The sequence below is a fragment of the Crassostrea angulata genome, chromosome 5 (assembly GCF_025612915.1).
Source record: "Crassostrea angulata isolate pt1a10 chromosome 5, ASM2561291v2, whole genome shotgun sequence".
Classification (NCBI taxonomy): Eukaryota; Metazoa; Mollusca; class Bivalvia; order Ostreida; family Ostreidae; genus Magallana; species Magallana angulata.
This window is the reverse complement of record NC_069115.1, coordinates 17,715,749-17,936,787: the sequence shown is the minus strand read 5'-3', so window position 1 is coordinate 17,936,787 and position 221,039 is coordinate 17,715,749. Positions and strand designations below refer to the sequence as shown.

Genomic DNA, 221,039 nt, shown 5'->3' with positions numbered 1-221,039 from the left:
ATGCATATATACAATAAAAGGGTAAAAATTTGTTGTTTTTTGTTCATTTCAAGAGTAATTATCATAGCAGATGTTATTTCAAGGTCAAATGTACAGTTACATATCCTACATGTAATGGTAATGGAGTCCATTGGAAAGAGGGGGTGGCTTTTTCAATTCTGTAAATACATCTAAAATACCATTTTTTGATAGGAAGGAGCAAAAACTTGAGTTTTTTGACATATTGTATACTTTGATAACTGCATTTGTCTACATGTAAAGTTCATTTGAAATAAAAATATGCTGTTTTAAAAAAAATTGGGTGATATAAGTCAGGTGGATTAATGTTATTTCATAAAATCAGACAGCAAAATGGCTGCAAATTCATAAATTTAATGATTTAATTGATAAAAACTGTTTTAAAGTATTTATTCTTATCTCAGTAATTAACTTAAGCCTATTAATTGTCATCAGGATAGGAAATGCCTACTCTCTAAGCCAATTTACTCTAGTGGTGGTCATTCTACACATTTAAGAGGGAGTTACTCCCCTTGAATATTTTAGCTAATAAATGATGTCATGACATCTATAGCCAAGAAAATCATCCATTTTCACAAAATGTATTACTAATGGTACAAAATCCACTCAAAATTACACTTAAAGGAGAAATATGAAAATACCATGTAGTCTTTTTCAAGGTGGCAGGGGACAGTTTTTTTGATCCAATTCATTGTAGCCAAGGGATGCATGTCTTCGGAACTCTGTAACTAGAATTTCCTCAGTTCCCATTCAGCACAAATACCTTTAATTCACTCTTTATAAGGCCAATCACCAATTTCTGAAGAAAATTGCTAATCAAAACCTGTAAAATTCTCTACATACTGGTTTTTATGAGATTTTGACCCTTTCATATTTTGCTAATTTTTCATGATTTTTCAGCTTTTTAGACCTCCCCCAGCTAATTCCCTGCAGAGGGTTGACCTTCCGTACCGCGTGCATGCTGCACTATCACATGTCAGAAACTTACCGGTGTATAGTTTACAATGTCCCATCCACCTACTTTTCGTGTTATTTTACCTCCCGTCTGTAACTTGCAATTCACTGTGTAAAGTCAGCACAACAGTCTAAGCCGCAGGTTTCGCATTTTACTTCTGATTCTCATGTACCTAACATAAGGGGCCTACATATTGCATATCAATTTCAACAAAAGACACCCCTCTAACTAATGATAATCATTAAAAATCATTTCATGAATTTTAGCAACACTCATAAGCCTTCAAGTACAGCAACTCTCAATTTTACAAAAATATTGACGGGTACTTTATTCGAAACTGTCCCTTGCTACCTTTAACATACACTCACATTCTCTGAAAAGTCATCTTGTCTTAAAATTACAAAGCTTATGCTATTCTGACAAAAAAGTACACCACATTTTGCCAATTCCATTGAGGTTTAAGAAAAATATGGCCATTTAAGTGAACCCACCATTTCCACTTTCCTCTATTTAACACAGATTCACAGGGCTCTCCATAAATAAAGCATCTTTACCTTATCTTTTGGAGGTCAACTGTTGTTCAACCTCCTTAAATAAGAAACCTTATTGAATACTACATGCATCTGCTTGATATTATCATGATAGAAGCATCACATCACTTAGAAATCCCTTCACATGTATACCCTCCCCCTATCTTTTGATTTTCACAAGAAGCATTAGTTTGAACACTTTAACCTAATATTATGAAACTTGTGGCAGTTTCCTTGAGTCATTTCTTACACATAATTGAAAACAACCATCACTGATATTTAAAATTGATCTTTTTTGGTAAATGGATGATTTGTAGCATTTTTATTCACAAAAAGTCATGTCGCCCTACATGTGATTTCTTGTTTTCATGAAAAACTAAGCCTATAATCATATTTAGTGGATATCTTATATATTCTGGTTTCTAGTCTCCTTCCAACTTTGCTAAATTAGTAAGACCTACAAGTGTGACATGTGCGTTTAATTAAAATGAAATTCAAACACACCCGGATACCTGGGGACGGATGAGAATTCCATGAAAAAGGTTCAAATTTTACATGTTTTTCTACATTTTTGATGCATATATACAATAAAAGGGTAAAAATTTGTTGTTTTTTGTTCATTTCAAGAGTAATTATCATAGCAGATGTTATTTCAAGGTCAAATGTACAGTTACATATCCTACATGTAATGGTAATGGAGTCCATTGGAAAGAGGGGGTGGCTTTTTCAATTCTGTAAATACATCTAAAATACCATTTTTTGATAGGAAGGAGCAAAAACTTGAGTTTTTTGACATATTGTATACTTTGATAACTGCATTTGTCTACATGTAAAGTTCATTTGAAATAAAAATATGCTGTTTTAAAAAAATTGGGTGATATAAGTCAGGTGGATTAATGTTATTTCATAAAATCAGACAGCAAAATGGCTGCAAATTCATAAATTTAATGATTTAATTGATAAAAACTGTTTTAAAGTATTTATTCTTATCTCAGTAATTAACTTAAGCCTATTAATTGTCATCAGGATAGGAAATGCCTACTCTCTAAGCCAATTTACTCTAGTGGTGGTCATTCTACACATTTAAGAGGGAGTTACTCCCCTTGAATATTTTAGCTAATAAATGATGTCATGACATCTATAGCCAAGAAAATCATCCATTTTCACAAAATGTATTACTAATGGTACAAAATCCACTCAAAATTACACTTAAAGGAGAAATATGAAAATACCATGTAGTCTTTTCAAGGTGGCAGGGGACAGTTTTTTTGATCCAATTCATTGTAGCCAAGGGATGCATGTCTTCGGAACTCTGTAACTAGAATTTCCTCAGTTCCCATTCAGCACAAATACCTTTAATTCACTCTTTATAAGGCCAATCACCAATTTCTGAAGAAAATTGCTAATCAAAACCTGTAAAATTCTCTACATACTGGTTTTTATGAGATTTTGACCCTTTCATATTTTGCTAATTTTTCATGATTTTTCAGCTTTTTAGACCTCCCCCAGCTAATTCCCTGCAGAGGGTTGACCTTCCGTACCGCGTGCATGCTGCACTATCACATGTCAGAAACTTACCGGTGTATAGTTTACAATGTCCCATCCACCTACTTTTCGTGTTATTTTACCTCCCGTCTGTAACTTGCAATTTCACTGTGTAAAGTCAGCACAACAGTCTAAGCCGCAGGTTTCGCATTTTACTTCTGATTCTCATGTACCTAACATAAGGGGCCTACATATTGCATATCAATTTCAACAAAAGACACCCCTCTAACTAATGATAATCATTAAAAATCATTTCATGAATTTTAGCAACACTCATAAGCCTTCAAGTACAGCAACTCTCAATTTTACAAAAATATTGACGGGTACTTTATTCGAAACTGTCCCTTGCTACCTTTAACATACACTCACATTCTCTGAAAAGTCATCTTGTCTTAAAATTACAAAGCTTATGCTATTCTGACAAAAAAGTACACCACATTTTGCCAATTCCATTGAGGTTTAAGAAAAATATGGCCATTTAAGTGAACCCACCATTTCCACTTTCCTCTATTTAACACAGATTCACAGGGCTCTCCATAAATAAAGCATCTTTACCTTATCTTTTGGAGGTCAACTGTTGTTCAACCTCCTTAAATAAGAAACCTTATTGAATACTACATGCATCTGCTTGATATTATCATGATAGAAGCATCACATCACTTAGAAATCCCTTCACATGTATACCCTCCCCCTATCTTTTGATTTTCACAAGAAGCATTAGTTTGAACACTTTAACCTAATATTATGAAACTTGTGGCAGTTTCCTTGAGTCATTTCTTACACATAATTGAAAACAACCATCACTGATATTTAAAATTGATCTTTTTTGGTAAATGGATGATTTGTAGCATTTTTATTCACAAAAAGTCATGTCGCCCTACATGTGATTTCTTGTTTTCATGAAAAACTAAGCCTATAATCATATTTAGTGGATATCTTATATATTCTGGTTTCTAGTCTCCTTCCAACTTTGCTAAATTAGTAAGACCTACAAGTGTGACATGTGCGTTTAATTAAAATGAAATTCAAACACACCCGGATACCTGGGGACGGATGAGAATTCCATGAAAAAGGTTCAAATTTTACATGTTTTTCTACATTTTTGATGCATATATACAATAAAAGGGTAAAAATTTGTTGTTTTTTGTTCATTTCAAGAGTAATTATCATAGCAGATGTTATTTCAAGGTCAAATGTACAGTTACATATCCTACATGTAATGGTAATGGAGTCCATTGGAAAGAGGGGGTGGCTTTTTCAATTCTGTAAATACATCTAAAATACCATTTTTTGATAGGAAGGAGCAAAAACTTGAGTTTTTTGACATATTGTATACTTTGATAACTGCATTTGTCTACATGTAAAGTTCATTTGAAATAAAAATATGCTGTTTTAAAAAAATTGGGTGATATAAGTCAGGTGGATTAATGTTATTTCATAAAATCAGACAGCAAAATGGCTGCAAATTCATAAATTTAATGATTTAATTGATAAAAACTGTTTTAAAGTATTTATTCTTATCTCAGTAATTAACTTAAGCCTATTAATTGTCATCAGGATAGGAAATGCCTACTCTCTAAGCCAATTTACTCTAGTGGTGGTCATTCTACACATTTAAGAGGGAGTTACTCCCCTTGAATATTTTAGCTAATAAATGATGTCATGACATCTATAGCCAAGAAAATCATCCATTTTCACAAAATGTATTACTAATGGTACAAAATCCACTCAAAATTACACTTAAAGGAGAAATATGAAAATACCATGTAGTCTTTTCAAGGTGGCAGGGGACAGTTTTTTTGATCCAATTCATTGTAGCCAAGGGATGCATGTCTTCGGAACTCTGTAACTAGAATTTCCTCAGTTCCCATTCAGCACAAATACCTTTAATTCACTCTTTATAAGGCCAATCACCAATTTCTGAAGAAAATTGCTAATCAAAACCTGTAAAATTCTCTACATACTGGTTTTTATGAGATTTTGACCCTTTCATATTTTGCTAATTTTTCATGATTTTTCAGCTTTTTAGACCTCCCCCAGCTAATTCCCTGCAGAGGGTTGACCTTCCGTACCGCGTGCATGCTGCACTATCACATGTCAGAAACTTACCGGTGTATAGTTTACAATGTCCCATCCACCTACTTTTCGTGTTATTTTACCTCCCGTCTGTAACTTGCAATTTCACTGTGTAAAGTCAGCACAACAGTCTAAGCCGCAGGTTTCGCATTTTACTTCTGATTCTCATGTACCTAACATAAGGGGCCTACATATTGCATATCAATTTCAACAAAAGACACCCCTCTAACTAATGATAATCATTAAAAATCATTTCATGAATTTTAGCAACACTCATAAGCCTTCAAGTACAGCAACTCTCAATTTTACAAAAATATTGACGGGTACTTTATTCGAAACTGTCCCTTGCTACCTTTAACATACACTCACATTCTCTGAAAAGTCATCTTGTCTTAAAATTACAAAGCTTATGCTATTCTGACAAAAAAGTACACCACATTTTGCCAATTCCATTGAGGTTTAAGAAAAATATGGCCATTTAAGTGAACCCACCATTTCCACTTTCCTCTATTTAACACAGATTCACAGGGCTCTCCATAAATAAAGCATCTTTACCTTATCTTTTGGAGGTCAACTGTTGTTCAACCTCCTTAAATAAGAAACCTTATTGAATACTACATGCATCTGCTTGATATTATCATGATAGAAGCATCACATCACTTAGAAATCCCTTCACATGTATACCCTCCCCCTATCTTTTGATTTTCACAAGAAGCATTAGTTTGAACACTTTAACCTAATATTATGAAACTTGTGGCAGTTTCCTTGAGTCATTTCTTACACATAATTGAAAACAACCATCACTGATATTTAAAATTGATCTTTTTTGGTAAATGGATGATTTGTAGCATTTTTATTCACAAAAAGTCATGTCGCCCTACATGTGATTTCTTGTTTTCATGAAAAACTAAGCCTATAATCATATTTAGTGGATATCTTATATATTCTGGTTTCTAGTCTCCTTCCAACTTTGCTAAATTAGTAAGACCTACAAGTGTGACATGTGCGTTTAATTAAAATGAAATTCAAACACACCCGGATACCTGGGGACGGATGAGAATTCCATGAAAAAGGTTCAAATTTTACATGTTTTTCTACATTTTTGATGCATATATACAATAAAAGGGTAAAAATTTGTTGTTTTTTGTTCATTTCAAGAGTAATTATCATAGCAGATGTTATTTCAAGGTCAAATGTACAGTTACATATCCTACATGTAATGGTAATGGAGTCCATTGGAAAGAGGGGGTGGCTTTTTCAATTCTGTAAATACATCTAAAATACCATTTTTTGATAGGAAGGAGCAAAAACTTGAGTTTTTTGACATATTGTATACTTTGATAACTGCATTTGTCTACATGTAAAGTTCATTTGAAATAAAAATATGCTGTTTTAAAAAAATTGGGTGATATAAGTCAGGTGGATTAATGTTATTTCATAAAATCAGACAGCAAAATGGCTGCAAATTCATAAATTTAATGATTTAATTGATAAAAACTGTTTTAAAGTATTTATTCTTATCTCAGTAATTAACTTAAGCCTATTAATTGTCATCAGGATAGGAAATGCCTACTCTCTAAGCCAATTTACTCTAGTGGTGGTCATTCTACACATTTAAGAGGGAGTTACTCCCCTTGAATATTTTAGCTAATAAATGATGTCATGACATCTATAGCCAAGAAAATCATCCATTTTCACAAAATGTATTACTAATGGTACAAAATCCACTCAAAATTACACTTAAAGGAGAAATATGAAAATACCATGTAGTCTTTTCAAGGTGGCAGGGGACAGTTTTTTTGATCCAATTCATTGTAGCCAAGGGATGCATGTCTTCGGAACTCTGTAACTAGAATTTCCTCAGTTCCCATTCAGCACAAATACCTTTAATTCACTCTTTATAAGGCCAATCACCAATTTCTGAAGAAAATTGCTAATCAAAACCTGTAAAATTCTCTACATACTGGTTTTTATGAGATTTTGACCCTTTCATATTTTGCTAATTTTTCATGATTTTTCAGCTTTTTAGACCTCCCCCAGCTAATTCCCTGCAGAGGGTTGACCTTCCGTACCGCGTGCATGCTGCACTATCACATGTCAGAAACTTACCGGTGTATAGTTTACAATGTCCCATCCACCTACTTTTCGTGTTATTTTACCTCCCGTCTGTAACTTGCAATTTCACTGTGTAAAGTCAGCACAACAGTCTAAGCCGCAGGTTTCGCATTTTACTTCTGATTCTCATGTACCTAACATAAGGGGCCTACATATTGCATATCAATTTCAACAAAAGACACCCCTCTAACTAATGATAATCATTAAAAATCATTTCATGAATTTTAGCAACACTCATAAGCCTTCAAGTACAGCAACTCTCAATTTTACAAAAATATTGACGGGTACTTTATTCGAAACTGTCCCTTGCTACCTTTAACATACACTCACATTCTCTGAAAAGTCATCTTGTCTTAAAATTACAAAGCTTATGCTATTCTGACAAAAAAGTACACCACATTTTGCCAATTCCATTGAGGTTTAAGAAAAATATGGCCATTTAAGTGAACCCACCATTTCCACTTTCCTCTATTTAACACAGATTCACAGGGCTCTCCATAAATAAAGCATCTTTACCTTATCTTTTGGAGGTCAACTGTTGTTCAACCTCCTTAAATAAGAAACCTTATTGAATACTACATGCATCTGCTTGATATTATCATGATAGAAGCATCACATCACTTAGAAATCCCTTCACATGTATACCCTCCCCCTATCTTTTGATTTTCACAAGAAGCATTAGTTTGAACACTTTAACCTAATATTATGAAACTTGTGGCAGTTTCCTTGAGTCATTTCTTACACATAATTGAAAACAACCATCACTGATATTTAAAATTGATCTTTTTTGGTAAATGGATGATTTGTAGCATTTTTATTCACAAAAAGTCATGTCGCCCTACATGTGATTTCTTGTTTTCATGAAAAACTAAGCCTATAATCATATTTAGTGGATATCTTATATATTCTGGTTTCTAGTCTCCTTCCAACTTTGCTAAATTAGTAAGACCTACAAGTGTGACATGTGCGTTTAATTAAAATGAAATTCAAACACACCCGGATACCTGGGGACGGATGAGAATTCCATGAAAAAGGTTCAAATTTTACATGTTTTTCTACATTTTTGATGCATATATACAATAAAAGGGTAAAAATTTGTTGTTTTTTGTTCATTTCAAGAGTAATTATCATAGCAGATGTTATTTCAAGGTCAAATGTACAGTTACATATCCTACATGTAATGGTAATGGAGTCCATTGGAAAGAGGGGGTGGCTTTTTCAATTCTGTAAATACATCTAAAATACCATTTTTTGATAGGAAGGAGCAAAAACTTGAGTTTTTTGACATATTGTATACTTTGATAACTGCATTTGTCTACATGTAAAGTTCATTTGAAATAAAAATATGCTGTTTTAAAAAAATTGGGTGATATAAGTCAGGTGGATTAATGTTATTTCATAAAATCAGACAGCAAAATGGCTGCAAATTCATAAATTTAATGATTTAATTGATAAAAACTGTTTTAAAGTATTTATTCTTATCTCAGTAATTAACTTAAGCCTATTAATTGTCATCAGGATAGGAAATGCCTACTCTCTAAGCCAATTTACTCTAGTGGTGGTCATTCTACACATTTAAGAGGGAGTTACTCCCCTTGAATATTTTAGCTAATAAATGATGTCATGACATCTATAGCCAAGAAAATCATCCATTTTCACAAAATGTATTACTAATGGTACAAAATCCACTCAAAATTACACTTAAAGGAGAAATATGAAAATACCATGTAGTCTTTTCAAGGTGGCAGGGGACAGTTTTTTTGATCCAATTCATTGTAGCCAAGGGATGCATGTCTTCGGAACTCTGTAACTAGAATTTCCTCAGTTCCCATTCAGCACAAATACCTTTAATTCACTCTTTATAAGGCCAATCACCAATTTCTGAAGAAAATTGCTAATCAAAACCTGTAAAATTCTCTACATACTGGTTTTTATGAGATTTTGACCCTTTCATATTTTGCTAATTTTTCATGATTTTTCAGCTTTTTAGACCTCCCCCAGCTAATTCCCTGCAGAGGGTTGACCTTCCGTACCGCGTGCATGCTGCACTATCACATGTCAGAAACTTACCGGTGTATAGTTTACAATGTCCCATCCACCTACTTTTCGTGTTATTTTACCTCCCGTCTGTAACTTGCAATTTCACTGTGTAAAGTCAGCACAACAGTCTAAGCCGCAGGTTTCGCATTTTACTTCTGATTCTCATGTACCTAACATAAGGGGCCTACATATTGCATATCAATTTCAACAAAAGACACCCCTCTAACTAATGATAATCATTAAAAATCATTTCATGAATTTTAGCAACACTCATAAGCCTTCAAGTACAGCAACTCTCAATTTTACAAAAATATTGACGGGTACTTTATTCGAAACTGTCCCTTGCTACCTTTAACATACACTCACATTCTCTGAAAAGTCATCTTGTCTTAAAATTACAAAGCTTATGCTATTCTGACAAAAAAGTACACCACATTTTGCCAATTCCATTGAGGTTTAAGAAAAATATGGCCATTTAAGTGAACCCACCATTTCCACTTTCCTCTATTTAACACAGATTCACAGGGCTCTCCATAAATAAAGCATCTTTACCTTATCTTTTGGAGGTCAACTGTTGTTCAACCTCCTTAAATAAGAAACCTTATTGAATACTACATGCATCTGCTTGATATTATCATGATAGAAGCATCACATCACTTAGAAATCCCTTCACATGTATACCCTCCCCCTATCTTTTGATTTTCACAAGAAGCATTAGTTTGAACACTTTAACCTAATATTATGAAACTTGTGGCAGTTTCCTTGAGTCATTTCTTACACATAATTGAAAACAACCATCACTGATATTTAAAATTGATCTTTTTTGGTAAATGGATGATTTGTAGCATTTTTATTCACAAAAAGTCATGTCGCCCTACATGTGATTTCTTGTTTTCATGAAAAACTAAGCCTATAATCATATTTAGTGGATATCTTATATATTCTGGTTTCTAGTCTCCTTCCAACTTTGCTAAATTAGTAAGACCTACAAGTGTGACATGTGCGTTTAATTAAAATGAAATTCAAACACACCCGGATACCTGGGGACGGATGAGAATTCCATGAAAAAGGTTCAAATTTTACATGTTTTTCTACATTTTTGATGCATATATACAATAAAAGGGTAAAAATTTGTTGTTTTTTGTTCATTTCAAGAGTAATTATCATAGCAGATGTTATTTCAAGGTCAAATGTACAGTTACATATCCTACATGTAATGGTAATGGAGTCCATTGGAAAGAGGGGGTGGCTTTTTCAATTCTGTAAATACATCTAAAATACCATTTTTTGATAGGAAGGAGCAAAAACTTGAGTTTTTTGACATATTGTATACTTTGATAACTGCATTTGTCTACATGTAAAGTTCATTTGAAATAAAAATATGCTGTTTTAAAAAAATTGGGTGATATAAGTCAGGTGGATTAATGTTATTTCATAAAATCAGACAGCAAAATGGCTGCAAATTCATAAATTTAATGATTTAATTGATAAAAACTGTTTTAAAGTATTTATTCTTATCTCAGTAATTAACTTAAGCCTATTAATTGTCATCAGGATAGGAAATGCCTACTCTCTAAGCCAATTTACTCTAGTGGTGGTCATTCTACACATTTAAGAGGGAGTTACTCCCCTTGAATATTTTAGCTAATAAATGATGTCATGACATCTATAGCCAAGAAAATCATCCATTTTCACAAAATGTATTACTAATGGTACAAAATCCACTCAAAATTACACTTAAAGGAGAAATATGAAAATACCATGTAGTCTTTTCAAGGTGGCAGGGGACAGTTTTTTTGATCCAATTCATTGTAGCCAAGGGATGCATGTCTTCGGAACTCTGTAACTAGAATTTCCTCAGTTCCCATTCAGCACAAATACCTTTAATTCACTCTTTATAAGGCCAATCACCAATTTCTGAAGAAAATTGCTAATCAAAACCTGTAAAATTCTCTACATACTGGTTTTTATGAGATTTTGACCCTTTCATATTTTGCTAATTTTTCATGATTTTTCAGCTTTTTAGACCTCCCCCAGCTAATTCCCTGCAGAGGGTTGACCTTCCGTACCGCGTGCATGCTGCACTATCACATGTCAGAAACTTACCGGTGTATAGTTTACAATGTCCCATCCACCTACTTTTCGTGTTATTTTACCTCCCGTCTGTAACTTGCAATTTCACTGTGTAAAGTCAGCACAACAGTCTAAGCCGCAGGTTTCGCATTTTACTTCTGATTCTCATGTACCTAACATAAGGGGCCTACATATTGCATATCAATTTCAACAAAAGACACCCCTCTAACTAATGATAATCATTAAAAATCATTTCATGAATTTTAGCAACACTCATAAGCCTTCAAGTACAGCAACTCTCAATTTTACAAAAATATTGACGGGTACTTTATTCGAAACTGTCCCTTGCTACCTTTAACATACACTCACATTCTCTGAAAAGTCATCTTGTCTTAAAATTACAAAGCTTATGCTATTCTGACAAAAAAGTACACCACATTTTGCCAATTCCATTGAGGTTTAAGAAAAATATGGCCATTTAAGTGAACCCACCATTTCCACTTTCCTCTATTTAACACAGATTCACAGGGCTCTCCATAAATAAAGCATCTTTACCTTATCTTTTGGAGGTCAACTGTTGTTCAACCTCCTTAAATAAGAAACCTTATTGAATACTACATGCATCTGCTTGATATTATCATGATAGAAGCATCACATCACTTAGAAATCCCTTCACATGTATACCCTCCCCCTATCTTTTGATTTTCACAAGAAGCATTAGTTTGAACACTTTAACCTAATATTATGAAACTTGTGGCAGTTTCCTTGAGTCATTTCTTACACATAATTGAAAACAACCATCACTGATATTTAAAATTGATCTTTTTTGGTAAATGGATGATTTGTAGCATTTTTATTCACAAAAAGTCATGTCGCCCTACATGTGATTTCTTGTTTTCATGAAAAACTAAGCCTATAATCATATTTAGTGGATATCTTATATATTCTGGTTTCTAGTCTCCTTCCAACTTTGCTAAATTAGTAAGACCTACAAGTGTGACATGTGCGTTTAATTAAAATGAAATTCAAACACACCCGGATACCTGGGGACGGATGAGAATTCCATGAAAAAGGTTCAAATTTTACATGTTTTTCTACATTTTTGATGCATATATACAATAAAAGGGTAAAAATTTGTTGTTTTTTGTTCATTTCAAGAGTAATTATCATAGCAGATGTTATTTCAAGGTCAAATGTACAGTTACATATCCTACATGTAATGGTAATGGAGTCCATTGGAAAGAGGGGGTGGCTTTTTCAATTCTGTAAATACATCTAAAATACCATTTTTTGATAGGAAGGAGCAAAAACTTGAGTTTTTTGACATATTGTATACTTTGATAACTGCATTTGTCTACATGTAAAGTTCATTTGAAATAAAAATATGCTGTTTTAAAAAAATTGGGTGATATAAGTCAGGTGGATTAATGTTATTTCATAAAATCAGACAGCAAAATGGCTGCAAATTCATAAATTTAATGATTTAATTGATAAAAACTGTTTTAAAGTATTTATTCTTATCTCAGTAATTAACTTAAGCCTATTAATTGTCATCAGGATAGGAAATGCCTACTCTCTAAGCCAATTTACTCTAGTGGTGGTCATTCTACACATTTAAGAGGGAGTTACTCCCCTTGAATATTTTAGCTAATAAATGATGTCATGACATCTATAGCCAAGAAAATCATCCATTTTCACAAAATGTATTACTAATGGTACAAAATCCACTCAAAATTACACTTAAAGGAGAAATATGAAAATACCATGTAGTCTTTTCAAGGTGGCAGGGGACAGTTTTTTTGATCCAATTCATTGTAGCCAAGGGATGCATGTCTTCGGAACTCTGTAACTAGAATTTCCTCAGTTCCCATTCAGCACAAATACCTTTAATTCACTCTTTATAAGGCCAATCACCAATTTCTGAAGAAAATTGCTAATCAAAACCTGTAAAATTCTCTACATACTGGTTTTTATGAGATTTTGACCCTTTCATATTTTGCTAATTTTTCATGATTTTTCAGCTTTTTAGACCTCCCCCAGCTAATTCCCTGCAGAGGGTTGACCTTCCGTACCGCGTGCATGCTGCACTATCACATGTCAGAAACTTACCGGTGTATAGTTTACAATGTCCCATCCACCTACTTTTCGTGTTATTTTACCTCCCGTCTGTAACTTGCAATTTCACTGTGTAAAGTCAGCACAACAGTCTAAGCCGCAGGTTTCGCATTTTACTTCTGATTCTCATGTACCTAACATAAGGGGCCTACATATTGCATATCAATTTCAACAAAAGACACCCCTCTAACTAATGATAATCATTAAAAATCATTTCATGAATTTTAGCAACACTCATAAGCCTTCAAGTACAGCAACTCTCAATTTTACAAAAATATTGACGGGTACTTTATTCGAAACTGTCCCTTGCTACCTTTAACATACACTCACATTCTCTGAAAAGTCATCTTGTCTTAAAATTACAAAGCTTATGCTATTCTGACAAAAAAGTACACCACATTTTGCCAATTCCATTGAGGTTTAAGAAAAATATGGCCATTTAAGTGAACCCACCATTTCCACTTTCCTCTATTTAACACAGATTCACAGGGCTCTCCATAAATAAAGCATCTTTACCTTATCTTTTGGAGGTCAACTGTTGTTCAACCTCCTTAAATAAGAAACCTTATTGAATACTACATGCATCTGCTTGATATTATCATGATAGAAGCATCACATCACTTAGAAATCCCTTCACATGTATACCCTCCCCCTATCTTTTGATTTTCACAAGAAGCATTAGTTTGAACACTTTAACCTAATATTATGAAACTTGTGGCAGTTTCCTTGAGTCATTTCTTACACATAATTGAAAACAACCATCACTGATATTTAAAATTGATCTTTTTTGGTAAATGGATGATTTGTAGCATTTTTATTCACAAAAAGTCATGTCGCCCTACATGTGATTTCTTGTTTTCATGAAAAACTAAGCCTATAATCATATTTAGTGGATATCTTATATATTCTGGTTTCTAGTCTCCTTCCAACTTTGCTAAATTAGTAAGACCTACAAGTGTGACATGTGCGTTTAATTAAAATGAAATTCAAACACACCCGGATACCTGGGGACGGATGAGAATTCCATGAAAAAGGTTCAAATTTTACATGTTTTTCTACATTTTTGATGCATATATACAATAAAAGGGTAAAAATTTGTTGTTTTTTGTTCATTTCAAGAGTAATTATCATAGCAGATGTTATTTCAAGGTCAAATGTACAGTTACATATCCTACATGTAATGGTAATGGAGTCCATTGGAAAGAGGGGGTGGCTTTTTCAATTCTGTAAATACATCTAAAATACCATTTTTTGATAGGAAGGAGCAAAAACTTGAGTTTTTTGACATATTGTATACTTTGATAACTGCATTTGTCTACATGTAAAGTTCATTTGAAATAAAAATATGCTGTTTTAAAAAAATTGGGTGATATAAGTCAGGTGGATTAATGTTATTTCATAAAATCAGACAGCAAAATGGCTGCAAATTCATAAATTTAATGATTTAATTGATAAAAACTGTTTTAAAGTATTTATTCTTATCTCAGTAATTAACTTAAGCCTATTAATTGTCATCAGGATAGGAAATGCCTACTCTCTAAGCCAATTTACTCTAGTGGTGGTCATTCTACACATTTAAGAGGGAGTTACTCCCCTTGAATATTTTAGCTAATAAATGATGTCATGACATCTATAGCCAAGAAAATCATCCATTTTCACAAAATGTATTACTAATGGTACAAAATCCACTCAAAATTACACTTAAAGGAGAAATATGAAAATACCATGTAGTCTTTTCAAGGTGGCAGGGGACAGTTTTTTTGATCCAATTCATTGTAGCCAAGGGATGCATGTCTTCGGAACTCTGTAACTAGAATTTCCTCAGTTCCCATTCAGCACAAATACCTTTAATTCACTCTTTATAAGGCCAATCACCAATTTCTGAAGAAAATTGCTAATCAAAACCTGTAAAATTCTCTACATACTGGTTTTTATGAGATTTTGACCCTTTCATATTTTGCTAATTTTTCATGATTTTTCAGCTTTTTAGACCTCCCCCAGCTAATTCCCTGCAGAGGGTTGACCTTCCGTACCGCGTGCATGCTGCACTATCACATGTCAGAAACTTACCGGTGTATAGTTTACAATGTCCCATCCACCTACTTTTCGTGTTATTTTACCTCCCGTCTGTAACTTGCAATTTCACTGTGTAAAGTCAGCACAACAGTCTAAGCCGCAGGTTTCGCATTTTACTTCTGATTCTCATGTACCTAACATAAGGGGCCTACATATTGCATATCAATTTCAACAAAAGACACCCCTCTAACTAATGATAATCATTAAAAATCATTTCATGAATTTTAGCAACACTCATAAGCCTTCAAGTACAGCAACTCTCAATTTTACAAAAATATTGACGGGTACTTTATTCGAAACTGTCCCTTGCTACCTTTAACATACACTCACATTCTCTGAAAAGTCATCTTGTCTTAAAATTACAAAGCTTATGCTATTCTGACAAAAAAGTACACCACATTTTGCCAATTCCATTGAGGTTTAAGAAAAATATGGCCATTTAAGTGAACCCACCATTTCCACTTTCCTCTATTTAACACAGATTCACAGGGCTCTCCATAAATAAAGCATCTTTACCTTATCTTTTGGAGGTCAACTGTTGTTCAACCTCCTTAAATAAGAAACCTTATTGAATACTACATGCATCTGCTTGATATTATCATGATAGAAGCATCACATCACTTAGAAATCCCTTCACATGTATACCCTCCCCCTATCTTTTGATTTTCACAAGAAGCATTAGTTTGAACACTTTAACCTAATATTATGAAACTTGTGGCAGTTTCCTTGAGTCATTTCTTACACATAATTGAAAACAACCATCACTGATATTTAAAATTGATCTTTTTTGGTAAATGGATGATTTGTAGCATTTTTATTCACAAAAAGTCATGTCGCCCTACATGTGATTTCTTGTTTTCATGAAAAACTAAGCCTATAATCATATTTAGTGGATATCTTATATATTCTGGTTTCTAGTCTCCTTCCAACTTTGCTAAATTAGTAAGACCTACAAGTGTGACATGTGCGTTTAATTAAAATGAAATTCAAACACACCCGGATACCTGGGGACGGATGAGAATTCCATGAAAAAGGTTCAAATTTTACATGTTTTTCTACATTTTTGATGCATATATACAATAAAAGGGTAAAAATTTGTTGTTTTTTGTTCATTTCAAGAGTAATTATCATAGCAGATGTTATTTCAAGGTCAAATGTACAGTTACATATCCTACATGTAATGGTAATGGAGTCCATTGGAAAGAGGGGGTGGCTTTTTCAATTCTGTAAATACATCTAAAATACCATTTTTTGATAGGAAGGAGCAAAAACTTGAGTTTTTTGACATATTGTATACTTTGATAACTGCATTTGTCTACATGTAAAGTTCATTTGAAATAAAAATATGCTGTTTTAAAAAAATTGGGTGATATAAGTCAGGTGGATTAATGTTATTTCATAAAATCAGACAGCAAAATGGCTGCAAATTCATAAATTTAATGATTTAATTGATAAAAACTGTTTTAAAGTATTTATTCTTATCTCAGTAATTAACTTAAGCCTATTAATTGTCATCAGGATAGGAAATGCCTACTCTCTAAGCCAATTTACTCTAGTGGTGGTCATTCTACACATTTAAGAGGGAGTTACTCCCCTTGAATATTTTAGCTAATAAATGATGTCATGACATCTATAGCCAAGAAAATCATCCATTTTCACAAAATGTATTACTAATGGTACAAAATCCACTCAAAATTACACTTAAAGGAGAAATATGAAAATACCATGTAGTCTTTTCAAGGTGGCAGGGGACAGTTTTTTTGATCCAATTCATTGTAGCCAAGGGATGCATGTCTTCGGAACTCTGTAACTAGAATTTCCTCAGTTCCCATTCAGCACAAATACCTTTAATTCACTCTTTATAAGGCCAATCACCAATTTCTGAAGAAAATTGCTAATCAAAACCTGTAAAATTCTCTACATACTGGTTTTTATGAGATTTTGACCCTTTCATATTTTGCTAATTTTTCATGATTTTTCAGCTTTTTAGACCTCCCCCAGCTAATTCCCTGCAGAGGGTTGACCTTCCGTACCGCGTGCATGCTGCACTATCACATGTCAGAAACTTACCGGTGTATAGTTTACAATGTCCCATCCACCTACTTTTCGTGTTATTTTACCTCCCGTCTGTAACTTGCAATTTCACTGTGTAAAGTCAGCACAACAGTCTAAGCCGCAGGTTTCGCATTTTACTTCTGATTCTCATGTACCTAACATAAGGGGCCTACATATTGCATATCAATTTCAACAAAAGACACCCCTCTAACTAATGATAATCATTAAAAATCATTTCATGAATTTTAGCAACACTCATAAGCCTTCAAGTACAGCAACTCTCAATTTTACAAAAATATTGACGGGTACTTTATTCGAAACTGTCCCTTGCTACCTTTAACATACACTCACATTCTCTGAAAAGTCATCTTGTCTTAAAATTACAAAGCTTATGCTATTCTGACAAAAAAGTACACCACATTTTGCCAATTCCATTGAGGTTTAAGAAAAATATGGCCATTTAAGTGAACCCACCATTTCCACTTTCCTCTATTTAACACAGATTCACAGGGCTCTCCATAAATAAAGCATCTTTACCTTATCTTTTGGAGGTCAACTGTTGTTCAACCTCCTTAAATAAGAAACCTTATTGAATACTACATGCATCTGCTTGATATTATCATGATAGAAGCATCACATCACTTAGAAATCCCTTCACATGTATACCCTCCCCCTATCTTTTGATTTTCACAAGAAGCATTAGTTTGAACACTTTAACCTAATATTATGAAACTTGTGGCAGTTTCCTTGAGTCATTTCTTACACATAATTGAAAACAACCATCACTGATATTTAAAATTGATCTTTTTTGGTAAATGGATGATTTGTAGCATTTTTATTCACAAAAAGTCATGTCGCCCTACATGTGATTTCTTGTTTTCATGAAAAACTAAGCCTATAATCATATTTAGTGGATATCTTATATATTCTGGTTTCTAGTCTCCTTCCAACTTTGCTAAATTAGTAAGACCTACAAGTGTGACATGTGCGTTTAATTAAAATGAAATTCAAACACACCCGGATACCTGGGGACGGATGAGAATTCCATGAAAAAGGTTCAAATTTTACATGTTTTTCTACATTTTTGATGCATATATACAATAAAAGGGTAAAAATTTGTTGTTTTTTGTTCATTTCAAGAGTAATTATCATAGCAGATGTTATTTCAAGGTCAAATGTACAGTTACATATCCTACATGTAATGGTAATGGAGTCCATTGGAAAGAGGGGGTGGCTTTTTCAATTCTGTAAATACATCTAAAATACCATTTTTTGATAGGAAGGAGCAAAAACTTGAGTTTTTTGACATATTGTATACTTTGATAACTGCATTTGTCTACATGTAAAGTTCATTTGAAATAAAAATATGCTGTTTTAAAAAAATTGGGTGATATAAGTCAGGTGGATTAATGTTATTTCATAAAATCAGACAGCAAAATGGCTGCAAATTCATAAATTTAATGATTTAATTGATAAAAACTGTTTTAAAGTATTTATTCTTATCTCAGTAATTAACTTAAGCCTATTAATTGTCATCAGGATAGGAAATGCCTACTCTCTAAGCCAATTTACTCTAGTGGTGGTCATTCTACACATTTAAGAGGGAGTTACTCCCCTTGAATATTTTAGCTAATAAATGATGTCATGACATCTATAGCCAAGAAAATCATCCATTTTCACAAAATGTATTACTAATGGTACAAAATCCACTCAAAATTACACTTAAAGGAGAAATATGAAAATACCATGTAGTCTTTTCAAGGTGGCAGGGGACAGTTTTTTTGATCCAATTCATTGTAGCCAAGGGATGCATGTCTTCGGAACTCTGTAACTAGAATTTCCTCAGTTCCCATTCAGCACAAATACCTTTAATTCACTCTTTATAAGGCCAATCACCAATTTCTGAAGAAAATTGCTAATCAAAACCTGTAAAATTCTCTACATACTGGTTTTTATGAGATTTTGACCCTTTCATATTTTGCTAATTTTTCATGATTTTTCAGCTTTTTAGACCTCCCCCAGCTAATTCCCTGCAGAGGGTTGACCTTCCGTACCGCGTGCATGCTGCACTATCACATGTCAGAAACTTACCGGTGTATAGTTTACAATGTCCCATCCACCTACTTTTCGTGTTATTTTACCTCCCGTCTGTAACTTGCAATTTCACTGTGTAAAGTCAGCACAACAGTCTAAGCCGCAGGTTTCGCATTTTACTTCTGATTCTCATGTACCTAACATAAGGGGCCTACATATTGCATATCAATTTCAACAAAAGACACCCCTCTAACTAATGATAATCATTAAAAATCATTTCATGAATTTTAGCAACACTCATAAGCCTTCAAGTACAGCAACTCTCAATTTTACAAAAATATTGACGGGTACTTTATTCGAAACTGTCCCTTGCTACCTAACCACATTATCATCCAAAGAGGCTACCGTAAGAAATTTGCTGAATAGATTGTGTTTATTACTGGATTTCACTGAAACGCAGCTGTGAATTTGAAAATTTGAAGCATACACATAGTAAGGGGGTCCTTGTTGAAAATAAAATGTAAAATATTCTTGCACTTATTGATCAGTTTAAAGAAAACAAGACATGATTGAAAAAAACAATTCAAAATCCTGCATTTGTGGGAGTTTTTTTATTACTGAAACGGGGGATACATGTAGTTCCCGTTTAGTGTAATCATTCCTCAATAGGGTAACTGTGCCAAACCTGCTAAAGGTTAAACAAATGATTGACATGCTATGTTAAATCATTGGAAAAGTCTACTAATATTCAATTTGACATCATTTACTAGGTCAAGAGCTTGTTTAAGGATGACATTTACTCAGAATGAAAAAAAACCAACTGATGATAATGAAAAACCATCTATTGTATGTTATAGACCTTTGATTGTATTGTTATTTTTCACTTTCAAAAAAGTAGGTCAATGACCTACCTTTTGAGTTAATGGCCATTTAGTATTTTTTGAAAAATCAAGAAAAAAAACCCATAAAAATTTACACTACGATTGAGATTTTCTTAATTGTAATAATATTACTAATAATAAAACACTTTAGAAAATAAAATGCTGTTTATAAATGGTAGTGACACTAAATGGGTACAAACCATTCAGATTTCAGCGACAATTTTCAAAAATATTTCAATCCGAATTTCCTCTATTTGTTTTTAATTTTCTACCCATTTTGATCCAATTTTTAAAAAAAAATTGAATGATGATAATATAAAAACATTTATAGAATTGAACTACTTATATTAACCTTATTCTGTTGGCATAGAATTTATATGAGGTCAATGATCAAAATTTTGAGAATTGGTGTCTTTTATCATTTTTAAGCATTTTTCAATTTGTTTTAGAAAGCGTGTTACCACCATAATTAAATTATTTAAAAATGATTTAATTCTGGTTGTAATGCACTTTCTTATTGGCTAAACAAATATTTTATATCGTATTAAGAATGTTGCCTACGTCATAGTCAGACTAACGTCAAAAACGTATACGCCTGACGTTACGTTTGAATTCTGTACAATTTTAAGTCAGTTGAAGGTCAAATGACCGTTTTAATCTACAATGAAGAGTAAAAAAAATAAATTATAAGCTATGAATTCAATATTTATCAGTTGTATACGATATAAAATGGTTTGAAACAGTTTACGCTTTTTTATAAACCGCTCTGCGGTTTATTAAGCTTAAACTGACCCAAATAAATATTGAATGCATTCCTTAAACAAACAAAAGGCGGGTTTTTTTTAATTTAAGAGTACTGAGAAAAAAAAACTTAAGTAAAAGATTTTAAGAGTTAAGAAAAAATCACTGTAAATAAATGACTGTCCATTGCAAGATGTAGACACCTTCATATATACCTTTGCAGCATTACAACATCAGGAGGTACTGAGGAGGACATAACATCAAGAATCAACAAGGCCCATCATGTGTTTGCCATCGTAAAACAGTTTCGACATTTTCATATATGACCACAAGTACTAAGCTCAGGATGTTCAAAAGTAATGTAATATCAGTAAATAAATGAATAATGGAAGCCCCGGAAATACCTCACAAGGAAACTAATAATGTTCTTAAATCGATGCCTACGGTGCGTATTTAAGATTAGATAGCCAAAAGTTACTGTAGTATCTCACAAACGAACCCAGAGAGATGGCACACTGGAAGACATATCTGAGAAAGTTGAAATAATGGAGATGGATCTGTCATGTGTTTAGAAAAGACAAGCACGACATTACCAGAGAAAGCATCTCCTGGACAACCTATAGCAAAAGAAAAAGGGACATGTCAAAACAACATGGCGAAGAACAGCAGAGAGTGACCTCAAAATTGAAGATAAATGTATCGTGAAAGACAGTGTTTGCAGAAGCTAAAGTTTGGGGTGAATAGTGGGATTGTGTGGCTGCTTTAAGTGCCACCTGGCGTGAAGAGGCATAAGTTAGTAATATTTTTGCTGTCTGACTGGTCTTAGATTATGTGTAAATAAATGATTCATTGCTATTTTTCTTTGCTGTATTATCTTTGACCATGTTAGCAAAACAATAAACTCCTTAAAAACTTCACTTTATTTAGAAATATTCAACTAACCAATTCTTTTGTTTTAACATAGATCGTTCAGTCACTTAAAGACCCTACTAGATGAATAGGTGCATTCTACGTATCTTTTAAAACGTATAACATCGTTTGCACTTTTTCACATAATTTAAATTTTGTAAACATTGTCTGGTGGCTGGAACCTGCCTTACTTAATCACATTATGTCGGATGAATGAATTTTCATACTTTACTGATCATGATCTTCTTGAAAACAAGAAATCTATAAAAAGAAATATGAAATGTTTGAATTTTTAAGCAAGCTTTTTAGGTTTTTTTCTATGCCGAATACGAGGGATGATCCATAAATGGGGTGAACTGATGGAAATACTTAAATTCTATTTACTTTACTTTGGTCAGACAACTGTGATTTGATCATTGATACTTTGTCAAACAGTTGTCTGGCCAAAGTAAAGTGAAAAAAAGAATAAGAAGGTACAGTTTCTTCAATATTTGCCCTAAAATTCGAAAGGTGTATAAATGTCATGAAAATATACATCTTGAACATGGTGTATATAGAGTACCAAATTATACACTTTTATCTTGTTATATTTACACTTTCCAGTGTATTTGCCTGTGATAACACTACGTATCGATGTTGTACTATATAACCCATAATAAAAATGACGTCAAATTGAGGCGCCAGCGGGGTTTGCTTATTTATATTTAAATATTTAATCGTACGATTGCTTAAAATTATATAAATATAAGTAATAATGAATCATTCTTTGAATATTATGAGGTAATAATTTCGGTCGGGGCGTGATCAAATCTATCATAAAGCCCTTCGGGCTCTATTGGATTTGATCACGCCCCGACCAAAATTATCACCTCATAATACTCAAAGAATGACTCCGTATTCCTTACTTAAAAAAAGAATAATGACTCAAACATTTTGTCATATTTCTTCGATGTAGTCAAAAATCATAAAAAATGGCAAATTTTCTCATTGTTTTTTTTTAGGAGGAAAATGTTTCTGCAGCCGTCGACCACACCGATATTAATATATTCTATGTAATATCACAAGTCACACTGTAAATTTAATTTCATCTACTGAAGATTTGGTGTCTTTTCCTCCGTTTTGAGAAAATTACGGGAAAGGGCACTGTTTATGACGTCACAATTACGCTTGTGAAAGTTTAATCAGGTTATTAGTTATAGATTCTTAGATTTTAGGTATTCTTGTGCAAAGAAATGTAACATTTCATTTTCTTGTGAAGATTTTAAAAATCACTCGATAACAGGGCAAAATATGACTGAAAGTGTACCTAATCTCAGCGCGTGTTTAATTTGTTTAATAAAGAGAGAAATGAAGGACATTTGAGATATATTTAAAAACAACGAAATCTACATTAAGTGATTAAAGTGATGGTGAGTGGGGGTTGTAGACAAGGATTCAGATTAAGTGGATCAGACAGAGACACAATGTTTTGGCCAAAATAACTGAGTGATTTCGGACTTCCCTTTGTTTTTTTATCACGACACACAACAGATTTTCTCTGATTATAGCATCCATGGACCATGTAAGTAGCAGTGGAGTATGTGATGGTTTGGTTTGATAAGGTAATACTCATTGATTTGCTAGTGATTTCTGCCTCCTTGTGGCTAGAGAAATGTTACACTTCTTATGTTGTCGATGACATCGTCAGAAATGGATGTCACTTTTTGTGGCAATGGGACATAAGCTTAGAAACCATGCAGACAACGAGTGGTGGATTTCGTTTTCTCAGGCAAAATACATTATTTGAATTAAATACTTGTGCACTCAATGACTTACACGCAATTCGTAGCGTAAGGTTATTGTTATTATGTGTAATAATTAATAAGGGATTGAATAAGGCGTTGGAAGATGAAGATTAATTTCGTTGTTTCTATTACATTAAAACATCCGTTTTTTGGCCGATTCAATGCAGTCAATACCTTACTCCATTGTGTCCTAAAATATCTAGTAGCCGATTTCTGTGTCTACTTTTAACTTCTCTTTGAATGGGTCTGGGAGGGAGTGTGTCAATACTATTTTAGTCCATAGAACAACATGTTTCCTAGCAAAATCTATTGAGAAGTACAAAATACGTTATTCATGCAATTGTACAGACTGTATTAGAATGACATAACATTGCTGCTATATAATCTCTGCATAAGATCGTAAATCATGATTGTGCTATTTAATCTAAGACTCACAATTTATATACCGATGACACAAAATTTGATTCTGTTAAGGAAATACCACACAACCTGAACATTAACACGGGTTTCAACAAATATTTCAAATTGTGATAAAATGTTCAAACAGTTAGCAAAATTAGTAGCCAAATTTGGAAATGTATTCGACAAGTTGTTCACTACAATGCATTACAATGCAGGAAAGTAAAGCTATTAAAGGTAGCGTTGTCAGAGCCATTTATTATACCTCAATAAGATTATTCTATAAAACGCGTCATCTGATTGGTCTAGAGAGTCACGTGACAGGGCGAACAAAACGTGGTGTCTCCCGGGAAATAAATATCGTGTTTCACCTCTTCGGAAATTTCGGGATTTTTCATTCCAAAAGTATGAAAAAGCCAATAAGAGCATACGATGTTGATTAATATGATTTACTATCTAATTATCTAATAATCATTTAAGTTCTCTTTTTGCCACAAAAACCAATTTTACTACATTTTTTACGAAGTTCTTCTCGTAAAGGGGAACTCGCTGTTGTAATTAGCCTTACGCCCGGACGTAAATGGTTAGAAACCTTATTAACCTGAGTAAAGACAAGGTCGAGGATTCAATGTACATATGATGTTTATTCCTCTGTGTCCCAAGCGTAAGTAACACAGTATATAAAAATGAATAATAGTTACAAAATATTGACAATTAAATTTAAATTGAACATTAATAAAGAACATGATTAAAATAAACATTAATATAACATCATCGGTCCGCCATTTAAAGAGTGGCGGCCATATTTAAAATCAACTTCCGGTATCAATTCCCGGCCGTTGATTGACAGTATTATGATTTTAAAGTAAAACTATTGACTAAACAATTTTTCAAATACTGAACCCAATATCCAAATTAGTATTAAATTATCATTAAAGTAAGTGAATATGAATCGGATTTACTGTACAAAATTATGTTTAAAATTATCTTATCACCCAAGCTAAAAATGTTAAGGAACTTTTACTAATTTCTTAATGTTAAATTTAAGCTATCACTTTAACTTAATATTTAACAACTTGATTAATAAAAATACTTATAATTCATATAAAACAAAACTAACTTATAAAACATAACAATACTGACCTGAATAAAGACAAGGTCGAGGATTCAATGTACATATGATGTTTATTCCTCTGTGTCCCAAGCGTAAGTGACGAGAGGGAGACGGGGGAATAAACTTAATCCTCGACCTGTCCTCAGTGAGGTCACTCAAAGGGGGTAATTACAGTGTAATTAACAAATTATTATAATGACTTTATTGAATTTCCTTTGGGGAGCCTCACGAGGTTAGCGTCCCCTTTTACCTAAATTTTTATTCAATTAGCGGAAGAGTTTCTCACTATCCCTGGCATCTATTGTTATGCGTTAATCCTAAAGTGATAGTAAAATTAACTCAAATACCTACGTGCTGACAGATGAATAGATAGACCGAATTTTGTTTGCATTACTTATTAACTTGAACATTTGATAATTGCTGATATGTGAGAATGATTTATTCCTAAAAAAAATTGTTACTAACTTTTTTAGATCCGAACAAAAAGGAAACGTGTAAACGTTAATCCGAACCCATGTACATTATTTATGTAGCGCGACGCTTTCTTCTTAATATTTATTGAGCCCACAAATTCTTAACTTTCATGTAACTTAAATCTTAAATTGTAAAATATAAAATAATTAAAACATTTACGAGATATTATAGACTATAAGTAATTATTACGTAAAATATATAAAAATCAAAATGTGCACCGTCACACTACCCCCTTCTTCGCCTAACTTCAGTCCTCTGAAGTTGAGAGAAAAAGAAAAAAAAATCTATCAAAAACTAAAATAGAAATATACATAAAAATAATAAGAAAAAATTCTAAACCAACACCAAAATCAAAAAAACAATTCTAAATGCTATGTAAGCATAAAAAATACACACACAAAAAAACATTTAAATACACAAATACAGGGGGAAAAAAATAATTAAACGAAATAGGAGAACCTGCAGCAAGACAAGCAACACATGCAAATGAAAACATAATACAAGACAAACATAATAAACATGCAATACACATTGAATACACACAAAATATACCTTTTATCAAAACATAACACTGTCACAACACCACACAGTCACATCTGTAATCCAATTAGTTATGTAAACAGTCCGGCACGACTCAGGTGTGCAGGTGGCGAAATCAATCGAATACACAGTTCAGTTCACTCACAGTTCATCGGGAATAGAAAATCGAACAGTTCAGCGGTAAGTTCACACGCAAAAAGTTTGTTTGGTTGCCATCTGGCATATGGAGTCCATTGGAAAAATCCTTATTGACTCAAAGGAACGAACCATTGCGTGCGCGGATTGTCGCTGGTTAGGTATGTGTGGTATACTTGAATAGGTGTCTTCTGTGTGTTGCTGTCTGCCGTTACAACCAGGTCTCCAACATCAGTCCTTTGCATGCTCGTTGACATGAAAAATAAAAGAAAAACGCACAGAAACGGGGGAAAAAAACCCACCAACATATATACAAGTAAATGTTTTTTGTAAACAGAATTGCAAAGAGCCATGATCAAAATCAAATCAAATGATTTCAGTCTGATAATGCATAGTAATAGTTATCATGGATCAGAATCAGATACGCACAAAATGGTTGATTGAGAATTTTACGGAGTTTGTAGGCTTGCCAGTACGACAAAGAAATAGTAGATTTTACTTCAATTTGTTTTTCTGAAAGTTTGTTTTTAATTGCTAAATTATCCCATTGAAGAGTTAACATTGGCGGAAAATATCCCGAAATTGGAATATTTTCTATATACGAAGGAGGCGTAATCTCCCAATAGGATGGACACAAGGACAAGAATGTAATAGGTACCATAGCGCATAGGGATCCTGTCGTAACTTCAAGAATTATTTTGCAGTTGTGACGATGGTTTCGCATATATTTAATGACCATTATAACAATAAACAGGGTTGAAATGGATACTAAGAGGAAAATGCCATGGTCCCAACTCAAAATATCAGAAATATTTGTTGATGTTGCGTCATCTTGTAGTGTATTGTCTGGTCTTATATATCTAAACACTGGAACCGCAGATGATTTGACCGAGGTTGCTTTGGTTAATAATAATGGTGCTGATAGTGCTCTAAACTTATACACTATATAAACAATACCAACAAAAGAACATATTGATAAACACAGTGAAACTATTGTCAAAATTTTAAAGGTGTCAAAAATTGATGTTGGTACCGTCAGATCTCCATTGGCTAATGGTTCAGCTAATGACTGAAAAATGACAGAATCTTGCTTAACAGCTTTGACCATCTTTTTCAAATTCAAGTGCTCTTTTTGATCTTTAGCAAAAAAGTTTGACATAGAATGATTATAAATTTGAAATGCAGGAATGTCAATTATAACTTCTTCGGGGAACATAGTATAACCTGAGATAGATTTTATAGACGATGCATTGAAGAACTGCTGTAATAATGCTAAATTTACAGGGTGAAAGTAAGTTGGTTTTAGTTTGGGTCTTGAATTGCATGCAGTTAAACGAGCGGGAAAGTAGACATTAGAGTAAGTCAAAGAACAATAACATGGAAGTTTAACTAAACAAAATTTGCAACCTGTAATGTTGGCGACTTTATGCTTACAGTTGTATATAATTTCCGGAACATTGTAAACAATTATTGAAGATGTATCTAATTCGATAAATTTAGGACTTAATCGTTCTTGTACAAATCTGAAATTGCATGTTTTATTAATTGTTTCTATGTTATTGTTTAAAAGCGATATAAGACAAGAGTCGCAGTCAGTGCATTTGTTAGTATACAATGTTTGAGTGTGTCACCTGCACATGTGTCAATCATCGATTTACTGACTTCTGTAAAGTAATCTGCTTTGTTAGAAATGGCAATATAATCAGGCAAATTTAGTAATTCTGTCGCATGGTTAGAAGAGGAGTTAATAGGAACTGGAAGGGAAACAACTTTGTACAGGGTAAATGGTAATCTAAAAGTAGATAACGGTATTTTCAAAGTAATAAACAAAGTTGAACGATGTCGTGCAAAGAAAAATTTAGAGTGCGCATAATGAACTTGAGGATCAGTAGATGAAATATAAGTTCGTCTATAGGTTTTGCTAAGTATTCCCTGAATTTCCCGCAAAGATTTTTGTAAAAGGGCGGGTTTAATAAGTATAGGAGAAAGTTTTCCTTGCACTAAAGTTTCTACACCTAGCTTGAATTGTTCTAACTAAGATTCTAAAGTTTCTGCATCATTAAGTTGGTTAATTAAAAACGTTGATACAGTGTCAATAGCATCATTCAACAACGTAATATCTTTTCGTAATGAATTGCTTAAAGCAATAAGTGCGTCATGATTTTGCTTCACACCTAGAACCATATTATCGAGTCTACGGGTAACCGTTGCCGTAAAAGACGACAAATGTTTTCCGTGTTTAGCTAGCGCTTCGGTAACCTTGTTGACAGTCGATGCGACTCTATCAATATGCTGTGCCAAAACATTAACATCTTCAACTGTTGCTAACCCAAAGACAGATTTATAAATTGTTCCAACAAACCCTAATAATGCTCTCGGCGATTTGCCCGATTTTCGGTCTTGGCGTATTTGAGGAATTAACGTGTACAGTTCTTCAATAGTGGCATTTAGCCTTGCTTGACGTCTAATTTTAATTTGGTTCATGGTTTGAACAACCTTATTAAATTGTGTGCAGTTAAAACATTCATTTGCCGATTCAAGTGCCATACTCTTAGGTATGTCAACCGCAAATGTATGCAGCCACATCTCGTTCGAAAATTGTACCTTGGTCTCTTCCTTGAAGATGACCCCATAGTTCAGCCTAATCTTGTTGGAACTTTCCGCAGGTGAAACCGGAGAAGCCACAAGGATGATGAAGAAAATATACTACCGCATTCTGTACTTTGAGGTCTAAAATTAGATATAAATGAAGGATTCTTAATTGTTTGTTAATTTGTGTGTTGGCCACCACACTTAGCACTAATATACGAGAATAATCCCAAAGTTACAAACAATGAAGGATGCTCATTAATAATAAATCTAAGTAAATTTTGAATAAAATACAGAATGCATCTGGTAGAAGTTTCAACTTACCTATGTATGCTTAATTAAAATAGGTTTTTTTTGCGCTTACGCTTTTTACCTGCCATAGTCCTCGTTGCATGATACTCACGTATGAGTCCTGGGCCAAGGTCTTCTTCCTGTAACCAACTTTTGGCGTATTTACCTTCCCAATCCACTAGGTACTGACGCTTACCTTGTACATATCTAGACTTAACTATCTTTTTGATCGGAAACCAGCCATTACTAGGATTGCTTGGCGCCGCGGTTTGCTGCATGTTTGCATTTTCGGCCGTGTGAGGAAAATCGGTAACAGTGTTATTGGGCGCAAGTGGCTTACCGGTTTGATTTTGCAATTGATTATCTTGTTCGGCAAGCTCATTGTCATTCTTACCTGCATCTAGATTTTGATCCTCAACAGGCTGCAGTCGTCTATCTTGTGGATCGTGGTACGCTTTTAAACGATTTGCATGAATAGATGCTTTTAGAAGTTTGTTGTCTGAACACTTTCGTAAACCGTATGTGTTGTTACCTGTAATTTTCACGATGTAGTTAGGTCCTTCCCATTCTGCATGTAGCTTTTTGGAAAAACCCACCGGCGTCTTTTCAACTTTAACGAGGACTTGTTGGAGCATGCGAAAAGATGGTTCTTTGGATTTTACATTGTTAGTAGCTGTTGTTTGTTCCCGTTTTTGAGAAACGTTTTGTTTTGCTGTGTCCTCAACCATTTTTAACTCATCAAGAAGTGCGTTAAAGTGTTGTTTTGCATCCTTACCCATCGTTTCCTTGGGAATAATTTGTGTGTCGAAGGCCAGATTCATCTCCTTACCAAAAAGCATCTTGTAAGGCGAGTACTGCGTAGACTCGGTGCATGGTGACCTTCTCAGAGACATCAGAACACTTGGTAAAAGTTTGGGCCAGTTGTTTTGTTCTTTATCAATGTAGGCTCTGAGACACTGTGAGATGACTGAGTTATACCTTTCTACTGGAGAGTTGGACTGCGGATGATAGGGACTTGTAGCAATCTTCTTGATCTTGAAAAATTCACACAAAGCACTTACCAATTTAGACATAAAGTTCTTTCCTCTATCTGACACTAAGGTTACTGGTGCTCCGTACCTGGCAAATATTTCTGCATACAAGATCCAGGCTACTTCAGAGGCTTCCTGTGTTTTGGTTGGAAATGCTTCAATCCATTTGGACAGACTGTCGGTAACCACGAGTACATGTTGATATCCCTCAGTTGTTTTGTTGAACGATAGGAAGTCTATGTGCCAAGTCTCTAATGTGTCCGATGTCGGTAGTGGTTGTAGAGGTGCGTTCAGGTGGTTTGTTGGTCGTTTGATTCGTTGGCATACGTCGCAGGATGAGATATAATCATGTACGTCTTGATACATACCGTGCCAGAAGTACTTTTGTTGTAGGGCTCTGTGCGTCCTTGTTATTCCCAAGTGACATCCTCCAGCTAGGTTGTCGTGGTAGGCTTGTAGGGCAGCTGTACGCAAGGTCTCTGGCAGCCATAACTGTTTAATTGATTTGCTAGCATCAGTTTTACCTTTAGTTTTTGGCTCATAAAAGTGGTAGAGAACGTTATTCTCAAGTACAAAGTAGTTCTCCATGTAGAGTATGGTTTTAGCCAACTTCTCATTATCCGGTAATTCCTGCGTTTCCAGGTATTTGATTAGATGTTGCATCTTTGACTCACCAACTCGTTGTAGTTAACCAATCTCACAAAAATCTGGCAAACTTGGTTGTGGTTCTGGATCCACCAGGTGAACAGAGGGGTTCTCCTCGTACGTAAAAACAGTTTGATACGTATCATCAGAAAGTGGCAAACTTTTGTCAACAACGCTTACTTGTACTTCTGGACTGTCATTCTTCGTGTTGTCGTCTGCATTGTGATCACTGGAATATGGTCGTCTGGACATGGCGTCTGCATTTTGATTGGTAACTCCGGGGCGATATACTACCTCAAAATCGTACTCTTGTAATCGTAAAGCCCATCGTCCGAGTCGTCCAGTTAGATCTTTCTGGTTTTGTAGCCATTTCAGAGCTCTGTGATCTGTTATTACCTTGAAATGGTTGTTTGCCAAATAGACACGAAAATGTTTGATACCTTCTATGACAGCTAAGCATTCTCTATCTGTTATCCCCCATTTCCGTTCAGCTTTGTTGAGCATTCGGCACCCGTACGCTACTGGATGTTCCTTACCATTCTGCAGTTGTCCCAATATAAATCCAATAGCCGATGCAGAAGCGTCACACGTCAAGATAAAAGGTTCTGACATGTTTGGATAAGCTAAGACTGGTGCTGAGGAGAGTGAAGCTTTAAGCGTTTCAAAGGATTTCTGGCAGTCTGTTGTCCACTCAAAGGGAATATTTTTCTGAAGAAGCTCGTTTAAAGGAGATGCAATAATAGAATACGAATTGACAAACTTACGATAATAATTGCAGAGTCCCATGAAGCTTCGTATCTCATTCTGGTTCTTAGGAACAGGATAGTCCTGTACCAACGCAATCTTGGATGGATCAACCATAACACCGTTTTTAGAGAACCTGTGCCCAAGATACGATACCTGTTTTACTGCAAACTGGCATTTGGACGGCTTCAGTGTAAGTCCAGCGTCCTGTAGTCTATGAAAAACCTGTTTAAGATGGTGCAAATGAGCCTCAAAGTTCTTACTGTAAATAAGGATGTCATCCACGTAAACTATAGCTTGTTTCCAATGAAGACCACGTAATACTTGGGTCATAAACATTTGAAAAGTAATCGGCGCGTTGCGAAGTCCGAATGGCATTCGTGTCCATTCATAAATTCCCGTGTGCGTGATAAAAGCTGCTTTATGTTTTGTGGACGGATCCATCGGAATCTGCCAAAATCCGCTGGCAAGATCTAATACCGAGAACATTTTAGCATCAGCTTCGCCAATAGCATCGACAACTTCGGAAGCGGAAATGAAGCTGGTCTCGTGACCTTATTTAGTTTCCGATAGTCTATCGCGAAGCGGAACTCACCATTTTTCTTCGGGACTAGTACCACAGGCGAATACCAGTCAGAATTAGAAGGCTCTATGATATTATTTTGCAGCATTTCGTCGACTTGGCGCTCAATTTCCTTTTTCATATTCGGTGACGTTCGGTAGTTCGGTCCGCGAACCGGAAGTGCATTGCCCGTATCAATTTGATGTTGATATGTTTTACTTTGACCTATTTGCGACAAATTAGACGAAAATACGAACCGATTTTGATAGAGAAATTCATTAAGTTGTTCTTTTTGATTAACTGTTAAATCGCATTTTTCTAAATCAAACTCTATAGAATTTTCAGACGAAATATTTGCGACAACCGTCTTTTCCGCGCGTGAATTCGCGTCTATATCAACAATTGATTCTTGATGTACGTTTGAAACCGCAGCAATGACAAGTTGCGATGAAAGAAAACGTGTGTTTTTCGTCGGAGTCATAATTTCCATTACAGCGCAGCCTTTGTGAACTTTAACTAAACAGCGCGCCCCTAGCAATTGACGGTTTGCGAGTGCTGAAGTTGGTTCTAAAAGTACCGAGTTACCTGATACTTGTCTTGATACTGACACATTCAAGCGTACTGAACTGTCTGGTTCAATCACCACAGATTCCAATGGTCTGACTAACCCTAAATTTCTATGTAATGTACATACCAGAGGTTTGTTTCCTGGGATCGTCATGGTCTCTGAGGAAAAATCTATTTCTACCTTATTCTCAACAAGAAAGTCTCTACCAAGGATAAGTGCATGATGCAAATTGTCAAAAATCAGAAAGGTGTTAGTAATTGTTACATCACCAAATGTTAGTGGAAGAGTTATTTCCCCTTTGACATTATGACATTCTCCGCCAACACCTGTAATTTGCATGATATTAGATGACCGTACTTCAACATTTGACATTTCTAATTTTGCAAGCAATTTTGAATGAACGCAACTAACATCAGCACCTGTGTCAACCAAAGCATTAGTTTTAACATTTCCTACATGAACTGTTACTGTACTTTTCTGTAAAGATGTTTTTAGACTGAGCACAGAAGGTTTTGGGGATTTTGTAGATTTAGCACTTTTGTTATTTTTACACTTTTTCTCCGACAATAATGTATTTTGCATCAATAGATGTTGCTTGATTTCAGAAAGTGTTTTATCCCTAGCACTCATAGCAGCTCTAAGTAATTCTTTGTAAGTGTGCCCACCTATAGAATTTCTATAGATAGGCCCGAATCCCTATTTACGAACCCCCGATCTACACATTCTCTGAAAATGATTTGGCTTACCGCACTTTCTACAAGTCTGATTGTGTGCAGGACAGTTCCTCCTACCCCTACAATCCATCCCGCATTTCGTACATTGATACTCAGAGTTGGATTGATGAGGGTAAGAGTATCTACCCAGAATTGGTCTAGAGTGTGATCGATAATTTCTATGATTTTGACCCTGAGTTCTCTGAACACTGTTGACATTTACAGAATTGAGCGTTAATTGTTGTATCTGTTTTGTCATTTCGTCAAATTTAGCATGTAACGATTCAACATGTGCATCTGAAGTGCAATTCTTTTCCGCAAGAACTGCATATCGACGGACTTGTTCTACTGATTGTGGCTCCTTCATATTCACATGTTTGACGTGTTTGTTAAAAAGAATTGAAAGCCCGCTGTCTGTTTTTCCAGTGGCCAATTCATGAATACAGCATACTGGCGATATTTGGCCAGCCATGCTGCGGCGTTCTCATCGTCACCCCCAAACTTCTCCAATTGAATAGAACTCATTACCTCGGCTTCTGAGGTGTCCTCGACTTCTTGGTTGTCCTCGACTTCTAGTTCAAAATCGTCAATGTCCTCGTCCACGTCGTACACTCTACGAAGATAGTAGTTGTGGGGCCTTGGCATCTGATGAAAGAGAGGTCCAAGATCTTTTCCTCCACCACGTTTTACGAAGTTCTTCTCGTAAAGGGGAACTCGCTGTTGTAATTAGCCTTACGCCCGGACGTAAATGGTTAGAAACCTTATTAACCTGAGTAAAGACAAGGTCGAGGATTCAATGTACATATGATGTTTATTCCTCTGTGTCCCAAGCGTAAGTAACACAGTATATAAAAATGAATAATAGTTACAAAATATTGACAATTAAATTTAAATTGAACATTAATAAAGAACATGATTAAAATAAACATTAATATAACATCATCGGTCCGCCATTTAAAGAGTGGCGGCCATATTTAAAATCAACTTCCGGTATCAATTCCCGGCCGTTGATTGACAGTATTATGATTTTAAAGTAAAACTATTGACTAAACAATTTTTCAAATACTGAACCCAATATCCAAATTAGTATTAAATTATCATTAAAGTAAGTGAATATGAATCGGATTTACTGTACAAAATTATGTTTAAAATTATCTTATCACCCAAGCTAAAAATGTTAAGGAACTTTTACTAATTTCTTAATGTTAAATTTAAGCTATCACTTTAACTTAATATTTAACAACTTGATTAATAAAAATACTTATAATTCATATAAAACAAAACTAACTTATAAAACATAACAATACTGACCTGAATAAAGACAAGGTCGAGGATTCAATGTACATATGATGTTTATTCCTCTGTGTCCCAAGCGTAAGTGACGAGAGGGAGACGGGGGAATAAACTTAATCCTCGACCTGTCCTCAGTGAGGTCACTCAAAGGGGGTAATTACAGTGTAATTAACAAATTATTATAATGACTTTATTGAATTTCCTTTGGGGAGCCTCACGAGGTTAGCGTCCCCTTTTACCTAAATTTTTATTCAATTAGCGGAAGAGTTTCTCACTATCCCTGGCATCTATTGTTATGCGTTAATCCTAAAGTGATAGTAAAATTAACTCAAATACCTACGTGCTGACAGATGAATAGATAGACCGAATTTTGTTTGCATTACTTATTAACTTGAACATTTGATAATTGCTGATATGTGAGAATGATTTATTCCTAAAAAAATTGTTACTAACTTTTTTAGATCCGAACAAAAAGGAAACGTGTAAACGTTAATCCGAACCCATGTACATTATTTATGTAGCGCGACGCTTTCTTCTTAATATTTATTGAGCCCACAAATTCTTAACTTTCATGTAACTTAAATCTTAAATTGTAAAATATAAAATAATTAAAACATTTACGAGATATTATAGACTATAAGTAATTATTACGTAAAATATATAAAAATCAAAATGTGCACCGTCACACTTTTGATTCGAATTTATAAAAGAAAAGAGAGACAATAAGGAAAAACCCTAACAATCACGACCTTATTGCTTTCGACAAGTCAACAATTATTAGAATTCGACGTATTTTGTAATATCATAATTATGTTGTTCGGTACAATAAAACTTTTATTGCATGATGGAGAAGGAAATACAAAAATTTATTCCATTAAAAAAATCATATTTTTCTTAAGGAATAAATCTTCATATTTCACTCACCATCATGCAATAAATGTATATTATGTGCATGTATGCTTTATGTAAACAGACAAACTGAGTATACCGAGGTTGTAAAGTGAAGGTCCTCGCCTACAAAAATGAGACATACTGAAGCACAAGATATCAGACTTAATTAACAATGAAACCACTTTCATCAAAACAGTGCTCTTGTAACTAAAACAGACAAACTTTATTGTATATTCCATCCTTATACGTAATATATGTGATAGTTTTTGTGCTCTTAACACATAAACAGAATGAGAGCCAAGACAAACTATATACACTCTACAGGTCCTTTTGTCTTTTCATTATTTAGGAACAAAAAAAAAAGAAATAGCAAAAATACACTATGTTGTCGTCAAATAGTTTAAGGTATCATCATAAATATATCAGCATTAAAATAAATGTTGTGTCATCTACTGAAAGTGTTCCACATACCTGTACCTTGATTTATACCCGTGTTTAATCTCTTTATACGTCACTCGGTATCTAATGGTGAGGATCCACAGGGCGAAAAACCATCTTTAAGCAAGTCCTTAAAGGTGGCTTAAAGGTGACTTAAAGGAGCTTAAAGGCTATACAACCTTTAAGCCGCCTTTAAGTCACCTTTAAGCAAGTGCTTATAGGTCCTTAATGTCCAAACTTCTTTAAGCTACCTTTAAGCCACCTTTAAGCCACCTTTAAGCATCTTTAAGTGGCATTTACGCTCTCTTTACACTGCCTTTACACTGTCTTTAAGTGGCCTTTAAGTCAATATTGATCAAGCTGAACAATAAATACATATATTAAATGCAAAAGCTCTTTTATACGGATGGGAGGGGGTCATCCGAGTGATAATATAATTTCCAAGGAAGGGGGGGGGGGTGTTCCAGGCGGTTTTAATCGTCGCTCCATTAAACACAGATCGCTATCATCAGCACCGCTCCGATTGACACAGATTGCCGTTATAAAATTCTTTATAATTTGTTGGGGGTTTCAAAATCATTGTAGGGATGAGCGCAGTCTCTGTATCTTAATATGTGCATAAAACTAATTAAAGTATGTTTGTTTCCTATTATAAATTAATCGGTGAAAAAAATCTCTCTCTCTCTCTCTCTCTCTCGCTCTCTCTCGCTCTCTCTCTCTCTCTCTCTCTCTCTCTCTCTCTCTTTCTCTCTCTCTCTCAGTTCATCCGGTTATTAAACAAAATAAAGATAATGAACCAAAAATGCATGATTTAATTTGATAATCGGTTTAAGGTTTGTATTTTTTTTTTCAATTTTCATTATTTCTAACTCTAGATCTGCTAGATACATGTTAAAGATGAAAAGACTCTCAACTGCCTTTGTTATATCGGGCAGGATATTACTGCTTTGTTTGTCTAGACATAGTTTTGTTCGTTTGTGTATATCTAATTAGAGTCTATTGTTTGTCCAACTTAAGAAAACCCCTGGAACTAACACAGAATATACAAGATATACACAACAGTTGTGTCGTGTGTCCAGGTGCATGTTTGTGTATATCTAATTAAGGTCTTCCGTTACAACGGAAGACCTTATAGTGATTGTAATGTTTTTTATTATTATTATTATTATTTTTTTCCCCTTTTTTGTCCACAAGATTTCTCAGAGATGGCTGGATGGATTTTCTTGAAATTTTCAGGACTGATAGAAAACGATAATATCTCTAGGCGTTTTTTTCATTTTTTCAAAATTCACTTCCTGTCGTCCGTTTCCTGTCCCGCGACAAAAAGCTATGGACAATGAGATCTCAGAAACGATAATGAGTTGAACCTCCAAACTTTGAGGGATTATAGACCTATAGCTGTAGATGTGTTTAAACTATTTTGTTTTGTTCGTCGTAACTTCCGGTCGTCACCGGAAGCACTTCAAAAATAACTTTTTTCGCATAAAATTCATTTTCGATAAAATAAATATATAAGTATAATTCTATGCATAGGTTATCTATGCGATGTTAACTCAACAAAAAAATTCTACTTCCGGTGAGATATCTCAAATATCTCAGGTAGCTTTTTTGAAACACATTTTGTACAAACGAGATCTCAGAAACTATAAGTGATCAAAGCACAAAACCTTCATGGATTATAGACATTTGATTGAAGATGTGTTTAACCGGTTTCGTTTTGTCTTCCGTCACTTCCGGTCCACACAGGAAGAGTTCAAACAAATCGAGCTGTTTATCAGTTTAACTTATTTCCATTGATATTTGTAGTGTGCTGGATGAGAAATGAAGTACAAAGGCCAAGTTTACAAGATATATTAAATACAATTTAGATTGAGCACTTCCGTTTGTCCGTTTCCTGTCCCGCGTTGGAAAAGCTTGTATCAACGAGATCTCAAAAACGGTAAAGACTTGAACATCCAAACTTTGTGGGATGATAGACCCATAGCTGAAGATGTGTTCACACTATTTTGTTTTGTTCGTCGTAACTTCCGGTCGTCACCGGAAGCACTTCAAAAATAACTACTTTTTCGCATAAAATTCTTTTTCCATAAAATAAATATATAAGTATAAATCTATGCATAGGTTGTCTATGCGATGTTAACTCAACAAAAAAATTCGACTTCCGGTGAGATATCTCAAATATCTCAGGTAGCTTTTTTGAAACACATTTTGTACAAACGAGATCTCAGAAACTATAAGCGATCAAAGCACAAAACTTTCATGGATGATAGACATTTGATTGAAGATGTGTTTAACCGGTTTCGTTTTGTCTTCCGTCACTTCCGGTCCACACAGGAAGAGTTCAAACAAATCGAGCTGTTTATCAGTTTAACTGTTTTCCTTTGATATTTGTAGTGAAGTCGATGAACAATTAAGTAGAAAGGGCAAGTACAAAAAAAATATTAATTACAATTTACATTGAGCACTTCCGTTTGTCCGTTTCCTGTCCCGAGACAAAAACCTTGATTCCTGGAGATCTCAAAAACGGTAACGACTTGAACGATCAAACTTTGTGGGATGATAGACCTATGTATGTACATGTGTTTACACTATTTTGTTTTGTTCGGCGTAGCTTCCGGTCGTCACCGGAAGCACTTCAAAAATTTGTTTTATTCATTTTACATAAAATGAAAATATCAGTATACAATCTTACATATGTCATCTATATAATTTTAAATTGGCAAATAAATTTTACTTCCGGTGAGATATCTCAAATATCTCTATGTAGCTTTTCTTTTTACAAATTTGATGTCCGCAATATTTTCGTCATTGTAAGTGATTGAGACACGAATCTTTCATAGATTGTTTGATAGAATTTTGATTGGGGATGTGTTTAACGGGTTTCATTTTGTCAACTGTCACTTCCGGTTCTTACCGGAAGGGTTCAAACAAATCCTGTTTTTAACAAGTTTAGCTGACTTTTTTGGAATTTCATCTAGCCTGATAAACAGTGATGTACATTAAGCAAATGTACGAGAAATACCAGCTTTTGTTTTTACTAATCACTTTCGTTCGTCCGTTTCGGTCCCGAGACAAAAAATATTGTTTCAAAGAGATCTTAGATTTGGCAGAGTCGTGAACAACCAAACTTTGAGGCAAGATTGACATATGATTGTACAAATGGTTAACAATTTTGTTTAGATCGGCGTTGCTTCTGGTCGTCACAGAAAGTACTTCAAAAATTGATTTCTTTTTCATTCTCGTTGTTTTATATGTAAGTATCGTCTGGATATATCATTCACAATAATTATCATATCCATTTTTTTTTCTATGTGAGAGAAGCAATGTCTTACAGTTAAATTGATACATGTATATCAAAACGGAAGACCTCTTTGTTGCTTTTGCAACAAGTGTCTAGTTAAAGTCTATTGTTTGTCCAACTTAAGAAAACCCCTGGAACTAACACAGAATATACAAGATATACACAACAGGTGTGTCGTGTGCCCATGTGCACGTCAGGGTTTCTAAAGGCGTTGAATCTTAGTATACGATAAGTCTAGTGAATAAAAGTTAATTTACATTTGTAATTCATTTTCAAAGTATTATTTCCTAGCTCTGGGTTTCAAAAATGTTACGTCTACAAATTAACGATACATGTATGTAAGAGTAAAATCTTGAGGCTAATTAATTAATGTACCGGTGATCATAAATAGGGGTTGATTATTTAAATATATGTATAAGGGTAAATATGTCAAATATACCCGGCCTGGCACATCATACAATTGTATGTACAAGTCATTTGCAATTCCCACATGCAGTAAATACGTCACCGGTAATTGGTAATTTTGTTTGTTATAGAATTGATAGTTTAGAAATCATGTACATATAATTACATGTAAATATTTAAACATATTGGAACGGCGCCGCGATCATGAAAACCGGGAAATTGCGGGAAATTGAACAAATACCCTAATAGTATCAATGCATTTAATAAAAGAAATGATTTCATTTTCTTTCTTACATTTTTATAGCTATAAATTAGATGAACGTTTATCTACTCGGTTTAAATTTATTAACTAAGAAAGCCTACTATAGTGAACCTAACGGTTTCCATTTAGGTATAATATATTTTTGTTCACTGAAGACCAAGTTCCGTATTTCATTCTAAATACATGCATGCATGTAATTTATAAATTAGATATAATTGATTGTTACAAACTGAATGGTTTGTCAAAATCTTTTCAAGTAAACACATTCAAAACAGTGATTCAATATCCACTGATATATAGGATATAAAAACACTCATACATATGTAAGTTGCCGTGGCGCAGAGGAAGTGTGGTAATGCTAGTAAACTAACGGTCCCAGGTTCAATTCTCGCCATGGCCGGTTTTTTTTTTTTTCTTGTTTTTTTTCATTTTTCTTTCTAGAACAAAAACCGTTTAAATACCTTTTCTTTCATAAAGTTAATACATTTTGTTGGAAATTAAGCACAATATTGAATTAAAAATTTTTTTAATGGCTTAAAGGTGGCTTAAAGGTAGCTTAAAGGTGGCTTAAAGGTGGCTTACAGAAGTTTGGACATTAAGGACCTATAAGTTGTCCTTAAAGGTGGCTTAAAGGTGGCTTAACTATAGTCTTTAAGCTGCCTTTAAGCCATCTTTACGCTTTCTTTAAGCCACCTTTAAGCAACACATATAGCTTAAAGGTGGCTTAAAGATCGTCTTTAAGCTACCTTTAAACACCTTTAAGCTATCTTTAAGGAGGACTTAAAGATGGTCATTCATCCTGTGGGACTAATCGCCGGAATGGCGACGGAATAGACGTAGTGACATGTATAAAAAGGTCGATAACTTGTGTTAGGTATAAGCTATCACCATTCGGTTTTCAGTTTTTTAATCTGTGGTACATGTTTGATACATAAAACCTTGACTCGACTTCATAAAACATCTAATATCTCAAAAAGTTTTTAATATTTTTTCATTCGGAAACAATTTTTTTAATCACAACGACCAGGCCTATAAAATGTGAAAAAAGTAAATCGATATCTTTAGATTTAGTATGCAAAACCTTGACCGGAATGGAAATTTTTTGTTAAAAAAGAATGCTGTAATCGTGGAGTCATCTCTAAATAATCACCTGTATCATAAAAACCATTGATTATATTTCCATTCGGTTAAGATTTGTTTCATCCTTAGGTATACACCTTTCAGATAATATATAGTTCATATCAAACATAGTTTATATATCAAACTGGATTTAAATGCTCAAAACTTTGACCGGAATGAAAATTTTACCCTCAAAATTTACAAATTTTATTAATGCGCTCAGGTATCGCTCAGGTAAAGAAGCCGCTCAGGTAAAGAAGCCGTACTACAAGTAATAAAAACAAAGAGAGTTTATTAAAACAACAAATTTCAATAGAACAACACAAATTTAATCACGACAATGGTCAATACATAGCCAATCTGTACAATCATTATTTACATCTGCACATTTTGAATGTTTCCAAACATTACAAAGCTTTTTCCCTAATTTAAAATCACAGCCTACCATTTCATCCACCCAATCTGGAAATCCACAAGAACAACAGCAATTCATTGTTAAAATCTTATGGTTTAAAACTGTAATGTCAGGAGTTTGTGATGAATCTCGCGGAAATTGTGTAAATAAACCATTTTCTAAACATTCTACAAGATGGTTTCTCATACTTTCTGATTTAAAAGAGGTTTTAGTTTGAAATGAATTATCGGGATTAAAACAAAATTCTACAAGGGTAGCAATTGCAAATAATCCACAATCATAGCCATTTTTTTGTTGTTGAGAATCTAAACTTTTAATAGGAATAGAAGTCTTATTACTCCCATAAATAAGAGAGAGTTGAATTTCAAGAGATGGAGTGTTTACTGTTTGGTTCTTGCTCTTGCTAAGACTATCTAAAATACAAATTTCGTTATTGTTATTTTGAAAAGATGTTACCCAATGACTTCTATCCGTATGATGTATCTGAACTGAAGGTGGTTGAGTATGTTCAAATTTTTTATCGCATTTCCATGATTTAGTTTGTTCGTCAAATAGTGGTGCAAGATTTGTTAACTGTAACCCATGTATATTTTCAAACTGCTTTTTGATTATATCTAATGAATAATTTACAATATCGGAACACAACCATCCTTGTGCATCTAAAATATTTTTCTTGTGCGAAACTTTAAGCCCAGAAACCCATTTTTCGTCTTGAATAACCTTATCGGAACCCTCTTTACATATCAATTTGATTTTTTTAACGGGAATGTCGTCGCAAACATCCTCTTGTTGTAACGCGGCGGTGGCGGAATCCGGAGCTGGTATAACTTCCTTGTCGCAATCATTGGGTCGCGGTTTTTTCCTACCGGATTTTTTATCGTTACGTTTCAAACTATTCTTAGACAACTGCTTAAGATTAATTGTTTTCTTTGTTTCCGAAATATGGTCCTCCATTGTGATTCGCGCTGCCATAATATGATAACAAGTACCCGTGGCTTGGCATTGACACGGTTCTTTAGGAAATAAATTAAATGTTACTGCGTATTTTTTGTTATTATTACCGTTAACAATGAAAGCCTTCTGATTTTCGACAAAAGTTACACCATTATTCGCGACTGTCAATTTAGCTATACACGTCTGTGATAAATTTGAATTGTCAATACCTTTTAAATTTGTTTCGCTGATTTCGGGAACGGTTTCCGCGGTTATACATTCTGAAACAAAAGGTTCATGTTCATCGGAGCCGGCATCGACATTTTCGTTGGAATTACAAATATTAGAGCTTACATTGACAGTAGTTGTAGAATTATAATCAGATTTTCACAAGTGATTCTAAATTTTCTAAAGTACCACGCACATAATCAATAATCTCTTCAGGCTCTAATAACTTGCTACAATCTCATCCTTTGGTATTTTTAGACAAGAAAACATGTGTAATAATTCATATTGCCCTATACCTGCTAACCCACATTGAATATTGTAAAAATACCTATACTGCAACAATTGTAAACTTAATGTTAAAGCATCTACAGGACGTTCTTTACCGTTAACATGTAATTTCAAAACATTATTGATACTCTCAGAAGCATTGTTTGTAATACCAGAAAAAGGATTTGGTATTTTCTCAATCAAATGATCAAATAAACGTTCGTGACATTTCTGATATTTACGCTCATGGATTAAAAAAGCTAGAGGTATACTTGGTCTGTTCTCAAAAAGAATGTGTCTAAAAATCAATGGAGTTACATAAAAATCACCTAGATTTAATGTTGTGTCATAGCCTAAACAAATTGAAAAAGTTGTATCATCAATATCGAACAACTGAGAAAAACTGTCAAAAATCTCTGGTAAACCTAAAATTGCGACAAGATCGGGAAATACTTTAATTTCGTGAACAAAACCTTCTAAATGATAACCTATTCAAACTAAATTATAAATTTCGTCTTTTGTCAACTGCTTTGCACTTTTAACACTAGTTGAAATGTTTTTCACTTGTTTGACGTTGCGAGCGTTCATCACCCCGATGTATTCACCACTTGGAACTCTTTTAGCGGCATTTTATTTATCGAATATCTGTGATGGCGATATACCGATTTCGGAATCCTTTTTAATTTGTTGAATAACAGACGGACATGTTCTCACGAATTCACTGTCTGTTTTGCTGTTCCCGTGTGCTAGTGGACTGTAGAGAGTTTCATCACCGGCGTAACGCACTAACACTCAGTTACGATTCGACTCCAGAAAATATGCACTGCGCGTAAATTTAGTTGATCCGACGGCTCGTTTTCTTTTTTAATATTTGTCTCCCGTTGTTTTTATCTTGAAGTATTTCCGATGAAGCGTATCACCCTCGACTTGACCACTCGAACTTCCGTTGTTTATCCATTGATACTGGTCACATCTCCAATTGTCGGCGTTTTTGCTGTTGATGACATAAGATTCACCTCCTTTTGGTTTCACGGGCGGAATTTCGGAAACTTTGCTGGGCTCTGGATCCTGAAGTATCTGGACGATCTCTTGCTGTTCCATTACCTCTTCCGTGCCATACAGAAATACACCACCACCACTGAGCACACTTACACGGGACACACTCGTACGCACAGTAGTAGGAGCACTTACACGGGGCACACTTGTACGCACACTGGGAACTGGAGCACTTACACGGGACCCACTTGTAGCGACACTGGGAACGGGAGAACTTACAGGAGACACACTTGTACGCACACTGGGAACGGGAGTACTGCGACGGGACACATTGGGAATAGGAGCATTTACAGGACAAACACTTGTGAATAAAGGCACACGTGTCAGCACATCTTCAACTCTTGATTTACGCAGGCACCTTTTCTTCGTTGAAGCTGTAACTTTGGTCCAAGGATGAACACTTGTACGCACACTAGGAACTGGAGCACTTACACAGGGCACACTTGTACGCACACTGGGAACTGGGGCACTTACACGGGATACCCTGGACACAGGAGCACTTACACGGGACACACTGGGAACGGTAGCACTTACACGGGACACACTGGGAACGGTAGCACTTACAAGGGACACACTGGGCACAGGAACACTTTCACTGGACACATTGGGAACGGGAACACTTACACGGGACACACTTGTAAGGACAACGTTGTTCCTTGCTCCCTCGAAGACGTTATAATCCCTGGGCAAGACGGCCGACGCTATGATCCTCGCTGTTGGGTTTGATGTCCAGATGATCTTCAGAAGTTGCTGGTATCGATGGTTCCTCCCTCGGGACGTTGTTGGTTCCGGCATGAATAACGACGATGTCGTGGTCTTGGACGATTCCGGAGAAGAGGGCCCACATCTGTTGCACGCGAAATCCTGAGGTACAACGGACGGCGGTGTTGTCCTCCAGCTGAACATGGTGAAGATACTTCAGCTGCGAATCTCCCACGAATAAGACAGATATTTTACACACTCACTTGACCACAAACTCACAATTTCACAATGGATCACGCACTTTCTCACTTGAACACAAACTCACAATTTCACAATAGATCAGGCACTTTTGAGAGCACTATTACAACTTGTAAGAGACAGGTTAATATTAGCAAGTGATGAATTTTTCTCGCTAAGGATATTATATAAATAGTGCCTGTTTGGGAGAGTAACAGTTGAAATTGACACCCCGAGAAAACCATTGTCAACCGACGCGAAGCGGAGGTTGACAATTGTTTTCGAGGGGTGTCAATTTCATCTGTTATCCTCTCAAACAGGCACTATTTTTTTTGTTATACTGAATGTCTTAATTTTTAAGAAAATTTTACTGCTTTTATATAGGAATTACGTGAATTTTACACCGAACCGTACGCGCATAATTTTCGCGCATGTAACAATTTTTAATGTTACCCGTTGCTAAATGCGTTGCTAACGCTGAGGGTAATAGAACGGATTATGAACTGCGTCTTAGCCAATCAGATTTCAGTATTTAGCATGAAAGTATAACAAATATATATGCTTCTTAATTTCTTTTTAACCAATGAACATGGAGATTTAATTTCCATCATTAAATGTAGCAATTAATTATCCTTCAATTTTATATATCACAGCTTCCATGGACAAGCTGCTTCTATATATTTAGCTCTTGTACATTCTTACTCACTTTGATGTAAACAATTAAAATCATCATCCGATCCTAATTATCACGGCTTACACGGACAAGCAGTTTTTACATATAATTTTTTTTTTTTTTTTTTTGTGAGTGAATGTTTTATTGGCTCAACAATTATGGTACATATATTTTTAGAACATAATTCAAAACGTTTCACAATAGAATAAATGATAAATAGCATGGAAATACGAGTACTTTGGACATGGAGCTAAAATATTAACATGGATCTAAAATATACATGCATCTTACTTTTTAACATGGTAGAAAGCATTGATCAGCAATCTTCAAACAATCAAGACAATCCATATAATACTGAAAGACTACAGTTTATAAGTTAACTAATATTGGCTGCCATAATTCGTAAAAAATGAGCATTTGATTCTCCGAACAAAGATAATTTTCTTTCGCATGAAGTTTGTTTCTTAGAAAATTTTTAAAAGCAATGAACTCAATTTGTTTGCCAGGAGATTTTGAATGAATTAGATGTATACAGCATTTTCCAAGTAAAATACAATAAATTAGTGGGACATTTTTTACTTTGTAGATACCAAATATGACATCTTGCATTGTTAAGTGATTGACATTTTCTATATGTTGTTGCCACCAATATATTAGATCTTTCCAGAAAATTTGTATGCTTTTACATTGAAAATATCTATGATGTATAGTGTCAATTTCATTACAGTTGTCTGTGTTACAGTTCGGACTTGGAATCAATTTCATATTAAAAAGCGACTTGTTATGTACTGTGATTCTGTGTAATATTTTGAGCTGAAGAGATTGTGCGTTAGTTTGTGTGCAACACTGAAAAGGTAAATTAAATATCTTTTTATAATCAGAGACTGGAATTTCTACTTCAAATATTTCTGACCATTTTTGGATACAGAGAGTAATTTCCTTACAACTGTTAATTAAAATCCAATATGCATCTTTACATTTTAATTCACATAATGGTATAAGTTTTCCTTGAACAGACAAGGAGGGTATTATATTCCCTTCGCTATGGGGAGGATGTGTTTTGTCTTTGACATGTTTTTTCCAGTTATTTGGGATAGAGGAAAGAAGACTGTTGTATTGAAGAAAAGAGGGTTTAAATTTAAATTTTTCGTAAAACTCATCTAAGGTTAAGAAAGAACCATCATTGTTAATAATATCTTTTAAAAACATTATACCATTTTTATACCATTCAGAAAAAAAAGATTGATTTATTGTCGATGCATATAAAATTGTTAAACCACAAGCATTCTGTAAAAATGTGTGGGTTTATGCTGATTTCATTCATACAATTTCTAAATATTTTCCATGAAGTAATTATATTATAATAAAAGGTAGGTAACTTTGCTGGAAAACTTGGCAGGCTACATCTTGTTAAGAGAAGATCAGTAATTTCTATTTTACTAAAAAAAGCATTTATTAATTTTTTCCATTTTGCATCACTCTCACTAAAAAATCTTTTGATCCAATTTATTTGAAGTGATTTAACTTGAATTTCAAAATTTGGAGCTTTTAATCCACCATCAGCTAACTTTTGACAGCTAATAGTATATTTTATTTTAGGGATCTCCGAATTCCATATAAATTTGTTTATTTCTTTTTGTACTACATTAATTATGTTTTCTGGTATTGGAATGACAGAGGCTAGGAATACAAGTTTTGACAACGCTAATGTTTTCACGATTAAAATTTTCCCTAAAAGTGATAGATTACGCATTTTCCAGAGATTAAGGGTTACTTTTAAATCCTCTAATTTGGTTTTTAATTTTTTGTCGACAGCGTTATTTTCATTTTCACTATTGAACCAAACACCTCAGGAGAAAAATTCCCCTCTGGACCATTTTACTGGCAGAGTGCCTGGTTTATAATTTCTTTTTGATCCTATCCAGATTGCTTCTGTTTTATTCAAATTTATTTTTAGTCCAGATAATTTATAAAACCTTTGCATAATGTTGAGAACTTCATAACCTGACTCTTCATCACTAAGAAAACAAGTTGTATCATCAGCAAGTTGACTGATTTTAAATTCATTTTCACCTATTTTGATACCTCTTATGTTTTTATTTTGTCTTATTGCTATTGCTAAAATTTCTACACATAATACGAATAAGTATGGTGATAGAGGGCAGCCTTGTCTTACTCCTCTACTTAAATTGAAAAAATTTGAGGTGTATCCATCATTAATTATACAGCTAGAAATATCAGTATATAAAATTTTGACCCATGACTTAAAACTATTTCCAAACCCAAATATACTAAGAACTTTTTCTAAGTAATACCACTCAACTGTATCAAAAGCTTTTTCAAAGTCTGCTAGTAAAATCAAGCCTGGGATATTTTTCAAATTTGTATATGCAATAAGGTCTGAAATGGTTCTGATATTTTCACCAATAAACCTTTCTTTTATATAACCTGTTTGATCAGGATCAATTAATTTAGGTAAACTGTCAATGATTCTGTTAGCTAACACCTTTGCCACTAATTTATAGTCAAAATTAAGAAGGGATATAGGCCTCCAGTTTTTTAGATTAGTTCTGTCTTTATCCTTTTTGGGTACTAGAGTGATGACACCCTTTCTTTGATCATATGACATACACTTTTTTTTAATGGAGAAATTTATACTTTCAAGAACTAAGTCTTTGATATCACTCCAAAAATATTTATAAAACTCTACCTGAAAGCCATCGGTTCCTGGGGTTTTATTAAGTTTGAAGTCGGATAGAATTTTAAGACATTCTGATTTCTTAATTTCACCTTCACATTTCTTTGTCTCTTGTTCAGATATTCTAGGAATATTTAAATTATTGAAAAAGGTTAATTCATTTTTAGTTACATTTATTTCAGATGATTTATATAAATTCTGATAATAATTTTTTTCTCCTTCTAGTATAACTTTTATATCTGTCAGAATTGTATTGTTAACTACAAGTTTATCTATACGCTTATTTTTATAATTTCTTTTCTCAAGGGATAGAAAATATTTTGTTGATTTTTCTCCTTCTTCGCACCATTTTGCATGAGATCTTAACATGATACCTTTAGTTTTACTGTTATATATCTCTTCTAATTCGTTTTTCCATTCTTGGTACTGATTGAGATTTTTAGGTGAGGGTTGTAAAACAATCAACTGCGTTTGTGATTCAAGTTTTTTATTTAGTTCTTTTTCCCTTTCTCTTTCTTTCCCAGCTTTTATTTTTGAGTATTTAATTATAATTCCTCGGAGTTCACATTTTATAGAATCCCATTTAAGATGTTTATCTTCCATGTCTTTATATTTTTGCTTTAGAGTATTTATATTTTCATGCATGTGATTTACAAAAACATTATCTTCCAGTAAGGAGGCATTAAATTTCCAAAAGCCTGGCCCTCTCTTAGAATTTGAAGCACTATTAATTTGCAATAAGATAAGACTATGATCTGATCTAATTGAGTGTTTAATGTCTGCTTTTATAAAAGGGGATTATCTTCCAGTAAGGAGGCATTAAATTTCCAAAAGCCTGGCCCTCTCTTAGAATTTGAAGCACTATTAATTTGCAATAAGATAAGACTATGATCTGATCTAATTGAGTGTTTAATGTCTGCTTTTATAAAAGGGGATAAGAAAGATGGAACTAGCCAAAAATCTATTCTTGATAAAATAATCGGTTTCTTTTGAAAATACCGTAGGTAAATAACTTAGCATCATGATGCTGGCTTCTCCAGATATCTACTAAATCGTGCGTGTCCATAAAACCTTTTAGATTTTCTCTATAAGTAGAATGTGGTTCACTGGTACCTCCTTTTTTGTCAAATTGTGGGTTTAAAGTGATATTAAAGTCTCCTCCTATTAAAATATTTTCATCACAAATTTCAGACAAATGATTCAACATGAAATCAAGAAACTGATTTTGTTTAGTTTTATGATCTTTAGTTGGTGCATATATATTGATAAAATAAAAGAGGGTCTCATTGATGTTTATAGTTAATTTTAAAAATCGTCCTTCCTCATCAGTGAATGTATCCGTAACTTTAAAATCTAAATTTTGAGGTGTTAAGATTGCTACACCACATTTATTTGATAAACCATGTGAGAAAAATATTCTGGAACCCCACTCTTTTTCCCACGTGGGGACAACACTTGGTGTGGTATGGGTTTCTTGTAAAAAAACAAAATGATTTTTGTAGTTTAACTTTAACCAATTAAAGACACAGTTTCTTTTTAAGGTAGCTCGTAGACCATTGACATTTAAAGAAAGTAGAGAAAAATTAAGATTCTGATTCATAGATATTGTTGTGTGTTTTCTTTACTAAAAAATATTGAATAAATGCATAAATGTTGAGGATAATATGTCTACATACCAGACATTGAACCAATACAAACAATAGGTCAAGGTCGACACCATTATGGTCACTGAAATCTGAGCTCTCTACTTTTTGCGTGTAGTGCATCAAATATCATGAATTGAGTGTTTATAATTGTTCCATGGACTTTTAAGTGTTTTTGGAGTGTTCTTTCGAAAACGTGAGTCAATATTAGCTAGCCTTTCTTGACTTTTTCATTCTGTGAACATTGTATGTCTGTAAAGATTGACATCTACTCACGATCAGTATCAACATGCCAGAACACAAAAACGAAAACAGGTTTAGATTTGTAAGTCCAGCAAACCCAGCTAAAAAATAGAAACCAAATGACTCCTTGGGATCTGTATCTGATGCAGACAGTGACATTTCTGTCCTCAGCAACATATTAGAGAATGCGCCAAGCAGTGAAGAAAGTTTGCGCGGGGTCACCAGTGTTATACTTGGAAATACACTTATCAAAAACGCTCTGGCGATGGAGCTTGTTCCTGAAGTTGACCGAATGAGAGCTGAAATAAAAGACCTGCATCGCCAAATTGACGATCTATCTCAGTATTCCAGAAAAAATTGTCTAAAATTTTCTGGCATTGCAGAAAGCCCACACAACTCAAAAGGAGACCCAGAAAACACAGACCAATTGATCCTCAACCTATGTAATAAAGTAATCCTGAAGTCCACTGGCACCACCCTCAACCCATGGACCATCAGTAACTCACATCGCATTGGGCCAAAGCCACGCTCCCGCAACGACCCACCGAGAGACATCATCGTAAAGTTCGTGCGGTACCGCGACCGTGCCCTCGTGTATGGCAATAAAAAAAATCTCAAGAACTACAACAACAACCCCTCGAGTGGATATAAGGTTTTCGTCAATGAGGCACTGACCAAGACTCGCGCCAAGATGTTCTCGCGACTGCGTAAGTGCAAAAGAGATGGCCTAATTGACTCGTGTTGGACATATGAGGGAAATATCTTCGTCAAAAAAACGCAAGGTGGTCCCAAATCATTGATCCGAAGTGATGATGACGTGCTGTCCATTGAACTTCGTGGTGAACAGCGTACACAGATCCTGGAAACTTCGGAAGTGTAACCACTATTCCTTGTCAGCTGATTATCAGCTGTTTAAATCCTAATGTCAAGGCCATTCTCAAACTCTTTCGTTTCACATTGTATAGGTAAACGATATGATGTCATTTCCATTCCACGCAAACATTCCTACATGCTTCTATCATTGCTATTTTGTCATGTATATATGTTCATTTTTCTTTGTTTAATTTGTTCTCCCAATTTTTCCATTCCGGAATTTGTTGCTCTTTGTTGGTACCGGTTCCTATATTTTCTGTCTTATGTATACATCCGACTACCACTTGTGTCCATGGCCATGCTGAATAATATGTTCATCATTGTTTTTGATACTTTTGATTGAAAAAAACTTAATTTATTCTAGGCCATGGACATTTATTATTACAAGGTATGTTCAGCTTTTCTTGATATGTTCTAAATACGACGCAAGCTACGGCGTTATTGTAGAATTATTATTAATTCTTGGAGGTGTTGAAAAAAACCCTGGGCCTAGCTCAGATTTGCCCAATATTAAACTTAGTTCTATTCGTATTGCACACAACAATGTATGTAGTTTATATCCAAAAGTGGACATTGTTACTGCTGAAATGTCTAATTTTGATGTTATATGTATAAGTGAAACACATCTTGACAACTCTATTTATAGTGACTCAATTGTAATTGATGGTTTTCACCCTCCTCTTAGGAAAGACAGAAATAGACGAGGAGGAGGTGTTGCAATATACATTTCAAGTTATTTATCTTTTATTGAACGAACTGATTTATCAACCCCTGGTTTAGAAATTCTATGGGCTGAAATTAATGTTAATTGTAAAAAAAATTCTTGTTGGTGTTTTGTACCGACCACCAAGTGCTCTGGCAGATTATTGGAACCTTTTTTGTTCAAATCTTGAAAAAGTAGCACAATGTGAATTACCAGTGTTTTTATTAGGAGATTTCAATGTCAATGTCTCGAGTGATCAAGGTACTAATTTTCGACAAATGGTGCAAAGACTTGGTCTTGATAATTTAATTCATGATGTCACAAATTTTACAGTTAGTACTGGTACCTGTATTGACCTTATCCTTACCAACAACTCTAGTCTAGTTATAGATTCATTTATTCTTCCACCATTTTCAGTACTCATTCGACAATAGGCACCGAGATCAAATTTCAATCATTCAAGCAATATGCATACAAGCGCACAGTGAGGGATTATAATAATGCTAATTACAATGCAATTAATGAAGACATTAGACAAGTTAATTGGGAGGAAGATGTCTTCTAAGGGGAAAACATTGATGAAATATACAAATCTTTTTTAGATAAAACCAATGAATGCATTAATAAGCACATACCATCAAAAATTATTACAGTTCGTTCTAGAGATAAAGCATTTATGAATAATACCATTCGCAAATTAATGAGGAAAAGAAATCGTATGCATCACAAAGCTGTTAAAACTCAAAATCCTGTTCACTGGGGAAATTATAGATACCTAAGAAATAGAGTCATAGATGTAATTAGGCGTTCTAGAGATAATTACAATAAAAAACTTACAGCACAGATTGATAAAACAATACCCCCTGGCAAATGGTGGAGGATTATTAAATCTTTGACTAAACTAAATAATAGCCATAAACCACTACCCCCTCTTAAAGCATCTGGTCAAACTCTGTTTCATCCTGTTGACAAAGCTGATGCATTTAACAAGTATTTTGCTGAAATCTCATCCTTGCCTGTAGAGCCTCAGCTCCCAGACCCTCCATTACATGGACCTGGGCCTCCGAACCATATGAACAATCTTATAATCTCTGACCAAGAGGTATTGGATCAAATTCATATTTTAAATGTAAACAAACCCTCAGGTCCAGATGGTATATCACCCCTTATCATAAAAAATATATCTTTATCTATTGTTAAACCCCTTACAAAACTATTTAATCTTTCCCTATGCTTGGGTAAACTCCCTAGCATGTGGAAAATTTCCCATATAACACCGGTATACAAAAATAAGGGTTGTGCGCAAGAAGTTAATAATTACAGACCCATATCTATTACTTCAATACTGTGCAAGATCCTTGAAAAAATTATCTTTAAACATATCCACAACTATCTCTTTGAAAATAAAATTATTTACAAATACCAGTCTGGGTTTCAACCTGGAGATTCTACAACTTACCAATTAGTTGAAATTTATAATACTATCATATCCAGTCTTGATAAAGGTAAAGATGTGAGATTTGTTTTTTGCGATATCAGTAAAGCCTTTGACAGGGTATGGCACAAAGGTGTATTATATAAATTAAAACTATATGGCATTTGCAATCAAATTACTAACTGGGTTGAGAACTATTTAGTAGAAAGGAAGCAAAAAGTCTTTTTGGATGGTTTTTCCTCATCACTCAGACATACTACCTCAGGTGTTCCCCAAGGATCTGTTCTTGGTCCATTTTTATTTTTATTATATATTAATGACATGTCTTATGATATATCAAACAATCTTCGTCTTTTTGCTGATGACACTTCTATATATGTTATTGTTGACAATGACACACAGGCTGTAACAAATTCACTTGTTTCTGATCTTGACAAAATATGTAAATGGTCTGACATATGGGCAGTTGATTTTAATCCCAGTAAAACCAAAAACCTTGATTTCAGTAGAAAAAATATATCTCATCCCCCTGTACAGTTTGGTGTCCATGGCCCATTTATACAAAAAGTTGATAGTCACATCCATCTTGGTGTAAATCTCCAATATGATGGAGGTTGGAAACAACATATTAATTCTATTCATGAAAAAGCTTGTATAAGGTTAAACCTATTGAAACTTGTTAAATATAAGCTATGTAGATGCTCTCTAAAAAATATATATTTTTCATTTATAAGACCAGTTTTAGAATATGCTGATATAGTTTGGGATAATTGTTATGATAGAGAAGTCAAACTTCTAGAAGATATTCAAGTAACTGCTGCAAGGATTATATCAGGTCTTAGAAGTAACTCATCCAGGTCAGCTCTATATGATGAATTGGGTATTGATCTACTATCAGATAGAAGAAAGGTTCATAAACTCACATTATTTTATAAAATGGTCCATGGTCTTGCTCCCAAATATCTACAGGATTTACTTATGCCATGTACACTGCAAAATAATTACTCACTAAGACACCAAGATGATTTTAAATTTGTTATACCCCAGATAAAAACAACTGCCTTTATGAACAGCTTTCTACCTTCATCTATAAAATTATGGAATGAATTACCTCTTCACATTAGAATTTTACCAACTGAGTCTTCATTCAAAACAGCCATAAAAAACATATTCTTTAGAAAGCCAAACAAACTTTATGACTTTGGAAACAGAAAAGCAAATATTATACATTGTCAGATAAGAAATAATGCAAGCAATTTAAATGCTGACCTATTCAATCATTTTTTGTGTGAAAATTCTATATGTGATATGTGTGGTTATGTATCTGAAAATGCTTATCATTATTTCTTTGTCTGTCCACATTATGATGCACAGAGGCAAGTTTTTATACAGTCAATAAGTAATTTACACTTAGATATCCCCATCTCTCTGGACTTATTGTTATATGGGGACAGTAGTTTGCCTTATAACGAAAATGTTGCTATATTTAAGATTGTACATGATTATATATTAGCTACCAAAAGATTTAAGTTTTAATGCATTATTCACAGTGTCACTTAAACAGCTGAACTGCTAGCTTTCTACAACTATTTTTCATTTTGTACATAAATAATACCCGGTACCAAGCATTTTGATTCCACTTATTTTTTTTTTCCTTTATTTTTCTCTACTATATTTTATTGTTACATTGTACCATCAATGTTTGTCAAATTGACTGTTAAAGGAGAGGGCTCAAATAGGCAGATTGCCTGCTGCCCAATCCTATTATGTGATATTTTTTACATAATAAAATATTGTTTAAATAAAAAAATACAAACAAAAACGGAAAGGGGGTGCAAAAATAGATGGAAAGAAAAATTAACAAGAAGAGAATATTTACAACAAAATGTATATGACACATTTTAAATGTAGCTCTGCGACTTACTTGATAATGTCGTGTTGAATATTTATTTGAGCTTTACCAATTCAATATTCCTGATAAATGTGTATGCCGTTACAGAAAACAAAACATGTGTATACTCAATATCGGAAACATCACCATAACTATAAAAAAGAACCCAAAAATAGAGAGGCTCGGATATCTGAAGAGGCAGACCGAGTAGCTATAGATGGGGAACTAAAAAAGTTTTTACATATAATTATATATATAAAGTTTTGATACATTCTAATTCACTTTGATGTAAACAATTAAATCATCATCACGGCTAACATGGACAAGCAGCTTTTAATTCAATTTTAGCTTTGGTACTGTTCTACTTACTGTGATAAAAGCATCGTTGATATTTATTTTTAATAAATAATATTAAAACCTTTTAAATGAAAAAAATAAATAACCAATAACAATTTCCTTATTAATTTCGCGTATATATTGTTTCTTTTTAAAATGATGTTTAAAAAACCAGATGTAAGATTATCTACGTATACGAGTTCATGTAGTACATATATGTTTTTAATACAGGTGTTGTTCACACCTTCCTGTAGTACGGCTTGTTTACCTGAGCGATACCTGAGCGCATTAATAAAATTTGTAAATTTTGAGTGTAAAACTTTCATTCCGGTCAAGGTTTTGAGCATTTAAATCTAGTTAAATATATAAAGCTATATATTATCTGATAGGTGTATACCTAAGGATGAAAACATCTTGACCGAATGGGAATATAATCAATGGTTTTTATGATACAGTTGATTATTTAGAGATGACTGCGCGATTACAGCATTCTTTTTTAACAAAAAATTTCTATTCCGGTCAAGGTTCTGCATACTAAATCTAAAGATATCGATTTATTTTTTTCACATTTTATAGGCCTGGTCGTTGTGATTAAAAAAATCGTTTCCGAATGAAAACATATTTAAAACTTTTTGAGATGTTTTATGAAGTCGACTTTGTCATTCCGGCAGCTGATTTTTGCGACCATAGCTCATTCCGGTCAAGGTTTTATGTACATTGTATCAAACATGTACCTATTAAAACAGTTTTTACATATATCAATAGCCCTCTATCCACAGATTAAAAAACTGAAAACCAAATGGTGATAGCTTATACCTAACACAAGTTATCGACCTTTTTATACATGCCATTACGTATATTACATAGCCATTCCGGCGAATAGACCTGCCCGTATCTAATCGGGTTTTTTCGAATGCTATAAATAGCACAAAAAAATCCCCAGCAATGGACGACTTAAACAGGACAGGACAAATGTAAGTTAAACTTTATTACAGAATACTTATGAGAATTAAAATTATTGTATTTTACTATGATAAGAATGCATGAATATAAAATCGTTAAAAAATACATCTTTCCGGTAGAATGTCTGTTCAGAAAATCTCCGAGTCATTGTATGTGGGATTGTGTCTCAAGATAGGGACCCCACAACAGGTGGCCTCCAGGAGAGATATACAAGACATTGAAGATATGTTAACAAACAACGGAGTTATAAATAAGCAGATGACAACGATGCTGAGTGGGAGTCGTAGAGAAGGGTTCAGACTGAGTGGATCAGACATGGACTTCATGCTTTGGCCAAATAACCACCGAGTGATCTGGGACTTCTCTCAGTGTCAGTTTTACAACACACAAGAACATGCACTGATTCTCTGTGACAGTTCTGAGAGTCCACCAGGATTCACTTTACTATGGTTACCATTAGACAGAACTAGTCATAGAGTGATGTCAGCGTGTGTAAGGATGAATGGAATGCTCTATATATCAAGTTCAAAGTACAGAGAGATAAAGTGTTCTCTAGGTATAGCTGGTTCTACACCACATGGACCGTGTAGCAGTGGAACATTAAATGGTGTACTTGAATACGATCATGCCCATTGCTTTGTGAGTGACTTCTGGCCTCCGTCTGCCTCCCCATGGAAAGACAGATGCCACTCATGGCCACTACCTCATGTTGTCAACGACATCATACGAAATGGATGTCACGTAGTAGCAATAGGACACAAATTAGGAAATCATACAGACAACGAATGGAGAATTTCTTTCTCTCAGGCAGAATACAAACTTGTGTGTTCAATGAATCACACACAATTCCTGACGTATGGATTACTAAAATTGTTCTTAAAGGAAATAATTGATAAGGGATTAAAAAATGAAGAGAAACTACTGTGTTCGTATCATATGAAAACGGCCGTTTTTTGGGCAATTCAGCAAAATACACTTTCTCACTGGTGTCCACAAAATCTTCTGACCGGTTTCTGGGTCTGCTTTAAGCTTCTTCTTAAATGGGTTTACGAGGGAGTGTGTACTAATTTTTTCATTCCAGAAAACAACATGTTTCTCAGCAAAATCTATGGTGAAGCACAAAAAACATTATTTGCGCGAATGTATAGGTTGTATGAGAAGGGCATACCATTGCTGTTACACAGTCCCTCCATCGCGTCTTACATCATTAATGTTCTGTGTAATCCCAGACTCACTATTTGTACCGATGAACACACTCTGATCTCTGAGGTTAAAGTTGATGAAGAAATTTTCAGAGAGATGATTAACAATGATTCAATATGCACATCGAACTTAAATGAATGTGAAAAATATCTACATACGGTAGAACAATTCATAGGTTTACCTCTGACACAGTATCAAGTTGTCGTGTTACAGAAATTTACAGCTAACATCCTTCAGCTTACCGCATTTTTTTTAGACAACATGTACACTAGCGCAGGGTTCAACAAACAGTTGTTTATTACAAACAAAATATCCTGTCACGCGCTGAAATTTGCTGCTAAGTTTGGATTTGTTTCTGACATGTTATACATTGCAATGTATTATAACAAAACATTCCGTTACAGTAAGGCTTTATCTGTTATAGATAAAACAAAGGTCAAGTTTGCACTGCCATGTCTGATGTATGAGAGGCATGTAGACCGAGAGAGGTATAACGAGGCTGTAGGGGAACAGTCCTTGTCTACAAAGATGAGACAGGCTGTATCAATGAATATCAAACTTGACAATGATATCTTTTATATCAATGAATTAATGCCCGAACAACAGTATAGTAAACAAAACATTCAGCCTTTCTTGTGTATCCCACCCCTTGTACTGTTGTATATGCTAGAGTTATTGTGCTCTAGACATGTCGACACACTGAGAGCACAGAGAGCTTTAGATGATCTACAAGTCCTAGTCCACCATGATCAGGGTGAGTTAGTGCCTGTACACCTCAGAGCCATTGTTATTATATACATGTATTCTATTTATTTATTTGATGTGTTTAAGTTGTCTATATAATTATGTGAAATTTTGCAATAATTGTATAATTATATTTTCATGCAGATTATTAAATATTTTATTTTAACACAACACCCTTTTTCTCCTTATTTCTCACATTCATTTTATGAATCTTGTATACATTTGTACACCTTTACTTGATCAATATGTTACACTCGTTTCAAAAATAATTTTTTACATAATGATTGATACTGATAAATTCAATTTTCATTTACGAATATGATATCCACTTAATGTTAGAAAATTATAATTTGGTCCAAATACAGATCCCATAGCTTTATTTTGGCCATTGATAATATGATTTAAAATCTTAAAGCTAGTAGTTGTTGAGTCAATTCAGTATAAAGCTCTGGGAAATAATTTACTTTGTTTTGCCTCGGACTAGAATGTTTCGACGTCATTGGATGAATCGTGTCACGTGATTGCCTTATAAATCTCTTTACACGGCAAGCGTCAAAATTTATACGGCAACATGGCGGACGTAACGTTATTTGAGCTGAATATTTACACAAACGTTCAACCATACCCTGCATTTTTAAGCCCCAAAATATTTCAGAGTGATATCCCTTTGCCCGTGACGTAATAAAACTATTCTATATACAATGACATTCAGCTTTGCTCAGACGACTGACGAGAAAGGTACAGAATTAGAGATTAAGCCTATGAATTTAATTCTTATATATTATCTTTTGTTGTTTACATATCAAACTTTAGGTCCTCGACAAAACAAAACACTTAATAGGTTTGATACTGACTGTTTACAGAAATTTGTGGTGTCGGTAAAGTCCATAGAAGGCTCGGCTCCGCCTCGCCTTCTATGGACTTTACCAACCCCACAAGTTTCTGTAAACAGTCAGTAACAACCCTAATAAGTAATATTGACAATTTATATATCTTTGTTTTCCCTCGGACTGAAATGTCACATTTTCATTGGTTTAAACATAGCACGTGATTGCCTCATATATCTCTATATTTGTTCTTTGAGAAATAATATTAGGCAATATGGCCGTCATTGGTCGACGCTTCGCTTACTCATTTCGAAATTTCATAGTATTTTATACATAAACTGCATGCCGTAAGTTCTTAAAGTATTTGGAGTAGTTGCCCTTTAAAATTCTTTAAAATTAGAGTAGTTGCCCTTAGAATATTGACGTCACATTGTTTTGTCTGGAGCAGAACAAAATGGCAGCGTCAAAATTTGCTCAAATCTCTGCAGAGGAAAGGGAGAAAACATTTAAAATTGAATAGCAACAAAACATTGTAAGTAAACATGGGTGAAGCAAAGATTTTGTAAGAGTATTTGTAAGGTGAGATTGAAAATTTTGAAGAGTTTAAATGAGTTAAATTGGGGGAGATGTAAGGCATCTTGTACATGGCTTTGCGTAGATCATCGCTATTTGTGAATTAATATGTCGCTTGAAGGTCCTCGAGAAAACAAAACACTTATTAGGTTAGTAACTGACTCACTACGGAAATATATTGGGTTGATCAATCTCATAGAAGGCTCGGCTTCGCCTCGCCATCTATGAGATTGATCAACCCAATATATTTCCGTAGTGAGTCAGTAACTAACCTAATAAGTAATAGTATGTGGACCAAATTACTTCTCCCTAACCCAGAAATCTACAACGGGCGTTAGATGATAAGGTGATTGCAGGTCTAACGTGCAGTGTACCCTGCCATGAGTGTTCAGTTTCTTTTCATCCAAACGATCTTTGAACATGATTATTCTTTTCTTTTTACTAGGACAATTACTTACTTGACTTAAGCCTTTCTCACTCCCTTGTGGAGCATAGGCCACAGACAATTCTTCTCCACTTCTCTCTGTCCTTTGCTAGTTGGTGGATGGTGTTCCAGTTGTGTCCTTTCTCGGTCCTTTCTTTTTCAAGGACTCTTCTCCACGTTAGTCTTGGCCTTCCCCTTTTCCTCTTACCTTGTGGTGTCCATTGGAGGGCTTGACAGGTGATATTAGATCTGTTTTTCCTTAGGACAATTACATGTAGATCCAAATAAACTGTACCCTGCATTCACATTGTTACCTCTCTCTCTCGGAGGTTGTGGCGCAATTCAGCTCAGTTAAATTAAAACTTCGATCTTTATAAATATATCCACTTAAATATTTATATAAGTTTCAAATTGTTGCACCTTTACCTCCAAAGATTCCATCCGTACATGTATGTTACTTTCGAAATTAAGACCCCTTCCCTTGTCCAATAGAGGTCCCTCCCTGGCTACCAGGAGTTAATGTAACCACAGCATAATCTAACGCACCGACAGGTTTACGAGATCGATCGTCAGGCCACATATATATTTTCAAGGAAGCTTTTGTACTCGCACAAGGAAACTTATCAAAATATGTTGATGATATAGGGAGTTGTTACTTTAGAAAAGAAAAATTTCAGAACGTGCTGTTTAATTTGACTTTTTCTGATATTACTACCTATTAAAGTGATAAATCCATAGCTTTATACTTGCCAAAAAAAATCTCTATCTGAAAAGACAAGAATAAAGAAGAAACACAGTGCTTAAGAAATACATGTGTTTAAGAACAGGAACGAACCCGCACCCCCACTCCCCCTCCCCCCCCCCCCCCCCACACACACACGCGCGCGCGCGCGCGCGCGGTAAAGACCCCCTGCCAAACTAAAGATAAAGATTGTTTGGAATGCCGAAAAAAGATTTTTGCCAAAAATGAAGAACCTCTTTTATTGATTTTTTTCTTTTCTCTTTTTTTTGCGTCGTACAATGTTTACGTGTATGTTAGTTTGTTCGAATTTTTTTTTTCCAAGAAAGAAAATAAATATTTCCTCTTTTTATTGAGAATTTTTATCAGTAAACTCAGTAATTGATTAAAGAAAGTGGACTTCTAAAAAAAAAAGAATTCCCCTGCCTTCTCTCTTGGGTCTGAAAACCCCAAGGCGCCCATTTCAAGCAAACAATTTTCTTAGGGATTGCCCCAGGTCCTTTTTTTATATATCACCATTTATACCAAAAATTAGAACAAATATCTATATACTACTATATTAAATGATAGACTCGAATTTTTTTAGCTTTGATACCGAGAAATCGGAAGAGTACTGTTTTTTGTTTAATGTATTTTAAACATTATTGGTACTTGAAGATTACTAATTTGTTTTTATTTTTTCTCAATCAAGCTTCGTTAATTAATAATCAACGAAAATTCCTCAAAAAATTCCTGAAATCATATGAATTTTTTGGCTTTTACAATCTTGCGCATGAGCATTAGGTCTCACAACACTATATTTCAAAACATGGCTGAGGCAAAATAATTTTCGAATTCCCCTTCGTTTTTAGGGGTTTTCCGCCAGCGACAGGGGCTGTACTAAATCAACGTGTAAAAAGCCTGATTTTCCCACCTTTGTAAAAATACGAGGTCACTTGAATTGTTTCGGCAGGGGGGTGAAAGGGCTCGGACATGATTTTCAAGCACATGTGTAACTTTGATGTAAACAAACTCTCGTGCCTTTGTGGAGGGCTGTGTGTTTTTTGCAACTAGATTGGTTAGGAACAATTGTTTTACAAGTTGTAAAAAGGGATTTTCCCAGAAGTTTGTTTTAAACTCGCTACCCGTGTCTAAAATTGCGTAATTTTGGTAAGAATATATTGTAAAAAATTAATAGTGGTGTGCAACCTTACATTCGAGTGTGACTAAGATGGGTAGCGAAACCCGGGCCGGGCCGGGCCGGGATTTTCGAAACTGATAACCGGATTTTTGTTGATTTCTTAAAAAATACTCATTTGTTCTGCACGAAATTTGCAGGAATACTTTATTACAACTTGTTTTGTCTTCCCTGAAATTTTTACTGTCACAGAATGAGTTTTTCAATATTTATTACACATTTTCATTTTTCAGGTGACTAAAATGGGTAGCGAGCCCGGGTTACACATTTTGGCGATATTAAGCGAATTACATCGTTGAATTTGGAAACTTTTTATAATTTTATCATTGCTATTTAAGTTTAAATACTTAGATTATTCAACATTTCCGTCAAAAAATGTTATTTAATAAAATTATGGCCAAATATTATAAACCCGGGACGGAACAAAACCGGACACGTTTACCCGGGACAAACCTTTTATTTCCGAAAAAGTGACGATATATGTTATATGATTTCTTCACCCATTGCATGTGTTAACTCTTAGCCGGACAGTGGCGTAGCTGCCGTTAGGCACAGGCACGTGCCTACGCATTATTTCAGCACCAAAAGTAATGTCACATTTTAAAAAAATAAATTTAAAATATGTTTATTGATATTAAATAGCTTTTAGACCAAAACAAATTTAACAGTTCAAAGTTTTCAGACATCCCAAAGAGGCTTAACTAATTGATCCAAAAAATGAAGATGTTGCAAATGAAAAATGAGTTAAATTAGGAAAAGAAAATCTATTCAGAAAATCAACATTTACTGTTCTGCAAATTTAATTAACAGAAATAAAACTTTTAAAATGAATACAAAATAATACACAGTGCTTATAGGTAGTTAGTTTGATTTTCAGTAAAACATGTTAAATCATTAAGAAACACACCAAGTCTGGGCCCTGGTAGGGCGTTGTGTTTTACTAAGGAATGAATTCAATATTTATTTGTTTTATACGATATAAAATGGTTTGGGGCAGTTTACGCTTTATAAACCGCGAAGCGGTTTATAAAAAAGCGTAAACTGTTTCAAACCATTTTATATCGTATAAAACTAATAAATATTGAATTCATTGCTTATAATTTAATTTTTTTACACTTCATTGTAGATAAAAACGATCCTTTAACCTTTAAAATGACGTAATATTGTACAAAATTCAAACGTAACGTCAGGCGTATTGATACGTTTTTGACGTTAGTCTTACTATGACGTAGGCAACATTCTTTATACGATATAAAATAATTTTTTAGCCAATCAGAAAGCGCGTTACAACCAGAATTGAATTATACAATTATAGAACGGTTTTTCATCGTGATTTGCTGTTTATGTGCTTTGTATTTTGTATTTCAATTGGGGAAAGAATATTCAATTAAGGATACCTCCGCGTGGTTTGAGCTGGGTAATATATCACATGAGTGATAGCTAACATCCTCTCGTCGCTTTTTCGGAAATAAAAGGTTCTTCTTCCGGTATAGTTCAGACCACCATCTGGTGTAATTTCACGCTAAATCACGGGAGGCTCTTTATTTTATGTTTCCACAATATCACATTTGCATGGATAAACTTGGAAACGATAAAACAAATGCATGTTAATTTTCATTACAAAAAATTTTGTTCATCCAAGAAAATACGGGAGATAACTCTAACACAGTGCATTTACTATAAAAAAAAATCCCTGAGTTTCGAATGTCAACATAGTGTTTAAAAAAAACGTTGTTGAAATATGTTGAATTCTGCAATTACATAATAAACTTCTCGAAGAAAGGTATTTACAGCTTCAAAATGGTATGTTGTGAACAATTTGACTGTTTTTTCAATGCAACTTTAATAATTTTCTCCAAAATCGTTTTGGAGTGATTCTGCAATTTTCTGCTTCATTGCGGGTATATTGGGGCATTTTAACTGTGGTGAAAGCCTTTCCCGAGACACGGTTAGATTATTCCAACTCAGCAGAGTGTAGTGAAATTAATAGCATTATTGTAGGCTTGAAGTTTGGTTATGCAAATCTCCACAATATAAATACGGTGTTTCGATGTATCTAATTTGTAAATGCCCGATATCATATGCAATGTCAACTCGTGCACGCACGGGTTAAAGTCTAGTTTTATTAAAAATTAAACACTCATATGTTTTATATTTGGGTACATGTATGACTTTTATAAAAAAAAATTGTTTTTGAACAGTAATTTTAATTTTCGGTCCTGACACTGGAGCCTTCGGCTTCGGCAAATTAAAAAAAGTCATACAACATACCATGCATATATAACAATTACTTAACTTTTGTCTAAATAAAAAAGAGATCCGAACATCCCCTTGGCTACTGTGTGTTTCTATTTTTCTTTTTGATAATACCATATTACATACGGTATAGACAGAGACAAAAAATATTATTTATGTCTCTGGTATAGATGAACAATATTTCTCTAGTCTATATTCTTTAAATATGTTAAATTGAATTAATACATGATTTACTCGAATGATTCTCAACGTACTAAAAATATTCATCACCTTGATTCATTCACAAATGTAGGCAGTGGTTGAACCAGGGACGTATTTACTAACGTTAGTATATACATGTACGTCACTGGTTAATGGTTAAACATAAGCATGGATTGATTGTACTACCCGGAATCAAACTCGTGAGACGGGTTTTAAATTTACCCAGCATAAATTGTTTCCTGTTTGATCGAAACCGGTTTTGAAATTTGACCATGTTGTTTTCAAGTTGTGTCTAGGCTTATTGTGATACTTGTGCAGAAAAAATACCTGTAAGTATTCTCATATGTGTATACTTAATAAAACAACGTCTGTTTATTTTCTTGACAGTCGCGATATTGACTTTGAATTGTTAAAGTTGAAGGGTCAAGTTTTGACAAGTTTTCAGTAACTTGATCACAGGTCTGGCATAATTTCTCTCTTGTAACTGCAAGATACTGTAGTTATCAGACTTTGAATTTAACGTAGCGACTTGGATAACACTAGGTGTGTTCTAAGATCAAAGACGAGGTAAATAGAATGCTGCCAGTGAATAAATGTCAATGACTATTCACCATGCATTGGCAAATAGCACATAAACTTTTTTATGGTTGGCTTAAATTTAATTTTAACTTGTTGTTATTCTACTAGAAAAAATATGCAGACTGAAGTAAACACATGATTTTCATATACATAGTATATATGTACATGTACGTACTAAAATGACATACCCCTGGTCATGTTTTTTTTAATACCAATTCTTACATTTTTGAATAAGGGAAGTTTGAATTTTTAAAAAAGATGGGGATGGAAGAGAGAGTTAAATGACATTCAGGGCTCTACATTAACTTTTTTTCCTACTTGTCCATTCGGACAAGTGACCAAGATATTTACTTGTCCCAACTTCAACTTCACTTGTCCAAAAAATTTTCAATATTAAAGATCAAATATTGTCAACTTGAAAACTACAGTTCTGTATTACTAAAATAAAGTCATTTATTGACTATTCTTGCCATAATTAATAACCTGACTTCTTAAATGGAAACTTAAAGTGTCTTTCCTAAATGTATTGGTTTCATATAACATTAAACATGATTTGTCAGCTGTAGCTTTGTCATGGCAAATTACAAGACATTTTAAATTTAGCATCAGGTTTTAAAATACATGTAACTATAATATTGATTTCTCATCTGTTTTTTAAACTAAACATGGAAAGTCATCATAGTCTATCAATGATGAATGAAACCTAATATAAATTACATTTCTTTCCATAATCCTTAAGTTTATCTTTGCTACCTGTTCTTCCTTTCTTTTTGATAACATGTGTGTTTGGTACTGTGTAAGAACTAAGATCCACACCTTTACAGTTCAATATTGAAAGTTGTTTGTAATTAGTGAACTTCAATCCCGATCAAGAGTAACTCAATTGCATTTCAATTTGAAGTCGGGATCGAAATTCAAAATAACTTATCGATAAACTTATAACAGGACTACGGATAAACTTATCCCAAAACTTTCTTAACTTTTTAAAATTGTTGGAGACTTCTTTACATAAAAATGCACTTGTCCAGTCGGACAAGTGGTCAGCAATATTCACTTGTCCGTATATTTTTTTAACTGGTACCGGACAAGCGGACAAGCGTTAATGTCGAGCCCTGACATTGTATATATTCAAAATAAATTCAGTTAATTTTTTTTTAAAAATGTACATTGTTTTCACATTCAATATCTTCATGTTCTTATAATTTTTTTTAAAGTAGATAATTAAAATCCAGTAATGTGATTTAAAAAAAAAAGTCTTGCCTGCATATTTCCCTGGGGAAATTGGAACCACCTGCCTACAACAATGGAGACCCGCTCAATATACTCAGCCATCATTGTGATGACTGTGGCAGTTTGCTATTACAAGGCCCTTGATTGTGGCTTCGTTTTTGACGACATGTCAGCCATTGTCGAAAACAAAGACCTTCGACCCAGGACTCCAGTGGCGAATCTGTTCTGGAACGATTTCTGGGGAACTCCTATGAAAATGGTTTGTTCCAAAGATCTTTTGATTTTTTGTGTTTCATGTTTACATAGAAAGTGATTCTGTATAGTCCAACTCGAGGCTCTTAGGGATACCTTTGGGGAAACTTAATTCAAACTAATATGTAGCTTAATTCTTTAGGAATGCCTATTAACTTAATTTGTTGGATTTTGATCCTTGAGTTTTAAGGATATATACCAGTAATTAAAGTTTACATCTAAGCTAAACCTGTATAGTTTACAAAATATCTTTGTTTACTTTACCCTGTTGTGTCATATTTTTTATGTGTTCTGAGCAGGTCATTACATAGGGGCTCCCTATCTAAGTTAGTACATGTATATAATATAGTTTTGTAAACTTTGCTTGTACAGGAGAAGAGTCACAAGTCATACCGCCCTCTCTGTGTTCTGACGTTCCGCATGAACTACGCAATCAGTGAACTGGAACCGATGTCCTACCATCTGGTGAATGTTGTTCTACATGCCATCGTCTGTCTGTTGTTCATGAAGTAAGTTTTCTTGACAACGATTTCAACGCCAAGTCATATGTTTTGGTAACTTCCTAAATTAAAGCTTGCCTTTATTTATGCATATTCACCCATGTTCATTAATTTTAAAGAAATGAATGCTAACAAGTTCAGACTGTCTATTGAAAGAATTATGTGTACTGTTTTATGCTTACTTTTACTATTTTTCTTTTTTTATTTGCAAAATTAAAATAGTATTATGTTGAGATCTTGAAATTTGAAATGATTTAGATTACATGTATATACATATATACCATGGCAATAGCTACACATGATACAGTCATGTAGTGAAAAATTGTGGTGATTTAAAGTACCATATTGCTTTACCATGTTTACCATGATGGTGTTTTGTCTATTCTCAAATTATAGAAATCAATGATGTAGAAATATCTGATGCCCTGCTGTTTGTTTTACAGAGTATGTAATTTGTTTCTGAAGGAGTTGACCAGTTTTTTAGCAGCATTACTATTTGCCGTCCATCCTATACACACCGAAGCCGTGAGTTTTTATATTTTCAATCGTTTTATTGAATCAGTCTGAAATATTTTTAATTTCTTTGTCAAGTCTTTAGAGAAAAAAAAATGATATTGTAAACTTTTCAAGTATAATGTTCACAGTTGTTAAAATAATATGATTTTTTAAATATTTTAAGTTTCTGCATCAATGTCTATCGCCATGTAATTCCAATGTAAAGAAAACTGTCAAAAAATGTCTTCATACTTCAATAGACATTCAAATTTATCATGTTAATGTATGCACAGTAGATGTATTTGTCAGAATATTTTAAGAAATGACAACAATTACATCTATGAAATCACAATTTGTCACTGAGAACAGGAAAGTCATGAATTGTAATTTTTCGTACTGTATGTCTTAATCGATTGTAATTAAACTTTGTATGCAGGTAACAGGTGTGGTTGGGAGAGCGGAGGCCTTGTCTTCCATTTTCTTTTTGGCAGCACTGATCACTTACTCCAAGTGCACCTCATACCATGGCAAAATCCGTAAGTTAACATGTTTAGTTGCCCAACCAGTCAATAAGATATGATCTATGATTATTCGTGAAGGATAATCATTATCATATTTGTATTAGCATATGCCACATAATTTATAATCAGGTCCTTTAAAAACAAGACTACTGAAAGGGGTATCCTGATATTTTTTTATATCAAGATATACAAGTATCGAAAGGTCGCGTGTCAAATGCATGTAAAGTGTTATGTTTCTTAGGGTCTCACTAGCGAGAATTCAAAGGTGAAGGTGACATTAAGCAAAAAATTCCAACTACTGTACACATTTTTATTTTTCCTGAATTTTGGTGTCCTGCAGTGATTTAATCATGTTAATGAATGGGGTCTGAAATAAATGGTACATGTACATTTTGCACATCACCAGTACATGTCACATGCATGCACCCTTCATATGACTTGAAGGATTTTGGTCTTATGCATTTTTTCTGTCAACATGGTCAATTCAAGCATTATATTTAGTTCTGAATCATATCATGTACAAGTTTAAAGACACTAATCAAATTTTGGTTTATTTTTAGGATAACTTTGAATACTTATTTATTTTGACAGAGTGGCCTTCTTTGATAGGAACTGTTGTTATGGTTACCATAGCAATGTTGTGTAAAGAGCAGGGTATAACAGTGATAGGAGTGTGCTGTGTGTATGAGGTCTTTATTGCTCAAAGGGTGAGTATATAATGACAGTCACTGTGCATTGAACATGTTTTTTCCAAGATAGGGGTCGATGGATACTTTTTGTTGCCAAGGGAGAAGTGGGTTAACTTAAGGCCTATTTTTTGGTTCATTTCTATGTTAATAGTAAACCTGACCTAGCCCCTTCCTCACCATTGTGCATGATCTATAAGATGACTTTATCATGTTGATTATTGTTATGTATTAAACAGTGTCTACAAGTTAGTGCATTTATTAAGTATTTTTCTTGCATATTATCAGGAGATAAAGCATACTATTGTGTGTCATTCTAGGCATCATTCTTAAAAAGATTGCGTACAAGAAAGTGTACCTTGCCATCTGATTGAATAATCCACTTTAGATCTGCACATTTACTATTAATTGGTGACTACAATAGCATTATTAAAGGCCTCTCGTATTAGAGTATATAGTCTCTTTGTCATTTCAGGCATCATTCCAAGAGCTCTTGTCCATCCTGCTGAGTTTTGTAAGAGGGAAGCCACACATACCGCCCTGGTTGAAGAACTCCATTGTACGTGCCATATTTCTAGTGGGAACCACTGTTTTCTTGTTGATGGCCAGAATCAAAGTGATGGGGGCCCAACTTCCTGTGTTCACAAGGTGTGTGGTACAAATAGAACATCAATTACTGTAAACCAATTTTTTTTCTTAATGGCGACCCTAGTTTCCAAATTACCGGTTAATTGTTTGCGTCCAAGATATATCTGGACAATAAAAACCAATTGAAAGACATTTGATGACTGGATTGTGGCAAGAAATATTGATCACGAGGAAGCTCTTGCGAAAAATTTTGCATGCCAATAAAAGTGGGTTTACAGTAAATATATTAATCAAAGTACTGCAAGTACTTGAATTCACTACTCATATTTAAACTGACCATGTTGATTTTTTTTTTTTTAGGAAAAACTTGAACTAGAAGATTTGCAAAAACAAAATACCGTAATGTCGCATGTTTAACACACACTTTTTTTCAGCCAAAATTTGATCAAAAGTGGGGGATGCGTGTTGTACATAGGACAAAAATTGTACCCCATTTTTTCAAGCCGTGATTCTCGATACCACGGGAGTAGTGACTGCCGATATAGCGTGTTATGCAAATTGAATGAGTGTATACTAAATTTACTGCATCAGAAATACCTTATTCTTAGGGGTTTTTTTTCCATGTATTGAAATATTTATCCTCTCTTAACACTATTTCTTGCATCAAACAAGTTTAAATATCGTCAGTGTATTTGCCATTACGTAAGCAGCCACCTGTTGACTCGGCGCGTGGTCAATGTTTGTTTAACAATTTCCGGTGTCAAAAGCATGCACCTATCTCGTGTCGGACTTCACAGGGTGTTTTCAAGTGCATGTAGATAGCAATTATTCTGATTTTATTAAACTTAATTACTTTGTGTCCAGTTATGCAGTTACATGTAAACGTTATTGCTTTACATTGACACTGCTAAAATTACATCGATCATTTGTACAACTTAATAATGACGATATACGACATACATACGTTTCTTCACATTGTTTATTTTTAAATAATTTCTTTTGAAGTTTTTAGCTCACCTGAGCTGAAAGCTCAAGTGAGCTATTCTGATCACATTTTGTCCGTCGTCCGTCCGTCCGTCTGTCTGTCCGTCCGTCTGTAAACTTTTTACATTTTGAACTTCTTCTCTAAAACCGCTTATCCAATTTCAACCAAATTTGGCACAAAGCATCCTTATGGGATGGCGAATATAAATTGCAGAAATAAAAGTCCGATCTGTATTCAAAGCGGAGAAAACCTTGAAACTGTAGAAAAAGGGGGGTGCATTTTTAAAAATCTTCTTCTCAAGAACTACCGAGGCAAATTCAACGTAGTTTAGCATAAATTATCCTTATGGGAAGGAAAATATAAATTGCAAAAATTAAGGTCTAATTCAGTTTCAAATCTGAGTTATTACGAAAATAATGATAAAGGAAAGGCGTGTTTCAGCTTCGGTTCGGTTCGGCATCCGGTAAAATGGGTTGGCAAGACTTGGCCTGGTCAAAACAAAAGATTGGCAGTTATTAATCTGCCAATCTCATTAAAATTTCGGGATATTTGATGGACCAGTTATATTTGTATTCGCTGTAAATATTGCTGCAAAATAATGCGTATTTGGAATTGACGATTGCCGATCTGCCCCGGCTTTTATTTTGCCACGGCCCGGGTTTGCATACCCATTTTACCAAGACTCGTATTCCATACTTTTAAAACGAGGTTCTTTGTTTAAAGCAGCCATGACATTATACGAAAAAGGGTCGATCTGACTATGATGAATTTGCTTGTTATGCAACAGTTCGTGTATGAAGGGAAATTTTTGAAACATGCAAAATATATTGGTGCCGATTTTGTGAAGTAAATTGAGGCTAAATATTTCAATGCGTTGACAGATTTCACACATGACGTTGGTGTTAGCTTGTTCTGATTTTCGTTTCGTTTTCATTATTTATGCTTTGTAATTTAACCTGGGAACTCTTGTATTTCGTGATTTTTACGTATCAATTCAAACAGAGACTTCGGTAAATCAAACAGTTAACTGTTTACCTGCGCAAATTAAGCAAAATCTGATGTATCAAAAAAGTACTGAAATACAATTCATTCTATCGGTAATTCGGCATTATCTTTTGCGTAATGGTAGATTAATGCAATAGGTTTTGTTGAGATCGATGCTCGGCATTTTATCGAGTTTATTCAGTTTGAATAGAGTTTGATATCGCTGAAGGAAATATGTAGGTATATATACATGTATATATATGATTCATTTCGAAAAAATAAATTGTGTTCTTTATTTGTTATAGTGCATGCATGTTTCTTGTGTTTAATTGTTTACAATTTCTATTTACTAACCATATTTGAGTGTTAAGCTTCGAATTATAAGCAAGATACAGAGATTTGCTCACAATTCTATGTTTGTACACAGATCTTAAAAACTAAAGATTAAAAAAGTAAAAAAATGGTTAATATTTATGAAGAAAATTTTCAAAGTATGTTCTTCCAAAAACCAACTTAAACAACTTATTGTATTGTAAACTTAACCTTTTCTCGTCATTTTTACTCCTACTGTACATGTGATCCTGGACTGTGTTTATGTACATTTGTATAAACTGATTTTGAACCTCAAATACCAGTGAAATGGTCTTGAATGAATAAAAGAATTGAAAATCTTAGGCCATTTTTTTTCCATTTTAAATGCTGAATAGGAAATACCAAGTTAAAAATCTTAAGCTGAATGTAATAAACTCATGTGAACAAAATATGACTCAAACCTAGATGAACTGTGAGCTCTGTATCTTGCTTATAATTCTACGATTGACGCTGAAATTTTGGTTGAACATTAGAAATTCTATATGAATTAGAATATGTTAAATACTTGTACAAACAAAATAAAAGAATGATATTCTGTATATACCTACCGGTCTTCTCTGGGGCTCCCTCTTTATACATTAAATAATGTGAAATCTACATCAATTTTGATAGTTTTTCAGACACGAGTAAATAAAAACGACATCTTTAAAACAGTTTCCATAGTTCTGACACATTTCTGTTATGGGGATAAAATAATTATCGCTATTCCTAAGAAAATATCCGACGGAAAATTATCCTGGTTTGTACGCGAGGTAAATAACAGTCATTTAATTATAATGGAGAAGACAAATTAAATTTTTGAATGTTTTAATTTGAGGAATTGAGCACATTGAGGTACAATTTTCTTCTTCACATCTATACATGTAGATTTTTTAAATAAAATACAATAACTATTATATATTTTTTTTAAATACAATAACATGTAAGTAGTTGATGAAACAAATGTACCTATATGCTCTCATATATTTTGATCGCTTTACAAAGTGGGGGGGGGGGGCAGAACGAAAATATAGGGAATTGGAAGTTTTAAACAACTTAACAGTGTACCCATACCAAATGTTTAGTTTTATATCTTGCGTAGGATTTTGTTATTCTGGTAAAAAATAGTATTTCATGAAGGTACAATGTCAAAGATTACGTGTATGCAAAAATAAGTGTAAAATTCGAATACTTGACAATATTTATTTTTTGTTATTCTACCGAGGGACCATATGGCACAATATCTTTTGAACGCCAATTGTTGCTCAGGTGAGCGATGTGGCCCCATGGGCCTCTTGTTTTGGTTTATATCTGCAAACATTATTACTTTTAAGCACTAAGCTCGGTTGCTGTTCTTCTCTACGTATGATGATCCTCTACTTCTCCGATGTTGTATAAGAAACTCTTTACGAAGTGTCAAATGATAATTGATCCCGCCCATGTAAATCATGCCGTTTTTTTAATAAAAATTGTAAGAACTTTACTCTAATATCGCTAAGGCCATGTTCCAATCACGAAATTACACTAATTACGCTTGGGTTATAAAATTATCATTTAACACCAATCATTATTTGGGGAAATGGTGGCCATCGATTTTCATCGTCTGTGCTATGTTCCGTTCACAAAATTAAAGAAATTGCACATGGATTATAAAATTAACATGTAACATCGATAGTTTTGGGGGAAATGGCAGCCATTGATTTCGCCATTTTTTGGGTGCGTGTTATACATAGGACCTGCTGTTTTTTCTCCATTTTTTTGTCAACTTTTGGGGTGCATATTATACACGAGTGCGTATTATACACGAGACATTACTGTATGTATATTAGGTGTTATTTCAAGAAAAAGTAAAATTGCTTTCATTCATTAATTTATTAATGAAATAAATTCTAGATATTAAATACAGATTTCTTGTCATTTCATTGGATGATTTCAATCAAATATTAAAATTATTTTAAAATTATTTTTTAATTTGTTACATGTACTTCCTTTACTCATGTTATATACATGAATGTGAGAGATTTTTTCTTTATATATTAGATATGATAACCCTGCTTCAATGGAAAATGCACCTGCCAGGCAGCTGACCTACAATTATCTGCTGCCAATCAATGCTTGGCTCCTCCTCTTTCCCTCAGGGCTGTGTTGTGATTGGACAATGGGAACAATCCCAGTCATCAGCTCAGTACTGGATCCAAGGAATCTTATTACCGTTGGATTCTATGCCGTGTTAGGAAAATTCATTCATTTCATGCTGCAACAACAAGATAAAAGAAACAGGGTTATAATCATGGTAATTATATGATATTTAATATATTCATTTATTATGTCCTAATGATTTTGTGTGAAATTGATCATGATTTGCTTGATTTTAAGCTCACCTGAGCTGAAAGCTCAAGTGAGCTTTTCTGATCACCTTTTGTCCGTCGTCCATCTGTCCGTCTGACTGTAAACTTTTCACATTTTAAACTTCTTCTAAAAAACCACTTGGCCAATTTCAACCAAATTTGGCACAAAGCATCCCTATAGAAAGGTGATTATAAATTGCAGAAATGAAAGACCGATCTTTTTTTAAAATGTACGGAGAAAACCTCAAAACTGTAGAAAAAGAGGGGTGTATTTTAAAAAATCTTCTCAAGAACTACTGAGTCAAATTCAAAGTAATCTAACATAAATAATCTTTATGGAAAGGAAAATAAAAATTACAATAATTGTTTATTCAGAGCCTTTCTCTGCCTTTTTCAGATCTTTAACTTTCGTTTTCTGTGTGAATTTTCTCCACATGGTATGTTTTTCTATACAGAGCCTGTCTCTGATGATCCTGCCCTTTGTCCCAGCCTCTAACCTGTTCTTCCCCGTCGGGTTTGTGGTGGCTGAGAGGATCCTGTACACCCCTAGCATGGGCTTCTCCATGTTGGTGGCCCTGGGATTCCAGATCTTACTGGACAACAAGCAGTAAGTGTACAGTGCTGAGTGGTATTGTTAGATTACATTAGATTATTAACATATTCAACATTTTTAAGTTAGGTTACTGTGGATTCATTAAAATTCGTTGGGGCCAATTTTTGTGGATTGCTGAAATTTTATAGGTTCGTGGGGATGTAATTTCAGGTATTTTCTTATACCTACAAGAGAAAATATGGCTTTATAACTCTATTTTATTAATTTGTGGAGGATTTTAATTCGTGGTTGAGAGGTACCCACAAATTCCACGAAAATTGAGCCACCACGAAATCTAATGATTCCACAGTATATGCTGAAGAGCTTTGCATGACTATTTTCATTAAAAGAAAGAGGAGGTGGCATATTTTTATGCGACTTTTGATTACCCAATTGCAGTTTACAATAAAAATATGTTGTTTAGTGTTTACTGCATTAGCAACATTCTGTGTAGAATAAAAAAAGTTTAAACATGAAGCAACAGATGATGCATTATAACTCATATGTACAATATTTTATGTGTTCAAGCAGTCAAGGATAGGAGTGAGCTATGCAGACATGGATTGAGACATTTGGTTGCTCAAAACCATGAATGAAATTGACCATGGGTTAGGATCAATGTAATTATCTTTTGGCTCTCTAGCCAATGATTAAAATTATGTAGGAGAGTGTAGGGGGTGAATGTTGAGTACATAAATAAGGCCAAAGTTTAGTACATAAATAAGGCCAAAGTTTAGTACATAAATAAGGCCAAAGTTTAGTACATAAATAAGGCCAATATTTCTGTGTGGATGACAACAAATCATTCTGGCAGATTATTTATTCAATAATTAAATCTGTTGACAGTTACTGGTTCTTTTTTTCTAATATACATATAATTATGTACTTGCTTTTTAGCTTTTATTTGCTATAGTCTGTGCCAGATTACTCTTAGAACTAGGAAATCGATGACTGTTTCCTTGTATTCATTTTACAGTCTGAAGAAAAACACCACACAGTTAAAAAAATTTGGTTTGTGAAACACCTTTGATAATATATGCCTATTTATATAAAGTCTATTTAAAGTCCATGTCTTTCATGACTTTCTGAATTTACTTGAATTTGAAAATGGTCTCTTCTTTTTATATAAACATTATTTTATTATGTAAAAACATATTAGGATTGAGTAACAGGCAATCTGCCTATTCAAGCTCTTTCCCAAGAAGATACAAGATACCATATAACGGAAACATATTAGAACAATTAATTATGAAATACACATAATTTTGAGTACCAATATTAAGGACACAGATTGAGGATTACTTACAATGATAAGAACATACTTAGTCTATACACATACCATGCATAATGGGCTCTTAAATTATGCTTACTTCCTGTTGCTAAGGTTTTCTTTTTTGAGATATGACTTTTTGAAACCCAATGTAGACTTCGCAGAACATTAATGAATTTCATGTTCATAAGGAAAGGAAAAACCAATTGTTCCATTTAGTTTATAATTGTATGGAGCCTTCAATGTTTCCTGTCAAACTCAAAAATAACTGATCAATCATGCTTATCATGATGATATTGTAAACAGGGTTTTTTTTCACCAATGTTATTTTTGCAAACAACTTCCCCCTGTTTTGAATTTGCCCAAAGTTGTGTTTAAGAGAGATTATTTGAGACATTAGAAATTGGCCAGTCTTAATTTCGCCCGCTGACAGTGAGGGCAAAAACGTCGAAAATAAAACGGGGGCAAATAAATATTACCTTATATACAGTAACCACTGGATGAGATACCTCTTCGGACCACGGCTGCAGTTTATAGAAGAATTTACAACAAAGTCATGAATATTTTCAGTCTCATGAAAAATATCTTTTAATTAATGAATAAAATTTAAACAAAACCAGTATTTTCATATTTTGATCTCTATAATAATATTATACTTTTTCAGTCATAGAATTTAAATATTGTCAATGATAAGCACTGTGTGATTTATTAATTTGGTTGTTCACTCACTTACACCTAATCACCATTTATTCTAACTTGTCTTGTTCACAATAAAAATAAAAAAAATTGTATTTGTTCTCGTTGACTCTTTTGTATTGAAGGAATCTCCCCAATCCCATGAACACTCTAGAGAATCTTTACAAAAGTTCTTTTGTAAAAATGCAGCCCTGCTGTATAACTTTGGTCAATAGTTAACCACTGATTAATAGAAAAGTAATTAACTTTTAAGCAATGAAATATAACTTTACAAGTGGTCGTTAAAAGTTAAGGAGTCTGGATGGTCAACAAAACCATAGCCATCAGATCTACTTAAAGCAATATGAGCTGTATTTTTTAGAATTTTATTTTGCTGCAAAAACCTGCTAGTATGATAAGTCTGCATATAACTTAAACTTTTATGATAAATAAGGTTTGAAAAAATCATTAATTTTTGTCAAAGGAAATATTTCTCTTCTAAGGAATATATAGCAAATCAATTTTTGTACAGGACGACAATAATTCAATTTTGCTCCAAATAAGGCTTCTTAACGACCTTTTCCACAAAAATATGGCTAAAAGAAATTTAAAAACCATGATATTTTTGTCATTTTAGTAGAAAAGAACATTTTAGTTAAAAAAAAATTCAACATGAAAAATGCAGCTCATATTGCTTTAATATTTAAAGATATGATTTGTTAGGCTACACGTATAAATCATTATTAAATAAAGAAAAATTCCTTATAATTTGTGTCTTAAATTTTGGTATTTACCCATATTTTCATATAGAGCTCTTCTTCTAAAGGAAACCAATAAAGTTTAAAAATGGCCATGACCTTTGAGCCCTCTTAACAACTGGATAAGGGATTTACTCGTTGGTTAATGGTTGTATGCAGTGTTTTGAGCAACCCAGTTCAGATAAATTAGATTGAGTTTCACAGGAAACAGAAATGAGGAATTTTTTCTTTCATACTGCTACTAAACTGAAAATGAAATGAAATTTTCTTCATTACAGGAACTTGAAGCCATTACTATGGGGCATGCTGAGCCTACTTCTTCTTACTCATAGTGTCAAAACTTTTGTCCGCAATGGCGACTGGTAAGGGTATAAAGCACTTCAAAGTCATTCCAGTGATGAAATATTGTAGAGTTGTTTTTTTTAAAATTTATTTGCTATTATTGATAAAAACAAATATATACATGTAATAACTGTGTTTTAGTATGCATTGCTATGTTTGGTTTTAATTAATATATGGTTTAAATGCTCAAATAATTTAAAAACTGGCGAATTTTTTTATCGTTTTCAAAAACCTTGGTTGTATTTATCATTAAAGGATATGGAAAATTTACATTTTTCAAAAAAAGACACTAGTCTTGTAAATATATTTCACAAATAATGCATGTCTCTCCTGCAGGTCTCTCTGATAGTCTTGTTTTTACATTTTTTGCCGTCTTTTTCAGGGAATCAGAGTACAGCATTTTCAGATCAGCATTAAAAGTTAACACCAAAAACGCCAAACTTTTCAACAACGTCGGCCACGCGCTGGAGAAGTTTGAAAAGTATGCGGATGCCTTGGAATACTTCGAGAAAGCTGTCAGGTTAGTGTACTTCTTTTCACGGGCAAACATTGTTATTAATCAGATCTATCAATACTGACAATCATTGTAAATGTATCAGCATTTTATATAATTCATTTTGTTAAGAAATAAAATTCCATTTACGAACACTCATCAAGAATTTAAAATTTCAATATTATTTCATCCTTTTAAAATGTGTATGATCCCTATAAAGAAAAATATATTGAATGATAAATATTTTCTTCATGAATGACTTTGCAGTGTGCAGCATGATGACATAGGGGCCCACATCAATGTCGGCCGGACATACAACAACCTGAACATGTCAAAAGAGGCGGAGGCAGCCTACAGGAGAGCCCTCAGTTACTTCCCTCAAGTCCAGCCTGGTAATGTGTAGAAAAAAAACCTCTCAGTTACTTTCCTCAATTCCTGCCAGTTAATGTGTGATAGAAAATCCTCAGTTACCTCATTTAGTGTGTTCATAACCCCTTTCCAAATCCTCAGGGATAGAAAACGCACAATTTTATGGATAAATATCATATTAAACATTTCGTTACCATCACAAATATACACACAATCATCCTATATTTATTTCCCAGCCTTCATTTTGAAGATTGTTTGGTTTTCTAAATATTTTGACCTTCATATTGTTTTCAGGTAAGAGCTACCAGGCCCGTATTGCTCCGAATCACCTGAACGTTTACCTGAACCTGGCATCACTGGTCAGCAAGGACCCCAGCCGACTGATGGAGGCAGATAAAGTAGGTCACCACTCTATTGATTAAGAGATAATCCTAGTAATTTACCTACATAGTTATCTAAGGCCTAAAAAAAAATAGGTTTGTTTCCGCTTTCCCGACAGACCCTAACTTAAACCCGCCGACCCAAAATTTTTTTTCGAGTTTTTTCGTAAATTTCCGTTTTTATCCGTTTTTTGTTAAAATTTCGTTTTTATCCGATTTAAAAATTTATTGTGTCCTCCAAATTTAAGTCGTAAAAACGCTTATAGAACTTATTGAGATATCATCAGTGTTGTGTAGATGTTTGTTATTTACAAATGGCAGCACATGTCGTGCCAGTTGAGCTTGAGAAATGTTCCCGCCAGCCGGGGAAAAAGATCATCACATCATTTAAATAATGACAACAAATACTTGTTTTTTTTTTATCTTACCAAGTTTAATAGATAAATGGTTTAATATGCACAATTGAACAGATGGAGAGGGAAAAAAAAAAGATTAAAAAAAAAAAAAAGCCGACCGACCGACCCTAATTTTTTTCAGCCTGAAAGCGGAAACAAACCTATTTTTTTTTTAGGCCTAATGACTAATTCATAATTCTTTTTTTTTCTTCAGGGTTCTTTGTTGTTAAATTTTTTGGTGTCATCTAGTATACAATAATTCAGACAATCATAAAAAAAGTATTTGATATAATTTTCATTGTCGATTCAAAAAATAGCAAAAATCACAAAAATGTACCTATTTTGGATGAAAATGCTAAAATTTGCGGTTGTTAAGAAAAACAAGTTATATGGATGTACCAGTTTATATTAATTTAAAAACAACAACCAAAAACTGGGTTTGTTCTCTTTGTAAAATTAATGTTTTAGAGTTTTACCTTGAAAATGATCCTTTAAATAGGGGACCTATCTTCAATTATTCTCATATAGTGGTGTATACATGGATACTTTTGAACTGTTGGAGATATTAATGTTCCAAAAAAATTTCTTTGCTTCATATTTTTGGATCACTAGTATTTTCTGGTAATTGTAATTGTAAATGTAGTTACTAAGCCCACTGTACACTCAATTGATATATTATTCTGTTTTTAGTACCTAAAGACAGCTGTCAGCATGAGGCCAGACTATGTCCAGGGCTACATCAACAGAGGAGACATACTGGTCAAACAGGGGCAGTAAGTGTCTAATCAAACAGGGGCAGTAAGTGTCTAATCAAACAGGGAAAATAAGTGACTAATCAAACAGGGACAGTAAGTGTCTAATCAAACAGGGACAGTAATTGTCTAATCAAACAGGGGCAGTAAGTGTCTAATCAAACAGGGAAAATAAGTGACTAATCAAACAGGGACAGTAAGTGTCTAATCAAACAGGGGCAGTAAGTGTCTAATCAAACAAGGGCAGGAAGTGTCTAATCAAACAGGGACAGTAAATGTCTAATCAAACAGGGAAAATAAGTGACTAATCAAACAGGGACAGTAAGTGTCTAATCAAACAGGGACAGTAAGTGACTAATCAAACAGGGACAGTAAGTGTCTAATCAAACAGGGACAGTAATCGTCTTATCAAACAGGGACAGTAAGTGTCTAATCAAACAGGGGCAGTAAGTGTCTAATCAAACAGGGACAGTATGTCAACAGTCATACAGAGACATTGAGTGTCTGCATTTAAACAAAGACAGTAAGTGTCTACTTAATTAAACAGGGGCAGTAAGTGTCTAAAGTCAAACAAAAGGACTGTAAGTATTGAATCAAACAGGAACAGTACTGTAGATTCCTAATTAAACATGCCAGGAATTAATATCCATGTAAAATCCCGAGAAGCACCCTTTGTGGATTTGAAAATCTCACTTTATTTTCTGAGAGTTGAGAATCATAAGAAATTAGAATAAAAGTTCCACATTCACAAATTTGATTTCTTTCGTATTGATACAAAACGGCAGGATCGTGGAATTAAATACTCACATAAAATAAGGAATCTACAGTAAGTGTCTAATCAAACAGGAAAGGAAAGTATCAAAAGTCAAACTAGATCATTTTATGTATAAAGTTAAGCAAAGAGAGTACTAAGTGTCTATAGTCAACTCCTCAAAATCAGTGTCTAAAGGAATGATATTAATATAATGATAATAATAAGAGCTTTTAAAGAGAGTGTTTTGATTTTTACAGGAAAGAGGAAGCATTAAAAGTCTATAAGACAGCACTACAGTACGAACCAGATAATGCTGATGTCCTGTACAATGTAAGTAGGATTGAATGAACCAGATTAAACTTACATTGGGGGTAATGTCTATTGAATTTGATTTTTCTCTTTATGGTACATGTAGATGAGAGATCCATGATTTCTAAAGATTGAGATTTATGATTTTTGAAAGATTGAGATTCATGAAAGCAATCTGATAATAAATGATTTAAATCAAACATCAATGATTGCTGGTTTTTCAGTCTGATTTCTTTTATCAGATAGGGGTAGTGTTGTTAGAACTAGGGAGACCGGAAGAGGCCAGGAAAAGCTTTGAAGCAGCTCTAAATAGTGAACCTGACCATTCAGTAAGGCCAACAAAAATTAATCTTTAGTTTCCAGACCAAATAATTTAAATGCAGTGCAAAATATAGATATATTATTTTTGTTTTCTTGGGAAGATTTGCCAAGGGGAATAACCCAATTTTCATATCTGAACTGAAATTTTCAAAAAGTGAACTACATGTATTACTCTTTTTAGTATAGCAATAACATGCATATTCAGGGAGGCAGCATTTGACCTGGTGCTGCAGTGCCTAAGAAAACTATATTTTTTTTTTGGGGGGGGGGGGGGGGAACAAAGCCTTGCTAAAAATTGAATTCAAAAATTTAAGCTTTGCATGTTTAATGAAAAAAATCACATTATTTATAAAAATTTGAAAATTGTAAGATTCAAAGTACAATGTCATTTATTTGAATAATTGAGCTCTGTTTATGATTAAGAGTTGACCATTTTCTTCTTTTTTTTTCTCAGCAATCCCTGTACAATTCAGCCATTATGATTCAAGAGTCAGGGGAACAGAAGATGTGGCCAGAGGGTATAAGGAGGTAAGGGGGATCCCAGAAACAATGAGTCCTCAAACCAGTGTTGGTAACAACAATTATTGAAAATAAATCATTATGTATGATTATAGCTTAGACCAGGTTGATGGACAATGTATACAGAAATTTCATTTGTTAATTCATGTGAAAATGCATCATGGAACTAATGTTTAGAACATGAATTTAACTGCATTTAAATTCCATAACTGAAGAAAATAGTCCCTTTGGAATTTGCATGTTCTCCTTTTAACAGAAAGTGAGAGAAGAGGTTTTGTAAAACTGTTGATATTCGCCAAGTACCGTATATCCAGATTTTTTCACTTGTCAAAACATTTGTGAAAATATTACAGGATATAATTTTTGTGTATTCAATAATTTAGAGATCATGGAAAAAGCGATAGATCATCACAATTTGTACAACACTGAAGGTGAGGCAGATACTTTCAAATGTTATGTTTTTGTTTTCAGACTGAAGAAGCTGATCAAGCGGGAGCCAGAAGATGCCAAGTATTACTTCACCCTGGGGATGTTACATATGGACATGCAGGACTATAAGGAGGCTGAGAAGGACTTCAAAAACTGTATCAAGGTCAGTGACCTCTAAAGTGGGTCAAGTTTAATGACCCCATAACTGGGTCAAATTCATTGCTTATATGAACTTTGTCGTGGTCAGTTTTCACAAAAATTGAATCAAAGTCAAATATTAAAAAAAGTGTTTGATTATGGTCTTTGACCTCAAAATCTGGGTCAAGATCATTGACCTCCAAAATCGTAGGAAGGTTATTAATCTCAATAGCTTATGAAGGTTAATATCTTCGCTAACTAGTATTACATTTTTATGTATATTGATAACCACAGTGACTGTAGAAGCAGAAATATTTGTTGAGGATTTAAGTATGTTATTTTTGTTGGCAATATGAATCAACAAAATTAAATCCATGACAGATTTTTAACCCACTGGAAGTATTAATGAATACAAAAAGATTACGATTTAACAAAATTAAATGCAAACTAAATTTTATTTGGTATAAAAACAATGAAATTTTGACCTTCTACAGTAGTTCAGCAATCTGAAAAAAATGATTGAAAGCTGAACAGAGGCTGATAAAACTGATATATTCGGTAAATTCCACCTCTCTGACTGAATCACATGCTGTGGAATCATTTTTATTTGTGGGGGTCAAATTTCATAGCAAAAATTCTCCTGCTTCATGGGGACGTGATCTCGTTGGTAGGAATTTTTATTTTGTAAATAAATGTTAAACATGCTTGCATATGCGTTGAATTTCGGGTTATACCCACAAAAGCCACAAACATTGTTCTCCCACGAACAATCAATGATGATTCCATGGTAAATGAACTACCAACAACTTGAAGAACATATTGATAAGAAGGGCTCACATGTAATTTTTACAGACTAGCAACATGCATGTTATATGTGTGTATTCCAACAGTTTTCTTGAATTAAAATCAAGGATTTCATCTACTTAATATACTTATTACATTTTTTGTCACAATGACAGTCTTTAATGCTTCATGGGTTTAAGATGAAGAAAATGTATTTATAAAATTTTATATATAATTACATGGAACTATTTTTTTTAAATTTCATGTAACTTCTTTCCTTCCAGTTTGATCCTCTGTTTAGAAGTGCCCTCTTTAACCTTGCCCTGATGTTAAACAACAACCTAAACAGACCCATGGATGCCCTTCCCTATCTGGAAACTCTCATCCAGGTATTTCATTGATTTTTTTTTTATGAATCATTATACATGAAATGCACCACTTGAAGAGTACATGAAACATCAGACTTTTGCTTGTGTTAGCTTTTAGATAGTGCAGACACGCCTAATTCAGCATTTGCTAGAAAAAATTCAAATCTTAGTACTAAATAATCTACAATGAGGAAATTGAGTTTAGTTTTAATTGGTTTTTTATGCTTTCCCTTTTTTTAGTCACATTGTTAAAAAAATTGTTTGCACTTTATTTTTAATGATATGTTTTTCTGTATTCATTCGACCAATTTTTTCTCTAAAATATATAGTAAATATTGACAAAGTTAAACAGTAATGCTTCTTTATACATTAAATTTTGCTAATGTAATTGATGCAATCAAAAACAGTCTATATTTCTGTTATTTTTATGTAGAAAAAGTACTTCAAGGTATTCATCATGTAATTTTCAATGTACAGTACCAATCGGACCCAACATAACAGAAAGTAAATTCCAACTAAACCCGGGGTTTACTTTCGTGGTTTACTCCTAGTTTCCGCCGTGTTTACTAGAGTGGACCCAGAATAAACCCAAAGTAAACCCAGTGCACACAGAGAGTAAACGCCAATCATAAGTATACCCCTGAAAGCGGACGCTACATATGATTTGGAATATACAAGAGGTGGGAATTACAGGCAGTAATATGGTAAAATGAATGACGGGTCTGCTTCACACTTATTTTAAAAGTGTTAAAAGTGGACCCCTAAAGCAAACCCAGAGTAAACCTTAAGTAAACCCTAAATGAACTCAAAGTAAACCCCAAATGGGCACAACATTTTAAATAGCAGACCTCAAGGAAACCCTGAGTAAACCCCGAAAGTAAGCCCAGGGTTCAGTTGGGGTCTGCTTTTGTGTTAGGTTGAGTCTGATTGGTACTGTATATGTATATAGACTTGAGAGTTTATGAAGTAATAAGATATTCTGCTCATGTTAATAATGCTGTAAGACTGGTATCTCACAAACACAGTGAAACCTGATACAGCTGTGATCGTGTCAGGCAAGTCAGAAAACTAAATTACATTGCTTATGGATGGATGATCCTTAAATATTTGAAGTCCTGCAGAGTCACTTTGTTGGTACTCATAAAGCTCATTAATAAGAACTTTCCCAATACCAAAAGACATTTCTGATATTTTTACGGAAGAAGCCATTTATTAATTTTATGTTAAAAAAGACACAAATGTTATTAAATACATGCATTGCCTGAAATGTTGATTCTCATGAAAAGCTTTATGGTTCAAACAAAATGCTTATAAACAGTTTGCAGAAAATATTTTTCCTGAAACATATAAATACAGGTTTCACTGTTATTTTAAACCAATCAGTGGCTTAGAATTGACTTCTCTTTTTAGTTCCTCTTTATTGCAGACTTAATCATGTTGGATAATATAGCTTTTAAACAAAACATCATCATTCAGTGATGCAGTGTAGTGTGTGCTTGTATTGAGTGCCTAGACTTCTGAACTGTAATGTTATGAAAATAGCTGACTTTGCTGTTATTGTACTGTATATTGCTTTTGCTTTCTAATCATGGATTCATTCTACTTTATTATCATACTTTATCTTAAGTTAATGTCCTTAACAGAAGTTTTCTTTTATGAGTAAGAAAACAAAATGAAAATATATTAAATATAGGGGAACCACTTCAGTTCAGATTTCTGTTTTCTAAGAAATATTCTTTTTTTTATCTACGGAAGTCCAATGCTTAAAGTTAAAATATGATATTTTTTTTTTTATATAACAGATAAAGATTAAGTAATTCATAATCAGAAAACATTACTATCTTAATTTTTCTTTGCAGAACTATCCTGAGCACACGAAGGCTCTACTCCTAATGGGGGACATAAATGTGAACGTCCTGAAAAAGCTCGATGACGCGGAAAAGAACTTTGCTCGCGTGGTGGAGCTGGAACCAGACAACGTGCAGGCACACCACAATCTGTGCGTGGTTCATGTGGAGCGCGGTGACCTGATCCGTGCAGAGAAATGTCTCACCAAGGTCGGTGATAGTCCACAGTGTCCAAATTTTGACTAAAAATGTCAGTAATATTTTAACAGTTTAAAATACACAGGCCTGTTTTTAACAATATAGATTTTATCATTGTAGGTCCACCAGATGGCCCCCACAGAAAAGTACATCATTAACCATCTGAACATCGTCAGAACCAAGCTCAACCAGCTGATTAAGAAGAGACAGGAGGAGATGAAGATGCAGAAAGAGGGTCAACCACCAAAAGGCAGATAATCCGAGAAGAAATCTTCAAATATGGTCTGAAAAGCATTAAAAAGAAAGATGAATGCTTAGAGATTAGGTGAGAAAGAAGTGAGAAGGAGGACCAAGGGCAGATAAGCCATTATTAAAAAATTATCATTTTTTAAAATATTCTTAGAGACAGGCTTAATGAACTGATTAAGGAATTATGAAGTGAAAGCAAGAATGAGGTCAACAAGGGGCAGATAAGCCATAGAGAAAGTACATGGCTGAGAAGTCTAGAGAATGTAGTGAAAGGAATACATAGAGATGGCTTGTAGAGACTGGTGATTGTTTCATGGCATTTGGTAAATAATGCTTCCAATTTAATTATGAATATTTTGTTTCCAAGATAGAGGCTTACAGCTGAACATTATTTGATGCCAAGATGAAAACGAGTGCGTTAACTTTTCAATATCCAATCAAAATGTATTAGGTGCTGAGAAAAAGATGTTTTGTTGACATTTTTGAAGATTAGCATTAGTACAACTTGTACATCCATGAATATTGATTATTATTTCGATTTTTCATTTTGTTTATACATTTGCCAAATAATGGCTGGTTTGTGCTCAAGTACATTTGCATAGGAAAGTATATTTCATGTTTTGAAATAACAATTTTTTTCAAATTCAAGAAATGAGTTTAATTTATATAGTTCATGTTTATGTATATACAGGATTATATACAGTTTTTGTTTTTGAGTCTTTGCAGAGAGATTAGATAGTTTATTTTATTATTATACATTATACATGTATTCTTATTTTTCCTTTTGTTTCATTCAGATTGCTAAAAGTTTAATTTCTCTTTTATGGTGAAAGAGGTTTCAATTGGTATTATTTTAAGGGGTTCCATTATAGCCACTCTTGTGTTTTTCATTGTTGTGAATTGATGCATTTTAGAAGAGGTTAAAAATTTCAAAGGATGATAAATACATGTAAATGGCACTGGTTGTTCTCAAATTGACAGTTTTTAACCGAGTTTTCCAACGGAAAAATCGGGTTATTAAAATGGCGGGCGGGTGGGTGGGCAGGCGGCTGCCAAAAGGGTACCCTCATTGTACGGATAACTCCTTCTACAGTTTTCAAGATAGGAAGTTGTTCTTTTGCAGATCAATTGTACATATATCAGAGGTGTGCATATTGCTAGGATTTTTCTGATAATTTATGCAAAATATTGCATACACATGTAGGGTTCTCCATTTCACTGTATACGGGTTGACATGGATTATGGATACAGTTCACATAAATGACAACCCGTTTGCTGTCACATTGACAGCTTTTCACTTTTTTCAGAAGTAAACTAAGATGTGTCCCTTTGATGAAAGTCATTCCATAAGTAAAAAAAAAAGTTCAAAAGGGTGAACAAATGAAAATCTGCTTCTTGATTTTATTAAGCATTTGGGCAATGTTGAAAAAAATTGAAGTGCAGAACATTTCCCAAAAAAATTCATTAAGATGTAATGATTTTTTTTTCTCAAAAGATTTTGGTAAAAAGGACATTACTTTTAGAAAATTTAGATTATTCTCATTGATAATGTTAGCATGAAGATTATTTTTAGAAAAAATGTTGATTAAGCATCAAGTGTATAGATTAGCATAGCAAGAATGCTTCAAATCTGGTTGCGTTGGATGCTTGTAGATTATTTATTGATTTTCAGGCAGGTATATAGACATGATATTTGTAGTTAATGCTCAGAAAACCTTTTTGTTTCCTCATCTTTACATAAATCTTATTTCATATCATAATAATCATGAATAGTGTTTTGTTTCCAGTACTCATTTGAATGGTTGTGAGAGAATTTGAGATTTGTTTAGTGCTTCTTTGTTTTGGGTTATTTTTTGTTTATTTATTTTTTGGGCTTTAAGTTTTATTACTAATTTACTATATTATTTAACCCTTTAAGGCAATTTTTTTTATCTTATTTCATCTATTTTTTTTTTTTAAAATGTTAAAAAATTTTGGGAGAGGTTTAATGGGACGTTATGTGCTAAATCTTTTAGATATATACTATATTGAAGAATGATTACAGGTTTACTTGACTGTAGAGAGAGAGAGAGAGAGAGAGAGAGAGAGAGAGAGAGAGAGAGAGAGAGAGAGAGAGAGAGAGAGAGAGAGAGATGGAGATGTATAGAGATGTTTTGAATGGTATAATTAGTGTACATGTAGCAGTTTTGTAAGTGAATATAAAAGATGATTAAAAATTTGTGAGTAATACCCCACCCCCAAAAATGGTCAGAAGAATGATTCAAGGAGAAAATGCCAGCCATTAATATTATGTATTCATGAACTGATGTTCTAGTTTCAATTTATATCCATTTCGTATTTATCTAGAATTGAAATGATCATTATTTTGGCCCTGTTTTATGAGTTTTGACTATTCAGTCAGGTACATGTATTTACAATTGATTTTTATTACATATAATTTAATTTGTACATGCACATCATAATGAAGTGAGCTGTTATTTTTCTTTTATAACATGTACTTGTACATGTAATACAATTTCAATTATACACAGGTTGTATGCTCTTACTTTTGTTGAAGGTTGTGAACCATAGCTTTCATTACTGAATAATACTGTAGAAATTTACAGAATGAAGCTGCTCAATTTATTTTAGAGAAAAAAAAAAGATATTGCATCTATTAGACTACATGTGTATTAGGATCATCTCATATTTTGTAAATGTAAATGTAATTTTTTATTTGTTTTGATGATGGAAGTTTTATCAAGACCATGTACATGTAAAATTTACACCTTATTAGGATTAATGTAGGTATGCAGTGATTGTTGGATAGTGAAAGCTAGATTATAATAAAAATTATTTTGTTGACAGCCTGTTTTGTTATTTGTTTCATCTACAATATGTTAGTTTGGGTAGGCTATACACACCAAAAATTACTATCTAGTCTTTAGCGCTGTGAATTACATTCGGAAATACTAGTAGTTTTCTAAGAGGTGTCGACAATGCCTTTGAATTAACACACGCAGAATCCAAACTTTTTTTCAATTATACATAATTTAGATTTGATATAAGAATATATTTATGGTAATATATATTAACAGTCATGAAGCGTAGATTTTTTAAATGAATTTTTAGAGCTACATGTATTCAAATGATTGAGTATGGTGGTAAAACGAAGTACCACGGATGATTCATTTTGATTTGTTATGAATATGTTTTGATATGTTTAATAAGTTATAATGTGTTTTAAATGTTAGATAAGGGAAAATTAAAGTGACGCCGCTATAACCATGAAATCGTTAATATGTAAGCGCATTTTCTTCTAAACAGCGTTTCACAGTAGCTCATCAACATTTTTCACTTGTTCTGTAGGTTTTGCCAAATGAAATACATGTAGTAAGATTAAATGGTTAAGATTAAACGCCATTATTCTTAACCCCCCCCCCCCCCCCTTCTTAAAATATATTCACACACGTTCAAGTATATCTGTGACGTATCGACAACAAGTGTTTCGTGAAATATGAGGGTTTTTTTCCTTTTTAAATAAAGTTCTCTCTCTCTCTCTCTCTCTCTCTCTCTCTCTCTCTCAGATTTCTCTCTCTCTCTCTCTCTCTCTCTCTCTCTCTCTCTCTCTCTCTCTCTCTCTCTCTCTCTCTCAGATTTCTCGACCTTGAACGTCTCGCATGTCATCTGGCGGAAAGGCAAAATTTGATAAAAGGTGCGGATAGTGAATTATAAACATGTATAAAGACATCATTTGAAAATTGGAAAAATGAAGAGGTCTTATCAGAATGTCCATACATCACTATTTATGTATTAATAACTTTGTATCGCTTTTCGTGTATCCTTTATCACAATAAACGGAAGCCACCTGCAAATCTTGGGAGATAATAACAGTGGACAAAAAGCTAGTGGTCAGACCATTTTTGCACTGTACAGTCTTCAAGAAACCTTTATACGAACATGAGGAGGCCCGCATTTCTTACACTCTATTCGATTTTCGCTCTCGGATATTGCCAGTTCGACTTTTCGAACCCCTACTCGGCAGAGCAATGTGCGTCGAAACTCGCTTGTTCGATGAATTACAGCAAAGTGTTTGACGCCAAGATAAGCGAACTGACATATCACCATAATCTCGATTTGTATAAACTTCGCAGCTTCTTCGTCGAAAGAATCACGCCCCTTGAACGCGAAACAGAAATACTGAAGACGAATACGTCCATCATGTTGCAAGGATTTGGGCGGGAAATTTCAAACGTTTACACGACCCTGAGTCACGACAGAGAATTCATCAACAATCTGACGCGTGAAATGTATGATCTCGGTAAGTCTCTTCACAGCGAGATTGCAATCCGGATGGACGACGTTCATCGTCTGGTGGATGAGCTCCGAGGAGTTCAAAATAACTTGGCTCTTTTGCAATTCCAAGTTAACGAACTTAAAGGAGTCAACGTTACAGGGACGACTCCTCAAATAACTAAACCTGGACAGAGTTGCACAAGTAAGATAAATTCGTTCTATGGTAGAAAATGTAAATGGATTTTACATTGTATATAGAGAGAAAAGCTCAATTATGTTGTTTTGTTTGTTTGCGGAATGATTTATGATATGATCTTCCAAATAACATTAACCATTATAGTCCCAAAGTTAACAAATGGAACACGCTTTTAACTGTAATGCATTTGCAATTTCCCCTTAAACAGTGCTGAAAAAAAGAACAACAAAACAAATGGCGCAAAATATTTTAAAATTTTAGCTGACAATGCCACTCTGGAAGAGTTGAGCGAGTTAAAAAAGAACAACACATTCTTGGAGAGGGTGTACAGTTTTGCCGCCAATTCCGTGAGGCGGCTGACGTCAGAAGTGGCTGAGCGGGACAAACAGATTCTGGCTTTACAACAAAAGATCCGGGCTCTTCATAATCAGCCCGGGGTACCCCTGGCCGCAAGGTGATTTTACTGCATTTTCATTTTTATTGCAGATGATACACGTGTTACCAAATTGATGTTTTTTGTTTGAATTTACTGGTTGGCGGTAAGTACAGAATTTCAGAATTTATGACAACATGAAAACTTCGTCATATTCTAACTTTTGTATTTATGCTCCCCCCGGTAATTTCAAATACACTGTACTTAAAAAAAATGACAAAGCTGTGTTAAATGTTCGGAGAATGATAAAGGCTAAACTCTTCCGTAATTTAAAGAAGGAGCATATTTCCTATTTTTTATAGTACATGATTCCACAAGGACTCGAACCTCACCAATTAAATCGTCATGACAGTCTACAAATAGGATATATTTTACTTTTATCGACATTTTCCTTCAATTAGCAGCACCTGTGATCTACCTCTCGGACTCGGAAACTCCAGCGTGATTCCCGATTCGGATATTTCTGCTAGCGAGACGCACGTGAATTACGTTCCCGTCGGCGCGCGCATCAACAGCCAAGCTGGATGGTACACTAATGACAAATCTAGGTCACAGGACTGGATTCAGGTAGACCTAGGTGAGAAGAAACACGTCACTAAGGTGGCGACTCAGGTAAGAAACGTCCAAGGTGTTAAGTTGCCGCTAAACGGCACAGAGAGTTTCATGAAGTACATAATATACATGTTGATTATTCGTATGATACTTTTAATTTTATTGTGTCTTGATTAAAGTGTCTATTGTGAGAACAATTTTTTTCGAAAATGACTCTGTATAAATAAAATTGTTTTATTGAAAAGGGGGCACCGTGTTGTGACGTATGGGTGACTAACTATACCATACAGTTTTCTCAGGACGGTGTACAGTGGACGGACTATCAAGAGCAATGTCAGAAAAAGGTAAAACAGGGAAGGATTAGTTATTATGAGGCACTGACAATGTAACAATCAAGCTAACTTTAAGAACGAATTGAGTCAATATGCTTTCATTTCAAATTAATTATATTTCTTCTTTTCAGTATTTCAGCGGCAACACTGACCAGAACACTATTAAACTGCAAACCCTTGAACCACCCATCGTTGCTCGATTCGTTAGAATAAACGTGGTCGACTTCAACCGGAAGTCCAGTAACGCTAACAACTACGTGGGCATGCGCTTTGAACTTTACGGATGTTCTGTCAGGTTTTAACGTTTTTGTCAATAAAATTGTTCAAACAAATACAATATCAATTTTTTAGTATTTAATTGGTTTATATATAATTATTAGATATAATTTGTTACGAATGAAAAACGTTTAGAAATGGCAAACCATAAACACCGTATCCCATATGTTTTGCCATTTTTGCAAGTCCTTCAGTTTCTATGTGTCTTTGGAACAATTTTTCCGGGAAATAAAGACCGTTTCGGTGACATTCTGCTTTTATCATTAAACTACATCCTCCCACGCCATCTATCGAAACTACTCTTTTCCCCTCTCCCTGTAAATGCGGTAAATATACCCTCAGCGAGGCTCCATAGCCCTCTACAACGAGTTGTTGCTGGGGAAGTTTCCGTTGTCTTTGCAAAGACTCCGCCGTTTCCCGCCAAGAATTTTTATCGTAAATTCGCAGACGACCATTGTTTTCTCTGAACAGACACGAGGCCGTCACAACGTCCTTGTTTACATATATCATCTGTTGTATCAAGTCTGGAGGAACGCTGCGTAAATCGGAATCCATCCACAGGACGTAATCCTCGTCTCCCATTAAGGCAGACATGAGCAACAAATTTCGGGCTCTTGCTAAATGGCTCCTTCTTTGAAATTGATTGACGTAAGAATGTTCTTTCATCCAGCTGTTTGTTTCTAGTCCTCCGGTGAAGTTAAAATGGAGGACGTCCGCCCTGCGGAGACCGATGGATCTGAATACTTCTATGGCATTCTTTGCTTTTAAAAACGTCCTATCGTTGCTACCGTCCTCCCCCAAAACAACCGAGAGTCTATTTTTAGGATAATTCAACGTTCTGATAAGATTCACGTAGTTTTCTATATCTCTCTCACTGTTGTGTATGGGTGTCAGAATTAACACCGAGAAGTCCTCACAAAGTGTCCTGTTAAGTGTCGTGAAGAATTCAGCAGTCTCAGGAGACACTGGTTCGGTTGTGTCAATTTTCAGGGAATGTTTTGGCACGGGAGATAACTTATATTTTGAAGCATTGAAAACTGTCCCTGTTTCACTATATTGACACATCATCGTTAATTTGCTTCCAATCACATCAGTACTTTGATTCCCTTGGCGTTTTATCATGGTCCAGTAAATTTTGATAATAGAAAATAGAAATATGAGGAACACTACTGACTTCAAGAGTCGTTTGTGGCTAACCATCGTAAAACAATCTACAAAAAGTCCATTTAAAATAAAGTTCGATAAGCGTACCGTATTTATGTTTTTATATTTAAATTAATTGAATAAAGTGAGGAGAGTGTCTGCTTCTCTCTCTCTCTCTCTCATAAAAATGAACAACTTATATATAAAACAACAGGGTTGAACGATATATACTTACCTTTGTTATCCTTAATATTCGTGCATCTTATCACGCCATCTCGTATTCCAGGGTAAACAATATAGCTGATAAATTTAACATTTATTCAATGGCATGTATATGTACCGTGGTATATATATATTGATCGTTCGAATTTACGAATGAGCACCCATGTGTCAAAAGCGATTTAATAATAATGAAGTTTTTAAGATCTGTTGAATTTTAAATCAAGTTTTATTGAAAGGAGTAAAATACCGGTATGTTATGGTGCATCAGTGTGGAATGAAAAATCAATGTGTTTGAATTAGACAGACAAGCCTACATTAAGATCAAGCAGGGCGTGAATAAAAGATATATTTGGTTTACGTCAGCATTTAATGAATTACACCAATAACATTGTCGTTATTGAGATAAGATACGACTCCCATCCGACTAAAATTCTTTTCCCCAATTTACTAGTTAAAATTGTTATTTTCTCTTAGTTACCAATGAGTTTTGCCGGTTTAACCCCATGTTACACCGGGCTGCGTCCCAAAAGTAATACCGCTGCGTCCATAAAAAATGCAGAATGCCGATGTGCGCCTACAGCGGCCGCGCAACAACACAGCGGCATCTTCATTTATCACGGAAGGGTCATTAGAACGCCATTTGACTCCGCGTACTTTGAGGATGTTACATTTAGCATGCAATAGAAATGAATTCGAAGTGGGGTCACCATGACAGGACGGGAAGATCTCTAGCAGCACTACAAGAACTCTGTCGGCGCTCTTGAGAAACGCACGTGCACATAATCGCACTAAATGAAGACGCGGTGATAAGTCGAGTGCGCTTACATGGAAAACTTTCGGAGTATTTTGGGATATCACTGCGATAAACCCCTGTCACACCGGGACTGCATCCTCAAGGCGATGCTGCTGCGTCCTTAAAATGTTAAATGCTTAGGTAAACGTAGCAGAGTTTCCTACAGCACCGCAACAACGCAGCAGCATCTTTTAAAATTTGTCGCGATGGAATCGCTTAGAACGCCATGCGAGGGCGCTCACTTTGAGCATGTACGTGGTTGCTCAAACAAACACGCTGTTAGATTGCGGCGACAGCGCCGTAGATCTCCAACAGCGCCACTGATGCTCTGTTGGGATGCTCAAGTAACGCACATTATCGCAGTATGGACGCAGTGATCGGTGGATTGCACTTGCACATGCAGAGACCTTTCGAGGTCAGTGATATCACTGTATCGCTATCGCTTTTACTGCCCATCCACAGCATTTGAACGTGTTGTTTTCTTTCTTTTTTTTTTGTTTCGCTGCATTCACGATTATTGCACTCTTTTGCGTTTCCTCTAGTTTCATTAGCATCTATAAAGGGCCAACGCGGATTAGGATTTTGAAGATTTTGGAAAGTTGTCTTTTTTTTAGTGCGTTGTCAGCCAGACCGCAAAATTTTTAACAACGACTGTTGTACAATAGCAAATTATATAGTAATTATTCTCAAAGCATATATAAAAAGAAGTAGTTTATATTATTCCAGGACCTATTCCAGGACGAACATTTAATTCATGTCATTGTTTTGTAATGTTACTAGCCCTTTTCTTAACCTAATAATGATTATTTTCTGTAGACCCGTTTACTAAGATTTTTGTTTGTCACAAAGTATTTCCAAAACAATAAATTACCTTATTTCTTATACCAACTTTTAAGTTGAGGTTTTTAAAGGGGCATGATCACGATTATTATTTGTCCAATTTTAATGTTTACAATGCTTCAGTAAAGCATTTTTAATATGCTTCCAAAAGGGCACGAGCCTTGTTTACATGTCAAAGAGTTGTGTCCGAGCAAGTCGTGTTTGTTTTAAAAAAAATTTACAGATATATGTGTATGTCATATTTCTCAGTTCTATATAAAATATTTCAAATCATCTTCATATGAATGAGGTTCCGCCATTCACATATTTGCTGACTCCGCATTTGGCTGCGGATACACAGGTTTCCATGCATGGCCATAGGATTTTCAAAATATTTGTTTCTTATTTATGGTTTTTCCTGGGCGGCGGAGGAGGCTTAGATCTTGTTATACTTTAGTATTATGGATGGACATTCTGTAATTTTATGTTACTTAATATAAGTCCTTTGTCAAATGGCTTGTTTGTGTGTTTAAAAGAAATAAACCTGGCGTCAGCCTACTCGGTCCGCTTCAGTGCAATGAAAGGGTGTTGCTATTATGAGTAAATGTATGAAATGAAGTGTGGACCATGATTTAAAACTCTTAGCGAATCATTAGAGCTTTGCTGATACTCGGAAGAGCGCAGTCAGAAGTAGAACTCTGTGGAAACGCAGTATATAATATGCCGTCGGAGCTCCGTTGATTAAAATGCATCGGTCGCGTCAGGACGCTAGCTTTGACATTTTCACTTAAATGCAAATTTTGTATTATATATATATATATATATATATATATATATATATATATATATATATATATATATATATATATATATAGTGCACGCAGTCAATGCACTGAACACGCAGTGAACGCATGGTTCAAAACTACGTCATGGGCGAGAGCGCATGCAATCAATTGCCAAGTACACGTACATGGTGAATTCCACGAGAACGCAGTTGCATGGCGGGAGCTCTGTAAAAAGCTTCGACCGCCGTGAGGACTCTGTGACATATTTTTTTTGCGAATACTTCGTATCAAAAATTTTACAATTTAATTCTAAAGAAATTTTCACATAACCTCATTGCAATTCGAGAAATTTTAAAACGTCGTAACATCTTTGTGGGCATGCAAACTGGTGTGACAGGGCGGTTGTTTTCTCAATCAAAGTTGGTTATGATGGTTAATGTGCATGAAACAGTTATAAGAATTACATCCCTTAAAATGCCAATTTTTCAGGTTTCTGCACAATATGAGTTCATTATACCTGTGCGGATCTTAAAAGTGGGGGAGGATGATGTCACCGTATAATTAAAGGTCTGCCCCGTAAAATGGTCCGGGTGGACCTTTAATTTTAAACATTTAAGGTCCGATTAATCATTTGGCTCAAAAAGGATCCGGCCCGTATAAGTATAGGTCCCCCTGACATGAGAGGTCCGGGGTATATACTTCATTTCTGTCTTTTTAATTTCGAGTACAAGTATTTTGTTACAAAATAAATAATAATCTTATTTTTATTCGATTAAAAGAGTACTTACCCGAAGTGAGTTCCTAAATATTCGCATAGTGTGTACACGAAATACAGTCAGAATATTCTTTAACTATTCAGTTTTAACGATACCTAATCATTGCTATGTTCAATGGTTCACCTTAAGGCATATGTGTAAGTCAGCTAGATCTTTTCGATAAAGTTGTAATATCAGTATCATTGTATGGATATGAAGTATGGAGTTATGAAAATGTAGACATTGCAGAACTTTTTAATGTAAAAATTTTGAAACACATAATTTTTCTTAAACAACATTTAATTAAATATATTATTATAAAAACGTTATAGGTGGAGAAACCTTAAACACATATCTGAAGTATAATATAAAGGAAAAAAGTAAGGAGGTTCACACACACTGCTTTCCCACATTACTTGATATTGCTAATTTGCTATGCACACATAATGAATGGCAGAGTACGCATTGAGTAAAGGGGCATAACTCGCCCACAATCGCCACACCAACACTCAAGTAAATTATTAAAATAATAGACTATATAAATTTTGGGCTTTAATACCGAGAAATTGGAAGAGTACTGTCTTTTGTTTATATATTTTAAATATCATTGGCACTTGAAGATTACCAATTTGTTTTTATTTTTTTCCAATCAAGCTTCAATGAAAATTCCTTTAAAAAATCCGGAAGTCATCTTTACATTCACGCAAAATCACGGGAGGTTCTTTAGTATATAAATGTTTCCACAATTTCACATTTTCACCGATAAACTCAGAAACGATAATACAAAATATGTGTAAATTTTCATTAAAAGTTTGCTATATATATATTAAGTAAATATGTGTGTAAATTTGAAGCGAGTAAGAAACGTTCGTGAAAAGTGTTGAATTCTTCATAAATATGAATTAAATTTTTAGATGAAAGGTATTTACAGCCTCAAAATGGTTTGTTATGAATAATTTGACTGTTATTTTTAATGCAGTTTGATTAATTTCGGAGCGATTCTGCAATTTTTTGCTATATTACGGGAAAACGGGAGGCATTTTAACTGTAGTGAAGACCTGTCCCAAGACACAGTTGGATTATTCTAACTAAGGCCTATAAAAAAAGTTGTGTGTTTAGGGTAACACTGATGAAAAAATTAGGTTAGGTATGTAGGAATTTTGTTTATTTTATCATATTTTTTTCTGCATGAATCCTAAGAATGTTTGTTTGTGTCATATTTAAAAACAGATTTTTTAATAGAAATAATATAAGATTCACAATCGGATAAAAACAGACATCTAAATATAGTAGGATCGAAGCATTTTTCTAGGTTAGGTCGGGTTACGATACCCTAAACAAACAGCTTTTTTTTTTAGGCCTAAGCAGAGTGTAGTGAATTGAAGCTTTAAAGCTTGGTTATGTAAATGTCAACAATACGGTGTGTCGATGTACATGTATCTATTTCGTAAATGTTCGATATCAAAATTATGCAATGCAGAGGGGGATCCAGCAATTTGGAAAAAAGGGGGGTGGGGGTGGTTGGTTCCATTCGATTACAATCAATATGTGCAAAATTCATCAGCTGTCAATAAACAACGTTTTCCGTGCGTATACAACTGTATTTAATAAACATTTATCTCATCACTATCTATTTCACATCTATTTCAAAATCAGAGTGCACTCCATTATTGAGCGTTTTGCCGTTTCGGTTTAGATCAGGAAGATTTGCATTATTTCTAGCTTAAGAAACCCAAGTTTCCAGCAATGACAAAGTGTGTCAATGCTTGATAGAAAAGAAACACTAAGAAACAAAAAACAACTCAGAATAGTTACGACAAACCGTTATAAAAAGGATATTTTATAAACAAAAATTATGTCTTTGATGTTTTTAAATTCTGAACTATCTATCGATTTTGATTTCTATATATCGATTGCCTTCTTAAATAAAGGTCTAAATGATAGGACATGACAAAAGAATAGGGACAATTTATTTGCTGAAAAGATTGTACGTGTGTAATACAATGGTAAAAGCAATTGTCGTCCCAGGGACCTTGATGTGACCTCTGTAATGGGTTCGCTACATCATCCGGACTAGTACAGATGCGATCATATTTAAAAAAAAGTTTTGAAAAGTTGTGCATTTTCATAATGGTTTACATATAAACCCCTTACATGGTATTTTTGTAACAGAATTTCCGATTCTTGGAAACAAAACAAAACAAGAGGCCCATAGGCCACATCGCTCACCTGAGGAACAATAGGTATGATAAAGTCAGCTTAATGGAGTCATAATACAAACAATCTGGACAATGTACAATAATACATGTAGATCCTGTATTAATAAAATCCCTTTTTCCCCCTTGGAACTCGGATAGCCCTGATTGCTGCCAATATTTACAAGAGCAGACTTTAATCACCGCTCCTGCACATATATAGGGACTCAACATTACGCAGGCAGGGATGATCGCACACCTACGCAACTCAACAGGTACCAACGTTTACGCAAGCAGGGATGACCGCACACTTGCGCCAACAGCTCAACCTAACGCAAGCAGGGAGTGCCGCATACATGCGCTAGAGAGGCCTGAACACCAGCAGGGATGACCATACATTAGTGCTCCGCCGCAACCACCACCAATACAAGCAGGTATGACTGCACACTTGTCTTAATGCAATACAAGGCAGGAATGACCGCACACTTTGTATCGAAGGTTAGAAAACACGTAGATTAGATAGAGCAGGGATGTTCATACACTCAATCTTTCCATACCTGTTCAAGTTTAACCCCAAACAGTCGCTTTATGCAATAGACACTGTCCCTATATATGTGCCGGCCTAAAATAATTCATAGTATCTAAAAATTGGAAATCAAAAATAAACACACTAATCCGGCCTAACCCCAAACTTCTTATGCAGAACAACTTATATACATTGAATATTTAATATTTATTATTGTATAAAAATAATCATCACAATAATTGGTTAACAGTGGATGCATTAATTAAAATAATCAAGAATCAATAAATCAAGGGCAATAACTCAATACAGTAATACAAAAAGATTCTAATGAAAAAATAGCTGCCTGCTTTAATTTTATAGTCATATCACATGTTGAGTATTGCAGTTCTCAAAAAGATCCTTTACAATTGTTTATATATGGGGTATTTAGCTACATCAAACTCTGAACCTTCTTGTGAGGCCGAAGAATTGTCCTGGAGCCAAAGTTTTAACAATTATAAAGAATCATCTTGCTGATTAGTTTCTGAGAAGAAGATTTTTAAAGATTTACTTTATATATTCCTATGTAAAACTTTAACACCCTCCCCTCCCATGTGGCCTCACCCTACCACCAGGGATCATGATTTTACAACTTTGAATCTACACTACCTGAGGATGCTTCCACACAAGTTTCAGCTTTCCTGGCTGTTTAGTTTCTGAGAAGAAGATTTTTAAAGATTTACTCTATATATTCCTATGTAAAACTTCGACCCCCCATTGTGGCCCCACCCTACCCCCGGGGGTCATGAATTTCACAACTTTAAATCTACACTACCTGAGGATGCTTCCACACAAGTTTCAGCTTTCATGGCTTTCTGGTTTTTGAGAAGAAGATTTTTGAAAATTTCTCGAAATTGTTCATGAATTTCTGATTATCTCCCCTTGAAAACGGGTGTGGCCCTTAATTTTCACAACTTCGAATCCCCTTTGCCTAAGGATGATTTGTGCCAAGTTTGGTTGAAATTGGCCTAGTGGTTCTTGAGAAGATGTTGAAAATGTGAAAAGTTTACGGACAGACGGACGGACAGACGGACGGACAGACGGATGACAGACAAAATGTGATCAGAATAGCTCACTTGAGCTTTCAGCTCAGGTGAGCTAAAAAGGCTTTCTTTTATGTTTCATGTGGGTATGAAGGTAGCTAGCATTCCAGAAAAATAGCATAATTTTCTTTGTATTTTTCGTATGAAACGATGTAAAACTCATCTGCTATAATTTAAGTTAATTAACTACATAATACATTTGAAAGCGGCTTTTTAAAGTAAAACGAATGCGTGTACTCGTACTTGAACGTCGTTTTACTCGTTGGCTTGTCAGTTCAAAACTGTATGAACTATGATCGATTTTTTTTAAGAAATAGAGTAGAAAATACTTTGTAGATGCATTATAAATCTGTGATACTGCTTAATTTTATGTATTTTTTTCATTTATTTTCCACATATTTACTCAGTGTAGTAAACACCGGATGCTGAAGGGGAGTACAATGTACTTTATTTCGATAAAAAATCGATAGGGTTTTTTCAGAACAAAATTATGGGACGCAGTACGAAATTCTTTAAATAAGCAATTTAAAAGCATTTGCTTGAGACAGTTATATTTCTATCATAAATGGGAAAAATTGCCTTTAAATACGCATTAAACGTTTTCAAAAAAAATCATATGATATGTCCCAGAGAAAAGGGGAAGGGGTCTGACCCCCGGAACCCCCCCCCCCCCCGGATCCGCCAATGCAATGTCAACCCGTGCACGGGTCAAAGTCTAGACTTGTCTTAAACAACAACAATGTCTAAGTTTACAAGGGCCAAAATTACATGAAACAAAAATTTGGAATCGTAAATTCGTGGTTAGTATATACACGTCTACACGGTTTTTTTTAAAGAATACATATATCTGCAGAGTATCATGAAATTCCGTGCAGCGTGTAAAAAGAACTGTGCTGCACACTTATGCAAACTAATGCAATAAATGGACTTTTTTCATGCTAGTAAATGAATTTACATTAATTGTAGTTTTGACATAAATGTTTCAATGAAAACATTATCCAATCGTAATGATAATTACAATAATAAAGCTTCACATGATTTTGTATATATTTTTGAACATATTTACATAGTTATTACATGTACATTTTGTAGACATTTAAATTATCAATGCCGTTTGTTTACATGTAGTATTGAATTTTCTTCACTTTGCCAGTTTTCTTCTTTGCCACAAACAGATTGTCTCTTGTGTCCACACATAAACCCCGTTGATACTGTAAATGACAGTTGTCAATGTAGCGGAGGAACTGTCCGTCTTGATCCAGGATGTGGATACAGTCGTTGTATCTGTCTGCTGTCAGGATGCGACTCTGGCTGTCTGTAGTGATGCCGACTGGTCTAAATGGTTCCTTGGTAGCAGAGGGAGGACCGGTGTAGGTAAACTGGAGTTTGCCGGCCTGATTGACAACCACTACTGCATCAGCTATATTGTCAGCTACACAGATATCTAGGTTCTTGTTCTCACTTATGTATTTAGTGTAAGTGTCAGATGAATAGAGAGGTTGTCCTTTGTCATTGTATTGAATCGTTTGTTTCTCTGTGGAGCCAGAGTACCGCACCACTTTAGTTTGTTTCTTATCATCAATGATCATGACAACCAGGAGGTCACTAGAGGAGGTACTACAGACAAAGAGAGGTATCCACCCCTGTAGTCTGATCACTGTCTGTATCTGTGTATTCTTCACTATGTTCACGGTTCTGTCCTTGGGATCAGTATAAACTAGTTCACCACTCTGTGTCACTGCTATGTCACATGGTATGTTCCCTGACTTGGTTTGGATTGACTTCACTAGTTTACTGTGGATGTTGTAGAGTCTCATCATGTTGTCCTGACCAGACGTCCACACTTCATCATCACTCAGACAGGACACACTGAGTAATCCATTAGATTGTCCATACTTTGTGTTTATATCTGTGATGATCAGTGGTACATCAATGAGTGGTCTGTCTGGGGAAAAGGACTCAGCACCGGGAGAATCCATTGTGTAGCCATGTTCTTCTGTTTTAATAGATAACGCCGACAATGAACCAATCTGCTGATAAATCTGTTCTCTGTTAATTTCCTGAGGAGTGAATATTGGTAAGGAAACTGTGAGTTTAGGTGGCAATCTTCTGAATTCAGCATTTCTGGATTGGTAGGTAGAGACAAAGCTGACATCATTGGAGTTCAATAACTTGTTCAGATTAGCAATACTCTGAGTAATTTCATTACAAATGCATTTGATTTCATTTTCGTGCTTATTTAGGGCAACCAGGTGTTTGGATTCCATTTCATCTATGTCAGATTTCAGTTTATTGATAGCAGTGTCTATTTCTCTGTGCAAAATGTCTCCATGTTTGCCAATAGCTGCTGTCACTTTCTTTGAGTTTTCCTTTAAATCAGCTTTTAGAACTGGGAAATTAGATTCAATTTCTTGGTATTTAGGATAAATCAGTTTCTCTAATTCTTGTAAATCTTTATGTAATACTTCTTTCTTTGCTTCAAGGCTTTTTAAGAGTTCAACTTGTTTGTGTCCTAGATGTTCACCAGTAGAAGCACGCTCTAAACAAATAGAAATGTTACAATGTTCACAATAAAGTTCACATAATTTTTTGGAATGTTTTAAACATTCAGGAACAAATCCCCGCTTTTTAAATGGCACTACTTTGTGATCTTTGGATTCATCAGAGAGATGTTCCCCCACACAGGCTTTGCACAGATGTATGTGACAAATGTCACAGTACATAGGGGGGCCCGGGGTCTCACAGAGATGACACCGTAACACATCCTGGGCCCAAGTACGGGGGTACATGGTCAGACACCTTGATGGGCGATTAATAGAAATCTGGAAATGAAATTTACCGATTATTCATTTTGTCAAAAATATATCCGTTTTTAACAGACGTACAAATCCAGCGATCTAATTCTTGAACTCGTAAAAAAACCCTGTTGAAATCGTTCTTTGTCACAAAACCAGTTCAATGAGCATGTAAAATTAAAAAATACAATTGTTCTTATAGAATCTAGATATATTTGTTTACAAAATTAACATAATCATATTAATCAGTTTCCGATTCGTAAACAAACTACACACCTTTACAAATTAACATGTCGATTCAGGTATTTTTACTTCCTGGGCTGGTCTCTGTGACGCGGTCTCCATCACGTGATGAAAATGCAGTGGTGGATATATCAGTAGGTACACCCCCCCCCCCCCTTCGGTGAAAATTCAATTACGACCACTGTTTGACTGATATAACAATAAACGATTATATAATTAAAAGTTACAAGAATTTCATGCGCGGATCTAGAGGGGGTCCAGACCCCCCTGCAAAATTCAAATTTCTCTGAATTACATTATTAAATTACCAAAAATATGCCACGGACCCCCCCCCCCCCAGCAAATACTCAAATAACCGTCGGACCCCCACCCCCTTTTCTGGGAAAAAATTCTGGATCCGCACATGTATTTTTTTTATTGAAACATATTTTAATGGTGTCTACGCTTATGAGTCCACATCAGATTCATCTGTCATTAAATATCAATCCTCTTGTACGCTTGCGTCTCTCCTTCCAAAACAAAAGAAAGATTAAATACGGATGATTATTTACAGAACAAAATTGTTTTGTTCATGCATTATTTAAAATATCTATAAAACAAAATTTCATTTCCTCTGACATTCCTTTTTTCAATTTGCATCTGTAAAATAAAGCCTTTCACTGATAATAACCTCTTCACTATCCTAAATATTCAATAAACAATATAGCATACACTATTGTATAAACTTAATATGACAAATGTAAGATATCCATTTGATCGTAATTCGGATTAAGTCTGCTTGTCATGATTCCGCAATTATAATCTATTACCGTAGTATGTGTTAACAACAACGATAACGACATAGTACATTTCTTAAAAAAAAATTGGTGTGTAGTTTTCTGACTATATATTGTAGTTTTAACTACTTAACTTGTGCATACATGTTCTTACATCATGCATAAATGACACCTTAATATCTTCTCTTGATGTGGAGAATTGTTTTTTCTCACTCATTAATTTTCATAAACCATTTATTTTAATATGCAATTATTTTCTATTTATTTACTATTATCTCAAATAAAGACCTGCTGAGTAACAGAGTTGACTGTCACGTAGCATCGGGGGAGGGGGCGCCACACTTTTTTCTCGCTGCAAACATTTTCTTTTAAAATTACATATGATAAAGCAAATTAATATAGGTTGCCCCCCCCCGCCCCCAACTTTTTTAGGTGCATGTAAAAATGGAAATGAAAGAGAGAAAATTAAAAGTGAAATTGATGTTATATGAAGTCTTATGTACGCTATGCTCTGCCCCCCCCCCCCCTCCAGGATTTTTATGATTTTGAGAAATTGTCATATTTTTTGCCGTTGCTTGTCAAGACCCCCCCCCCCCCAAAAAAAAAAAACAAACAAACAAACAAACAAACAAACAACAAACAAACAAAACAAAAACAAAAAATTTAAAAAAAAACAAAAACAAACAAAAAAAAAATCTCAAAAAGGAGATGCTACATGTACGTGCCTGATAGATGTCATCAAGAAGAAATGGGCACCACCATTAACAGACAGCAATTGAGGAGATGGATAGCGCAGATGCTCGGAAAAGACATCCAGTCAACTACAAGAACAACACTGCCATGAAACCCAGCAAGAGATAAGGAGACAGAGAGGGAGGTCAGGAACATCATGGAAAAGAACGGTGGAGACACAAACCCAATAGATAGTCAGCCGTGTAGGAAGTTTGTTGTAGTCCTAACCACCATCGGGTTTGAAAGAAAGTGATTAATATTTCTTGAATGTTGCCCATGTGAACAAATCATATTCATTTATTTATTTATGCATTCATAAGTCTTAGACCTTTTGCATTGTTTATACACGTAGGTAAACACATTCGATTTTTTTTGCATTGCTGATGTCTTCCATGATCTGCACATTTTGCTACATTGTTGATTTGTAAACAATCCATGCATTACTTCACCCCACTAACGTATTAGATACAAGTATCCATAGACTAATAATAACTTAATTATGTAGAAATGTGCATGCTTTAAAACTAAATTCCATTCAACTTATAAACCATCATGACACAGTTGTCTTTCCTTGGCATCACGAACAAAAGTATCAACAACATGTTCAAAAAACATTTTTATTTATCAACAAGCTCAATAAACAGCCATAGTTAAACAAAGAGTTTTTCTGTACATTTCTTGTCAAGTCATTATGTAATGCATACACAGCATCACATAACATGGAAAAAAAATAAAGACTCGGAGTACATGTACATCATCAAATTCAAATTAAGAGTGTAGAAATGCAAATAAAACACAGAAAGGTAGAAAAAGCACACGTTATTTGTAAGTTGTTCATATCAAACACAATAGCAATGAAAGAAAATATATTTATACAATCATTCCTATAATTAACAATATCATGATACATATTAAAATGGATCATTATAACAATAATGCATCTAACTATACATCATATCAAACATAATTAATTAAAATTCATAACGTTCATTCATAACAAATTCATACTGTCTCATATGTTCTTGTTTGAAGCATACAGTATAAGAATATTTTCTTCTGGTGCCTTCCTCCCAAATATTTTACAGTATGTTTTAAATGTGAATTAATCTGTAACATGCATTTATATTGTTGTATATACCTAAATAGATAAGCTATAGTGTGAAATTGCAGAAATTAAAATTTAAAAAAAATCATATACAATTCTGGGTGACAAATTGCTAAAATATGCACCCAAGAAAAAAATTATTTTTAATTAGATCAACAGATATATCTATGTTTGAATTTATTACAAGTTTATAAACAATTACTCGTGCAATGACTTTATTCATTTATTGATCCAAAGACATAAATAACAGAGATCTCTGGTATTTACATGCATGTTTCTGATTCACCTTTATTAGATTTTACCAGTTCATCTCTCCAAAATGACTTTAAGTGGTGCTCTCTTAATCTCAAATAACCACTACAGTGCAACTGTCTTGACTAGCCACTGTCAATGAACTCTGCATTAAATTGCTTTAAATGGCTTCTCTAATTCTTACAACAGAAATCTACTCTAGGTCATTAACTTTCTGGACTTCTCAAAAATGTCTTCATTGTTTCACTGATCCCAGGGAGAATCAAACCTTCAATAAGATTTCACATCATTTTATTTAACTCAGTCCGAGAGTTGTTAGACTCATATTTCACTACTAGCGAGATCATGACTCACTGACCCACTTTGTCGAGTCCTCGGTCTCGGATGTGGTGAATGTGTGTTGCTGCTCCTCGTACAAGTAATACTATTTCTGATGTTTTGAATTGTTATCATATTACCTAATCACATCGTTTTTAAAAGAGTCTTTGACATATCCTCAGAGCAGCCCCAAAGCTAGAAGCAAGCTAGTAAACTTTTGATATATGTTTATGATATTTAAATACCCCAACCCTGTTTGATCACCTCATAATACTCAAGGAATGATTCATTATTCTTTGATTTAAATATATGAAGGTCAACACTACTTCTAAAGTGACAGTCTAAATCATGCAACCTAATTGAAATATAATTTTCTTATTTATTTATCAAAACTGCTTACATGCAAAATTTTATTTTCTTCACTTTGCAAATGACGGTTTCAGCCACAAAGAGGTTGTTTCTGGTGTCAACACATAAACCCCATGGATGCTGTAAACTACATTTGCCAATGAAGCAGAGGAATTGTCCGTCCTGATCCAATATGTGGATACAGTTGTTGTTATAGTCTGCAATTAAGATACGACTCTGGCTGTCTGTAGTGATGCCGGCTGGATCAAATGATTTCTTGGTAGAAGAGGAAGGTCGACCAAAGTATCTAAATCGGAGTTTCCCAGCCCCATTGACCACAACTACTACTTTAGCTTTACTGTCAGCTACACAAATATCTAGGTTCTTGTTTTCGGTGACGTATTTGGTGAAAGTATTATATGAATAGAGAGGTCGTCCTCTGTCATCGTATTGAATCGTTAGCTTTTCTAAGGAGCCAAAATAACAGACAACTTTTGTTTGTTTCTGATAAATACTATCCATGACAACTAGAAGGTTACCAGAGGAGGTACTACAGATATAGAGAGGTATCCACCCCTGTAGTTTGATCACTGTCGTTATCTGTGTATTTTTCACTATGTTCACAGTTCTGTCCTTAAGATCAATATAAACTAGTTCACCACTCTGTGTCATTGCTATGTCCTGTGGCCTCTCCCCTGACTTGGTTTGACTTCACTATTTTACCATGGAGGTTGTAGAGTCTGATTATGTTGTCATTACCACTCGTCCACACTTCATCATCACTCAGACAGGACACATTGCGTAAATTATTAATTTTTTCATACTCTGTGTCAATATCTGTGATGATATGTGGTACTTCAATGATCGGTTTGTCAAGGAAAGACGACTCAGCACCAGGAGAATCCATTGTGTATCCATTTTCTTCTGTTTTGATGAATAATGCTGTCAGAGATCCAATCTGCTCATAAATCTGTTCTTTGTTAATTTTCTGAGGAGTGAATCTTGGTAATGAAACTGTGAGTTTAGGTGGCATTCTGCTAAATTCAGCATTTCTGGATTTATAGGTAGAGAAAACGCTAACATCATTGGATTTCAATAATTTCTCCAGATCAACAATTCTCTGTGTGATTTCAGAAAGAGTGTGCTTAATTTCATTTTCCTGCTTTTTTATGGCATCCAGGTGTTTGGATTCCATTTCGTCCACGTCAGATTTCAGTTTATTAATAGCAACGTCTATTTCTCTGTGCAAAATGTTTCCATGTTTTTCGATAGCTGCTGTCAATTTCTTTGAGTTTTTGTTCAGTTCAGCTTTTTGAACTGGAATGTTAATTGCAATTTCCTGGTATTTTGAAAAAATTGATGTTTCTAATTCTTGTAAATCTGTCTGTAACATTTCTTTCTTTGCTTCTAGACTTTTCAAGAGTTCAACCTGTTTGTGTCCTAGATGTTCACCAGAGGAAACACACTCTAAACATATAGGGATGTTACAATGTTCACAATAAAGTTCACATAATTTTGGGGAATGTTTCAAACATTCAGGAGCAAAGCCCCGCTTTTTAAATGGCACTACTCTGTGATCTTTGGATTCATCGGATAGATGTTCACCCACACATGCTTTACACAGATGTATGTGACAAATGTCACAGTACATAGGGGGGCCGGGGATATCACAGAGATGACACCGTAACACATCCTGGGCCCAAGTACGGCGGTCCATAATCAGACACCTTGATGGGTGTTTAATCGAGGTCTGGAAATAGAATTTACCGATTATTCATTTTGTTATCAATTTGTAACAATTGTACAGCGATCTACTTCTTGAACTCGCAGAAATAAACTTGTATGTGCACGTAAACCAGTTTACTTAGTGTTAACAACTAAAAAAGACGATTTCTCTGATAAAATCTATAGATATATCTGTTCACACAATTATCCCAAATCATATTTTTTCTGATACGTAAACAAACTATTCAAACCTTCACTCTCTAACAAGGCGATTCACTGGTATTTTACTTTCTCAGGATGAACAATATTGCGGTGTGACGCGGTCTCCAGGTTATGTGTATCACGAGATTATAATGCAGTGATGGATATTACCTAGTGGGTGCATCCCCCCCCCTCCCCCTTCGGTCAAAATTCAATTACGACGTTCGACTGTTTATCTGATAAAGGTCCAAACAAGAAATGTTTAATCGGAGTTATTATCATGCGCGGATCAAGGGGGAGGGGGGTTCACACACCCCTGCAAAACAAAATTCTTTAAAATGATTTTAAAAATTGACAAAATTATATGCCTCAGGACCCCCCCCCCCCCCCCCGGCAAAATCAAATAACCGTCGGACCCCCTCACCCCCGCCGCCCGCTTTCTGGGAAAAAAAATTCTGGATCTGCACATGTATTTTTTAAAATATAGATATTTTTGAAACATAATTCACTTGTGTTTACGCCTAGGAGTCAACATCAGATTCATCTGTCATTAAAAATCAGTCCTCTTGAACGTTAGCGTCACTCCTTCCATAACAAAACAAAGAATGATTATTATTTACGGAACAAAATTGTTTTATTCATGCTTTGTTTAAAATATCTTACAACACAAAAACACATTTCCCTTGACATTCAATCAACACTGCCTTTTTTCAATTAGCATCTGTAAAATAAGGCCTTTAATTAATAATAATAACCTCTTCACTATCCTAAATATTCAATAAACAATATAGCATACACTATTGTGTAAACTTATGAAAAATATAAACATCCATTTGGTCGTAATTTGGTTAAATTCTGCTTATCATACTTATCGTGATTCCACAATTATATTAATCTACTAGATTTTGACCCGTGCGTGCACGGGTTGACATACCATATGATATTGGATATTTACGAAATAGATACATTGTCACACCGTATATATTGTTGACATTTGCATAACCAACCTTTAAGCCTAAAATATTGCTATTAATTTCACTACAATGCTGAGTTGAAATAATGTAAGTCTATGTGGGGAAAAGCTTTCACCACAGTTAAAATGCCTCCCATTTACCCATAATGTAGCAGATGTTTGCAGAATCGCTCCAAAACGATTTTGGAAAAAAATAATAAGTTGCATTAAAAATAACAGTCAAATTGTTCATAACAAACCATTTTGAAGTTGTAGATACCTTTCTTCGAAAAGTTTAATTCTATATAATTACAGAATTCAACATTTCATCAACAACGTTTTTTACACACCATGTTGACATTCGAAACTCTCGGGATTTTTTTTATAGTAAATGCACTGTGTTAGAGTTATCTCCCGTATTTTTGGAGGAATTTTCGTTGATTATTAATAAGCAAAGCTTGATTGAGAAAAAATATCAACAGCCAAGCTGGATGGTACACAAATGACAAATCTAGGTCACAGGACTAGATTCGGGTAGACCTTAGTGAGAAGAAACACGTCACTAAGATGGCGACTCAGGTAAGAATCGTCCATGGCGTTAAGTTGCCGCTAAACGGCACAGAGAGTTTCATGAAGTACATAATATACATGTTGATTATTCGTATGGTACTTTTAATTTTATTGTGTCTTAAGTAAAGTGTATATTGTGAGAACATTTTTTTGAAAATAACTTATTGTTATTAACTTATTGAAAAGGGGGCACCGTGTTGTGACGTACGGGTGACAAACTATACCATACAGTTTTCTCAGGACGATGTACAGTGGACGGACTATCAAGAGCAATGTCAGAAAAAGGTAAAACAGGGAAGAATTTGTTATGAGGCACTGACAATGTAATAATCAACTCAGTATAATAGCAAATTGAGTCAATGTTGTTTCATTTCAAATTAATTGTATTTCTTCTCTTCAGTATTTCAGCGGCAACACTGACCAAAACACTGTTAAACTGCAAACCCTTGTACCACCCATCGTTGCTCGATTCGTTAGAATAAGCGTGGTCGACTTTAACCGGAAGTCCAGTAACGCTAACAACTACGTGGGCATGCGCTTTGAACTTTACGGATGTTCTGTCAGGTTTTAACGTTTTTGTCAATAAAATTGTTCAAACAAAAACAATATCGATTTTTTAGTATTTAATTGGTTTATGTATTAGAAATTATTACACGTTATTTGTTACGAATGAAAGACGTTTAGAAATGGCAAAGCATAAACACCGTATCCCATATGTTTTGCCATTTTTGCAAGTCCTTCAGTTTCTATGTGTCTTTGGAAAAAAATTTCCGGGAAATAAAGACCTTTTCGGTGACATTCTGCTTTTATCATTAAACTACATCCTCCCACGCCATCTATCGAAACTACTCGTTTCCCTTCTCCCTGTAAATGCGGTAAATACACCCTCAGCGAAGCTCCATAGCCCTCTACAACGAGTTGGTGCTGAGGAAGTTTCCGTTGTCTTTGCAAAGACTCCGCCGTTTCCCGCCAAGAATTTTTATCGTAAATTCGCAGACGACCACTGTTTTCTCTGAACAGACACGAGGCCGTCACAACGTCCTTGTTTACATATATCATCTGTTGTATCAAGTCTGGAGGAACGCTGAGTAAATCGGAATCCATCCACAGGACGTAATCCTCGTCTCCCAAGGCAGACATGAGTAACAAATTTCGGGCTCTTGCTAAATGGCTCCTTCTTTGAAATTGATGGACGTAAGAATGCTCTTTCATCCAGCTGTTTGTTTCCAGTCCACCGGTGAAGTTAAAATGGAGGACGTCTGCCCTGCGCAAACCGATGGATCTGAATACTTCTGTTGCATTCTGTGCTTTTAAAAACGTCCCATCGTTGCTACCATCCTCCCCAAAAACAACAGAGAGTCTATTTTTAGGATAATTCAATGTTCTGATAAGATTCACGTAGTTTTCTATATCTCTCTCACTGTTGTGTATGGGTGTAAGAATCAACACTAAGAAGTCATCACAAAATGTCTTGTTAAGTCTCGTGAAGAATTCAGCAATCTCAGGGGACACTGGTTCGGTTGTGTCATTTTTCAGGGAATGTTTTGGCACGGGAGATAACTTATATTTTGAAGTATTGAAAACTGTATCTGTTTCATTATATTGACACATCATCGTTAATTTGCTTCCTATCACATCAGTACTTTGATTCCCTTGGCGTATTATCAGGGTCCAGTAAATTTTGATAATAGAAAATAGAAATACAAGGAATACTGCTGATTTCAGGGGTCGTTTGAGGCTAACCATCGTAAAACAATCTACAAAAAAGTCCATTTTAAATAAAGTTTGATAAACGTATTTATGTTTCTACATTCAACTTGATTGTATAAAGTGAGGCGAGTGTCTGCTCTCTCTATCTATCTCTCTCTCTCTCTCTCTCTCTGTGTAATAAAAATGAACAACAGCCTATATAAAACAACAGGGTTTAACGATATATACTTACCTTAGTTATCATTAATATTCGTGCATCTTATCAAGCCGTCTCGTTTTCCAGGGTAAACAAAATAGCTGCATAATAAATTTAACATATATTTATATACCGTGGTGTATATATCGATCGTTAAAATTTACGAATTAGCACCCATGTGTCAAAAGCGATTTAATAATAATGAAGTTTTTTAAGATCTGTTGAATTTTAAATCAAGTTTTATGCAAAGGAGTAAAATACGATATGTTTTATAAGCATCAGTGTGGAAAGCAAAATCAATGTGTTTAAACAAGACAGACAAACCTACAGCAAGATCAAGCAGGGTGTGAAATAAATGATATATTTGGTTTACGTCAGCATTTCATGAATTATACCAATAACATTGTTGTTATTGAGATAAGATACGACTCCCATCCGACTAAATTCTTTTCCCCAATTTACTAGTTAAAATTGTTATTTTCTCTTAGTTACTCACATCGTGCTGCGTCCCAAAGGTAATCCTGCTGACTCCATAAAAAATGCAGAATGCCGATGTGCGCCCAGCAGAAACCCCTAGAGCGGCCGCGCAACAACGCAGCGGCAACTTCATTTATCGTGGAAGCGTCGCTTTAGAACGCCATTTGACTCCGCGTACTTTGAGGATGTTCTGATAAGCATGTAATAGAAACAAATTTGAAGTGGGGTCGCCTTGACAGGACGGGAAGATCTCTAGCAGCAACCCAAGAACTTCGTCGGCGCACTTAAAAAACGCACGTGCACATAATCGCACTAAATGAAGACGCGATGATAAGTCCAGTGCGCTTACATGGAAAACTTAATTTCGGAGTATTTTGGGATGTCACTACGATAACCCCCGTCATAACGGGACAGCGTCCTCAAGGTGATCATGCTGCGTACGCGTCCTAAAAATGTAAAATGCTAAGGTAAACGTAGTAGAGTCTCCAACAGCACCGCAACATCGCAGCAGCATCTTTTAAAATTTGTCGCGATGGAATCGCTTAGAACACCATGCGAGGGCGCTCATTTTGAGCATGTATGCGGTTGCTCAAATAAACACGCTGTTGGATTGCAGCGACAGCACCATAGGTCTCCAGCAGCGCCACTGGAGCTCTGTTGGCATGCTCAACGCAAGTAACGCACATTATTTCAGTATATAGACGCAGTGATCAGTGGATTGCATTTGCACAGAGACCTTTAGGGGATATCACTGTATCGCTATCGCTCTTACTGCCCATCCACTGCGTTTGAACGTGTTGTGATTTTTTTTTTATTTCGCTGCATTCACGATTATCGCACTCTTTTGCGTTTCCTCTAGTTTCATTAGCGTCTATTAAGGACCTACGCGGATTAGGATTTTGAAATTCGTGGTTATATACATGTACACGTCTATACGTTTTTTATAAGTAAACATGTATTGTATCTACAGAGTGCTATGAAATTCCGTACAGCGTGTAAGAAGAACTGTGCTGCGAACTAATGCAAACTTATGCAATAAATGAACTTCTTTCATGCCACATTGTGGTAAATAAGGAATCATTCTTTGAGTATTATGAGGTGATAATTTCGGTCGGGGCGTGATCAAATCCAATAAAGCCCGAAGGGCTTTATGATAGATTTGATCACGCCCCGACTGAGATTATCACCTCATGATATTCAAAGAATTATTCCTTATTACTTATACTTACATAATTTTAAACCATCGTACGATTAAATATTTAAAAATAAATGAGCAAACCCCGCTGGCGCCTCAATTTAGAGTCATTTGAAGTTATGGGTTATATAGTACAAAATTGATACGTAATGAGTGTAAATATATGAATTTATATTGTAGTTTTGACATAAATGTTTCAATGATATATTATCCAATCTTAAAGCTGACATGAATTCATAAATACGCATTATTTCCCTTTTATCTCCGACTACCGCCATATTAGTTGTCGATTTCTATTGTTCTGCTCATCGCTACACACCCCCTATATAAGGCCGAAAGCACTATCCATGCTTCACCGCATTCAGGAATTCCATACACCCGAACACGTTACCTTGGACGAAAAGACTTGTAATAACGCGTTTTGAACAAAAATAATATGACAACCACTGCACTGGCATGATATATTCAATAAACGACGAAACAAGACAGACTGAAATCCAGGCGCAGACACTTACAAAATTCCTCGATAATTGTAGATCGTTTTCCTGTGTATCTATCGCACATGCGCAAACCACACATTGTGGCAGATTGAGCAATGTCAATTATCGCATGGATTTTAGAAACGGGACGTTTTTGTAGGAACGGATGGAAAAGTTGTTACTTTCTTGGATTTACTATCATTTAGCTACTACGTTGGATGTAGTGTCGCCGGGGTTTTCAAGAAGATGCAGACGTTATGCACTCTGTATGAACGACACACGTGTTCGATGTGCATGCGAAGTAAGGCAGCACTGTATGTGTAAAATAATACGGATACCTTGGACATCCTTTCAAATAATAAATATTTTTTGTATTTCATTGATTGTTGTTTTCTTTATTCTTTATTACTACATTTCTTTATTCTTTATTACTACATTTTACTACAATGTGTAGTTCATGCATTTAGAAGTCCGTGCAACGTGAATGCCTCGATCGGAAAGCAACGGACCGTAACTTTCTCGACCGGTATATATACCCCAGTGGCAGTAGAGGGGCGATCGAAAATAATACGGCGACCAAATGCTTTTATGAATTCATGTCAACTTTAATGATAATTACGATGAACATATCAATGTTTTAGGTTTTTGTTCGCGATTGTGATACTACTGGCTTAAGTTATTACTTCCTCTTTAAAAGCAGTAGTTAATTCTTCCTTTTTTGTCATTTATGATCAGCTAGCTGGTCGATGATAATTAACTATTGATCTACATTTGAAATCAATAAAATAATGCATCGTAATATTAAACGTATAAACACTGACAGTATACAACACTTTATGTCTGTATTCTCGATTTTGTCTATACTTCCAAACCATAGATTCTTTATGAATCAATATACATATACATGTACCATATTGATATCCTGTTTACTAGCTGCCTCCATGGTCAGTACAGACTTAGGACAAGTAACTGGTTGTATAAAGAAGTCTAACAATCGTATGAATATTTTTTTAAAAATATGACAGTTTTGTGGAACAACTACATGTATTTTGATATCTCATGAAAACTTTTGGTTTATAAACATATCTGTCATGCGAAATCCTTGTGAAAAAAACTCGCATATACATGACATACGATATTGAAGAATGTAACTTTAGTAAAGAATTTATTGTTAAGGATGTAACAATATAAGTCTTGACCTTGTGAATAAATTTACTTAGGTTTAATACAGAAAAGAAATGAGGGAAAACTGTAATATTTTCTGGCTAATCTTAAAATAATCTGCAAATAGCTCATTTAAACATGCAAGATAAGCGTATTTAGGTATTTACATACTTTGATAACTTTATTCATTTAGATTTAGTTCTACCTTATTTACTGATCGGTCGAAAACCTAAGTAGCCAAAAAAAAAAAAAAAATAATAAAAAAAATTACGGATTGTGCGAAAAATCATGTTAACGTCAAACTCAATCTTTAATGTATTTTAAGTTAAAAAAATTTCCAGCTTTCGCGAGTGCTAATATATATTTTATATTTTCTGCAATGTTATACACGCATGAATCCCCCCCCCCCCCCAAAAAAAGGTGTTTTATTGTTCAAATACCATAGCTGTATCCTTTATTGTGTCAGAATTATAAACAAATAAACTTGCATTCTTCAGGACGTGAAAATGTTATTACGCATTACGCATCTCTCGTCCCAAAAATGTACTTCAAAAAATAACATGACAACTTGAAATGCACTTTTACATAATTTTAGCGTATTTTCCATTTTTTTTTCAATTTCGGGAAGATATAAGTTGTTTGTTCCCCATTTTTCACCCTTTGGGGTCTGAATCTTTAATGAATTTATATAATTTAGTTTCTGTCTTTTCCATTTTCGATTTCTTTGTTAGGTAAACACTGCGACGTTTCCGTTGAATTTTATTTATGAAGTTTATATACAATTAACTACATTATCAGACTAGCTGCATGCATGTTCTAATCCTTGGGGAAAATGACCAAATGTTTACCTTACTCTAGACTAATAATCAAATATTGCTATGCATGTACCCCTACATACATGTTTTCATTTCTGGTAAAATAATGCGTCAGACCTTGGACATATACACAACAATGATGGAATATGTCAACATACTTAATGTTTAAGTGATGGATCACAAAAACAGTATGTTGAAATATTCACCATTATTGTGTGAAGTATTCGTCCATGCATTTGATGAAAAGATTGATTCTATTTATATTTAATATAATAAATAAATCAAACACACACACACACACACACACACACACACACACACACACACACACACACACACACACACACACACACACACACACACACACATATATATATATATATGTTTCATATCATCAGTGATCATGACAACCAGGAGGTCACCAGAGGAGAGGCTACAGACAAAGTCCGGTATCCAACCCCGTGTTCTGATCACTGTCTGTATCTGTGTATCCTTCACTATGTTCACAGTTCTATGGCTGGGATCAGTATAAACTAGTTCCCCACTCTGTGTTACTGCTATACCCCCTGGTATCTTCCCTGAATTGGTTTGGATTGGCTTCACTAGTTTACCGTGTAGGTTGTAGAGTCTCATCATGCTGTCCGTACCACTGACCCACACCTCATCATCGCTCAGACAGGACACATTGCGTAATTTATTAGATTGTCCATACTCTGTGTTTATATCAGCGATGATCCGTGGTACATCAATGAGTGGTTTGTTCGGGGGAGAGGACTCAGCACCGGGAGAATCCATTGAGTAGCCATGTTCTTCTGTTTTAATAGATAACGCCGACAATGAACCAATCTGCTGATAAATCTGTTCTCTGTTAATTTTCTGAGGAGTGAATATTGGTAAGGAAACTGTGAGTTTAGGCGGCAATCTTCTGAATTCAGCATTCCTGGAGTTGTACGCAAAGGCAATGCTGACATCATTTGAGTTCAGTAATATCTTTAGATCAGCAATGGTCTGTGTGATTTCAGAAAGACTGTGCTTAACTTCATCTTCCTGCTTATTAAGGACAGTCAGGTGTTTGGATTCCATTTCGTCCACGTCAGATTTTAGTTTATTGATAGCAGTGTCTATTTCTCTGTGCAAAATGTCTCCATGTTTGTCAATAGCTGCTGTCAATTTCTTTGAGTTTTCCTTTAAATCAGCTTTTAGAACTGGGAAATTAGATTCAATTTCTTGGTATTTAGGATAAATCAATTTCTCTAATTCTTGTAAATCTTTCTGTAATTCTTCTTTCTTTGCTTCAAAGCTTTTCAAGAGTCCAACTTGTGTAAGCCTTCTGTCTTACAGGATCCTATTGAGGGTCAGCTCAAGCTTATGGATGACAAGTCCAGTATTTCTTTCTCAAGCGGTTTTATTAAGCGTGATCGTATAGTTAAGATTACAACAATCTAAAGCAGCCCAAATCAGGAGTCTGCACAATCTCATTTCATATGGGTATATATAAGGTTTTACTTATGATGGACAGTTTTGACTAGTTCGGCCCATATACGACGATCATGAGTGAACATTTATTGTTCAAAATTAAGATTAATATTTTATTCCTAAATAAAGTAACAAAACCGTCAAAACTGCCAATCAAAGAGTCTGGATGCAGGATGTGGGTCTCCGAGTCCTGGGTCTCGGAGCCCCCCCACCTAGTATGAGGCATCACTTACTCACAATACGTTCATTCATACACGGCATAAAAGGTTACAAAGGTTAATATATAGAATACACAATACATGACTCAATATAGAATACTAGAGCTATCGTTGCAGACACAGAATCGCCAAATATGTCACTTGTTGTTAAACTCTCAATTTGGATATCATTATGCCCGTATTATGCACCTGGTTTCATAACATCATTTAGGAATACTACGCATTGCTACAAGAGTCACAGAGTTCATTCTGTCAATTATCATTAACACCATTCAGTGCGCAGCATCTAGGTACACATAAATATCATAGTGACCATTATGTAATACTAGCAATTCAAGGTCATAGCATGGCTATCTGTTTACATACGTCCCCCAAACAAAAGAAATATCCCGAAGGGAGATTTCTCATGCCTGGCGCCCGGAATAGGAAAGCGTCCTTGATCTACCCTTGATCAGACGAACTTCCTAGTGACATACCAGTCAGAACATCTATGTTAAGAGATAGTAACAAGTGACATGTTTCCACCTCCGGCTTGGAACACCATTCATCTATAAAAACAAATCTATACCCAGGATGTATACTTGTTCATAAAATCATATAGCTTGATTATATCGCATTACAATCATGAAAACAATAATGAATAAAGTATGATAATAATGACCAAGATGAAATAACCATAGTTGAATATAATCGTAATTCATCATCCAAGTAATACTAAGTATGATTAAGCTTGATGTCACATATATATACAAAGTCAGTGCATGCTTATAAGTTCACAAAAATATCTCTTCCTTCCTAGGGGCGAGGTTCGCGTCATAAGTTCGGTGTCCATCGGTTTCTTCCTGAATTTCTCCAGAGTGAATCAACAAATACAAGATTTACATTAGCACAAGATAACGCACATTTCTACTTTACACATTTCACATTTTCTTAACTTTCGCTAAATTTCACAATCCTTTCTTAAGGAATACACAACTTCTTCGCGGCTGTAGCTCAATTATTCATCCATCATCGGCACCCGTGGATAGAGGGTCGGCGCGGATGGCGAGGCGACTTCTCGCGGAGCGTCTCCTGCGTTCCTCTGTTGCATAGACATCGCGGCCTTCTCTTCCAGGTATTTACGTGCCAGCTCTGGGTCCGGTCGATAGTATTTGGTCCATGGATAGTCTTCATTTTCCTCCTCTCCACGAAATTGTTGTGCTAGTTTAGTCGAAATGGTCCCCGTGTTACTGGCCAATTTGTGAGTTCCGATTCCTCCGCTTCGTCGGGGTTTCTCTTGGATCCTAGTGACTTTCGGGATTGGTTCAAGTTCAATAATGTCGCTAGAGGTCCTTTTCTCTGGATTCTCACAACAAAATACAGTGTCTTTGGAAGAACCTTTCTTATCTCCGTCACTACCCCTTTTTCGACAACCTGTCCAGCAACCACTACAGCATATACCACCCCACTTTTTAATAGTTTTACGTTTCTTAATACAAAGTCCTATCGTTATTGTTACTGCCAAAGTTAAACACACATAAAACCAGGGGCTTCCCACCCAAGACGAGGATTTCATGGGTTGTAAATTAATTACTGGCAATTCCGCCATTAGTGCATTCATAGGGAAAATTTTAATATCTTTTAATTTGTCAGGAATTTTTATTTGGCTAATTTCGGGGTGTCGGGTGTTTAGAGGGTCCCAAAGGGTGCATGTATCGATCTCATTGATAAATTTTTGGAAAGAATTGGTCATGTTGAACTGACTTTCTCTATTATAAAATGGTGGTAATAATAATGAACCGTGAAAACCCGAGCAACCTTGTCCCAAACTCAGAATGTCTATCGGGCTCTTAACCTTTGTACTTTGTGTATTTTGTCCACATTTTACATTTATTTCTAATGGCTTTGAAGAAGTGATTAACCACTTTCCTTCACGCAAGTTGACCGCATTTGGATCAAGTAACTTATTTTCCACTAATACCGAACAATGTTTTTCTATTTCTGGCAGATTATTTATAAATATTTTTACTATGCATAAATCGCTCGAGCTTACGGGGTAAAAGGGTTTATTTATAGAACAAAAGTTCCCGTGTTGTCTTTTACATGCGTTGGTTTCTATTTTAGATAAGGTAGTGTATGTTCCCCGAACATCATCTATAGCGATTGCTTCAGTGTCGATATCATATCTAGCCAACAGATTTGATTGATTCGTTTTTAAATTCGGCACCGGGAGGTTATGGACCTTGAATAACTCAAATCGTTTGTTTGTATCTAACAGGGGTATAGTCATTGCAATTATGAGATTTTCCTCCCCAATTAATGTCGTACATGGTAAAATCCTATAATAAGACCAAAGGTCGGTGGTTATATCATAAGGTAATTTAAGATACGAAGGTAACTGATCTGAGATTTCTAACAACAGACGCCTGAGATCTCCTGGGGGGATAACGGTTGGAGAGAGATGTCCTAAAGAAAGCATATTGAGACGTAAACGAAGTTGTTGTAAATGATTTCTAGTTACTGAGACGATTTCGGATAAACTACTTAATGTCCTGTCGAAACGTATGTAAATGTCATTAAATCTTTGCATGTCATGCAATTCTCTGCCCAGTGTTGATTGTTCTGTCATTGATTCCTTAAGACTAGTAATAATTTCATTTATTGTCCTGCGGTTGTCCATTATATTTTGCTGATTATCTTTAACAAAAGTCATACTTTCGGTTAATACATGTTTTATTTGCTGTTGATTATTGGCAAGCTGCCTAACATTGCTTCTAATACTGTTTAAATCTTCTTCGTCTAATGTACCGAAAAGAAAAGATAGGACTTTCCCTACAATTGGTATTACAGCTCTAGTATTTCTACGGTGCATAAAACGAATTTCTTGTACCTCTTGTTCCAAATATCTTCTGTTTACCTTAAAATTGTTTATCTCAACTGAAAACCTTTCGCTCATTTGATAAAGCCGAAAGATGGGCGTCATGCGAATAGTTTGATTAGTATCAGTGACTGATAGTTTCTTTGATTCATCCCCAATGGCTTGAACTAAAGTATTTTTGACAGTTACTAATTCCGTTTGTAACAAATTAAGAATGGTATAATAAGGATTTAAGCTTATTGTCGTGATTGCTGTCCATTTTCCTTGCACCAGAGAAATATCCTTAACTTTTTCAAAAATTACATTTTTCCTGACGATATTGTTTGCGAAAGGTATCCCAAACACTCCAGCTAGGAGGAATACTGTCAAGACCCACTTCATCCTGCAATTAATAATTGAAACTTCTAATACAAGGGTGTTTGCAGAAAGTTCTTTCAAATTGGTACATCCAGCCAATTACATTCCTTCTCGTTTCTGACATTTCTATCATTTTTGAATGAGTTTCTACTAAATCAAGTGGAAAGTGTTTTTTCATAAACTTGATGAAAGAGGGGTATAGCAGCAGCGTTTCATTATTTCCTATCACTATGGCTTGTAGGGTTACTATTCTTTGAAATTCTGAATTTATCTTAAGCCTAGTAGGGCGATTTTGTTCCGCGATTCTCTGATACTTCATTATTTGAGCCTTAACCAATTCGGGTAAATCACGGATCAATTCACAGATTTTACTTAACGGTATATCTTCATCGTCAGAGGTCATTGGGACTAATGCCTGAGGAATTTCTACCTTAGGATGTGAAACTCTTGGAAGTTTTACAAAATTATTTCTTTCGAAGCCAGGTTGTAAGGAGCCCAAATTAGAGTGTAATTGTTGTGAGTTAGTATTTGTTCCCTGCTTCGGCATTTCTAGCTTCATCGACCATTCACGTTTTGGGTCGGGTCTAAGTCTTGATTTGTCTGAAAATTTCTCCCCCGATTGTGAAAATGATGTAAGTGAGCGGGGCGACGGTCGTGGATCGGACATCTGAAAAGAACGTTCGATATATTAAGACCTTGGATTAACCCAACCTAAAAGGTTCACCATTTATGTCAAGAAGTACTAATTCGTTTTCGATTGGATTGAAATCCATTATCACCCCATTTTCACCTACTCTAAACGAGTTTGGGACGACCTCGTTTGCTAGGATGAATTGTAAATACCTAGTCTCTTCGTGACCAATGGTATCAAAAAGATGATAAATTTCATCGAATTTTTTCTTAATTTTCAATAACCTGTTTATGTTCGTTACGAAAGTTGGACTAAATTTTCTAAAAAATGCATCAGCATATTCATCCATTCTCTTTAACTCTAACAGAACTGTTCTCTTTGGTTCGATTTCCGCGTTTGCCAAGCGATGGTATGTCATGATTTTATCCAAGATTAATGGGGGCAAATCTGGATAAATATCTTCTCCAGTGAATAATTCCCTGGGAGTTTTCTGACTTTCGGCCATTTCTGTAAAATAAATGAATTATTACCTTATTTAGTACATAAGTTTAATAAGGCTCCCCATTTAATGTGGTTCATTAAGATCTCTGAACTGCATATTCAACCCGGCTGCGTCATTTTGAATACTCCCCATATCAACTAGATCTAGGACCATTGCCGACAGATACTCTAATTCTTCAGGTCCTAAGCGTTCACAATCCCTTAGAATTCTCATCATCAATTTTAGGTTTCGAATAAAGCTAGGTCTCAGTGTTTCCGGACTTAACCTCCTATTTAGGTACTTAGAATATACGTTAAATCGCCTTAACTCTACATTGACATATTTCTTTGGGGTCAATTCCGCGTTTGCTAGACGGTGATACTTCATAATTTGATCGATAACAGGATAAGGTAGCTGGTCAGGGTAAATGTTCCCAGGGGTATATAATGAGTTGATCCTCATAGCTCTTTCCTCAAGGTTGTCAATGCTTTCCATTTCCTCTTCCTCTCTCCCTGATGGATGTTCCGATCTTGCACTTGCCATTTTCTGCAAGAAATGCAAGACATCAGGAACATCCACCCATGAACAAGAGAAAAGCTAAATTGCTATATCCCTATTTTTTTTTTTAATTATTAATAAGCATGATATATGTACAAAGCAAAGCTCATTCGAGATTATTTACATCTACATTCGGTTTCGGGTGACCCCCCTCCCTCCTAACGCTCGCGGAGGTGATTTCTCCTCTAATGATTAGCATAACCATATCAGAGTATGGCTCTGTATCACTCAAATAATGGCTGTATATGTTCAAGGTTGCTGTCAATGTGACTCCTCCAAACTTTATTTTGATATAAAGTTCACTAGGGGGCGTCAATCTCAGTTCCCATAACTCAGATTCTGACATCTGAAAATAAAGGATACTTTATCTACCCTATTACTAACTGTTTTAAGACAACTAAACAATCCTCTTTAAATTTTTGTTTATTAGATTTACGGGGTTTAGGGATTGGTTTGAAGCCTAGACCTACTTTAGGGACTATTTCATCTATTTCCATATTTTCATCTAAGGGTACATTTGGATTATCTAAGGGTATTTCATAGTCTTGACCACTATTTTCACCACATTGATTTGACTCATGGGTCTCATCCGATTCTGAATCTACGGTCTGATCATTCTCGTGTTTATACTGCTGATCATCCATGATCGTCTTAGCTCTTATACGTCTTTGAAGTTCTGCTAGGGGAATATCCTCTTCGTCTGAAGATCCTTCTCTTTCCCATTGTTTGGACTGTATAGCTCTTTCCAATGGTTCTGGTTGCATGTCTTCATTTTCTGACGACGATTCATCTTCCGGTGGCACCACATAGTTAGTTTTTCTTAGAGTTCTTCCACCATCTTCAGTAGTTTGTGAAAGGGGCCAGTGCGAAATATCTGCCAGTCTTAATTGTCGTGCATGGCATTTGGTGGTTAATCCAGTCAATTGATCTCTCACCACGAAACTAACTGGTCCTTTCTGCTCTATGATTCGATAATATGGTAGCCACTTTTTATCTAACTTATTTTGTCTTCTGTTGTTCTTAAGGTAGACAGGGTCACCTACCTGAAAATTTTCATTTTTGCTTCTCTTATCGGCCTGAGCTTTCTGTTTCTTCTTGGCTTCCTTCATATTACGATGTACTAGCAGGAAAGCTTTATGTTGTTCTTGAAGGGCGATCTTGTGTTGATCTTCTCCCGCATATCTCCTTCGAGGTTTCATTAACGTATCAAGAGGTAATACGACATCTCTGTTGTACATAAGGTAATATGGAGAAAACTTTGACGAGTCGTTAGGATGGAAACGAATGGCTGCCAACGTCTGATTAAGATGAATATCCCATGTTTGAGCGTTGTCTGTTGTTTTCTTAGCCATCACGTCATGTAGAGTTCTATGAAATCGTTCTACTTTACCATTACCTTGAGGGCTGTAATAAGATGTTTTGATATGGTTGATATTCAATTCTTTTAAAGTTTCTTCCACTTTCTTATTCACATTTTCTGTTCCGTTGTCTGTGAGGATTTGAAGAGGACAGCCATATCTTGGATATATTTCTTCTAAGATAAGATGTACTATGTTGTCAGCTGACTTATCAGGGACGGGAAAAGCTTCTGGCCAACCAGAGTAAATGTCAATAAAAGAAACTATGTACTTGTTTCCCGACAAGGATGTTGGATATGGTCCTGATAGATCAAGTCCTACTTTAGCCATTGGAAAAGGTGGTATATCTGTCTCTTGAAGTGGAGGTTGATTTTTCTTATTGCTCCTCGTTTGGCATACTATACATCCTTCTATATAAGAGTATAACCTTTTGTACAAATTTGGTATGTAGTACTTTTGTCTGATTACGTCATATGTTTTGTCCACTCCCATATGTCCAAGTCCGTCATGATACTGCTGCACTACTAAAAGTTCTAACTCACGTGGTACATACAGGCGAAGTTTTGGGCCTTCTGAGTCTCCATCTGAAAGATAGTACATTAAACCATCAGTTTCCAAAAACTTCTTTTCTTCAGTTGCTGTTGCTGTTCCTTTATTTAACCGATTTTTCAGTTTCTTGATCTGCTCATCGTGTTGTTGACTTTCTTTGATGTTGATTTCTTCTGGTAGATCAATGAAGGGTTTGACCAATTCGTCGTGTTGTTTAACTTCACATCCGGCTAATCTCTTAGGCGAAAAGGCATTGGAGTTAAGTACGTTCACTTCAAAGAAATTGTCCTTAACATCTGGTTCATCATGCTCTGATTGTTCTTCCTCTTCACACTCGAGGTTGACTGTCGGTAATCGGGATAAGAGATCTGCACAGCAGTTAAATCTTCCTTCTATGTACTCTACCTTACAGTTATATCCTGCAATACTTAATGCCCATAGTTGAATTTTCTTATTTTGCATTGGAGATTCTAAGATATACTTGAGCGGCTTATGGTCTGTTCTTATAGTAAACTGAGCACCGTGTAAATAATGGTCTAACTTCTGAAGGGCGTAATGGATTGCAAATGCCTCCTTTTCTATGGTTGACCACTTTTCTTGAGTTTTACTCAGCTTGTGGGATAAGTAATATATTGGCTTATCTTCTCCCTCATCTGTCTTTTGAGTAAGGCACGCTCCAATACAATTGTCGCTGGCATCGGTGTACAGGATGTAAGGCTTATTAGTATCTGGATATGCTAGTAAAGGCACTACCGTTAAACTTTCTTTAATAAAGTCAAACGCTTTTTGGCAACATGGCGTCCATTTGAACCTTGCATATTTTCTGGTTAAGTCAATCAATGGTTCCGCAATCTTAGAGAAGTTCGGTATAAATCTCCTGTAATAACTACACATACCTATAAAGCCACGAACTTCTCGGACTGTAGTGGGCGCTGGTAACTTTCTTATAGCTTCGACTTTCTTTGGATCAGGTGTAACGCCATGTTCATCAATGATGAAACCAAGATATTCTGTCTGTTCCTTGAAGAAACTACATTTCTTTAGCTTCATTTTAAGTCCATGCTTCCTTAGGCGGTTGAAAACGTCTTGAATATGCCGAAGATGATCTTCCGGTGTCTCTGAGAATATAAGAATGTCATCCAGGTATGCGATGGCAAACTCCTCTTGTCCTTGAAGAACTATGTTCATTAGCTCTTGAAAGACTGCCGGTGCATTACTCAACCCAAATGGCATCCGGTTGAATTGGAATAGTCCTTTGTGACATGCAAAGGCCGTTTTTTCTTTACTTGAATCTTCTAATTTCACTTGCCAATATCCACTCTTTAAGTCTAGTGCAGTGAAATATTTTGCCTTACCTAGTAAACATAGGATGTCATCAATCAACGGTAGCGGGAATGATACGGGTTTCACTATCTTATTCAAGCTTCTAAAGTCAACGCACATTCGGTCTGATCCGTCCTTTTTCTTCACCACTACTAAGGGAAATGACCAAGGCGATTGTGATCTCTCAATTATCTTTGCGTCCATCATTTCCAGTATGGCCTTGTCAATTATCTGTCTTTTATTTAAGGGTACACGGTAGGGTCTGTTCTTTATTGGGTGGTGATCTCCAGTTTCTATCTTCATTTTAACAGTATCAGTCACTCCAAGGTCACTGTCTTTCTTTGCAAATAAATCATTGTTTTTGCTCACAAGTCTTTTGATTGAGTGTTCAAATCTTCTAGGTACATCAATTTCTTCTTTTGTGTCTTGAGTAGTCTGTATTTCTGAGATTTCCTTCTGTTTTAATGCGGTAATTCGTCCTACTATGTAGCCTCTTGGAATTTTATAATTTTTGTTAGTTTGGTTAACGAAGATCATTGGAACTTTCTTATCCTTCCGAACTATACAAACGGCGTCTTTTAAATATAGTCCTGGGTCTTCCATAATGCAGTTATTGTCTATGCTGTTCACTTCAACCAAGTCATTTTTTTCCAGAGGAAAATTGTTATTTATTTTTCCATAGAATACAGTCACCGTGTTTGGTCTCATAATAAGTTTCTTAGGAGTTCTTACAATAGTTGAGATGTGTAAATCTTCTTTAAGTTCCGCGTATACTTTGCCGTCAATACGCATGAGTCCAAGATCAAAGTATAAACGAACATTGTTTTTCTTGAGCCAATCACGACCGAGAATCATGTTTCGGTTGAGTCCCTTTGTCACATAAAGTTTGTGGTCTAAATTTAACCCTGCAATCTTAAAGGAAATATTTACATACCCTATCGCAATTAAAGAATTGCCATTTGCTGCTTGTAAAGAGGGGATGTCATTATTAAACAACTTGGGGCGGGGAAATAGATTATCATACATTTTCTTACTAATTAGAGATACGGCTGCACCTGTATCTACCAAAGCTCTAAATTTATTTTTACCTACTTTTAATAAACAGCTACTGGGGTTGTTAGTAAAATTAATTTCATATGTAGGTCTTTGTTTAAAGTTCTTTCTTCGGGCTTCAACGAAGGAAGAACGTCTTAGTTTTCCTGTTTTTGTTTGTCAAAATAAGAGCGCGATTTGAAATTTTGAGACGATCCCCTATTTACTTGGTCGCTAGATTTATATGTTCGGCCTTGACGATTTGATGGTCTGCCCCGATTTTGCTGCGTTCTTTGATACATATGCGAGCCCCAACAATCTGCACGCACATGACCTATTTTACCACAATTCCAACATTCCACAGGCGAACGGGGTCTCTGCTCTATATTATGGACGGGTTTGTTTTGACTGGGTCGTTTATCTATTTGAGGACGGGACCTGACTTGGGATTTATTTTGAGTACAAAATCGAGCCCTATGACCCGTCTGTTTACATTTAAAACACCTACTATTACGCGCATGGTCAATTTCCATTGGTTCTACATGCCTTGTTTCTACTGAGGTAAGATTATCTGCTCTATCCTTTAATGAGGGAAGAGTAGTATCAAAATTTGAAAGAGTCCGTCTGTTGTCATTACTCTGTACAATTTCTGTCATATTTGACCCTCTTATCGCTAGTCTCTGTCTCAGATTTTGTTCTCGCATTGCTATTTGAATTGCGGATTCTAAATCTATAGGGTTTTCTCGCAAAATTTTCATTCTGAGATAGTCGAATGTCAACCCGTCACAAAAGATATCTACTAACTGTTGTTGTATCAAAGGATCTTTTAGTCTATCATTACTGTAGGCGTCTTCCGCGATTTGCAATAGTCTCTCGGCGAACAACTGAACACTTTCATTTGAATTTTGTCGCGTCTTACGCATTACTGCTAACGCGTGTTGGGGATCTGTTATTTCTGCAAATCTATTTTTAAGGGATTCCTTAAGATCGTTCCAAGATGGGATTTCTTCAGACGCATTTGTTTCATCTAAATACCTTTTAATATAATCCCCAACTGAACCCTTACTCGTTATGTATGCAAGCATGGGGATCTCATGACCTTGTTTCCCAGACATAACACTGTACTTTTCAACTTCCTTTATCCACTGTTTAAATTTTTGAGCATCTCCCTCAAAAGGAGTTATCACAGAAGATAGGGGCACTGAGAGTGCGGCTGTTATAGCTTTAACTTGCCCAATAAAAAAATCTTTTTCATCATCCTGATCTGAGACTCGGTGTCGAGTTTCACGAGTTTCATACGGCCTAGCATCATGATATGTTTCAAAAGTATTTTGTTTAATCTGCTCTTTTTCTGGGGATTTTTGACCTGTTTCTTGTCCTTTATTTTCATTGTTCTGACCCAACCCCGCGAATTGTTTTTCTAATTGCTCCATTTGATTTTTAAATTCTTTTTTATCAAACCCATCACCTGTCGCCATATTGGTTGCTTAGACAAAATTGTTTACTTCGAGATAGCTATAAGAGACATATAGAAATGGTTCTTACCTTACTCTGTATTGAACTTCGCTCAGTCCTGGTCACTGGCACCAAGAAAGTTCATGTAAGCCTTCTGTATTACAGGATCCTATTGAGGGTCAGCTCAAGCTTATGGATGACAAGTCCAGTATTTCTTTCTCAAGCGGTTTTATTAAGCGTGATCGTATAGTTAAGATTACAACAATCTAAAGCAGCCCAAATCAGGAGTCTGCACAATCTCATTTCATATGGGTATATATAAGGTTTTACTTATGATGGACAGTTTTGACTAGTTCGGCCCATATACGACGATCATGAGTGAACATTTATTGTTCAAAATTAAGATTAATATTTTATTCCTAAATAAAGTAACAAAACCGTCAAAACTGCCAATCAAAGAGTCTGGATGCAGGATGTGGGTCTCCGAGTCCTGGGTCTCGGAGCCCCCCCACCTAGTATGAGGCATCACTTACTCACAATACGTTCATTCATACACGGCATAAAAGGTTACAAAGGTTAATATATAGAATACACAATACATGACTCAATATAGAATACTAGAGCTATCGTTGCAGACACAGAATCGCCAAATATGTCACTTGTTGTTAAACTCTCAATTTGGATATCATTATGCCCGTATTATGCACCTGGTTTCATAACATCATTTAGGAATACTACGCATTGCTACAAGAGTCACAGAGTTCATTCTGTCAATTATCATTAACACCATTCAGTGCGCAGCATCTAGGTACACATAAATATCATAGTGACCATTATGTAATACTAGCAATTCAAGGTCATAGCATGGCTATCTGTTTACACTTGTTTGTGTCCTAGATGTTCACCAGTAGAAACACACTCTAAACAAATAGAAATGTTACAATGTTCACAATAAAGTTCACATAATTTTTTGGAATGTTTTAAACATTCAGGAGCAAATCCCCGCTTTTTAAATGGCACTACTCTGTGGTCTTTGGTTTCATCAGAGAGATGTTCCCCCACACAGGCTTTACACAGATGTATGTGACAAATGTCACAGTACATAGGGGGGCCCGGGGTCTCACAGAGATGACACCGTAACACATCCTGGGCCCAAGTACGGGGGTACATGGTCAGACACCTTGATGGGTGATTAATGGAAGTCTGGAAATAAAATTTACCGATTATTCATTTTGTCAAAAATATATCCATTTTTAACAGACGTACAAACACAGCGATCTAATTCTTAAACTTCTAGAAAAAAACCCTGATGAAATTGTTTATTGTCAGTAAACCAGTTCAATGAGCATGTACAATTCAAAAAATTTTCTTATAGAATCTAAATATATTTGTTTACATAATAACATAATCATATTAATCATAAGTTTCTGATTCGTAAACATACTACACACCTTTACAAATTAACATGGCGATTCAGGTATTTTTACTTCCTGGGCTGGTCTCTGTGACGCGGTCTCCACGTCATGAGTATCACGTGATGAAAATGCAGTGGTGGATATACTAGTAGGTGCACCCCCCCCCTTCGGTGAAAATTCAATTACGACCACTGTTTGACTGATATAACAATAAACGATTATATAATTAAAAGTTACATGAATTTCATGCACGGATCAAGAGGGGGTCCAGACCCCCCCCCCCCCCCTGCAAAATTCAAATTTCTCTAAATTACATTATAAAATTACCAAAAATATGCCTCTGACCCCCCCCCCCCCCCACAGCAAACACTCAAATAACCGTCGGACCCCCCCCCCCCCACCCCACCCCCTTCCTTTCTGGAAAAAGATTCTGGATCCGCACATGTATTTTTTAAAATATAATTTTGAAACATATTTTAATGGTGTCTACGCTTATCAGTCCACATCAGATTCATCTGTCATTAAATATCAATCGTCTTGTACGCTTGCGTCTCTCCTTCCAAAACAAAACAAAGATTAAATACGGATGATTATTTACAGAACAAAATTGTTTTGTTCAGGCATTATTTAAAATATCTACAACACAAAATTTCATTTCCTCTGACATTCAATCAACACTCCTTTTTTCAATTGGCATCTGTAAAATAAAGCCTTTCATTGATGATAACCTCTTCACTATCCTAAATATTCAATGAACAATATAGCATACACTATTGTATAAGCTTAATATGACAAATGTAAGATATCCATTTGATGGTAATTCGGTTTAAGTCTGCTTGTCATGATTCCACAATTGTAATCTATTACCGTAGTATATGTTAACAACAACGATAACGACATAGTACATTTCTAAAAAAAAAAATTGGTGTGTAGTTTTCTGACTATAAGCAGCATGTAGGCCCTTATAGAGGTGATGTTTTAGGCGATGACGTAATGGATAGGGCCTCCTAGAGGGTATTTTAAGCACAGTGCATTTATAGAGGTCGTTTCTAATTGGCTGTTTTAGAGAGGTTGTATTATAGAGGTGATTTTTCATCACTATTTTTAGAAAAGGTAGCAATATAGAGGTCGTGTTTTCATTGGTGGACTGGATATAGAGGTGATGACGTAGTTACTATTGAGGCCCTATGGAGGGGGACTTTTTAGAACATTAAATTTATAGAGTGTTTTCATTGGAGGATTGAATATAGAGGTGGTGACGTAGTTACTATTGAGGCCATATAGAGGGGTACTTTTTAGAACAGTAACATAGCTATTTATAGAAAAGGTTCTGTACAGAGCTTGTTTGTCATTCTTAGCATAGAAGCATATTCGTTATAGAGTTAATTACTATACCAGATAATGAGCATGCGCAAAAAAAAAATGATTTTTAGTTATTCATTTATGTAAAAACAATCATTTCATAATGGATTGTCAAAGAGTGCAGTACAAATGGAAAATTATAGCATGGAGTGCATTGAAAAAAGATGACAAAAATCCCAAAACGTGGACATTGAATGAGAGTCGTTGGTTTGACAATAAGACAGTTTGTATAAAAGATTTTAGAGAAGTGACCCGAAACGGCTACGATTTTGCTGACAGCTAAAGAAATTTTATTAAAACGTAGAGTTATGCCCCAGTGAGCGCCTGATATGAAACACGATGAATGCAAGACAGACAAAGTTATCAATGAAAAAAGTTCAGTTTAACGATAACGTTCACACTCTGTTAGTTCCATACGAAGATAGGAAAGGTGAATGGATGAATTATGCCATTGATAGAGCCCATTTTAGGAGAAGAATTCAACAGACAGAGATGATTTTTGTTGCCTATATTGAATAAGAAAATAAAATTATTGGAGTGTAACCAAGCATAGCCCAGGTGAAAAAAAAATGCAAAGGTAGAGATTTTTTTATTTAAAAGTGCTGATATTGCACAACATGTTGAAAACAAAATATTGTTTAACATGGTGAAAGTAGATATTGCACAACGATGGTGAAAGCATATAAAAAAAATGATTTTGCAGAAAAACAGTATGTAAGGGGGCTAAATTAAGTATATGATATAATTTTTAACAAAGGAAAAAATGTTATATTACATTGTGTTATGAAAAGTCACCAGAATCAGATGGGTTTTTTGCAATGTCCACGTTGCAATCCAAATGACTTTATTAACTATTAGTTTGTGAAAACCCTTCGTGTTCAGTGATAGATTTATGTAATTATATTTGTTACTTATGTATGTAATATGCTATAAGTTTTTTTATACATGTAAAGTTAATGAAAGAAATATTCTATTAGATCATGCACAAAAAAAAACTTCTTTTTTGTACCATTATGATAGTATTGCTATCTTAATCATACATGTTGTACTATAATAAAAAATGTTTTACTATGGATTATTTTTATAATTTTTAAAAAATATTGTGTGAATTTAAAAAGAGACGTTAAATTTTGTTTGGTTCATTAATCAAAATGGTGTTGACTAAGGAACAACGACGGTACTTGGAAAACATATGGACTGACGTGAAACATGCTGCCTCTTTTGCAGGTCCTTTCAAATTGTATCAAATTGTGAAAAAAGAAGAGAAACAAAAAATTGGTTTAAAGGATATTAGAGACTTTTTGTCAGATTTAGAACCGTATTCACTTCAAAAGAGAGTTCAGAGAAAATTTCCCAGACGTCACATTTTAACCGATTCTATAGACACCATATGGGATGGTGATTTACAAGACGTGCGAAACATATCCAAGGAAAATGAAGGCATACAGTATATTATGGTTTTGCAAGACATATTTTCAAGATATGTATTTACAGCTCCTTTGAAACAAAAAACGGCGTCGTATGTAATAGAAGCTTTAAAAGGGATTTTTGCTAATGGAAGAAAACCCAAAGTGTTTAGAACCGATAAAGGAGGTGAATTAAAAAATCGGTGGGTGTCCTCATTTTTAAAAAAAGAAGGCGTACACCAAATTTTTACGGAAAATGAAACAAAAAGTAATTTTGCAGAAAGGAGCATTCAAAATTTGGAAAACAGATTGCAGCGCATGTTTACTCATAATCAATCTTACGAATTTTTGAGTAAGCTACAAGCAGTTACTGATAGCATCAATAAGACTCCTTCCCGTCCTTTAGGGGGAATTACTCCTGCATCTGTGACTAAAGAGAATGAAGAGGAGGTTCGTTATAGAGCTTATTTACAAAGGAACAAAAGGCCAGGTGTTGTGTCAAAAAAAAATTAAAAACTCTTAAATAGCAGAAAAAAAGAAACCTTATAAATTCAAAGTCGGTGATAAAGTTAGAATATCTTATTTGCGACGGACATTTCAAAGAGAATACGACCAAAAATGGACGGGGGAAATTTTTAAGGTTAGTCAGAGATACCATAGTCAGGGTTTGCCTGTCTACAAATTAAAAGACTTTGCTGAGGAACCTATAACTGGTACTTTTTATTCACAGGAACTTCAGAAAGTACACACAAGTGCCAATTCTATCTGGAAAATCGATAAGATTTTAAAAGAAAGAAAAAGAAAAGAACGGTAGAGATCCTGGTGTCTTGGCATCAATGGCCTGCTAAATTTAACTCTTGGATAAAGAAATCTGACATGCAAAGTGTTTAAATAGGAAGGCTGCTTTTTTGTACGTCATTATCTCCAAAAATGAGCATCAGATTGGTTCTAAGATCTACTGATAGTCAACAGATTTATATCGGTAACACTCCTTACGACTTTCTTGTTCATTTACCCAAACCACTGTACCTACAGGGGCACTGGACAGTTTCACTTTTGGAATTCAATTTGTCCACAACATCCACTCAACCAGAATTGTACGTTTGTAGTAATTTATGTCAGGATTCTATAGTGGGGGACAGAGAGCTACCTCTCTTGAGATTAGTGAACTGTAAAAAATCGGGAAACATCATTTATAATTACCCATACGAAGTACCTTTGCGATTGGGTGAATTGCAAGACGTGAGAGTGTATATAAGAGACGTCAATAACCAACCCGCTTCATTTTTGAAAGGTATAACTACCGTTACCATACTCTTGAAAAAAACGCTTGTTTGAAATACAATGATGGGTTCAACCTACGTATCAGACCCACGTGTGTGGAAAACATTTTATCAAAGGATGCTTGATGGACATTTTCGACCTGGTAAATACAGAGGCAAACAGACAGGAGGTGGATCAAGAGGTATGTTTTCCAAAAAACCTTACATGATATCGGTCAACCCACACATGTTCTCTAAGGAGAGTACAGATCAAGTAGTGGGGAAACAAGTGACACCTATGGCGGCCGTAGAAGAGAGAGCCAAAGCGGAAATAAAAGAAGCCATCAAAGAAAATATTCCTCACGAACCAGAGAAGACTCTAAAAACACAGATAAGACAACGTACCGTCAAATCCAAACCAACACTCAAAAAGAAAACACCTCAGAAAGGACTGAAGAGAAAACGAGACACAGGAGACAGTATTTTTAGCGGAGCCAAGAAAAAAGTTAAGCATCAATAAGAATGGCCTTTTTAAGCGACAAAATTACAGACATTGGACTTCCGGCAGAATTGGCTTTATTTACCGTTCCACCCAATCAAGTAGCTGTGGATAAAATTTATTTCAGTGAATGCAGACCTGTAAGTTCATTCGATACGGAGGACGCTCCGATCGAGATATCGGTGCCTGGCCAGGGTAACGAGTACATAGACTTAAGAAGAAGCCGCCTGTACGTAAAATGTAAGATTGTTAAAACCGACGGTGCAGCCTTGGCATCACAGGAAAAAACGGGGATCATTAATCTGCCACTGCCAACCATGTGGTCTCAGATAGACATTTATATGAACGGAAAACTTGTGTCCCTCAATACTAGCTACTATGCTTGGAAAGCCTACCTAAAACTTCTCCTTTCGAGCGGCAGTGATGTCTCTCAATCCCAGTTACAGTCCCAACTGTACTATCCAGACGACGACGACATGGACAATCCGGACGCATACGGAGGCAACAACGGGGGCCTTAACAATCGCTATGCATTTACTCAAAACAGCCAAATATTTGACATGGAAGGTCCATTGTATGAGGATATATTCAGAACTGATAAATACTTGATCAATGGGGTAGATTTACACTTGAAACTGTTTAGAAACCCCGCTGCCTTTGTCTTGATGAGCAAAGAAGCCTCCCCTAGCTACAAGTTGCAGTTGCTAGAAGTGTCCTTTAAAGCATGCATGATAAAGGTGGACAGTGGAATTTTGATCAACCATGCTGAAATCTTGAAAGACAAGACGGCTAAATACCCCCTGACTAGAACCGAAGTAAAAATGAGCACCTGTACTCAAGGTTCTGGATCGTTTATCTGGCAGAACGTTTGGTCTAACACCTTACCGACCAAAGCCGCATTCTGTTTCATATCTCTAAAAGCTGTCAATGGTCATTACGAGAAGAACCCATTCAACTTCCAGAACCTTGTGGAAGAGATTGCACTTTACGTGAACGGGGAAAGCATGCCTACCCGCCCCATGAAAATCGACGTAGGAACTAATCAAAATTACGTCACACTCTTTGTCAATTTATTTGAAGCGGCAGAAAAATGGAACAAAGATGCAGGATTGGAAATAACAAGAAGTCAGTTTGGCAAAGGATATACCATATACACTTTTAGCCTGGCCCCTAGTGACCTAGGTGAAGAGTATATAAACCTGGTGAGACAAGGAAACGTTCGACTCGAAGTCAAATTTGCTGCCAATATAACGGAAACCTTGAACTGTCTGGCCTACGCAGAATTTCCGGCCCTCTTGGAAGTGGACCAATCACGGGACATCAAATACACTAAAGTATGAATTCATCCGACATCCTATGCATTGTTAAGGGACATAAACTGCTTAGGAACTTTGTCAGAGGCGTATTTTCTGATCCTCCCGTTGAATCAGTTTTTGGTATTTTTCTTTTGGAACGAGTATTAGTTCTTGAGCCATTTTGAAAAAGATGTAGTGCAGGTTTGATCAGACGAGGTATGATGCTCTGATGCTTTAACAAAAGCTTTTTACGTTGAGACTTGTTCACTGTTCTGCTCACAAGGGTACTTATGACATTTTTGTATGGATACAGAGTTTTTATGTACTGCTTAGAGACCGTAATGGTCCCCTTGTAAACATTAAACATCACCTCGCACAAAATCTGCATTTGAGATGGTGTCATGGTCGACAACAGTGCTCGTCGCTGTTTCGTGCTCGTAGTGTATAACAGATCCAGAAAGGACAGATGCGTTTTAACTGTTCGGTTCATAACGATAAAATAGTGAAAAATAAGAAAGAAAAGGATTTTATTTGGGTAGATAGACAATGGTATCTTCGTTTGGTAAGATGCGCGTGCGCAATCTATAACTGTCCTCAGTACTGGGACTCATGTCCACAACTAGATATCCAAACGGTCTGGATGTGGCCTTGTCGTAAGCCTCCTTGAAATATTTTAACTTTAAAGGAAATACTTGAGATCCAAAAGTAAGCACCTGTCTAGAATCGCGTACATTACAAAAAAGAATGACATAATGACAATTTAAAGATATAGTTCTGGCAAACTTTCCGGGCATGTATAGATTCTGGGCCAACATGAACACACTGATTCGACGATGGTGTGCCGTCACGCAAAATAAATTGAGAGATTCCTCGCTCTTGGTAACTTGCATCATCATATCGTCTAGCACCTAAACAATGTGTTGTACACCCTCGCTCCAATCTTCGATCTGTTCCTTAGAAGGTAGCCCTTGATGTAAAACCAATCTATCGATGTTTTTCTCCATTTCTTCGAACAAAGGTTGATATTCGGTATATGCAATTACTATTCGCTCGGGTGGCGTTTGAAACATACCATCGGCATGTTTTAATATTTCGTAAATAAGAGAAGTTTTACCACTCATAGTGGGTCCCACGATCATAGCTGTGGCGGGTGAATGAAAGGGTAAAAGTGATCTCTCTTTCCACCAAGCTTCCATGTTCATTAATTCCTCAGTTAAGACTGATTTTATTGTTAGAATACATACTATTTTTATAGAATAAAAAAAAATTACAGCAATTTTTATTCACAAAGCGTATGCATATATATGGTAAGTACAAAGGTTAGATGCAGTCCATTTGTTGAGATATAGTGCGATACACAAAAACATCAGGATTATCCTGCATTTTAAGAATATGTACAATGTCATTCATTGTATAATTTTTACATTTCATCAGTAAATAAAATAGTACATGATAACCACATGTCAAGGCATTTTTTTCTGAATTGGAATTTCATTACAAATCATTTTTTCCGAATTATAATTTTAAAAATGTTTGATTCGTACATCGTAATGGTCAGGTAGTCGACCAAAACTGTCAAAAAATTCCGCTTTTCGAAAGCCATCTATCCAGATAACAATCCAGTGGGTCCCCGGGAGATGTGAAGGATCCGTATTACAAACGTAGGCCAAAGGGTAAACGTGGACTCTTTGTGGTAAGGTATCTGGTGAAAATACGCCTCTGACAAAGTTCCTAAGCAGTTTATGTCCCTTAACAATGCATAGGATGTCGGATGAATTCATACTTTAGTGTATTTGATGTCCCGTGATTGGTCCACTTCCAAGAGGGCCGGAAATTCTGCGTAGGCCAGACAGTTCAAGGTTTCCGTTATATTGGCAGCAAATTTGACTTCGAGTCGAACGTTTCCTTGTCTCACCAGGTTTATATACTCTTCACCTAGGTCACTAGGGGCCAGGCTAAAAGTGTATATGGTATATCCTTTGCCAAACTGACTTCTTGTTATTTCCAATCCTGCATCTTTGTTCCATTTTTCTGCCGCTTCAAATAAATTGACAAAGAGTGTGACGTAATTTTGATTAGTTCCTACGTCGATTTTCATGGGGCGGGTAGGCATGCTTTCCCCGTTCACGTAAAGTGCAATCTCTTCCACAAGGTTCTGGAAGTTGAATGGGTTCTTCTCGTAATGACCATTGACAGCTTTTAGAGATATGAAACAGAATGCGGCTTTGGTCGGTAAGGTGTTAGACCAAACGTTCTGCCAGATAAACGATCCAGAACCTTGACTACAGGTGCTCATTTTTACTTCGGTTCTAGTCAGGGGGTATTTAGCCGTCTTGTCTTTCAAGATTTCAGCATGGTTGATCAAAATTCCACTGTCCACCTTAATCATGCATGCTTTAAAGGACACGTCTAGCAACTGCAACTTGTAGCTAGGGGAGGCTTCTTTGCTCATCAAGACAAAGGCAGCGGGGTTTCTAAACAGTTTCAAGTGTAAATCTACCCCATTGATCAAGTATTTATCAGTTCTGAATATATCCTCATACAATGGACCTTCCATGTCAAATATTTGGCTGTTTTGAGTAAATGCATAGCGATTGTTAAGGCCCCCGTTGTTGCCTCCGTATGCGTCCGGATTGTCCATGTCGTCGTCGTCTGGATAGTACAGTTTGGACTGTAACTGGGATTGAGAGACATCACTGCCGCTCGAAAGGAGAAGTTTTAGGTAGGCTTTCCAAGCATAGTAGCTAGTATTGAGGGACACAAGTTTTCCGTTCATATAAGTGTCTATCTGAGACCACATGGTTTGCAGTGGCAGATTAATGATCCCCGTTTTTTCCTGTGATGCCAAGGCTGCACCGTCGGTTTTAACAATCTTACATTTTACGTACAGGCGGCTTCTTCTTAAGTCTATGTACTCGTTACCCTGGCCAGGCACCGATATCTCGATCGGAGCGTCCTCCGTATCGAATGAACTTACAGGTCTGCATTCACTGAAATAAATTTTATCCACAGCTACTTGATTGGGTGGAACGGTAAATAAAGCCAATTCTGCCGGAAGTCCAATGTCTGTAATTTTGTCGCTTAAAAAGGCCATTCTTATTGATGCTTGACTTTTTTCTTGGCTCCGCTAAAAATACTGTCTCCTGTGTCTCGTTTTCTCTTCAGTCCTTTCTGAGGTGTTTTCTTTTTGAGTGTTGGTTTGGATTTGACGGTACGTTGTCTTATCTGTGTTTTTATAGTCTTCTCTGGTTCGTGAGGAATATTTTCTTTGATGGCTTCTTTTATTTCCGCTTTGGCTCTCTCTTCTACGGCCGCCAAAGGTGTCACTTGTTTCCCCACTACTTGATCTGTACTCTCCTTAGAGAACATGTGTGGGTTGACCGATATCATGTAAGGTTTTTTGGAAAACATACCTCCTAATCCACCTCCTGTCTGTTTGCCTCTGTATTTACCAGGTCGAAAATGTCCATCAAGCATCCTTTGATAAAATGTTTTCCACACACGTGGGTCTGATACGTAGGTTGAACCCATCATTGTATTTCAAACAAGCGTTTTTTCAATAGTATGGTAACGGTAGTTATACCTTTCAAAAATGAAGCGGGTTGATTATTGACGTCTCTTATATACACTCTCACGTCTTGCAATTCACCCAATCGCAAAGGTACTTCGTATGGGTAATTATAAATGATGTTTCCCGATTTTTTACAGTTCACTAATCTCAAGAGAGGTAGCTCTCTGTCCCCCACTATAGAATCCTGACATAAATTACTACAAACGTACAATTCTGGTTGAGTGGATGTTGTGGACAAATTGAATTCCAAAAGTGAAACTGTCCAGTGCCCCTGTAGGTACAGTGGTTTGGGTAAATGAACAAGAAAGTCGTAATGAGTTTTACCGATATAAATCTGTTGACTATCAGTAGATCTTAGAACCAATCTGATGCTCATTTTTGGAGATAATGACGTACCAAAAAAGCAGCCTTCCTATTTAAACACTTTGCATGTCAGATTTCTTTATCCAAGAGTTAAATTTAGCAGGCCATTGATGCCAAGACACCAGGATCTCTACCGTTCCTTTTCTTTTTCTTTCTTTTAAAATCTTATCGATTTTCCAGATAGAATTGGCACTTGTGTGTACTTTCTGAAGTTCCTGTGAATAAAAAGTACCAGTAATAGGTTCCTCAGCAAAGTCTTTTAATTTGTAGACAGGCAAACCCTGACTATGGTATCTCTGACTAACTTTAAAAATTTCCCCCGTCCATTTTTGGTCGTATTCTCTTTGAAATGTCCGTCGCAAATAAGATATTCTAACTTTATCACCGACTTTGAATTTATAAGGTTTCTTTTTTTCTGCTATTTTAGAGTTTTTAATTTTTTTTGACACAACACCTGGCCTTTTGTTCCTTTGTAAATAAGCTCTATAACGAACCTCCTCTTCGTTCTCTTTAGTCACAGATGCAGGAGTAATTCCTCCTAAAGGACGGGAAGGAGTCTTATTGATGCTATCAGTAACTGCTTGTAGCTTACTCAAAAATTCGTAAGATTGATTATGAGTAAACATGCGCTGCAATCTGTTTTCCAAATTTTGAATGCTCCTTTCTGCAAAATTACTTTTTGTTTCATTTTCCGTAAAAATTTGGTGTACGCCTTCTTTTTTTAAAAATGAGGACACCCACCGATTTTTTAATTCACCTCCTTTATCGGTTCTAAACACTTTGGGTTTTCTTCCATTAGCAAAAATCCCTTTTAAAGCTTCTATTACATACGACGCCGTTTTTTGTTTCAAAGGAGCTGTAAATACATATCTTGAAAATATGTCTTGCAAAACCATAATATACTGTATGCCTTCATTTTCCTTGGATATGTTTCGCACGTCTTGTAAATCACCATCCCATATGGTGTCTATAGAATCGGTTAAAATGTGACGTCTGGGAAATTTTCTCTGAACTCTCTTTTGAAGTGAATACGGTTCTAAATCTGACAAAAAGTCTCTAATATCCTTTAAACCAATTTTTTGTTTCTCTTCTTTTTTCACAATTTGATACAATTTGAAAGGACCTGCAAAAGAGGCAGCATGTTTCACGTCAGTCCATATGTTTTCCAAGTACCGTCGTTGTTCCTCAGTCAACACCATTTTGATTAATGAACCAAACAAAATTTAACGTCTCTTTTTAAATTCACACAATATTTTTTAAAAATTATAAAAATAATCCATAGTAAAACATTTTTTATTATAGTACAACATGTATGATTAAGATAGCAATACCATCATAATGATACAAAAAAGAAGTTTTGTACATGATCTAATAGAATATTTCTTTCATTAACTTTACATGTATAAAAAAAACTTATAGCATATTACATACATAAGTAACAAATATAATTACATAAATCTATCACTGAACACGAAGGGTTTTCACAAACTAATAGTTAATAAAGTCATTTGGATTGCAACGTGGACATTGCAAAAAACCCATCTGATTCTGGTGACTTTTCATAACACAATGTAATATAACATTTTTTCCTTTGTTAAAAATTATATCATATACTTAATTTAGCCCCCTTACATACTGTTTTTCTGCAAAATCAATTTTTTTATATGCTTTCACCATCGTTGTGCAATATCTACTTTCACCATGTTAAACAATATTTTGTTTTCAACATGTTGTGCAATGTCAGCACTTTTAAATAAAACAATCTCTACCTTTGCATTTTTTTTTCACCTGGGCTATGCTTGGTTACACTCCAATAATTTTATTTTCTTATTCAATATAGGCAACAAAATCATCTCTGTCTGTTGAATTCTTCTCCTAAAATGGGCTCTATCAATGGCATAATTCATCCATTCACCTTTCCTATCTTCGTATGGAACTAACAGAGTGTGAACGTTATCGTTAAACTGAACTTTTTTCATTGATAACTTTGTCTGTCTTGCATTCATCGTGTTTCATATCAGGCGCTCACTGGGGCTTAACTCTACGTTTTAATAAAATTTCTTTAGTTCCCCAGCTGTCAGCAAAATCGTAGCCGTTTCGGGTCACTTCTCTAAAATCTTTTATACAAACTGTCTTATTGTCAAACCAACGACTCTCATTCAATGTCCACGTTTTGGGATTTTTGTCATCTTTTTTCAATGCACTCCATGCTATAATTTTCCATTTGTACTGCACTCTTTGACAATCCATTATGAAATGATTGTTTTTACAGAAATGAATAACTAAAAATCATTTTTTTTTTTGCGCATGCTCATTATCTGGTATAGTAATTAACTCTATAATGAATATGCTTCTATGCTAAGAATGACAAACAAGCTCTGTACAGAACCTTTTCTATAAATAGCTATGTTACTGTTCTAAAAAGTACCCCTCTATATGGCCTCAATAGTAACTACGTCATCACCTCTATATTCAATCCTCCAATGAAAACACTCTATAAATTTACTGTTCTAAAAAGTACCCCTCTATATGGCCTCAATAGTAACTACGTCACCACCTCTATATTCAATCCTCCAATGAAAACACGACCTCCATATTGCTACCTTTTCTAAAAATAGTGATGAAAAATCACCTCTATAATTCAACTTCTCTAAAACAGCCAATCAGAAACGACCTCTATAAATGCACTGTGCTTAAAATACCCTCTAGGAGGCCCTATCCATTACGTCATCGCCTAAAACCTCACCTATAAGGGCCTACATGCTGCTACTATATATTGGAGTTTTAACTACTAAATAATCTTAACTAACTTAATGTGCATACGTGTTCTTACATAATGCATAAATAACACTTTAATATCTTCTCTTGGAGTGGAGAATTGTTCCGGGTTTTTTTTCTCACTTATTAATTTTCATAAACCATTTATTTTAGCATGCAATTATTTTGTATTTATTTACCTCCAATAAAGACCTGCTGAGTAACAGAGTAGACTGTCACGTAGCATCGGGAGTGGGGGCACCACACTTTTTCTCGCTGCAAATATTTTTTTTAAAATTTACATATGAAAAAGTAAATTAAATGAGATTGCCCCCCCCCCAACTTTTTTAGGCGCATATAAAAATGGAAATGAAAGAGAGAAAATTAACAGTAAAATCTATGTTATATGAAGTTATATGTACGCTATGCTCTGCCTCCCCCCCCCCCCTCCCTCCCTCCCTCTATGATTTTTATGATTTTGAGAAGTTGTCTTATTTTGTTGTTGTTGCTTATCAAGACCCTACCCCCCCCCCCCAAAGAAAAAAAACCTCTCAAAAACGAGATGCTACGTGCCTGATAGATGTCATCAGGAAGAAATGGGCACCACCATTAACAGGCAACAATGGAGGAGATGAATAGCGCAGATGCTCGGAAAAGACATCCAGTCAACAACAAGAACAACACTGCCATGAAACCCAGCAAGAGATAAGGAGACAGAGAGGGAGGTCAGGAACATCATGGAAAAGAACGGTGGAGACACAAACCCAACAGATAGTCAGCGGTGTAGGAAGTTTGTTGTAGTCCTAACCACCATCGGGTTTGAAAGAAAGTGATGAATATTTCTTGAATGTTGCCCATGTGAACAAATCATATTTATTTATTCATTTATGCATTCATAAGTCTTAGACCTTTTGCACTGTTTATATAAGTAGGTAAACACATTCGATTTTTTTTTTTGCATTGCTGATGTCTTCCATGATCTGCAGATTTTGCTACATTGTTGATTTGTAAACAATCCATGCATTACTTTACCACACTAAAGTATTGGAGACATGTACACATAGACTAATAATAACTTATGTATGTAGAAAAGTGCATGCTTTAAAACAAAATTCCATTCAACTGATAAACCATCATGAAACAGTTGTCTTTCCTTGGCATCACTAACAAAAGTATCAACAAAATGCTCAAAAAGCATTTTTATTTATCAACGAAAGCTCAATAAACAGCCATAGTTAAACAAAGAGTTTTGTCTGAACATTTCTCTTGTCAAGTCATTATGTAATGCATACACAGGGTAACATAACATAGAAAAAAAATAAAGACTCGGAGTACATGTACATCATCAAATTCAAATTAAGAGTGTAGAAATGCAAATAAAACACAGAAAGGTAGAAAAAAAAAGCACACGTTATTTGTAAGTTGTTCATATCAAACACAATAGCAATGAAAGAAAATATATTTATACAATCATTCCTATAATTAACAATATCATGATACATATTAAAATGGATCATTATAACAATAATGCATCTCACTATACATCATATCAAACATGATTAATTAAAATTCATAACGTTCATTCATAACAAATTCATACTGTCTCATATTTTCTTGTTTGAAACATACAGTATAAGAATATTTTCTTCTGGTGCCTTCCTCCCAAATATTTTACAGTATGTTTTAAATGTGAATTAATCGGTAACATGCATTTATATTGTTGTATATACCTAAATAGATAAGCTACACTACGGCCAACGCGGTTTGCGTATTTACCGCGAGTCCTCGTGGTGTGAAATTGATCGCGGTTTAGCACAGGTAACTCAGGTAAAACCGCGCACCCTCGCGGTACAGCTTCTCACCTTGGCCACACCGTCGCGGTACTGTGGAACCAGTCCCAGGTGAAAACTATTCTTGTTTTTTAACGCGAGTTACCTCCCCCAATTTCTTCTCATACGGGAAATATGATTGAGAGAATTAATGAATATTAATTCATATTCCTTTATTTTATAAAAGTAGTTGATTGTTACAATTGATTATTATTTAATAAAAAGTGAGAGAAATAAAAGGAAGGTGTAATTATGCTAATACAGACTTTTGTACACTATTTTGTATACTCTATGGCGTTACATATAAATTAATCTTGGCACATTCATCGCTGACAATTCTTGGTTATCAATGAATTTGATTGATAATTATATACCCGGTAATAAACACTTCACCAAAATATCTTATTTCGCCTCGAGAAAGTAATACGAATTAGCGTTTCATTTACAATCTTTCATATTTAAATTTTATCTTTAAAACATACCTTACACTTGGTCATTTCTCTTAAATACATTTAAAGAATTCGTTTAATGAATAACAAAATACATGTAGATATATAAAATGTTTTTAAGTGCACTCGCTCATCACCGCTGCGACCCGAGTTCTATCCCCGTGATCGACATTAGTTGAATAGATATGCTGGTTGCCCGCTTGGACACGTGGGTTTTCTCTGAGCATTCCGGCTTTCTCCCACATCGATGACCCCCTCGCGCTAACATCCGTGCCAACGAAATGTGAGATGAAGAATTGTATATCTTATATTTTTTTTAATACATATTTTATATATAAGTTTAAAAATTCAAATAAAAAAATAGAGGTTCCACTGGGGATTGAACCCTGGCCGCTGGAAGTGATGACCACTGTCTTATCCAGTAGGCTACGGATGCTTATGTAACAAGATGTGTTTTTTATTACATCATAATATTGTTAGTTAATCTATAGGAAAATGGTTTGAACATTTTGAACACATATGTGAATTAGTATTATTTTGATAATGATAATGTAAGGTACTTTTCGTATAGTGTATGGATATTAATAGTTTTTCTTGAAAGCAATTTTATAAAGAAATTGATTTTGTTAGATTTTCAATTATCATAGAGATTATAAATTTCGGACAATAGCCATTTTGTTTGTGACCATTGCTGAGGCCAGTTGTGAGTTGAGAAAACTTTTGTAAGTAAAATAATTGTACTGCTACTATATTGTATTGAAGTAAAGTTAGTTTTTTTTATCAGTAATTATATCAAAGTAATCATTGTATCACAGATGAGAGTATATGTTGAAATTATCAAGAAAGTTTACAAAGTTTAAAGGTTTCACAGTGAATTGTACTCATGATTTGAATACAGACTAATGTTTGAAAAGGGTACAGTGATATTGATTTTACATATATTTTTATACAATTATAGACATGCATATTTTGCATAGTTACATGTCTAAATGGTTTGTTTCAGATATTATCTACCAGTACATGTAATACAGTTCCTTTCACCCTTATTTAGGGTAGGTACATGTGTACTTGAGAAATTATTGACTATGGCATTTACATATTGTCAGAGTATATTTTTAATCTGCAACATTGCATATTCAATATTGTAATAGGGTTATTTCTTTTTATGACCATCATTTATTAAATATAAGATAATTAGAAAAACAATATTTCGTAATTGAACATATGTGTCATTATAGTAATTGAATCAATTGTGATGCTTTATGATTGTGAAGTTTATATGTGTATTATGTTTTGTAGGAGCGTCACCATAATAATAATATCAACAATAAACGAAGTACATCTATACCATACTAGTTTGTTACAATGGTGTCAGAAGTGGGATTTCGATGATGACTCACCAGACTTCTTCACTGATGTTGAGGAGAGGAACTTACAACATTTTATGAAGAGCTGGGACATCGAATCAGGATAGAGATTTGGTGACGTCGAGGAACATTTCGTTACTATAGTTTATAGTGTTTGTGAAATCAGCGATGGATCCTGCAATTGAGGCCGAGTTTAAGAAAATGAAAGAGAAGTTTACACTTATGGAGCTTGCCCAAAGTCAACTGAAGCAGAAACAGCCTACCGTATACATCAAATCTGAACGAAAACTGAGTAAGTTTGCAGGAAGACCTGAAAATGACAGTGATCCGGATGTGGACGATTGGCTAATGGATATGAGAGAACATTTACTGAGTATTCCATCAACAGAAGGAAAAATTGAATTCATCAATGACCACCTCATTGGATCTGCTAAAACAGAAGTTCGTCTAAGACCAGCAGAACTGAAGAAAACTCCAGAGGATATTCTTAAAATCATTGAAGACACTTATAAAGTGCAAGATACTGTAACTCAACTTCGTCATAAATTTTACGAGAGAAAACAGAACGATGGTGAAACATTAGAAACATATTCTCTGGCTCTCATGAAATTAGCGTCATTGATTGCGAAGAAAGAGGGTTGTGATATGAAAACCATGGACAAAGTTGTGACAGATAAATTCATAGATGGTATCATGGATTCACAGATCAGAGAGAATGTGCTTGTCATGACAGACATTTTTAGTAAGTTCACACAAGCTGTTCCGACGAAAGACCAAAAAGCACTGACAGTGGCAAAAGTTCTTATCAAAGAGTGGTTTTTCCATTATGGCATACCAAGGAGAATTCACAGTGATCAAGGGAGAAACTTTGAGAGTTCCATCGTCAAAGAACTTTGTGATATGTATCATGTTTCCAAAAGTAGAACCACCCCATATCATCCGGAAGGAAACGGACAAGTTGAAAGATATAACAGAACTATGCATAATTTGTTAAAGACCTTATCACCAGAACAGAAACGGAAATGGACGGAACATCTACCAGAATTAGTGTACATTTACAATTCAACAATTCATTCGTCAACTGGATATACGCCATATTTTCTCATGTTTGGTCGTGAACCAGTGTTACCCATTGACCATTTGTTAGGAATATCTACTCCAGACCCAGACAGCATCGATAAGTACCTTTCCAACCATAAAGAGAAACTTGGAATTGCATTTAATCACGCACGGAAAAATTTAGAGGAAAATGCAGAGAGAAGACAAGAACATTATAATAAAAGTGCAAAAGAAAGTGTTATTCCTGTAGGAACCCGAGTTTTAACCCGAAATCGTGTGCAAGGAAGAAATAAGATTCAAGATGTGTGGGACCCCACTCCTTATAAAGTCATTAGTGCATTAAGTGATAACGTATATTCTATTCAGTTAGCAGATGGTTCAGGACCAGTGAAAAATGTGAACAGAAGAGAAATTCTTAACACCGGTGAAATTATTACAGAGGAACCAGATGTGGAAATTCCAGTTACAAATTCTGATGACTCCGATGAGGAAGATTCCTATTTCAAGGTGATGCATTGCGACCAAAATGAAGATATCGAAGAAGAAACAGTAAATACAGCAAGTGATACAGAACAGCCAACTGTTCTGCCAAGACGTTCCACGCGAGCTACCGCTGGAAAACATTCAAATCCGAATCGTCTTCCTAAATCTACTGTGTCTGTACAAAGGACTGTGATTCAAAACAAAAACTTTCAAGAACTTAGTGATGCAGTTGTTAACTTAGGAACTGCATTGGCAACAAAGTTGAATGAAGCGTGGAAACAGTATTAATTGTGTATTACTTTCATGCTGTATAAACTGTTCATATGAATGAATTTTTTTATGACTGACTGGAAATTTTTTTTTCTCACCTCATAATGTATTCATCCTGTTTTATAACAAAATTTGTTCCATTGCTGAGGGCAGCAATAACAAAGTGGGGGAATATGTGAGATGAAGAATTGTATATCTTATATTTTTTTTAATACATATTTTATATATAAGTTTAAAAATTCAAATAAAAAAATAGAGGTTCCACTGGGGATTGAACCCTGGCCGCTGGAAGTGATGACCACTGTCTTATCCAGTAGGCTACGGATGCTTATGTAACAAGATGTGTTTTTTTTATTACATCATAATATTGTTAGTTAATCTATAGGAAAATGGTTTGAACATTTTGAACACATATGTGAATTAGTATTATTTTGATAATGATAATGTAAGGTACTTTTCGTATAGTGTATGGATATTAATAGTTTTTCTTGAAAGCAATTTTATAAAGAAATTGATTTTGTTAGATTTTCAATTATCATAGAGATTATAAATTTCGGACAATAGCCATTTTGTTTGTGACCATTGCTGAGGCCAGTTGTGAGTTGAGAAAACTTTTGTAAGTAAAATAATTGTACTGCTACTATATTGTATTGAAGTAAAGTTAGTTTTTTTATCAGTAATTATATCAAAGTAATCATTGTATCACAGATGAGAGTATATGTTGAAATTATCAAGAAAGTTTACAAAGTTTAAAGGTTTCACAGTGAATTGTACTCATGATTTGAATACAGACTAATGTTTGAAAAGGGTACAGTGATATTGATTTTACATATATTTTTATACAATTATAGACATGCATATTTTGCATAGTTACATGTCTAAATGGTTTGTTTCAGATATTATCTACCAGTACATGTAATACAGTTCCTTTCACCCTTATTTAGGGTAGGTACATGTGTACTTGAGAAATTATTGACTATGGCATTTACATATTGTCAGAGTATATTTTTAATCTGCAACATTGCATATTCAATATTGTAATAGGGTTATTTCTTTTTATGACCATCATTTATTAAATATAAGATAATTAGAAAAACAATATTTCGTAATTGAACATATGTGTCATTATAGTAATTGAATCAATTGTGATGCTTTATGATTGTGAAGTTTATATGTGTATTATGTTTTGTAGGAGCGTCACCATAATAATAATATCAACAATAAACGAAGTACATCTATACCATACTCGTTTGTTACAGAAAGATATTAATATAAGTTGTATAACTTGTTTATCAAACGTTTAAAAAAAAAGGTCAAATCAATTTACGAAAACGCTAATGTTAAAATCGTGTGTATTTAAAAATTGACTTTCCTATCCGATCTAGCAAAAGTATGATGTTCAGTGGGTCGCCCAATATTTATGTTTGTTCAAAACCCGGGATTTTAAAAATATGAATGATCATTTATTCTGGGGTATCCATCACATGTTAATAAAATTTCGCAGTGTCAGTTGACCAACAGAGGAAGGTGAATTGCGTAACATTACGTATACAGTATGTGTATATAGAATTTCGGTGGTTGCCGTCAGGGTGGGTGACCTGCAGCAATTAGTGTGACTTGGGGTCCGCTAAATAGAACTATATAGTCTGTTCTTTCAAACAGCAAAATTTTCTTGATAGAATGAGTTAATTTCAAACAAATGAAAATTAGTTTTTCAATTTGAATTTAAGACAATTATTCTGCGTATTCATAACACAGTATTTACAAAATACATCCATAAAATTACCTTTTAATGATATACTTTATACTCGATTGAAATACAATTAACGAACAGACTATAATCAGGGTTAATCAGGAATGGAGAGAGTAATTGAGAACACAATTAAAGTAAATTTTATATACACATCTAGTATTTGTACTTTTTAAAAAAGTAAATATGTGATTGTTTGAATGAATGTAAGTTTTGAATCATTATGGGAATCATATGAACAAAGATGTGTGTTTTGTGCATTAGTAAAAAAAAAAAATATTTACGCGATATGTGGTATATTATTTATTCCTCTAGCCTTGTTAAAATTAAGAAAGTTTTCAATTTTCTTAGAAATTTATATATTTTGATTGTGGGGAGAGAGAGAGAGAGAGTTGTCTCAACATTCGATAAGATTTCTCATGGCACGTGGTCAGAGCACGGGTGCTGTCACAGACAGGAAGTGTTATGTAATAGTTATACACACCCGTAAACACAGGGATAGCTTTTCTATTAATTATGTCGTACTTGTGATTTTCTATATACCTGTCTGAATCAGACTTTATTCTATCTTCATGCAGTAAAGTTAGAAGGCGCGTATGATCAGGGACTTTTATATATACGTCCCTGGTATGATATTTCTGAAAACGCCCGTTACGGAAACATGTGCTAATATGTGCATCTCAATCAGAATACCGTTACGGCTACATGTTCTACTTTAGCAGTTCACATAAAATATTAGTTATTTGAAATGAGAGAGGGGGGGGGAGAGTCTCAGCATTCAATAAATTTCTTCACGGCACGTGGACAGAGCACCGGTGCTGCGATGGTCAGGAAGTGTTATGTAATAGTTACACACCCGTAAACATAGGGATGACTGATTGTCAATGTACCTGTCTGAATTATGAATTTTTTCGCTCTAAGTGAGTCTCCGGTCCATATCCCCCACCCTCAATATTACCAACTAGATTATCGACTCTCTTGGTCTCTCAAAACCCTTGATCCCTCGAAGTCAAACTGCTGTCCCGTTATTCATAATCTGTTGTTCTTTTACTCTCGATACTCTGAAGTGCCCGATATATGCAAGCGTTACCTAATTTTAACACCTACTTTGTCATTTTTAAATGGCTCAAGGCATTAGACGCGGGACCCGTGTAACGGGATTTTCTTCAGGTGACCTTTGTCTTGCAAGGTGATAATTGTTCCATGATGGATCATACCGTTGCCTAGACTATAATAAGCACCGATCGTCCTAAATGAACATATAATCTGATTTATTTAAAACGAAGAGAGAGAGAGAGAGACCGGAAAATATTTAATGACTTAAATCAGAGTCAGATTGAGGGGAAAACATACATTCGTCAAGTTGAGTTGATGCCTACGGTAGCGACTTTATAATAGTACATCGCGCAATATTTGTCTTCTTTAAATCTGTGGCATATTTTCAACTCATAATATGCAAAAAAATAATACTTTAAAATAAAATATTATTTATTTTCAAGTACACTTATATGCATGATTTGCGTAATAAATTGCTATGTTTGGGACTCTTGAACAACATTAACAAAATACATGTAGCAATAGTTTTCTAGAAGTTTTTGTTAAAAACAATTCAAAGAAAATAATGAATTTTTCTTCTAATGATATTTATATCTAAATTCTAACAATAATTAAAACTGCGCTTGTTTTCTCCTTCTTAGTTTAATCCCTAATACAGATAACACGTAAGTTACGGTGTCTTACACCATCGCGGTAAAATCGTGGCCCCGCGATCACCGCGATGACAATACCGCGACGGTGTATCGCGGAAAGGATTAAAACACCATCACGGTGTCGCGGGAAAATACGGGATCCGCGTTGGCTGTAGTGTATAGTGTGAAATTGCAGAAATTAAAATTTAAAAAAAATCATATACAATTCTGGGTTACAAATTGCTAAAATATGCACCCAAGAAAAAAATTATTATTAATTAGATCAACAGATATATCTATGTTTGAATTTATTACAAGTTTATAAACAATTACTCGTGCAATGACTTTATTCATTTATTGATCCAAAGACATAAATAACAGAGATCTCTGGTATTTACATGCATGTTTCTGATTCACCTTTATTAGATTTTCTTTACCAGTTCATCTCTCCAAAATGACTTTGAGTGGTGCTCTCTTAATCTCAAATAACCACTACAGTGCAACTGTCTTGACTAGCCACTGTCAATGAACTCTGCATTAAATTGCTTTAAATGGCTTCTCTAATTCTTACAACAGAAATATACTCTAGGTCATTAACTTTCTGGACTTCTCAAAAATGTCTTCATTGTTTCACTGATCCCAGGGAGAATCAAACCTTCAATAAGATTTCACATCATTTTATTTAACTCAGTCCGAGAGTTGTTAGACTCATATTTCACTACTAGCGAGATCATGACTCACTGACCCACTTTGTCGAGTCTTCGGTCTCGGATGTGGTGAATGTGTGTTGCTGCTCCTCGTTCACGTAATACTATTTCTGATGTTTTGAATTGTTATCATATTATCTAATTATCATCGTTTTTAAAAGAGTCTTTGACATATCCTCAGAGCAGCCCCAAAGCTAGAAGCAAGCTAGTAAACTTTTGATATATGTTTATGATATTTAAATACCCCAACCCTGTTTGATCACCTCATAATACTCAAGGAATGATTCATTATTCTTTGATTTAAATATATGAAGGTCAACACTACTTCTAAAGTGACAGTCTAAATCATGCAACCTAATTGAAATATAATTTTCTTATTTATTTATCAAAACTGCTTACATGCAAAATTTTATTTTCTTTACTTTGCAAGTGACGGTTTCAGCCACAAAGAGGTTGTTTCTGGTGTCAACACATAAACCCCATGGATGCTGTAAACTACATTTGTCAATGAAGCAGAGGAATTGTCCGTCCTGATCCAATATGTGGATACAGTTGTTGTTATAGTCTGCAATTAAGATACGACTCTGGCTGTCTGTAGTGATGCCGGCTGGATCAAATGATTTCTTGGTAGAAGAGGAAGGTCGACAAAAGTATCTAAATCGGAGTTTCCCAGCCCCATTGACCACAACTACTACTTGAGCTTTACTGTCAGCTACACAAATATCTAGGTTCTTGTTTTCGGTGACGTATTTGGTGAAAGTATTATATGAATAGAGAGGTCGTCCTCTGTCATCGTATTGAATCGTTAGCTTTTCTAAGGAGCCAAAATAACAGACAACTTTTGTTTGTTTCTGATAAATACTATCCATGACAACTAGAAGGTTACCAGAGGAGGTACTACAGATATAGAGAGGTATCCACCCCTGTAGTTTGATCACTGTCGTTATCTGTGTATTTTTCACTATGTTCACAGCTCTGTCCTTAAGATCAATATAAACTAGTTCACCACTCTGTGTCATTGCTATGTCCTGTGGCCTCTCCCCTGACTTGGTTTGGTTTGACTTCACTATTTTACCATGGAGGTTGTAGAGTCTGATTATGTTGTCATTACCACTCGTCCACACTTCATCATCACTCAGACAGGACACATTGCGTAAATTATTAATTTTTTCATACTCTGTGTCAATATCTGTGATGATATGTGGTACTTCAATGATCGGTTTGTCAAGGAAAGACGATTCAGCACCAGGAGAATCCATTGTGTATCCATTTTCTTCTGTTTTGATGAATAATGCTGTCAGAGATCCAATCTGCTCATAAATCTGTTCTTTGTTAATTTTCTGAGGAGTGAATCTTGGTAATGAAACTGTGAGTTTAGGTGGCATTCTGCTAAATTCAGCATTTCTGGATTTATAGGTAGAGAAAACGCTAACATCATTGGATTTCAATAATTTCTCCAGATCAACAATTCTCTGTGTGATTTCAGAAAGAGTGTGCTTAATTTCATTTTCCTGCTTTTTTATGGCATCCAGGTGTTTGGATTCCATTTCGTCCACGTCAGATTTCAGTTTATTAATAGCAACGTCTATTTCTCTGTGCAAAATGTTTCCATGTTTTTCGATAGCTGCTGTCAATTTCTTTGAGTTTTTGTTCAGTTCAGCTTTTTGAACTGGAATGTTAATTGCAATTTCCTGGTATTTTGAAAAAATTGATGTTTCTAATTCTTGTAAATCTGTCTGTAACATTTCTTTCTTTGCTTCTAGACTTTTCAAGAGTTCAACCTGTTTGTGTCCTAGATGTTCACCAGAGGAAACACACTCTAAACATATAGGGATGTTTCAATGTTCACAATAAAGTTCACATAATTTTGGGGAATGTTTCAAACATTCAGGAGCAAAGCCCCGCTTTTTAAATGGCACTACTCTGTGATCTTTGGATTCATCGGATAGATGTTCCCCCACACATGCTTTACACAGATGTATGTGACAAATGTCACAGTACATAGGGGGGCCGGGGATATCACAGAGATGACACCGTAACACATCCTGGGCCCAAGTACGGCGGTCCATAATCAGACACCTTGATGGGTGTTTAATCGAGGTCTGGAAATAGAATTTACCGATTATTCATTTTGTTATCAATTTGTAACAATTGTACAGCGATCTACTTCTTGAACTCGCAGAAATAAACTTGTATGTGCACGTAAACCAGTTTACTTAGTGTTAACAACTAAAAAAGACGATTTCTCTGATAAAATCTATAGATATATCTGTTCACACAATTATCCCAAATCATATTTTTTCTGATACGTAAACAAACTATTCAAACCTTCACTCTCTAACAAGGCGATTCACTGGTATTTTACTTTCTCAGGATGAACAATATTGCGGTGTGACGCGGTCTCCAGGTTATGTGTATCACGAGATTATAATGCAGTGATGGATATTACCTAGTAGGTGCATCCCCCCCCTCCCCCTTCGGTCAAAATTCAATTACGACGTTCGACTGTTTATCTGATAAAGGTCCAAACAAGAAATGTTTAATCGGAGTTATTATCATGCGCGGATCAAGGGGGAGGGGGGTTCACACACCCCTGCAAAACAAAATTCTTTAAAAATGATTTTAAAAATTGACAAAATTATATGCCTCAGGACCCCCCCCCCGGCAAAATCAAATAACCGTCGGACCCCCTCACCCCCGCCGCCCGCTTTCTGGGGGAAAAAATTCTGGATCTGCACATGTATTTTTTAAAATATAGATATTTTTGAAACATAATTCACTTGTGTTTGCACCTAGGAGTCAACATCAGATTCATCTGTCATTAAAAATCAGTCCTCTTGAACGTTAGCGTCACTCCTTCCATAACAAAACCAAGAATGATTATTATTTACGGAACAAAATTGTTTTATTCATGCATTGTTTAAAATATATTACAACACAAAAACACATTTCCCTTGACATTCAATCAACACTGCCTTTTTTCAATTAGCATTTGTAAAATGAGGCCTTTAATTAATAATAATAACCTCTTCACTATCCTAAATATTCAATAAACAATATAGCATACACTATTGTGTAAACTTATGAAAAATATAAACATCCATTTGGTCGTAATTTGGTTAAATTCTTAACATACTTATCGTGATTCCACAATTATATTAATCTACTAGATTTTGACCCGTGCGTGCACGGGTTGACATACCATATGATATCGGATATTTACGAAATAAATACATCGCCACACCGTATATATTGTTGACATTTGCATAACCAACCTTTAAGCCTAAAATATTGCTATTAATTTTACTACACTGCTGAGTTGAAATAATGTAAGTCTATGTGGGGAAAAGCCTTCACCACAGTTAAAATGCCTCCCATTTACCCATAATGTAGCAGATATTTGCAGAGTCGCTCCAAAACGATTTTGGAAAAAAATAATAAGTTGCATTAAAAATAACAGTCAAATTGTTCATAACAAACCATTTTGAAGTTGTAAATACCTTTCTTCGAAAAGTTTAATTCTATATAATTACAGAATTCAACATTTCATCAACAACGTTTTTTACACACCATGTTGACATTCGAAACTCTCGGGATTTTTTTTTTATAGTAAATGCACTGTGTTAGAGTTATCTCCCGTATTTTCTTTGATGAACAGAAAAAAATTTCCAATTAAAATTTACACGCATATGTGTTATCGTCTCTGAGTTTATCCATGCAAATGTGATATTGTGGAAACATAAAATAAAGAGTTTCTCGTTATTTAGCGTGAATGTAATGCACATGCGCAAGATTGTAAAATAAAAAATAAATAAATGATATCCGGAATTTTTGGAGGAATTTTCGTTGATTATTAATAAGCAAAGCTTGATTGAGAAAAAATATTAACAGCCAAGCTGGGTGGTACACTAATGACAAATCTAGGTCACAGGACTAGATTCGGGTAGACCTTAGTGAGAAGAAACACGTCACTAAGATGGCGACTCAGGTAAGAATCGTCCATGGCGTTAAGTTGCCGCTAAACGACACAGAGAGTTTCATGAAGTACATAATATACTTGTTGATTATTTGTATGGTACTTTTAAATTTATTGTGTTTTGATTAAAGTGTTTATTGTGAGAACAAATTTTATGTTCGAAAATGACTTTGTATAAATAAAACTGTTTTATTGAAAAGGGTGCACCGTGTTGTGACGTATGGGTGACAAACTATACCGTACAGTTTTCTCAGGACGGTCTACTGTGGACGGACTATCAAGAGCAATGTCAGAAAAAGGTAAAACGGGGAAGGATTAGTTATTATGAGGCACTGACAATGTAACAATCAAGCTCACTTTAAGAACGAAATGAGTCAATATGGTTTCATTTCAAATTAATTATATTTCTTCTCTTCAGTATTTCAGCGGCAACACTGACCAAAACACTATTAAGTTGCAAACCCTTGAACCACCCATCGTTGCTCGATTCGTTAGAATAAACGTGGTCGACTTCAACCGGAAGTCCAGTAACGCTAACAACTACGTGGGCATGCGCTTTGAACTTTATGGATGTTCTGTCAGGTTTTAATGTTTTCGTCAATAAAATTGTTCAAACAAATACAATATCAATTTTTTAGTATTTAATTGGTTTATATATAATTATTAGATGTAATTTGTTACGAATGAAAAACGTTTAGAAATGGCAAACCATAAACACCGTATCCCATATGTTTTGCCATTTTTGCAAGTCCTTCAGTTTCTATGTGTCTTTGGAACAATTTTTCCGGGAAATAAAGACCTTTTCGGTGACATTCTGCTTTGATCATTAAACTACATCCTCCCACGCCATCTATCGAAACTACTCTTTTCCCCTCTCCCTGTAAATGCGGTAAATATACTCTCAGCGAAGCTCCATAGCCCTCTACAACCAGTTGTTGCTGAGGAAGTTTCCGTTGTCTTTGCAAAGACTCCGCCGTTTCCCGCCAAGAATTTTTATCGTAAATTCGCAGACGACCACTGTTTTCTCTGAACAGACACGAGCCGTCACAACGTCCTTGTTTACATATATCATCTGTTGTATCAAGTCTGGAGGAACGCTGCGTAAATCGGAATCCATCCACAGGACGTAATCCTCGTCTCCCAAGGCAGACATTAGTAACAAATTTCGGGCTCTTGCTAAATGGCTCCTTCTTTGAAATTGATTGACGTAAGAATGTTCTTTCGTCCAGCTGTTTGTTTCCAGTCCACCGGTGAAGTTAAAATGGAGGACGTCTGCCCTGCGCAGACCGATGGATCTGAATACGTCTACTGCATTCTCTGCTTTTAAAAACGTCCCATCGTTGCTACCATCCTCCCCCAAAACAACCGAGAGTCTATTTTTAGGATAGTTCAACGTTCTGATAAGATTCACGTAGTTTTCTATATCTCTCTCACTGTTGTGTATTGGTGTCAGAATTAACACCGAGAAGTCCTCACAAAGTGTCTTGTTTAGTCTCGTGAAGAATTCAGCAATCTCAGGAGACACTGTTTCGGTTGTGTCATTTTTCAGGGAATGTTTTGGCACGGGAGATAACTTAAATTTTGAAGCATTGAAAACTGCCCCTGTGTCATTATATTGACACATCACCGTTAATTTGCTTCCAATCACATCAGTACTTTGATCCCCTTTGCGTTTAATCATGGTCCAGTAAATTTTGATAATAGAAAATAGAAATATGAGCAATACTACTAACTTCAAGAGTCGTTTGTGGCTAACCATCGTAAAACAATCTACAAAAAGTCCATTTAAAATAAAGTTTGATAAGCGTATTTATGTTTCTATATTCAAATTGAATAAAGTGAGGAGAGTCTCTCTCTCTCTCTCTCTCTCTCTCTCTCTCTCTCTCTCTCATCAAAATGAACACCTTACAGTATAATTAAAAAACAGGGTTTAACGATATATACTCACCTTTGTTATCATTAATATTCGTGCATCTTATCACGCCATCTCGAATTCCAGGTTAAACAAAATAGCTGATAAATTTAACCTTTATTCAATGACATGTACATGTACCGTGGTATATATATTGATCGTTTGAATTTACGAATGAGCACCCATGTGTCAAAAGCGATTTATTATAATGAAGTTTTAAAGATCTGTTGAATTTTAAATCAAGTTTTTATGCGAAGGAGTAAAATACCGGTATGTTCTGATGCATCAGTGTGGAAAGCAAAATCAATGTGTTTGAATTAGACAGACAAGCATACAGCAAGTTCAAGCAGGGCGTGAAATAAAAGATATATTTGGTTTACGTCAGTATTTCATGGATCATACCAATAACATTGTCGTCATTGAGATAAGATACGACTCCCATTCGATTAAAATTCTTTTCCCCAATTTACTAGTTAAAATTGTTGTTACAAATGAGTTTAACCCCTGTCGCACCGGGCTGCGTCCAAAAGGTAATCCTGTTGCGTCCATAAAAAATGCAGAATGCAGATGTGCGCCCAGCAGAAACCCCTACAGCGGCCGCGCAACAACGCAACGGCATCTTCATTTATCACGGAAGAGTCGCTTCTGGATTGCAGCGACAGCGCCGTAGGTCTCCAACAGCGCCACTGGAGCTCTGTTAGCATACTCAAGTAACGTACATGATCGCAGTATAGACACAGTGATCAATGGATTGTACTTAATTGCACAGAGACCTTTCGGGGTCCTTTGTGATATCACTGTTATCAGCGTTTAAACGTGCTGTAATTTTTTTTTATTTCCTTTTGCGTTTGCTTTAGTTTCATAAGCGTCTATAAAGGACCTACGCGGATTGGGATTTTTAAAATTCGTGGTTGTATACACGTCTACACGTTTTTTCTAAGTATACATGTATTGTATCTACAGAGTGCTATGAAATTCCGTGCAGTGTGTAAGAAGAGCTGTGCTGCGAACTAATGCAAACTAAAGCGATAAATGGACTTTTTTCATGCTACATTGTGGTAAATGATTTTATATTGTAGTTTTGACATCAATGTTTCAATGAATACATTATCCAATCTTAATGATAATTACAATGATAAAGCTACACAGCATTTCAATGTTTTAGATTTTTTTTTGTCGGTTGTGATATTACTGGCTTAAGTTATTACTTCCCCTTAAGCAGTAGTTAATTTTTTTTCATTTATAATAAGCTAGTTGGTCGATAATTAATACCTATTGATCTATGCTTTAAATCAATCAAATAAATTAAACTTGCATTCTTTAGGACGGGAAAATGTTTTTACGCATTACGCATCTCTCTTCCCAAAAATGAACTTTTAAAAGTAACATGAAAACGTGAGATGCATTTTCATATTTATTTTTTTTGGACGGTACTCTTACACACCTGCAACCCAATTTCAAAACTAAAATGCAACTTTATTCTCCTGAGCGTATTTTCCAATTTTTTTTTCTAATTTCGGGAAGGTATAAGTTGTTTGTGCCCCGTTTTGAGCCTTTGGGGTCTGGAACTTTAATGAATTCACATAATTTGGCTTCTTTCTTTTCCATTTTCGATTTCTTGGTTAGGTAAACACTTGCATCGTTTCCGTTGATTTTTTTTTTATAGAGTTTATATAAAATTAACTACATCGTCAGACTAGCTGCATGCATGCTCTAAACCTAGGAAGAAATGACTGTATGTTTACCTTACTCAAGACTAATAATTGAATACTGTAACGTGAGCATGGGTGAGTACCCTTGCAAACATTTTTCATTCCTTGTAAAATAATGCGCCAGACTTTGGACATATACACAATAATGATGAATATGTTAACATACTGAAAATGTTTTGAAAAGTGATAGATCACAAAAACATTATCAGTGTGTTGACTTATTCATTAGTATTGTGTGAAGGATTCTTTCATGAAATTGATAAAAACGTTCATTTGGATATACATTTGTAATGAATAAATTAAACATATTAATTTCATATTTTTATATATTTATATAACAGTAACCCTCATTATGATAACTCTTGAAATAAAAAAAAGTTTGTACATACATGTATTTACATTACATAGTGATTATATATACATTTTGTAGACATATAAATTTATAAACATAGTTTGTTTACATGTAATATTGGATTTTCTTCACTTTGCCAGTTTTCTTCTCAGCCACAAACAGATTGTCTCTTGTGTCCATACATAAACCCCGTGGATACTGTAAATGACAGTTGTCAATGTAGCGGAGGAACTGTCCGTCTTCATCCAGGATGTGGATATACTGGTTGTTAATGTCTGGTGTAAGGATGCGACCCTGGCTGTCTGTAGTGATGCCGACTGGTCTGAATAGTTTCTTGGTAGCAGAGGGAGGTCCGGTGTAGGTAAACCGGAGTTTACCGGCCTGATTGACCACCACTACTGCACTGGCTATATAGTCAGCTACACAGATATCTAGGTTCTTATTCTCACAGATGTATTTAGGTTTAGGTTCAGATGAATAGAGAGGTTGTCCTTTGTCATTGTATTGAATCGTTTGTTTCTCTGTGGAGCCAGAATAACGCACAACTTTTGCTTGTTTCTTATCGTTAGTGATCATGACAACCAGGAGGTCACCAGAGGAGGTACAACAGAAATAGAGAGGTCTCCACCCCTGTAGTCTGATCACTGTCTGTATCTGTGTATTCTTCACTATGTTCACAGTTCTATCATTGGGATCAGTATAAACTAGTTCACCACTCTGTGTCACTGCTATATCACATGGTATCTTCCCTGACTTGGTTTGGATTGACTTCACTAGTTTACCGTGGAGGTTGTAGAGTCTCATCATGTTGTCCTGACCATACGTCCATACTTCATCATCACTCAGACAGGACACACTGCATAATTCATTAGATTTTCCATACTCTGTGTCTATATCTGCGATGATCCGTGGTACATCAATGAGTGGTCTGTCCGGAGGAGAGGACTCTGCACCGGGAGAATCCATTGTGTAGCCATGTTCTTCTGTTTTAATAGATAACGCCGACAATGAACCAATCTGCTGATAAATCTGTTCTTTGTTAATTTTCTGAGGGGTGAATATTGGTAAGGAAACTGTGAGTTTAGGTGGCAATCTTCTGAATTCAGCATTCCTGGAATTGTAGGCAGAGACAAGGCTGACATCATTGGAGTTCAATAACTTCTTCAGATTAGCAATACTCTGAGTAATTTCAGTACAAATGCATTTGATTTCATTTTCGTGTTTATTTAGGGCAACCAGGTGTTGGGATTCCGTTTCATCCACGTCAGATTTCAGTTTATTGATAGCAGTGTCTATTTCTCTGTGCAAAATGTCTCCATGTTTGTCAATAGCTGCTGTTAGTTTCTTTGAGTTTTCCTTCAGATCAGCTTTTAGAACTGGGAAATTAGATTCAATTTCTTGGTATTTAGGATAAATTAATTTCTCTAATTCTTGTAAATCTTTCTGTAATACTTCTTTCTTTGCTTCAAGGCTTTTCAAGAGTTCAACCTGTTTGTGTCCTAGATGTTCACCAGTAGAAACACACTCTAAACAAATAGAAATGTTACAATGTTCACAATAAAGTTCACATAATTTTTTGGAATGTTTTAAACATTCAGGAGCAAATCCCCGCTTTTTAAATGGCACTACTTTGTGATCTTTGGATTCATCAGAGAGATGTTCCCCCACACAGGCTTTGCACAGATGTATGTGACAAATGTCACAGTACATAGGGGGGCCCGGGGTCTCACAGAGATGACACCGTAAAACATCCTGGGCCCAAGTACGGCGGTCCATGGTCAGACACCTTGATGGGCGATTAATAGAAATCTGGAAATGAAATTTACCGATTATTCATTTTGTCAAAAATATATCCGTTTTTAACAGACGTACAAATACAGCGATCTAATTCTTGAACTCGTAAAAATAAACCCTGGTGAAATCGTTCATTGTCAGTAAACTAGTTCAATGAGCACGTAAAATTAAAAAATATAATTTTTCTTATAGAATCTAGATATATTTGTTTACATAATTAACATTAATCATAAGTTTCTGATCCGTAAACAAACTACACACCTTTTCAAATTAACATGGCGATTCAGGTATTTTTACTTCCTGGTCTGGAGTCATTGACGCGGTCTCCACGTCATGAGTATCACGTGTTGAAAATGCAGTGGTGGATATATCAGTAGGTACACCCCCCCCCCCCTCTTTTGGTGAAAATTCAATTATGACCACTGTTTGACTGATATAACAATAAACGATTATATAATTAATAGTTACATGAATTTCAGGCGCGGATCTAGAGGCGGTCCAAACCCCCCTGCAAAATTCAAATTTCTCTAAATTACATTATAAAATTACCAAAAATATGCCTCGGACCCCCCCCCCCCCTTCCAACGACAAACACTCAAATAACCGTCGGACCCCCCCCCCCCTCCCCCCTTCCCACCTCCCTTTCTGGAAAAATTCTGGATCCGCCCATGTATTTTTTTGAAATATAATTTTGAAACATATTTAAATGGTGTCTATGCTTATGAGTCCATATCAGATTCATCTGTCATTAAATATCAATCCTCTTGTACGCTTGCGTCTCTCCTTCCAAAACAAAAGAAAGATTAAATACGGATGATTATTTACAGAACAAAATTGTTTTGTTCATGCATTATTCAAAATATCTACAACACAAAATTTCATTTCCTCTGACATTCAATCAACACTCCTTTTTTAAATTAACATCTGTAAAATAAAGCCTTTCATTGATAATAACCTCTTCACTATCCTAAATATTCAATAAACAAATTAGCATACACTATTGTATAACCTTAATATGACAAATGTAAGATATCCATTTGATGGTAATTCGGTTTAAGTCTGTTTATCATGATTCCACAATTATAATCTATTACCGTAGTATGTGCTAACAACAACGATAACGACATAGTGCATTTCTAAAAAAAAAAATAAAATGGTGTGTAGTTTTCTGACTATATAATGCAGTTTTAACTACTTAACTAACTTAATGTGCATACGTGTTCTTACATAATGCATAAATAACACTTTAATATCTTCTCTTGGAGTGGAGAATTGTTCCGGGTTTTTTTCTCACTCATTAATTTTCATAAACCATTTATTTTAGCATGCAATTATTTTGTATTTATTTACCTCCAATAAAGACCTGCTGAGTAACAGAGTAGACTGTCACGTAGCATCGGGAGTGGGGGCACCACACTTTTTCTCGCTGCAAATATTTTTTTTAAATTTACATATGAAAAAGTAAATTAAATGAGATTGCCCCCCTGTAACGAAGAATTTCGACCCGGGTTGAAAATTGACCCGGGGGTCATTTTTCAACGTTGAATAATGAGACGAAAGGTGTTGAATAAAGACCCTAATCCGTTGAAAATTGACCCGCATCGTGGAATTTTGATCATGAAACTGGTTCAAAATTCAACAGCAAAGAAGCACAAAATAAGGAATCAATATTATAACTTGAGTTCATTTAATTAAAAATTATCAGTTTATACATATTTATTCTTTATATTTATATGTTTCAACGGGGGGGCAGGGGGGGTTAAAAATGAAACTTTATAAATGAATGTTTTTTAATTTACATATTATCCCTTTAAATATGTAATAACTATTTTATTCATAATAAACTTTTCGCATATAATTGCTGTTTTGTGTGATATCTATATATTTCTTAAAAAAATATATATATGTGTATTTAAGAATATTTGTATATGTCACAGATTAATTATTTTAGTTAATTAGTATTCATATTTGCGTTCACTTATTTCAACATTTCATGTTTTCATTTCCCATTGTTCATTTGTTTACATTCACACCGCTTCATTCATTCATACAATCATTTGTGCGAGAGGTCACGTGGTTACGTTTGGCGGGTGGATCAGTGAATGAATGGAGGTGTTAGACTGGTTTTTCGGGTTTAAGTGAGTGAGTGCGCATGTCCGTTTGCATTACCGAATTTTTAGCACGAACTTTGATTTAACATCACGACGCCACCCAAGACAGACGGTTGAATTATTAAGCTTCATAGCTTGTCAACCCGACTATTATCTTAGTTCATGTTGCTGTTATACTTGGTGAGTTATTTTAATCAAATATGTGTAATTTAAATATTATTTAACTAAAGATAAATTTAATGAGTGAATGTAGAGAATGAGAGTGTTTTAGTAATATTATAATTGTATATGATAATTTTATGATTACAGATCACCTAGCTGTACTTGAGGAAACCATTTATTCGATATACAAATACAACAATAAATATTCAGCGTCATTTTCACAAAAGGCCTTGGAGTTCTTATTTGTTCCCAAATGCAGCCCAGAATATTATATATCAGCTACCCCTTGACATATACATAATTACACGTTAAAATATTCAATGCAGTTAATTTAAGGTGGCTCTATACACCCACAGTTTATTCCAATTTTCAATAGAAGACCAAAGAACATATACTTATCAAATATTAAAATGATGATAGGGATACTAAAAGTATTTTAACAGAATTTTTAAATGTTTTTTCGTGTTTTTGTAAAAAAAAAAATTGAAAAAAAAGCTATTAATAAATTGAGAGAATTTTTTGTGTCATATGATGGATATTTCCTTCGGACACACAAAAAAATATGTAACTTTTCTTAACATTCAAAAATGTTATTATTGCAAATTTTTTTAGTATTTCCCCAAAAAATAATTTTTCATATTTTCTTACTCTGTTGACAAATCATCTGAAAAAGTTGCTTGATGTTATAAGAAAATGTATTTTAATAAATGTGACATAAAAAATTGAATGAAAATCATTGCAATTAAAACAAAAAATATTTTTAATTTTATTTGGTATGAAAGTTCCTAAGGTAAGGGTTATCGTTCCTAAGTCCCAAGGCCCAAACACATTGGGGACTTTTCATTTCTGAGTTAAAGAAAATTTTCTAAATATAATGTTTGAATGATAAATACATACGTATTTCAATATAGGCCTGTATAAGTGAATATATTCGCTTTAATGCAAAACTAAGTCTATTAAATAAAGAGGAAAATTGACTTGGCTAATAGGATTTATGTATCCCAACCTGAGAGAAATTCAAAGCAACCCTCTCATCCCCTTAAGGTGGTAAGGAACATCTGTCGATATTAATGACCATTAAAGTATATAATAATCTAAATACTTTCACTGCCCTAGAATTTTCTTTCACAGTATTCAACAAAACAAATACGTTTTAGAAAATTTTGGAAAGTTAAAACATTTATCGCTCTCAACGGGAATCGAACTCTTGACCTACAGTTTTACAGTGAACCCACTAACCCACCGCGCTACGGTGTAACATATCAATGAAGGGAAAAAAACTATTAAAAAAATTATACTTGATTTTATTGTTTATTTCGATAAATAATACCACACAACGTGAAGGTGTCACATACCACATTACTTGTAAGTAATGAATTTTTCAATTATCAAATTAAATCTATTCATTTAACAAATATTTCAAAAGAGCGGTCCCCATGCAATTCGCCTCAGTTTAAGTCAGCCAGGACCGGAAGTGCATACTTCCAGATTTACTTTTTTGCGTATGCGTCATCAAAAAGTGGTGTATAAAGCCACCTTAAACTCCATTTTTTAAATTCGCTGGAGAAGTGTACAAATGTAAATATTTTTAAAATTACAATACAGCATATTGTTTAATTTTGGTTTTACGTTCACCCAGTAAATTGAAAAATTTGATATTGTTCATTGTAGATTTTCTGGGTGTGTGCAAATACAAAATTTAGAGTATGTCATATTGAGATTTTTGTGCTCGCACCCACTCAGTTTGTTAAAACTGTGATAAGTGAATTTTGTATTCACGCCTATCCAGCCAATAACAGTGTACAAAATGATGATATGCTAACATGTACTCTTTCATGAACAATGCTGAAGTAACTATCTCTTGAAAGCCTTTTTTTTTTAAATTCTATTTGTTACGTAGTAACTAGGGTAACTAAATATCAAATCGCTGATTTTTTTTAAGCATAAACAATTCTGCTTCATGGAATCTGTAGCAAGTTAGCAAGTTAGCACCCTCATTTTTGTACAGGATGACAATAAAATAATTTTGCTTTAATAGTTTCTAAATTGCTTTGATTACAAAAATTTATCATAAATACTAACAGTAATTGTTTTCGTCAATAAATAGGTAAATTGCATTTTTTGAATAGAAATATGTAGAAGAAGATCATACAGCAGCGTTGGAGTAGATGGTTGACCCTCCTTTCACAGCCACCTACATTATTAATTCAATTTAAACGTGTTTTATTGAACGGAATGTTCAAATTATTGAATGGATTGGATAAGAGTCATAGACTATGTAAACCCTTTCAAACATACAAAGTCAAGAATATAGTATTACAAGTTTACAGAATATTATTGATATTATGTGCATATAAGACAGGGGTACTTGAATATCAAATAATTATCTGAATATTTATCATATATGATTGTATGACATATTGTTGGTAGACAGGTTGACTCATATCACACCTAAATTAACAAACCTATCACCTTCATTTAAACCTACAGGGATACAAACATAAGAATGCCATTTTCATGATCCAGCCCATTTGAAAAGAACAGTAAATAAAAGGGGACTATATATATGCAAACCTACTTTTTTAAAAAATTGATAACATTTTTGCTGTATGCTATATGTTTTTAATTTTGAGGAAATATATTACGTCAGTTGTCTGTGTTTCTAATTTATTGGTAATTAATGGAATTGAAAACTCAAAATGATAGCTCTAAATAAATTGCATTTTTTAAAAAGAACTATGAGTCTGCATATGCAGAAAATTGGATGATGCTTCAATAAAGTTAATCTGACAAGTTTATGAAAAATTATTGTTAAGTATATATATATATATATATATATATATATATATATATATATATATATATATATATATATATATATATATATATATATATATATATATATATAATACAGTATACATAAAAAAAGATAAAAATATGACAACCATTCATTTATTTTTTTGTCAGGGATGCTGACTTCTGCAAATTAAGCATAGGTATCTAACATTATATCCTTTTGTCTTGATATAAATATATATACCCTTTACCGAATGAAACAGTATAGAGGTTGTATTTTCAATTATTAGAAAATACAACGTCAGGTGCTTGTCGAATAGAGCTCTGTTGAATTGCATTAAAAGTGACAATAACGGGCAATACATTTGTTAGATATATTTATCAGAGACTATGACAAGTTGAAACTTAAAATTCTGTCAGATGAGGGAATGAAAACCATGTCATTTATGTCAAAAAGTATTCTAGCCCTACTCTCCTGTTCTATTCCGAAGCAAACGGTCATTTTCTTAAGTAATAATAAATGGATATCATATTTTCAGTCTCAAAATTAAATGAATAATTGGACCTATCAATCTAAAAGAAATTAGCCCGTCCGCATATGTATCGGACAGTATGAACATTTTAAAACTAAAACTTTCAAATATGTGCATGATTGTACATTTAAACTATGTAGAGTAACTGTGTTCAGATCAAAACTCTGAGGTTGGGGTCAATTCTCAACAGGATCAATTTTCAACGTGTCGATGTCATCAGAGTTTATAAAAATCTTTCTCATACCGTTGAAAAATGACCCCGGGTATAAATTTCACGATTTTGGTCTCAATTTTCAACGTTGAAAAATGACCCCCCGGGTCAATATTCAACGTTGAAAAATGACCCCCGGGTCAATTTTCAACCCGGGTCAATATTCTTCGTTACATCCCCCCCCCCCCAACTTTTTTAGGCGCATATAAAAATGGAAATGAAAGAGAGAAAATTAACAGTAAAATCTATGTGTTATATGAAGTTATATGTACGCTATGCTCTGCCCCCTCCCCCCTCCCTCCCTCCCTCTATGATTTTTATGATTTGAGAAGTTGTCTTATTTTGTTGTTGTTGCTTATCAAGACCCTACCCCCCCCCCCCCAAAGAAAAAAAAACTCTCAAAAACGAGATGCTACGTGCCTGATAGATGTCATCAGGAAGAAATGGGCACCACCATTAACAGGCAACAATGGAGAGATGAATAGCGCAGATGCTCGGAAAAGACATCCAGTCAACAACAAGAACAACACTGCCATGAAACCCAGCAAGAGATAAGGAGACAGAGAGGGAGGTCAGGAACATCATGGAAAAGAACGGTGGAGACATTCAACAAACCCAACAGATAGTCAGCCGTGTAGGAAGTTTGTTGCAGTTTTACACACCACCGGGTTTAAAAGAACGTGATGATTATTGAATGTTGCCCATGTGAACAAATCATATTCATTCATTTATTTATGTATTCATCAGTCTTAGACCTTCTGCATTGTTTATACATGTAGGTAAACACATTCGATTTTTTTGCATTGCTAATGTCTTCCATGATCTGCAGATTTTGCTACATTGTTGATTTGTAAAAAAAAAAAATCCATGCAGTATTTCACCCCACTAACGTATTGGATACATGTATCCATAGAAGAGTAATAACTCACTATGTAGAAAAGTGCATGCTTTAAAACAAAATTTCATTCAACTCATAATCCATCATGAAACAGTTGTCTTTCCTTGGCATCACTAACAAAAGTATCAACAGCATGTTTAAAAACCATTTTATTTATCAACAAGAGCTCAATGAACAGCCTTAATTAAACAAAGAGTTTTGTCTGTACATTTCTTGCCAAGTCATGTAATGCATGCACAGGATCACATAACAGAGAAAAAAATAAAAGACTCACAGTACATTTACATCATCAATTCAAATTCAGCGTGTAGAAATGCAAACAAAACACAGAAGGGTAGAAAAAGCACAGGTTATTTGTAAGTTGTTCATATCAAATACAATAGCAATGAAACGAGATATATTTATACTACTATTCTTATAATTAACAATAACATTTTACTGTATATATATCAAAATGGATCATTATAGCAATTATGCATCTAACTATACATCATATCCAACATAAATAATTACATTCATAATGTTCATTCATAACAAACTCATACTGTCTCATATATTCTTGTTTGAAACATACAGTATAACAAAATTTTCATCCGGTGCCTCTCCTCCCAAATATTCTACAGTATATTTTTAATGTGAATTAATCTGTAACATGCATATACATTGTTGCATATACCTAAATACATAAGTTATAGTGTTAAATTGCAGAAATTAAAATCTTTAAAAAAATCATATACAATTCTGGATGACCAATTGCTAATACATGCACCTAAAGGAAAAATTGGTTATCATATAGATGAACAGAGATATCTATGTTTGAATTCATTACAAGTTAATGTATACACAATTACTCATGCAATGACTTAATTCATCCAGAGAAAAAAATAACAGAGATCTCTGTTATTTATGTCTTTGATTCATCTATATTACATTTTGTTTATCTTTTTATCTCTCCAAAATAATTTGCAGTGGTGTTCTCTGAATCTCAAATAATCACTACAGTGTAACTGTCTTAACTAGCCATCTGTCAATTATTAATGAGCTCTGCATTGCTTTAAATGGCTTATCTAATTCTTACAACAGAATTCTACTCTAGGTCATTAACTTTCTTGACTTCAAAATAAATTCCTCATTGTTTCACCGATCCCAGGGACAATCAACCTTCAGTGAGATTTCATATCAAGTTAACTCAATCAGAGTGATGTTAGACTCATATTTCAGTGTGAGCGAGATCATGACTCACTGACTCACTAAGTCGAGTCCTCAGTCTCGGATGTGGTCAGCGTGTGATGTTGCTCCTCGTACAAGTTACGGGCGTAGGTAATCTGTTGGCTCACCTGAAACATATTAAGTAAAGCTGAAAAATTTTTCTACTTGGCGTTTATCTTACAATTATAATTCTTTATAATGGTAGATTGTCTTGAATACACTTAAATAGGGGAGTCAATTCCTTACCTCCTCATTTTAATATCTAATATATATAGAATTAGACAACATATAAGTATAAGCATGATTTAATGTACTAAGACTTAAAAGTGTTTGTACGTCTAGATAATTTTGAATACAACAAAATTAAACTGCAACAAAACAATTTCACATTGAAAGTCAACAAAATATTCGTTCCAATAACATTTTTGGTTTCAGTGTAGTATTTTACTAATATTCTTTCGACAGCAGGTAAATATCTAAACTTAAAAATGTTATCTCTGACCCCACTTTAATGCAATAAATAAAGAAGTAACACACATGAATATGCTCTATGAAGCCCTTTCACAACAAATAATGCTGTTTCCCATGGGTACTTGTTATAGTATACACTGACCCTCTCAGCCACTGCCAGCTTGTCACACCTGATCTGGGGATCCCTCTGGGGGTCAGAGCCAGGGGTTTGTACCCTGATCACTTCCAGGTAGTATCTGCCATCTGTCAATCAAAGTCAGTACAATCATGTACAAAATATCATACTAAAAGTGTAAACATATACAGCATCAAACAAATAAAACAGCATCAAAACAAATGACCAAGTTTGACAATTTAAAGCAATATGAGCTGTATATATTATTTAGAATTTTATTTTGCTGCAAAAACCTGCTAGTATGATAGGTCTGCATATAACTTAAACTTTTATGTTAGACTTAAAAAAATCATTAATGTTTGTCCGAAGAAAGATTTTTCTTCTAATGAATATATAGCAGATAAATTTTTGTACAGGACGACAATAATTCATTTTTTCTTAAATCAAAGTCTCTCAACGGCTTTTCCACAAAAATATGGCAAACAGAAATTTAGAAAACATGATATTTTTTGTCATTTTTATTAGTTGGAAATAACACTTCGTATAAAAAATTTTCAACATTAAAATTGCAGCTCATATTGCTTTAATATATATTATATACTTCGGTATTAATGGTACATTTCTATATTGCTTTAATAAATAAAGTATGTCTAATTTTAATCAAAGCTGAAGTAAGGGGAAAATAAGAACAAGGCAACAAACTATGAAAAAAATGAACTTTTCCTCAAAATTTCTATGCAGCATCAAAACTTTAAGCTATTTGCTGAAATTGAAAGTGAAAGTTGATTGACAGTTCTGAGTAAGGGAGATAACTTTGGTATGACTTACTATTCACCACCACCAGACACTGGAACAGGTCTTTGTGGGGGATCCTCGGGATGATGTTACTGGAGTCTGGCACCCCTCCCAGGAGAAAGTAGACCTGGGTGGAGGTGATTAGAGAGGCCAGGTTGTCCTCCCTCCTCAGCTGTTCCACCGCAATGAAGCTACAGGCAAAAGGAAAGCTTCTCTATCAGACCAATTAAGATTGATGAAAATATTCAAATCACTCTTAAATCATGAACTTTTAAAGGAAATACCATAACTGGTATTGAACTGAAATTCCCAAGATAAAATACTGGTATATATTTTCCATGGATAAATATATAAATTTAACAGAGATAAACTAATATATCAAACTTTAGGTAATAAAATGTTCATATTAAAAAGGTAAAATTTGAAAATATAAATATCAACTTGCTAATCTTATTACATGCAGATAATATTTGTATGTATTCAATGATTGTTTTCATGTATAAACTGTTTGCATGGTGACAATCTTTGCAAATCTTGCAAAAACTCCCTACACAAGCAACATTCCAACAAATAGAAAAAATCATGATTATGTGTTGTGTATCTCGGACAAGTTATTAAAAAAACTAAATACAATTCATCCAGCAGCGGGGGAGGCGGACGGGAGGGTGGCTGATCCGAGAGCTACTGCTGCTGGTGTCCTTGATGGGGTTGGCCGCCCCCGAGGCCAGATCCAGCACCCCCACAACAGGCTTGGTGACCGTACCGATCACACCCTTACCCAGTCCTGTCACAAAGCCCTGTAATGTGAACAGAAGAAGCATATCATCAGGTGAAACAAGATCACAGCAGAATCAGTTTGTTCATATGGTAAGCAATTAGTCAAATCATTCAGAACAATTAACTTCTAAATCAAATGTTCTAACAATATCACAACAAAATCACTTCTCAGGCTTCATAAAGGGTAAGGCAATAATAAAAATAAGTTTTTATGCTTATCAAGATTTATCAATCTTTAATTCATCTGTGTCTTATGTATTATGTTTACTTAACTAAGGTACTACATGTACATGTATCTAAAGATCTTCCTAGTTGGTTATTCCTATGGGATTATTCCAGTAGAATTGAAACTATGTAGGCATCCTTATGAATCTTTTATACTAGTATACTGTACAAATTGCATGTGTACCTCAATCCAATCCTCTTTGAAGCCATCATAAGGCTGTGTAAATATACTGGTCACGGCACCAAACAGACCGTTGCCTAAGCCCTTGACCCCGGCCAGGAGGTGACCCTTGCTGGACTGGGCGCTGGTCTTAAGCTGCTCCCGCCTGTCCTGATAGTTGCGGTCCATGTTCAGCGTCCCGAGGCCATCCGACAGTGACCCTACGACCTGATAGGTAAATTACAAATAAATCAATAATTTATAATATATATTTATAATTAATTATATATATATATATATATATCTTTATAATAAATTATATATATACATGTATATATATATATATATATATATATATATATATATATATATATATATATATATATATATATATATATATATATATATATATTGATTATATTATACATATCAAAAATCAATAATTTTTATTTCTCTTTAAAGGGAACAATAAAATAAAAAATTAAGGATTTTTTAAAGGTTTTTAAAACTGAATTCATGTGGAATTATTAAGTAAAAGCCTGCACTTTTAATATTTTTAGATGAACAAATATTTCCCTTTCTAAATAAACAGCAAGTTTTGTTAAATTTATATACATCAATGTAATTTTGTTTGATAAAATCTTAGATGTTTTTCAAGATAAGAAACATAAGATCTATTTTATTGTATATTATTAAACACAATTTACAGTCATGTATTTTCAAAATTTACAAACCCCTCTGACTAGTGATCATTGAATTAACATGACTTCTAGTCTGACAAAACCTGAGTCGCCATACCTTGGCGGCACAATTTGACACGCCATGAGTGACGTTCTTCAATAGTCCTCCAACATTGCCATCGTTGATCAGACCGGAGATTTCCTCTGTGACATCATTGAACAAGCCCAGGGGATTTCCCAGAAAGTCCACAGATCCCAGGATCTTGGCCGCTTGACTCTTCAACTCCTGGAGGTAGAATAAAACACATCAAGTGCTAAATTGTACATTTGTCTGACAATGTGCTTGAGTATTAAATAGTCATTATAAATAATTAACATACATCTATCTTCATTTTGTTATGTCACAGTGTTTATCAATAGTACATTTTTTCAAAAGATTTCTGAAATATTTTTCTTTGATAAAAAAAATATTGATGCCTGCTTTTATAGCCCCCTCCTTTCTCCAAACAGATTGCATTTAGGTATTATAAGTATTAATAAATAATCAGCAGAAATTCCAACCACTTATTAGCTGTTAAGTGAAAGTCAAGCTGTTCAACATTATTGAACAAGACATGTACTAGGAAATCTCTGCTGATAGAACTATGTAACTATATGACAACTTTATATACATGTACCTCTGTGTAATGGATTCCTATTTCCTTCTGAAGGAAGGCCATGGTCTAAAACAAATTGCTCTTGACAAAGGGTCTATAAATAAACAAAATCTCAATCAGTAACTTTCAGATTCTGAAATGTTGACGCTTTAAAGTAAAATTTACTGAAATTCAAACCTTACCCAGATCAACTTTTGCATCCTTAAACTTGACCAGTGGTAAAGACATGTCACGCTTCAGTGCCTTGAGGTCCGGTGACAGTTTGGAGGCAGTGAGCATGCTCAGGTTGATTTGGTTGGACTGCATCTTTAGTTGTCCAAATAATATCTCTTTGTCTTCACTGATGTGGCAGCTGCTAGCGCCCTAACCAAAATAAAATCTTGTGTTCAATCTACACGTATTATACTATGTTTTTGTGTCCCATTTTACCAAACCAGAAAAAATGTAATCACAAGACAAATGACCTGAGCTAGCTGCTCTTAAGACTCTTTGCGAACTTGATATCTTTTTGCTTTTTATTTGACTGTACGATATGGAATCCAAAATAATAAATACATAACAATGATACAAGGCAACAAAAGATTAAATAAATAATATTTAAACATTTTTACACAACAGTTCTGATGCTGTTAGAAACAATATGGCTTTTTATCAGTCTTTTATCGAAACAGAGAGTTTGAAATTAATAAATAAATGAAACAGAGTACATGTAGTAGGGTACTTATTGCAAATTGCAGTAAATTGAGGCTTGAGCTGTTCAAGTTGTGTACCAGGCCAGTATCAGTACTTACGATCTGGGATCTTCTTCCTCCGTAACCTTCTCATCCATGCGGTCCTTTGACCCAAATCCAAAGAACTGTAGCAGTTTCTATAGCAACTGCTCATCGATCTGAATGCTTAGTTTCTTCATATTGACTATCAAGTGCTGAAAAAAATTTTGCAAGGTAAACTCATAATGCTATTTGAATGTTCTTTTCACTAACTGATAGACCCATTTCATATCAGAGGTTAATTGTAAGTTGTAAAATTATTATGTTTAACAATATTAATTGACATCTGGTTAATCTTTTCTGTGATTTTTATTAGGTCTGTTTATATACATGTATCTATATACATGTAGCCTTTGATACAGTCAGTAAAATTTAGTTTACTTTTAAGAAAAACATTCAAAATTACTCAAGTTTTATTTGGAATATATGACAAATATTTTGGTATGCAATATGTATACTGTATATAAAACCCATTCAAACTGACGAAATCGCAAATGTCCAAGAACCTTTTTGACAGCCTTAGTAGGTGAGCATGACGTGTACCTGTGTTAAGCTACCAGAACACGTTATATACCTAGTACATGCAAACTTGAGGGTAAACAATATTAAATCTTGAGATTGATGTCTCTTTAATAACAATTGCTTCTTATAAATGAAATTATTATTTTTCATTCTTTGGTAACTACTAAAGGAGGATACATGTATATGGTATCATTTGAATGAACTATTGAATCGAAAAAAATAATTACGAGTGATCATAGCTAGCATAAATCACTTAATAGAACAGAGTGTGTGAACAGTTCACCTCTAGGTAGGACTTGCTGTTGTCCTGTTTGGGCTCGATCTCCGCCCCCTGATCCTCACATACAACCCAGTCCTGGTAGTTCCTGGTCGCCTCCGCCACTGACTGTAAACAAAGGAAGTATACATCTCAGCAAATGACGGCAAACAGACAAAGAACAGCTAATATAAAACACTAACTAAAAGAGAGAGTATACATCTCAGCAAATGACGGCAAACAGAAAAACACAGCTCTAAACAACTTAAAGACAGAGTCATCACCTCAGTCAATGATTATAAAGATAGTTACAGAGATCTCTAAGAACCTTAAACAAAGAGAGTCTAAAGTCACATGTTTCAGTTAAAGATATGCCATGGGGTAACATCATTGTAAAACTTTATAGTCAATTCAATATCGAGATATGATTCTTGAAATTTCCGAGTCCCTTTTAAACACCTGGCCGACCCTGACTCACCCCTTGGGAGACGTCGGTGATTTGCAGGACTCTGATTGGTCCATCCATGATCACCGTCCGGACCGCCATACATCCTGACCCCGGGAGCAGCCTATCTCTATCAATCCTCATGTGGGCGGGGACAGAGCGCCCCGCAGGGGGACTGGGACCAACCACTGCTACAGCTGTGTCCCTCAGGCACTCCGCCCCACCCAGGGTCTGCACGCACATAGCACCATCAGCAGAGCACAGTCTGCTATCCTGCGGAAGTGAAGTAATTAGCACAACAGCATGCACAAAATCATCAGTAATGATTGATTTAAAAATCCATGACTATATAATTATACAAAGTACATGTATCTTGTCCCCATGCAAGGCAAATTAATCATGAAATCATGTTAAATATCTCAATTTTTATCATAATGATTCTGCTTTTAAAACATATTCTTCTTTTGAGACAAAACTCTAAATGATTTACTTGATTTACTTTTAACCATAATAATTATTATATTCATTTGTTTTTCTGTCAATCAATCAACATTTAACTACATAATTTAAGCCTTAGAATGAATTCTAACTTACTTTTCTTCTAAAACAAGATCAAAATGTAGCAGCTGCTATGAAATAATATCAACTGAAGACAACTAAATTTTTAAAGAAACCTATAATTAATTATGCTTCTTCTCTTTGCAACTGAATATAATTAAGATACATGTATATGATATATACACAGCATTAGAATCTCTGAGAACTTCCATGTCTGTGTTGCCTTCCTCCTCTCATCCCGTTTCCTGAGGATGAGGGGGACAATTCTCCCGGGGCGAGAGGAAATGTCATCGATGTGCAGCACCATGCTCTTCCCCGTGGGGTTGGAGGACCGAACATGGGGTCCCGGGGGAAGATGGAGCCTTCGTATTCCAACATTCCCCCACTGGGCATCCTCCACAGCTGATAACGATTACCTATCTCCTGCAATCAAATAAAATATTGTTCAAATTCTTCAGATCTCAAAAACATGTAAAAGCAGTTTCATCTTCACCTACAATCCAATGCATACATTTATATAAACAGTAACTATTTATTACTCGGTATGAATTTTATTTTAACAGTTAATGTTTGACAAATCTAGCTTTTTTCTTCTGTTGTTTTGGGTTGCAAAGACGTTATGGTATACAGTAATAAATGGTTATAGTGAACACACTCATAATGATTTTTAGATTTACAGTGAATTTTTAGTCAACTGCATCATTTAAAATTTATCAGTTAATTAAAAAAGTTTCACTACAAAATATTTCATCCTTGACCCCTGTAGCTATAATTAAGCTTGTTTTTGTGCATTTTATAACAGTAACTCCATAAACTGCCATTGAGTATACTAAAGGGTTTTTTATATCATGTTAACAGTGGCCGACCTTTTTACAGAACTTGATGTACTGGACCTGTACCACCTCCATCACCAGCTCCCTGTGGTCACTCCCTTCTGAGGAGGGACTCCTTCACACAGAAACACACAATAACACAAATCATTAATAGTAGATGTCCAAATAAGACAAAGTCCGGTGGGTAAATTAACTAGCCTAAAGGAAACCCTACCCTGCATGCTATTAGCTTCAAAGCACACACATGTACAAGTTGCAGTACTAGTCTATAACGTCTTCCTTCTGACCTTAATAAATGTTGTGACCTAAAAGGTCAGGAGTCATGCATAATTATATCATTTTTGTCATAACACAACCATTTTAAATGTGATTCAAATCTGTTCCTTGTATACATACAACATTTTAAAGTTAATACGAACTGCAGTAGTACAAATTTTATCAGCTGGCTATGATGCAAGAAAAGACTGATGACTAATTTAACACCAACTGGCACCAACCTTCCAAATGTTGCTGAAGCTCTAAGGTAGATGAAGTTGGGGTAACAGAGTTGCTTCCCCTCCTCCAGTTTGTCCATTGTGTAGGTGGCACTGGTTCCTCCTTTCACTCTCAGGGTTATGGAGGGACCCAACATTGGCTCATCCCACGCGTACGGCACTGTGTCAAGTCAAAAAGATTACATGTTCAATGACGTGTAAATAAGAAATTGTTTGCTTGAATACAAGTATCAGGTTGTGTTGAGAACAAGAATGACCAGATTATGTGGGAGTATTAATTAAATAGTGGAGACTTTACAGTTTCCTTACTGATTATATAAATCAAAACCAGAAATCAAATTTTGTGTATTTATTTTTACAAATGTCCAAACATTTCAATTGCACCAACAGATCGCTTAAATTTGTAATTTGTTTTTTTTCTTCATAAAACAAACATTTAACATTTTAAAAGGAATTATCATTTTTCAATCAATAAGATAGCTAACATTATTTCACAAGATTAACACTGAGTGTGAGGCTGGACAGACGCTTTCAGTTTCTGTTCATTTGTCTCACTCTGGAAGTACTCCACAGGAACCTTGCACAAACACAAAAACAAAGACTTTTAATTCATATCTCACGATTTTATTTTATATGATTTGTACAAATGACAAGGTACATTAAGAATCAATTATGGCCTCATTAAAGTGTCTCAGGGGTTAGATTGTTCTTTTAAAAATGTTCTTTGAAAAATTAACATAAAAACGTGACATGCGTTTTCAAATAAGTTTTTTTTTCGGACGGTTCTCTTACACACTGGCGAACCAAGTTCTAAACTAAAATGTAACTCCATTCTCTTGGGCGTATTTTACCAAAAAAAATCTTATTTCGGGAAGTTGTTAGTTGTGTGTGCCCTGTTTTCCCGCTTTGGGTTCTGAATCATTAATAAATATACATAATTTTGCTTTTTCGTTGCCGTTTTCTTTTTTTTTTGGTCAGGTAACTTTTCTGATTATCCTTTTATAAAGTTTAAATCAAATCAACTTCCATTGTGAGACCAGCATTCTAAATGTTAGAAAAAATGACAATATGTTTACATGTACCTGTTTATGCGAGCTTTTGAAATCACATGCTTGATAAACCATGAAATATAATTCGGTTGTGGATCCGACAGGAACATTTCAGCTAATGACATTTTTAAAAAGGCGTGCACACTATAATTTATTACATTGGCCTTTACGATTGCCCAAAAGTTTACGTATATAATATATACACGCACCAAATTTTCTCGTTTTACAGTATCCTCTTCCATTTTTTTTTACTCTAGACTATAATCAAATACATACATTTCTCATTCCTGGTAAGATAATGCGTCAGACCTTGGATATCACATTAACATTATCAATGTGTTGACATATTCATCATTGTATGAAGGATCCTTACATGCAATTGATAAAAAGATTGATTCTGTGTAGATTTAATATAATAAATGAATTAATTTAAACATGTTTATAATTATGTAGGCCTACATGAATCTCAGACGCGGTAAACCTCAATATGATAACTCTTGATTAATATAAAAAAAAGTATAATGATCATTATATATGTTTAATATATTAATTTACATTACATAGGAATTTTATATACATTTTGTGGACATAAATTAATCATTGTCATTTGTTTAATATATGTAATATTGGATTTTCTTCACTTTGCCTGTTTACCTTTCAACTACAAACATGTTGTCTTTGGTGTCCACACATAAACCCCATGGATGCTGTAAATTACAGTTGTCAATGTAGCGGAGGAACTGTCCGTCCTGATCCAGAATTTGGATACGGTGGTTTTTAATGTCTGATGTAAGGATGCGACCCAGGCTGTCGGTAGTGATGCCGATCGGCATAATTGATTCCTTGGTAGTAGATGGAGGACCGGAGTATGTAAACCGGAGTTTACCGCCCTGATTCACTACTACTATTGCACAAGCTCTATAGTCAGCTACACAGATATCTAGGTTCTTGTTCTCACTGATGTATTTGGGGTAAGCAGTCTCATCAGAGGAATAGAGGGGTTGTCCTTTGTCGTTGTATTGAATCGTTTGTTTCTTTGTGGAGCCAGAATAACGCACAACTTTTGCTTGTTTCTTATCATCAGTAGTCATGACAACCAGGAGGTCACCAGAGGAGATACTACAGACATAGAGAGGTGCCCACCCCTGTAGTCTGATCACTCTCTGTATCTGTGTATTATTCACTATGTTCACAGTTCTATACTTGGGATCAGTATAAACTAGTTCACCACTCTGTGTCACTGCTATGTCGGCCGGATAATTCCCTGACTTGGTTTGGATTGACTTCACCAGATTACCATGGAGGTTGTAGAGTTTCATCTTGTTGTCCTGACCACTCGTCCACACTTCATCATCACTCCGACAGGACACACCGCGTAACTTATTAGATCCTCCATACTCTGTGTTTATTTCTGTGATGATCCGTGGTACATCAATGAGAACCCATTGTGTAGCCATGTTCTTCTGTTTTAATAGACAACGCCGACAATGAACCAATCTGCTGATAAATCTGTTCTCTGTTAATTTTCTCAGGAGTGAATCTTGGTAAGGAAACTGTGAGTTTATGTGGCAATCTTCTGAATTCAGCATTTCTGGATTGGTAAGTAGAGACAAAGCTGACATCATTGGAGTTTAATAACTTCTTCAGATTAGCTATACTCTGAGTAATTTCAGTACAAATGCATTTGATTTCATTTTCGAGCTTATTTAGGGCAACCAAGTCTTTATATTCCATTTCGTCCACGTCAGAATTCAGTTTATTGATAGCAGTGTCTATTTCTCTGTGCAAAATGTATCCATGTTTGTCAATAGCTGCTGTCAATTTCTTTGAGTTTTCCTTTAAATCAGCTTTTAGAACTGGGAAATTAGATTCAATTTCTTGGTATTTAGGATAAATCAATTTCTCTAATTCTTGTAAATCTTTCTGTAATACTTCTTTCTTTGCTTCAAGGCTTTTCAAGAGTTCAACTTATTTGTGTCCTAGATGTTCACCAGTAGAAACACACTCTAAACAAATAGAAATGTTACAATGTTCACAATAAAGTTCACATAATTTTTTGGAATGTTTTAAACATTCAGGAGCAAATCCCCGCTTTTTAAAGGGCACTACTCTGTGGTCTTTGGATTCATCAGAGAGATGTTCCCCCACACAGGCTATACACAGATGTATGTGACAAATGTCACAGTACATAGGGGGGCCCGGGGTCTCACAGAGATGACAACGTAACACATCCTGGGCCCAAGTACGGGGGTCCATGGTCAGTCACCTTGATGGATGATTAATAGAAGTCTGAAAATAAAATTTACCGATTATTCATTTTTTCAAAAAATTAATCCATTTTTACAGACGTACAAATACAGCGATCTAATTCTTGAACTCGTGAAAAAAAACCCTGGTGAAATTGTTCATTGGCTGTAAACAAGGTCAATGAGCATGTATAATTAAAAAATACAGTTTTTCGTATAGAATTTAGATATATATTTGTTTACATAATTAACATGGATCATACCTTTCTGATTTGTAAACAAACTACACACCTTTACACTCCAACATGGTGATTCAGGTATTCTTACTTCCTGGTCTGGTCTCTGTGACGCGCTCTCCACGTTATGAGTATCACGTGATAAAAATGCAGTGGTGGATATTAGTAGGCGTACCCCCCCCCCCTCCCTTTTTCTGTCGGTGAAAATTCAATTCTATGACGACTGATATAACAATTAACGATTAATTAATCTTAGATATATATTTCATGCACGGATTTAGAGGGGGGGTCAGCACCCCTGTGATAAATTCAAATTTCTCAAAATTTCATTATAAAATCACCAACCCCCCCCCCCTTACCCCCAATCAAAAAAAATTCTGGATCTGCGCAAGCATTTTTTTATGTTTATGAAACATATTTTACTGGTGTCTACGCTTAGGAGTCCACACCAGATTCGCCTGTCATTAGATATCAGTAACCTTGAACACTAGCGTCTCTTCCTTCCAAAACAAAACAAAGAAATAAGATGGTTATTTACAGGGAAAAAACTGTTTTGTTCATGCATTGTTTAAAAGATTTAATTTCCGTTTCTATTCAAACAACACTCCCTTTTTTTAATTGGCATCTGTAAAAAAAAAAGCCTTTAATTGATAATATTCAAGAAACAATATAGCATACACTATTGTATAAACTTATGACAACTGTAAGATATCAATTTGATGGTTATTTGGTTATAAGTCTGCTTATCATCATGATTCCACAAAGACAATATATTGGTATATATTTTATTTATTGACCAATCAATGGCCCTCAGGGGGCATACACATTTACAAAAGAATAATATCATGATTATAACAAATACTGAATGAAAAAATAACATAGAATGTCCAGGTTCATATTACAGGCAACAATTTGCAAAATGATTCATCAAAACAATGAATTATATGTATGAAATATATACGCATTAAACTGTGTGAGGTAATGGGTGAACACAACAGCTATACAGAAACAAAGTGGCCTGTAAACAGAGAGTACCACGGGACGGTGCCTGCACAGTCAATAAGACTGGTCTACTTGTACTCAAAGTGTTCAAGCCAGTATGCTTATACATAAAATAACACACACCCTTTAAAAGTGAATACATTGCATATTACATATGTATATATAACTAAAACCATTATATTACACTTATAAGAATCATTTTACTGGACTGTACAAGTACTTGTAAATCTTCATCTGTCATAAGCCAGTATAATTTTTGGTCATTGTCCATGTATTGAAAATTTTCACAAGAGTCATTAGCTAGATTGTACAGAGTATTTCTTAATGCCTTATTATGATCACATGGAAATAAAAACAAGTTTTTCATCATCCACTGATTTGACATTAAATCAGTTACAGTATCTTTCTTGCCGAGGAAAGCCTTGATATCGTCCTCTTTCAATATTAAGTCTATGAGCGGAAATGCGAAAACGAGTAAAACTTCTCCTCTGCTTAAAAATTTTAAGTAATCTAAGGTACGTAGTTTTCTTGGCCAAAATACTGCTTAAAAGTGCTGTAGAAACTTTAGTTTTTTGTCAGCGTGTTCAGTGAATTTAGAATTCCATTCTTTAATAAATTGTTTAAATAGACAACCCCTAAGTGCCCTTTTGAATTTTGTATTGTTACTGACAGTAAATTGTTTGTGCCATCAATGCTGTTAGTTAAAAGTTGAATTGAGCCATACCAGGAGGGTGTATTCTGTTTAAATAACTGTTTCGACTCGCAATAAACATTATAAAAAAGTGGAAAGGATTGACTTTCATTCTCAAGTCTGTACCAATAACTTAACACAGATATTATGATATCAAAATGTAAGGGAAAGCTTCCCAGTTCAGATAGAACAGCTAAGTTTGTTGCAGATTTTTGCACACCAAGTATTGATTTCCAAAACTTAAAATGCAATTTGTCACAAAGTGTGTTGGAATAAATTTTGTCCATTACACAACCAGATTCTGGTCCAGATATCTGAATTTTTTTTTCCAAATGGATTAAAATACCCCCAACTTTCAGCTCTGTACAATAAAATGGGTTTAATAGTATAATCAAAAATGTACAATGTGGTTTTGATGTTCGGGGGGTGTTTCCATTTTTGTATGAGAAAAATTAAATAACTAGGGTTATTTTGGCTGATAAAAAATCATCGGAACAAGGGACCCCCCTCTCACTTTTCTCGCAGCAAACATCGTTTTTTAAATTCAAATAAATTAAAGGTTATACAAAAAAAAATGAAGAATTACGAATATGCCCCCCCCCCCACTGTTTTGGGAGTATGCAAGGAAATAAGAGTAATATTAAAGATTAAAGTTACAGGTATACTACGCTACACTCCACACCTACCTATCACCCCCTCCCCCCTCCCGATTTACAACTTCATTATTTTGTAATTGTTATTTCTTGTTTTTGTTTTAGTTTTTGTTTATGTTTTGTTTTTTTTTTTTGCTTCTAAAGATGTGTTAGGTCTAGCCCCCTCACTTTCTATTTCCTTCCGACGCCACTTAAAATGTTTCCTTTTTCTAAGTAACAAAATCTGAAACAACAGTTTTCTACGCGTACACACACAATTCACCAAACTTATTCCTCTTAAAAGACAAAGTCTTGACTTCCAAAAATAAATCTGGATAACAATTGTAATGAGACCTGACATGACCTAACAGAATAAAATAGTTTGTTTATGCATTGCTCACAAAATTTGAAATACAATCTAACACCTCCTTCCCTCAATCGGCATGCATCTGCGTGTAAAATGAATCCCGCTTTTATTAAATTAATTCTAACCCCTTCATTATCATAAATATTCCATAAACAAACTATTGGTGTACGTTAAAAGTAACAATAACTGCAGAGAGCATGTCCAAACAAATGATATTTGATGTAGCACAGTACATGTACATTGGCTACAGAGTATATTGCATGTAACTAACTGTATCATCTAATTACATCATGTATAAATGATATACACTCCTCCTTTGACACGGAAAAATATGCTCTCTCTCATTCTCTCTCTCTCTCTCATCCATATTAATCAACCTTCTTTTTAGTCCGCTCTTATTTTAGAAAATAAATTACATGTACAAGGCAGATATCATCAAGAGGAAATGGGCATCACCATAAGCAGATGCTGAAGGAGATGGAAAAGGCAAGTGATCCAAAAAGATCTCTAGTCCCCTAAAAAAACAGCACTACTCGCATGGACCCCAGAAGGCAAGAGAAAGAGAGAGAGGGCATGGACATCATGAATAAGAACGTGGAGAATGAGATAAAAATCATGTAGCAGACCTTACTCTGAACCATATGAACTAAGCTGGACAAGGGTGGGCGGGGGTGTAGAAAGTATGTTGCTGTCCTACTCACCACCGGGTGTAAAGGATGTTAGCTTATATCTACCCCCGCGTCGATATCATCAAGATCAAGCTCTGTATCTAAAGATCTATTTACCTCTATTTACACATCCATACAAGTGCAGTGTAGTTATATTTAATTTAACTGTTTTACTCTGAGTATAGCTAGGTATGAACAGTATAATTACTTCTTTTTATAACCATAAAGCTCAAAGAGTAAAACAATTTGAGTTGGTCTTAAATCTTAAACCTGTCCAATGCGTTGAACTCAGTGCATGATATACATGCAGATTGCATTTTCAGTGTAAGGAATGAAAAATGACAATAACAATCTGTCAAGTATCTACAGTATTCCATAAAACGAAACACGAATTCAAAGCAGAGCAACGCGGAAAAAAAGGTTTCAATGTCAATGTTTATAACTCCGTAATCAGTTTAATAAACAATCCATGCACTGACTATGTAGTTATCAACACTACTTCTGATTATAAAAAAAAAAATTAAAAATTAAAAACTCCTGCCAAATAAAAAAAAACACACACAAAGACATTATATTTTAACCATCATGACGCAGTTGTCTTTCCTTGGTATCACAGGCAAACGTATCAACACCATGTCAAAAAGCATGTTTTATTTATTTACGAGAGCGCAAAGAATTTTGTCTGTACATTGTATTCAATATGCATTACATACACACGATAACATAACATGGAAAATAATTAGTGGCGTCAGAGGCAAATTATAAGTGAAAGGGGGGGGGGGGGGGTGGGGGGTGGGGGGCGCTAGTCTTATCAGAAAAAACAAGAGGCCCATGGGGCCACATCGCTCACCTGAGCAACAATGGTTTTATATGGGTGTTCAAAGAATATTGTGCCAAATGGCCCCTCGGTAGAAAAACAAATAAAGAAAACCATAAAATAAACTGTATGCAAATTTTACACTTATTTTCCTACACTTAATCTATGACATTATACCCCTATGAAATTCCATTATTACCAAAAATAAGATCCTATGCAAGATAGAAAACAAAATTTTGGTAGGGGTACACTCTTAACTTCCAATTTTCTTTATTTTAGTTCTGCCCCCTCACTTTATCAAACGATCAAATTATATATAAGAATAGGCATATAAGTACATATTCATCTTCAACTACATTGTACTAGCTAGTTATTGTATTTTGTACCTCAAGGTGCTCAAATCAAAAACATTCAAATATTTAATTGGTCTTCCACATTATAAACGATTGTTGTTTACCAGGCGTGAACTCGTGTTACGTTTTATAACCTTTCTCACTTAATCGAGGAATACACACACCTCACAGCCTTATTAGCATAATCGGAACCTTTCTGGTTTTTATATTCACGAAAGAATGGAAAAACCCGAGAAAGTCAAAACTTCGTATATCTCGGGATTTTAACGAGACCAGTCTAATACTCGTGAAAATCGAGAGAGGAGTTTAAATGGAAAAAGTAAGTAAAAGTTTTTGTTTCTTATATTGGCAAGCTTTTAAATTATTTAAAGTTGCAGAACAATTGTTTATTAATGTGAAGTCGAAGTTTGGGGTGATTAGCCTTATCTCGTTAAATTTTGTTCAGCATGAAACAGTCTGAACAGCAATCCTCGATTTTGTCAACAATCTAAAACGTGCTAAGGAGTAGTCATTCGTCGGTAAGAACATACTTACATACATTGTTAAACTACTCAAAAACTCTTTTAAAAGCCTACAATGCATTATGTCTAGTACACATGTTACAAAAATGTCGATAATTAATGGTCTTTGTGAAATGTGACTTGAAAGACATGTTTTAGTATGAAATGTGTATGCAGGTGTATTATAGTCAGTTTTTAGCTCACCTGAGCTGAAAGCTCAAGTGAGCTATTCTGATCACATTTTGTCCGTCGTCCGTCTGTCCGTCCGTCTGTCCGTCTGTAAACTTTTTACATTTTGAACTTCTTCTCTAAAACCGCTTATCCAATTTCAACCAAATTTGGCACAAAGCATCCTTATGGGAGGGCGAATATAAATTGCAGAAATAAAAGTTTGATCTGTATTCAAAGCGGAGAAAACCTTGAAACTGTAGAAAAAGGGGGGTGCATTTTTAAAAATCTTCTTCTCAAGAACTACCGAGGCAAATTCAACCTAGTTTAGCATAAATTATCCTTATGGGAAGGAAAATATAAATTGCAAAAATTAAGTGGTAATTCTGTTTCAAATCTGAGTTATTACGAAAATAATAATAAAGGAAAGGCGTGTTTCAATCAGTTTAATAGCTTCGGGTTCGGCATACGGTAAAATGATTCCATACTTCTAAAACGAGGTTCTTTGTTTAAAGCAGCCATGACATTATACGAAAAAGGTCTTTCTGACTATGATGAATTTGCTTGTTGTGCAACAGTTCGCGTATGAAGGGAAATTTTGAAACATACAAAATATATTGGTGCCGATTTTGTGAAGTAAATTGAGGCTAAATATTTCAATGCGTTGATAGTTTTCACACATGACGATGGTTTTAGCTTGTTCTGATTTTCGTTTCGTTCTCATTATGCTTTGTAACCTGGAAACTATCGTCTGTATTTCGTGATTTTTACGTATCAAATCAAACAGAGACTTCGGTAAATCAAACAGTTAACTGTTTACCTGCGCAAATTAAGCAAAATCGGATGTAGGGGTACTGAAATACAATTCATTCTATCGGTAATTCGGCATTATCTTTTGCGTAATGGTACATGTAGATTAATGCAATAGGTTTTGTTGAGATGCTCGGCATTTTCTCGAGTTTATTCAGTTTAAATAGAGTTTGATATCGCTGACGGAAATATGTAGGTATATACATGTATATATATGATTCATTTCGAAAAAATAAATTGTGTTCTTTATTTGTTATACATGTAGTGCATGTTTCTTGTGTTTAATTGTTTACAATTTCTATTTACTAACCATATTTGAGTGTTAAGCTTCGAATTATAAGCAAGATACAGAGATTTGCTCACAATTCTATGTTTGTACACAGATCTTAAAAACTAAAGCTTAAAAAATTAAAAAAATTGTCAATATTTATTAAGAAAATTTTCAAAGCCTGTTCTTCCAGAAAACAACTTTAACAACTTATTGTATTGTAACCTTAACCTTTTTAGCTCACCTGAGGGTGGGACCACAATGGGGGGTCGAAGTTTAACAAATGAATATATAGAGTAAATCTTTAAAAATCTTCTCCTCAGAAACTAATCAGCCAGGAAAGCTGAAACTTGTTTGAAAGAATCATCAGGTAATGTAGATAAAAATTTGTGAAAATCATGATCTCCGGAGGTAGGGTGGGGCCACAATGAAGGATCGAAGTTTTACATAGGAATATATAGAATAAATCTTAAAAAATCTTCTTCTCAGAAACTAATCGGCCAGGAAAGCTGACACCTGTGTGGAAGTATCCTCAGGTAGTGTAGATTCAAAGTTGTGAAAATCATGACCCCCGGGGTACGGTGGGGCCACAATGGGGGATTGAAGTTTAATATAGGAATATATAGAGTAAATCTTTAAAAATCTTTTTCTCAGAAACTAATCAGCCAGGAAAGCTGAAACTTGTATGAAGGCATCCTCAGGTAGTGTAGATTCATAGTTGTGAAAATCATGACCCCCAGGGATAGGGTGGGGCCACAATGGGGGATCGAATTTTAAAATAGGAATATATAGAGTAAATCTTTAAAAATCTTCTTCTCAGAAACTAATCAGCCAGGAAAGCTGACACTTTTGTGGATGCATCCTTAGGTAGTGTAAATTCAAAGTTGTGAAAATCATGACCCCCGGGGGTAGGGTGGGGCCACAATGGGGGATAGAAGTTAAACATAGGAATATATAGAGTAAATCTTTAAAAATCTTCTTCTCAGAAACTAATCTGCCGGCAATGCTGAATCTTCTTCGGAAGCATCCTCAGGTAGTGTTGATTCACAGTTGTGAAAATAATAACCCCTGGGGGTAGAATGGGGCCACAATGGGGGGTCGAAGTTTAACATATGATTATATAGAGTAAATCTTTAAAAATCTTCTTCTCAGAAACTAATCGGCCAGGAAAGCTGACACCTGTGTGGAAGTATCCTCAGGTAGTGTAGATTCAAAGTTGTGAAAATCATGACCCCCGGGGTACGGTGGGGCCACAATGGGGGATTGAAGTTTAATATAGGAATATATAGAGTAAATCTTTAAAAATCTTTTTCTCAGAAACTAATCAGCCAGGAAAGCTGAAACTTGTGTGAAGGCATCCTCAGGTAGTGTAGATTCATAGTTGTGAAAATCATGACCCCCAGGGATAGGGTGGGGCCACAATGGGGGATCGAATTTTAAAATAGGAATATATAGAGTAAATCTTTAAAAATCTTCTTCTCAGAAACTAATCAGCCAGGAAAGCTGACACTTTTGTGGATGCATCCTTAGGTAGTGTAAATTCAAAGTTGTGAAAATCATGACCCCCGGGGGTAGGGTGGGGCCACAATGGGGGATAGAAGTTAAACATAGGAATATATAGAGTAAATCTTTAAAAATCTTCTTCTCAGAAACTAATCTGCCGGCAATGCTGAATCTTCTTCGGAAGCATCCTCAGGTAGTGTTGATTCACAGTTGTGAAAATAATAACCCCTGGGGGTAGAATGGGGCCACAATGGGGGGTCGAAGTTTAACATATGATTATATAGAGTAAATCTTTAAAAATCTTCTTCTCAGAAACTAATTAGCCAGGAAAGCTGACACTTGTGTGGAAGCATCCTCAGGTAGTGTAGATTCAAATTTGTGAAAATCATAACCCTGGCGGTAGGTTTGGGCCACAATGGGAGGTCGATGTTTTACATAGGAATAAATAGTGTAAATTTTTTAAAATCTTCTTCTCAGAAACTAATCAGCCAGGAAAGCTGAAACTTGTGTGAAAGCATCCTCAGGTAGTGTAGATTCATAGTTGTGAAAATCATGATCCCCAGGGGTAGGGTGGGGCCACAATGGGGGTTCAAAGTTTAACAAAGGAATATATAGGGTAAATCTTTAAAAATCTTCTCAGAAACTAATCAGCCAGATGTTTCTTTATAATTGTTAAGAATTTGGCCCCAGGACAATTCTTTGGCCTCCCGAGAAGGTTCAGAGTTTGATGTACGTTTATATCTAATATATAAACTATTGTTAAGGATCATTTTGAGAACTGCAATACTCAACATATGATATGACTATAAAATCATCTTGTTAGAAAAGGGACTAATGATTATAAACATAAGAATATCCAGGGGAAAATGGATTTTATTTATACACGATCTACATGTATTATTGTACATTGTCCAGATAGTTTGTATTATGACTCCATTAAGCTGATTTTATCATACCTATTGTTCCTCAGGTGAGCGATGTGGCCCATGGGCCTCTTGTTACACATATTGTTACGTAGCATACGTTAAAAAAATATTGTATGTTTTTCCTAGAATATTGAGTTTGTGTCAATCATGCTTTCAGTCATTTCCATACAGAATTTCCTCGACACGTACAATGTACACTGTACATGTGGTTTTGATATCTGTATCTCATTCAAACTGTTAACTTTATGTCTTATTTATCTATTTACGATGATAGTGTTTATGAATCAAGGGTCTGCATGTGTTATGTAAATATAACATTATACGATTGAGAGTATGAGAGAGAGATAGACTCTCAGAGAGAGAGAGAGAGAGAGAGAGAGAGAGAGAGAGAGAGAGAGATAGAGAGTGTGTGTAATTACAGAGTACATGTAATTGTTATTGATTGCCTTGCTTCCATGAGCCATATATATATTTCAATAATGCCACATTGCACTAGAAATATTGCTGACAAAAATGTTGAGAGAGATCATGGAGAGAGAGAGAGATAGAGTATGAAAAGCCAAAACAAATTTTATAGTTATATGTAATTTCCCACTTAATGAGTTGTTATAGCTGTCATAATGGTAATGTTTTGACCATGTCTCAGATACTGCATGTGCCCATAAAAAAGTGTAATCTAGGACACATTCTTTTGTTTTGATAATGACAGCATTTAGCTTTGTAATGATAGCTAGTGTATCTTTTTTCTTGTAATCTACAGATTTTCCTGCGGCTTCCAGATGATCTGAAGATCGGGAATATAGAAAATATTGTCAATTTGATATTGCTAATGACCCAGTCATGTCTGCTGAAGCCCAGACGGTACTTACAACTTGTCTTCCATATGTAGATATATTTGGTTTAAGCTGATTGAAAGCCAAGCAAGGTCATCTAAATAGCTACAATGTCTTGTGTAAAAGGGAAAGGTTTATATGGGTATCTTGTTGCAAATCTGCTTGATTATCTGTATTTTAAGGGGTGGGAACCTCTGAGAGGAATACCAGGAGTTTGAAAATATTATAAACTTTAAGAGATGTGTTTTACACTCTCTGAGAAAATGGGATTTACAGAAATCCCATGAATTTCTTATGCTGGAAATATGTTTTTCAGATTAGTTTTTGTTATTGACGCAATCATATTTTGGTGTACATAGAATGTTGATAGTTGAAACTCATACAGACAATCATATGTTACATAAGTGTTTATGACTTTGATCTTTGTTCAATATATTTAATATCTTTCTGTCCACTGGATAGCTAAATATCTTTGAAGTTACACCATTGAAGTTACACATTCATTACATTTATCATGTGTGTGCAGAATTGATTGAGCCAGGTTTCCTGATGTTGTCATATAAGTGATACATTGTACTGCTTTAAAAAGTATATATCACTTGTGACTTACTGGTATATTAGTACATATTTCATTTGTAAAATCATTTGACAAATTTAAAGTGTTTTGTAGTACTGAAATGTTTTTATGGCTTTTAGAATTACTGAAAGTACATGCACATGATGCAACTATCTTTTGAGGCTGTATATATAACAAAAAGAAACTGTCAGCTGGGTTTAAAATTAGTGGCAAAATGATGTAATACATGTATGTACAATATTAGAAAAGATTACATTGTTAGTAATTGCACATTCCATAAATAACTTCATTGAATATATACATGTAAGTATTTGATGAGTGCACAACGTTTGTAAAAATTACATGTAATTCTCTTAACACTTTATTTTTCTTCTATTTTAGTTTCCAGACCATGACATTAATGAATAGTTCTTGAATGGAATGCATGAGGATTAGAATGGAACCTTATTCTGCCTTTTTACCAACTTGGAATTTAGCCTTACTATTTTATACAAGTTTTTTTAAAGGGACTTGGACACGATTTAAGATCAAAATTTTGTTTTCAATTTCTTTATGCATAAAATGATTTACTTGCACATTTTGAATAATTGACCATAATTTGAATGTTAGAAGTCAAGTTATAAGAACTATACAGGGGTAATAATTTATTGTTATGTAAACAAAGCTCGAGTCTTATGTTTGTTTACAAATAATATAAAGTATGAAATTACCACTTCTTTGAGAAAATGATTCATAGAAAAGAAGGTAAACTGATTCGATGTGATCATAAATGATATTATTAATAGAAAAAAGCAACATTTGAATGAAACTTACACCAATAAAACACATGATAATGTAAATAATAACAAGACTCACGCTTTGTTTACAAAACAAAGAATTTTTAATTCTTTATCTCTCTTTTAACTCAGTATTTGACTTTCAAATTTTGACAAAGCATTAAAAATACCCATATCAACCATTCTAAATATTGAAAATGGAAATATAAAATTTTGAATTTTAAGCTCAAATCGTGTCTAAGTCCCTTTAATATACTCTTTTGTATACAAACAGAACAAAAATACTTAGTTACAATGGGAAATGGACATAATATATATAAGAGTGTCTGATAAAAGTATAGGTCTTGTTCATGAACAGAAGAAATTGACAGAAAAATATTCAGTTTTAGCCATGAAATACAGATATTAATATTTTTTAAGAATATTATTTAATCTAAATAAGTTATGAAAGGTCTTTTTCCTTTATTCCAATGTTTGGAAACAAATCCAATATATAATTAAAATTGCTGTACAGTATATCCTATTGATTCCTTTAATATATCACTTTAGTTTCTTGAACAGCATGTTTATTACTTTTTTTTTGATAAAAAGATTTATACAAGGTCATTAATTTATTTGCATTATATTCAACTAGACACAAATAGGCCTTCTGCAACCTTTTCATTGTTTAAATGGTATGGAGTTTTAATTACCTTTCAAATGTACATTAATCCTATTCATCTAGTGCATCACTTTATTAATGTTGAACTTCGTGTCTATTAGTATTATGATTTTTTTTAGTATGATATATGCAATTTCATTAATTTATTTTTCATTTTAAGAAAATTCATTTTAAAAAAGATCTCTTAGAACCTGTGTATTTTTTTTCAGTTTACATAACATAGTGTATTCATTGAATGTAGTTGTGTAGATTTGTACATGTACCTACAAGCAATCACCAGGTACATGTACCAGCCTACTATATTTGATAAATAAATGTACTTCTTTCATGCCTTTTTCATGCCTTTTACTCATTGTTATATGTATTATTTATAATTAAAATACTTTGAAAACTTTTCTCAATTTATTTATTTTAATAAGATTAAGAAACGGACTATAGTTAATGCACGTTTTCAAGAGTTGTCTCTCTTGGGGACAATAATGAATGCTCCCCTGGGTTCATGACCCTGAATATTGAGTAGGCTGTGAGGTGTGTACAGTCGAATGAAAAATGCTGTCATGTATTATGTTAAAGAGCTATTACATGTATAACCAATACATAGGCGTCGGAACTGGGTGGAGCCCCCCCCCCCCCCCACTTTTTTTTGCAAAGTTAGACATAGCCATATACTCCAAATCCTTTTTTGCTTGTCAATCTACCCCCCCCCCCCCCGATGAGCCTCAGACTGCAATGTATTGACAGGCATATCGCTCTATTTTACGAAGGTTCACACTTTATTTTTATCTATATTCAAAATCAACGTTAAAAATGGCTACAAATTAAGATGATTTTCCGCTGTAATTTTTTCTTAAAAATAGCGATAATAGATTTATCCCCGTAACAGTAATGTTTAAACTGTTTTAAAGAGGTCGTTTTAATTTAATTGTGTCTGAAAAAAACCATCAAAGTTGGTATAAATTCATCGTATAAGGAGGGGGCCCCAAAAAGTTGTTATAGCATATCATCCTTTTATTTTTTCTGTACAAGTATTTAACGTTTATTGAGACATTTCTTGTGATAAATCAAAATTTCAGCTTCAGTCGTAGAATTAAAAGCAAGATTTTGCCTGGTTTGGGTCAATTTTTTGTTCACGAGTTAATAACATTCAACTTAATATTTTTAAACTTGGAATTTCCAATTCAGAATGACCAACAGCATGGCCTCAGTTCTGGGAGCAAAGCTCTGTATCTTGCTTATAATTCGAAACATGACTCAGCTGAAAATGATTAGTGAAGAGAAAATTGTGAATAAACAATAAAAACAGAAGAAACATGCACTTAAGCAAAGAAAGAGCACAATTCATTTTTCAGAATAAACATATATATGTACCTATATATTTCTAGAAGCAAAAACCATCTCTGTTTAGACTGAAAATACAGAGCATCTTAACAAAACACGTTGCATTATAATCCACCATAACGTAGAGATCGTACCGAATTACCAGTAAAATGTATAGTATTTATAATATGATATGCAGTTAGTGCATCAGATTATGCTAATTTTGCGCAGGTAAAATAATAACTGTCTGATTTACCGAAGTCTATATTTGCTTCGATACGTAAAAATCCCAAAATACAGGCAATATTTCCTCTCAAGTTAAAAAGCATAATTAAACGAAATTCAACACAACGTAAAACCACGGTCATGAGTGAAAAGGTCAACGCATCGAAAGATTGAATCCCAATTGACTTCACGAAATTGGCACAAATATATATTTAGCATGTTTCAAGTATCCCTTCGCATGTAAACTGTTGCACAACAAGCAAAATCATCTTTGTCAGTTTGACCCATTTGCCATGCGTCAACATTCAAACTTGGCTGCCTTACACACACAATGAACTTTTGTTTTCGATATGGAATACCGAACCCGAAGTTATAAACTGATTGACAGCGATTATCTCTTTATTTTTATTTTCGTTAATTACTCAAAATTGAAACAGAGTTCGCCAATGATGTTTGCAATTTATGTTTTCCTTTCCTTAAGGATTGTTTTTGCAAAATTACGTTGAATTTGACTCAACAGTTCTTGAGAAGAAGATTTTTTAAAATGCATCCCCCATTTTCTATAGTTTTGAGGTTTACTCCGTTTTAAATAAAGATTGGTCATTCATTTCTGCAATTCATAACCACCTTTCTATTGGGATGCTTTGTGCCAAATTTGGTTGAAATTGGCGAAGTGATTTTAGAGAAGAAGTTTAAAATGTGAAATGTTTACGGACGGACGGACAGCCGGACGACGGACAAAAGGTGATCAGGAAAGCTCACTTGAGCTTTCAGCTCAGGTGAGCTAAAAAGGGCTTATCTTCAATTCTTAATCAGTGCATGACAAACCACAAATATATACACCCACATAAACCAAAATAAAACCCATTAAATATGTACATGCAGTTGAACACAGAATGTTGTGTTTGAATTCATTACAAACATGTACATAATTATTCATAAACATGGTTATGCGTGTTACTTTACCTCTATCACATGATGTTTTAAGAGGTTTCAATGCTTAATGCTAAAGAAAGGATCCTGTGCTTAAAGTGCATCCTTGTCCGCAATATTTATTTTTACACCGATGTACACTACAGTACACCCAGTTAAGCCAAATCAAGCCACCCAAATGATACATTATTTGATGAAAGTGAAAGTTGATTGCCAATTCTAAGTAAGGGAGATAATTGTGGTGAGACTTATATTCACTATATTCTCCACATCCAAACACTGGAACAGAATGAGATCTTTGGGGGGGGGACCCTCAGGAAGATGTTACTGGAGTCGGGCACCCCTCCCAGGAAGAAGTAGACCTGGGTGGAGGTGATGGGAGACGTCAGGCTATCCTTCATCCTCAGCTGTTCCACCGCAATAAAACTACAGAGGAAGAAAAGATACCCACAGATACACTGAATTGTATAGTTTATTTAAATATTTCCAAATTCATAATCAAATTATGACTAGGCATGTGAGGTAGCTTGTAAAGTAGAATAACAGTATTATTCACTGTATACCTGTACTCGTGTAAGATAGTGAAATACCACCGAGGAGACAAGCTTTACCAGTATGGTCGATCGTAAACCTTAGCCTCGAGGTAAAATTTCACTATCCCACACGAGTATAGCTCGCTATAAACTGTTTTCGGAAGAGCAATATTTTCGATGTGATTCGGCAATTTGCAGGGCAAAGTAATAAAACTATTTCATTTGTGACATAAAGAAAAAAATTATTCAAAAATGTTAATATGTTAGAACGTCATTTTTCCTTCATATTTTGCCTTTAGACGTATAGAGCGCATGTATGCTCGAGTACGATTTTAACATAATATAATTTCGTTCATATAATTATACACATCATAGTTAAAATGGTACTTGATTAAGCATGCGTTCGATGATTCCCAAGTCAGCAGAAGTTTGCATTAAAACATAATATTATACTGGCAATGAATAAATATCAAATGATTACGTAAAGAGTGAATATATTTACTGGAAACTTACTTCGAGTATACATTGAATTTAAGATCAATTTGACAAATGTTGAATAGATAAAATAAAGCAACTCATTTCTTGAATGCGCGCGCAATTTTATTTAAATGGATAGATCTCATTTGCTTGCAAAGCACAACATCCTGACCACTAATGCACCATTATATCATAAGTTGACAGTGTATCATTAGAGGTTGCCACAGAGCACGTTCTTTTGAACATACATATATTTGTAGTTCTGAAAAATCGCTAGAACTATTAATACTCAAAGAAATGAACACATGCATTTACTGTGGAATCATTAGATTTCGTGGTGGCTCAATTTTCGTGGAATTCGTGGGTATCTCTTATCCGCGAATTAACATCCTCCACGAATTAATAAATTAAAGTAATAAAGTCATGTTCTTTTTGTAGATATAAGATAATACACGAAATTACGTCCCAACGAACCTGTAAAATTCTAGCAATTGCCTGCATCAAAAGGAAACCTGCAGAATATATATAAATTGCTATAGGATACTTTCATAGTATTATCACAAATTGTAGCATGTGATCCTTTGGAAGAAGGTTTTAAAAAAACTAATCCTATTCTTTTCGTTCTTAAACTTTGTACCTTTCTTGGGGCCCCATTATCGGCGCTGGTGTCCGGTTTTAACAATTTAGAATCTACACTATCTTTAAATGCTTGCACAGTAGATAGGTGAAACAAATTAACAGTAATTAATTCGACAAAGATTTGATCAGATAAATTCCAATTCCCTTTATTACATGTAACCAAAATAAGCTGCATCACATTCTGTTCATAAAATACATGCATCCAAAATCTACTCGTTATTGGCTGCACGTGCTACATTGATATAGCGAGGGGGATTTATGTTGCATCTGAATGATCTGATACAAAGTGTACACTAATGTTTCATCCACCAACACATATCAAGACAGGAAATACCTAGGAGAGTTCACTACTGAATGTGTCCTAGTCATGTGACATTTTATTTCCTAACCACTACTCACTGGCTGGTTATGCACAACAATCATCTGACGTAAGGGAAGTGTTACACATCAGACTAAATAGCTAAATCCCACTGGAGTCGAAATATGACAACCAATACTGAGGTAAGGTACCTGTTTTTCTATGTATTCATTGTCGTCGTGTTATTTCGGCATAATCTTACACGTACATGCAAGCGCAGAGCCAGAAATCCATTTTTTGGGGGGGAGGGGGTATGTGGTACGAGGGATATTTATGTTTGCTAGGGGAGGTCGGGGTGGGGTGGAGGTGGAAGGCCTTTTACTACATGAACTATAATAAATATTCGATGGGGGGGGGGGGGGGGGTCTGCCTTCTTTGTGCATGATAAATCTTTCATTTATGTCAGATATATCACGGACCTTTCAATTGTTTCTGCGAGTCCCACTCGTATATTTAGAAAATTGCCCAAGAAGATTCTGTAGTAGTCATTTTTATAAAGATCGTTTGATTTTTCGCGAGAGAAAACTGCATAGTGTTTCTTTTCTTGTTTTTCCTCGGAAAGAGGTATAGCGCCTTTTCCTATTATAATAATTTCTAAGGAGGTCAACTTTTGTCTTCATTGCGCATGTTTTTGCGCATTCTTGTAAAATACAGTGTACATATATTTAGATATATATCTTTTATGAATTTTGTTTTTTATAACATTTATTAGATTGGACACAAATAACAAAATACAGATATAAATATATACATTTGTTTGGGAAAGTTTTGTTTTTAAACGATTTTTTAATTGTACTGTAGGTGAGCTTTGCTATTGTACTTTTATGACGTTTATAGAAGTACGTAATAAGAAATAACATAACAGAAAACATTAATAACCGTACGCCTTTTAAATTTTATACACATAATACTATTTTTCATAATTTTTAAATGAACCTATTGCAATCTACATTTGTAATACTCAAAATACATGTATATAACTAAATTTGGTGCATTTTAATATTTTTTAGATGGCCCCATTAAAAACTAGACAGTAAAATTTAGTATTTTTACATATAAGCTAAAAAATGATATAACTCATCACATATTTTTTAAAATGTGAGGAAAATCGCTATTGTAGTGTATTTCTTTAAAACTGCTGCGAAGTGCAAAAAATGAGAATTTCTCCTTATTCCTGTAATAAAATGTGCCTGTATTTCGAGATGGTCCCTAAAAAGAAGCAGACGGCAGACTTCGCAAATGAACTAGAGTTGGTGTAAATATAAGGTTAAAAGACAACGAGTTTTGGTTTTGTAGTTTTCCGCAAAAAAACAATTCGGCCTCCTTAATTCATATTTTTTACATGGTTCGCTGATGTCTTCTTTATACTTTGATGTTATTTACGTAGATTACCGATATATTTTAATCTATCGAAACTATAGCTACAATTAGAACACAAACTTCACGAGCTTCACGGACTTGTGCAAAGACTGACCTCAGATTTCCAAGTAGATTGTTGTTACCATTGCAAAGTTCATGTGTATGGAAAATTGGCTGTTCTTGTTATAAAACATTTTAATCGTCAATTATAATAATTAATTAACGTACCTTTGTTTAACTCTTAAAATTATTTAAATGAATAAAATCTGTATATATGTAAATAATTACAATTATTACATATATTACTTTTTTGTGGTAACATTCTGGTTCTGATCGAAGGTAGGTAGCATCGCAGAAAAAAAGTATACATTATATTACTAATGCGAGTTATTTGATAAATAAACAACAATATAAAAAGTTCACTGGGATATGAAATTGGTTGGTACGTGATCAAATCTTCTGAGAAGCCCTTCGGGCTAAGTAATAAACTATGGGAAAAGTTGATTTTTTTCCTAAGATATAATTAAGTCCAACGTATGCTTTGTGAAACAAGCCCTTGGGTCTTAGAGCTTGGTTCTCTCGCCGGCGATGTGATTTCTCTATATAAAAGAAATTAGACTCTTGTTCTTCAGATACCTACACACAGTCGCCTTGTGCAGTCGATTGAAGATTTTTTCCGATGTGCAGAGCATATCGCCCATTTCGCCATAAAGAGGCCATTGGGGTATTTTCATCACTACATCGTAATAGGTTGGAATGATGTTAAGAAGAAAATCATTGAATATTATGTTTGCTTTTCAAACATGATAAAAGGGCAAGGCGAGGTTGTTGAAAGAAACATATCCACCACGGAAGTGGAGGAAGCAATAAGGTCAAAGAGTCTTTTTGTCATTGAAGCACCAGATTATCCACAGTCCGAATCCGAAAAGAAAAAAGCACTTAGTCGATTTTGGGAAAGATTTGGAGAAAAGGCGTATTCTTTGGCATATAATAATTGCGAGCATCTAGTTTCATACATCTTAACGGGGAATCCATTTTCAGAGCAGATAAAAAAGGCTGGTCCTTTAGGAAAACTTTTTGTTGATTCTTTTGATAACTGCATCAGCCATGGTAAAAGAAACATGCTGAAAATATCAGGATGTCTTTTAGCAGCAGTTCCTGTTTCTTTTTTCTGCAAAGCTGCTGTAACCACAGTGGTGAATGAGGTTGGCAATTTAATTTCACGGTCCAGCTCCTCACTTCCAGAACAGGCTGTAGACTGTGCTACAAAAAACGTATGCAGAAATGCAAGCAAGCAACTCGGTTGTAAATCTTCTCAAATCCTAAAAATAAAAAGATGTACAAATGTTGCTCGAAAGGCTAGCAAAACGGCTTTGAAAAAATCTGCTGCAACTACTTTTCTTATTACTGGCGCAGTTGAGGGAGCCTTTGCTGCATATGAAATATATAAATTAAGAAAACAAAGGAAACGTAATCATATCAATAAGATTGACTTTAAACGAGAGGTCACGAAAAGAGTGTCCGGTGCAGCAGGAGCTACTGTTGGGTCTGTTGGAGCAGGACTTGTCGGACAGGCCATCTGTCCTATACCAGTCGTAGGCTTTGCTGTAGGGTCAGCTTTAGGAAATTACGTCGGGCGTTTGGCAGCTTCAACCCTTTCTGGCCAAATAGTTGACGGACTAAACTGATTTGTCTCAATAACATGCTTCTGTAAATACTAAGTAAACTGTTTTTATGCATGAAAATCCATGCAAAAACTTTTTTCCATTTCTATTAAATGTAGCTGTATAAAATTATTATATAATATATATATATATATTAATATTCAAAATTTTGACAAAAGAGTCCACATTTTCTTTAAAAGAAAGTTGTAAAAATTGTCAACTGGTTTGCAATATTGATTTGCTATTTCCAGTTTTTTATGTTGCTGTACATAGCTCAGCATTAGATTATCATTAGTAATATTTCATATTACTAGTACTTATTTCATACTTAAATTAATGACACTATTACTGTTCATGTATTTAAAATATAATGGCTTCAAATGTTTAAAGACCTGTAATATAAAACGAGTTATATTATATCTATCATTATTTTGGATACGATTATCATTAAATAATTCTAATTAAAATTAAGGTTTGCTTGTTTCTCCATTGGGGGTATTAACTATTGCCAATAAAACCATATTAAGGTCTTTTCATTGTCGTATGATGTCATTAGGAGCATTCCGTGATATTTTACTGTCACTGACTTTAATATTAGTGTAATGTGATTCATGGTTTTGGCAACGTTTCTAATTTCAAAAGTGTGTCTTAAGACATTTTAAGTTAAATATGTAATCTGAAATGGAGGTTATAGCTTCAATTGTTTAAAAATACATAAAAAAGGGAATAATCATCATTGTGATTAATTCTGTAAGGTGGAAATCAGTAAGGAATTAATGTGTTTAAATGCTCTGAGAGTGTACATGTGTTGACACCTACATGTACTGCATGAAAAAAATATTTGCAACATATCAATATTTTAGTTCATTTTGATTGTTTACATAACTGATCTTCAAATTTTAACAACAATTATATAATTATATCATTATAAAAACGTGTTCCTAAATTACTTGATATTGCTACACATAATGAATGGCAGGGTACACTCCAAATACATACATTAGTTTAATAAAGGGGCATAACTCATTCCAAAATCACCCGCCAAAACTTCCAACAAATATGCACGTCTATATTTTGTCTTAAACAACACCAAAGTTCTACGTTTAAAAGGGCCAAAATTCAATGAATCGTTATTTCATGATTATATACACGTCTACACTTGATTCTAAGTATACATGTATCTTCAAAGTGCTACAAAATTACGTGCAGCGTTTAAGAGTAGTGTGCTGCGAACTAATGCAAACTAATGCGATAAATGGACTTTTTTCATGAATTTACGTTGTAGTTTAAATGAATATTGAAGAGTGAATCCAATCTTAATGATATGAAGCTTCATAGCATGTCAATGTTAGAGGTTTTTTTCTCGGTCATAATATTACTGGATTATTACGTCATTTAAAGAAGTTAATAAAATTGTTTCATTTATAATAACCTGGTCGATAATTAATAACTATTGATCTACTTTTTAAAGTAACCAAGTTAATAGTGCATCATAATACTATATGTACACACTTAAACAGTATACAGCACTTTATGTTCATTTTCTTCATATTGTTTATCTTCCAAAGTATTGATTCTTCGTTAATTAATTGCAATCTTTAATATACATATGCATCTTTCATTATGATATCAAGTATGCCGCCTCCATGGTTTAAATAGACTTTGGACAAGTAACTGGTTGTATTAAGAAGTCTAATATTTAAAAAATACGACATTTTTGTGAAACAACTAATTTGACATCTTATGAAACATTTGGTCTTATAAACAAATCTGTCACGTTAAATCCTTGTGAAAAGGCTTCCCGCATAAATATGACTTATGATGATGACAAACCTAACTATAGAAGATACCTTGTTGTCAGGGATGTAACAATATAAGTTTTGACCTTGTGTAAAAGTCTACATAAGTTTATAATCGGGAAGTTTAATGTTTGATAATACAGAAAAGAAATATGAGGAAAACTGCAATTTTTGTGCCTAACCATCGTAAAATAATCTGCAAATATATTTAGGCCATTTAAAAATGCAAGAAAAACGTATTTAAATGTACACATAAAAAGAAGTGAGGGACAGTATCTCTCTCTCGCTCTTTCATCTCTCTTTCTCTCTCTCTCTCTCTATTTCTCTCTCTCTCTCCATCTCTCTCTCTCTGCCTGTAATAAATTTAAAAGACTTTAGGCAACCAGTTTATAGAAAACTTAAGTTTTAATGATGTATTTTTATCTTTCCTTTCTTACAATATATAATAAATATGTTGGCATGCTACTAAGCTGCCTCGTGCTCCTGAGTAAACATAAAGCTGATATTTGTTTTAATTTTATTCATACACTGTGGAATATACATTCCGATAATTTTTAGTTTACGAATGAGCACTCGTGTCAAAAGCGATCTAATTAATTTAATTCAGATGAATAAAAATGTTTTAGAATCTGCTGAATTTTAAATCAAAATATAATGGAGAAACAGCAGAAAGTATTTTCTCCTCGTTTTCTTCAGCAAACCAATTGTGATCCATGCACAGTTCCAGACATTTTTTTCCAAGGATGGAGGGGAGGGTGGCGAGGGGTATTAATGTTTTCGGGGGGGGGGGGGGGGCTCCGAGACCTATTTTCGATAATTCGAATACATTGTATGCGTACGTAAATTTAAGAAATTTGTATTTTCCAGGGGCGGGATGGGGGGTCACGATCCCTTCCACAACCCCCTCTAGATCCGTGCATGTGATTCATAGCTCTATTTCTTGGCATATATACATGTAGCTCTGTTATTACCCATCTCCCTTCCAAAATGTGCTTTTAAAAATTAACATGAAAACGTGACATGCGTTTTCATATATTTTTTTTTCCCGGACGGTTCTCTTACACACTGACGAACCAAGTTATAAACTAAAATGTAACTCCACTCTCTTGGGCATATTTTACAAAAAATGTTCTTATTTCTGGAAGGCATAAGTTGTGTGTGCCCCATTTTCCCGCTTTGGGGTCTGCATCATCAATAAAAACACATAATCTTGCTTATTCGTTGCCGTTTTCTTTTTCTTGGTCAGGTAATTATTCTGTTAATTCTTTTATAAAGTTTATATCAAATCAGGTCAGACGACACGTTCCTCGAGCATCTTTTTTGTATCTCCTCGTAATTAAGAGTTCCAAATAAAAATTATCATTTTATCTGTTTATAATGATTTTTAAAATGATTAAAATTTACGTGTACATGGATATATGCCTAGATGGCCGAGTGGTTAGAGCAGCGGCCGCTTTCTGCCAGGTTCTAGAGGTTGTGGGTTCAAAGCCCGGCCCAATATATATGTAGTGAATTTCGCTGTGCTTTATCATTAATTCGTTTTTATATCAGCAATTCAATTGTATTTTCAAGAAGATTATATAGGTAATGGCATTATCTAGTATTTTGTAGAAATGCTTGGTAAGGTATCCTAATTTTTTGCAAGAAAGCTTGTCAGAGTAGTAGTAAACCATTAACAAATTCCTGGAAAATGTTATATTAAATTGAGGAACGTGTCGTCTGACCTTAATTAAGTTAATGTTTAATAAACCACGAAGTACCGGTATAATACGGGTGTGGATCTGACAGGAACATTTCAGCTAATGACATTTTTTAATAGGCGCGTATGCTAAAATTTATTACATTGGCCTTTACGCTTGCCCAGAAGTACACGTATATCTGCATGCGCAAAAATTTCTCGTTTTACAGAATCCTCTTTGATTTCTTTTACTCTAGACTAATAATCAAAAACATACATTTTTCATTCCTGGTAAGATAATGCGTCAGACCTTGGATATCACATAACATTATCAATGTGTTGACATGTTCATCATTGTGTGATGGATTCGTACATGCAATTAATAAAAAGATTGATTCTATTTAGATTTAATATAGAATATGAATTAAACATGATTACAATTATATACATGAATAAAACGGTAAACCTCAATATGACAAAAAAATTGTATAATCATTATGTATGTTAAATTCATCAATTTACATTACATAGTGATTTCATATACATTTTGTAGACATATAAATTTATCATTGCCGTTTGTTTACATGTAATATTGGATTTTCTTCACTTTGCCTGTGTCTCTTTCAACCATAAACAAGTTGTCTCTGGTGCCCACACATAAACCCCATGGATACTGTAAATGACAGTTGTCAATGTAGCGGAGAAACTGTCCGTCCTGATCCAGGATGTGGATACGGTGGTTTTTAATGTCTGCTGTCAGGATCCGACTCTGGCTGTCTGTAGTGATGCCGATCGGTAAAAATGGTTCCTTGGTAGTAGAGGGAGGACCGGTGTATGTAAACCGGAGTTTGCCAGCCTGATTCACTACTACTATTGCACCGGATTCACTGTCAGCTACACAGATATCTAGGTTCTTGTTCTGACTAATGTATTTAGCGTAAGAATGAGAGGAATAGAGAGGTTGTCCTTTGTCATTGTATTGAATTGTTTGTTTCTCTGTAGAGCCCGAGTAACGCATAACTTTTGCTTGTTTCTCGTCATCAGTGACCATGACAATCAGGTTACCAGAGGAGGTAACACAGACATGGAGAGGTTTCCATCCCTGTAGTCTGATCACTGTCTGTATCTGTGTATTCTTCACTATGTTCACAGTTCTATCACTGAGATCAGTATAAACTAGTTCACCACTCTGTGTCACTGCTATGTCTATTGGTCTGTTCCCTGACTTGGTTTGGATTGACTTCACTAGTTTACTGTGTAGGTTGTAGAGTTTCATCATGTTGTCATCACCAGCCGTCCACACTTCATCATCACTCAGACAGGACACATTGCGTAATCTATTATAATTAGATTCTCCATACTCTGTGGTTATTTCTGTGATGATCTGTGGTACATCAATGAGTGGTTTGTCCGGAGGAGAGGACTCTGCACCGGGAGATTCCATTGTGTAGCCATGTTTCTCTGTTTTAATAGATAACGACGACAATGAACCAATCTGCTGATAAATCTGTTCTCTGTAAATATCATGAGGAGTGAATATTGGTAAGGAAACTGTGAGTTAAGGTGGCAATCTTCTGAATTCAGCATTTCTGGATTGATAAGTAGAGACAAAGCTGACATCATTGGAGTTCAATAACTTTTTCAGATAACCAATAATCTGAGTAATTTCAGTACAAATGCATTTGATTTCATTTTCGTGCTTATTTAGGGCAACCAGGTGTTTGGATTCCATTTCGACCACGTCAGATTTCAGTTTATTGATAGCAGTGTCTATTTCTCTGTGCAAAATGGATCCATGTTTGCCGATAGCTGTTGTCAATTTCTTTGAGTTTTCCTTTACATCAGCTTTTAGATCTGGGAAATTAGATTCAATTTCTTGGTATTTAGGATAAATCAATTTCTCTAATTCTTGTAAATCTTTCTGTAATACTTCTTTCTTTGCTTCAAGGCTTTTTAAGAGTTCAACTTGTTTGTGTCCTAGATGTTCACCAGAAGAAACACACTCTAAACAAATAAAAATGTTACAATGTTCACAATAAAGTTCACATAATTTTTTGGAATGATTTAAACATTCAGGAGCAAATCCCCGCTTTTTAAATGGCACTACTCTGTGATCTTTGGATTCATCAGAGAGATGTTCCCCCACACAGGCTTTACACAGATGTATGTGACAAATGTCACAGTACATAGGGGGGCCTGGGGTCGCACAGAGATGACAACGTAACACATCCTGGGCCCAAGTACGTGGGTCCATGGTCAGTCACCTTGATGGATGATTAATAGAAGTCTGAAAATAAAATTTACCGATAATTCATTTTGTCAAAAAATTATCCATTTTTAACAGACGTACATGTACAGCGGTCTAATTCTTGAACTTCATGAATTCTTGAGAAAATTAACCTTGGTGAAATCGTTCAAGTACAGTAAACCAGTTCAATCAGCATGTACAATTAAAAAATACAGTTTTTCTTATAGAATCTAGATATATTTGTTTACATAATTAAAATGAATCATAACTTTCTGATTTGTAAACAAACTACACACCTTTACACTCCAACATGGCGATTCAGGAATTTTTACTTCCTGGTATGGTCTCTATGGCGGTGTGACGCGGTCTCCAGCTTATTAGTATCACGTGATAAAAATGCCGAGGTGGATATTAGAAGGTGCACCCCCCCCCCTTTTCAGTGAAGAAAATCCCATCACGACGACTTGTTTGCCTGATATAACAATATACGATTCATTAAATCTTATGGTTATTTCATGCGCGTATCTGGATGCCCCCTCCCTCGGGAAAATTCAAATAACCGTCGTACCCCCCCCCTCTTGGAAAATTTTCTGGATCCGGGCATGTATTTTTTTTCTATATTTTTGAAATATATATTACTGGTGTCTATATATTTGAAATATATATTACTGTTGAAGTCCAGTCCTCTTAAACACTTGTATCCTTACAAAACAAAACAAAGAAATACGGACAATTATGTACAGAACAAAATTGTTTTGTTCATGCGTTGATTAAAATATCTCCCAACATAACATTTAATTTCCGTCGCTATTCAAACAACACTCCCTTTTTCAATTGGCATATGTAAAATAAAGCCTTTAATCGATAATAACCTCTACACTATCCTAAATAGTCATAGCTGCAGGCCTGTAGCTCCAGGTCTAAAAAAAATTGGGATGGACGACCTGGTACCCAGGTCGTCAATCCGAATTTTTTTCATACCCGGAGCTACAGACCTGCAGCTAAAATATTCAATGAACAATATAACCTACACTATTGTATAAACTTATGACAAATGTAATTCGGTTAAAGTCTGCTAATCGGGGGGGGGGGGGGGGGGCAGCGCCGTGATAATTCAATTTTTTATATATAAACTTTGTTGCTGCGAGAAAAAGTGTGTGTGTGGGGGGGGGGGGGAAGGGGCAGCCCCCCTGATGCCATGTGCATGATTACGACGAGTACATTTTTAAAGTTAATGTGTAGTTTACTTTCTACATATTGCAGTTTTAAGTACTTTTAAAATAACTAACTGTCTGTGCATACATGTACTTACGTCATGCATAAATGACACACTTGTTATCCTCTCTTGATAGGGAGAAATGTCCCGGGTTTTTTCTTCTCACTCATTTATTATAAAAAACCATTTTGTTTGCAACTATTTTCTATTTATTTACCATTATCTCCATTAAAGACCCGCTGAGTAACAGAGTAGACAGTCACGTAGCATCGGGGTGGGGTGGGGTGGGTGGGGTGGGTGGGGGGGGGGGCTCCACACCTTTTCTCGATCGCTGCAAACATTTTTTTTTTAAATTTACATATAAAAAAAGTAAATTAACATGAGGTTGCCCCCCCCCCCAACTTTTTGGGGAGCATGTAAAAATAAAAATGGATATGAAAGAGAGAAAATTGACAATGAAAAAGTTTTTTGTACGCTATGCCCCCCCTCCCCCAGGATATTTTGATTTTGAGAAGTTGTCTTTTTTTTGTTCCTTGTCATGACCCCGACCCCCCCCCCCCCCCCCCCCAAAGAAAAAAGAAAAAACAAACTCCAAAAAACGAGATGCTACGTGCCTGATAAATGTCATCAAGTAGAAATGGGCACCACCATTAACAGACAGCAACGGAGGAGATGGATAGCGCAGATGCTCGGAAGAGACATGCAGTCAACTACAAGAACAACACTGCCATGAAACCCAGCAAAAGATAAGGAGACAGAAAGGGAGGCCAGGAACATACCCAAAAGATAGTCAGCGGTGTAGAAAGTTTGTTGTAGTCCTACACACCACCGGGTTTAAAAGAATGTGATGATTATTGAATGTTGCCCATGTGAACAAGTCATATTCATTCATTTATTTATGTATTCATAAGTCTTAGACCTTTTGCATTGTTTATACACGTAGGTAAACACAATCGATCTTTTTTGCATTGCTGATTTCTTCAATGATTACCAGATTTTGCTACATTGTTGATTTGTAAACAATCCATGCAGTACTTTACCCCACTAACGTATTAGATACAATTATTCATAGACTAATAATAACTTAAGTATGTAGAAATGTGCATGCTTTAAAACTAAATTCCATTCAACTTATAAACCATCATGACACAGTTGTCTTTCCTTGGCATCACGAACAGATAATCAACAACAGTGGTGCTCTCTTAATCTCAAATAACCACTACAGTGCAACTGTCTTGACTAGCCACTGTCAATGAACTCTGCATTAAATTGCTTTAAATGGCTTCTCTAATTCTTACAACAGAAATCTACTCTAGGTCATTAACTTTCTGGACTTCTCAAAAATGTCTTCATTGTTTCACTGATCCCAGGGAGAATCAAACCTTCAATAAGATTTCACATCATTTTATTTAACTCAGTCCGAGAGTTGTTAGACTCATATTTCACTACTAGCGAGATCATGACTCACTGACCCACTTTGTCGAGTCCTCGGTCTCGGATGTGGTGAATGTGTGTTGCTGCTCCTCGTACAAGTAATACTATTTCTGATGTTTTGAATTGTTATCATATTACCCAATTATCATCGTTTTTAAAAGAGTCTTTGACATATCCTCAGAGCAGCCCCAAAGTTCGAAGCAAGCTAGTAAACTTTTGATATATGTTTATGATATTTAAATACCCCAACCCTGTTTGATCACCTCATAATACTCAAGGAATGATTCATTATTCTTTGATTTAAATATATGAAGGTCAACACTACTTCAAAAGTGACAGTCTAAATCATGCAACCTTATTAAAATATAATTTTCTTATTTATTTATCAAAACTGCTTACATGCAAAATTTTATTTTCTTCACTTTGCAAGTGACGGTTTCAGCCACAAAGAGGTTGTTTCTGGTGTCAACACATAAACCCCATGGATGCTGTAAACTACATTTGTCAATGAAGCAGAGGAATTGTCCGTCCTGATCCAATATGTGGATACAGTTGTTGTTATAGTCTGCAATTAAGATACGACTCTGGCTGTCTGTAGTGATGCCGGCTGGATCAAATGATTTCTTGGTAGAAGAGGAAGGTCGACCAAAGTATCTAAATCGGAGTTTCCCAGCCTCATTGACCACAACTACTACTTGAGCTTTACTGTCAGCTACACAAATATCTAGGTTCTTGTTTTCGGTGACGTATTTGGTGAAAGTATTATATGAATAGAGAGGTCGTCCTCTGTCATCGTATTGAATCGTTAGCTTTTCTAAGGAGCCAAAATAACAGACAACTTTTGTTTGTTTCTGATAAATACTATCCATGACAACTAGAAGGTTACCAGAGGAGATACTACAGACATAGAGAGGTATCCACCCCTGTAGTTTGATCACTGTCTTTATCTGTGTATTTTTCACTATGTTCACAGTTCTGTCCTTAAGATCAGTATAAACTAGTTCACCACTTTTTGTCATTGCTATGTCCTGTGGCCTCTCCCCTGACTTGGTTTGGATTGACTTCACTATTTTACCATGGAGGTTGTAGAGTCTGATTATGTTGTCATTACCACTCGTCCACACTTCATCATCACTCAGACAGGACACATTGCGTAAATTATTAATTTTTTCATACTCTGTGTCAATATCTGTGATGATCTGTGGTACATCAATGATCGGTTTGTCAAGGAAAGACGACTCAGCACCAGGAGAATCCATTGTGTATCCATTTTCTTCTGTTTTGATGGATAATGCTGTCAGAGATCCAATCTGCTCATAAATCTGTTCTTTGTTAATTTTCTGAGGAGTGAATCTTGGTAATGAAACTGTGAGTTTAGGTGGCATTCTGCTAAATTCAGCATTTCTGGATTTATAGGTAGAGAAAATTTCAATAATTTCTCCAGATCAACAATTCTCTGTGTGATTTCAGAAAGAGTGTGCTTAATTTCTTTTTCCTGCTTTTTTATGGCATCCAGGTGTTTGGATTCCATTTCGTCCACGTCAGATTTCTGTTTATTAATAGCAGCGTCTATTTCTCTGTGCAAAATGTTTCCATGTTTTTCGATAGCTGCTGTCAATTTCTTTGAGTTTTTGTACAGTTCAGCTTTTTGAACTGGAATGTTAATTGCAATTTCCTGGTTTTTTGAAAAAATTGATGTTTCTAATTCTTGTAAATCTGTCTGTAACATTTCTTTCTTTGCTTCTAGACTTTTCAAGAGTTCAACCTGTTTGTGTCCTAGATGTTCACCAGAGGAAACACACTCTAAACATATAGGGATGTTACAATGTTCACAATAAAGTTCACATAATTTTGGGGAATGTTTCAAACATTCAGGAGCAAAGCCCCGCTTTTTAAATGGCACTACTCTGTGATCTTTGGATTCATCGGATAGATGTTCCCCCACACATGCTTTACACAGATGTATGTGACAAATGTCACAGTACATAGGGGGGCTGGGGGTCTCACAGAGATGACACCGTAACACATCCTGGGCCCAAGTACGGCGGTCTATGGTCAGACACCTTGATGGGTGTTTAATCGAGGTCTGGAAATAGAATTTACCGATTATTCATTTTGTTATCAATTTGTAACAATTGTACAGCGATCTACTTCTTGAACTCGCAGAAAAAAACTTGTATGTGCACGTAAACCAATTACTTAGTGTTTACAACTAAAAAAGACGATTTCTCTGATAAAATCTATAGATATATCTGTTCACACAATTATCTTAAATCATATTTTTCTGATACGTAAACAAACTATTCAAACCTTCCCTCTCTAACAAGGCGATTCACTGGTATTTTACTTTCTCAGGCTGAACAATATTGCGGTGTGACGCGGTCTCCAGGTTATGTATATCACGAGATTATAATGCAGTGATGGATATTACCTAGTAGGTGCATGCCCCCCTCCCCCTTCGGTCAAAATTCAATTACGACGTTCGACTGTTTATCTGATAAAGGTCCAAACAAGAAATGTTTAATCGGAGTTATTATCATGCGCGGATCAAGGGGGAGGGGGGTTCACACACCCCTGCAAAACAAATTTTTTTTAAAATGATTTTAAAAATTGACAAAATTATATGCCTCAGGACCCCCCCCCCCCCCCCCCGGCAAAATCAAATAACCGTCGGACCCCCTCACCGCCGCCGCCCGCTTTCTGGGGAAAAAAAATTCTGGATCTGCACATGTATTTTTTAAAATATAGATATTTTTGAAACATAATTCACTTGTGTTTACGCCTAGGAGTAGTCAACATCAGATTCATCTGTCATTAAAAATCAGTCCTCTTGAACGTTAGCGTCACTCCTTCCATAATAAAACAAAGAATGATTATTATTTACGGAACAAAATTGTTTTATTCATGCTTTGTTTAAAATATCTTACAACACAAAAACACATTTCCCTTGACATTCAATCAACACTGCCTTTTTTTTAATTAGCATCTGTAAAATAAGGCCTTTAATTAATAATAATAACCTCTTCACTATCCTAAATATTCAATAAACAATATAGCATACACTATTGTGTAAACTTATGAAAAATATAAACATCCATTTGGTCGTAATTTGGTTAAATTCTGCTTATCATACTTATCGTGATTCCACAATTATATTAATCTACTAGATTTTGACCCGTGCGTGCACGGGTTGACATACCATATGATATCGGATATTTACGAAATAGATACATCGCCACACCGTATATATTGTTGACATTTGCATAACCAACCTTTAAGCCTAAAATATTGCTATTAATTTCACTACAATGCTGAGTTGAAATAATGTAAGTCTATGTGGGGAAAAGCCTTCACCACAGTTAAAATGCCTCCCATTTACCCATAATGTAGCAGATATTTGCAGAATCGCTCCAAAACGATTTTGGAAAAAAATAATAAGTTGCATTAAAAATAACAGTCAAATTGTTCATAACAAACCATTTTGAAGTTGTAAATACCTTTCTTCGAAAAGTTTAATTCTATATAATTACAGAATTCAACATTTCATCAACAACTTTTTTACACACCATGTTGACATTCGAAACTCTCGGGATTTTTTTTATAGTAAATGCACTGTGTTAGAGTTATCTCCCGTATTTTCTTTGATGAACAGAAAAAAATTTCCAATTAAAATTTACACGCATATGTGTTATCGTCTCTGAGTTTATCCATGCAAATGTGATATTGTGGAAACATAAAATAAAGAGCTTCTCGTTATTTAGCGTGAATGTAATGCACATGCGCAAGATTGTAAAATAAAAAAAAATAAATGATATTCGGAATTTTTGGAGGAATTTTCGTTGATTATTAATAAGCAAAGCTTGATTGAGAAAAAATATCAACAGCCAAGCTGGATGGTACACTAATGACAAATCTAGGTCACAGGACTAGATTCGGGTAGACCTTAGTGAGAAGAAACACGTCACTAAGATGGCGACTCAGGTAAGAATCGTCCATGGCGTTAAGTTGCCGCTAAACGACACAGAGTGTTTCATGAAGTACATAATATACTTGTTGATTACTCGTATGGTACTTTTAAATTTATTGTGTTTTGATTAAAATGTCTATTGTGAGAACAATTTTTTTGTTCGAAGATTACTTTCTTTAAATAAAACTGTTTTATTGAAAAGGGGGCACCGTGTTGTGACGTACGGGTGGCAAACTATACCGTACAGTTTTCTCAGGACGGTGTACAGTGGACGGACTATCAAGAGCAATGTCAGAAAAAGGTAAAACGGGGAAGGATTAGTTATTATGATCGAGGCACTGACAATGTAACAATCAAGCTCACTATAAGAACCAACTGAGTCAATATGTTTTCATTTCAAATTAATTATATTTCTTCTTTTCAGTATTTCAGCGGCAACACTGACTAAAACACTATTAAACTGCAAACCCTTGATCCTCCCATCGTTGCTAGATTCGTTAGAATAAACGTGGTCGACTTCAACCGGAAGTCCAGTAACGCTAACAACTACGTGGGCATGCGCTTTGAACTTTACGGATGTTCTGTCAGGTTTTAACGTTTTTGTTGATAAAATTGTTCAAACAAATACAATATCATTGTTTTAGTACTTAATTGGTTTATATATAATTATTAGATGTAATTTGTTACGAATGAAAAACGTTTAGAAATGGCAAACCATAAACACCGTATCCCATATGTTTTGCCAATTTTGCAAGTCCTTCAGTTTCTACGTGTTTTTTGAACAATTTTTCCGGGTAATAAAGACCGTTTCGGTGACATTCTGCTTTTATCATTAAACTACATCCTCCCACGCCATCAATCGAAACTACTCGTTTCCCCTCTCCCTCTAAATGCGGTAAATATACCCTCAGCGAGGCTCCATAGCCTTCTACAACGAGTTGTTGCTGAGGAAGTTTCCGTTGTCTTTGCAAAGAATCCGCCGTTTCCCGCCAAGAATTTTTATCGTAAATTCGCAGACGACCACTGTTTTCTCTAAACAGACACGAGGCCGTCACAACGTCCTTGTTTACATATATCATCTGTTGTATCAAGTCTGGAGGAACGCTGCGTAAATCGGAATCCATCCACAGGACGTAATCCTCGTCTCCCAAAGCAGACTCGAGCAACAAATTTCGGGCTCTTGCTAAATGGCTCCTTCTTTGAAATTGATTGGCGTAAGAATGTTCTTTCATCCAGCTGTTTGTTTCTACGTAGTACAGTTAAGGCGGTCAATAAAAATATGGGCAAATTTTTGTGATGAAAACACGTATACTTTAGTTAAACTGGCATGTCCTTTTTAAAATCAAAAACAGTCACTCAAATGCAATATATTTCTAAAATATATATATAACAGTACAATATTTTATGTTCATAGTGGTCACGTGATATGGCAGTCGCATGGTACAAGAAGATGTATTTGTGGTTTTGAGGTCATTTAAAAAATTCAATATTGCAAGGGCATAATCATGTCAAAATTTACAACTGAATTATGAAATAACTTGATGTTATATCGTAGATTTTGAAAAACGGTGCGAACTTTTTAAGATAAGAATATTTGTTAGTAGAAACCGTAATTTATGATGCATATGTTGAATAATTTTGAAGGTCACAGGGTTAATTTCATTAAAAAATAATTAATTTGTAAGATTTTACAAGGATCGTAGAAGTTTTTAAGTTACATAGCATATTTCAAATTCACATGTAAAAGTTTGTCGGGATCAGGTAAGTGTATGCCCTTGCAATTAAGTGATTTATTTAGGTACTCAGATTTTAGATATACGATATTTTATACAAAACCGAGGTGGCTTCTTTATACGATGCATACTTTTAACAAAATGAAAATAAGACTATATAGGTAGCATTCTACTAATAATGATTTTAAACAAAATATTCATTTATACTTTTCCGTTAATGTATGACATTTATTTTTCTTTGCTATGAAACTGCACGATAGCCTTCAATGATTTAACTTAATTAATGCGTCATTTTGAAGCATATGACGTCATATTTTGTAGTACAGCGAGAACGACATCTCGCTTATTTTTCAGTGTGTACGATATAACGGACATCAAAATTGTAAGTAATAGCATTTGTTGTTTTTAATTAAAAGATTAGTATAAGTTAATTTTACTAATAAATAGATTAATAAGTACTTTCGAGGTTTGTAATATACTGTGATGTCATAATGCACATTTCCCGTACTTTTTGTCTGAACGGAGTTTATTGACAGCCTTAACTGTGCTGCGTAGTCCTCCAGTGAAGTTAAAATGGAGGACATCCGCCCTGCGCAGACCAACAGATCTGAATACTTCTACTGCATTTTGTGCTTTTAAAAACGTCCCATCGTTGCTACCATCCTCCCCCAATACAACCGAGAGTCTATTATTAGGATAATTCAACGTTCTGATAAGATTCACGTAGTTTTCTAAATTTCTCTCACTGTTGTGTATGGGTGTAAGAATTAACACCGAGAAGTCCTCACAAAATGTCTTGTTAAGTCTCGTGAAGAATTCAGCAATCTCAGGGGACACTGGTTCGGTTGTGTCATTTTTCAGGGAATGTTTTGGCACGGGAGATAACTTATATTTTGAAACATTGAAAACCGTCCCTGTTTCATTATATTGACACATCATCGTAAATTTGCTTCCAATCACATCAGTACTTTGATTCCCTTGGCGTATCATCATGGTCCAGTAAATTTTGATAATAGAAAATAGAAATATGAGGAATATTACTAACTTCAAGAGTCGTTTGTGGCTAACCATCGTAAAACAATCTACAAAAAGTCCATTTAAACTAAAGTTTGATAAGCGTATTTATGTTTTTATACTCAAATTAATTGAATAAAGTGAGGAGAGTGTCTGCTTCTCTCTCTCTCTCTCTCTCTCTCTCTCTCTCTTTAATAAAAATGAACAACTTACAGTATATATAAAACAACAGGGTTTAACGATATATACTTACCTTTGTTATCATTAATATTCGTGCATCTTATCACGCCATCTTGTATTCCAGGGTAAACAAAATAGCTGATAAATTTAACATTCATTCAATGACATGTACATTTACCGTGGTATATATATTGATCGTTCAAATTTACGAATGAGCACCCATGTGTCAAAAGCGATTTAATAATAGTGAAGTTTTTAAGATCTGTTGAATTTTAAATCAAGTTTTATGCGAAGGAGTAAAATACCGGTATGTTATTTGATGCATCAGTGTGGAAAGCAAAATCAATGTGTTTAAACCAGACAGACATCAAGCAGGGTGTGAAATAAAAGATATATTTGGTTTACGTCAGCATTTCATGAATTATATCAATAATATTGTTGTTATTGAGATAAGATACGACTCCCATCCGACTAAAATTCTTTTCACCAATTTACTAGTTAAAATTGTTATTTTCTCTCGGGAGTTACTAATGAGTGTAACCCCTGTCGCACCGGGCTGCGTCCAAAAGGTAATCCTGTTGCGTCCATAAAAAATGCAGAATGCCGATGTGTGCCCAGCAGAAACCCCTACAGCGGCCGCGCAACCACGCAACGGCATCTTCATTTATCACGGAAGAGTCGCTTCTGGATTGCAGCGACAGCGCCGTAGGTCTCCAATAGCGCCACTGGAGCTCTGTTGGCATACTCAAGTAACGTACATGATCGCAGTCAATGCATTGTACTTAACTGCACAGAGACCTTTCGGGGTCCTTTGTGATATCACTGCTATCAGCGTTTGAACGTGCTGTGATTTTTTTTTTCGCTGCATTCACGGTTATCGCACTATTTTGCGTTTCCTCTAGTTTCAATAGCGTCTATAAAGGACCTACGTGGATTGGGATTTTTAAAATTCGTGGTTGTATACACGTCTACACGTTTTTTCTAAGTATACAATGTCATGTATTGTATCTACAGAGTGCTATGAAATTCCGTGTAGCATGTAAGAAGAGCTGTGCTGCGAACTAATGCAAACTACAGCGATAAATGGACTTTTTTCATGCTACTACATTGTGGAAAATGATTTTATATTGTAGTTTTGACATCAATGTTTCAATGAATACATTATTCAATCTTAATGATAATTACAATGATAAAGCTACACAGCATTTCAATGTTTTATAGATTTTTTTTGTCGGTTTGATATTGCTAGCTTAAGTTATTACTTACCCTTAAGCAGTATTTTTTTTTTCATTTATAATAAGCTAGCTGATCGATAATCAATAACTATTGATCTAAGTTTTAAATCAATCAAATAAATTAAATTTGCATTCTTCAGGACGGGAAAATGTTTTTACGCATTACGCATCTCTCTTCCCAAAAATGTACTTTTAGAAATAACATGAAAACGTGAAATGCATTTTCATATATGTTTTTGTTTTTGGACGGTACTCTTACACACTGGCGGCCCAATTTCAAAACTAAACTGCAACTCCATTCTCCTGAGCGTATTTTCTAATTTTTTTCTAATTTCAGGAAGGTATAAGTTGTTTGTGCCCCGTTTTCACCCTTTGGGGGTCTGAATATTTAATGAATTTACATAATTTGGCTTCTTTCTTTTCCATTTTCGATTTCTTGGTTAGGAAGACACTTACAACGTTTCTGTTGAATTTTTTTTCTGAAGTTTATATAAAATTAACTACATTGTTAGACTAGCTGCATGCATGCTTTAAACCTAGGATAAAATGACTATACGTTTACTTTACTCTTGACTAGTAATTAAATACTGTAACGTGAGTACCCTTGCAAACATTTTTCATTCCTGGTAAAATAATGCGTCAGACCTTGGACATATACACAATAATGATGAATATGTCAACATACTGAAAATATTCAAGTGATAGATCACAAAAACTTTTTCAGTATGTTGACTTATTCATAATATTATTGTGTGAAGGGTTCTTTCATGCAATTGATAAAAACGTTCATTTGGGTATACATTTGTAATGAATAAATTAAACATATTAATTTCATATGTGTATACATTTATATAACAGTAACCCTAAATATGATAACTCTTGAAATAAAAAAAAAAAGGTTGTACATACATGTATTTACATTACATAGTGATTACATATACATTTTGTAGACATAAAAATTTATAAACACAGTTTGTTTACATGTAATATTGGATTTTCTTCACTTTGCCAGTGAACTTCTCAGTCACAAACAGGTTGTCTCTGGTGTCCACACATAAACCCCGTGGATACTGTAAATGACAGTTGTCAATATAGCAGAGGAACTGTCCGTCTTCATCCAGGATGTGGATACGGTGGTTGTTAACATCTGATGTAAGGATGCGACTCTGGCTGTCCGTAGTGATGCCGACTGGATAAAATGATTTCTTGGTAGTAGAGGGAGGACCGGTGTAAGTAAACCGGAGTTTTCCGGTCTGATTGACCACCACTACTGCACTGGCTCCATAGTCAGCTACACAGATATCTAGGTTCTTGTTCTCACTGATGAATTTAGAGTACTTATCAGATGCATAGAGAGGTTGTCCTTTGTCATTGTATTGAACTGTTTGTTTCTCTGTGGAGCCAGAGTAGCGCACAACTTTTGCTTGTTTCTTATCATCAGTGATCATAACAACCAGCAGGTCACCAGAGGTGGTAACACAGACATAGCCCGGTATCCACCCCTGTAGTCTGATCACTGTCAGTATTTGTGTATTCTTCACTATGTTCACAGATTTTTCATTTGGATCAGTATAAACTAGTTCACCACTCTGTGTCACTGCTATGTCCGTTGCCATCTTCCCTGACTTGGTTTGGATTGACTTCACTACTTTACTGTGGAGGTTGTAGAGTCTCATCATGTTGTCCTTACCACGCGTCCATACTTCATCATCACTCAGACAGGACACACTGAGTAATCTATTAGATTCTCCATACTCGGTGTTTATATCTGCGATGACCCGTGGTACATCAATGAGCGGTTTGTCCGGAGGAGAGGACTCTGCACCGAGAGAATCCATTGTGTAGCCATGTTCTTCTGTTTTAATAGATAACGCCGACAGAGAACCAATCTGCTGATAAATATGTTCTTTGTTAATTTTCTGAGGGGTGAATCTTGGTAAGGAAACTGTGAGTTTAGGTGGCAATCTTCTGAATTCAGCATTTCTGGATTGATAAGTAGAGACAAAGCTGACATCATTGGAGTTTAATAACTTCTTGAGATTAGCAATACTCTGAGTAATTTCAGTACAAATGCATTTGATTTCATTTTCTTGCTTATTTAGGGCAACCAGGTGTTTGGATTCCATTTCATCCACGTCAGATTTCAGTTCATTGATAGCAGTGTCTATTTCTCTGTGCAAAATGTCTCCATGTTTGCCAATAGCTGCTGTCAATTTCTTTGAGTTTTCCTTAAGATCAGCTTTTAGAACTGGGAAATTGGATTCACGTTCTTGGTATTTAGGATAAATCAATTTCTCTAATTCTTGTAAATCCTTCTGTAATGCTTCTTTCTTTGCTTCCAGACTTTTCAAGAGTTCAACCTGTTTGTGTCCTAGATGTTCACCAGTAGAAACACACTCTAAACAAATAGAAATGTTACAATGTTCACAATAAAGTTCACATATTTTTTTGGAATGTTTTAAACATTCAGGAGCAAATCCCCTCTTTTTAAAGGGCACTACTCTGTGGTCTTTGGATTCATCAGAGAGATGTTCCCCCACACAGGCTTTACACAGATGTATGTGACAAATGTCACAGTACATAGGGGGGCCCGGGGTCTCACAGAGATGACACCGTAACACATCCTGGGCCCAAGTACGGCGGTCCATGCTCAGACACCTTGATGGGTGATTAATAGAAATCTGGAAATGAAATTTACCGATTATTCATTTTGTCAAAAATATATCCATTTTTAACAGACGTACAAATCCAGCGATCTAATTCTTGAACTCGTAAAAAAAAACCTGTTGAAATCGTTCTTTGTCACAAAACCAGTTCAATGAGCATGTAAAATTAAAAAATACAATTTTTCTTATAAAATCTAGATATATTTGTTTACATAATTAACATATTCATATTAATGATAAGTTTCTTATTCGTAAACAAACTACACACCTTTACACTCCAACATGGCGATTCAGGTATTTTTACCTCCTGGTCTGGTTTCTGTGACGCGGTCTCCACGTCATGAGTATCACGTGATGAAAATGCAGTGGTGGATATATCAGTAGGCACACCCCCCCCCTTCGGTAAAAATTCAATTACGACCACTGTTTGACTGATATAACAATAAACGATTATATAGTTAATAGTTACATGAATTTCATGCGCAGATCTAGAGGGGGTCAAGACCCCCCTGCAAAATTCAAATTTCTTTAAATTACATTATAAAATTACCAAAAATATGCCTCGGACACCCCCCCCCCCCCCACGGCAAACACTCAAATAACCGTCGGACCTCCCCCCTGCCTTGTTGGAAAAAATTTCTGGATCCGCACATAGGCCTATATTTTTTTTTTAAATAAAATGTTAATGGTGTCTACGCTCATGAGTCCACATCAGATTCATCTGTCAAATCCTCTTGTACGCTTGCGTCTCTCCTCCCAAAACAAAAGAAAAATTAAATACGGATGATTATATTTTACATCTAACAAAATTGTTTTGTTCATGCATTATTTAAACTGTTAAAATATCTACAACACACAATTTCATTTCCGCTGACATGCAATCAACACTCCTTTTTGGGAATTGATTTTAATCAACTCTTTACTCTGACAAACCGAAAGCGAAGCAGTGTTTGGACCAAAGCACAAATCATAGCCGCTGACAAGACTTAGTTCCTGAAAATAATTGATAAATTCGATAATATGTATGCTGAAGCATTGTTTTTCAAGGAAACTTATTTATAAATACTTTGAAAATAGTCAGATTTTAAATGGTACGAGCAATTTAGATATTTTTTGTAGTCGTATGTATTCTTGCACCAGAGTTCAATAAAGCCTCGTTCAACTCGACGCTCGGCTGTCTCCGTAAATCTCCGACAAGCAGAGCGTCCCTCTTGCTTGTCGGAGATTAACGGC

At 34.8% G+C, this 221,039-nt stretch overlaps 8 protein-coding genes, 2 long non-coding RNA genes and 3 pseudogenes across 14 annotated transcripts; 6 read left to right on the top strand and 7 right to left on the bottom strand.

Annotated features, from left to right (window-relative positions):
- The first annotated feature begins 51,706 nt into the window (after positions 1-51,706).
- On the top strand, positions 51,707-89,207 carry LOC128184045 (protein O-mannosyl-transferase TMTC3-like). 4 transcript variants are annotated; one of them, XM_052853362.1, is made up of 21 exons: positions 51,707-51,817; positions 66,695-66,969; positions 67,335-67,471; positions 67,906-67,987; positions 68,394-68,493; positions 69,070-69,185; positions 69,640-69,812; positions 74,113-74,365; positions 74,876-75,027; positions 77,994-78,077; positions 78,440-78,577; positions 78,818-78,942; positions 79,214-79,317; positions 80,385-80,467; positions 81,458-81,530; positions 81,752-81,838; positions 82,285-82,358; positions 82,821-82,941; positions 83,984-84,088; positions 85,927-86,124; positions 86,233-89,207. In XM_052853362.1, exons 2-21 carry the CDS (start codon positions 66,784-66,786, stop codon positions 86,368-86,370), a joined length of 2,529 nt encoding a protein of 842 aa, XP_052709322.1. In that variant the 5' UTR covers positions 51,707-51,817; positions 66,695-66,783; the 3' UTR covers positions 86,371-89,207. The 4 variants fall into 4 exon arrangements, with proteins under 4 accessions (XP_052709322.1, XP_052709320.1, XP_052709323.1 ...); XM_052853360.1 differs by lacking the exon at positions 51,707-51,817 and adding an exon at positions 65,122-65,230; XM_052853361.1 differs by lacking the exon at positions 51,707-51,817 and adding an exon at positions 65,131-65,230 and having other exon boundaries at positions 66,698-66,969.
- On the top strand, positions 56,731-58,803 carry LOC128185176 (uncharacterized). Its single transcript, XM_052854840.1, has 2 exons — positions 56,731-56,768; positions 56,877-58,803. The coding sequence occupies exons 1-2, from the start codon at positions 56,740-56,742 to the stop codon at positions 58,801-58,803; spliced, it is 1,956 nt and encodes a 651-aa protein (XP_052710800.1). The 5' UTR covers positions 56,731-56,739.
- A 990-nt stretch (positions 89,208-90,197) lies between the features above and the next one.
- On the top strand, positions 90,198-92,507 carry LOC128184055 (coagulation factor V-like). 2 transcript variants are annotated; one of them, XM_052853383.1, is made up of 5 exons: positions 90,198-90,838; positions 91,094-91,286; positions 91,670-91,877; positions 92,063-92,161; positions 92,281-92,507. In XM_052853383.1, exons 1-5 carry the CDS (start codon positions 90,301-90,303, stop codon positions 92,449-92,451), a joined length of 1,209 nt encoding a protein of 402 aa, XP_052709343.1. In that variant the 5' UTR covers positions 90,198-90,300; the 3' UTR covers positions 92,452-92,507. The 2 variants fall into 2 exon arrangements, with proteins under 2 accessions (XP_052709343.1, XP_052709342.1); XM_052853382.1 differs by having other exon boundaries at positions 90,200-90,838; positions 91,667-91,877.
- On the bottom strand, positions 92,492-93,941 carry LOC128184057 (uncharacterized). The gene is made up of 2 exons (XM_052853384.1): positions 93,804-93,941; positions 92,492-93,636 (listed from the first exon to the last, which is right to left on the bottom strand). The coding sequence occupies exon 2, from the start codon at positions 93,623-93,625 to the stop codon at positions 92,540-92,542; it is 1,086 nt and encodes a 361-aa protein (XP_052709344.1). The 5' UTR covers positions 93,626-93,636; positions 93,804-93,941; the 3' UTR covers positions 92,492-92,539.
- Positions 93,942-101,774: 7,833 nt separating this feature from the next.
- On the bottom strand, positions 101,775-111,221 carry LOC128185175 (uncharacterized; annotated as a pseudogene).
- LOC128184059 (uncharacterized) lies at positions 111,178-112,508 on the bottom strand. The gene has a single exon (XM_052853385.1). It carries the CDS (start codon positions 112,506-112,508, stop codon positions 111,426-111,428), a length of 1,083 nt encoding a protein of 360 aa, XP_052709345.1. The 3' UTR covers positions 111,178-111,425.
- Positions 112,509-116,799: 4,291 nt separating this feature from the next.
- Positions 116,800-162,687, bottom strand: LOC128185174 (uncharacterized). Its single transcript, XM_052854839.1, has 7 exons — positions 162,633-162,687; positions 160,715-162,386; positions 153,060-154,444; positions 146,702-146,708; positions 129,974-130,013; positions 117,210-118,128; positions 116,800-116,805 (listed from the first exon to the last, which is right to left on the bottom strand). Exons 2-7 carry the CDS (start codon positions 162,351-162,353, stop codon positions 116,800-116,802), a joined length of 3,996 nt encoding a protein of 1,331 aa, XP_052710799.1. The 5' UTR covers positions 162,354-162,386; positions 162,633-162,687.
- LOC128184058 (uncharacterized) lies at positions 157,226-158,649 on the bottom strand (annotated as a pseudogene).
- Positions 162,688-175,715: 13,028 nt separating the features above from the next.
- LOC128185173 (uncharacterized) lies at positions 175,716-220,121 on the bottom strand (annotated as a pseudogene).
- Positions 185,789-193,527, top strand: LOC128184073 (uncharacterized). The gene is made up of 3 exons (XR_008243679.1): positions 185,789-186,627; positions 191,045-191,145; positions 192,076-193,527. It is a non-coding gene; the product is annotated as an uncharacterized LOC128184073 (long non-coding RNA).
- On the top strand, positions 197,636-201,122 carry LOC128184060 (uncharacterized). Its single transcript, XM_052853387.1, has 2 exons — positions 197,636-197,756; positions 199,605-201,122. Exons 1-2 carry the CDS (start codon positions 197,739-197,741, stop codon positions 200,658-200,660), a joined length of 1,074 nt encoding a protein of 357 aa, XP_052709347.1. The 5' UTR covers positions 197,636-197,738; the 3' UTR covers positions 200,661-201,122.
- On the top strand, positions 213,189-213,608 carry LOC128184075 (uncharacterized). Its single transcript, XR_008243681.1, has 2 exons — positions 213,189-213,279; positions 213,403-213,608. It is a non-coding gene; the product is annotated as an uncharacterized LOC128184075 (long non-coding RNA).
- On the bottom strand, positions 213,645-215,805 carry LOC128184061 (uncharacterized). The gene is made up of 2 exons (XM_052853388.1): positions 215,263-215,805; positions 213,645-214,224 (listed from the first exon to the last, which is right to left on the bottom strand). The coding sequence occupies exons 1-2, from the start codon at positions 215,780-215,782 to the stop codon at positions 213,662-213,664; spliced, it is 1,083 nt and encodes a 360-aa protein (XP_052709348.1). The 5' UTR covers positions 215,783-215,805; the 3' UTR covers positions 213,645-213,661.
- Positions 220,122-221,039: the final 918 nt, after the last annotated feature.

What these genes read in the sequence shown, in the direction of transcription:
- LOC128185176 (XM_052854840.1), top strand. Translation starts at nt 56,740, where the DNA reads ATGGACGACTTAAACAGGACAGGACAAAT. An exon ending in TTAAACAGGACAGGACAAAT is followed by an intron (nt 56,769 to 56,876) that starts GTAAGTTAAACT and finishes TCTTTCCGGTAG; the next exon opens with AATGTCTGTTCAGAAAATCT.
- LOC128184045 (XM_052853362.1), top strand. Translation starts at nt 66,784, where the DNA reads ATGGAGACCCGCTCAATATACTCAGCCATCATTGTGATGACTGTGGCA. An exon ending in TTTGTCCGCAATGGCGACTG is followed by an intron (nt 78,078 to 78,439) that starts GTAAGGGTATAA and finishes CGTCTTTTTCAG; the next exon opens with GGAATCAGAGTACAGCATTT. An exon ending in ACTTCAAAAACTGTATCAAG is followed by an intron (nt 82,942 to 83,983) that starts GTCAGTGACCTC and finishes CTTTCCTTCCAG; the next exon opens with TTTGATCCTCTGTTTAGAAG.
- LOC128184055 (XM_052853382.1), top strand. Translation starts at nt 90,301, where the DNA reads ATGAGGAGGCCCGCATTTCTTACACTCTATTCGATTTTCGCTCTCGGA. An exon ending in ACCTGGACAGAGTTGCACAA is followed by an intron (nt 90,839 to 91,093) that starts GTAAGATAAATT and finishes TTAAAATTTTAG; the next exon opens with CTGACAATGCCACTCTGGAA. An exon ending in TCACTAAGGTGGCGACTCAG is followed by an intron (nt 91,878 to 92,062) that starts GTAAGAAACGTC and finishes TTTATTGAAAAG; the next exon opens with GGGGCACCGTGTTGTGACGT.
- LOC128184057 (XM_052853384.1), bottom strand. Translation starts at nt 93,625, where the DNA reads ATGGTTAGCCACAAACGACTCTTGAAGTCAGTAGTGTTCCTCATATTT.
- LOC128184059 (XM_052853385.1), bottom strand. Translation starts at nt 112,508, where the DNA reads ATGGTTAGCCTCAAACGACCCCTGAAATCAGCAGTATTCCTTGTATTT.
- LOC128185174 (XM_052854839.1), bottom strand. Translation starts at nt 162,353, where the DNA reads ATGGACCGCCGTACTTGGGCCCAGGATGTTTTACGGTGTCATCTCTGT. An exon ending in TGTGGCTGAGAAGAAAACTG is followed by an intron (nt 154,445 to 160,714) that starts GCAAAGTGAAGA and finishes CTATATGTTTAG; the next exon opens with AGTGTGTTTCCTCTGGTGAA. An exon ending in CATCTAGGACACAAACAAGT is followed by an intron (nt 118,129 to 129,973) that starts GTAAACAGATAG and finishes CCTGTAAGACAG; the next exon opens with AAGGCTTACACAAGTTGGAC.
- LOC128184061 (XM_052853388.1), bottom strand. Translation starts at nt 215,782, where the DNA reads ATGGTTAGCCACAAACGACTCTTGAAGTTAGTAATATTCCTCATATTT. An exon ending in TAACTTCACTGGAGGACTAC is followed by an intron (nt 214,225 to 215,262) that starts GCAGCACAGTTA and finishes TGTACTACGTAG; the next exon opens with AAACAAACAGCTGGATGAAA.